The 274736-nt window shown below is 57.6% G+C and overlaps 7 protein-coding genes, 2 long non-coding RNA genes, 1 other non-coding gene and 1 pseudogene across 30 annotated transcripts; 5 read left to right on the forward strand and 6 right to left on the reverse strand.

Annotated features, from left to right (window-relative positions):
* The first annotated feature begins 15432 nt into the window (after positions 1–15432).
* Positions 15433–41710, forward strand: ACSBG1 (acyl-CoA synthetase bubblegum family member 1). Of its 4 annotated transcripts, none has more exons than XM_019831747.3 (16): positions 15480–15681; positions 16186–16332; positions 18735–18833; positions 19696–19796; positions 27100–27320; positions 27700–27788; positions 27977–28097; positions 32972–33052; positions 33136–33285; positions 33545–33721; positions 34323–34504; positions 35188–35508; positions 35990–36207; positions 39671–39810; positions 40320–40566; positions 41100–41710. In XM_019831747.3, exons 2-16 carry the CDS (start codon positions 16283–16285, stop codon positions 41183–41185), a joined length of 2283 nt encoding a protein of 760 aa, XP_019687306.2. In that variant the 5' UTR covers positions 15480–15681; positions 16186–16282; the 3' UTR covers positions 41186–41710. The 4 variants fall into 4 exon arrangements, with proteins under 4 accessions (XP_019687308.3, XP_019687306.2, XP_019687307.2 ...); XM_019831748.3 differs by having other exon boundaries at positions 15490–15681; positions 35278–35508; XM_019831749.3 differs by lacking the exons at positions 40320–40566; positions 41100–41710 and adding an exon at positions 38809–38906 and having other exon boundaries at positions 15433–15681; positions 39671–39808.
* A 257-nt stretch (positions 41711–41967) lies between these two features.
* On the reverse strand, positions 41968–55670 carry IDH3A (isocitrate dehydrogenase (NAD(+)) 3 catalytic subunit alpha). Of its 3 annotated transcripts, none has more exons than XM_003986736.6 (11): positions 55565–55670; positions 52106–52168; positions 49940–50023; positions 48639–48753; positions 47324–47511; positions 46741–46874; positions 45916–46018; positions 45754–45818; positions 44415–44499; positions 43821–43973; positions 41968–43304 (listed from the first exon to the last, which is right to left on the reverse strand). In XM_003986736.6, exons 1-11 carry the CDS (start codon positions 55589–55591, stop codon positions 43221–43223), a joined length of 1101 nt encoding a protein of 366 aa, XP_003986785.1. In that variant the 5' UTR covers positions 55592–55670; the 3' UTR covers positions 41968–43220. The 3 variants fall into 3 exon arrangements, with proteins under 3 accessions (XP_003986785.1, XP_006932232.1, XP_019687310.1); XM_006932170.5 differs by having other exon boundaries at positions 52130–52168; positions 55565–55665; XM_019831751.3 differs by lacking the exon at positions 55565–55670 and adding an exon at positions 50552–50653 and having other exon boundaries at positions 52106–52122.
* An 8660-nt stretch (positions 55671–64330) lies between these two features.
* On the forward strand, positions 64331–83034 carry CIB2 (calcium and integrin binding family member 2). 5 transcript variants are annotated; one of them, XM_006932172.5, is made up of 7 exons: positions 64331–64545; positions 68919–68953; positions 70137–70253; positions 76910–77021; positions 79121–79217; positions 82066–82261; positions 82451–83034. In XM_006932172.5, the coding sequence occupies exons 1-7, from the start codon at positions 64495–64497 to the stop codon at positions 82470–82472; spliced, it is 630 nt and encodes a 209-aa protein (XP_006932234.1). In that variant the 5' UTR covers positions 64331–64494; the 3' UTR covers positions 82473–83034. The 5 variants fall into 5 exon arrangements, with proteins under 5 accessions (XP_006932234.1, XP_006932233.1, XP_003986786.1 ...); XM_006932171.5 differs by having other exon boundaries at positions 64340–64545; positions 79121–79268; XM_003986737.6 differs by lacking the exon at positions 70137–70253 and having other exon boundaries at positions 64345–64545; positions 79121–79268.
* Positions 83035–83118: 84 nt separating this feature from the next.
* On the reverse strand, positions 83119–92198 carry SH2D7 (SH2 domain containing 7). The gene is made up of 6 exons (XM_019831752.2): positions 91933–92198; positions 90442–90531; positions 87482–87647; positions 87019–87207; positions 84994–85680; positions 83119–84319 (listed from the first exon to the last, which is right to left on the reverse strand). Exons 1-6 carry the CDS (start codon positions 92106–92108, stop codon positions 84269–84271), a joined length of 1359 nt encoding a protein of 452 aa, XP_019687311.2. The 5' UTR covers positions 92109–92198; the 3' UTR covers positions 83119–84268.
* An 11001-nt stretch (positions 92199–103199) lies between these two features.
* On the forward strand, positions 103200–168696 carry TBC1D2B (TBC1 domain family member 2B). Of its 6 annotated transcripts, none has more exons than XM_023254782.2 (13): positions 103200–103557; positions 117871–118024; positions 126114–126273; positions 141073–141236; positions 144092–144318; positions 144888–145271; positions 150943–151053; positions 151874–152067; positions 154463–154957; positions 157632–157749; positions 162251–162436; positions 162585–162706; positions 165904–168696. In XM_023254782.2, exons 1-13 carry the CDS (start codon positions 103240–103242, stop codon positions 166094–166096), a joined length of 2826 nt encoding a protein of 941 aa, XP_023110550.1. In that variant the 5' UTR covers positions 103200–103239; the 3' UTR covers positions 166097–168696. The 6 variants fall into 6 exon arrangements, with proteins under 6 accessions (XP_023110550.1, XP_006932242.1, XP_006932240.1 ...); XM_006932180.5 differs by lacking the exon at positions 103200–103557 and adding an exon at positions 103798–103953; XM_006932178.5 differs by lacking the exon at positions 103200–103557 and adding an exon at positions 104379–104894.
* On the reverse strand, positions 162876–214899 carry ADAMTS7 (ADAM metallopeptidase with thrombospondin type 1 motif 7). 5 transcript variants are annotated; one of them, XR_006598709.1, is made up of 25 exons: positions 214667–214897; positions 207019–207374; positions 205337–205502; positions 204219–204415; positions 200754–200837; positions 200312–200436; positions 199354–199503; positions 198150–198293; positions 189203–189347; positions 188269–188361; positions 187812–187957; positions 187556–187725; positions 187213–187346; positions 186284–186404; positions 185007–185251; positions 184090–184231; positions 182032–182158; positions 181256–181469; positions 179690–180979; positions 178822–178974; positions 178388–178561; positions 178155–178301; positions 173123–173285; positions 170698–170985; positions 162876–163565 (listed from the first exon to the last, which is right to left on the reverse strand). XR_006598709.1 is itself a non-coding variant. In XM_045058699.1 (24 exons), the coding sequence occupies exons 1-24, from the start codon at positions 214755–214757 to the stop codon at positions 170828–170830; spliced, it is 4923 nt and encodes a 1640-aa protein (XP_044914634.1). In that variant the 5' UTR covers positions 214758–214898; the 3' UTR covers positions 170637–170827. The 5 variants fall into 5 exon arrangements, 3 of the variants coding, with proteins under 3 accessions (XP_044914634.1, XP_023110548.2, XP_044914635.1); XM_045058699.1 differs by lacking the exon at positions 162876–163565 and having other exon boundaries at positions 170637–170985; positions 184090–184219; positions 214667–214898; XM_023254780.2 differs by lacking the exon at positions 162876–163565 and having other exon boundaries at positions 170637–170985.
* Positions 208685–211968, reverse strand: LOC123385776. The gene is made up of 2 exons (XR_006598711.1): positions 210167–211968; positions 208685–209279 (listed from the first exon to the last, which is right to left on the reverse strand). It is a non-coding gene; the product is annotated as an uncharacterized LOC123385776 (long non-coding RNA).
* Positions 214900–217926: 3027 nt separating the features above from the next.
* Positions 217927–225425, reverse strand: LOC109500450. The gene is made up of 3 exons (XR_002157977.3): positions 225221–225425; positions 224492–224634; positions 217927–218721 (listed from the first exon to the last, which is right to left on the reverse strand). It is a non-coding gene; the product is annotated as an uncharacterized LOC109500450 (long non-coding RNA).
* A 17207-nt stretch (positions 225426–242632) lies between these two features.
* TRNAK-CUU lies at positions 242633–242705 on the forward strand. The gene has a single exon. It is a non-coding gene; the product is annotated as a tRNA-Lys (tRNA).
* A 6596-nt stretch (positions 242706–249301) lies between these two features.
* On the forward strand, positions 249302–272351 carry MORF4L1 (mortality factor 4 like 1). 3 transcript variants are annotated; one of them, XM_023254783.2, is made up of 13 exons: positions 249302–249517; positions 255208–255254; positions 256916–256983; positions 260340–260456; positions 261947–262033; positions 262460–262540; positions 264966–264991; positions 265706–265794; positions 266931–267032; positions 268139–268227; positions 268719–268891; positions 269382–269466; positions 272110–272351. In XM_023254783.2, exons 1-13 carry the CDS (start codon positions 249478–249480, stop codon positions 272192–272194), a joined length of 1089 nt encoding a protein of 362 aa, XP_023110551.1. In that variant the 5' UTR covers positions 249302–249477; the 3' UTR covers positions 272195–272351. The 3 variants fall into 3 exon arrangements, with proteins under 3 accessions (XP_023110551.1, XP_023110552.1, XP_023110553.1); XM_023254784.2 differs by having other exon boundaries at positions 260343–260456; XM_023254785.2 differs by lacking the exon at positions 260340–260456.
* On the reverse strand, positions 262792–263325 carry LOC123386334 (annotated as a pseudogene).
* Positions 272352–274736: the final 2385 nt, after the last annotated feature.

Raw genomic sequence — 274736 nt, forward strand, 5'->3', positions numbered from 1 at the left:
GGGCCCGGTGCACTCAGGTGCTGAGCTCTTGTGCTCTGGTGTGGCCCATACGGCCAGGGAGGATGTTCTCTCCCCTAATCTCCAGTGAAACAAAACCTCCAAGAAAAGGAAAGTTTTCTCCTGAGCAACGTCACCACTGAGGAGCAGTTTGAGCTTCTAAAAAGAGAGAGGAAAGGGCCTGGTTGGGCCGCTGCACCCGCCTCCCGCCCGGGCCCGCCCCCACTGCCCACTCAAGGCCAGCCCTCGCCCAGGGGGACACTGGGCTCCCACGCAGGTGCCCGCAGCTGATGCCACGCAGCTCTGAAGCCGGACGCGGCTGCCCCCGAGCACCCCAGCATGCTGGACAGTGGAGATGCCCCACAGGCGGGCCGGGCCCCCCGGGAAAGCTCAGCAGCCAGGTGAGCCGGCAGTCAGGCCTGTGTCTGGGGCCGGGGCTCTGCCGCATGGACCTGGGCAAGCGGCTCTGCTCTCCGAGCCTCAGTTTCCTCATCTGGGAAATGGAGGGAAGGGTCTGGTTGACGTCTGGAAGGAGCACTGGGCTGGGACGTGAGTCGTTGGAGCTGCTATTGTGTCCGCTCCCCTGTGTGGCCAACGGGGGCTCAACCGAAAAGTGAGTTGCCCCCCAGGGGCTTGGAAGAGAGGCTGCTGTTGGATGGGGGGAGGGTCACTCGGTCCACAAGAACACAGGGGCCCTCTGGCCCGTGGAGTTGATAATGGACAAGGAAGGGAGAGCCAGAGGGCTCAGCAGTCGCTGGCTGTGTGGCCTCGGCAGGGCCCTGCCCCTCTCTGGGCCGCAGCTTCCCCAAAGTCCTTCCACTGTGCATGTTCTACAAACTTGTGAGTCAGAGGAAGCAGGTTCAATCAGTCAGACACGGTGTCTGCTCTGGCCCAGGCTCTGACCATCCACGGAGCAGAGGCTCCTGTGAAGAGGGGACCCGGCCCGGGGGCAGGGGAACGGCAGACGCCCCCCAGAGTCCAGACATCCGTGCTCTGTGCCCAGAAGGGGTGCTGGCCAAGGGGTAGGGAGAGATGCTTCTAACCGGGGGCATTGGCTCCGGGTCACGTGTGACCAAGAGGGCAGGACACTGGGAAAGGAGAGGCCAGACCTGCAGGCAGAGGGACGACATGGCACTGGGCAGCCTGTGACAGGAGTCTGGGGATTCCGGGATGGGGGAGGTCCAGGGCCTGGAGGGCGAACCGGAAGAAGGCCAGGGTAATCGCCAGCTCTGAGGCCACGGAGGCCACTGTTCCGATGCGGAGGGGGCGTGAGGGGGGGAGGAATGAACGCCAACGGGCCTCAGGCACAGAGGCCCCTCCAAGGGCCGGGAGCTGGGTCTCCAGAAGCAGGGGCTCCTTGCCTGCAGGGCCTCGAGGGCATGGGGTCCAGCCCCTCCCTGGACATGGGCCACACAGGGAGGGTCACTAGACCCCTTGAGGAAAGCCGACCAGGACTCCCTCACCCAGGGGCAGTTTCTGGACTGCTCTGGACACCGGTGGCCCTGCCACGTCCACTCCTTCCTGGGGGCAAAGCACTTACAGGCCCCAAAACCTCAGCCCTTGGTCGGAAGAAACTATCTCTGCAGTTTCTTGAGGGTTCCCTGTCCCCGTGAGTGAAGGGTCAAGGTGGGGGTCAGGACCCTAGGGTATTTTGAGGTGACGAGGGTGGCAGAGGGGTCCTGTGCCTGGCTCAGGCCTGGCCGCTCTGGAGGGGCTGAGCACCTGGGCCCGCACAGGCTGAGCCCGCTTTGCAGACACCGCGAAAGGGAGGCCGTCAAATGGGGCAGAGTGCCCGTCGGGGAAAAGGGGGCTGGAGACCCAGAGCTGGAGGGCCAGCCCCTCTGCTCTCCCGCTTGGGGGCTTTGGGTTAGCTACTGATCTTCTCTGGGCCTCACCATCACCCTCTGTGCAAGGGAAGACAGGACACTGACTCCCACTGACCTTGCAGGAGACGATTCGCTGTTAGCTGGGGTGGATGGCACCCGCTTTCAGAAGCAGGCCAGCCTCCTGGGCATGGTAAGCATCCTGGCAAGGCCGGGAACTCTCCGAGCAGCCGTGGGCCGTGCTGGGCTCGTGCCTGGGGTTCCCATCCAGCTCTGCTCCGGACCTACTCTGACCCCGGGCAAGATGGCCTCCCTGAGCCTCAGTTTCCCCATCTGTCAACCGGGGAAGACATTCCTGCTCTGTCAGCCTCGTGCAGCTGAGAGGAGAGAACTCTGTTCTAAAGTCAAAAGTGGCTACGGCTGCTGCAAAACTCGTCTCTGATCTCTGCCCTGCAGGCCCAGCACCAAAGGCCTCCACCAAGGCCTGCCCGTCTTCTGTCTTGGCTTGTAGCCACCGCCCTGAAGATGGCGGGCCTGCATTCCTCCAACAGCCAGAGACAGACATATCTTCCCAGGGTTGCAGAGGGGAGGCTGGAGGTCGAGGGGGAGGCAGGAACTGGGACACAGAGGAAGTCTGCCCAGCGGCCTGACCCCCGTGGAGCTGAGCGGCATGGGTGGTGTCTGGAGGGAAGGAGCCAGGCCAGGGCCAGAGAGGTGGGACCCGCGGAGCTGCAGCCGGGGCTGGCCTGGGCCCTTCGAGGCTGTGGCGGCGGGCCATGCCATCCATCAGGGGCACCGCTGCGTATGTCCAGAGCCCCTGTTCGATTCTCCCCCAGCTTGGAGGAGGCCTTCACAGGAACCAGAGAGAGGGGTGCTTCCTTCTAGGTTTGGAAGGTTGTGGATTCCCTGGGTGGCAGGCAAGGGCACCATAAGGACTGAAGGTGTGGGTGTGGAGGGGTTACAGGTGCCATCAGACCGGTCAGGCAGGGACCAGGCTAACTTCTAGGTCTGGACAGGCCGGTGTGGCCAGACTGGGGGCGGCCAGGGCCAGAGGAAGAAACAAGGAGCCCCCGGGGGCATAGAAGCAGCAGCGGCAGAGGAGAGCCTAGTTTTCGGGGAGATGAAGCCGGAAGGGGGGCCTGGAGGCAGGAGACTGGAGCCTGGAGGGTGGAGTCTGGCCCAGGGAAGGGTGGTGAAGGGACCGCACTTCCCCTGGGCTCCCAGCTGCCTCTCCCAGCACCGCCCACCCAAAGACCGGGTGCAGAGAGGAGGCCCCTCGGGGCCAGGGACGTGGAGCAAGTTCAGCAGCAGCTGGGAGCCCAGGGGGAAGCTGCTCCCTCAGCTTTCCAAGGGCGACAAGGGGTAAGCTCCCCGTCTCGGGGGTATGCAAGCCTGGGAGGAGCAAGCGGTTAGAATGTCAATGCTCTGGCAAGAAAACGGAATGTCCGGTGCCTTCTGGTTCTTGCCAGCCTCCTCCCCACCTCCCCATCGTATGAAACCCAGCTGTGGCAGTTCGTTTTTTATACTTGGGTGTCTTTATTGTCTTTCTCTGTTTTCATAAATATGCACCCGTTTATTCAGAATTATTTATTGTTGAATCTGCCCAGCACTGCGCTAAGCACTGGAAAATATCATGGAAAACAAGGCAAGCTTCTGACCTAAGGAGTCCGCATACTTTCAGGGAAGACGGACAGTGAACATTAAGTGTATGGTAACCTATTAAATCGTGGTGTGACCGGTGCCACGAAGGAATTAAGAAAAAGAAGGATGGAGTGTGATCAATGCCACCAAATTGCAACTTTCTTTAGGGGCACCTGGGTGGCTGAGTCGGTGAAGCTTCCAACTTCGGCTCAGGTCGTGATCTCACGGTTCGTGAGTTCGAGCCCCACGTCGGGCTCTGTGCTGATGGCTCGGAGCCTGGAGCCCGCTTCGGATTCTGTGTCTCCCTCTCTCTCTCTCTGCCCCTCCCCTGCTCACGCTCTGTCTCTCTCAAAAATAAATATAAACATTAAATTAAAAAAATAAATAAAAATCAATCAATCAATCAATAAAGATTTTTAAAAAATGGTTTTTTTAATCTTTAGAATGTCGGTACATTTTTTTTTTTTTAAATAATGGACAGAATGTAACAGATGTCCCACCCTAGTCTTGGGGATTGAGGAAGGCTTCTTTAGGGGAAGCAACATTTAAGCTGAGACCTAATAGATGAGTAGGTGATTAGGGGAAGAGCTTTCTAGGAAAAGGGCACAACACGTGCAAAGGCCCTGGGGTAGGAAGGAACTCATAATGTTTGAGACTCTGAAAGGCCAGTGGGCACAGGGCAGAGAACTTGGGAGTATAAGTGCCGAGGAAGGCAAGGTGCCAGTGTCAGGAGTGCCCAGACAAAGGGCAGGGCACATCTCGGATGTCACAGTCCCTGGTCCCAGACATCCAAATACAGATCAGGACGCCTTCAGGATGCAGGTCAGCCCAGGCCAGCCCTGGTTCCTTGCAGGGGATGCCCAGTTGTTGCCTGGGGACCATACAGCCTAAGCTGGCCTGGAGTCAGGACGCTGGGCCCAAAGCTGACTCACTCTGTCCCCAGGCAAGCCCCTGAATGACACTCTCAGGCCAGCGGGGTTTTTTAGGTCACTAACCCACTCTGTCACAACATTCACATATGATCGACCTACCCTCGGCTTGAATACCTACAGGGATGAGGAACTCACTACTTACCTCTTTGTCTCTGCAAAGACATGGCTTCGTCTAGGGAGACAGTGCTGGGAGAAAGCTCCACGTCACCCTGGGTCCTGGCTCTAGTCCCTCCTCCCAGCAGCACCGGCTCCTTGCAGGGGCACTTGTGAGGGACACCTAAGATCTGGGAAGGTGCTTCGGAAACAAGGTCGTGACCACGTGAAGGACACGTAGGACCTGGCTTGGACCCTAGCCGCAGGAAGCATACGACTAGATTCCTGCAGAATCTAATAGTTGTGTGTTTTGTTTTTTATCAGTGGAAACACATTTTTCATACAGTGCAATGTACAAAGATGAGTGGAATGTGGTGACTTTTGACAAAAAGCATGCACTTCTGTAATCAACAACGCTGTAGAAATACAGACGTTTCATCAGCCCGGAACCTTCTTTGCTCCCTTAGAGGCAACCCTCACCCCCTCTTGTGTAAGCAGCCTGTTTTGACAGACACTGTTGTGGCTGTTCATGAACACCTTGTAATGGGGATCGCACAGCGATACCTGGTAACATCTGGCTTCCTTCACTCGTTACGTCCGTGTTAAGTGTTTTAGCAGCTCGTGCCCGTGTGCTGTTGATGGATGCTGCTGTGCGGCTGGCCCACAATCCCATTATCCGGTCTTCTGTCGCGGGCCTTTGGGTCGCTTCCAGTTTGGGGACTTGATGAATATTCTCGTGTGAAGTTTTTTGCATACGTGCATATTTCGCTTTCTTGGATAAATCCCTGGGGTTACCATTGCTGGATCAATGCGTTTGAAGAAGTCACCAGAAGTTTTCCCACATGGTTGCACTGTCCTCACTAGCATTTTGGGGAGCCCCGCATCCTCGTCAGTGCTGGTATTGTTATTCTTTTTAACTTTAGCCATTCCAGTGGGTGAATGGTGGGATCTCATGGTGGTTTCAATTTTAATTTCCCTGATAAGGATGTTGACTGTATCTTCAGGTGCTTCCTGGCCATCTCTTATATTCTTTTGCGAAGTGTCTATTCAAGCCTTTAGCCCATTTTGTAACTGGGTTCTTAGTCGTTTTGTTATTGTTTGTAGAGATTCCTCATACATTCTGGACATCTGTCCCCCATTAAATATATGTATTGCAGGGGCACCTGGGTGGCTCAGTCAGCTGAGCGTCCGACTTTGGCTCAGGTCATAATCTCCTGGTCTGTGGGTTCGAGCCCCGCATCAGGCTCTGTGCTGACAGCTCAGAGCCTGGAGCCTGCTTCGGATTCTGTGTCTCTCTCTCTCTCTCTCTCTCTCTCTCTCTCTCTGCCCCTCCCCCACTCATGCTCTGTCTCTCTCAAAAATAAATATAAACATTAAATTTAAAAAAAAACAAAAAACAAAGCCAGAGGGGTCTGAAAAGTGGCATTAATTTTCAGGATGTCCAGAGGAGAGTGTAGATTTCTCTAAATCCATATGAGATATTCCTTTTCCTTTAGAAATGATCCTGCAATTCTCAATTTAGCTTCTTGATCTTCTGGGGCCATACACTGAATCAATCATTTCTGCAAGGCGTCAGATTTTTCCTAATTAGGGAAGAAGGATTGACACTAAATGCTAAGAAGGAAGCAGGACCATTTTCTTCCTCTGCAGAGAATCTCGAAAGCCTTCAGACCAACAACCTAACCAGACAAGTGGAGGCTCCAGGATCTGAATTGGAGCTATAGGTGGGATATTTCCCATGTGCATTTACTTAACAGAATGGACTTAATCATTAAAATAGAATTAGTCAAGGGGCATCTGGGTGGCTCAGTAGGTTCAGCGTCCGACTTCAGCTCAGGTCATGATTTCACAGCTCATGGGTTTAAGCCCCGCATCGCGCTTTGTGCTAACAGCTCAGAGCCTGGAGCCTGCTTCGGATTCTGTGTCTCCCTCTTTCTCTGCCCCTCCCCTGCTCATGCTCTATCTCTCTCTCAAAAATAAATTAACATTGGGGCGCCTGGGTGGCTCAGTCGGTTAAGCAGCCGACTTTGGCTCAGGTCACGATCTCGCGGTCCGTGAGTTCAAGCCCCGCATCGGGCTCTGTGCTGACAGCTCAGAGCCTGGAGCCTGTTTCAGATTCTGTGTCTCCCTCTCTCTGCCCCTCCCCTGTTCATGCTCGGTCTCTCCCTGTCTCAAAAATAAATAAAAAAAAAACGTTAAAAAAATAAAAATAAAATAAATTAACATTAAAAAATAAATACATAAAACCTTTAAAAAAATATATATATTGCAAATATTTTCTTCCAGTGTGTAAATTATCTTCACTTTCTTACTCATGTCTTGATGAACAAACATCTTTTATTTGATAAAATCCAATTTATCTGCTTTTTTCTTTAATGGTTACTGACACGTGTCCTCTCTAAGAAATCTGCCTACACCAAGGTCAGAAAGATACTTAAAATTTTTTTTTAATGTTTATTTATTCTTATTCTTATTCTTATTTATTCTTTGATTGCTGTCCCTCACTTTCCCGCCGGCTCCAAGTGAGAGGCCCATGGGGCAAGGGCCGAGGGAGACCTCCAGCCAACAGCCAGAGAAATTCAGTCCAACAATTCACTTCTGGAGAATTCAGGCCAACAACCACCGGCAGCCACACGAGTAAGCTTGGAGGCAGGTCCTCCCCGGGTTGGGGCTGCAGGTGGAATGCGGCCTGGCTGACGGTTTGCGGCCCCCAGGCACCAGCTAAGCCCCACCTGGAGTCCCAACCCACAGCAACTGCGTCGTGGGCCACTTGTTACGCAACAACGAGTGACTGATACACTCACTCCTTTGTGTTTCCGTGCAGCATTTAGAATCATCTTGTCAGTTTCTACAAAAGAGACTGTTGGAATCTTGACTGGGAATGAACAGACTCTATATTTCAAGTCAGGGAGAATCTTCTGGTCCACGAACATAGTCGTATTTTCATTTATTGAGATATTTGATTTCTCTCATCTGTGATTTATAGTTGTCACCGCAGACGCCTTACACGTCTTTTCTTAAATTTGTTTCTAGGAATTGTATGGGTTTTGATGCTACGTAAATGTATTTTGCACTTAATTTTCTAACATTTGTTGTTTGGTATATAGTAATACAACTGATTTTTTAAATGACCGACCTTGTATCCTGTGATCTTAATAAAGTCTTTTATTAGTTCTAGTAACTTTTTTTGGAGACCCCCCCCAAGCTTTCATATTTGCACAGTTTTATTATCTATCAATAAGGATACATCTACTTCTTTGTTCCCAGTCATTTTGCCTTTAAATTCTTCTTGCCTTATGGCACTGGCTAGCACCTCCAATATCACGCTGAATAAGAAGGAACATCCTTACCTGTTCCTGATATAGTTGGCATTTCCAGTGATTTGCATTCCTTTCTGTAGATTCATGTTTCCTTCTGATGCAATCCTGTCAGCCTGAAAATTCCTGTAGTATTTCTTGCAGTGAAAGTGTCCTAATTATCCTGTGCCTTAAGAAATCACTCAAGGGGCACCTGAGTGGCTCAGTCGGTTGAGCGCCCGACTTCAGCTCAGGTCACGATCTCGCGGTCCGTGAGTTCGAGCCCCGCGTCGGGCTGTGGGCTGACGGCTCGGAGCCTGGAGCCTCCTTCCGATTCTGTGTCTCCCTCTCTCTCTCTGCCCCTCCCCCATTCATACTCTGTCTCTCTCTGTCTCAAAAATAAATCAACGTTAAAAAAAATAAACAAAAAAAAATCACTCAAAAGTGTGGTGCCTCGAAGCGGTAACGATCATTGATTATTTCTCGTGGGTCAATAATCTACGGGCACCTTAGCTGAGTAATTCTGGCTCAAGGTCTCTTGAGGCGGCAGTCAAGGTGTCAGCCAGGTGGCCGTCATCCAGAACTGGAGCTTCTGAGCTCCCTTACGGCTGTATTAGTTTCCCGTGGCCGCTGTGACGCATCACCGCAAACCTGGTGGCCCAAGACAGCAGGTACTTATTCTTCCGCAGTTCTGGAGGCCATACTCTCCCTGGGCTCTCAAGGCGTCAGCAAGGCCCTCGGGGAGAGTCCGTCCCTCTGTCCCATTTCCGGCATTCGCCCCGGACCCGTGGCCGCACCACTCCCATCCCTGTCTCTGTGGTCGCTCTCCCCTCCTGTGAGTGTCCCTCTGTCCGCCTCTTGTAAGCATTACGTGGGATTGCAGGGAGGGCCCACCCGAAGGATCCTGATCCCTCTCCCTGTCTTAAGACCGTTAGTTTAATCACATAAGCAAAAGTCCTTTCTCGGTTAGGGGTGGGGCGGGGTAGTAAAGGGTAATGTTCACAGGTTCCAGAGATTAAGATGTGGATATTTTGGGGGGACAGTTCTCCACTTACCACCCTGGTTGCTGGCCAGACACTTTAGTTTTGCCAGTGGACTCTCTGTAGGCTACTTGACGTCTTGACCTGCCAGCGGGCGGCTGAGCCGGGGTCATCCCAAAGTCCGTTTTACTTGTGCAGACGGCAGCTGCCTGAGGTGGAAAGGCTTGGGATCTGGGATTTGGACGCTGGGCTCCCCATTATCTCCCTGTATTTCTACGTGGGGCCTTCAGGTGGCCTCCTTCCTGGTGGCTTCAAGGCAGCCAGACCTCTGACGTGGTGGGTCCGGGACCCAAAATGCCGTGTCCCGAGAGCCAGGCGAAACCATATCACCTTTTAGGATTTAGCCCTGGAGACCAGAGCGTCACTGCCGCGACGTTGTATTTGATGGAAGCCCGTCGTTTAAGGCCAGCCGTCTCTGAGGACACAACCCCAGTCGGAGGGCGTGAGAGGATTTGCACACACGTGCGGGGGCAGGGGGTGGGAAGCCCTCCCACCTGCCATTCAGATGAAATGTCAGCACTTCATCTTTGTTTTGAAAGCCAGTTTACGGGGAAGAGTGCCAGGGTGACCATTTACTGTAGCACTTGAGCGCATAGGGTTCCATCGTCTTTCAGGCCCCTTTGTCCTCATGGAAAGTCAGTCGTCGTGTCCACCTTGGTGTCCTGTTAGGTGGCACACTTCCCCTCCACCCGCCTTGGTTGCTTTTCAAATGTTGTCTGATTTTCTGTCTCTCAAAAATAAATGAACGTTAATGAAAAGAAGTGGGGGGCACCTGGGTGGCTCAGTCGGTCGAGCGTCCGGCTTCGGCTCAGGTCACGATCTCAGGGTTCGTGGGTTCCAGCCCCGCGTCGGGCTCTGTGCTGCCGGCTCGGAGCCTGGCGCCTGCTTCGGATCCTGTGTCTCCCTCTGTCTCTGCCCCTCCCCCGCTCGTGCTCTGCCTGTCTCTCAAAAATAAATAAACGTTAATAAAAAAAAATTTTAAACAGGGTCTGATTTTCAGCAGCTTCACTGTGATGGATTTAAGTGTGGGTTTACTTTATTTAATGCAGATTAGGCTCAGTCAACACGTATGATTTCTAGATTTTGCCTGTAATGTGTAGGCTGGTGTTTTCCCCAAATTTGGGGGAAAATTAGACATTATGGTTTCCAATTTTTTGGGCCCCATTCTCTTTCTCTTCTCAGGGGCTCCGATTAAACGTGCGCCAGGCCATTTGACACTGTCTCGCAGGTCACTGAGGCTTTGCTCTTTCTTTGAACGTAACAGCTTTATGGAGGCAGAATTCATCTGTCATACAATTCACCTGTTTAAGCTGTAAAATTCAACGGTCTTCAGTGCGGCCGTCACCACAGTCACTGTTAGGACATTCCTGTCCTCCCCCAAGAAACCCTGTTAGCAGGGGTTAAGCCTGTCAGCAGTTCCCTTTCCCCTCCAGCCCCCGACCCCAGGAGACCACGAACCTCCTTTTTGTCTCTATCGATTTCTTCTTCTGGGCATTTCGCTTCCGTGAACTCGTGTGACTTCTCATCCGCCGTGAATGGCTTGTCCACCGAGCATGTTTCCACGGTTCAGCCACATTGTGCCGTGGGCCGGCGCTCCTTCCTCGAGTGGCCATGGGTTCCAGAGCACGGACGCGCCTCATTCTGCTCACCTGCTTGCCCGCTGGATGACATTCGGGTGTGGTTTCCCTTCCGGGCGTTCGTGAACGATGCTGCTGTGCGCGCCTATGTATAAGTTTTTATCTGGCCACGTTTTCCTTTCTCTTGGGTCTCCGTGCAGGGAGGGAATCGCTGGGTCATCGTGTAACCTTTGAGGAACTGCCAGACTGTTCCCTGCAGCCGTGTGTGAGGGCTCTGACTCCTCACGTCCTCGCGACACTTGTTATTATCTGCCATTTTGATTACGGCCGTCCCCGGGGGTGGCGTGGTGTCTCGGGGGTTTGGGTTTGCGCTTCCTGATGGCTGACCTTGCGGAGCACCACTTAACTTGCCCGTGGTCCATTTGTGCGTCTTCCTTGCAGAAATGTCCATCGAAATCCTTTGCTTTGTTTTCATCAAGTGATTTGTCATTTTATCACCGAGTTGTCGCTGTTCTTTGTATATTCTATGTATAATTCTCTTATCAGATACATCATTTGCCAATATTTTCTCCCACACTGTGGGTTATCTTTTTGCTTTTTGTGAGGTCCTTTGAAGCGCAAAAGGCTTAATTTTGATGGAGTGCAACTCACCTGTTTTCCTCTTTTGCCTGTACCCTTGACATCATATCTCAGAACGCTGTGCCTAACTCGAGGCCGCATAGACTTATATTTTCTTTTAACAGTTTTGAAGTTTTAGCTCTTACATTTAAGCCTTTGATATGTTTTGAGTTAAGTTTTTGTGTGTGTGACGTGGTCCGATCTCATTCTTTTGCGTGTGGATGTTCGGCTGTCCCAGAATGATTTCTTGAAAAGACTATTCTTTGCCCCATGAATGGCCTTGGCACCCTTGTGAAAACCAAATGACTGTGAGGTTGGGTTCTGGCACTTGCACTCTGCCCCATTTATCTAATGTGTTTATTCTATATATACCAGCACGGCATTGTTTTAATTACTGTAGGTGTGTGGTATGTTTTGAAATCAATCCAACTTTGTTCTTTCCCAACATTGTTTTGGACATTCTGGGTCTTTTGAATTTTCATATAAACTTTAGACGAGCTTGTTAATTTCTGCAAAAAACGTCAGCTGGGGTTTGATGGGGATCATGTTGACCTGTAGATCAGTTTAGGGGGGTATTGTCATACTTACAATGTTACGGCTCTTGATCTCGAGATGCCTTAACATTTGTTCAGATCTTAATTCTTTTTTTTCAACAGCGGTTTGTCATGTTTAACTTTACAACTCTTTTTTCCCCTCTATTCTCTTGATTGAGAAATTTCTATTATTCTATCTTTAAGTTCACAGAAATTTTTTTAACAGTTTCCAATCTGTTAGACTCATCTGGTAAGTTCTTCATTTCAGAGATTGTACTTTTCTTACCCTTTCTATTTTCATGGGGCAGTCCTCCACTGCTCATCAGTTACGTCTACATTTTGTCCTTTAAGTTATCAAACGTGTTGATAACTGCTTGAAAGTCCCTGCACGTTTACTGCACCGTCCGCATTATATCTGACTTTGTTTCTATTGACTGCCTTTTGTCTTGATTTTGGCTCACATTTCTTGCTTTTTCAGAGGTCTGGTCATTTTGTGTCATATGTTGGAGATTGCGATGATCTGTTAGGAGTACGTCGATTCAAAGACTTTAACTAGCGTCTCGGCCACAGTGCTCTGCCTTTCCGAGTCAGTTGGCCCTGAGAAATCCCTTGTTGCTGTTGCCGAGCTGTGTGCAGAGATGTCCGGAGCCCCGGGTTAGGCAGCTCATGTGGTGCCTCAGAGCTCAAAATCTGGAGTCAGACCATCTGGCTTTGAATCCCGACTATTCTGATGACTAGCTGTATCGCCCTCAGCAAATTACTTGGTCTCTGCGCTTGCTCAGCCCCGTATAATGGGGGTTATATTGTAATCCGATACCTACTTTATAGGATTATTGATATAATTAAATGACTTAATACATGGAAAGCAATCGGAAGGGTCCCTGGCATATGCTAAGTCCTCCGTACATGTTAGTTTGCACTTAAAAAAAGTGAAATGGGGGCACCTGGGTGACTCCGTCGGTGAGGCCTCCGGCTCTTGGTTTTGGCTCAGGTCATGACCTTGAGGTCGTGGGATCAAGCCCCACGACAGGGTCCGTGATGAGCGTGGAGCCTGCTTCGAATCCTGGGTGTCCCTCTCTCTGCCCCTCCCCTGCTGGCGCTCTCTGTCCCTCCCTCTCTCTCTCAAAAACAACAACAACAAAAAAGAGTATAAACTCTGAAACCTACCTGCCTGCATCTGTTGCCTGACTCTGCGAACCAAGAGACCCTGAGCAAGTGACAAAAATCTCTGTGTACCTCAGTTTCCTTGTCTGTAAAGGGAGAACGGTAGCGAGAGCCACTTCTTCGGGCTGCCTGCGGGTCGGACGTGCTGATGTGCTTGAGGTGCAGACGGAGTGGCCTGGCGGGCGACGGGTGCTGCACGATGCCAGGTACCAGCTATTACGTAAGTTTATGACGTCACCCCCTTCCCTCTGCCCCTCAGGCCGAGGGGCCTGGCAGCACGGAGGCTTGTGGCCTTGACCCTGCCCAGGGCAGCAGAATTCCAGTGAGGCACCCAAATCCGGTCACAGATGGAAAATCGGAAGGCCCGGTATCCGGGACGTATCTGAGGAAGCTGAGTCCCAGAGAGGACCAGGGACTCACCACGTTCAGCCAGCCGAGGCAGATCCCAGGCTAGAACCCACACGTCCCAGGCCCAGAGAACTCTGTCTCGGGCACAACCGGGTTACCTGCCAGCTCCTTCTGGGTTTTGCAACAGAGCCTGAGGATGGATGCACTTATTTCTAAGCAGCTTTGTGATCTGTCCTGACAGCGCTCTTCATGCTGCTCTCGCCAACTGGGTTAGAAGTGAACTGGCCGGTGGCGCTGACCCCACCCAACGCGGCGAGAGCCAACCCAAGAGACCGGGACCAGCCTGGGAGGCTGGAGCCTCTTCCCACACCCGGTCCCACTGCTGGAGGGGCTCAGGCCGCAGGGCGTTTGCCCCAGACACCAGGTCCGCAGAACGTGTCTTACGCCACCCTGCCCCGTCCTCACCTTTCGGAGAGACTGTGGGTCCCCAGAAGACCTCTGCTTGACCGAGGCCCCCCGTGAGCTGACCTGTCACCAGGGCCTTGGCACTTCCCCCTCGGGGCCAGCCTCCCCCACTGCACCATTGCCTTGGGACACTTGTAAAATAGTCGAACCTTCGCTCCTTGCCAACTTTCTAACCCCAGCCCCAGCCTGGGTCTGGTGACCCCAGTGACCTTGAATGCTTCTCTGTTTGCTGACTGTCAATGCCACCATCTCTCAGCCTCCAAGGCGAAAGCCAGGATCTTGGTCCCTCTGCCCCATGCCCCCGCAGTGTCTGCATAGATTGCTGCTAAGCCGGTCGTCACCATGGGAAAAGGACCCTCCTGGAGCCGTTCGCGGTGCGGAAGGGAGGCATCAGCTCTGAGAATGTGGGCTTAGTTAAGATTTTTATTTCATGGGAGACAACTATGTTTACTAAAATAACACCCAGCCTCTATGCTAAGTGCTCTGGGAGGGCTCAGCCAGGGCAGCTCCGGAGGGTCCCTCCCAGAGGGCTTCTTGGAAGAGGAGGGATCTGAAGAACAGTGGGCAGGCCAGCTTGTGGGCACTGCAAGGAGATGGAAAGCCAAGATGACACGTGTCCCCAGCCATCCCGAACCTGGAGTTAAGCCTATTTGCCTGGCCTCCTCATCAGTTTAGAAACTGTACCTCCAGAGGGGAGGGCACATGAGGCTGCCCAGGGGGCTGAGAGAGCCAAGCCTGGGGTTCTTGCCAGCCCTTGAACTTTCTGCCGCCGGCTCCCAGCCACTTGCATGCCCAGCACCAAGTCCAATGATTAACATCACCTCCTGGCCCTCTGCGGGAGAGCAGTAAGGGAGGCCAAGAGTCAGGCGCATCCTCTGAGACAGAGACATGTCCTCAGGGGTTGGGTCAGAGCACAGGTTTCCAAAGTCCACTGGGGACCCCAGGGCGGAGGACGGGGAGAAGCCGTGGGGGGCTGGGGGCTAGTACCGCAGACCCAAGCTGCCGGGCATCCGCGGGTGGCTCTGGTCACGTATTGCAAGGAACAGAGAACTTGAAGAGTTGGGATTTGGTGACGGGCAGAATTTTTTTGGAGTGAGCACGCTGGCACCGACCCACCCCCTCCGCGGAGTGGTCTGCGGGTCTTCTGCCCTCCGACTGGGTTCAGGGCCTTGGAACGGCCCAGCCCTGTCGCGGCCGCTGTGCCCTGCTCCTGGGCCTTCCAATAGGATTTAAAATTTCCCCTTAACACCCAGTAGGGCTGTCTGCAGTAGGGGTGAGGGATCCCGGGCCTGCAGGGGTGCCTGGGTGGGGGGCGGAAGCTCCAAGGAGCAGGGGCCCTGGTGTTGGAAGGTTCAGGTTCAAGTCCCTGGAGCCCTGGAAGAGCACCAGAGGGCAAGGCGCAGGCGCGAGGTCATCCTGGGGCAGGGGGCGGGGCTTCCCGTGCACAGATGGGGTGCACGCGGTGCAGTGGCGTCCTGGTTTCAGCGCGGGGTCCGGGAGGCGTGGCGTCCGTCCGGCTCTGCCTCCCTCTGCGCACGGACACCGCTCCCCTGGGCCTGTGTAGGTGCCTCCTCGGGCCGTGGAGCCTGTCTCCAAGTCCCCGGCACGGGGCTGCAGGCAGGGCGCCGGGAGCCGACGCACACAGAGCCTGGGCACGGTCGTGCATTCCGGAACGGTTAAAAAGGCAAAACAAAACAGGACGAAAAGTTACGCTTCCGGCAGCCGCGGGGCCCAGGCCGGCCCAGGTGCAGGGCCCAGTGGCAGAGCGATGTCGCCCTGCCGAGGACCTGCCGACAGGCCGCCCGCCCGCCCCCTCAGGCCCCTCCGGGCCTTCCCACCTGCTTATGTAAGGCCTGCAGGTGGGCCGCTGGGCCGGAGCCAGGTGGGTCAGAGGTGTCGGCCACGCCTTCCCCGGTGCCTCGGGCGGTTCGGGGCGGGTCCCCGCAAGCACGCCCAGCCTCGGCCGCCTCATTACCGGGAGCAGCGCGGGCTCCCAGCTCTCGACGGCTGGCTTGGCCAACGGCGCGGGCACACGCTCCGGACCAGCCAACATAGAGGGGGAAGGCCCGCTGGGCTCACGCGGCCCAGAGTCCTCGGCGCGGTCCTCTGCCTGGAAGCCGGGTCCCTAGAGAGCTGCCGGGACTGATCTTGGAGGTGAGACAGGCCACCAGGGGCGTGGGCCACTGTGGCGGGGGTCCAGGAGCCGGTGAGGAAGCTGCTACCGGGGCAGGCTGCGACCGACCGTGTGACACGGAGCGGGGCGCCTGGAGGTGATCTGGCTCAGCTTCCAGCCTGGGCCTCTCAGGGTTGGGGAAATGTTTGGGCCACGCCCTGCACAGAAGACACTGGGTGTCCGGGAGCTGGGCTCTCTGAGCGCCCTGGGCAGAGGGACCTCGGGAACGGGGTTGGGGAGGACTGCCAAGGGCGGTGAGGACTCTGTGTAGCAGGAGGCCTGGGGGTCCAGTCTCTTGCCTCATCCTAGTGAGCGGGCCCGCCTGAGAGGAGAGACAGAGGCCTACGGCGGGTCGGTTTCTCAAGCTAGCGGCCTGTGGACTCAGGAGGCAGCAGATTAGAGACCGGTGCCAGGCCCGGAGTGGGTGAGCCCTGCCTGAGGCCCGAGCGGCCTCGGCCGTGACACACGCTGTGTTTCTGTTGCAGGGCCGTCTGGTGGAGCGGGGCCTCCCCCGGGCTGATGAGTTCCCTGCGGTGCCGGCGCTGTCCTGGGTGAGCCAGAGGCCGCGGCCCCGCGGGGACCATGCCAGAGATGCTCCTGCTCAGGTCTGCCGGCTCCGTCCTGAGGACCGCGTAAGGAAGCAGGCCCCGCCTCCTCCACCGGCGCCGGACCCCCGGTCACTGCGCTTAATCACCCTCCCAGTCGTACCAAAGCATTGTCTCCTCCTTACTCCCAGAAAGATCCGTGACGGCCCCGGCAGTGGGAGGAGAGCAGACGTGCACGTGCACTTTGCAGGGCTCACATGTGCTCATGACGCCACAGGGTTGACGCGGAGCAGCGGGGCTCAGAGAGGTGCAGTGCCTTGCCCACAGTCACCCAGCTAGTGAAGCGAGCTGAACCCAGGCAGGCCAGTTCTGACGAACCTCAACGCTATATTGTCCAAGAAGGCATTTATTGAGCCCCTGCTGTGTACAGGACAGTGACCTGGCTGCTAAAGGCTGAAAGGGAAGAAAGACCACAGAAAGAGCCAGGCGACGCACCCCCGTCCAGGAGGGGCTCCCATGGGAAAGCCCATGGGCTTGTGTGTCTGCTGACTCCTGCTCTGCACGTCAGTGTGCCCCGGGGCCCAAGGACACACGGCCCACAGAGCTTACCAAGCTATGTGTGGCCTTCAGAGCCTAAACCTGAGTGTTCAAAGGCTGTGCGAGTGAGAGTGTTGCAGATGATCCCTGAGGGCCCCCTGGAGGAGTTGCTGAATGAGGCCCAGTGGGCTCTCCCATCAGCACCTCTGGCAAGACTCTGGCAAGGAAGAGAAGGGAGAGACCACCTGACCAGAGACGGTCAGGAGAGGGAGTGCAGGCTCCCCCAGGCCCCCGCCCAGCTCCCACCGTGCACAGTGTAGGCACGCCACGCGCCCTTCGAGGGCTTCCTTGCTCCCAGAGCCGCTGGGCAGGTGCTAAAGACATTTGGTTTCTGTGTAAGAAGAGGGCTAGGTGCTTATGGGGTGTGTGAGGGCAGGAGTGTGGTGTTGCAGAAGGCCGGGAACACCGTGCTAACCACCTGCGTCGGGCCGGGGCGCTAATCACGGTGGCCCCACCTCACCTGAGGGTCCCTGAGTGGATCCCGGTGCCACGCTGTCCAGAGCACAGGAGTCAGAAGGGCCCAGGTGCGTGTGAGGGGTCAGAGCAGTGGGGACGCTTCGCATGTCACGTGCCCTCTTTTGAGGATGACACATCCCACTCTGGAAGCTGTGCCTCTGCCTTACAGTCTGGGGACAGCAGGCTGGGTGGTCCGGCTTCGCCGTGATGCACCCCAGGGTGCCCCAGGTGAGCGGCTGCCCCCACAGGAACGCAGGGAGGGTGAGCGATGATACAGCAGCGGCGTCCCCAACGCTGATATGGGGGCTGCAGCCACGCGGGAGGGCGCAGACCCCGGCGCGACAGGGCGTGGCTCCCTTCCCGGGCGTGTTCTGAGTGGACAGGACACCAGTTACTAGTTATGGCCCCGAGTGAGCGGGAACGTTATGGGAAGGTCGGGCTCAGTCGGTGGGCGAGGGTGACATCCCCGGAAAGAGATGGGATCTCAAGGGCTCTGGTGAGGGGAAGAGCGTGCTTTCCTCACTTGGAAAATTGGAATTTGGCCTTCTCTTAATTAGGCATCCGGTATCCTTCGGGCACAGGGCTTAGGGGTTGAGTGGGAACCTCTTGCCCGACATGGGCCGTGAGCAAGGTGTCCCTGTCACGGCAGGCAGAGGGAGGGGACCCACTCCACCCTGTCACCGAGGGAAGGACAGAGCAGGATGGGGGAGTGGACGTCAGCACATCTGAGTCACGAGAGACTGGCCAAGGTCCCCAGCAAACAGAAGGCTCTAGTCATGATGAGTATGTTTGGCTCCCGGCTTCCTTAGGCAGCCGTCTTTTCCTGTAGTCTGGGTTTCGCTGTTTTAAATCCAGGACCAGTTTATACAGATTTCATTAGCGGGGGAAATGTCTGTGCCTTTTGATGGCGAGGGTTTCCAGACTTGTCTGTGAGGAGGTGGCTCGGACGGCGAGCGATCACAGCCAGTGGCGGCCCTGGCCCGTCCGAGGGTGAGCTGCCCAGCGGGTGCTGTCAAAGGCCGACCCTCTGGAAGACTCGCTCGTCTTCGGGACGTGGCCGGGACAGCATGGACATTGCACCAAGTTTGTGGCACCCGCGTTGGGGCTCCCGGTGGGGGACCCTCATTCGTGTCTGCGCCCAGAGCTCAGGGCTGTTTGTATCAGTATAATGTGGTGGGGCCCCTCTGCGACCCCAACGTAATGGTGGTGACCAATGACCCACAGTCGGCTGGACAAGCTCCAAGCTCAGAACCCTCCGCCTGGTGTGGAAGCCCCACCCCAGAAATTGTATCCTTTCACCCCTCCGGTGGCTTCCCTGGGACAGGCCACCTTGCTCACACACAAGAAGGGGACCAACTCAGCCCCCACTCAGCCCCCTTGTCCCTACGCCCCTCCCTTCACAACCTCCTGATGTCTTTCGATTTAAAACCTATCAGGTTCTTAAGCAGACTGCCTCCAGGTGGGCCTGGGTGTGTTCGCAAACTTAGTTTGAACCTGCAGTACCAGCAAGAAGTAAGACCGAGTGTGACAAACAGGTAACTGGCCCGACAGCCTGGGAACTGGGTGGGGGTGGGACTAGCCCCACCCTGACGGGAGCCAGGGTCCTGTCCTCAGGGCTGCCGTGACCAGTTGTGCAGGCTGCAGGCTGCACAACTCCAGGAGGCACTGTTTGCATAGCCGATGACTGTGAAATGTGTCCCTGGAGTTGTGTGGGGTTACATTCCTGCCTGGCTGAGGTGTGCACTGACCTCCGTCTGCTCATCACCCAGGCGGCTGAGGTCTGGCCGGTTGAACCCTGAGGAAGAATGCTGCTGTGGATCAATAGGTTGACAACGGAGGCCCTATAACCCCTTGGGCTCTCTGGCTGGAAGGGAGATCATTGTCCAGGGCCACCATGCCTGGGAAGCGAGGAGGATGTGGGCCGGAGCTCTGTAGCCCACGCCTGTCCTCTCCACTGGGGAAGGCATAGGGCACCCCGCACGCCCTCCCGGGGAGGAGAGGCCCGTGGGAGCCCTGGCACCGTCCTCAGCTCTGCTCTGAGCTTCTAAGCGTGACTGTTTTCAATGCCTGAGGCCTGGTGGGTGTGGGGTGAGGAGGGGGGCCCCCCGCTGGAGTCGTGCTCGGAGTCCTGTTCGGACGGGGACACCGAGTCCAGAGAGAGCCACACAACAGAGGAGTGTGCAGCAGCCCTCGGAGCCTGTGGGACAGGCTGGGTGGGCTGAGGGTGGCCCTACAGCTACCGAGGTCCTGTTCCCTGACCCCCACGAGGACGCAGAGCAGCCCGCGAGGCGGAGAGAGGCCGGCGGCACCCCCAGGTGCCGACGTGGGTGCGGGGCTGGCACCGGAGAGCCGGGCCAGGCCCCGAGGGTCTCACGTTGTTTCTCCCCTCCCCTCTAGCTCTCCGAGTGATGGGCAGGCGCTCTCCAAAGAGTCCCTCGGCCATGCTCTCCCGCTCTCGTCCCTGGAGAAGGCGAGGGGTGCCCAGCTGGATTGCTCAGGTGAGCGGCCGGGAGGCTGTGGGCTGCGGGCAGAGGCAGAGGCGAGCCGGGGACCCAGCACACCCTTCCCTCGTGGCCGCGTCGGGGCCGAGCGCGAGGGAAGGCAGGGGGTGGTTGGGAGGGCCGCGGCGGGAGGCGGTGGGGCCTCCCCTGGGGCCGGGCCGCCGGGCCGCTGGGACCCGGTGGAGCCCTGTGGCCTGCGGCGAGGCCGGTGGGTGGCAGCCAGCAGAGTCCGTGCGGAGGCTTGGAGAGTCATGTGCCCTTTTAAAGACTTTGACCCTCAGATAATTGCACTTTGAGGGAGGCAGAGTTACCATTTACCCCGAAGAGTCATCAAAACGGTAGTAACACAGGGCGTGCTTGTTGTTAATGGCTCATGACAACACTGTGGCAAAGCACAAGCTGAACGAACACGGGCACAGCGAGTGCCTGGCACGGAGGGGCGCCGTCTGCTGAGTTCTGCGCTGTCCGTGGGTGGTCCACTGTTGTCGTTTGTCCCTGTCCGGTGTCACCTCTGGGGGGCAAAGAGCGGCCCGCGGAGGGGCGGGTCTTCCCGGGCTTGAGTCCCCCGGGGCTCCTCAGAGCAGCCCCGGTCCCCAGAGCACCCCAACCCCCGGCCCGGGGCTTTGGTGGAAGCCTTTGTGGCGGGCGTTTCTCTGTAGAATGATCTTCAGTCCGGGCCCACCTGGCGTCCTCCCCGTGGTCAGCCGAGGCGTGGGTTTCGGGGAGCAAGCGGTAGTGTGTGAGGTGGTGTTTGGACCCCTGGACGGGTGAGGGCGGAACCAGGCAAGAGGTGGAAGGGGAGGCCCGGGGCCCCCTCCCCCAGATTTCCTCTGGCCTGGCTTTCCTGGGGGGGGGACGGGCCTGGCGGGAGGACAGAGGCAGGGTCAAGGCGGAGGTCGCCATGCCCGTTGGAAGAGACGCGAAGAGGCGTAAGGAGGGCGGGTTCCTTGGGCGCCCAGGGCCGCCTGGCTCCCTGCGGAGCAAATGCCGGTCGCCTCCGCCGTGGGGCGCCTGCTGCCATCAGACAAGCTGCTCCTCTCCCAGGCCGAGCATCGCCGGCCAGAGGGGTCTCCTGGCACCGTTTCTGTCAGCGGGCACCGGGAGGAGCCGCCCCACGGGACCCTGCACTGCCCAGGGCACTGCCTGGCAGGCCTCCTGAGCCCCCACGGGCCTGGCGTGCGGCTTGTGCTCGGCCCAGCCTCCCCTGTGCAGCCCCCGTGTCTCTGGGGAGCAGCTACGGAGACGCGCCCGGCCAGGTGCCAGCCTGCTGCCAGGGGCGGGGCGGGGCGGGGGCAGGGGCGGGGAGGGGGGCTTCTCTCCAGACTCCCAGGCAACTTGAGGAGCCCGGCTCTCCCCGGGGAGGGGGCGGGAGCCTGTGCTTCTCTCGAAGGTTGGGGGAAGGCGCTGGCTGCGTGGGAGACTAAGGGGCGGGGCTTGGAGGCTACCATCGGGATCGAGCCCTGAGAGGAGGGCGGACTTCTGTTGGACTTGTCCCCTGGGCCGGGCTTTGTGCCGCTGGCACTCCTCACCTCATCTTCAAAGCAGCCCTGGGGCGGGCACTTCCGCGTTCCCATTTGATGGAGGAAACCATCTCAGAGAGGCCCCGTGAGTTTCTCAGAGTCGCACAGCTAGTGAGAAGTAGAACTCTCAACTGGCCACGCTGCCTCTTTGGGCCTTGGTGACAGTACAGTCCCCTCCAGGCCTGGCCAGCCCCTGCCTCCCCTCCAGCTAACTACTGGGCTAGCAGCCCCCCCTGGGCGTCTTGCCTTCAGGAGTGAGCATCCACCTGGGTCTCCTTGAGTTCCCAGAAGCTTAGAGGTCCCCAAGCCCCTGTCCAGGCTAGGCTCTGAGCTGGTGGTGGGGGTGGGGGGCGGGGGGGGGGCGGGAGCCCCTGAATAGGGCCCCAGAGCTGCCAGAATCTGACCCCGACACAAAGGCAGCCTTGTGCCAGGGCCTGAGGACACATTGCTTTCTAGTTCTTTCTAGCTGAGCACAAACCCCCAGCTGGAGCAGGGCAAGGCCAAGACCCCAGGGAAGGGGAGGAGGGCAGGGGAGAGCAGCTGCTGGGGACGGGGCTTCTTCCCCATACCCGTGCTTCCTAGGAACCCCCCACACCCACTGGGGAGCTCTGGTGCTGGGGGTTTCTAGCCCCGTGAAGCCCCTGGTGGGTCAGGGGGTACACAGGGCCCCGCTCAGTCTCTCAGTCTTGCCCTCCCCAGATGCTCAAGGTCATGGCTTCTCTTTGGCTGCAAGGAGACAGATACCACCCTTGACCTGGGGAGCCCACAGCCTGAGGCTGGGGACAGTGGGAGGCAGAAGACAGCTCAGCTGAGCCTGGGGTGGGGGTGGGGTGGGGGTGGGGAGATGATGGGAGGGAAGGCTTCCCAGAGAACAGAGGACACTCGAGCAGGTAGCTCCTCACCTGAGAAGCGGGAACAGTGGGAACCCCAGCCTCCTCAACCACAAAACAGTGGAGCCTCTGGGGATCCTTGCAGAGACTTTTCCTAACCATATGTCCAGTTCTGTCAAGGTCAAGTGTGGATCAGAGGCCATGTCCAGGCCCAGAGCTGCTCATGGCTCTCCCCGAGGTGCTGACAGGGCGTGTGCACAAAGGAGGGGCCAGGAGGCTGGGCTCGAACCCAAAATGACACAAATGCAGCCTTGGGCAACTGGGGTCCAGCCCCCGGGGTGCCCCTGAAGGTGGTCTCTGTGGAGCTGAGAAGTCTCTGGGGCTTCCAGAGGGAGGGCACCTCTGTCAAGGTTGGGAGTGCCTGCAGGTGTCACTGGGCATCAGGCAGGGACCCGGGGACCAAGGCGCCCACGCAGCCCCTGCCTGGACATTGTCCGGACCCCACCTGGATGTTCCTTACCTGGCTATTCCCTGCCCGGCCCTGCCCGTGCGTGTCAGGTTGGGGGCACCCGTGCCCTCGGGCTCTGGGCTGAGCTACTCCCACCCCGGGCCCAGACCTCTCTTCTCTCCAGCCGGTGGAGACCAGCTCAGGGTCCCCTGTGCATTTCCGGAGCACGTCCACCGCCGTGTCCCCAGAGCCCATGTCAGCCCGCCCCAGCCCCACCCTGCAGATCCAGATTGCAATTCAGATGGGGAAACGGAGGCCCAGGGAGCCCAGGGTTTCTCCGCTTAGTGGCCACAAGTCCACAGCCCCTTGCCCTCGGGCAAGAAGGCTGGCTACCAGGTGGAATGGGTGTCTCCCCTGAACCACCGAGAAACCTCAGACACCGTGCAGCCAACACTCCATTCCAGTGTGTTCCGTACAAGGGCTAGACAAACCGTTCTGTCCCAGGCCGGCCTTGTCCTTATCTGGAGTCACGTCCTTCTCTTTCTCTTATCCGTCCCCTAGAGTGCCTGGCATGGGGTGGGCGGTTTCCAAGGGCCCGTGTGGAGTGGGAGCGTGCCGGCTCTAGTCCGTGACTGGCCTCTGTGGCCGGGACACCAGGGTCCAGTCAGAAGGAGCATTCTTGGAGAGAGATCTGTCCCTGGCCGAGAACCACCTTTCTCCTAGGGCCAGCGTACCCCTCCATCTGTACAGCAGGCCACTTCCCACAGAAAACATCCCTGGGGCCTCTCCTCTCTGAGTTCTCCTCCCCAGACAACTGAGAGTGATTTCCTCTGCTATTCAGATGCTGTTATTCCAGAGCCCCAAGGAAAATAGCTCCCTGCCTGCCCAGCCACCCCCTGAATAATGGGTGATTGATAAGGTCAGGCCGTGACCTGGGCCGAGGGAGAGAGATAGGAGGAGGAGGGAGAGGAGGAGGAGGGGGGAGGAGGAGGTGGAGGGAGGAGGGAGAGGAGGAGGGGGAGGAGGATGTGGAAGAGGGAGGAGAAGGAGGTGGAGGGAGAAGGGAGGGGGGTGGAGGAGGGGGGAGGAGGAGGGGGAGGGAGGAGGAGGGGGAGGGGGGAAGAAGAGGTGAAAGGGGGAGGAGGAGGGGGAGGAGGAGGGAGAAGGGCAGGCGGGCCCTGGGAAAGCCCACCCGCAGCACTCAGCCGTCACCCTCTGCCTCGTGCTCTGGGCTGTGGGCTGCATGGTTTGCTGGCTGGGTTCTCTGTCACTTGAATGGCTGGTTGCCTTTTGGAGCTGGGTCCAGCCGGGATCTAGGGCGCCTTCCTGGGTGACAGGGACCGTGATTGGGTCCTGGCCGTGCCCTTGGCTGTTACTGTAGCAGTGAGCTTGGTTGGGTCTGGCAGATCTGTGTCCCTGTGAACTTCAAGGTGGGGTGTGGACAGCTCGGTCGGTAGAGCATGTGACTCTTGATCTCAGAGTCGTGAGTTCGGGCCACACGTTGGGGTGGAGCCTACCCTAAAAGAAGAAAAAAAGGAAAAGAATAAAGGACTGGCAGGTCACCCTGACTTCGTATGTCTCTGCCGTCAGCCTGGGGACCACATGGCTTGTGTCCCTCCCTGCTGCTTGGTTCCGGGCGGCCCACCCCGTGGCAGAGGGTCAGGGGACTTGGCCACCACTTTCTCCTCCCCCAACAGCATCCCCAAGGGAACGGACTGTGGCCCTCCCAGGCCTACACCCGTTCACTGACCCGCCTCTGGGTGCGAGGCAGCCCCCAGGACGGACTGAGGTCTGGTCCCACTTCTGCCCCTACCCTGCTGTGACCTTGGCTATCCCTGCCTCTCCGGGACTCAAGCCTTCTCACTCTGACGTGCTGTGTGGGAATTTGCGACTGGCCCTCTAGCCCCCAGCTAAAGTTCTGTCTGTCGGTATCCCTGATGGGTGGCACACGTGTTCCCACCAGGGGGCGCTTGCAGGGGCGCGGAGTCTAGGGGAGGAAGGGAGAGGTTCCTGAGGCCGAGTGTGGGAGCTTTGTGACGCTCACACACATGTCTGCACTTGTGACGCACACTGTCCACCTGATGTCCTGTGGACGTTTCCTGGTCGTTAAACGTCCTTAAACACTTCGTTTTAATGGCCACCGAGAGCCCAGGGCGTGGCCACACCCTGGTGGGTTCCCAGCCCCTGTTGGACATCGGTGACCACAGTACTGTCTCTGTATCTCTGCTTGGTTCCCGTGGGCGCGTCCTGGAAGTGTGATTTCTGGCTCAAAGGTGACTCCGTCTTGGAGCCCGTGGCGTGTGTCACCCGCTTGCCCCCAGGAAGGTTGCGCCAGCTCACACTCCCACCCTGCACAGCACCCTGGCCAGCAGTGAGTGTCGTCTGGGTGCCTGGGGACATCTCTGCTGCTTCACGCTTTCCACTTTGGGAGAGACCCAGGTCAGCAGGCTGGCGGTGGGTCCGGTGGCTTCAGTCCCAGCAGGTGATCATGAGGACAGGCAGGGAAGGAAAGAGCCCAGGAGGTGGCCAGGGGCTCCGCTCCCCGCCCGCCGTGGCCTCCGTCACCCTGTAGGTCAGCGCGCCGGCCCCAGACAGCGGCCTCTGTGGCGCAGTGGCCTCGCGGGCCTGGTTCAGGGCCTGGGCTCTGTGCCCAGTCCTGCGGTCAGGGGACACGGCTGGGGTCCACGGCTCAGGCTTGTGGGCACGTGCGTCCTTCTGAGTGCTCCGTCCACCTTGCTAAGAACGGGGCTTCTGACTCAAGGTCCAGAGACTTCTATTTGGACAGAGATAAGGCTGAGCGGTGGGAGCACGTGGAGGTGAGGGGACAGAAGGGAGTGTGAGACACCCCAGACTCAGAGATGCTCTGTCTTCCTTCTGGGCAGCCGGCACCGGAGGCTGAGGCCCCGAGCTGTGGCAGGTGCACCGGAAGGATCCTGAACAGGTCAGGGCCTCCCAGGCCTGCAGGACGGGAGGCCCCCGTGCGTGGTGGGGAGGGGGCCCAGCAGCGTGGTGGGGGCAGGGGGGCCGAGCACCGCTCAGGCTGGCTGTGAGGAAGGGGGCGGGCCGAGGTCACAGGGGCCAGGAGCCCTTTGGGGAGGGCCTTCCTAGAAGCCACAGTGTGGACACAACCCTGTGGTCAAGGGCAGTCATGGGAGGCCCTCGAATAGGTCAGATCTGGGTTCAGAAAGGTCACTCCGGGAGCCCCAGAACATGGGAAGAGGCAGTGGCCTAAGGTGACAGCTGTCCGGGATCACGGCTCCTGAGGCTTCTAGGACTTGGGCAGGAGGCAGGACAGTCCTTTCCCAAAGAAGCTGGGGTCAGCAGGGGCCTGTGGGTCAGAAACCCAGCCTTGCCCCCAGCCGGAAGCTGTTCCCCGGCCTGCTTCTCATGGGGTCTGCAGGGACGGAACAGAGGTTGTGACAGAAGACACGCACCTCCACCGGGCACGAGGCAGGTGCTCGGGAAGCAGGACCTCTGACCACAGGGGAGTGACTCCGGGGGGTGAGGACTGGGTATCGAGAGGGGCTGGAGGTGGAGCCCCGGGCCCCGCCCCTGCACAGAGACAGAGGGCCCTTCTCTCCTCCTTCCCCTCTGTCCTCCCTCGAGCGGGAGCGCGGGTGCCGTGAGGTGAGGCCGCTGACGGGGAGGGGGGTCCGCGCCGGGCGCAGGAGAGCAGAAGTTAGACGAAGGAGCTCTAAAATGTCCCCAAAAGTCCAAGAGCTTTTCCCTTCTGGTCCAGTGAACACTTCTAGAACTCTCTCCTTCAGGGAGGCTAGAACGAGGGTGAAAGCTGGGAGCCGTCTGAGTGTCGGGGGGGGCCGGGGGGGGGCTGAGATGTGCTCCACCGGGGACTTACTGGGGTCACAGAACTGAGGATGGGTGACCTGGTCCACACAGTGTTTTCTAGAAGTGTGAGCCGACATTTACAACTCCCAGACGTCGGGCGAGCCTTGGTATCCATTCCCGCCAGGCGGCAGCTCCTGGGCCGAGGGCGGCCTCCCCTTCAGCGGGGCCGTGCCCCCCAGTCCCCACCACCCCTGTTCCTCCCTGACACAGAGGCTGGGGTGAGGTCGGGCACCGTCCTGGTCTTGACCAGAAACAAAGAAACAGAAGCCCCTCGGGGGGCTGCCGTTCTTGTTGCTTTGACCTTCTGTCCGGCCGGTCTGTCCCCGGCCCGTTCTCAGGAGGCAGAGGCAGGACCTCGGGATCTGAGGGAGCCCTGCCTCGGGACAAGTTCCAGCTGGCATGACGGCGGGAGCAGACACAGGGGCCTCCGCGTCTCCAAGGCCTCCGCCTCCCTGCTGCATCCCTAAGCCTTGTCCGTGCTTCGGGGCCATCAGCCCTCCTCCTCCGGGCAGCCTCCCGCCTACCCCAGTCCCTCGCCTGTCTGCCAGCAGCCAAAGCACCTTCGGGACCAAAGTCCCGGCCCGAGGAAGGCCCAGGGGCCCCGGGAGGGGGTGACCCTAGGCCGGCGTGGTCCCAGCCGCGGTCTTCCCCTGCAGAGGAGCCGCTGTGGACCACCCGGGCCGACGGCCGCGTCCACCTGCGTGTCCACCCCATCTGCCCCCAGCCGCCCTACACCGTGCACCAGATGTTTCACGAGGCCCTGGACAAGTACAGGGACCTCAACGCCCTGGGCTTCAAGCGCCAGGGCGTGTGGGAGCACATCTCTTACTCCCAGTACTACCTGCTGGCCCGGAGAACCGCCAAGGGCTTCTTGAAGGTGAGGGCCCCTCCCCAGACCTGCCCTCCAGCTCTGGGCCCTCGGAGGCCTGCTCCCCGACCCCCGCCCGACAAGCCTTTAGAAGTGATACCTGTGGAGCCTCCAACACTTTTTGCGTGGGTGCGGTGGGCCGGGCCCCGTTCTGAGGGTTTTACCTTTACTGAGCCCTCATCACCCGCCGGGGGCTCAGCACTTATTTTTCGTTGGTGCTCGCGTTCGGATGAGCGGGGCCGCCTGGTGTGCTGGGCAGGAAGGGCCCGGGGTGCCCTCTGACTGGGTGCCTGGGAGGCTGGTCCCTGCGCTCTGGAAGGGGCCCCGCTGGGCGTGAGAGGCCCCCTTCTGAGCCGGCTGACCGGGCCTGTCTGCCTTGGTCCTGGAGCTCGGCCTGGAGCGGGCCCACAGCGTGGCCATCCTTGGCTTCAACTCCCCGGAGTGGTTCTTCTCGGCGGTGGGCACGGTGTTTGCAGGGTGAGTGGCTGCGGGTGGGGCAGGGTCTCTGGTGGGTCGGGGGTGGGCCGAAAGTGGAAGGAGGGTTGTTTCCTCTTTCCCCAACTTCCCCTTCCTCCCGGGGGCCCCCTCTGCCTGTCTGGGCCCTCCAGGGCAGGGGCTGGGCCTCTGCACTGGCTCAGACAGGACCCCTCCTGGGTCTCCCGCAGGGGCATCGTCACCGGCATCTACACCACCAGCTCCCCGGAGGCCTGTCAGTACGTCGCCCACGACTCCTGCGCCAACATCATCGTGGTCGACACACAGAAGCAGCTGGAAAAGATCTTGAAGGTCTGGGGGAGTGCGGAAGTGGGCTTGGGGGCCCCGGGCCGGGTGTCCTTGTAGACCTCCAGCTTACAAAGGGCTTTTCCATCCCTCCCTCCTGGGCCCCTCCCCCTCATCCTCCACAGCAACCCCACGTCACACACATACACGTACAACAAGACAGGGCAACGGGTACCCACCCACTCGCCTGGTCGGGCCGCTGAGGCCCAGAGTTAGGAAATGTCCACCCCAGGTGAAATTTGCATCATGCAAGCTTCCGAGCAGACCAGGCTGCGAGAGTGTGGCCGGCCCTCGTGTGCTGGTCCCACATGTCGTGTTCCGTCGTGCAGTGTGCCGGTCTGCCTCTTTCGCTGAAGTTTTTGAAGCAAATCTCTGACATGAACTCATGTCCCCCCTGAGTATTTCAATAGGCATGCATTCTCCACGAGCACACGAAATGTCTCTCACACGATCCGGTGGTCTCATCAGCCACCCACCGCAGGGCCGTTTTGACATAGGTGCCTTTGAATCAGGACACGAACCGGCCACAGGCCGTGTGTGGCCATGTCTCTGTCTTTAATTCAGAACAAAGCCCAGGCTGGCCGGCCGGCCGGCCGACAGCGTCCTTACCTGGGAACCTGCTTGAAATGCAAACCCTGAGGCCCCACCCCAGACCCACTGTGTCTGACACCGGGGGCGTGGGGCCCCTGCACGCTGTCCTGAACACGCCTGCCGGGTGGGGGGTGGGGGGGTGCGGCACGGGACCACACGTGGGGGCTGTTGCCGTCAGCCTGCGGCAGAAGCCGGGTCAGCGGTCCCAGGTAGTGTCCCGAGATCCGGATTTATCTGCTCTCCTCCTCTCCCTCAACTTCTGGGGGCGGGGGCGGGGGCGGGCACTGCTCCTCCACCGTGACGGTCCCCACCAGCCTTTCTCCACTGATGGTCACCACTGAGTGGAGGCAGAATGTCGGTTTTCTAATTCACCGGCTGGGACTTTTCTCCAGAGAGAGAGCTGTGTCTCACTGCCTGGGGCACTTTGCCACCGGAAGCCCCTGTTTGTACACACGTGTGGTGGGCAGGATGACGCGGTGTCTCGGCGACTGCTCCCTCTGTGCACGTCTGAAAGGACACGCGTCGGCGACGTGAACGTCGGCGTGGCTGATGGCTTCATCGTGTGTGTGTCCTTGTCGATTTTCTCTTTGTTCCACCGAAGACCGGGGCCGAGAGCTGAACCCCCCGTTGTGATTGTGGATTTGTCCGTTTCTGCTGTCAGTTCCATCAGTGTTGGCTTCGGGGGTTTTGCAGTTCTGTTACATATATACCTGCATGGAGTTGTGTGTCCCCTCAATTCAGTAACCGCTTTGTCGCTAAGAAACGTCCCTAAAGAGGAACATTCTTGTCCCAGAGCTACTCTGTCTTACGCTGCGAGAGCCACCCCAGAATTCTTGTGATTAGTGTTTGCGCGGCGTGTATTTCTGCTTTATTTTGCCTGGAACCTATCGGGTCCTTAGGTTTAGAGCAAGTCCCCTGTAGACTGCACAGACTTGGGTCCTGCCTTTCTGTCCCACCGGACAAACTGTAAATCGACCAGTTTGCTGCTCCTATGTGTCCTGTGCTTTGTCCCTTTTCTCCCCTTCCCGGAGTTCTTTTGGATTGAGTTTTTTATTTTTACTTTATCTTGTTTTTTGGTATTCCGTTTTCTCTCCAGGGGCTAATTAGCTCCCCCTCTTTGATATTACGCTAGGGTTTGCCTTTGCCTTTTTAACTACGCACAGTCCACTTTATTACACGATCTATACTGCCATCTAGTGTCAGGCCGTACTACTTACCATCACACGACTACATTGCTTCACACGTAATGCAGGAATCTTGCAACAACATACTTCCTCCTCCCCCGTCCTTGGCGCTGTTTGCAATGTACTTCTATAAGGTTATAAACCCTACAGTACACTGTTTTGAACACAATTAAAAATTTTTTAATTGTTTATTTTTGAGAGACAGAGACAGAGTGCAAGCAGGGGAGAGGCAGAGAGAGGGAGACACAGCATCTGAAGCAGGAAGCAGGCTCCAGGCTCCGAGCTGTCGGCACAGAGCCCGACGCCGGGCTCAAACCCACGAGCTGTGAGATCGTGACCTGAGCCGAAGTCGGATGCTTAACCGACTGAGCCACCCGGGTGCCCCACAGACATTTTGAAAGAAGGAAAAATGTCTTTCATATTTACCCACGTTTGCCACCTACAGTCCTCATTCCTTTACGTGGATACATGTTTGCATCTGGTGTGTCTCCTGCCTTAGGAGTTTTCTTCTGGGCGCCTGGGTGGCTCAGACAGTGAGCATCTGACTCTTGATCTCAGCTCAGGTCATGATCTCAGGGTCGTGAGTTCAGGCTCCGTTCTGGGCTCTATGCTGGGCGTGAAGCCTGCTTAAAAACAACTTTTTTTTTCTTGTAACACAGATATGATGGTAACACATTCTCTCAGCCTCTCTTTGTCTGCAAACATGTTTATTTCCATTTTTTCAAAAGATATTTTCATGTAGTTTAAAATTCTGTGATGACAGGGTTTCTTTTATTCTTTTAGCCTTTTAAAGAGTCCATTCCAGTGTTTTTAACTTACATAGTTTCTGGTGAGAAGTCTATTATTTCATATGTTTGTTCCTCTCCGTATATTTGGGTATCTTGATTCTTTGGCTCCTTCTATTTATTGATGTTTTTTGGCCTCCTGTTTTTATTTTAATTCCAGCACAGCTAACATTCAGTGTTATGGTAGTTTCAGGTGTACAGATAATGACTCAGCACTTCCCTACGTCACCCGGTGCTCATCGGGACAAGTGTCCTCCTTCCCCATCCCGTTTCCCTGTCCCCCACCCCTGCCCCTTCAGTAACTGTCAGTGAGCTCTCTGTAGTTGAGAGTCTGTTCATTGGTTTGCTCCTCTCTTATTTCCCTTTGCTTGTTTGGTTTCTTAAATTCCACGTGTGAGTGAAACCATACGGTATTTGTCTTTCTCGATTTATTTTCCTTAGAATAATACTGTCTAGCTCCATCCGTGTTGTTGCAAATGGCAAGATTTCGTTCTTTGTTTTAAAAATATTTTTATTTATTTTTGAGATAGAGACAGAGCCTGAGCAGGGGAGGGGCAGAGAAAGAGGGAGACACAGAATCTGAAGCAGGCTCCAGGCTCTGAGCTGTCGGCACAGAGCCCGACGCTGGGCTCGAACTCACAGACTGTGAGATCATGACCTGAGCTGAAGTCGGACGCTTAACCGACTGAGCCACCGAGGTGCCCCGATTCTTTTTTTTTTTTTTTTTTTAAGTTTATTTATTTATTTGGAGAGAGAGAGAGAAAGAGTGTGAGCAGGGAAGGGGCAGAAAGAGAGGGAATCCCAAGCAGATTTTGCACTGTCAGCACAGAGCCTGACTCAGGGCTTGAACTCACTAACCATGAGATCATGACCTAAGCTGAGATCAAGAGTTTGATGCTTAAATGACTGAGCCACCAGGTGCCCCACGATTTCATTCTTTTTGATCATCGAGTAATACTCCCTTATATATATATGTATATATATACCACATCTTTATTCGTTCATCCATCGATGGACATCTGGGCTCTTTCCATATTTTGGCTATTGTCGATAGTGCTGCTATAAACACGGGGGTGCCTGTGTCCCTTCGAAACAGCACACCTGTATCCCGTGGATAAATGCCTAGTAGTGCGACTGCTGGGTCGTAGGGTAGTTCTATTTTTAGCTTTTGGAGGAACCTCCACACTGTTTTCCAGAGCGGCTGCACCAGCTGGCATTCCCACGTACGGTGCACGAGGCTTCCTCTTTCTTCTTTGGCTGCTTTTAAGATTTTTTCTTCATCGCTGGTGATCAGCGTTTGATGACGTTGTATCTTGGTGTGGTTTTCCTTTGTTTATCCTGCTTGGGGTTCGTTGTGAGTCTTGAACTGGTGGGTTTATAATAAAATTTGGAAACTTCTCAGGCTGCTTTTCAATTTTCAGAAAAAAATTTCCTGGGACTCCAGTTACATGTATGTCAGGGGTCTTGATATTCTCCCATAGGTCGTGTTTTTCCAGGATTCTTTTTCCTCTCTGAACTTTACTTTGAGACTCGTGTTTGGCCCTTCTGGGCCGGTTTATATGGTCTTCACCCTCAGGCTAGGTTAGCTCCAGCGCTCAGATCTGACCTTTCCAGGTTTCCGCTCCGCACGCAGGGGCCCTGCGTCCTGCTCACAGACACGTGGATGGTTCCGGCCCCTGTGGCCTCCCGTGGCCCTCCAGCTCCCTGGTGGTTCACTCTCTGCCGTGCACACTGGCTCGGCCAAGGACTCGAGAGGACAGGGCCCCTGACTACAGATTTCTAGAACTCTCTGTCTCCATAGTGTCTCCTTGCTGGTGTCCAGTCCCGTGGCCTTCCTGAACTCTGGGCTCTGTTAACCTCCACTCAGCAAGATGACCAAGTTCTGTTCTCCCTCTGTCCCTCTCTCTGTCCTCCCATCCCCTCTGTCCCCCACTTTGTCCCCCCCGTCTGCCCCCCAGTCTGTCCCCTCCCTCTCTGTCCCCTCGGTCCCTCTCATCCCTCTCTCTGTTCCTGCCCCGGTCTGTCCCCTCCCCTCTGTCCCCTCATCTCTGTCCCCTTTGTTCCTTCCCTATCCCTCTCTGTTGTGGGATGAACCATACTTGGGGTTCAGCCAGCCCCTGGGGTGCTTGGTTCCCTCCTGAGGGGACAGCTATGCACAAAGGGTGGCCAGCATCCCAGTGGGTCACAGGTCAGAGCCAGGGGACCCAGCGACCACAGTGCCTGCCAGGCAGACTGCAGCGACCACAGTGCCTGGAGACGGGGCTCTTGTCAGCGGGTAACTTTCTTTAACGAGACCCCATTGTGTTTCCCGTCCACACAGATCTGGAAAAACCTGCCACATCTGAAGGCCGTAGTGACATACAGAGAGGCCCCTGCAAGGAAGATGGCCCGCGTGTACACGGTATGGGTGGAGGGCCTGGGGACGGGGGGCGCCCGGCCAGCGGCCCAGCTGACCGAGTGCCCGCTCTCCCCGCCTGGCTGCAGATGGACGAAGTCATGGGGCTGGGGGACGAGCTGCCGGAGGAGACCCTGGACGCTGTCATCAGTGCCCAGCAGCCCAACCAGTGCTGTGTGCTGATCTACACCTCGGGCACCACCGGGAGCCCCAAGGGCGTGATGCTGAGTCAGGACAACGTAGGACGGGGCCCAGATGGGTGGGCGCGGCTGCCGGTGGACGTTGCTCTGGCCCCGCAGCTCAGGGGCCCAGGAGACCTAGGACAGCCCGTGGGTCTACGTCCCGCCCGCACTGAGCCCAGCAAAGACGAGGAGGGGGGCAGGGGAGGCCTGTCCTGGGAGCTCCCCGCAGAGATGTCCTCGAAGTAGCCGAAGCCCTGGGGTGAGTCTTCCAGGGCCGGCTTGTGGACCCTGCCGGGGCCGTCTGCCCGTCCTCCAGATCACGTGGACGGCGCGGCACGGCAGCCAGGCCGGCGGCATCCAGGCAGCGGAAGTCCAGCAGGAGGTGGTGGTCAGCTACCTGCCCCTCAGCCACATCGCCGCGCAGATCTACGACTTGTGGACGGGCATCCAGTGGGGGGCGCACATCTGCTTCGCTGAGCCTGACGCCCTGCAGGTCAGTCCGCTCGGCCCCCCCGCGCCCCCGCCCCGAGCGCATGTGCTTGTGAGCATCTGTCACATTTCTTTCGGTGGCCATCGTCATGGCCCGCGCGGCCAACAAGAAGGGACTGACTGCCGAGGTTACACAGAGGAGAGGGCCAGAGTGGATGGGTGGGTCCACGCGCCATTGAGGACAGGCCACAGACGGCCACAGCCCTGCTTCTCAGTCCCATAAACTACACCCATGCTGTGAAAACTCCCATTAACCATGAGGAGCTGCCCCTCGGCCCCCCCGGCCTCCCACAGCTCACTGGCCCTGAGTGGTGTCCCTTGTCGGCTCCTAAACTGGTCCATTGCTTCGGGGGGTTCGATGGTCACGTCTGGGGGATAGAACCGCCCCCAGGGCTTGGAGGGACCCAGGAGCTTCGAGGCCTCTGGCTACGTGACCAGGAGGGTTGGCAGCATGAGCACACAAGGCGGGTCGTGTGCAGATGTATGTGTCCACGTGTGGGTGCCCGTGTGGGGCCTGTGTGCAGGACGCCTCGGAGGTGTGCGAACGGACTCGGGTGTGGGGGCTCCTGGCACTGACCGCAGGCCCCCCCTCTGGCGGTGGACAGGGGAGCCTGGTGAACACGCTGCGGGAGGTGGAGCCCACGTCCCACCTGGGGGTGCCTCGGGTGTGGGAGAAGATAATGGAACGCATCCAGGAGGTGGGGGCTGGGTCCGGCTTCCTCTGGCGCAAGATGCTGCTGTGGGCCATGTCGGTGACCCTGGAGCAGAACGTGACGTGCCCCAGCAGGTACCACGAGGGCCGGGACAAGGGGACAGGAGGCCGGGTGGGGGCAGGGTGGGGGCCATGCGACCGTGGATGGGACACGCTGGGCTCATCCTGGGGACCCCTGTGTGGAGGCCCTGGCGGGTGCTGGGCATGAGACCTCCGTCACCGCATCTCTGTGCTCTGAGTGGAGGGACTAACTTGCTCCGTCTGGGGTGGCATTCACCTCCCCAGAGCGGCTCCTGGGTCTCCGGAGGGGTTTCCTGACTTCAGTAGGTGTCTGGGGAAGGGGTCACACTGACGAGGGCTTTTCCAGCCTCCAAGTGACCACTCGGAGGTCACCCCACTGCCTCTGACCACTTATCACATTCCCACAGGTGCTGTGGGAGGGTCAGTGGCATAAACCTGACCTGTGCCGATTTAGAAACAGTTCCCATTACTAGTGAGTCTGCGAAACGGTATCGCGTCTCGTGAGACATGTACCTGTGTGCAAATACAGCTTCATTTGCACAGACACGGAGCGTGAATATGCATGAACGACTCATTCGTGGGCTTCAGACGGGGTCAGACGTGTGTGTGCTCGTGTGTCCATGCACATGTGCTTCGAGTCTCTGTGCGTACGTGCGTGTGCGCCTTGGACACAGCTGAACCTGTCTGACCTCCGGGCTCAGGACGTATCACACCTGTGTGTGCGTGCACGTTCACAGGTGGCGAGGCCGCCGTGCGCCCACCAAATACTCACCTTTTTCATGTGAGCGTGTGGTTCTTCCTGTGGACCGTTCTCCTTCCCCCACCAGTGACCTGAAGTCCTTCAAGGCCAGGCTGGCAGATTACCTGGTGCTGGCCAAGGTCCGCCAGGCGCTGGGCTTTGCCAGATGTCGGAAGAACTTCTACGGAGCAGCCCCCTTGACCACAGAGACACAGCAGTTCTTCCTGGGCCTCAACATCCACTTGTATGGCGGCTACGGCCTCAGCGAGACCTCAGGGCCCCACTTCATATCCAGCCTCTCCAACTACCGCCCCGGCAGGTACACGCGTGCCCGTGTGCCCGTGCTGATACCCCGGGGGATCTTGAACAGGTTCTGACGGAGGGACTTCCCTCCCTCCAGTAGGGTGGGGTGTGTGGGAAGGTGTCCCCCCAAGGCTGATGGCCTGGGCTCCACTGGGCGGGGGGGTTGAGGGACGGGGCCAGCACCCCCCCCCTCCCCGGTAGGGAGTGAGTGGAGGGTCACCTGCTGTGCCTCGAGACCTCCCCTCCCTGCCGGCCCATCACAGGGCTTGAAGTTGTGCATTGGGACTCCATTCATTCGTTCGTTCGCTCATTCATTCGTTCGCCTTAAAGCTTCTTATTGGCGCCCCCTCAGCTCTAAGTCCCCTGTTGCAATACACAAATCCTGGGAGGGGACACCTTCTGGCCGTCGGCCAAGAATGAGGAGCTGGGGAACCCGGGGGCTCCCAGGTGAGGCCTGACCCTGCCCTGAGGCGCCGTCTCCCTCCGACCGCCCCCAGCTCCGGCAAGGCGGTGCCGGGCTGCCTGATGAAGCTGGTGAACGAGGACGCGGAGGGCGTCGGGGAGATCTGTCTGTGGGGCCGCAACGTCTTCATGGGCTACCTAAACATGGAGGACAAAACGACCGAGGCCATCGACGCCGAGGGCTGGCTGCACACAGGCGACACCGGGCGGCTGGACGAGGACGGCTTCCTCTTCATCACCGGACGCCTCAAAGGTGAGCTCCGCTGGCCGGCCTCGTGGCTGCAGGCATGGCGGGGGGGTGTACTGCCTGCACTGTTTGTACCCCGAGTACGGAGCGCATGTTAAGTTCCTGCACTTGGACTGACATCGTTTTATTTACCCCGACTTCCCAATGACGACACCCAGAGAGGTTAAGGAACTTGCCCAAGGTCACTCAGCTAGTAAGTGGTGGAGCTGGGATTCAGACTTCTTAAAGAAACAAGGCAAGTCTTTCCAGAAGATTCTGGGGTGTAAATATCACATATTTTTACACGCAAACACGGGGACGATATCGAGAACACAGATTGGATATAAAATTTAAAATAAAACACGAGACCTCAAATTTCCCATGACGAACGGGGCCCTCCCAAGGAGGAGAGCTGGGGACTTCCGCGGAAAAGGTGCTTTGCCCACTTGGCCCGAGGGGATGTAATGCCCAAACACATCCCTGCAGGAACCCCCATCCGTTTCCTGGGGAAACCGGCTCCATGAGTGGATCTCTCCAAGGCAGGGGTGCCATCGGGCCGGGCTCTGCTGGCCGTAGAGGGCGGGCTCTCGGCCGAGTCTGGGTGCCCAGGCTGCGAGCTCCCTGCTGCAGGGGTGGACTGACAGCGCCCTCTAGGGCTGAGCTTGGTGATGGCAGGGGAAGGGTGCAGTGTGGTTGGAGGTCAGCGCCCAGCATCACTGCCGAGAAGCCCGCCTGTCCCCTCGCGTCACCGTCGGGGGCTGGTCTGCCCGCCTGGACTCGCACCAGCTCCCCGAGTATCTTTGTGACACGGCCAGACGTCCACGTGAGGCCGTGGCCTTCCTCTGTGAGACGGTGCTGGCTACCAACAGGCCTGCTGCCTCCAAAAGCCCTCCAAGATTTCGAGTTTGGTTCCATCGGATCTACTGACTGATGTGGTGAGAACGTATCTCTTCGCCACACTGAGTTCCGATCCATAAACGCGGTACCAATCGCTCAACACTGGACAAACACGTTTGAAAACATGAATGAGATCATTTTGTGGGAAAATGCAACTACTGGCAGAAAAGATAGTAAATTTAAACAGACCGGTTCCCATGGAAACAATGACCGGCCCCTCCCCGCCCCCCGCCACACACATACACAAAAGACAAAACACGGAGACCAGCAGGTGTCCTGAGGAATCCCAATGACAATCCAACTGTTTTTTGGGCACAGAAAAGAAGGAAACATTCCAAATTTTTGGTGAGGTGAGTATAACATTGATACCAAAATCTTGAAAAGTTGTATTTAAAAAGAAAACTGTGGACCGATGACGTTCATGAACATATATGCTAAAATCCTGCATAAAATACTCGCAAACAATGTCTGCCAGCACATTAAAAAAATAACCCACCATAACTAAGTGGGATTATTCTGGAAATGCAGGGATATGTATTAAGAGAACTTTAAAAGCTTTATCATCTGCACATATGTTGAAAAGGTATTTCACAAGAATCGTTAATGTCCTCATTCGTGGAAAAAAGCACGAGATAAAACCAGAAACGGATGACCACTTGCTTAGCATAATGAAGCCAGAAGCCAGGAGCAGGACCGGATGCCCACCATCCACGTCCCGCAGTGTTCACGGTGCCGGCCACGGCCACGGGACGGAGAGCCAGCTCCCTAAGGAGGGTGACGGCACCACGCACACGGAAAGCCAAGACCGCCACCGGGAACCGTGGCTTCCGTTTGCACGGCGATTTAGAAGGACCACGGAAGAAACTAGTCCATCTACGATCACAACAGAGAGGATAAAACATTTACGCTCAAAGAACGGAGCCCATGTGACTACTGGAGGAAGACAGAAAAACAGAGAAATTCTGTGTCGTGTCGGAAGGCGGGAGGTCTGTGGCTCCAACCATGGGAGCCGTGAAAAGGGACTAACAGACTTTTAGTACATTACAGACAGAACAAACCAGTGGTCAAAGCACCACGAGCAAAAGCGGGCGACAAAGCTGGGAAAGTGTCCGCAGCCCCTGTGGTGTCAGTCGGGGTCACACAGTCCAGTTTAAACAAGGACCCCGTCTATCCCTCGGCATCCTTAAGTTTTTTTAACGTTTACTTATTTTTGAGAGAGAGAGAGAGAGAGACAGCACGAGTGGGGGAGGGGCAGAGAGAGAGGGAGACACACAATCTGAAGCAGGTTCCGGGCTCTGAGCCATCAGCACAGAGCCCGTCGCTGGGCTCGAACCTGTGAACCATGAGATCGTGACCTGAGCCGAAGTCAGGACGCTTAACTGACTGAGCCCCCCGGGTGCCCCCTGCCCTCGGTGTGCTTACACTGAGGTCTGTCGGCAACGTTCACAGCGTGCAGGTATTTGCACGCCTCTCCTTAGATTTGCCCTGAGTATTCTATCGTGGGTGCTGTCGTAAATAGCATCGCATAAGATCTGCATTCTGCTTGCCTGCCGAGGGCACACAGGCTGCTTCCGCGCCCTCCTGGGGTGGCGGGGCCTCGACGAGTCATGTGACTCTGCTGGCTTGTGTGTTCCTTCCAAACCTTCAGGGACACGGTTGGATCCTCTTCAAATAAGGACAGTTTGATTCCTTCGTTCCATTCCTGTATCTCTCTTGCCTCTGTGCCGGCAGGACACCTGGAGCCGCGTGCGGTGAATGGACGTGGGGACGGCGATCGTCCTGTGTTGCTCCTGATCTCAGGAGGGACACTTTCAACATTTTATCCTGGAGTGTGTTTCGTGTGGGGTCTTGGGGGGTGTTCGTCTCCATGCCGTTTGCCGAGGGTTTCTAGCGGGTATTGACGGTGTAAGACACAGGTGGGGGTGAGCGAGTGGTCAGGGAAAGCGCAGGAAGGCAGGGGTGGTGAGGGACGCCCACTCTCACTGCCCTAGACACGCCCGGTCTGACGGCTTCCTCCCCGGCCGTCCTCTGTGCCACGGCCCGGTGAGCTCGCTGCAGCCAGGAGCTGTCTCATTCTTCTCCTCTGCCCGACGTCAACATGGGGCCCGCACACAGTGTGACTGATTCCTCTGTGTCCAACTAGAACAGGGGGCACAATCGAGCTAGAGCAGTCCGGGTGTATTCAGTAAAGGTCCGCTTACTCCCACCTGGCCTGGCGGGAAGAGACCAGAGCACTGAGTGCCAGCACCTGCTCGTGCACGGCCCTCCGCAGGACGAGGGGCGGACGCTGTGAGAGCAGCTTAGACGAGGGAGGGCCAGTGTGGACGAGGCGGGGGGCCTCCTGAGCTGAGCGGCCCTCGAGAGCAGGCGGTGCGCTCTGGACTGCTGGGGAGGGGAGGGCGTTTGGGAAGGGGGTAGGCGAGTCAGTGGTGCTTCCGAGGGTGTGCGCCGCCCCCCCTCCCCCCCCCCGCGCCGGCTGCACCTCCCCAAGTGGCCGGTGTGGCTTCCAGGGGCCGTGGCCCAGGCTTGGGTCCTGGTTCCGCGGGGGTGCTGGACTAAAGCCTGTGCCGGGGGCCTGGCCCTGCCTCCCCAGAGATAATCATCACAGCCGGAGGGGAGAACGTGCCCCCTGTGCCCATCGAGGATGCCGTGAAGATGGAGCTGCCCATCATCAGCAACGCCATGCTCATCGGGGACCAGAGGAAGTTCCTGTCCATGCTGCTCACCTTGAAGGTGCGTCTGGGCGTCTGGCTCGGGAGGGGCGGCCGGACTGGGGGTCCGCCCCAGCAGAAGGCATGCCCGGCTGGGGCACGCGTGGGGTCTCGTGACCATATCCTGGGACGACCTGTTGGCTACCTGCACAGGGGGTGGTGTAGCTTGTGGGAACACGCTCTGCCCTGCGCGCCGCCCCCAACCCCCACAACTGATAATGTACTGCTGTGACCGTCCCTCTGTCCCAGCGCTGCCCCACTCATGCTCAGAGCCCAGGGTGCCGGACGTACAGGAGAAGGTCCCTGCTTTAGACCATGGTGTGCTGGCCAAGGGCCGTCCGGTGTCATCCCACCACGGGCTCCACGCACCATGGGCCCCACACAGCCGGGGTGGCGTCCTACCCACCATTGAGCCATCTTTCGGGAACAGCTCACAGTGAGCCACATCCTTGGCCCCAGCAAACCCTCCTCAAGATGGGCTCGCGTCTCATGGGGTGAGGCCCGCGCCGGCTCTGACCTCTGGCTTTTCAGTGCACGCTGGACCCAGACGCCTGTCACACAACGGACCACCTGACCGAACAAGCCGTGGAGTTCTGCCGGCGGGTGGGGAGCAGCGCCACCACCGTGTCTGAGATCGTGGGGAGGAGGGACGAGGCCGTGTACCGGGCCATTGAAGAAGGGATTCAGAGAGTCAACAGGAAGGCAGCCGCCCAACCCTACCACATCCAGAAGTGGGCCATTCTCCAGAAGGACTTCTCCGTGGCAGGGGGAGAGCTGGGTAGGGGTTCCCTCGTTTGTCCCCAGTACTCTGGGGGCCGTGCGGGAGGACGCAGCTGGCTAGGCGGGGTGAGCCTGGCGAACCCACAGATCGGTTCCAACATGACCCTTAACTCTGCTTTGACCGTGGGACCGTTTCCCCTGAAATCACAATGGGACCCCCTGGACTGACACCGAGGCCCTACTGGTGCCTGGGCTGGGGCCAGCTGGCTCCCAGGGGGGCGAGACCACCGGCATCTCCTGTGAAGTCGGGGGTGGAGCCCCCCTGCGGCACAGCCCACAGACCAGAGCAGGCCTCTGGTGCCGCCTCAGCTGGACACGGGGGCCGCTCTCCGCTGTAGCACGCTGGGGTGTCCGCCCCGGGGCGGGTGGGAGCGGCTTCCCCCGGGAAGTGCCCTCCGAGCCATCAAGGCCGAAGCGGGGTGTAAGCACTCGGTACCGCTGAGCTGCCGTCAGAGGCGCGGATCCCCACGACACATCTTCCCGGATTTCTCCGAGCCCGGGCCTCACCCCTCCTTCCACTTGCTCTCTCAGGTCCCACGTTGAAACTGAGACGGCGCATAGTCCTGGACAAGTACAAAGACGTCATCGATTCCTTTTACCAGGAGCAGAAAAAGTGACAGGGGGACATCCTCCCAGCCTCTGCCGAAGACGGCAGGCCTCCCGGGGACGTCCTGCGCTCCAGGTCCCCTTCGGTCTGGGAGGTCTCCGGGTCAGGGTGAGGCAGTGACGCTTTGCCGACGGCAGCTGACAATTCCAGGAAGCTTCGCGTGTGGGTACTTTTCGTTTTCAGCATTGCCTTCTGTTCAGGTGACACGTGAGCTCGGCTCTCCCCTGGAGCTGACGGGGTGGGGGGTGGGGACGGGTCCCGGCCCGAGCGCCAGGAGGATTCCAGGGCTGCGGCAGCCGGGCCGGGGCGCAGGCCGTGCACAGGGGGAGGGCGGCCCAATCGCTCCACGTGGGCAGGAAAGCCCGGTCAGCGCCTCCTGACTGCCGGCTTGCCCTGGATCTAGCGGACGCTGCCGCTCGGGCACCGGGCCGTCCCGTGACTCGCACCTGCCGACTGATCTGACGCTTGATAAAACTGCGGCTGCCGACGTGATTGTACGGAGAGCGAAATCTGAATATTAAACTATTCGACAGAATTGCCGCCGAGCCCCTGACTTTTCTTGTCAGTTGAGTGGGCGGGACTAGTCCCGAGAGTCATGGGTGTTTAACCCGGGGGACAGCGTGCCACAGGCGTGAGACCATCGGGCAGGACAGCACCCGGGGGGGCTTTGTGAGAACGCGCCGGCTTGTGCCGGAGTGTCACCGCCATCCCACCCCTTCACCCCAAATACCTGGAGCCGAAATGGCCTCTGGCGTCTCGCCAGGAAACAGGTGGAGAAAGGGTACACTCCAGGCAGTTCTGGAATTCTTTATTAGGGCGAACCCGAGGGTCACTGGTAATTAGCACAATGCAACAGAAAAGAGGAAGCTGCGGCTTAAACAAAATAAAAGACACCTAAGACTCGGGTCTGGTTACAAGCCTAAAAAAGCACCCAGTCAGTGAGATTTGCTAAGAAACCCCTGTGATCTGGGTGCTCTATGCGAAGCCCCCGGGCCTGCAGTGCCACACGAAGGGCAGTCTGTTCATGAAAATAGCGACTGCGTGTCTGCCGTAAAGGACAACGTGCTGGGGGGGGAGGGGGGGAGGGCAGGGTCACAGCTGTGCCCAGCCCCCACTGCGGGCTCCTCTCTCGCCAGCGCTGGGGTGGGTGGCAGTGATTCGGCGCTTTGGGGAAGGGGAGGGGCAGCCACTGAGATAGGAAAGTAACGGCCAGCATCCCCAGTTAACTGGGGGCCGAAATATTCGTGGTCAGGCCTTCAGGTCGCTCTGGGCCGAGCGAGGCTCACGCCACAGGCTCCCATGGCCGACCCAGCGCCTCGCACATCCAGTGAAAGGAAGTCCCCTCCACGCCATTAAAGCTCCCGCCAAGAAGAGTACATCTGGAGAAACCGAATCATCCACACAGACGCACGTGCGTCTTCCTATCCCACACTCTACCTACGTCTACATCTCGTATGGATTTCTTGGATTTGAGGTCTTTATTCATACTCAGTAATTCACGGGAGAATGTACCTACCTGTCTACTTCCCACAGCACTAAGAGATATGCCTCATTCACTGGGGGGGGGGGGGGGGGGGGGGGGGGGGTGGCCTGAACTTCCCGGAACCCTCTCCTGTGGCCGTGTGGCTTTATGAGAATGTCCTTTTGTGCTATCCTGCCAATATTCCGTCTTATTCCTATTATGTTTTTCATAAACCAAGGAAAACAGGGTTTTCTTTAAAAAGTTAGATGTTTTCTCTTATTAATCCTGTATCATATTTACAGCTGAGGAAAAACCGTTCTAACTGAAGTGTAAAATGATTAACATGGCCAATGATACAGTCCACTGAGAGCTTACAGAAGACGCACACCGGACAGACACGTCATCAATAAAACGGGCCCTCAGGAAAAGTCCTCGGAGAGCAGGCCTAGCGCGTCCCTGCACCCTCCACAGAGATCTGGTTGAGAAAAGGCCGGATCTAGAAATGTACTGTCAGGAAAGAAGCAAACCGCATGTGTGCGTGATGTGGTGCGCGTGACGGACACGGGCTCCACGCGCAGGAGCTTCAATCCAAATCTCGAACTCGACGACAGATTTCCTCCGTGAAGTCTGAGCACTTGGCATTGCCTCCTAGATCTTTTGTTAAGCTCTGAGAAAAGAAGAACAGCCAAGATAAAATGGATCCACACCCTAAACAAAGCCAGGATGCTTTTCCGGAAAGCCCCCAGGGAGATGTGGGCCCAGCCGATCTGGCTCCCACTGGAGAGGGAGGCCCCCACCCCGGAAGACCAAGGCCCAGGTTAGCGCTCAGGGCACCCTGAGGAGGACACAACAGGGTCGCGACGAAAGGAGGCAGGGAGGCTTTCCAAAATGTCCCCTCTATCCCTACCGTACATGTGGGAAAACACTTGGTTATGTTGGGGAGGAAACGCTGTCTAGAAAAATGAGCTGACTTGACCCAGATCGTACACTGACCACGGGACCCGAGGCCTAACTGACTGTGGCTCCCAGGCCATGGCTCTTCTGCCCGTGCGTCTCCGCGTCAGCACTTCCCGACCCTTCCCCGACCTGACACGCGGCTCCCCCCACGGAAAACGCACAGGCAGCGGACGCAACGCGGGGGAACGCGTCTGACAACGGCCCAAGCACGGACGACCGCCGATACCTTCCCATCCTTGATTGTGGCAAAACACGCAGCCTCGACCCTGGCGGCGTGGTCGGAGAGTCCCATGTGGCGCAGCATCATCACGGCGCTGAGCAGGAGGGCCGTGGGGTTGGCCATGTCCTTGCCCGCGATGTCCGGGGCGGTGCCGTGAACCTGCCCATGGGAATGGAAGCATAGTCAGGGGGGCCCCAGCAGACAGCACTCCCCTGGGGACGCGGGGCCCGGCCAACCTTTCCTCACTGACGAGGGGCATCGCTGAATGGCTACCGTGCCCATTCAGCAGACGCGGGTCCGAGAAGGCAAGTGTCAGAAAACGAGCCAAAGTAAGGGGGAGAAAGTGCAAACGTAGGGACTAACCATCATGCCCAACTTTCGGGAAGATGCTCTGAGGGAGGACGCCCAATAAATAACACGGACACAAATAAAGAGGGAAGTGAATGAATAAACCAGGCTCCATGACAGACCTACACAAAGCATCAGTTTCTTTTGACAACAGGGAAAACCCATCACTTGGAACCTATTTACACAGCCAACCCGCCAGGGGCTCCAGGGCTGTGCGGGCGAGTCCCGCCTCAGGCCTCACCGGGGTCTTACCGACTCGAAGATGGCGACCCCGTTGGCTCCAATGTTGCCACTTGGTGTCACACCAAGACCGCCAATCAATCCCGCGCACAGGTCACTGGGGGCGGAAAAGCATTTTGAGAGTGTTCTGAAAAGTGAAGCTTCTCACCCAGCACCCAGACTTTGGTTTTTAACTACCACCCTCCACCAAAGGGCACGGGGTTCCTCGGAGAAATGGCCAATCCCGGACCACAGTGAGAAGGTCCAGGATAAGTCCGCGGCATCCTGCTGCACCAGAAAGCAAATGGTGGGCCGCGTCCAGAGGACACAACACAGCTCACAGGGACCCGCACCGGCCAGGATGGGGTGACCCGAGCACCAATACGATGATGGCTGTGGTGGTCCCGCCCACGGTGACGTCCATGCGTCCAAACGGAGAAGTACGTACGCAAAGAAACAAGCTTATGCGCACACAACGCCAACCAAAAGGCCCTTTCTCCTGCTTACCCTCTTCCACCAAATCCTCCACTCACATCATGAGCGAGACTCAGGGGGAAACAAACGTGGTATTTTTCAAAGACAGACCACCGCTGCTGTACGTCCAGCCCCTCCTGCAGGAGGGGGGCCCAGTCGTTGGGGCTGGACACTTTGGGGGTCTAAATCGAGGCTTCCCGAAACTTCCAGCTAGTTACTTAAGGTTCTCTGAGCCTCAGCTGCCTTATTTGTAAAATGGAGGCAAAATCTATTCTATGGAATTGTCAGGATTAAATGATATAATGGGATAAAAGAACTTAGCAATGACTTTTAGTCAAAAGTTAGTTGTTGTCCCTCTAGGTTTAGCACTTCTGTGAGCAATGTGTTGAAACTCCTAAGGCCCAAGTGAAGGAGCTAGAAACGTAGGAGTGACGGCCAACTTTGTGGGGGGGCGGGCAGCGAGGGCAGCCGGGGAACCATAATGTTGGTGTGGTCAAACGTCAGCACCTGGGGGCTGTGGGTGCCGGCACACAGGAAGTCCCTGTACCTTCCGGCAACCTTTCTTTAAGTCTGAAATTGTGTCAAGCGTCACAAAAATTCTGAACAAATTTACCACTCGCTAGGTGGCTATAATGACAACACACTGAAATCACTCAACCAATAAAACATCTCAAAACGGGAAAAGGGACTAATCATTAGGGAACAACAGCCCAGAGCCGATTTGGCAAAGAAACGAATGACCCACCCAATGTGTAATCGCTGACACGGCCGCCTGAATCACGAGGACCCGTATAACACACGCTGTAGTTCATGGCACCTGATCGAAACTCTGTAAGCCACGTTTACTTTAGGACATTTATAAATAAACGATAGGCGGAAAAGGTGTAGTCGGACTCACCTGAGGATGTCTCCATACAAATTCGGCATAACGAGAACGTCAAACTGGGACGGGTCTTGGACCATCTACGAGGAATGCGTCGGTGTGTTTAGCGATCAAAGCCACAGCCCGCGCACGGGACGCACCGCAGAAGGCAGCAGGCAAGGAAGCGGGCGTACTTACGTTCAGACACACCGTATCAAGGTACATCTCGTTAAATTTAATATCTTTACAGTTTTCAGCAACTTCCCTGCATTTTTGCAGAAAAAGCCCATCTGACATCCGCCTGCATTTAATTAAATAAAAACTGTTGAAGGAAAGACTTGCAGAAAGAAAAGGACCAGATCAAAGAAGGTCAACAAACGTTAGTTCCAGAAGCCCAGATGTCCGGTTTCAATTATAGTAAAATTGTCTTTCAGGCAGTTAATAAGACACAAACTGAAAATGTCTGGGGATGTTTCCAGAAGCACAAAAGGATACAAATATAAAGTAGTTTGGTCATAATAAAGACCAAACCAAAATATTATTTTTTAATAGTCTTGTCTACCAAGAATTAAGAAATGTGTATTAATAAAGTGTTAAAATTGCTTTAAAAGACTAACTCATCGGATCATTTAGTTGGTTTTACTATCGTACATGCTCAACACCTCCCCGTCCGCCCTGGGGAAACTGCTTCTGCGCACACCCGCCTGGCCTTAAGCGGAGTGGGGGAGGTTGCTCGCCCGTGAGGGGAAGCCGAGGGAAGCCCCCGGCACTCGGTCACCGCAGAAACGCTCCCGGTTCTGCCTGGACATCAGCGCCCCTGCCCTGTGACTCGCAGCCTCGGTGGAACAGCCACAGCGTCTGGGGAGCCTGTCTCCAGCGTCTCTGACAGTTCTCAGGCCCGCCTTATACCCCGGATCCTGAGCTCCTGCCCCCCAATCTGCTCCATAGCCGGGAGAAGGAAGGAGAGCCGGGTCTCCGCTCCCTGCACACAGCGAGCGGGGCTCTGCCCGGCCCAGGACTCACATGATGTTGGCCTTGTGCACGGCCGTGACGTTGCTGCGGTGGTTGTTGCGGGCGTACGCAAAGGCGAACTCGGCGATGCGCCGGCTGGCCTCCTCGGTGATGAGCTTGATACTCTGCACAACCCCATCCACGATCTGAGGGAGAGGGCGTCCTGCCTCACCGGAACGGCCGCACTAGGCCGCTGGCAGCGAGGGGGCACCACCACTGGGGGTGTGCTCACACAGTGCCAGCTGCCACGGCTCGCGTCGCGCACGTGGGGTGTCGCCGGGGCCAATAACATTGACCCCGGCCCTACGAGGTAGGTAGAATAAGGCCCACTGCACGGATGAGGAAAACAGGTGCAGAGATGGCCCCGGGCCCCAGGACCCGCCTGTGAAGCTGAGGATTGTAACCTGAAACAGAGGACACCCCCCGCCCCCCCTCCTGCTGCCAGGCAAGGCGGGGCCAAGGCAACCGCCCTCGCCTCCTGGGGGTCAAGGCGAGCCGTCTCTGCCAGGTGTTCTCAACAACTGGGGGTCTGAACAACTGTCCCAAGAGCACAGAGAGCAACCCCAGTAAGAATTTAAGTGTGGAAGGAACATACCACATGCTCAATGCCACTGTATTCTCCTTCTGTGTTCTCTCGGATGGTGACAATGTTTACGTCGGTGTAAGGGGTTTTATAGCCCTCGATGGACACACACGGCCGCACGTTTGCATAAAGGTCAAAGGTCTTACGCAGCAATAAATTCATAGATGGGTGACCAGCTGCTATTGGGGTCTTTAAAGGGCCTGTGATAAAGAAGAGAACCCACATGACAACAGGGTACATTCGGGGGTGTTTCTTCTTTTTGTTCTTTTTTTTTTTTAAGAATTCATTTCCAAGTAATCTCCACACGGAACACGGGGCCCGGACCCACAACCCTGAGATCAAGAGTCGCACGCTCCACGAACCGAGCCAGCGGGCACACCTTCTTCCTTCTAAACACGAGTACCTCACGATTACTGGAAATTCCAGTTTTCCTTTGCTTTACTTTTCGGTCGCAGCTCAGCTAGGGTCCTTCCTTCGGGGGAGACGTAGCCGTGCGGTCGGTCTAACGTGCGTGCCCACGAACAAAGGGTCCAACGAGCAAGGGCCCAACAAAGGGCCCAACGAGCAAGGGTCACCTGCTAACTCCCCCGGGCTACTCCGGAGAAGGCATCTGTCTCTAGCTTTACCCTCTACTCCGGTGAAGGAGGAAGATCCGCACGGAAGCTTTCGGGAACATCACCGTGCACCCGCTGGTGGAGGACCAGGCTCCAGTGTATGACCCTCGCCACCACCCGGGAGGTGACACCGCCCTTGCTGTCAGTTAAAAGTGAGCAGGAAAACCACAACCAAGAGAAAGAAACTTGCCGGAGCCTCCCGGCGGTCAGTGGCAGACAAGAGATCGCAACTTGGATCTGTCTGGACTGAAAGCCTGGGCCGAACGGGCGTCTGGCACACGCCAGTGTTTTGAACCATGACCTGAAGCGCATGCTAATTAGAATAGCACCGAAAACATGAGAAGTATGCACAAGATAAATCCAGGTGAAGATAAACACATACTTTCATTTGACACTGGCCAGTAACACCTTCGTGTTTTTACTGGGGAGAAATACGTCCCCAGATGAAAACCGCGGCATGTCACTGTAAGTTGCTTCGTGTGGTGACAACATAACGTGGAGAAGGCGTCACTACGATGCGCGCCTGAAACCAGTATCACGTTGTGTCGGCTGTACTCCGGCAAAAAATTTTTGGGAAAGGAAGTAATAAGTAAATTGCTTCAAAAAGGGTGGCTTCACTTGAACACGGTCAGGCCGTATTTCGCTTACATGCATAAACTTTCAAAAATGTAACCGCTGTAGCAGAAAGCCACAGTCGCCATCGGATCCACTACCTTTCAAGCCCATCTTGTTCTTATCCATGGACTCTTTGGCTTCTGGAGGGATCATCCACTTTCCTCCGGGTCCCTGGATGGCGGTGACATTCCGCTCCTCCCACTGAATGGGCGCCTAGAGGCGGCACAGAGCACAGGAAGCTGCAGAGTGGGACTCACACGACACTGGTTACAAACTGCTTCACCCGCCGGTGCAGCCGGTGGAAACGTACAATAAAGGTCCGGAAAGTTCCTGACACGCGGGAAGAGAGGCCATTCTCCGCGCTGCCCTGTCCGGTCCACACCTCCCTGACACCTGCCCACTTATGTGTTTTCACTACTCTTAACGCGGCTAAAATTAGAATATCGCAAGGAGCTGAGAAACATGGTCCACGGAGACACGACACGGTCCCGACACGCGGACGAACCTAGCGGTCCTTGTACTGAGTGAAGGAAGCCAACAGAAGACGGCATGAGATTCTATTCCTGCGAAATGTCCAGAAGAGGCCCATGTAGGGACAGAACGTAGCCAGGTAGCCGCCTGGGGCCGGCCGTGGGAGGGGAGGGGGCGGACGGTGGGGGATGGGCAGTGACTGCTAATGAGCCCAGGGTTTCTTTTGGGTGGTGACGGTCCTCTAAAGTTAGACACGGCCCTGGGCTCGTGTGCGCCTCGCCACTGGCTTGGACCACACACAGCAAATGGGGGAACCGTGCAGTTCCTTGGGGACTCCGCCACCAGGCGAGCTCCATCTCCTCTGTGGGGGGCGTGCTTCGGGGAGCAGGGTATGGACGGTTCAGACCTGCCCCCGTCCTCCCCCTGCACGTGACGGCACCTGGCAGCTGTAACTGCCCTAACTGAGCATCGTGTCAAATAAAGCCCAACGTCCCCTACCCCCGAACGAAAGCATTTTAAAATATCTACCTGCGCGGAAGGCTGGGCGGCTAGAATAATCACACCTCATGCTGGATGGTGACACCACATCAGAAATTTGTTTTCATCTCTGAAAATCTCCTACACAGTGTTTTGCAAAATCGGTTCTATTCTTCTCGGCGGGAGGGCACATACTGAGGAGACAGGTGACCTGGCAGGGCTCAGGGACCCACGCGCACGGCCGCTCGACACCGGCCTCTTGGCGGACGGCGGAGCCGGCGCACGGGCTTGCCGTCCCCAGCACGAATGCTGCTGACGTCGGTGTTGTGGCGACGGCCACATGCCTTCCCGTGTCGCCAGACGGGACGGTTGATCCCGAGGCCACGGACTCCGGCCGGCTAAGACAAGTTTTCTGCGAGCATTGCCAAAGGTCGTTTTCAAGCGCGCTTACCTTGGCAGCATCAAAAATCTTCATAACGGCCGCCGAGATCTCTGGGCCGATGCCATCCCCGGGAATTAAAGTTACCGTCTGAACCTGAGTGGAAGAGATCGCCAGAGAAGACAGGTAGAATCAATTTTTGGCGGTCTGGAAAAGAGTATCCCCGACAAAGAAATCGGCTTACGGGGGCCGGGGGGGTGTCTCAAGAAGACCCAAAGGCCTTCAAGAAAATAGGGGTGCCTCCCAAGAGCTCACCGGAACGGAGGCAAGAGTCAAGAGACTCAATTCTACTCTTTACCTGAGTTCGGAGGCTTTAAAAAAACTGAGGTGATGCTCCACAGAAAACAAAAATAAATCACAGAGTAGACCTCCTAATTCGTATTTTTTTTCCAGACAAGCTACAAAGAGCCCAATTAATTCAAGTCTGTGGAAGCAGAGAGAACAAAAATTTCAACCATGTTCTCTCGCGGAAATTCAGAGTTTCTCAGGAAGGCAACCGCTCTCCTCTCCACTGGGATCCTGGAAAGTTAGGTTTCTCACACAGTTTGCTCAATCTTAAAAACACTTCAGACACATTTCCAGAACACTGCTGAGGTCTGTTTCGGAACTCAGAGAAAATCAGACCTCCAGTCACAAGGGGATCCCCGCTTCTCTGAGCTCCTCTGTGAAGCCGGCTCCTCGAGGACAAATGTCACCTAACTGAGCTCAGCGCAGCTTGTCTGTCACCTGTAAGAACAGCACACGTGCTCATACCGGCAAAGTCCGAGTTAGACGCGGAAGGACACGAGTGTCTATAATGTGACACCAGTGGTTTATTTCAAAGGCTTCAAACAATCAAGCTAGCATTTCAAACACAGAAATAAAAACGCATAAAGGGAAATGATGACAGGGTTTCAACGAGTTAAGGTAATATTCAGACCCTCCCTCCCTGTTTGGAGACCCTACATGTCATTAGCTGGGGCCTTTCTCTTGCCTGGGGGTCTGGCCCGGACGACGGTCCCCGGTCTGTTCCAGGTCTAGTCGTCTGTGCTACCTTGTTTCAAATCACTGATTCGAGTTTCCCTGCCTTTCTGCCCCTTCCACTGCAACTCACTGAGCGCGTGGACGGTTTCTCAATTTTTCTGTGTTACTGAAGAAATCTTCTAAAAACTTAGTTCCTCTTCTTGTTTCTTTCAGATATAAACCCCTCCCCACCAGGTTAATATTTTTTACACGTGGACGGCCTGAAAATAAATAATAGCAGAGAGCAGTGATCTTCTCACTAGCTTTCAGAAAACGTTTGAAATGCCAGCTTGGCTGTCCGTGAGCTAGGAGTGCAAGCCTCATTCTGGGTCTTTTGCACACGCAGAGCCAAAAGAACCTTCTGGCTTCTTGTTCCTGTTCTCCCAACATGTAATAGTAAGTGTCACCAGGCCACCAGAAGAAATCTACGTCTCTTCCACGGACCAGAGCGAAAAGGTACGAGGACCCAATGAACCCTCACAGAGTTAAGACGTGATATGGGAGCACAGGAATTGTGAAATCCAAATCAGATTCTGTAGCAAGGGGTAAAATAAAACCAAATAGGAACTCACTGACCCACAGTCTTAGAAGGCTCTAAAAACGTGGTATCAGCCTTTAAAGCGCCGAGTTCTAACGCCGGGGATTCTAAAAGCGGCAGATTTAATGAGAAATAGATGATCCACTAACACGATCCTCTCTGAAGGCCGAGGAGGGGAGCGTGAGCCCACGGGGCTCAGAGATGTGTGAGCTGCTCCTCGTTAGTGGGCCATCTACTGTGTTCAGGGAAGCCCACAAAATAAAGGTGCAAAGCAGGTTTTGAAGCTTCTCAACAATTTTCTCTCAACTTGCACTAGTTTTGAAAAAAAACGTGTCTTACAAAAATGAGATTGTGAAATAAAGTAACAGGTTCAAGGGCCATTTCAATTTTTAACAAGACTCCTTTAAGACACTAACGTGACAGGCTTACGAAGCCAGCTGTGATGTAATTCTTTTAAATGTGCAAGTGACCTGATGCATTCGTGCGTGTGAGCCAGTGATTTAAATATCCAGGAGAAGTATGGCAAATTTTCCTTAATTTGAAGTAAACAGAGACAAGAGACTGTATGATAAACATGTTAGAGCATCTTTCTTGAGAAACTTCTAAAAGGAAAAAACGAAAGATGTAATCGTACTCACACCACCAGCGAACCCTCGGGTCACCTGTTTCTGGTTGTGCAGCGCCCCCAGCAGCCGAGAGACCTACGCCAACATCAACAAAGAAACGTCACTCACAGAACTAAACCATTCGGAGCGAGAGGCACAGACCAGGCCATTTCCGAGGGCTGACAATGTTACAAGTTTGCACGCATATATTCAGGAACTTCTGAGGAGTAGTCTTCTCATGTATTAGCTCAATGTGACAAGCCACCTCAGATCTGAAAACCTAACTGTTCAGTTTACCTTCGCTTTGAAAATTTAAGTACTGAATACTTTCAACGTGGATTTGATGCATATGAGTTGTCAAAAAGTGTTCAAGGTGGAATGAGACTATATACCTTTGTAACTCAAACACTGAATTTTTCTCAGATGATCTGGAAGGTTTTCTGTCAACATTCTCGACTACTGCTTCAAGGTGGGGGTACCACATAATCTATCACTAATTTTAGAGCTGGAGGAGTCCTTAAAAACTCCAGAGCCCAGTCACTCATCACACAGGTGGAGACATTGGTGTCTAAAGGGTCAGGATTTGCCTAAGGCCACAGAGTGACCAGAGACCAGAATTCAGGTCTCCTGACTCCCAGTCCAGTGCTCCTTTAATTACACATTATGCCTATTCTTCTCGCATGAATATTTAGTATTTACTCTTTACAATAACAAAAAAATCTAACAAAGGTGACTTGATACTTGGGTCATACAGAATGAAGACTTTAAATAAGTTATTTTTTCTCACAACACAGGTAACATGGTCATTACTGTTAATTGCCGGGAAAGGGACACAAAAAAAAGAAAAGTCACCTACCAACCCCACTAGCCCAAGATGGTACCACTGGTGTACTGTTTTCCACGTAACACTCTTAGACACCAGAAACAGAAACTTTAAAAGGTCATTTTGAACTTTAATAACTCAGTCACTGAACACTGGGACAAAGTCCTACTACGTTAGCATAAACAGAATACCATCAAAGAAATTGAGTACATCAACCAAAGCTACCAAAAGCCGTTAGCAGTTTTCAAGGTAACTTTTTTTCACGCTGGATACGTAAGCGAAGACACATCTGTTACGTCCTGTCTTAGTGTTTCCTTTTGGGGTCACTTCCCAGGAGGCCCGAACCTTTGCTGTGATACTGGCATCTACTAACGAGATGCCGACCGACAGCCAAGAAGGTATGAACGAGCGGTATTCTCCCACCTGGCGTCCACGGTCATCTGCCTGCACTGAAAATACAAGATGGGGCCAGATCCAAAGAGCACTCGATGCCAAAACCACTGGCAAAAATGTTAATCCTGGAACATGATTCACCCGCGGACAGATGGCTGCTGGAAGACAGATCTGCCCGAGTGCTTCCCCTCCCCACCCCTCCCCACCCCAGAAAGAGGGGAAGGACATCCATCCGGAACAGGCCCCCGTCTCCGTGACCAAGACCCAGCTTCAGATGTGAATCCACAAGCGCCTTGGGAATCCCCAGGGCCCAGGGCAGCTGGGGGCTCACAGTAGGTGCTCAATGAATATTTTTTGGAAAAACAAAAGCCTGCTTCAATCACCTCTCTGTCGGCCAAGTTCTCACCCGCAAACGCCTCTAATACTTGCAACCAGTAGGGTCGGCGTCTGTCATCTGTCCTATGTGATCTTAGAATAAGGCAGGATTCGTCCAAGTCATTAAAATGACCCAGAACTCGGGGCACCTGGGTGGCGCAGTCGGTTAAGCGTCCGACTTCAGCCAGGTCACGATCTCGCGGTCTGTGGGTTCGAGCCCCGCGTCAGGCTCTGGGCTGATGGCTCAGAGCCTGGAGCCTGCTTCCGATTCTGTGTCTCCCTCTCTCTCTGCCCCTCCCCCGTTCATGCTCTGTCTCTCTCTGTCCCAAAAATAATGTTGAAAAAAAAAAAAAAATTAAAAAAAAAAAAAAAAAAAAAAAAGACCCAGAACTCTAAGCAAGATTTTTTCGAGCACAGGCTGGCTTGTACTTTACAATCTACATGTTAGTTTTTACAGAACCTGGAGAGAGAGGTGTCAGTGGCCCTTTGCAGATAAGGAGCCTGAGGCCGGGACCTCCGGTCCTTCCCCTGTCACAGCCCCTCACCTCCTGTCACCTTCCTGCCCAACTCAGACATACAAATACAGTGCGGGGCGCATGGCTGGTACTCTCTCAGTAAGTGTCTGCTGCAGGGAACTGGCTTGTTGTAATCATAGCATGTTAGAACCAGAAAGGTCTTTAGAAACCTAGTATTTTCTCAAAATCGAGGCTTTTTTAGGGAAAAAAAACCAATTTAAGTTGAAATCACTTTTTTCAAATAAAACCTTGAATGGAACCCCAATAAAGGAACTGCTCTCATTGAAGCCGCCCTAGCTCAGCGTCTCCCACATCCCGGGGCGTCGGTCCAACCCCCAAGGGGAGAACCGGGCCGCACAGAGGTCAAAGGCCTCACAGCCAGTCCACGTCAGAGGGGAACATCTTCTATCACGCTGGGCCCCACAATCTGGGCAAAGCGCACTTACCTGCACATCCCTCACCAGGTGGGCTGCTCAGTCTACCGTCTGAAGGCGTGGTGAACCCACCAAACAGGAATCAGGTGGTAAGTGGGGCGACAGGGGCACAAAAGCCACTCCACCTTCTGCAGCAAGTGTGGCCTAACAGTCACCGTCACACACAAGCCCAGGTCTGAAGAGGCTAACCAAGCAGAACCGCCGTCTGCTCGGGAGGGCGAGCTGAAAGCTTCAGATCTGTGTGCTGCTTTCACGCCATTTAACCTCCACAACTCGGGGAGCAAGCATAGGTGTTTCACAGATGGGTGCACACACGACCAGGGGCGTTAAGTCATCTGCTCAAGGTCATACAGCCAATCAGCGGCACGGCCCGAATTCGAACCTAAGACTCTGGTGTAGGCGGCGGGGAACGAGGCAGCGAGGCCCCTGGGGCCGCCCGCAGCTCCGACACCGACTCCCGCGTGACCTTGAGCGGCAGCATCCGCAGACGCAGGCTGGCTCCGCCGGGGAACCGGGGAACTGCGGGGAGCCCCTGAAGCCCCTCCCGGCTCCGGCTCCGGCTCCGGCCCCGGCCCCGAGCTGCCAAGGGCACCACAGCTCTCGAGGTCGCGGCTTTCTCCCCAACATCAGCGGCGGGGGGCTCGGACGGGGAGTCCCGCGTGCAGGAGCCCCGCGCTCTCCGAAGGGAGCACCGCGTGCTCCCGCGAGCCCCGCGCCCACACCCCGGCCCCGCCGGCCGCGCTCGAGCCTCCCCGGGCTCGATGCCAGGCCCAGCCCGGCCCCGGCGCGGCGCTCGCGGGGGCACCCGGGCCCCGCCGTGACCTTGGCCGGCCCCGCCTCAGGTGCGACCGTCCGGGCGCAAGGCTGCCCGCACCGTCCGCGGCCCCGGCGCCCGCACCGTTCCCGCCCGGCCCGCCGCCCGCCGCCGCACACCGGCCCGCCCGGCGCTCACCTTGGAGATCCACGCGGGACCAGCCATCGCGACCCTCCTCGCGCCGCGACGACAGCAGCGGCAGCAGTGCGCAACCGCGCAATACGGCCCGGGGCCCCGCCCCCGAGTGACCACGCCCCCCCGTCCCCGTCCCGCCCCCTGCCGGCTCCGCTGGCCAATCGCCTGGCTGACCTCGCGGTGACGCGCGGAGGCGCGACCCGGAAGCCACCCAGCGCGCGTCTCCAGGAAGGCCCCACCCTCTCCTCGCGGCTGCCGACGTCAGAATCCGTTGGATTCTCTGAGCCTTCGACTGCCGGCGTCCAGGTCTGGGTGGGCTGTGGGCTCCCTGCTGCGGGCGCCCGCGCCTCCCCGAGACTCGCAGGCTCAGGCTACGGCTTCTCTCGCGGAGTTTGCAGTCTCGTGCAGGTAGATGGGACGGCTCACTCGTTCCACAAATGCTTATTGAGTGCCGGCTTCATCGACGGGTAACCCACGGACCCGGGGGTCCGATGGTCTGTAGTGAGCGCAGACGGCTGCACGGCCGCCGCCGCGGCCCTGTCCAACGCGCGGGTGTTGCGGGCCTGCGCTCAGCCCGCCCGCGAACTCCGGGCCTCGCGGGGACGCGCCGGGAAGCGGCGGCGCCAAGGAGGTCCGCGAGGCGAACCCGGGGACCCGGCTCCAGCCCATCATGCCGGAACCGGCCCCTCTTGGCCGCCCTCGCCTCACTTTGCGGGGGGGCCGCGGCCGGGGTGACTTACACGAGACCTCCCCTCCCTGCCCTGCCAGGGTTCAGTCCGGAGGGGAGCCGCCCCCGCGCCCAGAGAGGTGATGAATCGGGGCGGGGGGGCGGGAATGACGGATAAAATAATCTGCAGCTACGTCTGTGGCCTGGTCAGGGCAGAGGGATTTCGCCAACCTCCCGCCGGCCCTTCCTGTCCTCTGACCTGGCAGTCCTGCCCTGAAGAGTTCACACACCCTCGGCTCCGTCCCCACCCTGCCTTGCCCCCCCGCCCCCTTCAGGTGCGACCTGACCACCCTTCCCACAGTCCGCCCTCAAGCACAGCTGCATCCAGGGACCAGCCTGGCTCCCCGACCCCTGGCTCCCCCTCGCAGTCACCTCTCACCGCTATTTTCAGCCATAGTGTCCCGCCACTCCTTCCAGCCCCACTGTCCTGGAGCACCAGCCAAGTAGGACTGCTGGCCAGCCCCCAAATGCTTCCCATGGTTTACTTGCCCCATGCTCGTGTCATTCTGACTGTCCGACTGCCCTTTTGCCCCCATTTCCACCTGCTGAAATTCCAGCCACTTGTTAAGACAGCTCGGATGTTGGTTCCTTTGGGAAGCACCCCACTACCTGCCCACCTATCCCTCTCCCTACTCAGGACCCCCACCCCCCACCCCAGCGCCAGCACTTGGTTCCCACCTCCCCGCTCCTGGGGAGCATTCTCTCCTGCTACGTGTCTTTGAGAAGATCTTCCTCAAGCCCAGAGAGGATCTCTCATGGCTTTGCTTCCGGAACAGAAAACAGCACATCCAGCTGCTCAGTGACTTCGAGACAAAGATTGGAGGACTTTCTCCAATCCACATCCAATCTTCACATCAACCCCATGAGGAAACCGAGGCACAGCGAGTAGCAGTGATGGCGGCATTACGCTGGGACGCCTGATTACTGAGACGGTTCTAACTGCTAGGTTTCTGTGAGGGGCCATGCAGTTCAACAACGGCTTCCCAAGAGAAGTCGTATCAAGTGCTGGGTGAGGACGAGTAATGAATACGCCCAGGCCTACCCTCCAAGTCTAGTGAGGGAGAAACACAGAAATTCAGCGACAGGTGCTTGAAGGAGTTTGGACAGGGTGGGGCTGGCTGGGGAAGATCCCGTCTTGGAGATGGTGTTTAAAGCAGTCCTTGAGGAGGTAAGATGTCAGCAGCCTGAGATGGGGTCCGAACGGACCGGTGCCAGCAAAGACTTGGAGGCAGGAAAGCGTTGAATCCTCACAAGCTTAGGCTCTCAGACTGAAACAGCCCTCAGAGGTCGCCCGGTGCAGCCCCCATGGCAAGGTGCTCCCTGCTTCCCGAGCAGCTGGAGAGACGTCATCTGGGAGCCCCTCCCTCGATGGGCCACAGGTTCCAGAACTGCTCATAGACGTTCTGGCATTCCTCCAACATGCAGGCCAGTGTCCCCTGGACAAGCCCCTTTGTCCTGTGCTGGCACTTGGGAGCGCCCAGACGTGCCATCAGCAAGGCGTGTTGGGACCAAGGTATGCTTGCCACTCAGGAGAAGGATCTGGAAGGTGTGTCCTTGTTTGTGACTACAGCACTACCCCGTCCAGGGGTGCTGTACTCTACAAAATGGTTTTAATCAAGGTGGAGGCCTTTAAATTAATAAATCAGCAAAATACATTATATTTATTCACATGCTAAATGCTTCTTTTTGCTTTTTTTACAAAAGGAACACAAATTTTTTTCAGTAGAGTTTCCCTAATTTATTTTCCTAAATATTAGAACTTTAGTAAATAAATGGGCAAGGGACCCGAACAATCCTTTCACAGCCAAAGAAACCAAGAAACTTTTAACCAACCTTAACCATAATCAAGTACATGCAAAATTTTTAAAAGTTAGAAACGTCTTTGGCCCTTTTATTAGAAAGTATGGATAAAATGCTCATGTCCTCTACGGTCTAATTGGTGGTGGAATGGCTACACTCTGAGTTCTGGCTGGCTCCCAAATACTGTACCGCCACCACCTTTCTGGAAACAGTTCAGTGTGTCTCAAGACTTCGGTGTCTTCACTCTTTCACCTCGTACGTAAATCCGTTCCTGAGAATCAGTCCCTCGAAAAACCCCACAAAGATCCATCAGCACAAAGATACTCATTATAGGGTTGTCTATAATATCGTTAATTGAAAGAAAAGCAGTCTTAATGATTAACGAGGGAATGGTCGTGATTTAGGGTAAAGAATCAGATGGAGCGCTGCACCGCCCTCAAAGGTGACCATTGGGAAGACTCTTTGGCATCTTGGTAATTCTTTACAGTTCAATAGTCAGAAAAAATAAGATCGAAACTTAACGTGTCTTGTCACCTCTTTCTACATGTGAGCGATGACGAGCGGGAACCAGCTCCCTCACTCAGCCTTCCTCTCCGTGAAATGCAGCTCCAGTCTCCCAGGTGCCCAGGTCAGAAGACCTGAGGGTCAGCTCTGGGTTTTGAGGTTGAGCTACAGGCAGACACTCCCCGCCTTCCCAGGTCTAAGCCAGAGTCCTCTCTGGGCAGAACCAGGGCAATAGCGCGCACGCTGGTCTCCCTGCCGCCCCCCTGCCCCTCACCGTCCGCGTCCTGCCTTAGGGGTCCTGTTAAAGCAGGAGACAAATACACCGTCCTCTGCTCAGAACAGCCAGCGACACCTGTCCCTTGGAGTAAAAGCCAGCGCTCTGACCACGGTGCCTCAGGCCCTAAGTAGTCTGCTCTTGCTTCCCGCCCCCCGTGGCCCAGATGGGGGGTTTTCCCCACGACAGGCAACTCTCTGCAGCACCAGCTGGGTGTCCTACCGCTTAACTCGATTCTGACGCCATCTTTCCGGAGCTGTCACATCCCGAGGACCAAGGGCTCAGTCCTGTAAGACTGTCCCCATGACGGCACTGGGTGCAGGTAGTCCCTCCTGCCTCTGACAGTCAGCTGCCAACACGACCTGCCCACATTCCCCTCCTTGGGTCCGGTTCATTTGCCAGAGTGGCCCCCGGAGCTCAGGGAAACTCTTTTCACCGGTGTATTAAGGGGTGCGCCGAAGGGCGCACGTGAACAGCCAGGTGCAGAGATACAGAGGGCGGGGTCTGGGAGGGTCCCGGGCACAGGAGCTTCCTTCCCTGTGGACTTGGGGTGTGTCACCCCCCCCCCCCGCATGGGCGTGTTCACCAACCCGGAAGCTCCCCAAACCTCACGCGTGTGCGACTCTTACGGAGGTTTCATCATAGGCATGATCGATGACTAACTCTGCTTCCAGCCTCTCTCTTCTCAAGAGGATGGGCAGGGGGTGGAAATTCGAAACTTCTGATCGTGGCTGGACTTTTCTTTTGACCAGACCCCTCCAGGAGCCCACCCGGGGTCACCTCATTGGAACAAAGGACGCTCCTCTCCCTCACGAAGTTGCAAGGTTTCGGGGGCCCTGTGTCAGGAAAGCGGGGGCTGGAAAACTACAGGCCACGGGTGAGCTCTGGCCCACGGCCTCCTCTAAGCTAAGGAGTTACGGAATTGCTTTCACACTTACACTTTTAAAAGTGTGTAAAATCAACAAGTTCATAAAAATCGGTAACACTTTGTGAGACTTCAATTATATGAATTGGAGTCGCAGTGTCGCTAAGTAATGTCTTGCTGGAACACCGCCAAGCCCGTGTGTTTGGTGGCCGCATCCACAGTCGAGGGGAGTAGAGGTACCAGAGGCCGTGGCTGTGGGGCCAGCAAAGCCTGAACTCTTTCCCATCCGGCCCAAACAGAAAAGGCTCGCTGAACCATACAGTAATGATGCTCAGACATTTTGGTCTCAAGACTATTCTTAAAATTTGAGGACCCAAACTTTGGTAATACAGATTATTAATATCTATCGTATTAGAAGTTAAAGCTGCACATGACCCCCAATAGCTATTTTAAAAATATGTTTTAAACAATTATAACAATAAACCCGCTATGTGCTAGCTTAGTGCACATATTTCTATGGAAAATAATATTTTTAAAGACGTAAACATTTAGTGAGAAGAGTGGCGTTGTTTCACATGTTTGCAAATGTCTTTAAAGCCTGGCTTAATTTAGCGGAAGGCAGCTGGATTCTCGTGTCTGCTGCTTCGTTCAGCCTGCCGCAGCACCGTGCGTGAAACTTCTGGAGAATTCCGCTGTGCACTTGTGAGAAGATGAGAGTGAAAACAGCGAACGATGTTTTACATTGTGGAAATAATAATGCTGACCTCACAGACCTTCTGTAAAGATCCCGGGGACCGTGCTTGGAGGGCAGCTGCCTGGAGGCGGGCAGACTTTCCCCAGAAGCCCACACTCCAGAGGCTCGTCCTCCAATGCCTCCGCGGTGTGAAGCCATCCCAGCAGTGGAGGATCCGCTCATTAGCAAAACGGATGGGCAAAGCGCCTGGCCTGGCTCAGACAGCGGTGCCCCAAGTGTGTTAGGTGCCGCCCACGGGCCTCTCCTCTCCCACGGACAGAGCACGAGACTCCATGGGCTCAGGTCTTAAAGGACCACGTGGCCTCGGGGTCAGGCTGCTGAGCGAGGGCACAGTGACCTGATCCTGAGTCGAAGGTTGTGTGGATCTTGATCCTTGAATACCGTTGCTTCTGCTTTGGACTGAGTCAGCGCCTGTTATGACACCTAAAAGGACAGGTATGGAGTCCACTGTGCTCACCGAGCAGGTTACGTAGCCGCTGAGGACCTCCTTGCTAATAGGTGACGGTCCACGGCGCAGAATTCAGCCTGAGACTTCTTGTGTCGCCCCAGCCACCCCGCTCCAACAGCAAAGCTCCACTCATCTGCCGCTCGCCACTGGAGCTGACTCAGATCCACGACAAAACTGAGTCCGGTGGTGAGTGCCCTGCCCTGGTCATTTCCTGACAGACACACCACAGTGATCCCAGAGTGATGGGGATACAGTGCTACAGGTAGGGGCTCTGGCTGGAGCAGGCTGTGCTGGGGGGTGGGTACGGGTAGGGAAGGAGGGGGTCACGGATGTCCCCGAGGATTTTAAAGGCACCTGAAAGGACAGTTTGCAGGAAGTCACCATCAGGTTGGTCCCGTTCTCAAGCACCTGGGAGCCTCCCACATCCAGAATGTCTTCCGGCAGAGGGTCCGGAACAGGCCCACAGGGGCCGTTCGGGGAGAAGGTGGGCTCACCTCATTTGCCGTGCACTAAAGGGCTTGGTCTCGATCCTCCAGCAGGAAAACCTTCTCCACGTCAGAATATTTGGGGAGTTACTTGATTCAACGTGTGAACAGGCCCAGGAAATGCAGGCTTTTAAAGAATGTTGATTCGCTATTTACCAAGACCATCGTGTCCTAGACCCTGGGGATAGAGCCAGATAAGATACGCTGCAGCCGTCCTGAACGCTAGTGTTGGAGAGGAAACAACACCTGCCCCCTCCAAAAGACACAGCCCCAGGCTGTGTATGCATCCGTCCCAAAGTAGTAAGATCTATGTGCGAAATGCTGGAGATACGGGGAAATGAGGAGACAAACTGTCCAGTGCTAGGACTGAGTTAGGTTAAATAGGCGGTTGCAGGGGTGTGTGTATGAGATTGAGGTGGACCCAGTAACCGCTCCCAGAATATAAATTGCAGCTTGGGAGAGGCCAAGATGACCAGTGCTCTGTGCACAGAGATAAGACTTCCGGGAGGAATGAGGTTTGAACGGCCACTAAGATAGAGAAGCCGAAATAGTGGTAGCACGTTCTAGGAGGGGCCCTGAGGCGGGACAGCAAAGGCCGGGTCTGCGGGAGGCGTCTTCACCGTAGAAGACATCCCGCCCAGGCCTCGGCCCGGGACAGCGTCTCCGTCCCTGTCATAGAGGTCCCCTCAGTCTCCAAGTCGTAGAAGACTACTTGCAGACCAAGGACATTTCATCACAAAGAATGGCAACTAGTGCAGGAGGAAGGACAGGGAAGAGGGATAGAGATTCGTGTCTCGTTGTGTAAGTTCACTCCTTGGGTTTTGATCCCTCGCGTTTTCCGTCCAACTTTTAAACTTTATGGAAGGAGTCAGAAATGGAAAAAGCCAACGTTTAATGAGTGCTTGCAAAGTGCCGGGCGCCACCACGGGACCCTCAGCTCCCTCTCGGCATACCTTCTCGGGGCGTGTCATTTATAAGACGGCGGCTGACTAGGAGTCGAGCTCCCGGAAGCAGTGGTAACCCCGTGTTCCCATCATCGTGTAATCAAGACTTAAATCCACCTGTTACCAACTGAGCAGCTCTTCTCTGAGACTATTGCTTCATCTGTGAAATGGGCAATAAGGCCAACTCTACAGACTTAAGAGGCGTGGATAAAATGTTTTGTGTTGCCCCTTCCTTGCTGGGTGGCTCCAGGCAGGTCACTCTGCCTCTCTGAGCCCAGGCTTTCTCAACTGTAACATGGGACTGTAACTTGCCCTCCTCACGGCACTGCTGTAATAGTTTAGGACAGAGGGCCTCCTCCACTATTGCCATTGCAATAGTGATCACGGAGGTTTTAAGGGAACTTTCACGGGGTTGTGAAGACAGAATCACAGAACTGAAAACCTAGTCTTCTTCACAGAGGTTCTGGCTTCTCTGCATGGAGCGCATGTCACACAAATACGCAAGCGTGTTAGACAGTGTACCCGGGCAGGATCTGAACACTGAATTCCGGCCTGCTCCTGGGCAGCGTGGCGTCGAAGATGACGAGAAGGAAACGTGTAACAGTGACTGTGTGGTCTAAGGGGGCTCCCGTCTCCCCAGCTCTCTCACACGGGAGAAAAGGGAGGTGCAGAGAGACTCTTAGAAAGGTGTCTCTGCTCTAAAATTCCACAGTCTCTGAATTACTGGTCACATAGCCTGCCTTCTTTCCCACGGCTGAGACCCCATCGCACGTCTTCTGAATTGCTTCCTGCCCTTCTGATCGCCTCTCGTGACTCTTTGGATTTGAACAGGGTGGCTTGTCTGTTTAGCTGATAGCTGCTGTTCTCACCTGAAGGTGGCAAAATGTTAGGTAAACCCCAAACAGGAACCTCAGGTAAAAGGAACATGTAGAAACACCTGGGAAATCTGCCAAACTTGAAGCCTCTAACCTCCAGCGATGATTCTCAGAGTGTGGTCGGGGCCAGCAGCACCAGCAACACCTGGGATCTTGTTAGACCCCCACGTTCTGGGCCGTCCCAGACATACTAAATCAGAAACTCTGGGGGGGTGGAGCCTCCCACGTGCTTAAAGAAAGGAGCCATCTATTTTTAAAGCATAACATGCTGAGTTCATGGAAGTCCAGGTGTGGCACAGCAGGCTGAGTCAGCACCTGAGTCCAGCCCAGTCCCGCTGCTTCCCAGCTGTAGGACCTGGAGTGTTACTCTCAGCCTGTTTCCCCACCTATAAAATGCAGATAATGCCAGTAGAATCAACTCTCCTGAGGTTGGAAATAACACATGTATGGGTGGGATTCCTGGAAGGACTTAGCAGTGGCTCTGTTTGCTGTGGTCTTTGGCATTTGCTTAGAAGTCCCAGGTGAGGCGCCTGGGTGGCTCAGTCGGTGTAGGAACCCTCTTGATTTCGGCTCAGGCCATGATCCCAGGATTGTGGGATGGAGCCCAGTGACCATCTGCACTGAGCCTGGAGTCAGCTTGGGATTCTCTCTCCCTCTGTCCCCCTCTCCTGCTCGCGCACGCGCTCTCTCTCTAAAACAAATAAATAAAGATTTTAAAAGTTCCTGGCCTTTGTCACACTTCACTGGACACGGTAAGTCCTGTAAATCCTCCTCGGTCTCGTGTGCAGCCAAAGATGCAAAGAAAGGCTAGTGAATCCTGTCCCGCTAAGGAACCCAGAGGGCCCGAGATGCACACACCCCTCCCCCCCGCGCAGCGGCCAGAGTTCCGCTCACCTGCAAAGAAAGGCCAACTCACTGACCCATCCTTTGCGGCGGAGGGCCGGCCCGCCGAGCCAGGAGTCCTGGCCCCGCCCAGCCGGGGGTCCTGGCCCCGCCCAGCAGGGAGTTCTGGCCCCGCCCAGCTGGAGGTCCCGGCTGCGCCCTGCCCCAATCCTGGCCCCGCCCAGCCGGAAGTGAGGCGGGGAGAGGCCGGGCAGCACCTCCCGCGGAGGGAAGGGGCCGCCCCCTGGCGGGGTGGGCGCACCGCACCGCGGGGCGGGGTCGCCCGGCCTCTCCCCGCCCGGCTCCGGTCGCTCTCCCGCCTCCGGGTGGCCGCGGGCTCGGGCTCGGCGCCCGGACGACGGCGCGGCGACCGCCATGGGCAACAAGCAGACCATCTTCACGGAGGAGCAGCTGGACAACTACCAGGTGAGCCGGCGCCCGCCCTCCCCTGCTTTTGGCCGCGAGCCCAGGCCCCCAAAGCCAGTTACTGGGTTCGGACTCTGCCCCTGCCTTCAGGTAGGAGCGTGACCTTGGGATGTGACTTGCAGCCTCAGTTTCCCCACCCTTGCGTTGAGAGCGCTTTCCTCGCGGTAGCCGTTCCTTTTCATCCCCGTTTAGCCTCCTTACTCTTGGCCCCTCGCTGGCCTCGAACCCCTCCCCAGACACCTGTCCCAGCGCCCACCTTGGCACGGAGTTGGAGGGTCATGAAACGTGGGCTGCAGGGAGGGTCCCCGATCCCAGGAATCAGCCCAGGAGAATGAGTCTCTGCAGAGCAGAAATGACCTGGGGGCCTGTCTGGGTGGGGAGTGAGGTGTATCGGCCCCCAAGTCAGATTTAAGTTGGGGGTGTCCTGTTTACCCGTTTGGGGTCTCTACCTCTGGCCCCAGCATAGAAATAATTGGAGCAAGAAGGCAGGCCATGTGCCCGTTCCCACGCCCCCCTGCAAGGTCCCTCAGCCCCCAGCAGCCACCTGCTAAGACCCTCCTAGCACCTGCTGCCTCCAGAGCCAGGAAACTGCCCAGATCCGAGGCCCCGAAGCCCTTCTGCCATGGGGAGGCTTGTGTGGTTGCAGGATGAAGCCCAGCCCCCTGACTTGCTGGGGCCCTGGCCAGCCTCCGGGGCTCCTTCCCTGCCCTGTGTGCGGCAGCCACCCCTGGGCTGTCGCTGGCCTCCTTCCTCCCTCCCTTTGCCCATGCTCTGGGACGCCCCTTCACATTTCCCTCATCCTTCAAGGCCCAACTGGGACGCCTCTGCCCGACTCCCCTGGGCAGAGGGGGCCTGCTTGGAGTGTGCTGTGGGAGAGAGGCACATCAGCAGTGTCTCCTGTGGCTGCCTGTTGCCTTCATGAATATTTCTTTTTGTAATGGGCCTGAAGTGTGAGTCCTCTGAGGCCCCTTCTCCTCGGAAACGCTGGCCGTCAATAATGGTTATCAGCTCCATGTGAGGCCCTGAGAAGGACCAGGAAGCCACATTCATGGAGCACTGCTGTGTGCCAGGCATTGGAACGGATACCCTCTAGGATCCTCACGATGGGGCGGATTATCAGCCCCATTTCACAGAAGAGTAGACAAAGGCCGAGGAGCCACTCAGTGCCTGGCACAGTCCAGGCTCAAACTGGAATTTGAATCCTTTAATCCAAGGCTCACTGCTTTTGTTTGGGGGCAGGGCCTGTGTGTGCTCTTTGTCCCGGAGAGGTCAACCTTGGCCTCGTGAGAGTACGATGTGCTCCAGGGAAGGAGGGTACTAGTGGTCCGGAGAGGTCAACCTTGGCCTCGTGAGAGTACGATGTGCTCCAGGGAAGGAGGGTACTAGTGGTCCGTGGAAGACCCGGAGGGAAGGGGAACTTTTGCTCTGCAAGATTCAGAGAGAATGCAGTGCTTGAGCAGGGCCTTTGAAAGGTAGGCCCCCGCAGGCCCAGAAGGAGGCGTCTGGGTGGAGGGGAGCACGTGGGTGAAGGCTGGGGGGTGGCACAGGCAAGCGGGCGGACCCTGCCCAGAAGTGAAGCATAGCCCCATGGGGGGTGGGGAGCCTGAGTTTCCGCTCACACCAGCCTAGCGTTGGGTTACACTTGGGAGCCAGTCCCAGTGCTGGGTTGTGATCCTCCACCAGAGCCAGGCAGGGTGGGGGGAACGAGAGCTGACGAAACCTGAGAGCCCCTGTCTCCCGCCCTCTGCGCTCCATCCAGCCCCACGCCTGCCAGGCTCCCAGTTACGGCCCCCTTTCCCCAGTCCTCAGGTGCCAGTGATCCCAGGTTCAGGTTTCTTTCCAGACTTCTCTGCCCTCCAGATCAATCTCCCAGACCCCTCAAACTGCAGAGCAGGGCTCCCAGCCTCCCCCAGAACCCACCACTGCTCCTCTGGCCATTCAAGTCTCACAGGCAGCCCACATTTTCAGTTAAGAGCAAGCCCTGTAACTCACCTGGGGACCCCCTCCTCTGTCTCCACCCAAGGATCCAAGGCAAGACAAGACACTTAGAATCTGAGTACGAAACCTTATTCTCTGCCAACACTGCCAGAATCCTGAGAAGGTTTTACGGTACTTGCCACGCTCACCCCCCAGGAGCTGCCTCCCTGGGATGAGGTCCAGGCAAGGTCAACAGAAGAAAAAGCAAAACGTTAGTGGGTGAGCAGGTTCGTGGCAGTTTGGTGGTAATGTTGAAAACCTACAAACAGCTGCTGCCACGTGTTCAGGACGAGGAAAAAGTTCGGTTAAGCAGGGCCAATGCCTGTTGTGAGACATCCTGCAGCCAGTGAAGCGTGTGGAGGGCTTACATGGGAAGACCTGTTCCTCGTCCCGGAGCCCTGTGTTGAGCACCCATGGCGCTGGATGTGGAGTACGTGGCCGGGACAGGACATGAAGCGGTCAGTGGACGTGGTCATGGCTGGACTCTACGGTCTGTGGACTGCGGTCAAGAAGCAAAAGCCCCAGGTTGCAGTCAGCCCTCTGGGCTGCGTGTGCAACTTAGAGCAAGCTATTCAACTTCACCGAACCTCGGTTTTCCCATCTGTAGAGTGGGGAGATAATGCCTGCCTGCCTTCCCCCCCTCCCCCCACCATAGGCTAGGGACGAGGGTTGAACAAAATTGGATAACCAGAGCCCCCACGGACCAGGCCTGCGGTGATCACGGACCGGGTGGGGTGTGGTTCTCAGCCTGGGCTGCACGTTGCAGTCATGGAATGTCTCTGCAAACTCTGATGCCGGGCTCCACCCCAGGTGATTCTGCTCCAGAGCTGAGGCCCTCGTTTTAGCAACAGCATCACTGCGGGTGGAGGATCTTGGAAAGATTCGGATTCCTGGGCCCCACCCCCAGAATTTCTGGTGCAGCAGGTCTGGAGTGGAGCCGGAGAACCTGCATTTGCACTAAGTCCCCAGGTGATACTGGTGCGGCCAGTCCTGGAACCACACCTTGAGGACGGTTGATGTAGACAGGTGTAAGTGGTTGTGATAAGGGACCAGGGTCCTTTCGCTCGTAGGGCCTTTGGGTCAGGACCCAGATATTTCCTTTTCAACCCAGGGCATGGGAGAAAGGAGAGCAGAGGGGAAGAGGGGAGGCCAGGACCTCTCCCTGTCCCTGGTTATGCCGACACCCCCACCAGGCAGGTTGGGAGGGGCCGAGGAGGGTCTGTGCCTGAAGACTCAGCTAGGCTGCCTTTGGGGCCTGCTCCAGGGTCTTCAGGAAATCCGTCCCCGCTCCCCGCCTGAGTCGGAGACAGGGACTCCGAGCTTGGTGAGGGTGGGGGCAGAGGAGCTATTGCCTAGGGCAAAGCCTAGCCCGCTAGGACAAGTCCCTGGGGTCCGAGAAGGGCAGGGCGGCCTGCGGGCCTTTGGCCTAACTCCTGGGCGGCAGACTGGGTGACGGGACCCGGAAGTTCCCACTGTTTCCCCCTTTCCAGCCCTCCCGCGGGCGCCTCCTCTCTGGGCTTCCTGAGTGTGCGGCACAGCTGCTCCGGTGCCCAGGGACTCCGGGTTTCACGCGGGGCAGGCCTGGCTGGCTGCAAGCCTGGGTCGCGGCTGTGAGCCCCAGGTCAGCACATCCCCAGGGGCAACGGCGGCGAGGGCAGGGGGGCCAGGGCCAGGATAAGCACAAAAGCCCTTCATCCCTGGGGTGTTTTTGCCTCTATACGTCGCACCGTGGCCAGGCACCACAGCCACCGCCACCAGGCAGGCGGCCCGTGGACAGAGGCAGGTCACACAGACAAGGCAGGACACCGGAGACCAGTTTATAACTGGGCGACCTTAGGACCCGAGCACTGCCCCCACCCTGAGGGTCCTAGCCGCTGCCCCCTGCCTCCTCCTCCCCTCGCTTCCGCTCACCTGGCCTCCACCGCCTCCCCGTGTGACCCCCTCTATTCCTGTGGCTTCAGATGCCACGTAGATGTCGGTGTTTCCCCAGCCTGTGTGCCCGGGACCTTCCATCTCTGTGCCTGGGACACACGGCACACGACGCGGGGCACCGATCTCGCGCTGCAGTGTGGATGGCGCCCCCTGCAGCTGAGACCCTGCCGGCCTTACCTCCTCACTGGTCTCCCAGCCCCTTTCCCCGCCGTCCCACAGAGCAGACCACAAGTCAGTGCCATCCACCTCCGGCTCGTCCCCCCGCCTGTGCGTGCACGCCCCCAAGGCTGCCCCACAGACCCCCACACCATGCCGCAGTTCCCTGGGCCAGGCCACAGCTTCAGGAGGTGGCTTCCGAGCCACCAGGCTGCTCTCTGCCCAGGCCGAGGCGGTTCCCGAGAGGTCCCGAGGGAAAGCGGGGCGTGGGCCCTGCAGCAGACTGTGTGTGTGTTTTCCCTTCACAGGACTGCACCTTCTTCAATAAGAAGGACATCCTCAAGTAAGTGTGGCCTGCGGTTTGCCCGCTGGAGCTGGGCCGGGCACCTCGCGTGGGCTGGCTGCACGGGCTGGGACCGAGGGGGGCATCTGCCTGTCGGGAGCCAAGCGCAGGCCGCTGTGAACTGGAGAACTTCCCACCCCGCCCGGCGCCCAGACACTTCTGCCAGGAATCAAGTGTCTCCGTCTTGTGTGCCTGGCTCTTTGGGGGGCCGTTTCAGGCACGTTTTCATTTTATCCTCCCTGCGACCTTGTAACGGGAAAACCTTTTGTCCCTACTTGGCTGTGGGGCCTGAAGACCTGGCCTCTGACTCCAGGCCCCTTGCTGTTTATTTGACCGTGTCCGGAGATCTGTCAGACTCGGGGTCCCTGAAATGCCCTCTGGCTCCAGCCCTGATGTCCCTCTGCCCTGGGAGGCCCAGAAGTCAAGGGCCTGGCCTGCATGCCCCCAGCATGCCTGAGCTGCCTGCCAGGGGCTCTTCCCTTTCCGGGACAACTCCTTTCTTTGGGATGGAGGAGGCGGGCTCTGAGGGAAGAGATGAAGGGGGTTGGCAGCCTTGGAGCCCCAGGCCCAGGCAGTGAGCATGACCCACAGGATGCCAGGCCCGGCCCCTCACGGGCCCTGTGCCTGAGCTACGAGGTGGCGTTAAAACCCGGCGAGGTCACAGGACCGCTTTCCCCGGAGGCCGATGGGAGGGCTGGGGCTAGAGCCTGCAGCAGCTTCCCAGGCGAGCTGTGCTTTGTCACTGTCCTGACCACTCCGCTCACACGGGCAGCTCCCTCCGCCTTTCCCCTCTGTCCCGGACACTCTTCAGCCTGCCCCCGGGTAGACAGGGGTCCCCACTTCTCCACCTTGGAGAGGCGGGGTGACGGGCAGAGCCCCGGCTGTGGCATCAGCAGACCTGGGCCCTACTCCCGCATCCTAGCTCTGTGGCCCCGGGCAAGCTTCGAGCCTCGCTTCTTCTGTAAAGTGGGGGCGGGGACACTTACCTCATGGCGGGGCTGAGAGGCGGGAGCACCAGGGCGCGGCGTTTGCACAGTGGGATTTGGTCTGTGACTTGAATGAGGTGTGGGGTGGGGTCCCCGTCTGGACGGGGTGGCCCTCAGAGCCGTAACGACAGCCGTTGCCGGTGGCGTCCTGGGCACGGACCCTCACTGAAGCCTCACCACGCTCATCCTCTGTGCAGGGCCCCCGCCTCTGGAGAGGCCACACCCCGGCTGCTCGTCCTCCGAGGCCCGTGCCCATTCCTGCTCTGGCAACGAAAGCTTGTCTCCGCTGCCCGGCGGCCCCTTCTTCACCTCTGGTACCCACCTCGTTCCCGTGCCCCCTTCCAGACCCACCTCCGTGGTGGTCCATGCCACCCCAGTTCATGTGTCCTGCTCGTGTCCCCTGTGTCACTGCTCGTATAGTGTCCTGGATGCTCCAGGGGCTCCTGGCTCATGTGCTTGGCTCCCCCTGAAGTCGCAGTCAGCCGGGCCCCAGCCTCCCCGCCCCGTAATTGGGCACAGCACCTGGTAGCCCCCAGTGAGCGCTTGAAGACCACGTGGGTGAGGAAGGCCATGAGAGAACATTCCAGGCTAGGAGCAGCAGGGCCAAGGACACAGGCCTGCTTCACCCCATGCCTACCTCCAGTGGTCTCACTGAGAGCGGCAAGGTTGCCCATGGTACGGGCACGTGGCATGAAGGCCAGGCATTAGACCAAACGTGGTAGGTCTTAGGGGTGTCCCTTGTCCCCTGGCAAGTGACGAGCCCCAGGCAGATGGGAGGATGCCCCGCAGTCCTGGCCTGCCCAACTCTGAACCCTTCAGCACCCCAGCCTCTGTAGCTCGACCCAGAGCCCAGGCCGGGCCTGGGGTCCAGACACAGGTAGGATCCCTTCTGGCAGCTGGATGCCCCTTCCTGCTTGTCCCGTCCCTGGTTCATTCAGGCTCTGCCACTGTGTTAACACTCACTGGGGACCCAAGGGACCAGACCCGTGCTTTTTCTGCAAAGTGGTCATGTCAGGAGGAGGGGGCGGGGGATGGAGCGCCTGCTGTGGGTCATTCCCTGTCTCTGCACTGTCCCCCCGCCCCCAGCAGGCCCCTGTGTTCAGCACAACACGGGGCCGCTTGGGGTTTTACGGCCCACCCGTGCACCCTCGGCAGGGGTGGTGAGAGCAGGCAGCACGTGGGATTGTGGCCCCTGGAGGAACCACGATAGCTCCGTCCCGTTTTGGCCCCTTCTCTTTTCTCCAACCTTCTCTCTGGGCCCCAGCGAGGGCCAGTGAAACCTACCAGGGACTGACCACCCCTGCCGGGTGAGCCCTCTCCGCCGTTCACACCTCAGGTCCAGGCAGGGCAACCGAGGCCCGGGGCCCAGCTCGGCAGCGTGCAGCAGGCCGTCGGCAGAGCCGGGCCCCGGCCCGCCTGGTGAGCTGCCCCCAGCCCTGGCCCGGTGGGTGGTGCGGAGGAAACCCGAGCACAGGTTCTCCTTGCAGCGGCCCCGGGTCACAGATAACCATCGGCGGTCACCCCCCCCCCCCCCCCCCGCCAGGTGGATACAGTTGCTCGCATGCACCTTTTCCACCCTCATGCGGAGCCCTCTTCCTAGCAGGTCCCAGGTGGCACTCTGACTGCCCTCTGCCCCCCGTGGGCCTGTGCTCCTCGGTGAGGGGACCCGAGTCCTTGCCCCCCGGTGCAGAGAGGCCCTCCAGCTAGCACCGGAGAGTGTTTCCCTGTGTCAGTGTTTCGTACCTTGGTTTCTCAACGTGCTGAAAACTCTGTGGGCTCTGTTTTAATTAAGCTTTTTATTTCATATGTGATACGTGATGACCATAGAGAAATTCGAAAACAGAGGCGCCCGGGGGGCTCAGTCGGGTGGGCATCTGACTCTTGGTTTTGTCTCAGGTCATGGTCTCACGGTTCATGAGTTCAAGCCCCGTGTCGGGCTCTGTGCTGACAGTGCGAATCCTGCTTGGGATTCTCTCTCTCCATCTCTCTGCCCCTCCCTGCTCTCTCTCTCTCTCTCTCTCTCTCTCTCTCTCTCTCTCTCAAAGTAAGTAAATAAACATTAAAAGAAAATCAGAAATAAAGCCAGTCGAGAGAAGACGAAAATTACCTGTAACCCCATCACTTGGCGGTGATGAGCGTTGATGTTTTGCTGTGTATTGTGTCAGTGTTTTTCCTCTGTGTTTATCAAAAATGTGTCTCATGTTGTTTTATAATGTGCTTAAAATTGCTTTTCCTTAAGCAAACTGTAAAAATAGGTTTAAAAACATGATCTTGCCACATCCTTAATTCATTTGGCTGGACGTGTAGGTTTTCAGCCATTGTAATTAGTCTTGTGACAGCACGGCTGTGCCCCACACCCCTGCGGTAAATTTCTTTTTTCTTCTTTTTGTTTTAAACTTTTTTTTAACGTTTATTTATTTTTGAGAGAAAGAGAGACAGAGTATGAGCAGGGGAGGGACAGAGAGAGAGGGAGACACAGAATCGGAAACAGGCTCCAGGCTCTGAGCTGTCAGCACAGAGGCCGACGGGGGGCCTCGAACCTACGAACCGCGAGACCATGACCTAAGCAGAAGTCGGCCGCTTAACTGACTGAGCCACCCGGGCGCTCCTGGGATAAGTTCCTAACAGATTTCTGAATTGAAAGGTATAGACCTTTCTTTCTTTCTTTCTCTCTCTCTCTCTCTCTCTCTCTCTCTCTCTCTCTCTCTCTCTCTCTCTTTCTTTCTTGGTATAGACATTCTTAAGGCTTTTGATTTTTACTGCTAAATTGCCCCCCACCCCTGAGAGCGCTTTTGAACCATCCGCTCTGCCAGCTGCCCCGCGTGAGGTCCCATCTCCCCCCTTCCTCAGTCACGCTGGCCGTTGCATCTTTGTCTTCCGTTCCCCCTGTCATTTACTGACTGCCCCGGGGTTCTGGCCCACAGTCGGGCCCACCCGCACGGTGGTGGCTTTAGGGGGACTCTGCAGGAACCGCCGCTCATTGGCCCGAGGCCAGTCCAGACTTTTCCTGTCCTGTTTTCACTTGTAAGTTTTGGCAGCCAAAGTTTGGATTACTGTTTCAATTTAATTTAATTATATGTACGTGAGCACTGAGCCCAAATGCGGACCACCAACCAGACTGCGACTTCCAGAAGAATCCGCTTCTCCCAGTGATTTCAAATGCTCTATGTCGTGGACTGTCCTCACACCCGTGCTGCGCCGTGTCTGTGCCGCTCGGGTCCGCGAGGTGACCGGCTGTCCCCTCAGACTCTGTTGTCACAGCTGAGGGGCAGACGCCCCCCCCCCCCCGGTGCCCTCTTTCAGGCCCTCCCCCCCTCCCACACTGGTGCTTTCACACAGACTTTTGAATCTGGTCGGCAAGTTCTTTGTTTCGTTTTCTAATTTAATTATTTTTTTAAATTTACATCCAAGTTAGTATATAGCGAAGCAATGATTTCAGGAGTGGATTCCTTAATGCCCCTTCCCCATTTAGCCCATCCCCCCTCCCACCACCCCTCTAGTAACCCTCAGTTTGTTTCCCATATTTATGAACCTCTTCTGTTTTGTCCCCCTCCCTGTTTTTATATTATTTTTGCTTCCCTTCCCTTCTGTTCATCTGTCTTGTCTCTTAAAGTCCTCATATGAGTGAAGTCATATGATGTTTGTCTTTCGCTGACTGACTAGCATAATCCCCCCCGTTCCATCCACGTAGTTGCAAATGGCAAGGTTTCATTCTCTGTGATTGTGGTCGGCAAGTTCTCCAACAAACCGCTGCAGGTTTCAGTTAGGACCGTCTTCATTTGGCAGAAATGTGGAGACAGGAAATAGAGGCACTTACCTTGCCACCCAGATACTTTACATCTTTTTACACACTTGGTTTTCATACTCAGTTGTTGTTGGGGGGGGATGATTTTTTTTTCCTATTGTGATTTAGTTCTTTTATATCTTATTTTCGAATAGGCTGATGCTGGTACATAGAAAACTATTTTGAGGGCACCTGGGTGGCTCGGTCAGTTAAGCATCTGACTTCGCCTCTGGTCATGACCTCATGGTTCGTGGGTTCGAGCCCCTTGTTGGGTTCTGTGCTGACAACTCAGAGCCCGGAGCCTGCTTCGGATTCTGTGTCTCCCTCTCTCTCTGCCCGTCCCCGGACTCATGCTCTGTCTCTGTCTCAAAAATAAATAAAACATTAAAAAAAAGAAAACTATTTTGTGCAGAAGGGCTACTGAGCCCTTTCTCATTCAAATAGTTTTTTAACTGATTATTTTTGGTTTTCTGGCAAATAATAATTCTCCTCCTTTCCAATATTTAAATATACCGTCTCTTCCCGCACTGACCACCGTGGCCAGCGGTCACGGGGCGATGCCGTGTAGCGGTGGTGATAGGCGGCCTCCGGCTTTTCTGGGGATGGCTCTGGTGTGGTGTGGGGTGTTGATCTGGGGTAGAGCATCCCTTTGTTTCTGTTTTACTGAGAGTTTTAAGCTTTATTATTGATAAAATTACTACTTAAAAATATTTATATTTTAGTGACCACTTTAAAAATTCAAGCAGTTTGGGAGCAGGTGAAGTGACAAGAGAAGGCTGGCCCCTTCTTCTCGCTCCTATCTGCCCCCACCTCGCAGGGGCCAACAGTATAAATGTGTGGTGCACATTTTGGCCTTTTTTCCTGTGTCCACACACCCATCATAAATGTAGCTACCAACTTGACAAGACAATTTTTTTGCCGACTAATATGATTCATAGTCACAGATTTTCGAAGGGTCAGTCCAACGGCGTATTCCTGGCTTAAATCCTACACGGTCTGAATGTGTCACTCTCTCAATACCGTGGGACTTGATTTACCAATATTTCATGAGAGTTTTGCATCTGTGTGCGTGTCGTTGGTCCCTTTTGGATGCCACCCGTCGGGTTCTGCGAGCAAGGTTCTTACTCGGTTTCTAAAATGAATGGGGAGGCGCCTCCCCGACTGCTCCGTGCTCCGGGGAGTTGAAGCAGCACAGGTGTGACTTGTGCCCCAGGGTCTTAGGACAGGGCCAGCATGCCCTGTACTGGGACGGGGTGACTGTTCGGTTTCCCCACAGTGATTCAGCCTTCCAAATTCTGAGTTTGGCTTAGAAAAAATAAGTAAATAAAATAGCAGGGTCACCTTAGTCCTGGCGTCAGGGCAGGAGTCGGCCCTCCCACCCCAGGGGACACCCCAATCTGCCAGCGCTTGGCCCTCTCCCCGCCTCCCTGGTGGGGTGCCCCTGGCGGGCAGGCAGCTGAGGGCCAGGTGGCCTTGCTAATGCCATCCTCCCTGACCCCGCAAGTGTGAGGACAGCAGGACAGTCCCCATTCGCTGATGGGGAGGTCCGTGGGGGTCCGACCTCAGTCTGCCATGTGGCTCGTGCTGCGGCCACCCTGCATGCCTTTGGAGGTGGAGGGCAATGCCCACGGCACCCAGCATCACACCCCACATGTCAAAGGTCAAGGGCAGGGTGAAATGTAACAGAAGTTTAGCATGTCTGTCAAGAACGCGAAGCCAGCTGTGTAAATTGTGATATGCAAGTGCTGGTTCTGTGTTTGGGGACAGTAAACAAGGACAGGTTTTTCCTCAACTCGGAGAGCGAGAGCGAAGATAGCCCTTGAATGCCCCTGGCGGAGAGTCCTGGCCCCATGCTGTCGCTCGGTATCTGCTGATGAGGGTCAGGCTTTGGGATTTCCCTCCAGAAGTGGTGGCGCTTCTGTGCGATTCCGGGACGGTCGTGGGGACTTGTGGCTGGGGGAGTGGCCTCATGGCGTTTTGCTCTGCGTTCACCCCGCCGGTGCGGAGCCAGGGCGGCCTGATAGAGACACCGGCATCCACCTCCCAGGGTGGTTGAGGGATTAAACTGAGTCATCCACACTGGGGAATCAACCCAGAGCCTGGCACAGAGTGAGGACTCGCTAAACGGGGCTGGTGTTATGTGTGCACCGGGCGGGTAGTAAAGTGCTTGGCCGGAGAGGGCTGCGGGCCTGTTGCGGGGGCCTGGGGTGTGTCAGTGGGCCAGCCACTTAGAACCCTGGCTTTAGGGGAGTGGGCCAGGCAGGGCGGGGGCTCTGGTGGTGCTTTGGTCCAGTTCCCAAGAGTCCTAGGCCCCCCGTTGGGTGGGTCACCCGCCTCAGCCCCTGGTCGGTGCCCCCTGAACTCGTCCCCCCATCTGGCAGCACGTCTTGGACACGATTTCATCTGACCTGAGCTGCATTTGTGTGGGGCGGGACTTGGGGGCTATTCTCCCGGATGTTAGGGGCAGAAGAGGACTGAATAATGGAGGATGGGCCTCCCCGTGAGCTAGCGGCAGGAGGTCCCACCCCCTGGAGGGTCCTCGGTCGTTCAGGCCAGCTTGTGTCCTGGGGCCACCTGAGCACTGACCGGGCTGCCGGCAGGGCGGGAGGTGGGAGTGACTGGGGCCCTGGCAGGGCCTGACTGTGGGCGTGAGGGCTGCCGGCGGCTATTCCCGAGACCCGACCCTCGGAGCCTGCTCGGGACCCAGCAGCAAACGGCCGGGGCTCGACAGCTTAAGGACTGGGGAGGAGGGCTAAATGCCCTGGATCTCCAGGCCTTCGTTCCAGCCACGTCCCTCGTACTTCCAGTTGTGTGGTCCTGGACAGACGGCTCTTAACCTCTTCAGGCCTCGGTTTGCCACGCTGAGAGCTGGGGGGCGCAGCTCACCTGTGTGCACAGCCGGGGGCAGAATTAATGGGGCGACACCGCTGGCATACAGAAGGCCTTTATGGGGGCCCAGAGAGGGAACACGGAGACCTGGGGGTGGGGGACACGACCCGGTTATCAGCATGGGGGCCTGCTGCCCCCCCCCCCAGGCCCCACTTCCTGCGCTCAGAGCAAGGCAAGGGGGCCTGTGCGGAGCGGGGGGCTGGGTGCAGGTGGGGCAGCATCGGCTGCGGGGGACTCGGGATGCACACACACACCCCCAACTCCCCCCCCAGCTCTTTCCCTCTGCCTCCCTCGCAGGCTGCACGCACGATTCTACGAGCTGGCCCCCAACCTCGTCCCCATGGACTATAGGAAGAGCCCCATCGTCCACGTGCCCATGAGCCTCATCATCCAGATGCCAGAGCTCCGGGTACGACAGAGGCCGTTGCTGCTGGGCAGGTGGGCTGGGGGGCAGGCAGCGGAGGCCCCCAGACCTGGTGGAAGCCGGCTCCGCCCTTGGTGTCTGTGTGGTCCTGAGAGGATCACTGGACCTCTCTGTGCCTGTTTCCTCCCCTGTACTCTCTGAATAAACGAGCCACACGTGTGGGGACTGCATACGGGTGGTCAGTGCTGCCCTATAGTCTGTGTCACCTGCTTGCCCCTTTGTGACACGGCTGGTCATCTGTGCATGGCCCACCTTATGTCTGCTTTTCTAGATTCCTCTGTCTCCCTGTCTGGCATTAGCCTCTCTAGCACGGCTATCCACACCATCACTTCTCAGACTTGAACGTGCACAGGGCTGCCTGCAGATCTTGTCAGGGCCAGCAGGTCTGGGCCAGGAGGTCAGGGTCAGCGGGTCAAGGTCGGAAGGTCTGGGCCAGCAGGTCTGGGTGAGCAGGTCAGGGCCAACAGGTCAAGGCCAGCAGGTCAGGGTCAGCAGGTCTGAGCCAGCAAGTCAACGTCAGCAGGTCTGGGCCAGGAGGTCAGTGTCAGGGCCATCAGGTCAGAGCCAGCAGGTGTGGGTCAGCAGGTCAGGGTCAGCAGGTCAGGGTCAGGGTCAGGGCCAGCAGGTCAGAGCCAGCAGGTGTGGGTCAGCACGTCTGGGCCAGCAGGTCAATGTCAGGAGGTCAGGGTCAGCAGGTCAGAGCCACCAGGTGTGGGTCAGCAGGTCAAGGTCAGCAGGTCTGGGTCAAGAGTTCAGGGTCAGGGCCAGCAGGTCAGAGCCAGCATGCGTGGGTCAGCAGGTCAGGGCCGGCAGGTCAATGTCAGGAGGTCAGGGTCAGGGTCAGCAGGTCAGAGCCACCAGGTATGGGTCAGCAGGTCAAGGTCAGCATGTCTGGGGCAGTAGGTCAAGGTCAGGAGGTCAGGGTCAGGGCCAGCAGGTCAGAGCCAGCATGTGTGGGTCAGCAGGTCTGAGCCAGCAGGTGTGGGTCAGCAGGTCAGGGCTAGGAGGTCTGGGCCAGCAGGTCAATGTCAGGAGGTCAGGGTCAGCAGGTCAGAGCCACCAGGTGTGGGTCAGCAGGTCAAGGTCAGCAGGTCTGGGTCAAGAGTTCAGGGTCAGGGCCAGCAGGTCAGAGCCAGCATGTGTGGGTCAGCAGGTCAGGGCCGGCAGGTCAAGGTCAGCCGGTCTGGGCCAGCAGGTGGGCACTAAGATTCTGTTTTGCAGCATGTTCCCAGGTGAGGCTGTACCTGCTGGACGCCACACCACATGGGTATTTGACACGAAGGTTTCGTTTCACAAGCTTCTTGCCTGTAGTACGTCGAGGGCAGTCCCACAGTAGGGAAGGTTGGCTTTCGGGGCACAACTCCACACAGCTGTGCAACTCTGCCAGCAGCCCCCTGCCAGCCCTTGGGTGTGTGTTCCCGGGGTCAGGGCACCACGTGGCATCCACTCCGGCGCCTCTGTCCCAAGGGGTAGTGAGGCACCGGCCTGGCCACGGCTCAGAGGGTACCTGGAGGGGTGGGCAGTCTGGCAGCAGCCCCTCGACTGTTCCAGAGCCTCCTGGGCTCGGCACAGAGTGGGGGCTAGGGTGGGGGCTCCAGGAAACATGAGCCCCCAGAGACCTGGGATCAGAGGGAGGAGTCGGGTGTGGCTCCCCGGAGGAGGGGCCCCCTGGAGCCGATCGAGGCCCGGGGTCTGACTGCTTGTCCGGGCTCATTTCTCCGAGCCTTTGGGGCCCCACTCTGCCTGGCAGGACCCTGGCCTGACCTTGCATAGCCAAGGGCTGCCTGCGCCCTGGGCCTCCTCTTCTCCTCCCCATGGTGGCAGGCACCCCTGTGCACCCCTTGGGGCAGTGGGGAGCACACCTTGGCCCTGCTCCGTGCAGGTCTGAGCGATGGGTGGGACACGAAGTGCGGTGCCTGGACTGGCATCCACACCTTCCGTGCTTTGTCTGCCCTCACAAACCAGTCACGCAGGTGTGGTGGTTCCCACTTTGCGGGGGGGACGGGGTGGAGGGTTGCTCGGGGTCAGGTCACTCGTCCAGGGTCACCCTGCACCCACACAACCACTGTGGCTGTTTCCTCCAGGAGAACCCCTTCAAGGAAAGGATCGTAGAGGCTTTTTCAGAGGATGGCGAGGGCAACCTCACCTTCAACGACTTTGTGGACATGTTCTCCGTGCTCTGTGAGTCGGCTCCCCGCGAGCTCAAGGCAAACTATGCCTTCAAGATCTACGGTAGGGCCCTCGGGCTGCGTGCTGGTGGTGGGGGTGCTCCCCTCGGGGGCTGTGTGCTGGTGGTGGGGTGCTCCCCTTGGGGGCTGCTGGTATTGGGGGTGCTCCCCTCGGGGACTGTGTGCTGGTGGTGGGGTGCTCCCCTTGGGGGCTGCTGGTATTGGGGGTGCTCCCCTCGGGGGCTGCTGGTGTGGAGGGTGCTCCCCTCGGGCTGCGTGCTAGTGGTGGGGGTGCTCCCCTCGGGCTGAGTGTTGGTGGTAGGGGTGCTCCCCTCAGGGACTGCGTGCTGGTGGTGGGGGTGCTCCCCTCAGGGACTGCGTGCTGGTGGTGGGGGTGCTCCCCTCAGGGGCTGCGTGCTGGTGGTGGGGGTGCTCCCCTCGGGGACTGTGTGCTGGTGGTGGGGGTGCTCCCCTCGGGGGCTGCTGGTGGTGGGGGTGCTCCCCTTGGGGACTGTGTGCTGGTGGTGGGGTGCTCCCCTTGGGGGCTGCTGGTGTGGAGGGTGCTCCCCTCGGGCTGCGTGCTAGTGGTGGGGGTGCTCCCCTCGGGCTGAGTGCTGGTGGTAGGGGTGCTCCCCTCAGGGGCTGCGTGCTGGTGGTGGGGGTGCTCCCCTCAGGGGCTGCGTGCTGGTGGTGGGGGTGCTCCCCTCAGGGACTGTGTGCTGGTGGTGGGGGTGCTCCCCTCAGGGACTGTGTGCTGGTGGTGGGCGTGCTCCCCTCAGGGGCTGCGTGCTGGTGGTTGGGTGCTCCCCTCGAGCTGTGCGCTGCTGGTGGTGGGGTGCTCAGGGACCCCGGGAGAGTGCCTGACCTGTGGGGAAAGATAGTGTGTGAGGACACCAGGGGTCCTGGGGGGGAGGGAGGTCCTGGCTCCCTGGGGGCGGGGGGGTGTCCCTGGATAGGACAAGTGGGGGTGGGTGTGCCCAGTGGAGGGAATGACAAGGACGTGCCAGGCTTGAGGAGGTGAGACGCACCCAGGTGGTGTGAGCCCAGGGAGGTCACAGGACAGGCTGTGAGGAGCCAGCCAAGGAGTTTGAATCTGGTGCCCAGGACTACGGGTCCACTGCAGGGTTCCAGGTAGGTCAGGACAGTTCTGGGCTCTGGAGAGGTCACTGGGCGTCCTAGAGGTGTGAACTGGAGACTAGGGGACCAGTGGCGGGGGAGGGCGCCTCTGCCAGGCAGAGAGGTTCCCAGGCCCCCCCACCCACCCCCTGGAGGTGGAGGTGGGCGGCCTGACTTCTCACCCCAGCCCAGCCTATGACAGTGGTCACACGGCCACCAGAGGGCGCTGGACCCCCAGAGGAGAGAACCTCATGAGCTGGGCCTGCCCAGGGCCGGTGGTCCTCATGGGAACACTGAGGCCCAGGGAGGGGCTGGGACCCATCGTGGACCAGAGGAGCCGTGGGCAGACCTCCTGTCTCAGCACCTTTGATCAGCTGTCCATTTCAGAGGCCTGGTCTGGGTCCACGCATGCACCCCTGTGTGCGCACGTCAGAAAGACAGCAGCTGGTCTACCCTCCAGTCCCAGGGCCCCGACATCGCTCCCGGGGAAGGCTGTTGTCTGCCAGCCGGGGGGTGGGGGTGCAGCCGGGCAGGAGGGGCAGGCCCCTTGCTGCCCTGCTTCTGGACAGAGGGGGTTTGGTGCTGGGGAGAATCAGGACCTGACTTCCAGCGAGGGTCACACACCCCCCCCCCCCGCCTCAGCCTGTGCACGTGAAACGGGCACAGGAATCCAGCCAGCAGCCCGCACATCTGCACAGGGCTTGCTGGGCGCCCCTGTGGGGCAGAGATGAGTCCCACCCCTGCCTGTCCCAGAGGCAGTGCTGTGAGCACGTGGCGAGACGCTGGGGTCCAGTGCTGACCGGGGATGTCACTGCAGGACCCCAATGCTTCATCCTTGCACAATGGGGACTCTGCTGGACCTGCCAATCAGCTTGTGTTTGGTGGGGGGTGAGGGGGGGCATGAGGCGGAACACGTGATGTCCCCCCAGCAGCCACACTCTTCATCACTGTCAGCGTCTGGGTGCGGCCCGTGCAGGGGGCTCAGCAGGAGGAGCCCGGAGGTCTAGAAAGCCCCCTGAAGGTGGTGTTTGAGCTGAAACTTGAAGGACCAGCGGGAATTTGCAGGACAGACAAGTGGGGGACAGTCTGGGAAGAAGAAGGGCAGACATCTGGGAGCTAGGCTGGAGACTGGGGCCCATGTCGGGGTCACTGCCGTGATCACATGCCTCTCTGAGCTGTGCGGCTGTGCTGTGGGCAGCAGAATCAAACCATGTGCCCGGCTCTGTGCACAATGGCCAGCCTGGGCCTCCCTCCGGAGGGCTTCTGAGTCCTGATGCCCGTGGTGCCAGGCGGTGCAGGGGGGCGGGGGGTGGGGCACCTGTGGGAGGCTGCAGGGTGCAGTTTAGGGAAGGGTGTGCTTACTGGCCAACAAGCTCGGCTGGCGGCCTGTTCCCCCTCCAAGCCACCCTCAGACCTGGATTCGGTCACTTGGCCTTTCTGGGCCTCAGTTTCCTCCGCTCCAGGGGGGGCACAGGGCCTGCTGTGGGGTGCGGCCGGGAGGTCCTGGTGTCCCCACAAGCCTCAGATTCAGACTCTGAAGTGTCTCAGACCAGGTTTGTACCTGTGGCCATTGTGGGGACTCCACAGGGTCATAGATGTTGACTTGGCGGATGCGGTGTTCGTCTTGTGCCCCCTTGGCCCCCGTCGGCTGGGCACAGGGTCCGGGGGCCCCGGAGTGTGAACGGGCTGAGGGCCGTGGGGTGCCGGGCAGGACCCCTGGCCTGAGCACCTCCACCTGCCCCCAGACTTCAACACAGACAACTTCATCTGCAAGGAGGACCTAACGCGGACTCTGGCCCGGCTCACCAAGTCTGAGCTGGACGAGGACGAGGTGGTGCTCGTGTGCGACAAGGTCATCGAGGAGGCCGACCTGGACGGGGACGGCAAGCTGGGCTTCGCCGACTTTGAGGACATGATCGCCAAGGCCCCCGACTTCCTCAGGTGTGGCCCTGCGGCCGTGGCTGGGGGCTGGGGTCCCGGGGACAGCTGGGTGTCCAGCTTTCTGCCTGTCCTTGGGGTTGCTCAGTTGTATCCTCTGCACCCTCCCTAAGGGACCGTCCAGCACGGGCCAGGGGCCTGTTGGCGTTCCACCGAGGGGCCCTCACCCAGACAGCCCTCCTCTCTTTCTAGCACCTTCCACATCCGGATCTGAGGACACTGCTGAGGGTGCGGGGCCCAGAAGCTGACCCTCTGGCTCTGCTGTCTACACGAGTGACCTCCAAGCTGCCCAGGAAAGACGCTGTGGCCTCTGGGGTCATACCAACATTTCCTTGGCCCTTTCAGCAAAAAAATCCTTAACCAGGGAAGGGGGGTGTGAGGGCAGGGCCCTTCCCAGACCCCAGACCCCACCACAGGCCCTCCTCCGCCCCCCCCCCCCGAGCTCCCCAGACCCTCATCCTCTCCCCTCCGGAAATGGCTTCACCGAGGGGGGAAGGCACAGGCCTCGCGGGGCAGGGGATACGGACGCGTCCCGGTGCTGGGCAGGCGTCCTGGTCGCCCAGGGCAAAGTGAAAAATGAAAGAGACCAAGGTTTTATGAGCTGCGCGGTCTTTCTCCAGAACCCAGTGTGAAGCTGTGTGGACGCCGGGCAGAGGGCTCCATCCCTGTCCCCGGCGCTGGGCACGAGACAGGATTCCCCGAGACAGAAACCTCACTGGTGCGTGCTGTCCACACACTGGTGAACTTCTGGGAGTAAAGCACTTTTGCGTCCCTGTGCTCTGCCTGCCATCATTCGGACGTGCTCAGTGGCCCCTTTCTCCTGACCCTTGAAATCCCATGGCCAGCGCATCACCTCAGGGTCAAGTGTTGCCCTCTGGCTTTGGGCAGGAACTTTTATTTCAACCTTTGTGCCTTTGGGAGGAAAACATTGGTGCCCCAGATCCCCAAGGTGACAACCGTGTCCATTTCCCTCATGACCGTGGTCGTTCCAGTGACAATTTATGGAGCGTTTGCTAACCATGTGTCTGAATGGGGCTGCTGGCTGTACCCTTGTCCTATAAGGCCCCTGGAGGGGGCCTCTCAGCGGCACAGGCCACCACAGTCCACAGGCGTGGCCTGAGCCAGCTCGGGGACACGGGCGGGGGCCACGGCACTCCCTCTGGGGAGGGTCAGTCGGCTTTCTGCCTCTGCCGCCTGCTCAGTCTTACACGAGGGGGACGCGTGGGCAAGAGGGACCCTGTGGGCGGGGACCCAGGGAGAGCAGGAGACAGGAGCGCCTGCGTCCAGAGCCGATCGCCCGGTCGGGCCGCCCGTCGGGTCTGGGTCTCAGGGGAGAGGTCTGAGAACTAGCCGGAGAGGCCAAGACCGGCCGGAGGCAGAGGGCAGGTGAGGGTGGCCCAGGCGTGCACCCGGGCTGAGCCCCGCAGCCAGCCGGGCCCGGCCTGCTTTACGGGGGTGTGTGTGCAGGCTGTCAGCGTCATGTCAGGCAGCTTCCCGCTCCCCTCCGGGCTTGGGATTTCCCGTCCGCGCCAGGAAGGGCTTGGGTCAGGGCTGCCCAGCCTGCATGATCCGGCTGGGATGGGCGGGGGGCAGAGAAGGGCCAAGGGGGGCTGCCCCCAGGAGCCCGGCCCTCCAGGGTCAGAACTGTTGCCTCAGGCCAGGGCTTCCCCGGCGTGGCTCCGGCCGGCCGCCCCTTTCTGCTGACGGAGCCACAGGAGGGAACCGGCTTGGGTCTCAGGAACAACCGCCTGGCCTTGCCCAGCCCGACAGAACGGCCGCCCTAGCGCAGGGCTGGCCGCGTGCTCGGTGACGGTCAGCGGGGTGGGGGGAGGGGCGGGCCGGTCAGCGAGCCCAGGCCTCAGGGTGCTCACCTTGGGGATGGGGGTGCTGACCCTACCCGTGGTCAGTCCCCCACCTCCCGGGCCTCCGCCCCTCTTGGGGCCAGTGGGGGGCACTGGGGAGGTGGGGGTGGGCCGCGGGCTCCCCGGGAAGCCCCCCGGCAGGCACTCCTCAGGCTCTGTGCTTCTTGTCTGTGAAGAAGATCCTCCGGTGCTTGTCGGGCTGCAAAGAGGGAGAAGATGCTGGAGCCCGGGGCCCCTGGACAGGGGGAGGCCCGGCACGGCCTGCCGATTGCAGACCGGGGCCCCAGCCCAGGGAAGGCCGCACGGTGCCCCAAATCCCACCTCCAGTCCCCGGTTCTGGATGAAGGGTCTGTCCCTTGGGGCTGAGGGGAGGAAGGGGTCTCCCAGAGCTGGGGTGCGGCCGGGCCGGTACCCGGGGGGTGGGGGTAGGGTGGGGGCGTCCGTGGCACCAACAGGGACCAGAGAGGGCGTGGGACTTTGCAGGGGTGGGGGGAGCTGCCACGGGATTCTAGAGGGTCTGCCCACGGGCAGGGTCTGTGGTCCCGGGAGAGTCAGGGCCCTGCCCTGGATGACTTGGGTCCCAGGATATGTGGGGTGGGGGTGGGGGGCACAGCTCCCAATCTACCTCTCACAGGCTCTGAGACCCCGGCAGTGGCTTGGACAGGGAAACCTGGTCTGTAGAGGAGGACCTCGGAAAGGCCCAGAGACCCCCCACCTTACATTCAAACCGAGCACCTGTGAGCATATGACAGAGCTGGAAAACTCTGGGTCCCTCCGGGCAGTAGCAGTGACCTGGGCTGCTCACGCATGAGGGCCACAGGTCCCTCTCACCAGCAGGGGCTGGCGGCCACCCCCTCCCACCACGGAGCCCACCTTGTGTGTCCGTCCAGTCTCCTTGCTCCTGGCTGCCGGGATTTGTTCATAGGTGTTTCTGGGCTCGGGGAGCCCCGGGGCCCCCGAGAGGCTCTCGTAACCGTAGACTGTGGATCCTGGCAGCTTGCTGGACGGGGCGCCCGTTCCAGGACACGGGGGCCCAGCTGAGCTGCCCCAGCAAACTGGGGCCGGTGCCCGGGTGCCGCCCTCTTGGTCTGGCATGTTGCCGGGCTCTGGTGGGGGACCTGCCGTCTGCAGGAGCTCGTAGGCGTCTGCCGGGCTGTCCTGGGAGCAGGGCTGAGCCCTGTGGCTCAGCTTTGGGGACGCCTGGCTCCAGGTGGCAGCAGAGGATCCTAGGGCCTCCGAAGGGGGGGCCGGGAGGTAGCCCCGGGAAGTGGGAGGCACCACAGGGCCCCAGTCTGGGCTCACCCCAGAGAGGGTGGGCCCTGGGCCGTCAGGCCTGTCCCGGCCTCCATCCGAGCGTCTCCTCGGGGGCCCCTTGCCCGGGGAGCAAGCCAGACTGCCAACTGGGCCCAGGCCGTGCCTGCTGGACGCCTCTGCGCCCAGGCCTGGCCGTGCCTGGTTCATCTTCCTCAGGTCTGAGTAGATGATGTCGTTGGGGCTTCCGAAAGACTCGTCCAGAAGGAGGGCACTCCTTTCAGGGACGGGAGGCACCCTGACAGGGACCTGGGGAGACAGGAAAGAAACTGGGCGTCTTGCAGGTGGCCTTGTCGCTAAGATGCCCTCAGGTGAGCGGAAGACTGTCTCGGACAAGCTGAGAGCCCCGCACTGGCTCCGTCTACCTGCTGTGTGTCGGCATTCGTTGCCATTCAGGTCCCTGCCGCCCCCGTACTCCTGAGTCTGGCCTCTGCCTTGGCATCCGAGGCCTGCCGTCGACGCCCAGACTCGTCCTGCCCTGTCCTCCCTGCACAGTGGTCCACTGGTCCCTCAGAGCCCCTGAGCCCACTCACGCGCCGCTCCCTCCCTCTAGAACAGACCACCCCCGAGTCCGTCATTTGGGTATTTATTCCACCAACGTTTACTGAGCAAACTGTGTGCCACACACTGTCCCAGGTGCCAAGGACTGCGTGGCGAGCATTCCCACTCTAAGCTGGGAGACGGGCAACGACCCACCCTGTTACGTCATCTAATACGACTGACTCACGATAACAGGCCACGAGATGATTGACTGTCGGGTCAGGATCGGTGGGACGAAGAAGAGTGAGGCAGGGTAATGGGATGGGCACAATGACGGGTGGGCAGGGCAGCCTCTGGGCTCTCTGGAAAGATGGCATGCAAGCGGGGAATGGAGTGCGAGCTGCAGGCGTCTGCAGGAAGGACATTGCAGCAAGGGCACGGCAAGTGCAAAGGCCCTGAGGTAGGAGCGAGGTTGGTGTGATCGGGGAAGATCCACAGGCCAGTGAGGCTGGACAAGAGCGAGAAGGGGGGGGTGCAGGAGCCCTGCTGAAGCCCCCACGGACCCTGGGGAAGGCCTCAGGCCTGGGGTGTGCTGTGATCTGAGAGCCCCTCTCAGGAGGTGAAGGCACCTCCCCTACAGTTTAGAGGAATTTTCAGGCATTTTTTTTTGTATATAAATTTTAAAAAATATTTTCGAGAGAGAGGGGAGGGGGAAGGGCAGAGAGAGAGGGAGAGAGAGAGAGAGAGAGAGGATCCCAAGCAGGTTCTGCACTGACAGCACAGGGCCAGATGCGGGGCTCGAAAACCCACCAACCGTGAGATCCCGACCTGAGCTGAAGTCAGATGCTCAACTGACTGAGCCCCCCAGGGGCCTCCTTTCGGGCATTTCTCACTCATTTTCTCTTTCAAGCCTCAGGGGACCTTAGGAATGGTAAACTGAGGCACACAGCTAGAAAGACCCAGCCGAGGCTTGAACACATCCGGCTGGCCGGAGCCAGGCCCTGGCGTGGGTGAGCCCGCACCGCTCCGGGCCTGGCTCTCACACCCCGCAGCCCAAGGGCCGGGCCTGGGGACACGGGCACAGCCCCGCCCCGAGAGGCTCCTCACCGCCATGCATTCGTCCTCAGAGAAGCTGCAGGAACTCGCGTCCAGGTTCTTTGTGTGGAGGAAGGACACGGGTGGCTTTGGACAGGGACAGGGGCTGGCAGCCTCGACTGGGCCCCCCGGGGCGGACGCTGTGGCGGGCGGATTTTCCAGGCCAGGGGTGATGGCATCGTACAGATCGCTGTCCTCCGGCTGGGGTGGTGGGGGCACAGCAGGCGTGTGGTCACGCACCCCGGCCGGCCCCCAGCCTCCTGCCGGAGATTGCCATGTGCTCACCAGGCCCCTGACCTCAGGTGGGATGCTGCCTCGGTCTCCCCTTCCCAAACAGGGACCCCGAGCCGGCACCGAGTGCCCCTGGATGGCGGTGAGTGGGGAAGGCGAGTGCAGTCATGTGCCCCCGCGGTGGACACCCCAGGCCTGGGCGCCCTGCCCCACCACCCCCACTCAGGGGGAGAGGGGTGCGTACCCGGGGGCAGGCAGCAGACAGGGTCTCCCCAAAAGGCTCAAACTGGACTTCCTGGTAATGGCGCACAAGCTCGGCCAGCGTGCCGTGGCTGCACGTGTCCCCCGAGACGAGGTAGCGCCGATCAGGGAGCTGGTTGATGACAAAGTGCCGACAGCGGTCACTGCCCCTGCAACACAAACACATGTGGCCTGGGGCTGTGGGCCGGGAGGGCGCGGGGTGGGGGCTTCAGGGCCGGGACTCGGGGCCCCCGAGGGTGCGGGGCGGGGGCTCCAGCACAGACTGCCCAGCCTGGCAGGTGGCCGTGCAGGGTCTGCACCCCTGGAGAGTGCCTGAGCCTGCTCCAGCAGCGGGGCGGGGGGGGGGGCACTCACTGGGGTGCAGAATTTGAAGAGTCACCACAAAGCTCCATAATCAAAATAACCAGTAAGGCAATATTCTACAAAATTAAAATCAATACCAGAAGTTCTGTGATGGACAAAGTCTTAAAACAAGACAAGGTCCGACCCTGGGCACACACACACTCAGCCTCACTTGTCCCGCCCACCCCCCCCCCCCGTCCCCGCTGTAAAGATGGGGCTCCGGCCCCACCCCCAACCCAGCCTGTAAAACCCTGCCCCCCTCCTGTCCTCTTTCATGGAAGGATAATTCTACGGCGACACACACACATGTCCCAACCGTGGGCAGCGACGGATTTCCACACATGAACACGCCCAAGGGACCGGCACCCAGAGCAAAACCAGAAACACGTCCAGCTCCCCAAAGACCCCCTCCTGCCCCCTTCCAGCCTGGGCCCCGACCCTGCCGTCAGAGATCAGTTTGCGGGTCGTGGAACTTCACATAAATGGAATCAGTTTTTCTTCTTTGACTCAACGTTGTATCTTTGAGATTGATTCCTGTCGGCGTGGAATTAGCTTCCTTCCTCCCCCACCGATGTGTAGTATTCCATTTAATGAAAAGATCCACAATCTACCCATTATGCTGGTGGACGTTTGGGTCCTTTCCAGATTGGGGGGTGCTATAAATACAGCTGCCGTGGACATTGTTGTACGTGTGTTTTGGCGAACGTGTGCACTCACTTATGCTGGGAATACACCAAGGAGTATGCTGGTGGGGCCAGCACCCCCGTCCTTCCCTTGTAGCCCTTCGTTGTGGGTTCCATTTGTATCTCCCTGTCACTGATGCCGCTGAATGCCAACATATTAGGGTCCTTGGCGTATCCTCTTTTGTGAAGCGCCTGTCAAGTCTTTTGCCGTTATCATATTGTCTTTGTCTTATTGATTTGCGGGAGCTCTTCATATATTCCGGTACGAGTCCTTTGTTAGATACATTTATTACAATACATAACTTCTCCAACACTCTGGTTTGTCCCTTTATTCACTTGACGACATCTTTTGATTAACAAAAGACTCAGTTTGAAAGAAATCAGATGTATCGACCTTCTCTTTTATGGTTAGTAGGTTTGTGTCTTAAGAATTGTTTGCCTTTCTCAAAGTCTTGAAAAACTTTCCCATTTTCTTTTAGGATTGTACTGTTTTGGGGCACCTGGGTGGCTCAGTCGGGTGAGCGTCCAACTCGTGATTTGGGCTCAGGTCATGATCTCATGGTTTGTGAGTTTGAGCCCCATGTTGGGCTCTGTGTTGAAATCATGGAGCCTGCTTGGGATTCTCTCTCTCTCTCTCTCTCTCTCTCTCCCTCTGCCCCTCTCCTGCTCGCTCACACAAGCTCTTTCTCTCGAAATAAATAAATAAACTTAGAAAAAAGAGAAATGTACTATTTTGCTTTTCTCACCGGGGTCTGTGGTCCGTCTAGAATTCGTTTTGCGTGCGGTGTGGGATGGGCGGGCCCTTGCTTTCCGGCTGGATGTCTAGTTGCTTCCCCACCACTTACTGCCTTCCCCGCAGGACTGCTGTACATCAGGCGACCGAATGTGTGGGACTGTTTCTGGACCGGGTGGTGCTCCACGGATCGATCCATTCCCAGAGCTGAGCAGTAGTCCGCCAAAGATCATGTTTGGAAAAAAGAGCCTTGATGCTAAAAAGACATTTGAACACTGCTGAGCTCACGTGTTTCAAAGTACTTAGCGTAGTACTGGGCACGTAGAATAATAGTGTCTTAATAATGACTGATGTTTATTTAGTCCTTACGATGTTCCAAGCACTGTTCAACGTATAAACTCATCCAACACGTTCGGCAATCCTACAAAGAAGATACTACAATGTTCCCATTTTACAGATGAAGAAACAGAGGCGCAGAGGCAAGGTTAGGATCTGAGGTGCAGCGGTCTGAGCAGGCGAGAATTTTGAATCTGATCCCAGGCCTCTGAGGTTGGCCCTGGAGCCCTGGCCCCGCTTCCTGACCGGGGGAGGGGACTTCTCTCTTCCTGCCTTCCCCCACCCAATCTCCTCTCTGGACCGGGTCTGATGTCACCATCTCCGCTCCGTCCTGGCTGTCCTGCCCCCTCTCCCGTACCGTAGCCCAGCCTTCGTCATCTCACAGGGCGCTTGGGCCTCCCCGCGCAGGCTGCCCGGAGAGCCCTCGAACCGTGCGAGCCCCCCTCCACAGGAGCCTGCGCCCTGCCTCCCCGGCCACCGCGCCTCCCCTAAGCCCACAGTCTCCCCTGCCCCTGTACCTTTGCACGTGTGGCCCCATTGGCTGGAAAGGCCCTCCTGGACTCCCATCGTACCCTCTTTCATCCCTGGCGGATGGCTCAAGCTTCACTTCCGGGAAGCCCCCCAGCCCCCCCCCAGGGGACGCTCTCTCCTGCTCCTGGTCCGCTCCCTTTGAAGGCCGGGGCTGCCTCCTAGGAACAGTGCTGCTCAGGAAACGTCCGCTGAGCCTGTGGTCGGCAGACAGGGTGGGAGACCCGCGCCCAGGGAAAGCCGAGCCCTGTGGCCTGTCGGGCCCCTGTGATTATCTGCATGGCCGCGTTGCGGGGGCCTCACAGACGGCTCCTCTCCTACCTGTAGGACAAGATGTAGCTGGTGGCCCGGTCGCTGAGGCGGATGAGGAAGGAGCCCAGAGCTTTGTCCCCAAGCAGCTTCTCCGTCTGCCTGGGCAGAGGATGCGCAGTTAACCGGGGCCTGCGCCCTTCCGGCTGGCTGGCCCCGGGCCTGCCTCAGAGTCCCTGCTGGCCATGCCCTTGGGCGCCAGACCCAGTGCACACCCCTCCAACCCTCTGTAGAAGGCTCTCTCAGACCTTCGGCTGGGACTGAGCTCTGTCCCGGCTCAGTCAGGCAAACTCAAGACTCGCTCTTGGGCTGGGTTGGAGTCCCGCCCCCACCGCCCCCACCGCCATGCACCACCCTCCACTGCAGCCTCACTGGCAGGCACAATAGCCGCTGACCCTGGCCACCCACTCTCCACCTGAATGGCTCTGTGGTAAGAATGAATCCATATAGCTAGAGATCTTTAGTTTCGGGGAGCTCCCTGCCACAGGACCACTCTGTACAGTTGTGCACGTTGTGCACTACACAAGAAGTTTCTGCAGGGAGGAGGTGCTGTTATGTCTGGAGCCCGGTCACAACAGCAACCCCTAGGTCCTCGTCTCCCCTGCATGTCCCTTCCAGCCCTAGGCAGCTCTGGGTATTCCTGAATGGTGCCAAGTATTTTGGAGACGTGGTGGAAAATTCCAGCTCTCTTCTGTCTTGGCAGTAAGTAGACCACTTGCTCCCCAGATACTGAGTGCCTACTCTGTGAAGGCCTACTGCAGGTTTTACCCAGCCCAGCACTGAATGAAAATGCGGAGCCCCGGGGTGCCTGGGGGCTCCGTCAGTTAAGCATCCGACGTCGTCGGCTCAGGTCATGAGCTCACGGTTTGTGAGTTCAAGCCTCGCGTCGGGCTCTGTGCCGACAGCTCGGAGCCTGGGGCCTGCTTCGGATTCTGTGTCTCCCTCTCTCTGCCCCTCCCCTGTTCATGCTCTGCCTCTCTCTCTCAAAAATAAACATTTAAAAAAATTAAAAAAGAAAGTGTGGATCCTTGCTCAAAAAGTAAGCATTTCAAGACGGGGACCGCAGAGGGCTAAGTTGAGTGCGGGACCCCCGAGGGCTGCTGGCCGGCGTGTGCTGTGGGACGGCCAGGCTGGACTGCTGTCCCTCCTCTCCTGCTCTGGCAGCTTGCAGATCCCACACCGCAGCCTTTATTCCGGAGTGAGTGCACGTCCAGGTTTTTCCAGGACGACCCCCACCCCAAATGGCTCTGTCGGCCTCCTGATGAGCAGTGTTCTGGTTGGGGGATGGGTGACACGGCCCCCGGTCACTCACCCGGTTCTCCGGGCCCGGTCTGCCCTCACCCTGCACCTGCCTGCCCTCTCGGTCAGAGCGGGGGCCGGCGTGCCCCCCGCCCTGCCCCCAGGAGCGGACCCAGGAGCCAGGCTTGTCCCAGGGCCCCCAGACCACTCTCGTGGCCCCAAGGGCTGTGGGTCTTGCTGCGCATGTGGACGGGGCAGCCTTACTTGCGGGTGACGAATCCGTGAAACCAGGGGGGCAGGGCTCCGTCGTGCAGAATGAGGGGCGCCTGTGTCTCCATGAACCACGTCCAGGCCAGCTCCTGCAGCTTGGCCAGGGCCTGGCCGTCCCCCACCTCTTTGGGCCCCTTCCCCTGGCCGGGCTGCTTCAGGCCGCCCTCCATCGTGGCCAGCACCCCCTGGAAGCAGAGTGCAGACCGCCCACACGCCTCTATATCTGCACGCCCCGCTCATTTGCCTGAGTCCCTGCCCTCCCCGCCTCCCGCCGCACAGGAGCCCTATTGTCACCGCTGGCCGCCTCTCCTTCCTGACTCTGGGGCGGACACCTGGTCACATTAGTAGTGAGCGGGGGGGGGGGGGGGGTGGTGGATAGGGGAGGAGACCTCAGACTTCCTGGCCCCTCGCCCCCAACCTCCAGGCTCTGCCCTGGCCGACGTCCTCAGCCCAGCCACCATTATTATCTGGGCAGTGGAACTAAATTCTAGTTCCCTCTCCCTCATGGAGGCCACTTGTGTTTTGGTGAAGTCCTGTGCTGATTAATCTCCTTCCACTCAAGATTTATTGAGTGTCTACTGTGTGCACGAACCCCGGGCTGTCGGCATAAAGTCGTGCCCCAAACAGCATTTCGCCCTCCCGGCACGTACGTTCTAGCTGGGGCGGGAGGGTGGGACGGAGACCTGAGGGGTCCACATAGAGAATGTGCTGTGGGGGGTAGTGTGCATCCCGATGACGAGGGAGAGGGAGGAGGGGCTTGCACCACTCAGATGGGGGTAGGGACAGGGGCGGGGGCCGCAGGAGCCTTGCCCAGGGGGAGGCCCCGGAGCGGGCAGGTGCCCGGGGAGAGACGCTGCTCGCCAGCAGGGGGATGAGGAGGGTCTTTGCCGGAGGCTCATGTCAGGGAGCCGAGGGGTCTCTGGTGTAGACGGGCCCCCTGGAAGGGCCAGGAGGAGGTTAGGGTACAGGACACCTGCTCACCCGTGAATCCCTCGCGTGATCCTGAGCCCCACAGCGGAAACCCAGGCCTGGTCGACATCTGGGCAGCAGGTGCACAGGGCCAGCCCCAGGGAGAGGCTCCAGGTTGGGGGTCCTACCTCCACGAGACCCCAGGCCCTTCGCGACGACGTCGCTGCAGGGAGGGAGCTCCATTTCGTCGCGTGTAAAATGGGAACAGAAGCAGCAGCCGCTCTTGGACTGCGGGGCCGTGAGGACAGACGGTTAAGGTGACACACGTGGACATTCAAATCCAGGCGGCGCTGCAAGGTGGTGGCAGACGCGGGGACAGCGGCTGCCTGGGGGAGCTCGTGGCCAGGAGCCACTGGGTCTGGGCGCCGCGGGACTGCAACGTGTCCCCCTGTGGTTCCTGCAGCTCTGCACCCCGGGTCTGGCCCTCTGCCGTTTATGTTCCGGCCGTGGGACCCTGAGCAAGGGATTGACCTTCGCTGGGCTGCAGCGTTGTCTCTGCAGCAGGGCCAACGCTCCCGTGGCGGGAAGGTGGACGAGCAAAGTCCCAGTGATGGTGCTGGGAGTCTCGGAAAGAGACAGAACCAGCCGTTACTTTGACCGTGAGCGTGCCCTGACCTCACGGCTCTGAATCGCGATTATTAGAGTTCCGTGCTCATCCCAAGTCAAGATCAAAAGCCTCTGGCGGCCGTGTGACGCACACAGTCGTGAAACTCCCCCCTCCCCCCATCTCGGAGTCTCCGTTTCCACGTCCACAGAAAGGGTGCCAGGCGGTCCAGTCGCCCCCCCAGGGACAGAGAGACATCCGCAGGGTGTGTCCTCTGCACAGGGACAGGCGCACCGGCCCCACCAAGTGCTTCCGGGGGGTCAGCTACTGGGCACATCACCTTCAGGAACAGTTAATTTCCAGCCTTGATAGCAAGGCTCCAGCCAGGGGGCCGGGGACCGACACAGGCACGCAGGCAGTTCTAACCGGTCCTCCTGCCACAGATACAAGCCTGGAAAATACTGGGCTCAGAATGGAAATCCCAAGGACGAAAATTTTCTACATGGGGACGGGGGGGGGGGGGGGGGGAGGGGCGTGGGGGCGGTGTGTGGATTATATCTTTATTTTCCCTAATCTCTAACTGAAATTCAGCAATTTCTCCCATGACTAGTGCAGAGAACAAGGCTCATTCGTGCTCACATCACCTGTGACTTTGTCACCAACAGAAATGATGAGACGTTTGCACGTCCAGCTACTGCAGACATGTGGAGATGCTGGATTTTTTTCCTCGTTACATCAAAAGGATAGTAGTTGGACCGACGCCGGATCTCGTTTTTTAACACGCTAATAAACACGTCGTTTCTACACCACAGATATTTCACCGACCCTATTCCAGGGTAATTGATCTCCACCCTAATGCTATGTGCTTTACTACGCGTGTTTGAAAACACTTTTCCAAGAAGAAGCGTGCGGCCTTCACCGGGCACCAAGGGCGCCCGGGGCTCAGCAAAGGTGAAGGAAGCTGGGGTTTACCGCCGCCGGAGTGGAGCCCTGCAAGTATTCAAATGCAAAGAAATGTGTTTCTACAATTTTCCATCAGGTTCTGTCTTCCCACCTCCCTTTCAGGCAGGGCACCCTGGTGAGCAGAACCTGATCGTTTGCATGAGAAGACAAAGGCGGTTTGTGACAGAGGGGCCGGGGCCAGGGTTCTCAAGTCAGGCAAACAGCTGGGAGCCTGTGTCTGTGCTCAGAGGAACCCCAGGCCCAGGTCTGGCGGCATCAGGAGCCGCCCCCCCGAAGGACTGGGGTGGGTGATCTCTGATGGTGCTCCGCACCCCACTGCTCAGCCTTGCCCCCCACCCCCACCCCGCCGTGACCTGTGCTTACCTTTGGGCCGGGCCAGGCACAGAGGTGACCCTGGCGTGGCCCTGCCCCTTACAGTCCCCCTCCCCGGGGTGCCCTGAGGGGCACAGGCTCTAGGGTCACACTGACGGGCCTAGGACCCTGGCCCCTTGCTGGCTCTGCGGCTTTGAGGGGGTGCTTAACCTCCCCGCTCGGCGTCTCTGTCAACGACGGAGGGGAGAAGCCCACCCAGCAGGGTTTGGGGACTCAGAAGCCGATCCAGGTGATAGGGCAGCAGGAAGACAGCTGCTGGGGAGTCTTCCGAAGCCACGTCTGTCTGTCTGATCAAAACCTCCCCGCGCTGGGCTCTCTTCCCCGGGTCATGCTCCTCCCGTAGGACCCAGGGATGCTCATGGGCCATCCAGGAAGTGACTCCTGACTGTGGGGGCCTAGCTCGCCCTCCTGGGAGGCCACCCCCAGGTCTGCCCGGCCGTTCCGCCCGAGGACCCCACACCAACCCTCCGTGAGTCCACGTACCGGGAACGGGATGCCAGCGAGGCCTTTTCAGGGAATCCTGGTCATGTGCGTGGCCGTTTGCACACCCTTGATATCCTGGCAGTGGGCACGGATTTGCTCCCTAACACGAGGGGGTGGAGAACAAACAGGCCGTTTTCTTTCTTCTCAAATTGTCCCCCTCAATCTCCACTCTCCTCTGTGCCAAGAACGGGCCTGGCTACAGTTAGACGCTCAACAGGCATGTTTTAAATTATTATTCCGATGCATGATACACCCACATGCCTTTAAAAAATGAAAAAAAATATTAAAAAGTTGGCACGCCTGGGTGGCTCAGGCGGTCGAGTGTCTGACTTCGGCTCAGGTTATGAGCCGGGGGCTTAGCTAGTCGGTTCGAACCCCGCGTCGGGTGCTGTGCCGACAGCTCGGAGCCTGGAGCCTGCTTCGGATTCTGTGTCTCCCTCTGTCTCTGCCCCTCCCCCCACTCATACTCTGTCTCTCACTCTCTCAAATACAAACATTAAAAAAAATTTTTTTTAAATATATTAAAAAGTATCCATAAAAACATTTCTCCCCAAGCATTAAATGCCGTTGTGCCCAGGTCCTCCTCGACCCCACAGGCACTACCCTTTCCTGACCGTCCTTCCTGGGTTTCTCTGTGCACGACCAAGTCTGTATGTATGCCTCCTCTCTTACATAAAGGGCAGGGTCTACACAGTGCTTAGTGTATGTCCAGAGGTTTGCTTTGTAAAACACGTTAATTCTGTACCTGGGAGCTCGGCTGCAAGAGGACTCGTGGGGCAGCTACGGTTTCCTCGCACCGTAAGTTTTGTAACCCGCCCCCACGGGAGGCCATTTGGTGGTTTCTAAGACGCTCCTATTTGCAGCACGGACTTGACTGCACGAGAGTAAGAACACCCACGGATGCCTTCCCGCCAGTGGGGTCCCTCCGTTCAGAGGGCGCTTGCATTTGGAGTTCTGATAGATGTCGCCAACTTGATTGCCTTCTTTGAGGGCTGGATTCATTAACGCTCGGTAACACTGAATGAACGGGTAGATGAATGGGTAATATTTTCGAGCTTAGTCATTGCACGGCCGCTGGCTTGCAAGGAAAACTGGGGGAGGGGCTGCTGCGGATCCGGAGGGGTCGCCACTGTCACTACGAGTTTTTCTGGCCCCTCGGTGCAGCTGAGCAAGTTTGTTTCTGCACAGCTACTGGGGTGTGTGTGGGGGGCGTACCCAGAGATGCCATTTGGCCACTCTCCCACCCCACACGGGCAGCTCGGCTGTACCCACAGCACGCTGGCCAAGCACTGGGAACCTGACAAGGGCCTATAAAAACGTCTGTAACCTGGGGCGCCTGGGTGGCTCAGTCGGTTGAGCGTCTGACTTCGGCTCAGGTCATGATCTCACAGCTCGTGGGTTTGAGCCCCACGTCTGGCTCTGTGCTGACAGCTCGGGGCCTGGAGCTGCTTCAGATTCTGTGTGTCTCTCTCTCTCTGCCCCTCCCCTGCTCATGCTCTGTCTCTCCCTGTCTCTCAAAAATGAATAAACGTTAAAAAAAATTTTTTTAATTAAAACAAATTAAAAAAAAAAAGCAAAAAAACCAAAAACGTCTGTGACCCGAATGAGGAAACACCTCCAACCCAAAACAGTACTGGCTCTGAAGTGCCAAGAGAAAGTTGTAAAGTCACAATGAATACGTGTGTGAGTAAACGTCTATGCGATGGAATATTCACGGAAGGTTCATCGCATTCGATGATGGTTTGGGGGTCAGATTATCTGACCCCACCAGAGTCCCCGAGTGTGTGGGAAAACTGCCAAGACATCATCACCAGTTGTCAGATCAATGAATTCTCAAAGCCAAATCGTTCCAAAGCAAATTCATAGACATAATATTTTCCCAAAAGCTCAAAGCAAAAGAAATATGTGTATATGTTTACACACAGTTTATCATGTAAAATGTGACTCCCGTTACAAAATTAGACACATTTGCTACGAAGTGATATGAGGATTCCAAAGAGCGCCTCGGGCCTCCCACGGTCTTAAGGGCACGGCCAGCGCACCTGCTCCACAAGCCCCTGCTGTGGGCTCCCGACCACCGAGCCGTGGGCTCCTGACCACCCAGAGGGAAGGGAAACCCCCTCAGACCAGCGGGCTTCCCCGTCGACTGTCAGTTTTCACGGCAAAGACGAGTTAATTTCTCTATAGATTATCTGGCCTCCCCAGTGAGGAGTTCTGAGCCCAGCACAAAAATGAAAATCTGCAAGATTTGCCTGCGGTGCGCTCGTGAGGCCTGAGTGAGGGAAGCCAGCGCGAGGGCAGCTTAGGGCCCACCGGCAAGAGCAGGGCTCTAAGAGCACATGTTAAGAACACTTGTTGGGGCGCCGGGGTGGCTCAGTCGGTTAAGCGTCTGACTTCGGCCCAGGTCACGATTTCGCAGTTCATGGGTTCGAGCCCTGCGTCGGGCTCTGTGCTGACAGCTCGGAGCCTGGAGCCTGCTTCGGATTCTGTGTCTCCCTTTCCGTCTGCACCTCCCCCTTTTATGTGCTGTCTCTCTCTCTCTAAAATAATTAAAACATTAAACAAAAAAAACGATGGTGGGGCACCTGGGTGGCTCGGTCAGTTAAGCGTCTGACTTCGGCTCAGGTCATGATCTCGCGGTCCTTGAGTTCGAGCCCCGCGTCGGGCTCTGTGCTGACAGCTCGGAGCCTGGAGCCTGCTTCCGATTCTGTGTGTCTCTCTCTCTCTCTCTGCCCCTTCCCCGCCCATGCTCTATCTGTCTGTGTCTCAAAAATAAAAATAAAAACATTAAAAAAAAAAAAAGAACACTTGTGCTACTGCCTCGGAGGCCAGATGGCTGCCCTGGGGCCTGGCACGCAGGACACCTGCCCCCTCCCCCACAGCTGGGACAACGGCCCGACAGCGGGTCTGTAAGGACGCTTGGGTCCCTACTGTGCGCCAGGCACGTCAAATACAAGCACACACGATTTCACGTTTGCCTCAGGCACTAGAGGTGGACGACGGAGCCTGCTTGTCCCCACTGTGAAGACAGGAAACTGAGACCCGGGACTAGAGACAGATACGCTGCACCCGCCTGCCCGCCCCCCCCCCCCCCCCCCCGCTCCCGCCACTGCCCCCGCCCGGGGCTCTTGCCCTGTACTCAAATTCCGTGCGCACCTCAACAATGCATCGAATCAAAATTAATAGATATTTAGCCAATATATTCAAACTTCAAAATACAAAAGAAAGTCCAGATAGGCTCTTTCGGGGTCTCCTTACTGCCCGTCATCACACCCTGTCTTCAGGGGGCTCCCTCCCAGCTCCTGGCTCCTCAGTGCTTGGCTTGCGTGAGCATCTCTTAAACTCCTTTTGGAGGCCCCTTCACTGAATCAGGGTGGTGTCCGAACTCTGGTCGAACAGCCCCTCTTCGAGGGGTCACTTGAAATGCCCCCACCGCCCAGGTGGGCCTCACAGGCAGAGAATTCGGTGCCTAGAAGTTGTGTGAGGAGGGGGGTGGAATCTGAGGGCAGGGGGCCTGGGGAGAGGAGCCCCGAAGGCAGGTGGGCCCGAGTCCCGAGCACAGAGCCAGGCCGAGGAGCAGGACAGGAAACAGGAAGCACCCAGGGCCTCTGCCGGCACGGCCTCCCTCCCTGCCCCACCGGGGTCCAGTCCTCACCTGCTCCCTGGGCTGTGTGACTCCCCCTAACTCCTGTGCAGGCCCCAGCCCCTGCCAACCCTCTGCCCTCCACGGGCTCCCGGACCTCCGCCTGTCTGAGCCCTGGTGCCCTGGCCCCCCCCCCCCCCCGGGGCCGGGAGGGTGGCCAGCGCCCCAGGTGCCCGCCCTCTGGGAAAGGGAACCACAATGCGTGGAGATTTGCCTGCCCATTTGGTAGGGAAACGAGGCCTCCTGGAAGCCAGAGTCTGCAAATCCGGGCTCAGAGGGTCCCTGGCGGGGCTCCTGTCTCTGCGGCTCCCCCGCCCGCCCGGGGCCAGCACCCGTGGGAGGTGGAGGCAAGGAGCCGGGGCTGGAGACTTGTTGAAGTAGCCACCACCCTGGGGACTCACTGAGCACTGGATGCCGTGCCAAGCACTCCACGTTTGTTAACTTAAGCTGTACGACAGCTCTAGGAGGTAAATGCCACAGCTGGCCCCATCCTGCAGATGAGGAAACCAAGGCACAGGCAGGCGGGTGATACGCCCGGAGTCACACGGCCCCTCCCTTACTTTGGCCCCCTCCCACTGGCCCTATCAGGGCAGGAGGCACGAGACCTAGTGGGAGCATGTGGACAGCCTTCTTCCCAGCGGGGGTCTCCCTGTGGGGTGGGGAGGGGGCTGTTCCCTGGTCACTGCAGCCTCTGCTCTGCCCGGCCTGTCCCGTTCTTCCTGTTCCCTCTCCGGCACCGCCCCCTGGCCTGTGAGCTCCAGTCCCCTCCCCGACCAGGACAGCTTCCTCCAGACATGCTCTGGGGTTAACAAGGCCCTACAGAGACAGTGCCTGACCTCCAAATAATAGAGCCATCTCTGTGCTCTATGCCTCAGGGACAGGGGTGCCCCATCTGTGCCGTCTGGCCCGGGGAGCTACGGGAGGAAGACCACAGGCCTCAAGGCTGTGCCTCGGGCCACTGATCATTTCCTAGCAGGCAGGACAGGGCCCCTCATGGTACGGGTGGGAAACGTACCCGCAGCCCAGAGAGGGCACACACGTGTCTAAGGACACACAGCATGCCAGGTGGTGAAGCCTACTTTCCTTTCTGGACTCCCCACTGGACCGCGAGCTCCTCCTGTGGCTGGCTGGCATCTCTGGGGTCTGAGAGGCACAGAGGCTCTGCGTGGCTGGGCCTCTCACCCCATCCCTCTCGAAGGAAACGGGCCCAGGATGAATCACTGGCTGTGTGCTCTCCCGGGGCTTGCCCAGAGGCTGGCCATGTGGGAGCAAGTTCACTGCCCAAATTTCCCCTTTTCGGTAAACAGCAGCCACTTCCTCCTGGGCTGGCCACTTCCTCTGGTCACTGGGCTCCAAGAGGCACCAAGCACGCCTGTCCTACACACAGGGGAGGGATGCAGGCCGCGTAAGGCTGCCCCCTGCCCAACAGGACATTGATATGCAATCTCAGAGACTCTGGGAACTGCAAAATGTCTGTTCAAAAAAGGGTTCCAAGGGAGAAATCAGGAGCCAGCAGAGGTTGGGGGGGGTTGGGGGGGGTGCTGGTTAGAAAAGAAGGGAACTGGCCCCAGAGTCTCCATGTAGGAAGGCCTTCGGAGGGGGGAGGGTCTGGTTCAGCATTTTACATAAACTGTAAAAACTGTGCACGTGGAGGGTGGGGGAGGTGCCGCAGGACGCGGGAGGGGCTCCATCCCGCAGCCCTTCAGCTTGAGGCCCTCAGGAACGAGGCCTGACACAACGCGGGGTTTGTTCGTGGAAAACCAGCACGGTAGAGCGGCCGTGAGACAGTGTGCAGGGCCAGTGGCCTGGGAGAGGTCTGGGGGGGGGCGGCGAGAGCGTGTTGGGGTTGGCCCTGGAGGCTCCGGCCACTTCCCCAGGGACTCTGCTGAGATGTTGTGGCCACTTGGCCCCTCAAGGGGATTCAGGGTGAGGCTGAGCACTCCCCACTCCCCGCGCAGGGCCACATTCTGGGCCTGGACAGGGCACTTCGCTCCCTAGACTCTGCAGGCCCGGTGCCCGGCTCTGTGGCTTTCAAGGGGCCCACGAACTGTCTGTAGCCAAGGACAAATATACCCGAGCTCCAAAACCCAAGAGGAGCAAAATCCAAATTAATAAACACTTCATTAGATGTCTACAAAGCGTGACATTATGTCAGCATCACAGTAATCATAAAAACGTCACTCCTGGGGCGCCTGGCCGGCTTGGCCGGTGGAGCGAGCCATTGTTGATCTTGGGGTCGTGAGTTTGAGCCCCGGGTTGGGTGTAGAGATGACTTAAAAAACTTTAAAAAATGTCACCCCCTTGGAAAACCATGCATAGGCTGGATTTCTCTCACTCGCCAGGGTGCCCACACAGACACCACCATCGCCAAGAAATTGTTCGTCAAACATAAACTAAAATGGATTCCTCACGGTCAGACATCAAGATCACAATTATAAAAATTCCTTCAAAGGTTTTTAGAGCAAAGTTTATCATAGGACGTGGGGCATTTGAACATGTTCGCTGCGGTGTGGGGTGTGGCCCCGCATAAGGAACAGGGCACCACTGCTCCCCCACGGGTGACGTGGGAGGGAGTGGAGGCTCTGGTGCGGGACGGTCACGCTCGGCGGGTCACAGAGGCCGACCCGGGTCGGGTCCCGTCTGTCCGGCTGGGGGCTCAGCCCTGTTCCTGGGAGGGGGCCTTCCTCATGCTTCGCAGAACTCTGTCTCTGCCACAGGCCACGGCCGCCCCACATTTGCAGAATTGGCCCACAGGGCTGAGGACAGTGGCTGTCCCCTGCTCTTCCCTGTGCCTCCTGCAGCCACGCGGATCTAGTAGGATCCAGCACTCCCAGCTGGTCCCTTTCCCATAGGATTTCCCGGTCGCGTCCCACACTGCGGCCTCGCCCTACAAGCCCATTAGTCACTGCCCCTCTCACCCATAGGGCGAGGCCCAGAGGGAACTTGGTTCCCTGACTCCACAGTGTGGCCCATCCCACTCCTGCTCTCTCGCCTTCCCCATGCTGGCTGGTCTGCTGCAGGACTGCCCTCTCAGACGCTGCTTAGGACAGTCGTGTTCACTATACGATAGTAATGACAGCTGGGACCTATGGAGGGCCTACTATGTGCTAGGCACGTGCTGAGCACTTTGCTGTGCATTTCTCCTGTAACCCTCACAAGGACAGTAGTACGAACTGTATTATCCCCATTCCCTGGGTGAAGAAGCTGAGACTCAGAGAGGTTAAGTAACTTGCCCAAGGTCACACCTCTGGTTAGTAGCAGAGCTAGAAGACGGATCCCATCAGTCTGGCTCCAGAGATCACCCTCAACACCTGTGTTTTGTGCTCAAAGAGAACCCAGGGCATGAAGGTGGGGGCCACGCCGGGCAGATCCTTGGGGTGGGGGTGGGGGGCGCCCACCAAAGCTATGTCCCGCGACAGTGAAGGTTGGGGGCATGTCTGGCTGGCTGAGCTCTCTCTTCCCGGAAACTGGTGGTGCCCTGCCCATCTCAGAAGGCTCAGCTGTCCGCCTTTTACTGAGTCTGTTAACGGACCTGTGTAAAAAAACGCGGAAGGAAGACGGCGCGGTATTTGCTTTGAGTTGGCCCTTTCAGAAACTCGCTATTACCTTCCTCTTTCAGCGGAAGTGCACTTGGCACACGTGCTCCACTGGTCTCAGGTGCACGACAGTGACCCGCCGGTGTCGCTGCTACATCAGCACCGACTGTTCCCTGAGCTGCACCTGGAAGCCTGGACACCCCCATCCCCGCCCCCCTCCGGCGAGCGCCAGATTCTTCTCTGATCCGACGTTGTGTCTCTGTGTGTTTTTCAGTTTGTACACGAGGGCCTTGGGTCCACGTTGTCGCCACCGGCAGGGTCTCGTCGTTTCTCACGCTTCCTCTGTTCTGGCGGCGGCCGGTCTGCAAGGTAGTGGCCTCTACCGGGCCGCCCCGCCCTCCGCGACCGTTCCCCAGGCCGGGGCCCCGCCCCCCCCAACTCCCGCCGTCGGCCGCCTCCCCGCACCCTGCCCCCTCCCGCAGGTGCTGCGGCCCCCGGGCGAATGGCGCGCACAGGCGGCCCGGGGCAGGTGCCGCGGCCCTCGTGCCCCCGCGCAAGACGCAAGCTCCCCGCAAGGCCGGGTCGGGGACCGCCACGCTCGCTGGCGGAGTCGGCCCCGGGACGGAGTCGGCGGGGGCGGCGGGGGCGGCGAACTACAAGTCCCAGGCGGCCTTGCGCGCCCGCGGGCCGTGCGCAGCGGCGGGGCGGGGCGCGCGGGGGCGGCGCGGGGGCGCGCTGACGGGGGCGCGCGAAGCCGGGGCGGCGGCGGCGGCGGCGGCGGCTGGGCGGCGATGCCGGGGCCCGGGGCGCGGGCCGAGGAGGAGGAGCGGGAGGGCGCGGCGGCGGGGCCGGCGCGGCTGTGCGGCTACCTGCAGAAGCTGTCGGGCAAGGGCCCGCTGCGCGGCTACCGCAGCCGCTGGTTCGTGTTCGACGCGCGCCGCTGCTACCTCTATTACTTCAAGAGCCCGCAGGACGCGCTGCCCCTCGGCCACCTAGACATCGCGGACGCCTGCTTCAGCTACCAGGGCCCCGACGACGCGGCCGAACCCGGCGCCGAGCCGCCCGCGCACTTCCAGGTGCACAGCGCGGGCGCCGTCACGGTGCTCAAGGTGGGAGCGCGCCCCCGCCCCTCCGGCACCCCGGTCGCTTCCCGGCCCCCGCCCCCGGCGTCCCCGTCCCTCCCTGGCGACCCCGGCGCGGGCGCCCCCGTCCCTCCCCTACGCCCGCCCGTCCCTGGAGTCCCCTCCCCTACCGCCCCCGTCCCGGGCGTCCCCGGCCCTCCCCGCCCCTGGCGCCCTCGTCCCTCCCTTCCCCGCCCGCCCCGGGGCCCAGCGGACCCGGGCTTGGGGCTGCGGGCTGCGCAGTGCCCGGACCCGTCCTTCGCCCCCGCCGCTCTCTTGGGCTCCCCGCGCCCTCCCGGGAGTTCACGACTGAGGGCTCCTTGACTGGTCTGGGTTACGACCCCTTTGTGCCTCCGCTGCCTCTTTTGTAACGTGGGGGTAACGGTGCGTCTCCCTCGTGGGGCGTGGGGTTGAGTGGGATCCGCCGGTGGCCCTCGCGCAGCACACAGTCGGGGGCGGCGGGGCCCTTAGAGGTCACTCACTGCAGCCCCTTCTGGCGGGCAGGGGCGCTCTGTCGGGGTCGCACAGCCCGAAAGTGGCGGAGCCTGTTTTCTTGGGAGAGGTGGGAAGGGGTTGCTTTAACCGGGTCCGCCCGAGCACGGCTTCCTTAATCTTGTAGCCGAGACGGGGTGGGAGACACACAGGCCTCCCCGCCCTCAGGTCCCGGGGGCCCTCCTGCTGAAGGCCGCATCTCCTTCCTGGCCTCGGCCCCCGCCCCCCTCCCCCGAGCCCTCACCCTCAACCGTCTTCCGTGTCGCGGAGCAGCAGGGCTGCGCGGGCCCGGCCAAGTGGCCAAGTGCAGAGCGGCGGGGGCCTTGCGGAGTCCCTGGGCCTGGTGAGCGCACAGCTGTTGCCGGACCTCCGAGCCGAGCCGGCAGCAGCTGGAACTGGAGCTGGAGCCATTCTCAGAGCCGCCGCAGCTCAGCTGTTGCGGTTCAAGCAGACTCTGCGTCCTGGGTTCTTCCAGGCCCTTCCACACCGCTCCAAGTGGGTGCAGACGGCCTGTTCCTCCAGAGGAAGCCAGGCAGGGCTGCAGTTCAGCTCAGGCTGACTTAGAAACCGTTTGTATAAACTTGGGAATGACTCCAGGAGCACCCGGACTTGTGCCAGAGAAAGGCTTGTCCTCACTGCGTGTGGACCGCCCTGCGTCAGATGCATTTACTGTGGGATTGTTTGTTGAAGAACGAAGTAGAGCATCCTCTTTCAGATTGTCTTAGAGGACTTCCGAGTCCTCTCTGAGGTTTGTCGTTTAGAAAAATGTGAATAATGTTGGTGTGGACCTGAGTGGGGCTTTGAGGTTGAGCCTGAAGACTGTGGTGGGAGAGGTGAGTGGTCTGGAACTCGCCCGGGTCTGCCGTGCGCTTGTGCTGGGCGGCTTAACGCCACCCGTCTGTCCCAGTGTCGTTTTCAGCCTCCCCTTCCTCGAGTTGTGAGCGTCCAGGAAATGTCGTGGAAAGTGGCTGGCGCAGAGCGGGCACCGCGCGGTAGCCGCGTGAAACAAGCAGTGTCCGTGGCCAAGTACATGGTATGGTCATGTGACAGAGTATTATGCAGCAGTGAACGTAAAGAAACAGCTGTCGACACGCTTGGCTCGTAAAACTGAGCAAGAAAAGGTTACGGAATGGTTGCACACAGACGGTACCGTTTACGGACCGGTTAAAAAGGTCACGCAGATGTCTGTGTGCTGAGTGGGGAGCCGCGTGGGGTGATGAGCCCCGGACTCAGGATGGAGTTTACCCCTTGCCGTGTTTACGTCTGGGACGGGTGGTGGGTGCACCGTGCTTCTTACGGTATTCTGTCCACCTTTGTGTGCATTCCGAGTATTTTAAAGAAGGAAATGAGTTTTGATGTGGATTTCATGTGGATCACCGACTGTGACGAATCTGTAAAGCTGAGGGTCTGCCTTACAAAAACCGTGGGAACGGAGACACAGGCAAGGCCGGGTTCCAGAGTAGGGGCTCACTTGGAGGAGGAATTTTGGCGTATAGTGATAACTTTTGAGCTGCGGGCGTAAAACTTCTGTGGTGGTAAAAGTGGAAATCAGTAATTTACGTTCCTCCCACTTTTCAGGTCCGAGAACTGATTCCTGTAAGTGCTGATGCTTCGTTTCAGGGTCCTCGGCCATGGGGGAGCCTCTGACTTGCAGAGGGGAGCCTCAGGTTAGTGAGGAGGCTTTGGCTTCGGCTGGTTGGGTGTCGTCTTACAGACACCATTTCTTTTGACAGATGAGTGGAGGAAAAGAAAAATCAGCAGTTTGCGTACTGTGTTATCGTGTGTTTCTTGTTTTAAAGCGTCTGGCAGCCCTCTCTGGCAGAGCTGCGGTTTCGCTGGCTTTTTCAGAACGTTTTGCTGCTTGAGTCTTAATGAAAGCTGATACTGGAATTTCTTGCTAAACTTCTCTATTCCTGAATTCAGGGATCTGATCCAGCGCCTGATTTTACAGATTTTACAGGGAATGGAGGCCGGAGAGGGGCTGTGATTTGCCTGAGATTGGAAGCTAGACTCAGACCCTCTTTGAAAGTAGAGACTCCGGGAATAGTTGAGTGTTCAAAATGCGGAATATCTAATTGTGTTATCTGTTCTGACAAGTGTACCTTCTTTGACTTTGAATACCAGTGGTTTGGGATTAGATAAGGTGTAGTGGTTTTCCCCTTACTGCATTTGATTTCTGCCTTTTTCATGTAGTAAAAAGGCACCGGGAACATTCTGCACTTGGAAGTTGGTACAGTGGTCAGGCAGAGGCCGACGCTTCTGGGGCCGGCGAGTCTGGTGTGCTGGAGGCTTCTCCCCGGTGCAGGGGACAGTTGTGGAGCGAGCTGGCGCGCAGGGAGGACTGACTGCGGGTAAACCAGAGCAGGAGCCCCTCTCCTCCGCCAGGTCTCTGCAGCCTGGGGCGCTCCGGGCATCACCAGACTGTCAGCAGATGCATCCCCTCCCTGGGCCCCTTTCTTGGAGCTATTTGGTGCTCAAACGGACGTGGTGTCGGTTTCTGAATCACGCGCAACTACACAGGCATGCGTCCTTATTCTTAACCCACTTTTGTGGGAAGGATGCACATTTCTCTGGTGTTGAAACCGCTCGCAGCTTAATGACAGGCATGTGTTAGCTCGGGGGAGCCTGGTGTGTCCCACACAGAATGGAGGCGCTGAACCGGCCTTCTGGGCTGAATGGTTCTGCTCGGCTGTCGGGCCCTAGAGGTCCACTCGGCGGTCTTCAAGTGTCATTTAGCTGTTTTATCAAGACCTGACTTCTCATGGGTTCGTCTCGGTCTCCCAGTTAATAAGCTCCTAAGAAGCAGGTGCTGTATCATCGTGTGATGTCACCGTGGCTTCCTCTGATCCATCATCCATGGCGTGGCCTGCACCCCATTTCCTGATGTTTGTATCCTCACCTCGCGGACGCTGCCCGCAGAGTAGGTGCCCAGGCAGACGTCTGTGGAGTGAAAGCATAGAAGGGGATCACCTTCTGGTTTGGGGGCAGGCCTTGGCCCTCTAAAAGGGTGAGCCAGACCCCTCAGGCGAGCTGACTGTCCTGGCGTGCAGCACCCACGAATACAACAGGCGTCCGCTCTTCAGAGAGCTTCACCCCGATTCCGGCTGGTCCCGATTTTCGGTCTGTTGTGTTTCACGTCCGTGGCTGGACTCTGAGGAGCTGGTATAGTTGGAGGGGGAAGGTTTTAACGACAAGGCCACAGAGTAAATATTTTAGGTCTCATAACCGTGCTGTTTCTCTGACTGCTCCGCTCTCATGGGACAGACACAACCAAGAAGCGAGCGTGGCAGCATTTCTATAATTTTTATCTGTGGCCTGAGATTTCAATTTCATGTGATTTTCACATGTCGCAAAATATGTTCTTTCCGTCTTTTTCCCCCAACCATTTAAAAGTGTAAAAACCATTCCCGGCTCATAGGTGTATGAAAATAGGCGGTGGGCTGGGGGTGGCCCTGGCCTGGGGTTGCTTGAACCTCCTGTTTTAGGAGGGCCTGGGGCACTTCTCGTCCGCTCACTCGTTCCCTCTGCTTAGGCCCTGGGGGCTCAGCTGAACAAAACAAGTCCTGTCCTTGTGGGGCTTTCTGGAGTGTGGGGAGATATGGATAACACCAACCAGTGCTGCACACTGTGGAGGGGACAGGGGTCCCAGTGTGTGTGTGGGGGGGGGCCGCTGGGAAAGACTTGCAGGGGTGGAGGGGGAAGGGAATGATGGGGGAATGCCAACGAGGGCCAGGCGTCAGCTAGGGAGATGGGGGGCACAGCTTTTGGCGGGGGAGGCCTTTGGGGCCGAGGCCACAGGAACCAGCAGTTTTCAGCAGGAGTTCAACCTTGTTTTTTCCTCTTCCACACCGGTGGTTGGGTCGTGTCTGATATTTTCATCTAGGTACGTTGGGCGATTGTCTAGTCTGCGTAGTAAGGGTTGAAGCGTTTATGTCCCACGCTGGCAGGAAGGTTTGAATTGTGAGACTGGAGATACGGTTGCCCTGTGCTTCTTAGGCACCGCATTTCGGGGGCAGCGGGGTCTGGGAAGCTGCCCCACCCGGTGGACTGCCTTTGCTAGAACATTCCCAAATCCACCTTCACCAAATTCTCTCCTGTTCCACTTCTGCTCGTATGCACGTTACCAGTTTCCTTCCCCTTTGGACGTGGCCGTTTCCCTGAGAAGAGGAGGGCCGAACGCGTCCGGGGTTGAGGTGTGGACACCAAGTGCCAGCTCACGGAGGCTTCGGAGGGGCGGACAGGTGTCCTTGTTCGGGCGCCTTTACCCATCAGCCGCTGGGTTTCAGTCTTCCTGTCTGATCAGAGCGAAATTCCTCCAAGGAAAGCAAAGAACCCTGTTATTGTAGAAATGACTCTCGAAGTGGGGCTTAATTAGGAACCATCATTTCTCTTAGAGGTTTATGCGGTAGGGTCTGGGTGACACCAGGGTGGGCGTCTGCCTACATCCACGAGGTCCAGTCCTCAGCTGTCACAGAGTGAGCGCAGTGTGGATGGTGACGCTTCTAACTCGCGCCCCCTAAGCCCCTAAATACTAGGCCTGCAGCGGTCGGTGACGTGTGAGGCCCCCTGGGTGGGAAGAGGCCAGGACCATCCCTGGGGAGCCTGCGGATCCCACAGTTTCCCAGATAAGCTGTCGCTCACCAGGCCGCTCCGGAAACCCTGAGCAGACAGAGGTTCGGTGCTGTCGCTCCTGGAGGTGGGTCCAGTCCCGTTCGGGTATTGGAGCGCCGATGCTGTGTCCTACCAGGGTACGTGGCCGCGGGCAGAGACTGTCTGGGAGCACTGCCTCCCCAGCATTCAGGGGAGTGACAGGCATGTCGCAGACGCTCAGTGTGACCGGATGCTTCTGCTGCAGTGTCTGTGTGGTCATCAGCGAGTGTCTCGAGAGCATCTGCTGTGCTGTAAGGTTATGATTTTCCTGCAGATGTGGCGATAGTTTTTCCACGCATTTAAGAAACTATAGTATCGGGACTTGAAAAATAGTCTAGCACCTGATGCCTTTGGAAAACCTTCGCAGAGAAGCCGTGCTTGGCTGCAGGATTCAGCGCTGGGCGTGAAGGTGGGATGCCTGCCGGTGTCTTGATTCTGGGGGGTGGGGGTGGCATCTTCCCAGAGTAAGCGAACAGGAGGGGTCCTGTATGTGCAGGACTGATTTGCATGTGGCCCGGAGCCAGACGTCTGTGGTCCGTGTGATAATCCTGTGAATACTGCAGCACTGGGGAGACCTTGTGACGGTCATCGAGGGCTCCCCGCAGGAGGTCGGCCGGGGAGTGGTTGGGTTTTGGTATGACTGCGTAGCTGCTCACAGACGGAGCTCCTCTTGGGCCAGCGGGACGTGTTCCCGGTCATTTGCTTACCTTTCCCAGGCTGATTTTGTGGGAGAACCGGAATCTGGTGGGGAGGGGTCCGGAGCCGAGTCCTTCAGACTTCTGGCCCTTCCCAGGCCCCCCAGAAGGGAGCAGTGCTCCGTGTGCGCTCGGTCCGCCCCTCAGAACGGGTCTGAGTGTCGGATGGCAGGCCTGGTGGTGGATGGGGGTGGGCAAGGCCGTGCCGTCAGAGGTGTTCACCTTGCATTATAGGAATTATTTGTAGGCAGTGGGCCCGATTTTCCTGTCCCTTCAGCTCTGTGATGTCGAGGAAAGACTGTGCTTGCAGACAAGGTGGCCTGACTTTCCAGGAGTGACGCGGTCAGTCAGCCTTTCGCCTAACGGAGCTTGTCGAGCGAGGCCGTGATGGGCGCCTGGTGAGAGTCAGGTGCTGTCTCTGGCCTCGGGGAGCTTGTCCTGTCCTGTTCTGAGGTGTGATTGGGGCATTGTCCTCAGTGGCTCTGTGGGTCGGAGGAAGTCATGACGTGCTTTTGCTCTAAGGGTCATTTATCCCCGAGTCAGGATTGCTCGGGCCCTCAGAGGGCAGCGTGCCCTGACCCTGGGGGCCGAGTGAGGGATTGGGGTCCCGTAGCGGGGCGGCAGCCGCTTGGGCGCTAGAGTCTTCCCCAGACACACGAGGGATGTGTCATTATCTAAACCTAGCAGTTTGTGGCACTTGCTTCGTATTTCGACTTTAATCCATCGGTAGGAAGTTAGGCTCACGTGTAGCGGGTGGTGCACACACACCTGAACCGCCCCGTACCCAATCCGTGCTGCAGCCTAGGCTTAAGAGGATTAGCCAGGGGAGATTTGGAAATGGACGGTGTGGACGATAAGCTTCCCCATGGGGCTGCCTTAGCAGTGAGTGAGGCGGTGGTGTCTCCCGGCAGGGACGAGGCGTGTGCCAGAGGGGGACAGACCTCTGCTGCCTGGGAGCCGTGCCGGTCGCCCCCGCAGACCCTGTCCCGGTGGTCTTTCTTTCAAATCTGCTGTTTAAAGGAACCATCTTTTTCGGAACCGTGGTTCTCAAACTGCGTGTAGGAAAGGAGCCTCCTGGGATCCTGTTTCTGCACACTGTCGGTCCTGCCCCAGGGATCCCGACTCAGTTGGTAGGCCGGAGTGCACCTCGGGAATCCGCATGTTTATCTGTCACCTCGGCCCTCCCGCTGCAGCTCTGGGGGCCTCTTCGGGAACCACTGCCGTCCTCCGGATCGTGACTGAGCCTTCCCCCTGGCTGTGAAGTCCAGAGGGGCCGGGCTGCTGATGGTTTTCTGTGCAACTGGAAGCAGTTGTGTGGACGGAGACCAGTGAGGCGTGAGCCCCTTACCCTCAGGTTGACGCCCTGTGGTTTCTGCCTGCACATCTGCTTTGCATTCTGAGTTTCTACGAGCAGTGGTTTGGGGCCTGGCACCCCGCCCCAATTCCCCCAGGCCCTGAGGTTTGTGTCTCCTGGGCCATTAGTGCTGCCCAGCGTCCTGGGGGTATTTCTGGGGGGTGCGGTTTAGTGATCGACTCCACTGAGGAGCTCATAAGGACTTGTAGAGCCCCCAGATTCTCACCCAGCAAAGGGTGAGTAACAGAGTGACCTAGGGGAGCCACCCAACACTTTCCTGAGACACCAGCTCTGCCCAGAAGACTGTTAGAAATCATCATGCCTCCCAGATGGCTCGCAAACTCGCTTAAAGGGTAGGATCTCTGGTGCCACGTTCCCCTGACCCCTCCGGGTCTCTGGTGTGTGGGGCCTGGAACCTCCCCTTCCCAAGCCCCAGTTCCTAAAACTTCATATTAAGTCATTCATTCCTGTGTCCTATTTTTTTTTTTAAGTTTATTTATTTTGAGAGAGAGCGTGGGGAGGGGGAGAGAGAGAATCCCAAGCAGGCTCTGTGCTGTCAGGACAGAACCAGATGCGGGGCTTGATCCCAAGAACCGTGAGATCAAGAGTCTGGCTCTTGCGGCACCTGGGCGGCTCAGTCGGTTAAGCGTTTGACTTCAGCTTAGGTCACGATCCCGCAGTCTGTGAGTTCGAGCCCCACGTCAGGCTCTGTGCTGACAGCTCGGAGCCTGGAGCCTGCTTTGGATTCTGTCTTCCTCTGTCTCTGCCCCTCCCCTGCTCATGCTCTGGTCTCTCTCTCTCAAAAATAAATAACCATTAAAAAAAAAATTTTATAAAAAAGAGTCCGACGCTTAACCGACTGAACCACTCATGTGCCCCTCCCGTGTCCTACTTTTAAGTTAAAAACTGAAGCCGGAACAGCGCAGTGCTGTGTGGTGTGTGGAAACATCATAGGCAGGGTGGTGCGGGGCTGTCCACGGGCTGCTGGCTGTGGCTGCAGTCTGCATTTCTCCTGAGTCCATAAAACCCTGGCTCTCCCTGATTGTGCAACAGCGGAGCTGATAGGGAGCCACAGGAATGCAACCCTGTGGCCACTCGGAGGCCACGTGCCCCTTTCTCTCTGCAACAGAAAGCGCCTTGGCGGGCTTCCGTACTTCCTGCGGGGAGAGCAGACCCAGAGAGTGGCCTTGCCCTTTTCTTGGCGAAGTCCATCACCTGGCCCGGCCCCCCACGATCCCTTATCTGTGGTGCCGCCTCATCTGTGAGCGTGCATTCGCTTTGCCGCGTTCCTTGTCTGGGCCCTCCTTCCCTGACCCTTGCCCTCGGTTGCTCATCTCTGTGACATCGTTGAAGCTGGAAAGACGTCAGCTGACAGGTGGGTCTGTCTCGGGGGATTTGCTCTTTGAAAGAGGGTGCTTGAGTGGTGAAGGGGGAACCCCTCTGGTGTCTGTGTCCCCGAGTGGGGGGGAGGTGGGGTCTGGGTTCTTGCCCAGCCTTTGAACAGGATGGAGACCACAACTCATGTAATTTTTTTCATCGCTAACATGAAAATGCTCATTTCGAGTTAGCAGTTTGAAAAGGTAGGAGGTGTGAGCTCGTGGCACCCACCAGAGGACGAAGGTCGGTGCAGACGCGTCCGCTTTCCGGGGGCCGGAGGGCCCGCACGGACGCCCTTCTCCGTGTCTGCCACTGGCGTGGACACAGGCTTCAGCACCCTCCCAGGGAACAACTACATCTGTTTCATTGGTACGGGGCCAGATCTCCTGAGATCCTGGCCAGGCTCGTGATTTCGAAACATTCAGAAGAAAATTTGGAACCTCAAGTTATTTATCAGATTTGGGCTGTCGTCTTTTTCCTCTGAGTCTTGTATCATCAGACCACTTACAATATTCTTGTGCTTTTTATTCCTTATGGAAGAATTACCTTAGATGCGCCTTGGGGATCTAGGTCTTTTCCAGACTTAAGAAACAAGATTCCCTCATGACAAGCAGACATCGTGTCCTTTGAAGCAACGTGGCCGGAGAGGTGCAGACCGGGTCCGTCCCTCTGCGCACCCTCCTTCCTGTGGCTCTTCGGAGACTGGTGATCACGCCGATTCTTCCCGCCCTGCAGACGTGGGTGGGCCCCGACCTTCTGGGGAGGAGCCCAGGGTCTGCACTCTGAGCGCCCGACCGACATGCTGTGTCGTCACATAGGGCAAGACCGGTCCTGCCAAGGACGGCAGGTGGGACGTCTGGACCGGGGCTTGAGGCGTGCATCGGAGTTCGCAGGTGGTTGGTGGGGCAGGCGGAGCGCGGGCTGTGGAAGCCGACTTGGGCTCTGCTTGCGTGTGGTGTGGGGAGGGCTGCCGTTCCGCGGAGTGGGGTGAGGCGTGGGCCGGTTAGCGTGCGCACTGCACGGCCCGCGGAAGCCATCAGAGTCTTGAAGCTTGGGGTGCGCGTGACCTCACCGGGTGGGCGTGAGAAGAGGCTTTGGGGCACGCTGCTGCCGCGGGGGGCCGAGGCGGATGAGCCAGGAGAATGCCAGGGAGCGCGAGCCGGGAGCTGGACAGACCTTGACCTTGGAGAGTTGGCGACACCCTCAGGCTGGAGAGCGGCTTCTGTCTTCCGTGCCTCGTGCATCACGCACGGCGCTCCCGTCGTTCCCCGCAGTGGGTCCGCAAGTCACGTGCTCAGCTCAGAGTCGTGGCTGAGAGCGTCCAGTGGACCCTGCGGACCGACGGCCGTGCTCCCTGGGACCCTGCTCTGTGTCGCCCCTGGCGCGGAAGCTACCTTTGGCGCGAACTGCTCCGGATTTTACGTTCGCCGTGTCAGTATTCGGGAGGTGCCGCAGGGAGATGCGGAGATGGGTGCGGTCGTCCTCCTCCTCTTCGAGGGACAGACGAGGGACAGACGCGGGCTGGAGCTCTGGCGGGGCCAGCCAGCGAGGTCTTGGGTGGCGAAGGGGACGCGGGTCGTGGCTGCCCAGGGAGCTGCTTGTGGGGCCCCGTTCTGAGCCGGACGTGCGCGACCTCCTGTGACCCTCAGAGCCGGCTCAGCAGGTCGGTTCCTCCCTTCCCGTCCCGCCCGCCGGCCGGTTGCACACGTTGCCTAACAGCACGCGGCACGGGGGTGGGAGGGGGTGGGGGGTGGACGGACAGTGAGGCTCCAGGCACCGTGCGCGAGCCCGGGCTCAGCGGGTGATACCGCCCTGGCCGCATGTGCCCAGCGTTCAGGTTGATGTCTGGCACGTGGCCCGTGCTCACGTGACAGCGCACCCCCCCCTCCTCCCCTCGCCCACGTGCACGTCACGTAGAGGCCCAACGTGTTCTTCCGGCGTGTGTTTACGCACGAGGAGCGCGTGAGAGGATGCACCCCGCAAGGTCAAGTTCGTTTCCCTCTTTTTCCTCCTTTCCCACATTTTGCACAGCAGATGCAGATTGTTACTGTTCTTTGAAATAAAAGTCTAGAAAGACAGATACCATATGTTTTCACTCTTATGTGGATCCTGAGAAACTTAACAGAAGACCATGGGGGAGGGGAAGGGGAAAAAAGGGAGGGAGGGAGCCAAACGTAAGAGACTCTTGAAAACTGAGAACAATCTGAGGGTCGATGGGGGGGTGGGAGGGAGGGGTGGGGTGGGTGATGGGCATTGAGGAGGACACCAGTTGGGATGAGCACTGGGTGTTGTATGGAAACCAATTTGACAAATTTCATATTAAAAAAAATGGAAGTCTAAAGTACGCTGTTTTTTTAAAATGTTTATTTTTGAGAGAGAAAGCATGAGTGGGGGAGGGGACGCGTAGACGTTTCCTCTGCAGGCCTTCTTGGGACTAGAAAGGTCTCTGCGGTCCACGATTACGGGCATGTCGCAGTAGCCACGGCTCTTTTGTTGCCTGGACAGGAATCAGCCCCGTGACGCGCTCCGCCCGCCCGGGCGTCCGTCTGTCCCTGTGGCTCGCAGTCCGGGGCTCTTCCCTGGCGCGCAGGGTCCTCGGGGCCTCCCGGGCGCTTCGGGGCGCGGTTCACGGTTCACGGCTCACGGCTCGGCGGGAACCTTCCCCCGAATGCTGAGTCAGCCCTTCCATCTACGAGGTTCCTGTCGCCAGAGGCAGAAAGAGACAAACTTGATTTTAATCCTTTAGGCATTTCCTGGTGACTTAAATGACTTTTGTTGTACATTCAAATCGTGAATCAAATTTGAATCCATTTTCTTCTCTTCCAAACTTTTAACCGGTTGTCCTGATGCCATCGCTCAATAACTAAGGTCTTTTCCCTGCTGATTTTCCTTGAAGTGCGACATTTGGTATCTGCTCTGTGTTCGATTTGCTGGCCGCGCGGGCCTTTGTCACGCGCCTCCCAGCCTCGTAGGGCACAGCCCCAGGCCTTGTGTTTTTTGTTCAGAATCTTGTAGGTTAAACTGCAGATGAATTTCAGAATTTCTGTGCTGTGCTTTGAAGAGCTCCTTTAGAATTTTGACCGGATTTTTGGGAAGTTTCTGTGATGCATGAGGATTTCTTCAACCAGGTATTTCATAGTTTGATTGTAATTGTGAATCTGACTCTAGCTAGTTGTCGCTGCTGTAAAGGAGACAGCTCACTGGGAGTGTCTCGGGAGACCACGTCTCCCCCAGTTGTGCGCGAACGGCGACACTTGGCCCTCGTTGGCGCTCGGTAAATATTTGTCAAGGGAATGAACAAACATTTGTGTGTGCGTGGCATCGTTCCCTTTTCCTTTTTTTGGATGGATAAGTCGAGATAGGTCTCCAGGAAGGTCACGGAGTCCAAGCAGGCGAGGGTGTGCCTTGATGGGCGGGGACCCTTTACCAGGGGAGCGAAGGGCTGGGATCCGGGGTAGGGGAATGTGGCTGGGGACAAGGCCTGAGACCCGCCCCTCCCCCAGTAGCACGCCCCCTGCCAGGAGCGTGGGCCCTGAGTGACACGTGTTGAAATGAATTCACTTGGACCGATTAATGCGGGACAGTTCTGAGCCCTGGGGACAGAGACAGGCTTGGTGGGGAGCGTCCCAGGGTCCAGGGGAAGGGACAGGTGGGGCCCTGCTCCCTCAGGCATGGGGGCTTCTGGGTTTGGGGCTGGTGGAGGTCTGGGGACAGAGGCCCGCGGGAGCAGCTAGGGCAGACTAACGAGGGACACGAAAGGAGTGTGCCCGCCTCCGTGGGAAGCTCACCTCGGGTGCGTGCTGGTGTGAGCTCTGGAGGTAGCATCTGCGCTGGGCTTTGAGGGACGTGTAGGAGCCACAGAGACCGGTGTGGGGCAGATACCCACTCTCTCCCAGTCCTGCTCCCCACCCCTCTGGCCGGTGGGTGCTTGGCAGATGTGGTGGCGATAGGCTTTAACACCGACTGGCTCGTTCGTCACCAGCGGGGCTGGAGCTCAGCGGTGAGCTCCTGGTGACAGACTCGCTGGGGTGTTCTGTGACACCACATCACTTGGGGGTCCTGCTGCCCCGTCCAGGAAGGGCATCTGTGAGCCAGATGAGCCGGGCCTGTTGTTGTGGTCCCTGAAGAGTGTTGGCATCTCTGTAGGTAAAGAACTGAGAAGCCTTCTCAAGTCATAGTGTCCTTGGGAGGAGCAGTGGTGGCTGCCCTACACTCAGGAACCCGCTGCCTTTGGCCTGCGTTTCAGTCCTTGAGGCCACTGGCCACCCCCTGGGTTTCTGCCAACCTTGGCTCTCAAAACGGACTGAATTTACTGTTACCTCTATACCAGTGCTGTCAACATGAATACGGTACGAGCCGTAACAGATGCTTGTAAGTTTTCGGATACAGATGAGGTAGCTTTAATATACGTTATTTAATCCACCGTGTCCGAAATATTTTCGATCGTGTGGCACCGGCCGCGTTTCGCATGCTCAGTGGCCACCGTGCTGGACCTGGCAGATCGGGACCAACGTTACGTGTCGGACCCAGACTGGACCCGGGCGCCTGAGAGATTTCGTTTGTGATTCTGATTCAATCCGGGCTGAGTCAGGTCGGATCTCCGTTCAGTCCTCCACGCGGGGAGACCAGAGGGAGGCGGTGCTTCGACTGACGGGGCCGCCCTGCCTGCCAGCCTGCGCTTTTGTCTCTGGTCTGAGCGCCTGACGGCAGGGCCCTCGCAGTCTCCTGTCTCCCTGATGGCAGCACACGGGATCGAAGTCGGGGTGCTTTCAGTGATTTCTGGATCCTCTTTACTTATTTATGCTTGCTTGTTCATTATTTTGAGCGAGGGTGCGTGAGGGAGGGAGGGGCAGAGAGAGGGAGAGAGAGAATCCCAAGCAGGTTCTTCACAGTGCAGAGCCCGATGCGGGGCTCAAACCCACAAACTGTAAGACGATGACCTGAGCTGAAAGCAAGAGTTAGATGCTCACTGGCTGAGCCTCCCGGGCGCCCCAAAAGGGAAGGAGCCCCAGTCAGTCATTGCCTCGAGGTGGTTTTGGGTGCCTTCCCGACCAGGTTTTTGTAACACGAGTAGTAAGTCAGACGTTGAAAACATGTGACTTTAACGTTCGTTTTTGCCCAGGAATTTAGTGAGAGATACTCACGAGGTTACTGACTGTTCCCCCGTCAGATGTTTCCCTTTAAATCGGAGCATTCTCGCACAAGCACAGCTTTCGCCGTGTCTGCAGGGGCTGGGAGAGAGGCTTGTGACGGGTTCGGTTGCCCTGTGCCCTTTCTGGCACTTGCTGTCCTCGGTGTTAAAAGTTTTAGCCATTGGACGTGCCGCCCTGACGTGCAGAGGTATTTGTATGCTCTCCAGGTGCCATCAGCTGGAACCACTGTCGTTTGATGTGACGCGGCCAGGATGCAGCCACACGTGCACGAGGTGTGAGTTCTTGAGACAGGACGCGTGTGTGTGCAGCGTGAAAGGGCGGCGAGACCGTGCCATCCTCCAGGCTTCCGTGGAGGGTGTTGTGTCATCTTGGGATGTGGGAAGATTCTCATCCCTGGTGTTCGTGCTGTTTACTGGCCGGGTGAGCAAAGCCGCTCACCCTGGCGGGGAGATGTCCTTGGCCTGTTCTTCCTGACGCTCCCCTCGAGGGGCAGGGTGTGCGTCTGTCCTCGCGGGACGTGGTTTGTCCCGGCCCTCGGTCCCGTCGTTGGCCTTGACTCGCTCTCTCCTTCCTCTCGTAGGCTCCTAACCGCCAGCTCATGGCCTACTGGCTGCAGGAGCTCCAGCAGAAGAGGTGGGAGTACTGCAACGGCCTGGACGCCGCCACGTGGGACAGCAGGGCCTCCCCGGCCCCGGGGGACTTCTCGCAGGGTCTGGTAGCCAGAGACAACTCAGGTAAGTCAGAGGCGGGGGGCCGGTGGCACTTCCTTGGGCGTGGCCGTGTGACCGGGCAGGGCAGGACAGCGTGGAAGCCCGGAACGAAAGTAACGGCGATGACCCCTCCGACGGCACTCCTGGCGCCTGCGTGCTTCCTCGCGCAGAATCCCGTTCCACCCGATAACGACCTCGGGGCTCAGCGAGGCCCGTGCCCAGCACCCCGAGCGGATTGGCGATGGGGGTCTGCGGGCCGTGACCCCCATCCTGACTGCAGGGCCAGACCCCGTGTCTGCCCCGCTGACGTGCTCGTGGCCCGAGGTCACCCATGTTTGTGTGCACTGGGTTCTCGACGTGCTTGGCCCGTGGCACCGTCACGTCCCTGAGGGAGAGTGACCGTTAGATGCGATTCCGTATTCTAGGTCTGTGGCATCTCCACGACTCTGGGCGATTCGAAGTGTGGAGGTCACGTGGCTTTACGTTCAAATATCAGACTTACGGCTGCAGGGTCTTCTCGGGCCTGGTGGTGTGGAGGCCCTCACGGAACACAGCAGGTGGCCGTTACTCGCGGACCGTCCCTGCAGAGAGCGTGGGCGGGCCGTGTTCGTGGCTCCTGTCTCCCCGCGGCGCGGAGGGCCGCCGGGCAGAAGCAGGCCGCCGAGGCCGTTGCACCCGCGTGTCTTGACGATCAGAGACGCCGACGCCGGAGCCTGGCCAGCGAGGGCCGCTTCTCACGCCTACGGAGACGTGTGGCCGGTGCTTCATGACGCCCGCGGGCCTGCTCGGTCCCCCGCCAGCCGCAGCCGGTCCCGGCATCCTCGCGGCCCTCGTTTCGGACACGGGTGCTGGGACTCCTCCGAGTCTTCCCCCTGCAAACCCGATGTCCCGCCTGCCACGTGTTCCCCGAGCACAGTGTCTTCTGCAGCTCGGCTCCGGTCAGTGAGGCACAGCTGAACGTCGGCCACGCCTGTCCGGTGCGTGCTTCTCACGGACGCCAACACCGAAGGGACGTCCCTGCGTCTAGTGCCCGGTTCTGTGTCGGCTGGGGTGTTGGGAGCCGCCGTTCTAGGACTTTTGATGAGAAGAGGCTCCGTAGCTCGGCCTGGATGCCACGTGAGCATTGGAAACGCTGCAGGGAAGTGGGCGGACTGGTGCCGCGGGTGCCTTGTGCCCCTGTTTCTTTGTTCAAGTTTATTATAATCTGTGTACCTAACACAGAGCTTGAACTCACAGCCCCGAGGTCAAGAGTCACAGGCCCCGCTGACCGAGCCAGCTAGGCACCGCCTGGTTCTTTGTCCTGAGGACGCAGTGGGTCTGACAGACCCAGGGCGCCAGACCGGAGGGAGTAGGTCTGTAACATAAATCCTTCCTTTCTTGGAGCCACGTCTGTGGCCGGGGAGCCGAGGAAGCATCTGAAGCCCACGGCTGGTTCTCTTTATTTGGTTTGGGGCCAAGCGGGGCCTCTGACGTTTGCTTGTTTGTTCAGCAAGGTGGGCACGCAGGGTGGGCCTGGTTCCTCCTCTAGTGACGTTCTGGTCACGCTGTGTGAAGATAAAGTCAGGGAAGCGTGGGACGGGAGGTGTGGGTAGCAGGGGTGCATGGGACGGAGCCCGCAGCGGGTCCCCTCCGCGGAAGCGGAGTCTAGGCCGGGGCCTGAGGATGACCTGGGGCAGGGGAGGAGTCCAGCGAGGCCCCCAGCAGCTGCCTTTGAGGAGCCAGACGGGGCCGAGCGGGGCGTGGGGGCAGCGCGAGAGCGCCTCTCCCTGTGGGTTTGGCACTCGGGGCTGCATCCTCAGGGCAGTTCCGTGTGTAGACGTGACTCTCACCGCAGACCTGGATTTTGGCATCTAAGGAAAGATAACGGAAGTTTGGACTGCTGGGCGGTTGTGAGACTCTTGTCGTGTGGGAAGTCAAGAAGAGGCTGTATTTTCGCCTTTTTATCATCAGAGAGAGGGCTTGGTCAGACGATGAAGTGCACGAGGGCGGGGAAGGCGGGTGTGCGAGGGCGGGATGGCAGGCGTGGGCAGGGCGCCCTGCCCTGGAGCCATGCCGCTGGAGCCACCGTGGTTTGGGACTCTGATCTGCACGAGGAACGACGCTGTCCCGCTCTGCCTCATCACCCGCCGTCCGGGGTATTTCCAGGTGTCCAGCGCCACCCGGCCCCGAGCTGCTGGGGGCGGCGTCACGGGCGTGGACACCTCGCCGTGGCAAGCAGTGGTGCATCTCAGGAGGCCGCTCCGTCAGGTGGGAGAAGCCCCGGAGCCCGGGTTCGTGTTGCGCCTCCGGGGTTTACGGCCTGAGTCCGGTCTCCTGCCGCAAGGTGTTTTCCTGGAGCTGCAGTTCATCTGCACATCACCTTGGGCGCTTTTGTACAAGAACCAATCAGCAGCCAAGACCACGCGGCTCATGAGCCGATAGTACCGCTACCTGGGCCTTCAGGAAGTTTGCCGACCCTGCTCTGGGGCCCTGGGCGCGTCTGTCCTTCGGAGCCTTGGTCTCCTCGTCTGGGGGACGGAGAGTGTGGTGCCGTCTCCTCCGGCAGCCTGTGCTCTGGGCAGTGCCGCATACCTGCCATTTAGGGACCGTGGAGCCACGGTCTGTGTTTCCGAGGAGTCTGTGGCCCGGCGAGGCCAGGCCAGTTCACAGGCACGGGGCTGGCCTCAGGAAGCGGAAGGCGCGGCCGTTTCGGGTGCCGGGTTCCGAGGCCAAGTGGGGGCAAGAGTTTCCACCCCCCCCCCCCCCCCCGCCCCAAGAAAGCTGGACGGACGGTCAGGGGCCAGACCTGCGGTGGCTTGACAAGCAAGAGCACGGTGAGCCATGGGTCAGACGTGCCGAGTGAGGAAGGGACCTGTCGGCCGGATGGGGGGCTGGGATCCGCCCGGAAACCACAGCGGTCACAGTGAGGGCTGTGGCAGAGCAGGTGGAAAGAGGCGGGCGGCGGGGAGAGTGTGGGGGAGGGGAGGCCCCCTTGCAGCTCTGTTACGCGGGTCAGATGGCAGGCTGCCTGGGGTGCAGATCGCGTCCAGCTGCGGTCGACAGGAAACCTCACCAACAGGGACGTGTTTGCCTCGCGGTGGGCTGCTTCCCGGCACCGCTGCCCGGCGTTCGCCGTCCTTACTGCATCCGCTTTCCTGCTCGGGGGAGGGGGGGGGTGCCCCCGGGGCGGGGTGCCCCCTTGTCGGGAGGGAGCCCTCCGCCCGAGCCTCAGAGGCTGGGACGCTGCCACGTGGTCTCCCCTGGCCGGAAGCGAGGTGGGGAAGCAGGTGTTGGAGCTGAGCACGTGGCCCGATCAGAACCGGCGTCGGTAAGGAAGGGAAGGCCGCGGTGAGCTCGGAGAGGCGGCGCGCACCGTCCCGCGATCGCCGAGATTTGTTTTCTGGGGCTCTCGTCTTCCGGGTGAGAGTCTGTTCTCGTGCCTGGGGTCTGCAGCTTCAGGTCAGCCCGGCTGCGGGACGAGGGGACGGCCTGGCTGCATCCGTCTCCTCTCCTGCCTCCACCCCGGGGCCTGGCCTCCGGAAGCGCGCCGTGCCTCAGGCACGGCTCTGCGCGTCTCTGTGCTCGCGTGACCGAGACCTAGTTTCAGCACGAAGGAATGCTTTGCGGAGACCTTCCCGGCCGTGGGGCGTGAGGCGGCTGGACCCGCAGGAGGCCCCACGAACAGCTGAGAGCTCGTGGTGAGCGGCGCACCCGGCTCGTTCTCGCTTCTTTCCCGCGTAAACCGATCGGCAGACGAGCAGGGATGCCAGACTGTGTGCGGCCCGGGTGCCCGTCTGCGGACGGGGGCGTATCTTGCGGAAAATGGCAGAACAGACGGGACCACACGTTCCCCTCTCGGAGGGGGCTCGTGGGGCGGGCAGCCGTCAGCGGCCCGGAGGAGCCCCACAGCCTGTGCCACGGGCCCGGGCGCACGCCGATGCGCCCCCGGCCCTGTGGAGCCACCCCAGGTCCACGTGCTCACTTAAGCTGTCCGCCCCGCGAGGTGACCCCAGCAGCTGTGCTTCTCTGATCCCGTCCGCAGGATGCCGCAAGTCGCGGTACTCCACGCCGTGTCTGAGAGGCAGCCTGTCCCTGCGGGGAAAGCCCTCAGGACTGAGGGCTGACGGCGCTTCCGCGTCTGTGAACGGGATGCTCTCTGCGACTTCTGCTCTAAAGGGGATTTCTCAAATCAGATCGGGAAAGGGAGTGCGTGCCGGAGGTCGGATTCCAGGTGTACCTGGGAGGAGCCTCCTTGGGGCTGCGGGCAGATGGGGTGCAGGTGGGCTGGGGAGGTGAGCTGGGGGGGGTGTTACTGTGGGGGTGGGAGGTGGGTGTTGGGGAGGGTGGGTGAGGTGAGCTGCGGGGTGTTATTGTGGGGGGTGGGTGCTGGTGGGCAGGGGGGAGGTGAGCTGGGGGGGGTGTTGGGGAGGGTGGGGGAGGTGAGCTGGGAGGTGTTACTGTGGAGGGTGGGAGGTGAGTGTTGGGAAGGGGGGAGGTGAGCTGGAGGGGTGTTGGGGGGAAAGAGGTAAGCTGGTGGGGTGTTGGGGAGGGTGGGGGAGGTGAGCTGGGAGGTGTTACTGTGGGGGGTGGGAGGTGGGTGTTGGGAAGGGGGGAGGTGAGCTGGAGGGGTGTTGGGGGGAAAGAGGTAAGCTGGTGGGGTGGTGTTGGGGAGGGTGGGGGAGGTGAGCTGGGGGGGTGTCGGCGAGGGTGGGGTCTGAGCAATTTGCAGGAGAGGGGAGGTGGTGCAGACCAGAGAGAGGAGCCATCAGCCGGGTGTGGGCCTCCCCTGTGACTCAGGGGTCTCTCGGAGGTGGCAGGACACGCAGGTCAGAGGGCAGGCGCGTGAGCCCCCGGGCCCTCCCGTGCCAGCTCTTCATCCACCTGTCATTCACTTGTTGTTCATCTGGTTCCCAGTCGTTACTGGGCCCTTCTTCTCTACTGTTCACGAGACTTCTGTCTGCTGTGGGAGCAGCCAGCCCAGACGTGTGGACCAGCTCCCCCGGGGGCCCTGAGAGCCCCTCCTCGTTGGTGCCTGGGCGGACACTCTGCTCTCAGGTCTTTCTGTGGCTTCCGACCGCCGCTGCACAGTCTGGAAGACTCGCTCGATGGCGCGGGAAGAAGCTTTTCCTGCCAAGACCCGGCTGTCCCGCTCCCACAGAGATGTCTCTCCTGCAGTGTCTTCTCCGTCACCTGTGGGAATGGCCTTTTCCCATCGCTTTGCCCGCTTTTCATGGACGGGGCAGCAGGCCGGGAGTGGGAGAGGAGGGCGGCCACTGTCAGGACACGTCCGAGTGGCCCATGGGCCCAGGGCTCCAGGTCCGGGAAGCCGGGGCCACCACGAAGGCGCATGGAAGTGTCTGAAAGGAACAGATAATGTCTGAACGCGCCGACCGTCCCTCCCGAGCGAAGCCGCAGGATCCTGCACAAGCTGGTGGGTCCACTCACTGCCATTCAGGACTTCAAGGAAATGCTGCTGTGACCTAGTTTGTGTCCTCGAGGCGGTTCCCGAATGCTGATGTGAGGACTCGTGTGGACGCAAAGCCAGCCGCTCGCTCTGAATTAAGTAAATCTCCCACTGTCTTCTAAACATTGAAAACAAGGCAAACTGACAAGAATAGCCAAAACTGGGAAATTGCTTCTTTTTCACGTTCGGTAATGACTTGCAGCGTCGGTCTGTTCTGCCAGTGCCCTCTCTGGCCCCCGGCCCTTTGCTCCAGCCGGGCCCCGGGGCCCAGATCTCCTCGGGAAGGTTTCCAGTGCGGACCAGGGGTGCTCTGCGCCCACAGGGGCTGTTCTCCTCGCTCCCCCAGCCTGCACAGGAAGGAGAGGTGGCCAGCTCGTCGTGGACATGGGGGCAGTGTGCTGTGTTCACCCCCCGGCCCGGCCTGTGGTGCCCTCCCCGAGCGTGTGTGGAAGCCCCCCCATCAGGGGAGCCCAGGCTTCCGCGTCCCCCGCTCTGGAGGAACAGAGGTGCCTTCTCACAGCTGTGGTCGCTGCACCTGCTGTGTCCGTCTTCCAGGGCACAGGCTCCTTCTCTCCGGCCCTGGCTCTGGGCTCAGTGTCTTAATAGATGAGGCAGGTACAGACTGGGCCCGGTTAATAGTATTTGAACTTGTTTGTTTACTGGAACTCTTTCCAGGTGAAATCTTAGGGGGACTCCAGTCTATAAAGAGTGAAGAGGAAGGCGGCGGTTTGGAGCCTAGGATGAGATCCTTCAGGAATGCGTCTTTGGGGACCGTAGGGCCCTGGAGGCCAGGGGCTCAGTGCATCCTGCTTGATGTCTTGTTATTCTGTGTCTCTTCCTGAGATGGGTTCCCGTGGGGGGCAGGTGCTTGGTCTTGTCTGAGGTACCCTGAGCACGTGGCGTTCGCCATGTGGCAGTAATTTGGAACCAAGAGGTGGGAATCCGTGGTCACTGGCAACTTCTAGCTGCCTTCCTGGAGTCTCGTAAGCCGTTGCCAGCCCACGTGTTTTCTGTCTCCCGACACCCCTCCCGCTTTGCCTGCTCAGAACCCTGCTCGAGCTGCGTGCTGACCCTCGGGGCCGGAGCCACGTTCCCTGGAAGGGCACACAACCATCCTTCTTTGTGTCACACTCGGAGCTCTTCTCAGGCTGCCGAGGTCAGTCAGTGAGCCGTCTGCACAGCGAGAGCCCAGGGCCTGCGGCCCCACGTTCCCTGCACACGTGCTCCGTGAGCTCCACAGACACCCGGCCCGAGCCTCTCCGGTCCTGCACTCCTCTGACCAGAAGCAGCCTTTTCCTCGACGTCCATGTTCAGCAGGCCGTTCTGAGTTTGCTTTCACGGAGAAGAACGGTTGACAATGGCAGTGTGCAGGCACTTCAGGAAAGGGCAGCGTAGAGCCAACTGTATCTGGCTCGCTTCTGTTTGCAAACATGCCCTGATGCCCTGTTCTCAGAAAGAAGGGTGCCGTGTGGGAGAGTACAGAGTATTTGTAGTCGGGTACGTTTTTGTCAGATCTTTAGAATAAGTTGTTATTGGGGCACCTAGGTGGCTCAGTCGTTTAAGCGTCTGACGCTTGACCTTGGCTCAGGTCATGATCTCACGGTTTGTGAGTTCGAGCCCCATGTAGGGCTCTGCACTGGCAGTGGGGAGCCTGCTTGGGATTCTCCCTCTTTCTTTCTCAAAAGTAATGTTTAAAAGAAGGTTCTTCAAAAAAATAAGTTTTTATTGCAATTTTTACACAAAGAATACTATAATATTATCCCCGTGTTTACTGGGTAATTCCCACAATTAATATTTCCTGGACCTGTGCTGGTTCATGGACAGCCCTGCCCACTTTGTGTTATTTGAAGCAAATGTTATTATTTCTTTTTTTTTTTTAATGTTTTTATTTATTTTTGAGACAGACACAGAGCACGAGCAGGGGAGGGGCAGAGAGAGAGAGACACACACACAGAATCCGAAGCAGGCTCCAAGCTGTCAGCACAGAGCCTGATGTGGGGCTCGAACTCACGAACTGTGAGATCGTGACCTGAGCTGAAGTCGGTCGCTTAACCGACTGAGCCACCCGGGCGCCCCTGAATGTTATTATTTCGTAAATAACCAAATATAGTTATTTTAAAGCAAATCCCAGACATCGTACTGTTTCAACCTTTAGTACTTCAGAAGCTTCCATTTTAAAGCTATTCTGAAATCTGGTCATGATTTAGCATCAGCGCTTCTGTGACTTCAGTGAGCCGCTCCCCTGGGAGGTGCACACCTGTTGTCCCAGGGTCACGATTGCAGATATTAGCAAATGGGTGCAGGTTACTCCTATTCCCCTGTTTTCTCGGGGAGAGAGTGGTAGTGTAAGCTGATCTGTACTTTGCTTTTTCACCCTACTGGCCTGTCCCAGGGGTTGTTCCTTATCACTGCGGTGAGCGCGCTGGGCCACGGCTCTGTGCCAGCTTGCTGATCTGCAGGACCACGGAGGGGACCCTGGCTCTCCTGTCCCGGGCACGTGGTGCCTTGAGGCACGTCACAGCCTTTCTGTGACAAACACGGAAGTACTCTAGGTGGCCGCGGCTGCACAAGCTGCACCCTGTCGTGCAGGTGACGTTACGAGTACCCTGTAGCATGCCGCGTCCCACGTGGGAGCTCTGAGGAACTGACGTTTGTTTGCCTGTCTTTCAGATGTAATTTACCCGCACCCAGATGCCTCTGCAGAAAAAGCCAGAAATGTCCTCGCTGTGGAAACCGCCCCCGGAGAGCTGGAGCAAGCAGCTCACCAGCCAGCCGCAGGGCACCCCAATTCCAGTAATTTCTCTTTCAAACAGTGGGGCACTGAGCTCAAGTGAGTCTTTGGAAAGCAACGTATGAAACCGAACGCGGGTTATTTCTGATGACGTGTTATAATTTTATATATGAAATTGCAAAGCTGCCTTACGTTTACGAGGGTCTTTGTCAAGGTCCTTTCAGGTACTTGGTTATTTTTCTAGCTTGTAGAAAGCGCCTGTCATGTGGCTCATACTGTGCCAAATGTTTTCACACCTGTGGTGTGTTTTAATTCGCTTGACTCTGTGAGGTCAGATGGTCGAGTTCTGCAGAAACAGACCGCCTCGGGAAGAGTCCTTGTCTGGGGTCTCCAGGCCCCCAGGCTGCCCATCCAACAGTCTTCCCGGGGAGCCGGCCCCCTCCCCGGGTCCCCAGGGTTGTCCCAGGGCGCGGGCTCGAGTGAGGGAGAGGGGAGGGGAGGTGGGCTCGTGTGTGTTTGTGTTTTTAAGAAATGCTTTGAGATACAACTCCTGGACCGTCCAACTCACCCATTTAAAATGTACAGCGCAGTGGTTTTTAGTACATCCTCACGGTTGGACAGCCGTCACCGTGGTCAGTTACGGGGCAGTTCCGTCACCCTGAAAAGAAAGCCGCTAGCAACCTCTTCCCATTTCCCCGCGGCCCTGTGTCCACTAATTCACTTTTTGTGGCTGTGGGTTTGCCTGCCCTGGACGTTTCGTGTAAATGGCCTCCCGCGTGGGAGACTTGGTGCCTGCCTGGCTGCTTCCACCGAGCAGATGTTTTCCGGTCCGTCTGTGTTCTGGCAGCTGTTAGCACTTCGTTTCTCTTTATTGTGGAAAACGCTCCGTTGTTCGGAGAGACCGCGTTCTGTGTGTCCGCTCTTCTGGTGACGCACATGTGGGCTGTTTCTCTTTGTGGTTGCTGTGAGCAGTGCTGCCGGGGCACGGGTCCACGGGGGGCGTGTGGTTGTCCCTGTTGGGTACGTGCCCGGAGCGGAACTGCCGGGTCGTCTGGGAACTCTGGGTTTATGTGAGGACCTGCGGCGTGGTCCCCACATCCTCACCGGAGCCCGTGACCTTCCTTGTGGTTCTCGCCGTCGTTGGCGGTGAAGTAGGGGCTCGTGGTTGTGACGTGCATTTCCCTGGTGACTAACGATATCAGGAAGCTTCGTGTGCCTATGGGCCACTTGGGGATCTTCGGAAAGACCCCTGCTCAGATCCTTTGTCCGCTTTTAACTGCGTTGTCTTTTTTTTTTTTAATTTTTATTTAAATTTTTAGTTTTTAAGCATTTTATTTATTTTTGAGAGAGAGCACAAACCGGGGAGGGCAGAGAGAGGGAGACAGAGGATCCAAAACTTGGATGAACTGGGGCTTGAACTAACAAACCACCAGATCATGATCTGAGCTGGTCAGACACTCAACCCGGCCACCCAGGTGCCCTGTCTTTTTTTTTTAATACTTAATTTTTTAAGGGAGGCTTTAGGGTGACGGTAAACTTGAGAGGAAGCTAGAGATCTTTATACATCCCTTTCCCCACACATGTGTACCCCCATCCCCATCATCACCAGAGAGGAACATCTTTTACCAAGGATGAGCCGGTGTTAATTGTAACGACCCAGAGTCCATGGCTTACGTTAGGGTCACTCTTGGTGGTGTGGGTTCTGTGTGTCTGGACACACGTATAATGACACACATCCAGCAGAGTATTATACAGAGTATTTTCTCTGGCCTAAAATTTCTCTGTGCTCTTGCTTTGTCCGGAATGTCGATTTTGTTGGAATCATAGAGTGTTGGCCTTTTCAGATTGACTTCTTGCGCCAAGTAATACGCATTTAAGTTTCCCCCGTGTCTTTTGAGCCTGATGGCTCATTTGTTTTTAGTGCTGAGTCATATTCCGTTGTCTAGATGGAGACGGTTTATTAATCCACTCACCTGCTGAAGGACATCTTCGTTGCTCCCAAGTTTCGGCGATTATGAACAAAGCTGCCGTAGACATCCGCGTGCAGGTTTTCGTGTGGACGTGAGTTTTCAGCTCCTTTGGGTAAACGACACGGAGCGTGATTGCCGGATTGTAAGAGCGTGTGCGCTTTTGTCAGAAACTGCCGACTGTCTTCCCAAGGGGCCGCCCCATGTTCCCGCCAGCGGAGAATGGGGGTTCCTGTCGCTGCACGTCCCCGTCGGCGTCTGGTGTTGTCGTGGTTCCAGATTTTGGCCATTCTTCCAGATGCGTGGTGGTGGCTCCCTCATGTTTTCGTTTGCGTTTCCCTGGTGACCCGTGACATGGAACATCGCTCTGTATGCTTACGTGTCTGTTAAGGTGTTTGGCCCACTTGTAATGGATTGTCCGTTTTCTTATCGTTGAGTTTTAAGAGTTCTTTGTGTGTTTTGCATAACAGTCCTTTGTCAGATGTGTCTCGTGCAAACGTTTTCTCCCGGTCTGTGGCTTGTCTCCTAATTTCTTGACCGTGTGTTTCACAGAGCAGACGGTTTTAATTTTAATGAAGTCTAGTGAAACGTTATTTCTTTCACGAGTTGTGTCTTTGGTGGTGTATCTAAAAAGGCATCACCACACCCAAGGTCATCGGGGTTTTCTCTTCCGTGATCTTCCGGGAGTTTTCTAGTTTTGCATTTTACATTTTGGTCTCTGGCCCATTTTGAGTGGATTTTTGCGAAGGGCGTAAGGTCCGCATCTGAATTCGTTAATCTGCACGTGGACGGCCAGCTGTTCCGGCACCATTTGTTGGAGAGACTGTCTTGGCTCCTTTGTACCACCTTGGCTGCTCTGTCACAGATTGATGGGTCGTATTCATGGGGTTGTTTCTGAGCTCTTCACTCTGTTCCATCCACGTGTGTGTCTGTTCTTACTCTTGGTGTCACACAGTTTTGACGGCTGCAGCTTTACACTGTACTGAGTCTCCAAGTCGGGTAGTATTAGTCCTCCGGCTTTGGTCTTCTTCAGTATCGTGGAGAATTTGAGTCTTTTGCCTGTTCATTTAAACTTGAGAATCAGTTTGTTGATAGCCACAGAATAACTGGCTGGGATTTTGGTTGGGGTTTCATTGCGTCTATAGATCGATTTTGGAAGAACTGACCTCTGGACAATACTGAATCTTCCTGCCCACGAACATGGACTGTCTCCATAATTTTGTTCTTCTTTGATTTCATTAGCCCTTTTGATAGTTTTCCTCACAGATACTCTCTACGTTTTTAGATTTATATCTAAGTGTTTCATTTTCTTGGGTGCCAGTGTAAATGGTAATGTGTTTTTAATTTCAAATTCCACTTGGTCATTGTCGGTATACAGGAAAACAGTTGATTTTTGTATATTAGTCTTATATCCTGTAACCTTGCTGTAATCACTTATTAATTTCAGGAGGTTTTTATTATCCTTTCAGAGTTTTAAAAATTAATTATTTTAATGTTTATTCATTTTTTGAGAGACAGAGAGTGCGAGTGGGGGAGGGGCAGAGAGAGAGGGAGACACAGAATCCGAAGCAGGCTCCAGGCTCCGAGCTGTCGGCACAGAGCCCGACGCGGGGCTCGAACCCACAAACAGTGAGATCATGACCTGAGCCAAAGTCAGATGCTCAGCCAGCTGAGCCCCCCAGGTGCCCCTGGCTCCTTTCATTTCTGACCCAGGGTACCAAAGTCTCAGACTACAGTAGTTTGTTCTTCTCTTTTTCCTGTGGTTTTACCGACACTGCTGATCGGGTATATGCGTTAAGAACTGCTGTCTTCTTGGAGACTTGACCTCGTCTCATTATGAAATGCCTTCTTTATCCCTCACGACTTCCTTTCTTTTGAAGTTGGCTCTGTCTGAAAATCATACAACTGCTTCTGCTTTCTTTTGATTAGCGTTAGCACAGTGTGTTTTTCTCCATTTACCTTTTTTTAAAAATGCTTCTTTTTGAGAGAGAGAGACAGCGTATGAACGGGGGAGGGGCAGAGAGAGAGGGAGACACGGAATCCAAAACAGGCTCCAGGCTCCGAGATGTCAGCACAGAGCCCGACACAGGGTGCGAACTCGCGAACTATGAGACCATGACCTGAGCCAAATGAAGTCGGACGCTCAACAGGCTGAGCCGCCCAGGCACCCCTCCATTTACTTTTAATCTGTAAGTGCTTATATTTGAAGCGGGTTCCTGAAGACAACACGCAGTTAGGTCCTGTTTTTGTCTTCCACTCTTTCTCCGCATTTTGTGGTTTTATTTTATTTTATTTTTTTAAGTGATCTCAACACGCAACGTGGGGCTTGAAGTCACAACCTCGAGATCGAGAGTTGCGTGCTCTACCAACAGCCAGCCGGGCTCCCCTTCCTCTCGTGGTTTTCGTCGAGCATCTTACAGCTTTCCATTTTCTCTTTTAACGTATCAGCCTTACTTCTTTTTCTTAAGTGTCTGTTCTGGAGTTTGCAACACACCTTTCCCGCTAATCCAGGTTCACTTTAAAGTCATGCTGTGCTGCTCCACAGGTGGGTGCGTGCCTTAGACAGCGAAGCCTTCTCACTTTCTGCGTCCGTCCCTGTGTCGCCACTGTCATCGTGTGGGGCGCACAGAGCACGTGCACACAACACGCACACATCAGCAAACACGTCACTGGTGTTAGTGTCTTGAACGAGCTGTTATCTGGTGGATCGATCAGAATACGAAAAATAAAGTTCTGTGTTTGACTTCCCCTGCCCCGTCTTCCGGGTCTGAGTTTCTGACCTATATCGTTTTTTTCTGCCTAAAGAACTTAACTTTCTTCTGCGAGGCAAGTCCCCTGGCAACAAGTTCCCACCATTTCTGTTCATCTGAGAGAGTCCGTTTCTCCTTCGTTGTGAGGCTGATTTTGCAGAGGAGAGTTCAAGCTCGGTGGTTTTCTCTCCAGACCTCAAACGTTTCCCTCCACTCATGTCTTGCTTGTGTGGTTTCCGAGGAGGCAGCGATGTGGGTCAGGTGTTTTCCTTGGGCTTCTCTCTGGATTTTTCCTTCACCTTCAGTTTGCTGTAATTTGGGAACGTCCTGCCAAGTTACGGTTTCTGGGAGTTTATTTTGCTGGGTGTTCTCTGTGGTTTGGTGTCTGACTCTAATCTGGGGACACCCTGCTCCTGTTTCTCTGTCGTCCCCTGGCGCACTTGCCCTCGCTCCGCAGATGGTCCGTTCTCCCGTCGACCCCAGTCTGCGGATGCGCCCTCCAGCTCCCAGGCTGTCTCCTCAGCCGTGTCCGTCCTACGAACAGGCCCCTTGGGAGCCTTTTCATTTCTCTCGTGGTGTTTTGTTTGTTTTTTTTAAATCTCTGTCATTTCTTTTTGGTTCTTCCTTGGGGCCTCCAGCTCTCTGCTCATGTTGCCCACCTGGCACCGCGTGCCGTGCTCTCTGCCCGTCAGAGCCCTGAGTTCTTTTAAATTTCGGTCAGAGTGTCCAGCATCCCTGTCTTGTCTGGTTGTGCTCACTCTCTTCACATCAGGCTGTTTGGCCTTCTCATTGGCCCCGTCACTGTTCTTGATGGCAGGTGTGCCGTACGGGGTGACAGGAGCTGCGTCAGAGGCCCCTTGTGACGTAGTGATGCGGGGAGGGAGGAAGGGTCTTCGTCCTGTGACAGGCGAGCGCGGGCCCCTGTACCGTGGACCCACTTGCGGCTCTCTGTCCTTCCTTCCCCCGTAGGTGGACAGGATGGCGAGAGGGGCCAGAGCTGGGTGGGGGTCCCTTCTGATACCAGCCCAGCCTAGCCGGATGGGCTCTGGCTGACCAGTTGACCCCAAGGGCAGGCCTTGTTAGGAGCAGGGCATTCTGGAGTATTCGGAACGTTCCTTCCGGTCTCCCTGCAAGAAGCTGAGGGCAGTTCTCCCATATTCTCTGTGGGACCCTGGTTGAGCTCTTGGAGGTTAAGTCACAGCCCTTTGGGGGGTCCCTGGGGTTGGTGCCCTCGGAGGGGGCTGCAAGAGCCTCCAGGGACCCCCGGTTCTGTTCAGGGTCCCGCCCCAGCTGCTCCAGGACACTGGGGCTCCCATGCTCTCCTGTCTTGGGGACAGCATTGGCCCCATATCCCCTGTCCCTTGAGGATCCGAGGGGCAGTGTTTCTACTCATCAACTCGACCTTGGTGGTGGCCACGGACCCCTGGGGCTTGGGCACCTTGTGGAGGGTGAGGCTGGTGTGGGGCCCCCCAGGACCACGTGCTGTTGGCCAGCTGCTCCCCCTGGGCTTTGAGGTGTGTGTGGGGAGAGCTGTCACAGGCACCACGTACGTGTGTTGCCTTCTCAGTGTGTTGTCAGTTGCTGACACAAGGTTCACGTGGACAGTGAAGGGGGTGTGGCCGCGTACCCGGCCTGCAGGAGGCTCTCACCCCTGCTCTCCTCCTCCCCCTCTTCGCCTGATGCTCCCGCTCCCCCCGCCACAGGAGCCTCGTTGGTCTGCATGCGGTCGGCTCCCTAGGCCCCCGTGTCCCGGCCTGCTGGCTCCCTGAGCCATGGCATGCAGCCACGGCACCTCGGTCCACTGGGACCTTCACGCACGGTGCCCCCACCGAGGCACCAGCTTGTCTGCCGGCCCCCAGCAGGTGCTCCTGGAGAGGTGGTAGGGCCACCGAGAGACCGTCTCTCTGTTACAGGCAAAAGAGTTGAGGCTTGGAGCAGGAAGGCGGCCTGTCCAAGGTCAGGCAAGCGTACGGCAGGATGCCCGGGGGCCCTCGGTAGGTCCCACTGTTCAGCATAAGGGTGTAATTTGGGAAACCGTTGGTTTTGCCGGATTTTCATGCCTGACCATTCTCGTCTGCCCTCACTTAGCAGTGGAACCAGGGGCGGCAGCCCATAACCCCCCGGTGCTCCCGTGTCCTTGCCCGAGGATGGCTGGGCCTGGGGAAAGTGCTCTTGTCCCTCCTTGTGGTCACAACACTCGGCTCATCATCGTTTGGGGTCACCGTCCGCCGCCTGTACCTACACAGGGCGGCCTTGTCCACGTGGCAGTCCCAGCTCTGCGACCTCGGGGCCTCTGTTTCTCGTTTGTGAAGCGGGGGTGGTGATCACATCCTGAGGGCCCGGCACCGGGAGGCCGTGTGACAGAGCCGCCCCCGCTGAGTCCGGAGCCGGAGCCGGAGTGGGGGCACAGCTGTGACAGAGCCGCCGTCCGCAGCGGCCCCTCCTGTGGAAACTGTAGGGGGTTGTGGTACTTACAGCATGCTTCATGAAGGTTCACGTGAATTGCTTTAGGGGCACGGAGCGACTTTAACGACCACAGAAATCGTATTCCTGTATTGGAAGCTAAAGCCTCAACAATTGCATGTATGTGTATGAATTCAAAACGGCGTTTTATTCAGAATGTAGTCAGGGTTTCCAGGGCAGACCCCACCCAGCGTCCCTTCCACCGGCTCCCAGTGAACGGCGTTTTAAGTCACAGGAGTGCGCGAGGCCGCCGCTGGCTTCCAGGACTTGCCTGGGTTTGCTCCTTGCCGGTCACTGCCTGTGTCCTTGTCTGTATCAGGGAAATACTTAATAAGCCTGTATGTATGAAAGGGAATTTTTTTTTTATCATTTATTTCTGAGAGAGACACACACACACACACACACACACACACACAGCCCAAGTGGGGGAGGGGCAGAGAGAGGGGGCGGCACAGAATCCGAAGCAGGCTCCAGGCTCCGAGCTGTCAGCACAGAGCCCGACGCGGGGCTTGAACCCCTGAGCCCTGAGATCATGACCTGAGCCGAAGTCAGACGCTCAACCGAGCCACTCAGGCACCTTGGGAATTTTTTTTGTATGAAAAAGAAGTTGAACACTTGGGGGAGATTTGATAAAAGTGAGTCACTAAAATATTGCCCCCAGGACACGGGCAACATGTGCAGGGGGAGAAAATGGTGCAAAATCTGCAGACTGTAGGTTGTTTGAGGCTGTAAGTCCACGTTCCACACTCAGAAAGAATCAACAGACCTGGACGAGCTTGATGATGTCGTGTGGGTGCGGCTCGTCGGGAGAGTCCAGGCTGGCGCCCGGGCTCGGGAAGAGGCCTTGGCTGGCTGACCCCAGAACGCCACACAGGTGCCCATACCTGGACAGATGCATGCGTTGGCATGAAGTTGCTTCCCGGTGGTTCCTGCTTTTACCAACCTTTTCATTACCCCCAACAGTTCAGATCACCTTCAGTAAGAGAGCTGGGTGTGCTCTGAAGTCCAGGCCGGTCCGCGTGGGAGTCGGGGCTCAGGGCTCAGGGCTCAGGGCTGGAGGCTGGTCCGTGTGGGAGCAGGGGCTCAGGGCTGGGGCTGGGGCTGGTCTGTGTGGGAGCGGGGGCTCGGGGCTTAGGGCTGGGGCTGGTCTGCGGGGGCTCGGGGCTCAGGGCTGGGGCTGGTCCGCGTGGGAGCGGGGGCTCGGGGCTCAGGGCTGGGGCTGGTCTGCGTGGGAGCGGCGGCTTGGGACTCAGGGCTGGGCCTGGTCTGTGTGGGAGCAGGGGCTCAGGGCTGGGGGTGGGTGTGTGGGCGGGACGGGGAGAGCGTAGGCCTGGGCATGTGGTAAATATGTGCTCCGGAGCTTGTGCATGGCGTGTGGGAGACGGGTTTGTGCAGGAGGTGTGCGTGGGCCGCCACGGTGTCACAGGTTGTGTGGCGACCGTGAGCAGTGCCTTGTGGCCTGGACGCAAGATCCGCTGTCAGGTGCTGAGCGCTCTCCATTGGCGCTCTGTACAGTCAGCCAGGTTACATGTTAGCTGTGTGGTGTTGAGCCAGTCACCTAATCTCTCTGAGCTCTGTATTCTCCATTAGTAAATTGGTGTGTGTGTGTGTGTGTGCCCTCCCACTGGGTGGTTGTGAATGTTCAGTGGTGGTGAAGTCATCCGGTCCTGCTGTGCTCTCCACGTTGTCTGTCGGGCCCCATCAGGGGGATGGTGGCCGTAGGGACCACGCTAGCCCGCTAGTCTCGTGCCCGGCCCTGCCCTGCTCCTTTGCTCTAGCTTCTCTCCTGACCTCAGGCCTGGTGGAAGCGGTCACGTGCGTGCCCTGCTGGTGATCTGGGGAGACCGTGCAGTCTTGGGCACTAGGGCCGTGCCAGAGTGCCCGACGCCGGCACCCAGGGGCTTGGTGGTTTGGGGAGGTGGCTGACCTGGCTGTGACGTGGAGTTAGGATGCGGTCTTCCTCATAGGCACAGCTCTGTCCACGTCGGGAGACAAGGTGCCAAAGCCCCAGTGCAGCCTCTGAAAGTTCTTAACAGACTTTTCCGGTTTTGATGAATGTTGAGATGTAATAACGTAGAACGCATGGACACAGGAGTGAATAATACAGACTTTTACATAAACGCCTCAGACTTCAAAAGAGAAAAAGCACAAGGAGTAGAGTCACACGGTTATTTTATTTAATAACTTTTTTGAGTTTATTTATTTTGACAGATACGAGTTGGTGAGTACAAGTTGGTGCAGAGTGGGGGTGGGGGTGGAGAGAGAGAGAGAGAGAGAGAGAGAGAGAGAGAGAGAGAGAGAATGAGAATATCCCAGGCAGGCTCCGTGCTGTCAGTACAGAGCCCGACAACGCAGGGCTTGAACTTAACGAACCGTATCATGACCTGAGCTGAAGTCAAGAGTTGGGTGCTGGCGGGGCCTGGGTGGCTCAGTCACTTAAGCATCCGACCTCTGCTCAGGTCATGGTCTCACAGTCTGTGAGTTCAAGCCCCATGTCGGACAGCTCAGAGCCTGGAGCCTGCTTCAGATTTTGTGTCTCCCTCTCTCTCACTCTCCCCTGCTCATGCTCTCTCTCAAAAATTAGCATTTAAACAAAATTTTTATAATAAAAAAAAGAGTGGGAGGCTCAACCAACTGAGCCCCCCAGGCACCCCTGCACTGACATTAGGACAGCACAAAGAAGGGGTAGCTGGCCTCTGGCCCCCATGGGGTGCGGTGGTTGCGGGGTCCGAGGGGCTGACAGCCCCCGGGGAGCATGAGGGCGTGTTCCACACATCATCTCGCAGCTGTCTCGACCTCGACTGTCCCCAAACTTCACTTTTGAGGCCACGCATCACCAGTGCTGTGGCCGAGTGATGCCGCTCCCCAGAAACCACGACGGCCACGAGAGGCTCCAGCCCGTCAGGCCCAGCTGGAAAGTGCACTCGGCCAGCTGCTGGCCGTCGGACAGGCTCAGAGGACGCCAGAGCCTCGTCCAGGGCCTCCCAGGCCGTGAGTGGCCCGTGTCTCCTGTTGTATTTGGCGCTGGGGGGTGGGAAGAGGACCCTGTCTGCATCGTGTGCTGGTCCTGGACCCTCCTGGTGCGGGGACCCCAGTCCCTGTGATCCCAAATCCCTCCTTCCTCCCTTCCTTCTCCTTGCCTTGGGCGCAAGGCCTTCCCTGTCCACTGGGCTCCTCGCCTCCACTGCCGGCCTGCCTGGCTTCTGTCAGTTCTCCACCCGCTGGGCCTTGCCCCCAGGCCCCTCCTCAGGCTGTCCCCCTGCCGGGAGCCTTCTCTCTCCTGGGGACCCCCACCCCTGGGCTCCTCCACAGTCGTCGTGGCCGGAGCCCTCTGCCCCTGCGCCTGCTGTGCTGGGTGTGAGCGGGTGTGAGCGGCGTCCACCTTTCTGCCCGGGAGCCACAGTGAAGGACGCACGCTTCTGTGTGGATGCGTGCCCTTTGTGAGCACGCAAAACCCGGACCAACCCCGGAGAATGTCAGCATTAGGCAGTAAAGCTAAGGAGTGTCTTTTCTTCTGGTGTGTTGGCAGCGTGCTCCTCACGATCCTCAGAGTTCGGGGCTTGCTGGGGTTGCCGCCCGCTCTGAGAAGCGGTCTCTGAAGGGCCGCCCCAGCCGTGCAGCCCGGCGTCTGTCCCAGTCACCTTCACGCCCTCCCGTGCCCTCTGCGTCCTGCCATCAAGCACCGTGCCGTCAGGGGAGGCTGGGGGCGGGTGGGGCGCAGGGGAGGGCTGTGCCGGCGGTCACCGCGCCCCTGGCTACGCTTAGGGGTTGTGGGGAGGCCCTGTAGGACGGCGGGGTTGACTTAGGTGTTGAAGTGCACGGAGGCACCTGCAGGAGGGAAGGCGGTGAGGACAGGGTTTCCTGAGTCCCCGGGTCCACGTGCCTGGAGCTCGGGCGCTGGGCACGGGTGGCGCGAGGGTGGGCACAGGTTCTGTGTGCCGGGCCGTGGGGATCTGGAGCGGCTCCGCCTGCCTGGGGTTCCACGATAGGAGCATTTCTCCTTTGATGGGGCTCTCGAGGCAGCGCACGTTGTGCTGGATGCCATGGCGTGTGTGTGACGACGGCGTACGCATTGATCCACGTCAGGCGGCCGGGCCCTCTGCGGCGCGCCTTCCTGACGACACCGCTTTGCCACGTCGTCCCGTTGGCAGTAATGCGTTCTGCCTGTAGACGTGGCGGCCCACACTTGAGTGCCTGCTGAGGTTTGGCACGAGAAGTGTGGTGGGCGGGCAAGCGGATCGCCATAACAGGACCCGGGAGTCCAAGATCCGTGTCCCAAGGCCACCTTCAGGGCGTCCGAGGCTGGTTCCTCCCGGAGCCCCCGAGGGAGTCCGTCCGTGGCCTCTTCCAGCTCCTGGTGGCTGCGGCCACCCCGGGCCGGTGGCACGTCACCCGCCATCCTCTGTGCTGGGCCCCCTCCTCCTCCTCCCTCCCGTGTGGACACTGATGCTCCCCATCTTGAGGTCCCTAGTCGCATCCACAGACCCCTTCTGGTCACTTCTGCCTTTTTCCTTTCAGGTGGCATCTCCGGATACCCTTGTGTGTGTCTCTGTTCTTGGGACAGTCTGTCTGAGAGTTGATCTGTACCAGAGGATGGGCTGTGTCACTGTCACTGGGGGGGGGGGGGGGCAGCTGTCAGGTCCCTTCCATTGGTGACCCCGAGGCGGCCTGTGTCCAGGGCGGGGAGCCTTCCTGCCGCTGGTGGAGCTGGCGGAGCCCAGACCCGAGCTGGCAGGGTGCTTCCCCGTGGTCCCATCACATCTGGAATCCTAGCTCGAATGAGTGTTGAATAAACTATTTCCCAGGGCACCCGGGTAGGTCAGTGTTAAGCATCCGACTTCGACTCAGGTCATGATCTCACAGTTCACGAGTTCAAGCCCCACCCCGCATCGGGCTCTGTGCTGATGGCTCGGAGCCTGGGGCTGCTTCGGATTATGTGTCTCCCTCCCTCTCAGTCCCTCCCCCACTCACGCTCTGTCTCTCTCTCTCAAAAAAAAAAGTTATTTCTCTGTTAGATTGTAAATGTATGTGGAGAAGTCAGTCTGAAATATGTAAATTTGGAAACAACGCTTTTCTTGTTGATTCTGGAGGTTGCTGGTGTTTACAGAAAGTTCAGGCTGAACGTGGCAGGTCTCAAGGTGCCGTTTGGCCTTCCCGGTGGCCCCTCACTGTCCGTGCCGGTTCATTTATTGAACAAAAGCGCAGGTACCTGGCAGGGTGCCTGGGGGACATGGAAGTCCGTCTCAAAGGTTTGTCAGTCGAGAGTGGGGTCTTCAAAGAGCGAGGCCTGCCTGGGGAGGGGCCTCAAACCTCCGCCAGGAGGCCCTGTGTAGACAGCTGTGAGCCGGGTAGTGTGTGCAAGCCAGGTCTCGTGTCGCGGTCACAGAACCTCTGAACCTCACGTGGGCTCTTTGCTGTTTTGGCTTGAGCTTCCGCTTTGAGCCTGATCCCATTGCTTCCTTACCTGGGGCTGGGTAGGCGCGCGTCCCCGCGAGGGAGAACCCGGCTTTGTGCGAGCAGCCTCACCGAGGGTCGAGATGGGGAAACCCTGTGGGGTGTGTGTGCAGGGTCCAGGTTGTGTAAATAGCTGTTCTTTCCCCAGACCACCTCCTCCCGCCCTGCGCCTCCTTCCCGCGCTCTCCCCGCGAGAACCGGGGCTCAGTGCTTCTCACTCGTCCCGTTGGGGGTGCTGGTGCCCACGCACGGCATGTCCGTGGCAGCCACGGCCGGGCCACTGAAACCGCCGTGTCGTGGGTCCGGCAGGGCCCGCACTCGGCCAAGTAACGAGCCAGTCGTGTCCAAGAAATGAGCAGATTTTCCTTCTCTTTCTGTTTCTGTTTCTCTTTCTGAGCAGCTGCTCTGCAGTGGCTTTTTCTGCAAACACGGCCACCCTCGTGAGAGGTCTCGCTGGGGCGATGGTGGGCACCCGTGCAGGCACCGCGGTCGCCGCCACCGGGATACACAGCACAGGGAAGACGCTGCCCGTGGTCCCGAGTAGACACTGAGCCTGTGAGCAGGTGTCCGTGCCCGGCTCCCGGGGCTGCTCGGTGGAGCTGGGGGGGGGGGGGGCGGTACGTGCTGATGCAGCGGCAGAAACCGAAGCGCGTTAAGTAGTTTCTCTGCGTTCGTATTTTTAAAGCACTTTGATACGGTTCATATCAGGGAAAGACAGTCATGCTTTAGAAACACCTAGAGCATTGAGACATGACTGTCGTATGTGAGGGTGCCCTCCGTCTGCTCCCCACAGACGTGCGGCCACCGCTCCCACCCCAGTGCCTTCAGCCACGACACGTTTCTCCCTCGTCTGTAATTTAACCACCTTATCGGGTGTAATCTACCTACAATAAACTCACTTGTGTTAGGTGTACAGGCTGGTGGGTTTCAGGAACCGTACGTGGTTGTGTAAACCCCTCCGTGATGGAGGCTTGGAGCATTTCCGTGGCCCCCCCAGTCCCCTGGGCCCCTTGCGCCGACCTGTCCCAAACCCTGGTCCCTGCAGCCCCTGGTCCGTGCTCCGTCGTCGTCTCTGGTGAGTCACGTGGATGAAGTCACGCTGTGTGTATTCTTTTGTCCTCATCCTTCACTGAGCACGGTCTCTCTGGGACTCTTGCGCATTGGGGAGAGTTTCATATCTCGTTCCCTTTTATTGCTGAACAGCATGTAGAGTGTGTGGATGTGTCCCGCTGGGTGACCCCCTCACCACGGATGCGCTTGGGGCTTGTACCCCGTTTGTGGCTGCTATGAATAAGGTCCGGTCCTGTGTGCAGACACGGTCTTGTTCCTGCAGGTGAACACCTGGGCTTGGGGTCATTTGTGGGGTCGCTCAGCTATGTGTCGATCCAGCGGTGTAAGCTACACATCTTCGGCCCCGCACATGCCTCCTCGCCTTGACCTTCCCGCGGGCAACTGGTCACTTACAAGTCTTAACCACACGCGCATGTGCAGCATCTGTTACCACTATGACCTTGAAGATTTAAAATACGTCACTTTAGGGGCGCTTGGGGGGCTCAGTGGGTTAAGTGTCTGACTTCGGCTCAGGTCACGATCTAACGGTTCATGAGTTCGAGCCCTGCCTCGGGCTCTGTGCTGACGGCCGAGCCTGGAGCCTGCTTCGGATTCTGTGCCTCCCTCTCTCTCTACCCCTCCCCTGCTCATGTTCTGTCTCTTTCTGTCTCTCAAAAGCAAGTAAACGTTAGAAAGTTTTTTTTTTTTAATTTTAAAACGTCACGTGTACACGTCATTGTTCGATTTTGTTTCTTTTTTTGCTCAGCTTTTAAAACACACTTGCCCTGTGCCACGTGTTGCTTCCTCTGGGGGTACTCTGCGCCAGGACGGGAACGTGTCTCCGTCTCTGGTGGATCTTGGCACCTCGAGTGGTGGCCACGGGCACAAGCGAGCGTTTGCGGGGGGGACGCACTCCCGTTCCGCGGTGGTGTATTTACCGCGTCTGTTCCGGCAGCTGTCGGCTCCCACCATCACGTTGTTGCCGGAATGAACGGTGCTGCCGTGGGCACTCCCCTCCGTCTTCCTGCCCCCGTCTGGGAACTTGGGAACTGCTGGGTCGTGGGCTGGCAGCTCTTAAACTGAGCCGCGTGCTGCTGACTCCGCGTGGGGACTGCCCCTCCCTTCGTTTCCTCCGTTCGTTTTCACAGTTGTATACGTGAAGTTACATCTTGTTGTACGGTTCTTTCAACAACACGCTTCCTCTTTCCTGACAGAAATTCAATGTCGTCTTTCCGTCCTGGGAGAGGACACGGTGAGAGTCGCAAGAGTGTGTTTTATACCAATGAAGAGTGGGAGCTTTTAGACCCGAACCCTAAGGACCTGGAGGAGTCAATGGTGCAGGAAGAGAGGAGGAAGCAGGCGCCCGAAGGAAACAAAGGTAGGACGGTCCCTGCTGCCTGACCCCCCCACCGCCGGCCCCCAGGGGCGCGGGGACCCTTCCGTAGCAGGCGGTCCTAGAAGCAGGAGGCGCAGGGATTTGCATCCTGTCTGTGGGAGATGAGTCGTGAGGGCCTGTGAAGTTAGGGACCGGACATCTGGGGGTCCTGGTGCTCTTTACAGATGTATTGATTTTTTTTTTAAACCTTGTGTTTACAGAATTCTGTGACAGACACGAAGGTAGAACGTGCAAGGTCACGGATTCTGGTGTGGCCTCGTCTGACTTTGTTGTGCCGTTGTGAAATCAGGGCCTCTCTTTCTTCCCAGCCCCTTCCCCTCCCCGTGCTCACCCATCATTATTTCAAAGTAAATTCTAGACGTCACTCCTTTATATGTAAATGTTTCACCTAGTATGTATCTCTAAGAGATAACAACTCATCTTAAAGTTATGGCAGCGTGTTATTACACGTAGAAACAGTGAGTCTGATCTAATAGTCTAACCCTGCACTTGTTCCACAGCTGCGTGACCAGGAGGTGACGCCAGGGGACGAGGGCACTCTGGGGCTGTGTACCCCTCTGGCCCCGCCCCCTGGAACCACACCCTGTCCTGTTCCCGCGGGTTTGGGGCTGGATTTCTGTTCGGGGGTTTGTCAGCCTGACCCCGTCTGTACAGCCGGTTGTGACGCTCTGTCCAGGGATCCACGAGGGAATGTTGATGTTTTCATGTAAAACGACAATAATATTGAAATTTTGCCTTAGGTGTGATTCTAGCGTGGGCTGGCAGGAGGAGGCGGGATTTTAGGAAATGTTTATGGAGGGGGGCAAGTATTTACTAAAGGAGAGACCTTTCCCATCCCCTGGGGAGGGTGGCCGAGACTTGCTTCTGTTCGCTGGGTCATCCTTTGGGGCCCTCAGTCCCACGTGACGGGGTGTGAGATGCGGCCAGACGGGCGTGCTGTGCTCCCCGGGGCCGGCTCGGTGGGTGCGACGCCAGAGGGGGGCCCACCTGAGCGGGAGCGCCTCCTGAGGAAGGGGACCTGGGTCCTGGCGGATGGGCCGCCTTGGCTCTGACTTCTGGTAGAGGCTCCTGGAGTGAAAAGGAAGGAGGGGTCAGCAAGGCTGAGCGGCCAAGTGGGCAGGACACTCCCGGGGCCTGTGGGCACCTTCCTGACGGGAGTCGCCCTTGAGAGGCAGCGGGGGTCTGCGGACCCGTCCTGTACCGGCTGTGAGTCAGCCCGCCAGCTTGTCGCCCTGTCGCTCGGGGCGCCCAGCCGCTCTCCTTTGTGTTTGTTCCCCTGCTGTGTAGGTGGATTTTTTTTTTTCTCAAACTTTTACTAAAATCCAAGTTAGTTATATATAGTCGGTAATAATGGTTTTAGGAGTAGAATCTAGTGATTCATCACTTACATGCAGCACCCAGTGTTCATCCCAACAAGTGCCCCCTTAATGCCCATCCCCCATCCAACCCCCCCATCCCAAGAACCCTCGGTTTATTCTCTGTATTTAAGAGTCTCTTAGGGCTTGCTAAGTGGACTTTTTAAAAAAAAAATTTTTAACGTTTATTTTTTTGAGAGAGAGCAAGCGGGGGAGGGGCAGAGAGAAGGAGACACAGACTCTAAAGCAGCTCCAGGCTCCGAGCTGTCAGCACAGAGCCCGACAGGGGGCTCGAACTCCCAAACTGTGAGATCACGACCTGAGCCCAAGTTGGATGCCCAACTGACTGAGCCACCCAGGCGCCCCTGCTAAGTGGACTTTTTAATTGAAAGCGTAACACACACAAAGTTCCCTGATTGCAAATGAGTACTCAGCGGATTTTCCCTGTGAGCGCACACTTCGACAGGACAAGACCGGACCCACCCAGTCACTGGCCTGTCCCAGGGTGGCCCCTGTCCCAAAACAGCAGGGAGTCAGGGCCTTGTTTTCTAGCTTTAAGGGACCGATGTGGTTTGTACTATTTCACATTGCTTCCTTATAGCTTGAATATGTATTTGAATCCATTGATGCAGAAATGTATTTGGGTCCTTTAGTATTTTTAAGTACCCATTTTTTTAAAAACTTATTTTGAGAGAGTGTGAGCGGGGGAGGGGCAGAGAAAGAGGGAGACACAGAATCCGAAGCAGGCTCCAGGCTCCGAGCTGTCGGCACAGAGCCCGACGTGGGGCTCGAACCCACGAACTGCGAGTTCATGACCTGAGCTCAACCGACTGAGCCCCCCAGGCGCCCCTTTAAATACCCTTTTTTTTAAGAAAGAGAAGGTAGTCATGCTCTAAAGCAAGTGTTCACAATTAAGAAAACGTACATTTAGGGAGGGGTTTTGTCTTGGTTTTGTTTTGCTGGGAACAGATGAGCAAAAGGAAGCCAGGGATCCCCGAGGTGTGGGAGTCCCACGGGGAAGCCGCCGTCTGTGCAGGTGGGGACCCTGCAAGGACTCCAGCACCATGCTCCTCCCTGGCCTGTTCTCTTTCTGTTTGGTCCTAAAAGTGGATGACATGGGAGAACGGTGACGTGAACTGACCTTTTGGAAAAGGAACTTATGAGTCCTGAGAGAAGGTGCAGGGAAGCCTTGTCATAGACTCGTTAGCGCCACCAGGCCTCATCTTAGAAACTGAGCAGGCAGAGAGAGCGTTTTCTTTAGCAGTGGTCACGTGACAAGTGTAATACGGAAGGATCCCGCTCCTTGAGTTTAGGCTTGGTTTTCATCAAGGAGGAGTCGGGCGAGAGGCGCCCCCGCCTGTGTCCCCTGCGCGAGGGACACACAGCTTTCTGGAGGATGACGGATGAGATGCCGATGTGTTTCACCGGACTTCCCAGAATGAGGATTTGTCCTGCACCTAAAAAAGTTTTGTTTTCACGTAGGAGGAACCAGCTCAGGATTTCCCTTTGATTTTGGACGTATTCCCTACAAAGGAAAGCGCCCTTTGAGAGACATGATCGGGTCCTACAAGAACCGTCACGTCAGTGGTGACCCTTCCGCCGAGGGGCCGCAGAGCAGTGGCGGCGTCGGCAAGCCGGCCCCCGAAACGCAGTTGCAGAGCCAGCAGGAGGAGCTGGAGCGGCTGAAGAAAGACCTGTCCAGTCAGAAGGTGACTTCCCTTCTGCGCATGTGTGTCCCCCCACATCAGCCGCCGGGACCGGAGGGGCAAAGCCTGGCTTTCGTGGGTCTCTGGATGTTTTGTTCCCCGGGGGGGGGGGGCTCCCCTCGGGGTGTCACATTGTGGGCACTCTGGTGCCCCAGGTCACGCGTTCAGACACAAGTACCTCAGTCTCTCTCGACATAGCGCTGGCCCAGAGTCCCTTCCCGGTGGGAACAGTCTCCACGTGCTGTCAGACAACACCGTTTCTTCCAAAACTGAGCGCGCTTGATTGCTCCGACCAGAGCTGAGGCTTAAGGTTTTAGAGCCCCCGTTTCCTAAACACCGATGTGCGCTCACTGGGACCTGTTGCTGATCACAGTTCGGGTGTTTGTTTCCTGTTTCCTATTACCGTTCTCTGCAGACAGGCTCCGCCGGCTAACGTCTCTTCCTCTCTGTTTCCGAGACCCCTCGAGAGGAGGTTCGCTACTAACACGCTCCCAGTGGGGTTTCCGCATTCCCTCCGCCCCGCCTTGCCCCCTGCACCTGTTCACGGTCCCTGCTCTCCCCTCCGGCTCCAGGAGCTTGTGCGGCTGCTGCAGCAGACGGTCCGGTCGTCCCAGTATGACAAGTACTTCGCCAGCAGCCGGCTCTCCGAGGGGGTCCCGAAGGACGCGCTCGACCTTCTGCACCGCAAGGATGACCAGATCCTGGGCCTCAGCGGCCAGCTGGAGAGGCTCACCCTGGAGAGGGAGAGTCTGCAGCAGGAAGTGAGGACGCTCAAGGGCAAGGTGGGCGAGCTCAGCGAGCAGCTGGGGATGCTGGTGGAGACCATCCAGGCCAAGGACGAGGTCATCATGAAGCTCTCGCGCCAGCTCAGCGAGAGCGAGGACAGTACGTCATCCCCCACGGGGGTGCCCGGCTCCCCCGCCGGCAGGGAGCAGCTGGAGCTGGACAGGCTGAAAGTAAGTGGGGTGTGGGCTCCGGCTGCTGGGCGGGGTTCAGACAGACGGTGCGGGCGGCCCCTCGATGTCGCGCGGGGGTGCCGGCCTCAGTGCCTGGTGGGGGAGCGGGGCGTGGGGTCGGCTGCCCCACAGGCCCGCCCGGAGCCGGCGCCCCTGTGGCCGCGCTGGCCCTGGGGAGGGTGCTACTTCCTGAACACGTTGGGTCTCTGGGTCGTCCCCAGGGTGCGGACCCGTTGGCAGGTCGGGGGAGCACGCGGCTGTGGGAGGCGGGGGTGGTCTCCGTGCCTGCGGAGAAGCCTGCCAGCCCCCCCTCGCCAGGAGAGCTGAGGGCCCGTGGTCTGTCCATCAGGCCCCACAGGGACCCTGGGTGTAGTCCAGTCGACCCCACGCGGGTCTCCAGCCGCAGGTGTGTCCCGTCCCCAACACGCTCCTCACCTGGCTACCCTCGTTGTGTAGACACCTTGGCGCCGAGGGTGTTTGGCCCCTGAGTGTAGTGTATCTTCGGAGGCCAAGGTCCGCCACCTTGAGGTTGTCGGCGAGGCCCCGCTGTGTGCCCGGGAGCGCCTGCCCCCGTCAGTGCAGAGGATGGCAAGTGGCAGACGTGGTGGGGTGGGGGTGGGGGTCTCTCAGAGAATTCTAAAACAGGACTTAACACTGGGCTGACAGCAGCATCACTGGGACACATGCGGGGCCTCCGTAGCGACGGCTTCTCGGCGACACGTCTCAGTCAGCGTTGCCAGTGGGCCGGCCTCGCTTGCGCACACGGCCTGGAACGTGCCCGACCCGCGCCGCGCGGGTGATGTGCGTTTCACGCCACCTTGTTTAACGTGGACTGGAGGTGACGTTTTGAGAGCGTGCCTGTGTTGGCAGCGTCTGCCTGCCGGCCCCGCCGAGCATGCTCTGTGGGGACACACGCGGGCCCAGCCAGAGCACGTGCGGGACGGAGCGGCTTGTCCTGTGTCCACGCAGCTCCCTGTGGGGACCCACAGAGTTGATCCGGGTTAGGTTTCTCGCCCTTATTTACTCTCTTGTTTCCGTGGCACGGTGGGCAGGGTGGTTTCGGTCACTTGGTGATTTCGTGACCTTTTCCTCCAACATTTCTCCCCAGTTTTTAAAGCCTGTGGCTCCAAAATCCACGAGAGCTCAAGAAGGAGGAAGGTTCTCTGGAGCCTCTGTGTGGCCCTGGGGTCCAGGCGGGATGGTCGGCCACCAGCCCCACACGCTCGCCCCTGTGCTGGCTCTCCGGCCCCACACCCTCACCCCTGTGCTGGCTCTCCAGCCCCACACCCTCACCCCTCCGCTGGCTTTCCAGCCCAACACGCTTACCCTTGTGCTGGCTCTCCAGCCCCACACCCTCACCCCTGCGCTGGCTCTCCGGCCCCACACCCTCTCCCCTGCGCTGGCTCTCCGGCCCCACACGCTGTCCCCTATGCTGGCTCTCCGGCCCCACACCCTCACCCGTGTGCTGGCTCTCCAGCCCCACACCCTCACCCCTGCGCTGGCTCTCCGGCCCCACACCCTCTCCCCTATGCTGGCTCTCCGGCCCCACACCCTCACCCGTGTGCTGGCTCTCCAGCCCCACACTCTTACCCCTGTACTGCCTCTCCAGTTCCAAATCCTCACCCCTGCGCTGGCTCTCCAGTTCCATACCCTCACCCCTGCACTGGCTCTCCGGCCCCACACGCTCACCCCTACGCTGGCTCTCCGGCCCCACACCCTCTCCCCTGCTCTGGCTCTCCAGCCCCACACCCTCACCCCTGTGCTGGCTCTCCGGCCCCACACCCTCACCCCTGCGCTGGCTCTCCGGCCCCACACCCTCACCCCTGTGCTGGCTCTCCAGCCCCACACTCTTACCCCTGTACTGCCTCTCCAGTTCCAAATCCTCACCCCTGCGCTGGCTCTCCAGTTCCATACCCTCACCCCTGCACTGGCTCTCCGGCCCCACACGCTCACCCCTACGCTGGCTCTCTGGCCCCACACGCTCTCCCCTGCCCTGGCTCTCCGGCCCCACACGCTCTCCCCTGCGCTGGCTCTCCAGTTCCATACCCTCACCCCTGCACTGGCTCTCCGGCCCCACACGCTCACCCCTACGCTGGCTCTCCGGCCCCACACCCTCTCCCCTGCGCTGGCTCTCCGGCCCCACACCCTCTCCCCTGCGCTGGCTCTCCGGCCCCACACGCTCACCCCTGCGCTGGCTCTCCGGCCCCACACCCTCTCCCCTGCGCTGGCTCTCCGGCCCCACACGCTCACCCTTGCGCTGGCTCTCCAGCCCCACACCCTCTCCCCTGCGCTGGCTCTCCGGCCCCACACGCTCACCCCTGCGCTGGCTCTCCGGCCCCACACGCTCACCCCTGCGCTGGCTCTCTGGCCCTACATGCTCACCCCTCCGCTGGCTCTCCAGTCCTACATGCTCACCCTCACCCCTGCACTGGCTCCTTGGCCCCACACGCTCACCTGCACTGGCACTCCGGCCCCACACGCTCACCCCTGCTCTGGCTCTCCGGCCCTACACACTCACTCCTGTGCTGGTTCTCCAGCCTCGCATTCTCACCCCTGCACTGGCTCTCCAGTCCCACACACTCACCCTCACCCCTCCACTGGCTCTCCGGCCCCACACCCTCACCCCTGCGCTGGCTCTCCGGCCCCACACCCTCTCCCCTGCGCTGGCTCTCCGGCCCCACACGCTGTCCCCTACGCTGGCTCTCCGGCCCCACACCCTCACCCCTGCGCTGGCTCTCCGGCCCCACACCCTCACCCCTGCGCTGGCTCTCCGGCCCCACACCCTCACCCCTGTGCTGGCTCTCCAGCCTTACACGCTCAGCCCTGCCCTGGCTCTCTGGCCTTACACGCTCACCACTGTGCCGGTTCTCCAGCCTCGCATTCTCACCCCTGTGCTGGCTCTCCAGCCCAACATGCTTACCCTTGTGCTGGCTCTCCGGCCCCACACCCTCACCCCTGCGCTGGCTCTCTGGCCCCACACCCTCTCCCCTGCGCTGGCTCTCCGGCCCCACACGCTCACCCCTGCGTTGGCTCTCCAGTCCTACATGCTCACCCTCAGCCCTGCACTGGCTCCCCGGCCCCACACGCTCTCCCCTGCGCTGGCTCTCCGGCCCCACACCCTCTCCCCTGCGCTGGCTCTCCGGCCCCACACCCTCTCCCCTGCGCTGGCTCTCCGGCCCCACACGCTGTCCCCTACGCTGGCTCTCCGGCCCCACACCCTCACCCCTGCGCTGGCTCTCCGGCCCCACACCCTCACCCCTGCGCTGGCTCTCCGGCCCCACACGCTGTCCCCTACGCTGGCTCCCCGGCCCCACACCCTCTCCCCTGCGCTGGCTCTCCGGCCCCACACCCTCTCCCCTGCGCTGGCTCTCCGGCCCCACACGCTCACCTGCGTGGCTCTCCGTGGCACTGCAGGAACTGAACGCAGCGTGAGGGGCTGTGGATGGAAGTAGGGACTTGCTGTCCTCTGTGTCCTCCACACTTAATGCTGCGTGGTTCCCACGCTGATTGCTTCCCTTGTCCCCGAGTTTAAACGTCCTTGTGGGGGACCGTCTGTGTGTGTCGGCGGCACTCTGTCATGTCACTGTCACCGTCATTTCCGGGTTTCTCAGTCAAGAGTCCGTGTCTGCAGCCTGCAAGTTTGTGCTGTTTGGAACCTGCGAGCTCTTCTCATTGATCTGATACAGACAGGGTCACTTTCCGGGGTATTTTGAGGAGGGAGTAAACGTTGGTCATCGTATTTTTCCAGCCTAGAATTTAAGGACTTTATCTTTCTCATACTTCCTTCCAGACCTTTTCCGTGGCTCCGTAATTCTGTGCCCGGAGCAGGTCGATCCCTGCTTTGTCCGGCGCCATAGCCCGGCTCGGTGGGCGCTGTCCTCGCTGTGACTTGGGGCTGCCCGTCCTGTGACTGTGTCCCCATCCCCTTGTGCCGCCCTGTCCTCCTTCCTGCGATTTGCTCCTTCCGCGTGGGCCTTCACGCTTGCGGCCTTGTTCGTTTGTCCGGCCACGCGCCGGGCTCTGCGCTCTGCTGGAAGCGCACGGTGTGTCCCTCCCCACCCCGCCCCCCGCCCCCGTGGCACCCAGCGTGTCTTGAAAGCAGAGACAGAGGCAGAACCACAGCTGCAGTGAGGGTGAGCAGCAGGGAAGAGACGTGGGCCGGCACTCGTGGTGGTCTGGACGCAGCTCTGGAGCCAGACCTGGCCTGCGTTCGAGCCCAGCTGTGGCGCCTGTGAGCCCCCCCACGGCGGGTTGGGCCCCTTCTCTGCCCAGTGTGTTCACCTGAGACCCAGCCCTCCCCTCGGGGGTCTCGTGGGGATCGGGCTCCTGGTGCCTCACGGGGCTTCCCTGCTGTGATCGTCACCGTAGGGAGACCGTCCTTGTGATGAACAGTCAGGCCCTCCCAAGGAAAACACTGTTAGTCTGCTCTCCTGCTGTCACCCACCCCCTTGTGTCACTCGGCCTCGGTCCGTCGGGCTCGGGCATGTGCTGCGCTTGGCCCGGCGCTCCCTCTCCTCCATCTGCCGCCAGCAGCTCTCACCCACCAGGAGGGCGAGACTGAGGCCACGGAAGGGGATCGGGGCCTTCTGTGGGGCTAGATTTAGGTGTCTCGCGGGCCTGTCATGACATGTGGTCCCACGGACTCAGAAAGTGTGCGTGTATCAGTCAGGCGTGGCCAGCGGCCCGGAGTCCAGCGGCCTGGCTCTCAGGGGCTGGATCCCGGCCCCTAGGCTCCATCTTCACCTGGGCAGCGGAGACCTGGGGACGGCTGCCCAGCAATTGTCGTGGTTTAGGCAGATCAGGAGTGTCATGCCGACCCATAATCCCTAGCAAGTGCCCCACAAATGTTAGCGACTGAAGGGATCACGGAAACGTCATTTTCTCTGTGGGTTTTAGGCTGGTTACGGGCCGCCAGCCCCACGGCGATGTCCAGCCTGGGGCACGTCTCGGGGAACGGCCCTGGCTTCTGTCCCGTGAGGGTCCAGGAGCCCGCGGCTTCCCTGGCCACTCCCGGCCGGCCCCCGAATTTTCCTGTGGCTGTGGCCAAGGCCGAGGGGCCAGAGCCTCCCTGGGAGCCCCGGCAGAGCGGGAGAAGCACCCTGATGAAGGGCTGCGCTCGGCAGCACGTGTCCGGCTCAGGCTTCCTGTCCTCAGGCTTCAAGGCCAGAGCCAAACGTGTCCCCACGTTTGGGAGAGCTTGTCGCCGGCCCGTGAGGCCTCTTAAAACATGGCAGCTGCAGCAGACATTAACCATTGGTGAATTTAGGTGAAGGGTATGTTGGGTTCGCTGTACTTCCCTTCCAGCTGGGCCAGAGTTTGACGTCTTCCACGTGGACACGGGAGGGACGTGCTCTCCGGAGCGCCTCACCCGCTGTCAGTCGCAGGTGTGGGTCTCTAGTTGAGGGCGTGTGCGGTGTGCAAAGTGGGTGAGTAAAAATGAGCACCCGCAGAAAGTGTACTGTCTCTCTGCTTAGGAAAGACTGGAGCGTGAGGGACGTGAGTGCAGGTAGGTGTCTGCACAGAGCGGGGACGTGGGTCCTGGTGGCCGCGGCGATGGTCGGGGTGTCGGCCCTAATTCAGCGGGACCGTTTGATTACAGGGGCGGAATATTAATTATGTAGAATAATCAGCCTTCAGCTGGTGTGAATCGACGGGTTTTCTCTTCCAACAGGACAGCCTCCAGGGGTATAAAACCCAGAATAAGTTTCTCAACAAGGAGATTCTGGAGCTCTCGGCGCTGCGGAGAAACGCAGAAAGGAGGGAGCGGGATCTGATGGCCAAGGTGGGTCGGGCGCGGCTCTGTGTCCTGGTGGCGGGGGACTCAAGCCTTCCGGAAGCGGGTGCCCGCAACCCTGTCCTGCTGCCGGTGGGGGTGTGGTCGCGACCCCGAATCGTGTCTGAAACGTTGGGAGCGCAGAGTGCTGGGTGCTTGGTCTCATCCGAGGCGCCCTGCTGTGTCCCGTCTGCACGTATAACGGGTTCACAGAACAGCTTAAATCCTATTCTGAGGCCCCCAAGTGAAGGCCCCTTGGATTGTGATTTTAGCTGTGGTGGGGTCGATTTCCCACCTGTAAACGGGGAAGGGGGAGAACACCTCGCTGCCAGCCCAATGGTGGCGGTGCGAGAGTCTGATGGCATTGTGGCGGGAAAGGCAGCGTGAACGTGACAGCCGTCACCCCTTCCCCCGACCTTTGCCTGCGTGTTCTCCTTGGTGTCTGTCTCATCTGAGGCGGCGGCGGACGGGAGCTGGTCCCAGGCACAGGGTCCTGGGAAAGTGTGGGTGCCACGCAGGCGCCTGCTCATGGCCCACGTGCCAGGGACACGACATGACCTCAGGAACCGGCTCGTGCTCTGGTTCCTGCTGCTCCCTTTGGCCGTCCAGGACCCACGTGGGTGTTGGCATCGGGTCCTTGGTGCCGGAGCCCCGGAAGGGAGGGGACGTGACGGGTGGCCGGTGACATAAATTAATCTCTGTCCTCCACACGGCCTCCCGCCTCTCCTCCTGGTAGTTGGGGGCTTGTCATTCATCGGCCGCCTGACGTACCTAAGGGTTGTGTATCCCGCGTCGGTCGGGATGGAGGTAACCCCCACGCTATCTGTAGTATTCCAGCCTGGAAGCCAAGCTCTGCCAGATAGAAAGCAAATACCTGATTCTGCTGCAAGAAATGAAGACGCCCGTGTGCTCGGAAGAGCAGGGGCCCTCCCGCGAGGTCATCGCCCAGCTGCTGGAGGACGCTCTGCAGGTGGAGGGCCCGGAGCAGCCGGAGCAGGCATTCGTGAAGCCTCGTCTCGTCAGGTAAAGGTGCTGGCGGGTGGTGGGACCCCCTCCTGAAGCCCCCTGCTGCAGCCACAGCGGCCGTTCACAGGGAGCGGGACACGAGGTCGTGTCCCGGCGAGCAGGCGCCCCGTCCCGAGACACAGCTGCACCCGATGGCATCGTGGCGGGAAAGGCAGCGTGAACATGACCGCCGTCACCGCGTCTGAGAGCACGGGGGCCCCCGAGTGGGGAAGACGCTTGGGTGGCCTGGCTCGGAGGCCCAGCACCCACTGAGGCTCCGACGTGTGCCGTGGACACACTTGGACACGCACGGTGTCGCACATGTTAGAAAATGGCGGAGTCTGGAAGCCCGTGCCGGCTCTCCCCCTGGGGTCCTCAAGTAGTAGTTCCTGAAAAATGAGATCCGTGAGACATTGGACACGGAGAAACCTGCAGATTCGGTCCCGTCTCCTCTCGTCTCCTCCGCTGGCCGCTCCGGGACGGCCCTGCTGCAGGGGCCTCGCACCTCCCGCCCCGGTGAAGCCTGGTCAGCACGGCCTCCCCGCGTCTGCGCTCAAGCGCGGCACCCGCACTGCCGCGGCCTGTGCGCCAGGAGCCGTGCGGGCTCGGCGAGGCGGGTGCGTGTACCCTCGTGCCGCACGGGAGGCTGAGGCCGTGGGGGAGACGTGCCGGCCACGGTCATGGTGCCCGGGGGCAAGGACAGGGCCCGCGGACGGCACCCCGGCTGGCGGCTCTGGAGACACCGTCCTCCCTCCCTCCCTTGTGCGCCGTCGGGCCCTCGCTGTGTATATCGTACGTGTTCAAACCGCGTGTAACTAGAACGCTGACTGTACGCACGGACTCGTTTTTACTGGATGAAAATTTCAAGCCTACAAAGTGACGGCCAGCAACACCCCCCGTGTACCGTCAGCAGTTACCAGTGTTTGGCCGGTCTGGTTTCGTCCTCCCCTCCCCCAAGGTTTTTTCCTGCAGTTACTTTAAGGCAAATGCCACTCATTTTGTCTTTTCACCTTGAAACACTCCAGGATGCGTTTCTAACTTCTAACCGATGGCCCTCTTTCGTAAGTGTATTTACTTGGAGAGAGGAAGTGTGTCTGGGTGTGCACATGCGCCAGGGAGGGAGAGAGAGGGGATCCCCAGCAGGCTACACGCTGTCAGCGCAGAGCACGACGCGGGGCTCGAACCCGTGATCCGCGAGATCACGACCTGAGCCAATATCCAGAGTCAGATGCTCAACCGACCGAGCCACCCAGGCGCCCCTGATGACACTTTTTAATATGCGCATCCCACCATGTTCTGTGTTTTCGCAACTGCCTGCCTTCAGCGTTAACTTCCTGAAATCGCACAGGGGGATACGTGTGGCTCCGGGCATTTCGTTCTTGCCTTGTGTACCTTCCCGGTAGGGGGGGACGTGTGGTGCCCGGACCTCGGTGTCTTTATTCCTTCCCCTCGTGCTTCCTTCCGTGCTCCCTTTACCAGATGAGGCCGTGGGTCTGCCTGTCTGTGTGCGAGCTCCCGTCCTGCCGGATGTAGACTGGAATACAGCTGCAGCCGCGCCAGGGCGGGTTTCCGGAGCAGCAGGGCGCGGAAGGCCCGCGTGCTGGTGTTCCCGTGGCCAGCCTGGCGGGTCGCCACACACTTCGCGGCTTCCAACGCCGCACTTAGGCTTCTGCCGGCGGCCGACGCGTTCTGGGCTGCACTCCTTCCCCGCGGCACGTGGTCACGGGATTGTCGGCAGAACGCATTCCCCGGGCCGCCGGGCGTGGCGTTCAACCCCTGCTTCTGGAGGCCGCTGCGTCCCCGGGCTCCGGCCCCCGCTTCCTTCCGCAGCCGGCGACAGTGGGCCACGCGGCCCCTCTCCTTTGACTCCCACCGTGAAGGGCTCCTGTGCGCACGCTGGCCCCTGGAACACCCGGGGTGAGCTCCCCGCCGTGAACGCCTTCTGTGAGGTGACCCCGTCACGGGTGTGAGGCCCTGGGGTTTGACGTCCTCGGGGCCGCTGTCCTGCCTTCCACGTCCCTGATATCCACACAAACGTTTTCTCCCTCGTCTTTCCGCTTTTTAAAATGACGCTTTTCCAACACAAAAGTTCCTCGTCCGTCCAGGTGTGACGTACACACACGCGTGCATCAGCGCGGCCGAATCTCCCAGTAACGCCGGCGTGCTTCCGCTGCGCTTTCCACACCCCCGATTCCCTTTTTCTCTCGGTATCAAGAAGAGGTCTAGTCTAACTTGCCCCCGCGCAGACAGCCGGTCGTCCTGACCCCGTTTACGGAGAAGTTCGGTCTCTCCTGGCCGCTCCAGCGCCGGGGCCCGGGTCACGGGGCCACGTGCACGTGGCTGGCGCCCTTTGCTGTTGTGCTGTTTTTGTGGAAGTCACATCGTTTTATCTTCCCCCTGTTTTTCTCAACAGCGAGTACGACATCTACGGGTTCAGGACCGTCCCAGAGGACGACGAGGAGGAGAAGCTGGTGGCCAAGGTCCGCGCGCTGGACCTGAAGACGCTGCACCTCACGGAAAACCAGGAAGTGTCCACCGGCGTCAAGTGGGAAAACTACTTCGCGAGCACGATGACCAGGGAGATGGCGCGCTCTCCGGAGCTGAAGAGCCTGATCCGGGCGGGCATCCCGCACGAGCACCGTTCCAAGGTGTGGAAGTGGTGCGTGGACCTCCACGCCCGGAAGTTCAAGGGCAGCACCGAGCCCGGGTACTTCCAGACGCTGCTCCAGAAGGCGCTGGAGAAGCAGAACCCGGCCTCCAAGCAGATCGAGCTTGACCTGCTGCGGACCCTGCCCAACAACAAGCACTACTCCTGCCCCACCTCGGAGGGCATCCAGAAGCTTCGCAACGTCCTGCTGGCCTTCTCCTGGCGGAACCCGGACATCGGCTACTGCCAGGGTCTGAACAGGTGGGTGTCGGCCCCACGCTGCTCCTGCGTGCCCCCCGCCAGACGGGACGGGCCCCTCCCCTGCGGGGAAGTTGCAGTCAGCTAGGTTGAGTGACGCGGTGTCCCCTGGGGCGCCTGCTGGCTCGGTCCCTTGAGCAGCCGACTCTTGATTTAGGCTCAGCTCACCATCTCCCTGTTCGTGAGTTCAGGCCCCGTGTTGGGCTCTGTGCTGAGCGCTCAGAACCTGTTCGGGATTCTCTCTCCATCTCTCTCTGCTCCTCCCTGGCTCGGGATCTCTCTCCGTCTCTCTCTTCAAATGAATAAACTTGAAAAAAGTAAAATGCGAAAACAGTACCACTGCCAAATTGACGTTATCTGAAGCCACTACGTTTCTCGTTCTGGTTCCTCGCGAGGTTCAGGGTTTGACCGGAAGTTTGATCTCACTGTGCTTTCAATTATAATTTTATATGATTTTACGCTCGTAACGCACGAAGCGGATGCTGGTGGCCCTTCCTCGTTCATCCGGCATCTTCGTGAGTTGAGAAGTTGCCCCAGATGGTTCTGCGGCTGGTTGGAACCTGGCACCTGTGGACGAGAGTCTGCGGGTCTCACGCACGCCCCTGCTTCCATAGGCGGAGGACACTGGGAGGCCGCCCACCTCGTCGCTCCTCATTCGGAGCCGGGCTAGGGCGGGACGAGGCCACCGGAGGCCCCGGGGTCTGCGCCGCAGGGGGCTGCGTGCCGTGGCTGCTTGGTGCCTGGTGTCTGTGGCTGACGTGCTTTCCGCACTCGCTGGCCCTGCGCTCGTCCAGTGGTGCTCTGTCCGTGCAGTGGGAGCGGGAGATACGTTGAAGCGTGAAGAAGCTGTGTGTGCTCGCGTGCGTTAGGAGTTTTGCCATCAGCCAAGCGCACGCGTTGAGTTGTGGATGCTGACGGTTAATTCTGGCCGCTCGCGGGCCCTGACTCCCCCTCCGTGCCAGATGCTGACCTCCAGTAAGGGCCGTGTGTTTGTGTCTGAGTGGCCGTGCTGCAGAAGGAAGGTTTCAGCTGGCGTGTTCACACTAGGCAGTTCCCAAGGAAGTCACCTGCCTCTGTGGTGGGGAGGACGGATATGCTGTCTGTGCCCCGAAAGTGATGGATTCGGCTGCCCCTTTGCGCCCCCGTTGAAAGAAAAAAAGCTGTCAACAGGATGCTGTGTAAGGAACGGTTTAGTTCTCTTTGAATCCACGATTCACGTGGAACACCCAGTCTAACAGTTTCCAGAAGCCACAACCCTCTGAAGGCCAGCGGATCCCTCCGGCACGCCTGTTTGGGGGCGACGCTGGTGCCCCGTTCGTCTGGCGCTGCCGTGGAACCTCCTCTTCCACAGTAAAACTTCCAGAAAATTGCCCCCATCATCCGCACCCCATCACCCTTAGGGCCTCTTAACTTTAACCATTTTATTGGGGTTTTCCCCCAAATATTTGACATGTGCCTCCTGAGAACCCAGAACTCGGGTAGAAGAACGTTAGCCTTTTGTGAGTGATCCAGGCCTACCTTCCTGAAACTTGGTTAAAGTGACGTCCTGCAGGCTGTGCTGACTGCAGACCCCTGGCCCCGCTCCCCACACCTTTGGGTGCTGTGGGCTTGCCGTCTCTCCTGTCTGTCCCTGCCGTGGCCACCTGCCTGCGGCCCGTGCGGTCAGGCCTGCCTGAGGCGTCCCCTTCCGCCGACCCCACGTCCCTCGTTTTAAGGTCTTAATTCGAGGTGAATCCATCGTAATTTTATGTGAGGAAGAAAAAGACCGTAACCAGCCCCGGAGAAGTAGGGTTAGGGTTTCCCGTAAGCGAGGCACAGAAGCTGTCAGAGCAGAGGCGCTTGGATTTCAGATGCAGAGAGAAGGGCTTTTTTTCTCGTTGCTTTGTGTCCAGATCCTGCCTGCATGCCTACTGGGAGTCAAGCCTGGGATCACTGGACAGGTCCGTGACCGGGGACGGCGTAACGGCTGAACCCAGGTTTCCTTGCGAGCAAGCTGACCGTTGTTCAGGCTCCTGCCCCCACGTGCACGCACACCGTGGCCGCAGCTGCTTCTCAAAGCCCCTCGGAGTGGTTGTCCGTAACCCATCGTACACTCACCCCTGGACTTTCTGTGCACAAAAGAGCTGCATTAGCTAAGCATTTTTTTTTTTAACGAGGCTGGTTGATCGTTGGGAAAGAATTTCAGCCTCCTTAAACGAAAACCAAATGAAAGGGTTGGCGGGAGCAGTAACTTTGCTTCTCAAACATCATTTATCTTAGTGTTTATTTTGAGAGGGGGAAGGGGCAGAGAGAGAGAGAGAATCCCAAGCAGGCCCTGTGCTGTCAGCACAGAGCCCAACACGGGTCTCGAACCCATGAACCATGCAGTCATGACGTGAGCTGAAATCCAGAGTCGGACGTGCCTCACTTGGGGCACCCGGCTGGCTCGGTCGGTGGAACACGTGACTCTTGATCTCGGGGTTGTGAGGTTGAGCCCCACATTGGGGGCAGAGATGACTTAAAAAAGAAAGAGAAGGACGAATGTGTTGCTCGTGCAGGAAGTTGCTTGTTCTTTGCTGGGGGACTGGAGATGGCCGCGGCTGTGTAAGCAGACGGCGCGTTGCGGCTGACCAGCCGTGTGGCCCGGGCCCCGGTGTGCGGGGTGCTGGCCCTCACCTTGCTGTCCGTCTGTTTACAGGTTGGTGGCGGTGGCCCTCCTGTACCTGGAGCAAGAAGACGCGTTCTGGTGTCTGGTCACCATAGTGGAAGTTTTCATGCCTCGAGACTATTACACCAAGACGCTGCTGGGGTCCCAGGTACGGCTAGAAACACCGCGTGTCAGTCAGCGGCCTGGAGAGTCCAGCCGACACGTGGGGAATTTAACTTCGGTGGGGGAGGGGCTCCCGTGCGTGCTGAGCCTTGAAACAGACGTACGAGGAGGGCGTGCTGCAGACCCCGGGCCTGGCTGAGTGTGACCGGGCGGGGAAAGTCCCACCGGGCACAGCTGTCCCCCCCCCCCCACATCTCCTGCAGTCCTGCTGTCTCCCCTGGGCACAGGTGTTCCCCCCCCCATAGCCCTGCTCTCTCCCCAGCACAAGCTGTCCCCCCCCCCCCATCCCCTGCAGTCCTGCTGTCTCCCTCCCTGGGCACAGGTGTCCCCCCCCCCCATAGCCCTGCTCTCTCCCCAGCACACGCTGTCCCCCCCCCCCCATAGCCGTGCCCTCTCCCCAGTGCAGCCTTCCTGGGGAGTCCGGGGACAGGAGTAGGCAAGCCAGAGATTTCTGAGGGGGGGCACCTGCGAAGGACCAGGGAGGGAGCAGGGAGGCGGGGGAGCCCCCAGACCAGGGACAGGAAGGTGGCTCGAGTGGGACGGGTCCCAGATGGCCGTGTGGTTCTCAGGAAGTCTCGGCCAGGCCAGCAGGGACCCCTGTGACAGACCTGTGTCTCATGCCGACAGGCTGCATCGGGGCTCTGCCGCGGTCACTTCCTTCCTGGGAGCAGGCAGCGGGGCTGGCAGTCACCCCCCTGGCGGGAGACATGCCCACAACACCCGGCGCCCGAGGGCGAAGGGGCCGGAGAGCCCAGGCTTGTCTCCTCGGGGGCAGTTCTGGCTCCAGAGCAGCCCGGGGCCCCTCCCCTGGGCCGGGCTGGGGCCGCCGTCCCTGCTCCCCAACTAGCAATCCTGCTCGTAGGTCTGACCTTCACGGCCCTGCGGAGGCCAGCAGAGGCACCGGCGGGGGATAGGCGGGTGGCAGGAGGGGACTGAGGGTAGTTCTCTCCCCGCTCATCACGGGCACCGCCCGTCAGTGGGTCTGACTCCTCCGCGGTGCCCACTCCTGTCTACTGTCCCCCCTCCCCGCCCCCGTGCGGGAGGGACCTCCCTGTTCCAGTCTGGGGGTGACTTCCTGCCCTTGCCTCTGGGCCACCAGCAGCCGCCTGGCTTCTCAGCTTCTCTGTCACTGTGTGACTTTCCTGGGTAAAATCCCTCAGGGTCTCGGTTGTAAATACTGGGAGTAGGTTCTGTCCGCCTGGCTGGCCCCTGCCTGAGTTTTGCTTTAGATTTGCACATCTGCCTTCAGACCGGGTCCATCGTGGCCTCTGTCACTGCCTGCCCTCTGCGCCCGCTAGCCCACCAGCCTGGACTCCCCCTCATTTCTCGCCCCCTGCATCCCTGCGGTTAGCTTCTGGTCATTGCCACCTGCCTGGTGGCTCTCATCCCTGCTCTCCCTTGACCCCTCACCCTTGTCAGGGTGCCCTGCTTTCCTGTATAACTGTCACTCTTGGGGTCAGCCGTGCCCCCTTGTGACGGAACACCTGCTCGCCGGTCACGCCCTGACCTCGGGTGAAGACGTGACTCCCTAGGTCACCGTTGCCCTGCCTGCGTCCTGGAGAGCACCGGCTCTGAGCGCTGAGCACCGCTTCCTCGGTGCTGCTTCTGCCCCTCTGGGGCCGCCCGCTGCTCTGGTCCGGGGCCTCGGGGACAGCGCTTGTCTGACGGGACCCTCCCCGTGTGCCTGCTGGTCCTGTAGCTGGTCCGCAGCCCTGACGTTCATTTCAACATCGCGGGCACGCGGCACGGTGAGCGCGGAGCGTGTGTGAGCGAGCTCTCCGGCCGGGGGCACTTAGCGAGCCTCCCTCGCGTCTGCACAAAACCGTCCGGATGCAGGCATCACGGTCCCCCTCCTCCTTGGGAGACAAGCGGAGCTCAGAGACGCTAAGTACCTTGCCTGAGGAGCTACCACCGAGGCCCAGGCTGGGGTCTGGACCTCTGTCCACTCCTCCTGGAAGGCCGGGGAGGAGAGCAGGGCCTGGGCTCTGGGCCCAGTGATCCCAGGAGAGTCATCTGGTCCTCCGGTGACCGCTTCAGTTTGCTAAGCGACTGAGAGGCTAGTTTCGCCAGTGTATAAACTAGGAAGTGAGCCGTTAACAGGCAGCAGTCACTGTTTTGTGGGAGTGAGGGGGCCAGTAAATAATGTTCTGTGTATCACAGACGCCTGGGAGCCAGTAGCTTCAGAGACCCAAAATCTCAGATGACTGTGTTTGAGAACAAGAAGGTCTTACTCCGAAACTTACTCCAGCGGCCGGAAGGAGCCTTGGTCTTCCTTCCCTTGAGCCAGGCCCGCCCCCCTGTGGGGCGTGGCCACGTTGCCGGGCGCCCCGCGCCCCAGTTTCCACATCTGAAAGATGAGCGTCAGACTCCCCTCCTGTGGAGGGCTTGACGTCAGATTCAGACGGTGCTTTAAGGGTCTGTCATAACGTTCAGAATTAAAAAAAACTCGCAGTTACAACAGGCAGAAGGGAAAAACCTATCTTAAGTATGTGGATTTGAGATGAACTGTGCCTCGTGTTGTCACGGAAAGGGAATCGTAAACTGAAGAGACTCTGTCCCCAACTGAGAAAGTCGCAGAAGCTCCCGAGGAGCAAGCAGGTGACACAGAAGGACGGTAAGAGGAGGATGAAAACCGCGTTACTCTACCAGGGAGACCACGGTTGGCATTTTGATGGGCTCCCTTTTTGCTCCTCCCCCACCTCCCCTTAGGTATGGACGTTGGGGGCGTGAGGTGTCCCGGCTGCTTCGCGTCACGGCTCCGGCGAGTTGCCCCGTTCGGTGGCTGCCGCGTCCCGTCGGGGCAGTGCGTGGACCGTATGTGTCCTACAGGGGGCACCGCGTGGGCCGCCCTGAAGCGGGGACAGCTTGTGTGCCCCTCTGCCCCCACGGCACCCTGCTTCCCAAATCCCTGCCGGCTGCTCGCGCCTTCTCCATCGTTCCATCCGCTGTGCACCAGGACCCGGCCGGCGCCGAGGACCCCGTCCCCCGGTGTCCCCTGGTGTCCCCGGCGCGTTCCTTCCCCCCCGCACCCCACCACCTCCCGAGCCGGCGGGGCTGGGGCTGAACACAGGTCGAGCGGTGCTTGCTGCCGGCTGCTCCGCACCCGGCCCTCTGCGCCTGGACGGCCTCGAGCGCAAGGTGCCACCTGCCGCCCGACGGATACAGGGCGATTGCTGTGGGGTTGGCTTCTCGCCCCTCCTCTTCAGCCCAGTCCCACCCCTCCTGGCAGAAGGAGTCTGTTCCCGTCACTCATCCCGCAGTTACTCGTTCTGGGGGCACTTGCCCTTCACTCATCCCGTGGTCACTCATTCCGCGGTCACTTGTCCCGCATTCATCCCGCGGTCACTCATTCCGTGGTCACTCATCCCGGGGTCACTCGTTCCATGGTCACTTGTCCTGTGGTCACTCGTTCTGGGGGCACTTGTCCCGCATTCATCCCGTGGTCACTTGTTCCGTGGTCACTCATTCTGTGGTCACTCGTTCCGCAGTCACTCATTCTGGGGTCACTTGTGCCGTGGTCACTCATCCCAGGGTCACTTATCCCACGGTCACTTGTCCTGTGGTCACTCGTCCTGGGGGCACTTGTCCCGCAGACACTCGTTCTGGGGCCACTCGTCCTGCTCTCATCCCGTGGTCACTCGTTCCACGGTCACTCTTTCCGTGGTCACTTGTTCCATGGTCACTCGTCCCACGGTCATTCTGGGGTCACTTGTCCCGTGGTCACTCGTCCCAGGGCCACTGATCCCGTGGGCACTTGTCCCACAGACACTCATTCTGGGGGCACTTGTCCCGCACCCATCCCATGGACACTCGTTCCGTGGTCACTCGTCCCGCAGACACTCGTCCTGGGGTCACTCGTCCCACAGTCACTTGTTATGTGGGCACTTGTCCGGTGGTCACTCATCCCGGGGTCACGTCCCACAGTCTGCTGTCCTCCCTTGCCCACCTTCAGCCCCTGAAGGTGGCCAGCACTGGCCTGAGCCCCGGCCTCAGGCGCGTGCTGTCCCGGGGCCGTCGTTCAAATGCGCAGGCGCTGTCTCTAGCAGGTGGTGCTGACCCTGCCCACTGAGAGGGGCGAGGCTTCCGGGGAGACCCCTGTAGGGGAGCACGCACCGGCTGCATCACACGGCGCCCTCGCGCGCCCTGGAGCGGGCCGTGCAGGTGTCCTGGGGCGGCAGCGGCTGGGAGGTGCAGGCAGCGCTTCGCGTCCCGTGACATCTGTGGGACGGCCGTGCTGCTGTCACGCTAACTCTTGGGCCTGGGACTCGGTTGTGACCCATGTACCCCAGATCTCGCGTGCAGCGGCCAGGCCGACTCTTCCCCCGGCTCAGGAGTGTATCATAGCGGCCTGTGTTCTTGGGTGTTTGGGGCACACGAGTGGGTTTCAGGCCCGGGGGTGGGCGCGCCTGCGGTGCGTGAGGTCCCTGGTGCGCGGCCCAGGCGGCGTGCCCGAGCGCACCCACGCCTCGCCTCCGCCCCCTCCCCAGGTGGACCAGCGGGTGTTCAGAGACCTCCTGAGCGAGAAGCTACCCCGTCTGCACAGCCACCTGGAACAGCACAAAGTCGACTACACCCTCATCACGTTCAACTGGTTTCTGGTGGTGTTTGTGGACAGCGTCGTGAGTGACGTCCTCTTTAAGATCTGGGATTCCTTCCTCTATGAGGGACCAAAGGTGGGTCTGCTCGCCGGGTTTCTGGGCAGCACGGTGGTGGCCAGCTGCCCGGGTGCGTGAGGGGCCACCGTGGGGCCGGGGTCACAGGAAGCAGCCGCGCCGGGCCGAGGTGTGCCTCTGCTCACAGGTGTCTCTGTCCCACCCACAGGTCATTTTCCGCTTTGCCCTGGCTCTTTTTAAATACAAGGAGGAGGAGATCCTGAGGTTGCAGGACTCCATGTCCATTTTCAAGTATCTCCGTCACTTCACGCGCACGGTCCTCGACGCCAGGTGCGTCCTTGGGGGCGGGGGGGCGTGGCGAGAGCGGGAGCGCTGGTCCCTGCTTCCCGAGGAAAAGGTGGGGACAGGCCGGGGACACCAGGTGGCCTCCAGTGATGGGGAGGGGCGGGGGGAGGATAGAGGACAGTTTATTTTTTCTCCAATGAACATCAGTCCCAGCAGCGAAGCAGCATTTTTATTTGTCCAGCAAGCCTTTACTGAGCGTCCGGGGCACGGGGGGCACGGTGACCAAGGACGGACATCTCCCGTGAACAACCTAGGGGAGACCACTGGCGTGACAGGCTCAGGGCTGCCGTGGGGGGAGCCCAGATGGGACAAGTGCAGGGGAAAGGTGGGGGTGAGCGGGGCCGGGGGGACCCCAAGGAGAGGGTGTCCTGGGCAAAGGGATCCTGAGGAGTGGAGGTGAGAGGCAGCGTGTCTGGGGCCGTGGCGGAGCAGGACAGGCTTCATCCCCCAAGTGTCGGGAAGACAGGAGGGCTGGCATCGGAGAGGAGACCCGGGGCCTGGGGAAGGGGGGCGGGGGGGCGGAGGGGGTAGACTAGAGCATGGGACAGGAAGTGGAGCTTGGGGAACCCTGGGCTTCTGGCTCGGGCACCAGGCCTCGGCGGATCGTGTCCGTGTTGTGCGTGTGCCCCCGACCGCCTTTGGCGGCTGCCCTGGGGACTCGCCAGGGGCTCCCACGGCCAAGGCGGGGTACAGTTCACTGCTGCCCGTGTGGTACAGGGCCGCCTTTCCCTGCACATGACCGTGTTCCACGTCAGGCTTGTCTACCCGTAAGGAAGCCATGAGTCTTTCCGCAGAGAAGTGTCTGTGGCTCACATACGTTTTCAGACTATTTTTTAAATTATTTCTGAGAGAAAGAATGCAAGCAGGGGGAGGGGCAGAGGAAGAGAGAGAGAGAGAGAGAGAGAGAGAGAGAGTCAGTCCGAAGCAGGCTCCGCGGTGTCAGCGCAGAGCCCGATGCAGGGCTCGAACTCAGACTGCCAGATCGTGACCTGAGCCAGAGTTGGACGCTTAGCCGTCTGAGCCCCCCAGGCGCCCCTCAGACTTTTTGGACCGTAGCTCATAAGACCATTTCATATCAGAATGTGAACTGCCCGTGCCAGAGCGTATAGAAGTGAAACGGTTTGTTGAAATGTTTGTGGTTCTTGCTAAAGGTCTGTGTTAGATGTTGAGGTTTCTAACTTCCTGTTACAAAACGCTTGTCATGATTCACCACGTGGGTTTCTCATCCACTGATGTGTCACAACCTGCTTGAAATCCCGCAGGGCCCCCCAGTAAGCTGGCAGGTGCCCCTCTTCTTGGCTGGCCCCGCGAGAAGCCGCAGGCCCTCAGGGCACCAGCGCTGGGGGAGCCCGGCCGCAGGAGGGCTCTGGGGCAGGGGCTGGGCCCGGGTCCCGGGGAGGGGACGCTGCGAGCAAAGGGGCCGATGGCTGAGGCCACGCCCGACAGCCCACAAGGCATCACGGTTTGTAAGGATTTTCAGGCAGCTTGACGTATCGGCGGCGATAGTGGCCTCGGTTTTGCCAAATGAAAAGCCAGGGAGCAAAACCTGAGAGAGAGCGGGCCGAGAGCGTGCGCTACCCTTCCATCAGGTCAGGGTTCCCTAACCTCCCTTCAGGCCCAGGCTGCAGGATGTGCCCCCCCACCCTCCCGGCGGCGCCTCCCGCGAGCTCTGCAGCGCCACCTCGTGAGCGGCCTCGGGCACAGCCGCCCGGCCGTTGGCCTCAGGAACTCAGTCCCCGTGGTTGGATGGCGACCCGGGTGTTTCACTCAGCTCCCCGGGCTGGTGGGTCCAGGGGAGCGATTCCACATAACCGAGCGGCTCCATAAGAAAGGAGGGCGCGGGTGCCGAGTCCCGTGTGCCCAGGAGACAGCGGGTCAACGGATTAAACCAGTGTCGAGTCGGGGCCGCTGGGGCCTTCAGCCTGGGCTGACCACGGGATATCTCTCATCTCCTGACCGGGCCGCAGAGCGGAGTGTTCTGCCCTGCCCGCTGGGCCAACAGGCCCCGGCAGCACGGTCCCACCAGAGGCTCTGTGAAAATAACCTAGTGTTGTTTGCCTCCCATAGAGGGGGCTGGAGGCCAGCTCTCAGGTGCGTGGAGTCTGCGACCCGTGGCTGTAGGAAAAGGAGCTGGTCGTGTGGCCCTGGGTCCCGGGTCCGGGCTCACATTTCCGTTCACAGACCCCTGTGGCCCCGGCCGGTGGAGCCCAGTAGGAGGCACGGCTCTGTGCAGGCCTGTCCTGTTCTCCCACGTGCCCGTGTTCGAGAACAGTCTGGGAAGCTTGGCATTTGAAGGTGGCCTTCCTGACCTTTGACCTCACGCAGGGAGTCCTCTGGAGTCCGGCTAAGGAGTAGGTGTTTGGAAATTCAGTAGGGAGAAATGCCAAAGGCTACACCCTCCCTTAACGTTACACCTTCTAGAATAGACTCACATCAAGGCAGCCCACGTGGGTGGATGGTGGCAGGCCACCTGTGGCCGCTGGCTCTGTCCTCACGGCCTCTCCTGGGTCTGGAGGTGCGCCAGGGCCCTGTGGCTGGGAAGAGAAGCCCCTGGGCTGGATGAATCGGGGGCTGCACCCGGCCCCAGGCCCTGGGGCACCTTCTCATTCTGATCTTACTAAACCACTGGCCAGCAGCTACAGCCCCGTTTCTGGGATTTTAAACCGTTCACTGTAAATCAGTGCCTTGATCCCAGGATAGTAGGAAACCCATAGAGCGCACATCTGTCTGCAGACGTGTTCGAGCCTCGTCGTGTGGCTCCTGGGTGTGACGGTGCCTGTCAGGCGGGCCTGGGTATCCGCTGCTCCCCGGTCAGGCCCGGGACGGCCCTCCGGGCCATCCTTCTGCTGGTCCCGAAGGCTCAGGCTCGCCGGCCCTGCGGTCACAGGCAAGTGCCAGGCGCGGTCCTTGTGTGCGCGTTGTGGCGGCAGCTCTGGTGACCCCAGACCTCAGGAAGGTCACTAACTCATCCCAGCCTCTCGACGAGGAATCAGAAACCAGAAAGGGAAGGGACGTCACCTGCCCCACGACAGAGCGAGCGTGTGTCTGAGTCCGGGCCGTGGCTCAGGGCCGGCCCCGTAGCCTGTGCGTGAGAAGGGCTGGCCTCCAGGTGATACACCTGCTGGGGTCCCATCCCGTGTCCTGCCCTGCTGACACTCCGTGCCTGTCCTGGGTCCTTCCAGGAGACTGATCGGTATCTCCTTCGGGGACCTCAACCCGTTCCCCCTGCGCCAGATCCGGAACCGGCGCGCCTACCACCTGGAGAAGGTCCGGCTGGAGCTGACGGAGCTGGAGGCCATCCGGGAGGACTTCCTGCGCGAACGGGATGCCAGCCCTGATAAGGGTGAGCTGGTCAGCGATGAGGAGGACACCTGAGTCCCCCGTCCCCACCCCCCACGATGCTGCTCTTGCCTTCACAACCAAAGTGTGCCAAAGGGCGACCGCGGAGACGTCTCTGCTCCTTTAAAAGCCCGAATGTAACGCCCGTGGTCTCTGGAGATCTGCCGGGCAGACATCCAGGGCCACACCGCACTTTCTCCTTTCCACTCGCGGTGGGCTTTGTCCTGTTTACAACTGTCTTCCGTGCCGTGGCACGTGGCTGCGCCTGTCCCCGGCTCGCGTGGTCTGTGCGCCCCCAGGTGAACTGGCTGGATGTCTTCCAGGCCCTGTTTACTGCACGTGTCAGCTGGGTTGGTCATTGGCGCGCGCCCTGGGGACCCCGTCCCAGGCGCCTCCCTGTCTCGCTCCTCCTGCACCCCGCGCGGCTGGGGGCCTCCGCCGAGCAGCCACACTGTGTGCTTCGCGCACTCCCGGGCCACAGTGTGGCTGCTCCGGGGGCACGAGGGTAGTGAAAAGGGGCCTTTCCTAGAAAAGCAAGTGCATCCCACGCTCAGAAGCGGCCTGTAGAAAACCCACACACCTTCCCTGCGGGTAAGCAGCCTCGCCTCAACTCTGGAACAGCACTGGCCCTTCCGTGCACAGCGTTTCAAGCAGCGAAGGGCCTGGCTTTCCAGACAGCCCACACTCCCTCCTGGGCACCAGCTGGGCTCGCCTGCCCTCAGCCTGCCCTCTGCCTGGTGCAGATCTCTGGGAAATCCTTCTTTTTGGCTGGCTCCGAGTCACCGAGTCATGGTCTGTGGAGGGAGCCGTCCGCAAAGCAGGCCCTGCCCTGGGGCCTCGGTAGAGGGGACAGAGCAGGGCCATGGTGCAGGTTCCGGGTGACAGTCGAGGTCTCCTCTGCCTGCTGGTGTGGGGGGAGGCGGCTGCCGGGGCTTGGGGCACCGCTCGGGTCCCCTCCCCAGTGCTGCCCACGGGCATCCGCTCTGGCAGCGTCCTTGTTCATCGCCGAGGCCGTGGGGGTCACACCGCCCAGGCAGCTCCGGAGACGGAGCGCTAGCTGTTTGAAGCCCCGGAGAGAGGCTTTGCCCAAGGAAGTGGACTTCTGCTTTATCACAGCGAGGACCGTCCCTGATGCGGACGTGTGACACTGTTTCCTGGCACAGTATTGCTCAAATAGGAAAGAAATGACTTCAAGTGGGATTTTTACACTACCTGGAGAAGCTGGAAACAGCCCTTAGTTGATGTGTTCGATGCAGCCTGAGTGCTGAACCGATGGAATTTGGAGCGCTTTTTTCCCAAGTGGGGATGTCCTGTCACCAGCGTTGAGCAGGGTCCAAGCCGGGTCCGCGTCTCCACAGACTGAGTTTCCGTCCCTAGGTTGGTTGACTTGATTTTCGGGTATCAGACGCGTTGCACCGTTGTTCGTTTCCTGGGAGTGGCTGGTGGCGTCCTCACTGCCATTCGCGGACCCCCTGCCCTGGCCCCCACGCAGCTGCCGGCCTGGGGACAGCGGTGAGGATGTGCGGCCGGATCAGACCGTAGTTTCCAGATCAATTTCCCGGAGGTGACGGTGCTGCTGGTTTTGTCTGTCTTGCCCCAGAAAGATGCATCTTAAAGATGTGGATGGGGCCCAGGTTCCCACTGTACGTGGCTGGAGTCGTGGTTTCGGGGAGCGGCTGGCCGGGCTGTGCTGCTGCCTCCAGGCGGTCGTCCGAGGCCGGAAGTTGGTGTGAAAGCCGAGGGGTCGGGGGAATGGGCCAGGGGTGCTGGCCTCTGGGTGTCCGGAGGGCAGGAGCGGAGCTCGGCCTGGTCCGGACGGGACAGGATGGGTCCGTCGCTCCAGAACCACAGGGCCCGGAACGGCGCCCTCTCCTGCCCCCTCCACCGGGCGGGCAGCGTCCCGATGGGGGGCCTCAGCACCGGCCCAGGGCCCCTGCAGGCTGGGTCTCGTGGCGACACTTCTTGCCCAAACGCGTGTACCATGGCCAAGGGGATTCCCTCAACGTGTTGGGGGGGGCACCTGCCAGCTTGCACGTGGATGTGTTTTTGTTTCATGGGTTGAACACGTTAATACTTTTGTATATTTTTTCACTACAGTTTATATTTTTATAGACTTTGTATCGAGGTTTTTCTAGATGACGTACATCTATTTTATATAACGAGTCTTGTGTACGGCTCCCTGTATTTGTGTATAAACCTGAGCACGACGTGGCTCCCCACTCCTGGGCCCCGGGCATCCCGCCTCTGGCTCATGCTGGGGCTGCTTCCCCGGGCAGCACCTCCCTGGTCACTTGCGGCCATGCCGACAGCTGTCCAGCACCCGCTGGGGCTGGACCGAGACTGGATTCTCCTCCATTGTATCCATATAGGAAATATTCTAGGCAGATAGCCAGCGCGTTTTCCTTTTTGAAGCTAAACGTGTGTATTGCACAAATCCCCACCCTTGGCTTTGTGCCGCGTGGTCTTCCCCAGGTGCCCTGGGCGGCGGTCAGCCTGGGGCGGGAGGGGGTGTGCCGGCAGGGGGGCTGCTGGCAGGTGACTTTCCTTCATGTCTCTGCAGCTTCTGTGCTCGTCTTCCAGTTAAACTTTGGAACGGTCCTACTAAAAAGCCAAATAAACTACTAATTTGTATAACATTGTGGTTTGAAATGTGGTTGTAATCACTCGTGATGGGGCTCACCCCAGGGCTTAGGGGGGACAGGGGCCTCCCCGACCTGCCAGCAGGGTGTTTAGGTCCGTGCCCTTGGTTTGCTCTTTCGGGGTGTGTGGGACGAGACGCCTCGGTCAGCGGTGCAGCCCCGGGAGCCGAGGCCGAGCTGGCAAATGGGGGGCCTCGGCCGGGAGCCGCCCTGTGTCTGGAGCAGCCCCCCGGGTCACAGCTGTGCCGTGCCCCGCCTGAGTCATGGGTTGTTTGCCTCTCGTCTGGGCTGACCGCTCGGCTGCCACCGGGGACACCATCCCCCTCAGCCCCCATCATCGGAAAAACACACCACAATGATTAAGACCAAATGTCTTTCCACGGTGTGGGGGAGGGGGCTCCAGGGAGGGTTCCCAGACAGAGCAGACGAGGGCCCGCTGAGAGTCTCCAGGTCAGACTCTGTGAGACTGGGGGTTCCTGCGACCACAGCAGCGGGAGCGGAGCCGGCACTGGGACCCCCGTGCTGTGCCCTCTGGCTCTGGCCCCTGCTCAGTGTGGGTCAGGCGCCCGGACAGAGGCCGTCACAGAGCGTGGGTCCCCAGAGCTACTGCAAACACAGGAAGGAAGCCTGCTGCCCCTCCCCCGGTGCAGGATCCTGGGACTCTCTCAAGCCCCCGTGACTCGCTTTCCTGAAGTGACCTCAGAGTGACTAGCTCTGCCAAAGCCGTCTTCCCGCCGGGGGCAGCCCAGAGCTCAGGTGGAAGGGGGCTTGGGCCAGACCCACGCGGAGCGGGCGGGGCGCTGCAGCCGGCGGCGAAGGGGTGTTACCGGAAGGGGTGCTGTGTGCGGAGAACGGGAAGCCGGGGAGCAGCTGGGCACCTCTCCCTCCGTGCCTTCCACATGGGGACCAGTCCCCGGGACAGACGCCTGCTGGTGGCTTCAGCCTCTGATGCACAAGTGGCCACGTGGCCCTCGCTACCACGGCCCAAGGACCACTGTGAACGGCACATGCCGTGGAACTGAATGTGGTGTCCGCCGGTGTGCACGGGGCTGGGGGCCGGGGCCTCTCTCAGCCTCGGTGTCCCCCACGTGAAGAAGGGGTCTACACTCTCCAGGAGTAGGGCTTGTGAGCACCGTGTAAGAGGGTCAAGTTCAAGACTCATGGCCAGAGGTAAGGGTTGGAGCCTACCCAGGCCACTTCCTGGAGGAGCAGCTCGGCCGCCCCCCCCACCCCAGCCTCCTCATTCCTGGTTCAAGCCCAGAACACTCCCCAGAGCACCTGGTACCCACCTGCCACCTGCTGTTCACGCCTGCCTCCACGGACCTAGGTCTGTCCGGCAAGAAGGGAGCTCTGGTCTGGTGGGCAGGTGCTAGGCCACGGGTCAGCGTCACAGGAGCCCGGCAGCTGGGGTTGGCGGGGCAGGAATCCGCCCCCCCCCCAAATCTGTCTCTGAACACGGAGATGTGGGAAAGGGACAAGCGGGGACCAGGAAGGATGTGGCCGCCCATCTGCTCCTACCTGCACCCCGTCTCTCCCCCGGTGCAGGTAACAGCCGAAGTGGCGAGGGCCAGGAACCAGACAGGGCGTCCCGGACCCCATCGCCATCATCCCAGGGGACAGCCCCTGCTGGAGACCAGAGGGCCTTACTGCTCGAGGGAGGGTGTGACCCATTCACTGTGAAACACCGGTCTCTCCTGGAGTGGAGACGTGGGGGGTGGGCGAGCGACTTGAAGGGGCAGAAAGAGCGTGGCCCAGGACCCCCGCCCCACCCCCGCCTTTGCCAAGCTGTACTCCCGCCATAACACCTCCCAAGGAGGCCACCAAGCACCTATTCTAGGGTTTCCCCGAGGAGCACGTGAAGGGTGGTGAGTCAGGAGGACAGAGACCAGGGGGTCTGACCTGAAATTCTCCCAATCCAAGAGGAAGTCACGCCGTGCTCGAAACCATAGTGCTCATTTATGTATAACAATAACGTTCTGCAGACTGTTAAAAAAATACCTTTCTTGGGGTGAGAGATCCCTAGCCCGCCGTCAGCGGGCCGGGTTAGCACCTTTGGGGTGCAGCCCGCACTGGGGCATGAGGTCCGTGCGTCCGGGACGGTCTGTTCGTGCGGCCTGGCTGGAGTGGGTCAGCGGCGGGCGACACGCTGATGGCCGCGGGAGGGGACCCCGTGGCCTGGTAGGGGACAGGAGCGGCAGCACTGGGTGCGGACGGCAGGCAGCTGGCAGCGGCCCAGCAGGCGGAGGGTCTCACAGAAGCCGAAGGACAGGCGATCCCGCTCGCAGCCTGGGGTGGGGTGGGGTGGGGTGGGGTCCTCAGGAGGAGCCACACCTGCACCCCTCCCTCCTCCACCTGGGCTGTCCCCAGGATCAGGGTGGCCAGGAGCCTCGGGGGCTTGGCGGCCACCCCCAAGGGCTTGAGCCCTCTGGGCCCGGAGGTGCCAGTCCCCAGTTGTTGCTGCGGCCCCATCCCACCTGCCTGCCCTCAGGTTTCCAGAAGAAAGGCCCCGAGACTCCACCCGTGACCATCTCAAAGGCTCCTGAGAAGGCAAAGAGCCTGCTGCCCCTCTCCTTCCCTGGCGTGACCTGGACCACACCGCCTCCCGAGGAGGGACGGAGGGACGGAGGGAGGCGGCAGACCGGGGCCTGGCTGGCCCTCCCGCCCTGTGCTTATCGGAGCTATTTCGGGAAGTGGTTTGCTTCCGGCCCTCCCGGCCTCGCCCCCGCTGCCACTGACGTCCCCCAGCTGCCCGGCTCAGTGCCACAGACGCCCGGGTGCGGGAGGAGCAAGAAGGCAGCCACGCTGCGGGCCTGGGACATCCCCCGGGCCACACAGAGGGCACGTGGCAGCAGGCTGGCTCCTCCGCCCCGACTCCTGGCCGTGGGTCTGAGCTACGGCATCTGTGGACCTGCATCCTGTTCCCACTGCGTGACCTCAAGCGAGCTTCTTCACCCCTGGGGGGGCAGTTCCCTCCTCTGCCAACAACCCCCACCTCCACAGACAGGCGGATGTGGGCCACGCTAGGTCAGCTGCCTCGCCACGGTGACCGCACACCCTGGAGTTTCCAGGCTTTCTGAATGTCTTCCCGCACCAGCCCACAGACCGTCAAAACATCCTGGGGCTCCAGGATCTCGGTGTCCAAGGACCCCCGGCTGGCCTCCACCCTCAACTACTCACTTGGTCAGGAAACACCTAGCCCCCCTCCCCCCGCCGCCGCCTCGCAGCCTGCCCCCTGGCCCCCGGGACACCTGGCCAAATTGGCTGTAGGCCCCAAAGGCCTCTGTTGCTACCCTCTCCCCCAGCTGGCCCTCTCCTCCAGACAGCACGGCTGCCCAAGTGCCCCTGGCACGGAGCCCAAGCGTGAAGGGCAGGAAGGAGCTGGGGCCTGGGCTGCGTGCAGCAGGGGCCGTGAGCTGCTGCTGAGCAGATGCTGGGGGTCAGGGCGGGTGGCGTCTCCGCTGCGCCTTGAGGCTGGGATTTGAGGAGGCCAGACCGCCCCTCGCAGCGGCCTGGGTGGAACTGCCCAAGGAGGCAGCCGGGGTGGGGGGCACAGCCCGGAGGCCCTAAATGCCAGCCTGAGCACCGCACACTGTCCTATGTCCCGGGGGGGGGGGGGGCAGGCAGCTGATGGGCACAGAAGCAGCCAGGCTCTCCCCCTGACCCCCCGGCTGCAGTGGCGGCAGCAGCTGACGGGGACGGGGCAGCAGAGGAGAGGGCCACCCTCCCTGAGCACTTCCTGGGCCCTCCCCACCCGGGACCTGGCTTCTGCCCTACCCACCCCGTCCCCGAGCACGGGGGCCCTCGGCCCCTCTATGCACCGGGAAGTGGGGCCCGAGGCCGCACAGCTGGTGAGGAGCCCGGTCTCCCATGCTCGGCACAGCTCGGGCCGCCAGGGCTGCCGGAAGGCAGCTGTGCGCCCGCGTGTGTGCAGAGCCACCTCTGGCCAGGCCCTCCTCCGGCAGGACGCAGCTGGCCAGGAAGCAGCCAGCAGGACCCTGGAAGGGAGGCGGCTGTGTGTGGCTGCACCGCCACCCTCCTTCAGCCCAGGGCGGGGGGGCGGGGGGCTCAGCCAGAGCCGGGGCTCCACAGTCCCAGGGACGTCCCTGGCCTCACTCGGCAGGTGACCGAGACCCAAAGGAAAGAGGAGCTTGCTCCAGGCCACAAGGCAACTTGGGGGCCAGGCCGGCCGCCGCCCCTCTTCCTGTGCCAGAGGGAGCCGCCCGCGGGGTGCGGTGGGCCGGAACCCCTTGCCTCCGACCCTGGCCCGCCCCGGCTCCTGCCTGGTACCTGCGGCCTCACCGTTCTCAGCCAGCCAGTGCCGTGGGGGCGGCAGCTGGACGGAGGGTCCCGTCTCCCTCGTGCCCCGTCCCCCCCCCCCCGGCCCCGCCCCGCCCCAGCACAGCCACCGCAAGGAAGCACTCACGTGGAGCCTCGCCGAGCTCACAGTCTTGGGTGCCGCATGGCCGGGAGCTCTCGGGCCAGGCCTCGTGGCCACACTGGTCACTGTCCTCCTCGGGCAGCCCGGTCTGGGTGTTGACACACCTGACCAGGCGTCTCTGAACACCGCCACCGCAGGGGGCCGAGCACTGTGGGGGGGGGGAGGGGGGCAGAGGTGAGGGGCCGAGCACTGTGGGGGGAGGAGGGGGCAGGGGGGAGGGGCCGAGCACTGTGGGGAGGGCAGAGGTAGGGGCCTGAGCACTGTGGGGGGACAGAGGTGAGGGGGTGAGCACTGTGGCTGGGACAAAGGTGAGGGGGTGAGCACTGTGGTTGGGACAGAGGTGAGGTGGTGAGCACTGTGGGGGGGGACAGAGGTGAGGGGATGAGCACTGTGGGGGGGTGGCAGAGGTGAGGGGGCTGAGCACTGTGGGGGGGGCAGAGGTGAGGGAGCTGAGCACTGGGGGGGGGCAGAGGTGAGGGGGCTGAGCTCTATGGGGGGGCTGAGCACTGTGGGGGGGGCAGAGGTGAGGGGGCTAAGCACTGTGGGGGGGGGCAGAGGTGAGGGGCCGAGCACTGTGGGGGGGGGGGCAGAGGTGAGGGGCCGAGCACTGTGGGCGGGAGAGAGGTGAGGGGCCGAGCACTGTGGGGGGTGGCAGAGGTGAGGGGGCTAAGCACTGTGGGGGGGCTGAGCACTGTGGGGGGGGGGCAGAGGTGAGGGGGCTAAGCACTGTGGGGGGGGGCAGAGGTGAGGGTCCGAGCACTGTGGGGGGGACGGCAGAGGTGAGGGGCGGAGCACTGTGGGTGGGACAGAGGTGAGGGGCCGAGCACTGTGGGGGATGGCAGAGGTGAGGGGGCTAAGCACTGTGGGGGGGGCAGAGGTGAGGGGGCTGAGCACTGTGGGGGGGGCAGAGGTGAGGGAGCCGAGCACTGTGGGGGGGGCAGAGGTGAGGGGCCGAGCACTGTGGGGGGGGCAGAGGTGAGGGACCGAGCACTGTGGGGGGGGGGCAGAGGTGAGGGGCCGAGCACTGTGGGGGGGGGGCAGAGGTGAGGGGCCGAGCACTGTCGGGGGGGGGGGGGGCAGAGGTGAGGGGCCGAGCACTGTGGGCGGGAGAGAGGTGAGGGGCCGAGCACTGTGGGGGGTGGCAGAGGTGAGGGGGCTGAGCACTGTGGGGGGGACAGAGGTGAGGGGGCTAAGCACTGTGGGGGGGGGCAGAGGTGAGGGAGCTAAGCACTGTGGGGGGGGCAGAGGTGAGGGGGCTAAGCACTGTGGGGGGGGCAGAGGTGAGGGGGCTAAGCACTGTGGGGGGGGCAGAGGTGAGGGGGCTAAGCACTGTGGTGGGGGGGCAGAGGTGAGGGGCCGAGCACTGTGGGGGGGGCGGCAGAGGTGAGGGGCCGAGCACTGTGGGTGGGACAGAGGTGAGGGGCCGAGCACTGTGGGGGGTGGCAGAGGTGAGGGGGCTAAGCACTGTGGGGGGGCTGAGCACTGTGGGGGGGGCAGAGGTGAGGGGGCTGAGCACTCTGGGGGGGGCAGAGGTGAGGGAGCTGAGCACTGTGGGGGGGGGCAGAGGTGAGGGGCCGAGCACTCTGGGGGGGGCGGGCAGAGGTGAGGGGCCGAGCACTGTGGGTGGGACAGAGGTGAGGGGCCGAGCACTGTGGGGGGGGGGGGCAGAGGTGAGGGGCCGAGCACTGTGGGCGGGAGAGAGGTGAGGGGCCGAGCACTGTGGGGTGGCAGAGGTCAGGGGGCTGAGCACTGAGGGGGGGGCAGAGGTGAGGGGGCTGAGCACTGTGGGGGGGGCAGAGGTGAGGGGGCTGAGCACTGTGGGGGGGGCAGAGGTGAGGGGGCTAAGCACTGTGGGGGGGGGCAGAGGTGAGGGTCCGAGCACTGTGGGGGGGACGGCAGAGGTGAGGGGCCGAGCACTGTGGGTGGGACAGAGGTGAGGGGCCGAGCACTGTGGGGGGTGGCAGAGGTGAGGGGGCTGAGCACTGTGGGGGGGGCAGAGGTGAGGGGGCTGAGCACTGTGGGGGGGGGGGCAGAGGTGAGGGGGCTGAGCACTGTGGGGGGGGGGCAGAGGTGAGGGGCCGAGCACTGTGGGGGGGGGCAGAGGTGAGGGGGCTAAGCACTGTGGGGGGGGCAGAGGTGAGGGGCCGAGCACTGTGGGGGGGGGCAGAGGTGAGGGGCCGAGCACTGTGGGGGGGGGCAGAGGTGAGGGGCCGAGCACTGTGGGTGGGACAGAGGTGAGGGGGCTAAGCACTATGGGGGGGCAGAGGTGAGGGGGCTAAGCACTGTGGGGGGGGGCAGAGGTGAGGGAGCTGAGCACTGTGGGGGGGCTGAGCACTGTGGGGGGGACACAGGTGAGGGGGCTAAGCACTATGGGGGGACAGAGGTGAGGGGGCTAAGCACTGTGGGGGGGGGCAGAGGTGAGGGGGCTGAGCACTGTGGGGGGGGGCAGAGGTGAGGGGGCTGAGCACTGTGGGGGGGGGCAGAGGTGAGGGGGCTGAGCACTGTGGGGGGGGGCAGAGGTGAGGGGGCTGAGCACTGTGGGGGGGGGCAGAGATGAGGGAGCTGAGCACTGTGGGGGGGGGCAGAGGTGAGGGGCCGAGCACTGTGGGCGGGAGAGAGGTGAGGGGCCGAGCACTGTGGGGGGGGGGCAGAGGTGAGGGGCCGAGCACTCTGGGGGGGCGGGCAGAGGTGAGGGGCCGAGCACTGTGGGGGAGGGGGCAGAGGTGAGGGGCCGAGCACTGTGGGGGGGGGGGGGGGCAGAGGTGAGGGGCCGAGCACTGTGGGCGGGAGAGAGGTGAGGGGCCGAGCACTGTGGGGTGGCAGAGGTCAGGGGGCTGAGCACTGTGGGGGGGGCAGAGGTGAGGGGGCTGAGCACTGTGGGGGGGGCAGAGGTGAGGGGGCTGAGCACTGTGGGGGGGGCAGAGGTGAGGGGGCTAAGCACTGTGGGGGGGGGCAGAGGTGAGGGTCCGAGCACTGTGGGGGGGACGGCAGAGGTGAGGGGCCGAGCACTGTGGGTGGGACAGAGGTGAGGGGCCGAGCACTGTGGGGGGTGGCAGAGGTGAGGGGGCTAAGCACTGTGGGGGGGCTGAGCACTGTGGGGGGGGCAGAGGTGAGGGGGCTGAGCAGTGTGGGGGGGGGCAGAGGTGAGGGAGCTGAGCACTGTGGGGGGGGCAGAGGTGAGGGGGCTAACACTGTGGGGGGGGCAGAGGTGAGGAGGCTGAGCACTGTGGGTGGGGCAGAGGTGAGGGGGCTGAGCACTGTGGGTGGGGCAGAGGTGAGGGGGCTAAGCACTGTGGGGGGGGCAGAGGTGAGGGGGCTAAGCACTGTGGGGGGGGGCAGAGGTGAGGGGGCTAAGCACTGTGGGGGGGGCAGAGGTGAGGGGGCTAAGCACTGTGGGGGGGGCAGAGGTGAGGGGCCGAGCACTGTGGGGGGGGGCAGAGGTGAGGGGGCTGAGCACTGTGGGGGGGGGCAGAGGTGAGGGGGCTGAGCACTGTGGGGGGGGCAGAGGTGAGGGGGCTAAGCACTGTGGGGGGGGCAGAGGTGAGGGGGCTAACACTGTGGGGGGGGCAGAGGTGAGGGGGCTAAGCACTGTGGGGGGGGGCAGAGGTGAGGGGCCAAGCACTGTGGGGGGGGCGGCAGAGGTGAGGGGCCGAGCACTGTGGGGGGGGCGGCAGAGGTGAGGGGCCGAGCACTGTGGGTGGGACAGAGGTGAGGGGCCGAGCACTGTGGGGGGTGGCAGAGGTGAGGGGGCTAAGCACTGTGGGGGGGCTGAGCACTGTGGGGGGGGCAGAGGTGAGGGGGCTGAGCACTGTGGGGGGGGGCAGAGGTGAGGGGCCGAGCACTGTGGGGGTGGGGGCAGAGGTGAGGGGCCGAGCACTGTGGGCGGGAGAGAGGTGAGGGGCCGAGCACTGTGGGCGGGAGAGAGGTGAGGGGCCGAGCACTGTGGGCGGGAGAGAGGTGAGGGGCCGAGCACTGTGGGGGGGACAGAGGTCAGGGGGCTAAGCACTGTGGGGGGGCTGAGCACTCTGGGGGGGCAGAGGTGAGGGGGCTGAGCACTGTGGGGGGGGCAGAGGTGAGGGGCCGAGCACTGTGGGGGGTGGCAGAGGTGAGGGGGCTGAGCACTGTGGGGGGGGCAGAGGTGAGGGGGCTGAGCACTGTGGGGGGGGCAGAGGTGAGGGGGCTGAGCACTGTGGGGGGGGCAGAGGTGAGGGGGCTGAGCACTGTCGGGGGGGGCAGAGGTGAGGGCTGAGCACTGTCGGGGGGGGCAGAGGTGAGGGCTGAGCACTGTGGGGGGGGCAGAGGTGAGGGGGCTGAGCACTGTGGGGGTGGCAGAGGTGAGGGGGCTGAGCACTGTGGGGGGGGGGCAGAGGTGAGGGGGCTGAGCACTGTGGGGGGGGCAGAAGTGAGGGGGCTGAGCACTGTGGGGGAGGACCCACTATGGCCCCGGCAGCGCAGTAGGGGAGGGGGGGAGGCAGAAAGTTTCTCAAGGGGAGCCCTCCGTCTGGAGTCGGGCTTTATTCTGATTTGTTAGGGTCTGAGGTTGTAAAAAACCCTACAAACAGGTTTCGTCTCTGCCACTCGGTGCCAGGCCCTGGGCTGAGGGCCTCATCGTGTTAACCCTCACACCCCGCTGTTGAAGACGAAGAAACAGTGGCCCAGCAAGGCAGAGCCACCGGCCCAGAGTCACTGGGTGGCCCGAGGTGTTGCAACCCCCGAGCTGCCCCCCCCCCCCGGCCCCTCCTCCACCCCAGCTGCCGCCTAGGCCTCTGCTCGGGTCCCTGAAGGCTCACGGCTTCCGTTCCCGCCCCCCTGCGTTGGGTGCTCCCCTCGGGCCTCACCCCCAGAGTCCTCCGCGCCAGAGAACCCGCCCGGTCCTCTTCCTCTCTCCCCAGCGGCAGGGCGGGGACCTTGTGTGGCCACCGCCCGCATCTGCGGTGACCAGAAGGAACGCCTGGGGCGGAGGACCGAGCGGTGGCTGCCGGGCACCTGTCCCGCCCCTCCTCCGCGTGCGGCTCACCTGGCCCCAGGGCCCCACCACCCACTTGGTACAGGGCTGGGTGTTGCAGGACCGCGTGCTGTTGGGTCTCAGGGCCTCCTCGCAGAGGCCCGGCTCCGGGCAGGTCACCAGACGCCGCTGCTCGCCACCGCCACAAGCCTCTGAGCACTAGGAGGGCGCGACGGCAGGGTTAGGGCGCTTCTAGGGGCCGAGGCCACCCCCACCCCTGCCCCGCCCCGGCCCCCAGGCCTCACCTCTCTCCAGGAAGAGACGTACCAGCTGAGGCAGGGCTGGGCGCCGCAGGGACGGCGGGCCGGTGGCATGGCCGGCCCCGGCTGGCAGTGGAAGGGCCGCAGAGGCCTTAAGTCCTGCGTGTCCACGCACTGCACGTCCCGCGTCGAGGACCCTCCGCCACAGCTGCGGGAGCACTGCGGGACGAGCAGCACGGGTGAGCGTACCCCACGCGCATGCGCACGCGGCCTGCGGAACCCCATCCTCCGCCCGGCCCGGGGCAGGTGGACAGAGTGCAAGGTAGAGCAGGTGACAATGAGGTCCTGAGGGTGACGGCAGGTACGGGGGGGAGGGGGGGGTTGCTGGGGCAGGTCACAGGGAACCGAGAAGGGACCAGGCAGGGGACCGGATGAGCACAGGACGGCAGCCGGGAGCCTCCCACCCCAGGCCCGCATACCTTACTCCAGTTGCCCGCATGCCAGGCGGCACACGGCCTCAGGTGGCAGTGGCGGGCGGGCTGGGGCCGGCCCTCGGGGGCACAGTCGTCCTCCCGGCCCGAACTGCAGCGCACGGGCCTCCACACGGCACCCAGGCCGCAGGTGGTGGAGCACTGGGGACCAGGGCATGGGCCGTGAGGGTGGGCAGAGCCCCAGCCAGGGGCTGCCCATCCAGGTCGGGGGCGGGGACCCTGGTGGAGCCAGGGCCTCAGTCTCCCCCTCTGCAGAGGGGGGCTCTCCACCCACCTCCCAAGAAGACCGTGCGTGAGGACCAAAAATCACAAGCCACGGTCTGTGCCCACAGGGGACGCACGAGGTGGCCCAGCCGTCGTGACCAGGCTCACTGCTCCCCAAAGTCACGGAGGGAGTCTGGATTCCTGTCTCCGCCTGTCCCTCCCCACCCAGGATGAGGAGTCTGAACAGAATCGAACAGTGACACTGGGGGGGCACCTGCCAGCTTCTTCCTGTCAAGTTCAGACCCTCGCCGGCCTGAGTGGGGAGGGGCCGCTGGGGTCAGGGGGCTATGGCCGCCCTGTCCAGGGAGCTTGCCAGCCAGGTGTGAGGGACGCTGCCCCCGGCTGCCCCCATCTGTGCTACCTGCCCTCCCAGCGAACCCTCGTGCCACTGGTGGCCTCTGGGGACTCCAGGGATGGGTGCCTCCCCGGACACCTCACCACTCAGACAAGAAACGGGCCTGATGGGGTGGACTGCCCCCAGGGGCACACGGAGGGCATGACCTGAGACATTCCCCCCCCCCCCCCCCCCCCGCACAGGCAGGGTTTGGTCCCCGGGTCCCAGAGGAGGAGATAGAGGTGGTGAGGCCCCTACCTCACTCCAGTTGCCCACTTCCCAGCTGGCATTCCCAGCAGGGGGCAGGTGCACGGCCAGGCTGGGGTCTGGCTGGGCCTCAGGGATGATGCTGCCATTGGCCGAGCCGTCCTGAGCTGGTGTGAACCCCACGGAACCAGGGGACTCGGGGCCCACAAGTCCTGGGCCCGGGGCCGGCAGGAGGAAGGCTCCTGGTGCTGCCGGGGTCCAAGGGGTGGGAGGCCCCGGCTCCAGGGTGCTGTCCCCGTCCCGGGTCTCTGGCTGAGTGACCGGCGGAGGAGGGGCAGGAGCCCCCCCAGTGCTGGGCCACAGCTCACTGTCCGCAGGCCCCAGGCCACTGTTCAGAGTTGGCTCCCAGGCCACAGTCCCAGCTGTCCACAGCGATCCTGCGTCGGGACTGGGGGAGGAGTGGCTGGGGCCCGTGGTGGGTGAGGTGGGTGAGGCGGGTGAGGCGGGTGAGGCGGGTGGGGTGGGGTGGGGCCCTTGGGGGGGGCCGGTACCCTCCTCCTCGGACAGCTCGTTGGTCCTTTCCCACCACGGAGGGGACGTCCAGCTCTGGCTGTCTTCCCCTCCCAGGACCCTGTTTTGGCTCCCAGGGGCAGCCGGTTTTTCCGTGCCACCGGCTGGAGTGGGGGGCCGGGGCAAGCTGGGGAGCCCGGAGTCTGGGGCCTCAACAGGGGTGTCTTCCTCAGGCAAGAAATTGACCAGGGGGTTCCCGGGGGTCTGCTCTGAGGGTGGGGGCGGGGAGAGGCCAGCCTGGCCGGGCCCAGGGGCAGGCGACCCGTCTCCCGGCGTCCCAGGAAGCTCTGAGGCCGGCAGGGGGGTGGCTGTGGGGGGCTCAGCAGGACTGCTCAGGGGCGGGGGTGTCCGGTCCCCCGCACCTGCCAGGTCTGGGGCGGGGTCCTCCAAGGGCCCGTAAGAGAGGTCCTCATGGAAGTTAATGAAATTGTAGTCGTAGTAGAAATCGTCAACGAACACGGGTCCCGGCGGGCCCAGCCCAGGGTCCTCCTCGATGGCGTTGCCCACGCCGGTCGGCTCGGGTGACAAGGGGGGCGGGGGGCGTGGGGCCAGGCGCGGGGGGATGAAGTCGATCTCGTTGAGGAACTCGTGGCTGGAGGAGGAGCCACTGCCCGAGCCTTCGGGGCCCAGCACGTCCAGGGTCCGCGGACAGGGCGGCAGAGAGCAGGTAGCCTTGCCGGCCGGCCGCCGCGCCTCATCACAGGGGACGCCGGTGTCATTGGTGCAGAGGACACTCCGGAGCCGGGCGCCATCCCCGCACGTAGCCGAGCACTGGAGAGGAGGCCGGAGAGAGGGGCTCGGGCGAGGGGAGGTCAGGGGCCAGGGCGCCCTGCCTGCTGGCCGAGGGCAGAGCGGGAGGCCTCGGCCAGCCGACTCTGGGCCTGTCCAGCCCCAGACCGTGGCATGCGGTGGTGGCTCTCCAGGGCAGCCTAGTCCCCGAGGCTTCGGGGGACGCCCCCACCGCCCTCCCACCGTGAGGCCCACCAGGAAGGGCCCCCTGAAGACAGATGGTGGAGCTGGGGGCGGGCCCCCCACCCTGACACTCACCTGAGACCAGTTCCCCACGGCCCAGGTGGCGGGGCAGGGCACCTCACGGTTACAAGGACTTTCGGCAGGGGGCCGGGGGAGGTGCTCGCAGGCAGGCGGCTGCAGGGCCCTCTGCTCATCCGGCCCCACACCGCGGATGCAGAGCACAGAGCGGCGGGAGAGGCCCGCGGGCCCGCAGGAGTGGGAACACGCCTGCCACTCCCCTGCCCACCACCTGTGAGGCACACGGGCCACATCAGCAGAGCCTGGCTGCGCTCCCAGGCACTGGGGGTGCAGGTGGGGTGGGGTGGGGCCCAGGGACAATCTCCCAGGCACTCGGGGTGCAGGCGGGTCGGGTCAGGACGCAGGGGACAATCTCCCAGGCACTCGGGGTGCAGGTGGGTCGGGTCAGGGCCCAAGGGACAATCTCCCAGGCACTCGGGGTGCAGGCGGGTCGGGTCAGGGCCCAGGGGACAATCTCCCAGGCACTCGGGGTGCAGGCGGGTCGGGTCAGGGCCCAGGGGACAATCTCCCAGGCACTCGGGGTGCAGGCGGGTCGGGTCAGGGCCCAGGGGACAATCTCCCAGAGCTGCAAGCCCCGAAGCCCAGTGACAGGACCTCCCCGGGGGGCTGGGCAAGACCCAAACCCTAGTGACCAGGGACATCCTAGGCCAGCTGCTCCAGGCTGGGGTGGTGGCGGCCACGACCTGGGCCTTTAGCCCCACTCCCTCAGCCCCTCCTGTGGGCCCAGGATGTGGGGTCTGTGGCAGGGCCAGGAGCGGTCAGGGCGGGCTCACCGGGCAGGGCACGGCTCCTCGCTGCACTGCCTCTGGCGGTCATCAGGCCGGACCAGGGGGTCACAGTGTCTCTCGTCCACGGGCCCCACCTGTCGCTCGGTACAGTGCACAGTCTGCCTCTGCATACCTGGGGGGCCGCGGGGGCTCAGCCTGGGCCCGGCACCCAGGGTGCCCCCTGCCCGGGCTGCCCCGCACCCAGAGACAAGGCCACACCCGCTCCTCTAGAACCCTCCCAGAACAAGGCCTCCGCCTCCACCCCTAGATGGGGACCAGAGCGTGGAGTTTCGTGGCATTGAGGGCCCAGCCCCTTGGTGTCCTAGCTGGGAGGCTTGGACGGCTCACCTGGCCTCTCTGAACCTCCGTGTATTTATCTGTAAGTGGGAGGAAGAGTAACACCCTCCTCGAAGCCAGGGTGTGAGGACAACACGTGGTCGTGCAAACCCAGCCTCCCCTCCCAGCAGGGTCAGCGCTCAGACAAGGCGGAGCGAGGCCACTCACCAGACCCCCCGAACAGACATTCCTCTCCAGCCTGCCTTTGTCACTGTTCCTGTCCCCCAGCCACCACCTGCCTCTGGGCCTTTGCACGACTGCACTCTTCCCCTCGGACACGTACCCCACACTGTCTCCGGTGGCAGGACCGTCCAGCAGGCCCTGCCTTCCCCTGCTTCCCTCACAGGCCAGAAGACCAGGTCTCCTTGGCCTGAGCCTTCCGTCCTGTCCACTCCTCCTCCCCTAACAGAATTCTGGTTCTCTGCGAGGACCTGCTGAGAACACTCCCCTGGGAGTTCCTGTGTGCGAGGGAAGGACATAGGGAGAAAGGACACGAGTCTCTCCCCTGGGGGTCAGCCCCTCGCCCCTTCCTTCTTCCTGCCTGGACCCCAAGAAGGGGGAGGGCGGGGCTACCTTGACACACGTGAGGGGAACACTCGGACGGGGAGAGAGGTCCTGGGTCCCTAAGGCCACCCCGAGCCACCTGCACTGGTGCTCCAGCTGGCACCCCACGACCTGCAGCGCCACACGCCCCTCAGCCGCCCACCTGTGAAGCGGCCGTCCGCTGACCCCCAGGGCCCGGTCTAACGGGTTTGCGGTCATGTTTGTAAACATAAAGACGCTCTATGGGACAGGATACTTTTTAAGAGCTTTTGAAAATTTCTGCCAGGTTTCCGTGTGTCGGTTTCCACTTTATCATCACACGAGGTTTTTAAGGAACGTTTGAGGGGTACCTGGGTGGCTGAGTCGATGAAGTGTCCAATTTTTTATTCGGCTCAGGTCGTGATCTCGTGGTTCATGGGTTTGAGCCCCGAGTCAGGCTCTGCGTGGACAGCGCGGACCCTGCTTGGGATTCTCCCGCTCCCCCACCCCCTGTCTGCCCCTCCCTGACTCGTGCTCTCAAAATAAAAAACTAAAAACCAAAAAGGAACGAGCAGACGTCTGTCCCAGACTCCTGATGCTGAGATCCCTAGACACTGAGGGGCACTGGGGGTGACGAGCCCCGGGGAACAGGGGTCAGCGACACTGTTACACGTCTCATAGAGTTGGAAGAAATGAGTGTGTGTGGGGAACGGGCCACTGGGCCCAGAGGCTCAGAGCGGGGGTGGGGACACGCTGGTGGTCCTGGCTCCCTCCTCCCCACCTCTCCTCCTCCTCCCGATCCCCCCTGCGAAGCCCCTCCTGGGGCAGCAGCCAGGGAGCACCAGGCTCTGGGCCGCCCAGGAAGGAGCCGCAGAGCCCGTCTGCAGCAGGAGGTGGAGGAAGGAGCCCACGGAAGACCGTGAGGACGAGGGTCCGGTGTCCGACGTGGGACAGAAGCACCGGTGAGGGGCCTGCTGAGCAGTGAGAACGAAGGAAGGGGCAGCCGGCGCGTCTCTGGGGACACAGTGCCAGCAGCTGAGACACACCGGGCGCTCAGCACGTGTCTGGTCCTGTGCCAGCCTCTCCCCTGAAGGACCCAGGGACAGGGCTGCCGGCGGCCCCGCTCTGGACACGGGGGCCCGAGAGCCACATGTAAGCAGCCAGCCGGAGGCTGAAGCCGGGCACCGTGCCCACCCCTTTCCTCACCTGTGCCACAGGTGACCGTGCACTGGCTCCAGGGCCCGTAGCTCCAGGAAAACTCGGGCGGCTGGCCGTGGCCGTGGCCATCCTCCTCCCTGTGGATGGTGTACTCGTAGCGCACCCCGGGGTTGCTCTCCTGGAAGAGCAGCTAAGGCGGGTGGGCAAGGGGCCCCGTGAGCACGAGGCGTCCCCACCGCCCACCCAGGGCCATGAGCACGAGGCGTCCCCACTGCCCACCCAGGGCCCCACGAGCACGAGGTGTCCCCACCACCCACCTGGGGCCACGAGCACAAGGTGGCCCCATGAGCACAAGGCGTCCCCACCGCCCACCCAGGGCCCCACGAGCACGAGGTGTCCCCACCACCCACCTGGGGCCACGAGCACGAAGTGGCCCCATGAGCACGAGGCGTCCCCACCGCCCACCCAGGGCCCCACGAGCACAAGGTGTCCCCACCACCCACCTGGGGCCACGAGCACAAGGCATCCCCACTGCCCACCCAGGGTCCCACGAGCATGAGGCGTCTCCACCGCCCACCCAGGGCCATGAGCACGAGGCGTCCCCACTGCCCACCCAGGGCCCCACGAGCACGAGGTGTCCCCACCACCCACCTGGGGCCACGAGCACAAGGTGGCTCCATGAGCACGGGGCGTCCCCACCACCCACCCAGGGCCATGAGCACAAGGCATCCCCACGAGCATGAGGTGGCCCCATGAGCACGAGGCGTCCTGCCACCTGCCCAGAGCGATCACTGGAAGGGACCCAGCCCCAGCCACCTCTGGGACCTGGGGCTACAACGTGGGGCTGTGCTAGAGACGGGGGAAGGGAGGCAGAGGCCCAGGGCCCTGTCTCGCCGTGGGGCAGGCGGTGCTGGACCCCCAGGGCCCGACTCTTCCCCCCACCCTGGGCCTCAGGAGGCAGGCACCTGGATCCAGACGGGCTCGTCGGTGGGGCCGGGGGCCGTGAGGTTCTCCCAGTTGCCTGTGCGCGCGTACGTGAAGGTGGTGCCCGCCACCGGGTAGTCCCCGCCCCACTGGATGGTCCAGCCCCCGTTGAGGAAGTACTTGTGAGGGTCCTCGCTCCGCAGGGCCAGGAAGTTGGCGGCCTCAGCCACCTCCTCGATGCGGATCTCACGGGCACCAGCCGGGATCAGCCCCACGTCCACATACCCTGTTGGCCAGGGGGTGTACAGACGCTAAGAGGCTGACCGTCCCCTTCCCTCGCCCCCCTTCCCGCTCCACCCGGCCTGCTGACGGCAAAGGTCCCACCACCAGCCCGGGGGCCCGAGCTCCTCCAGAAGGCAGAGGGTCCCATGTGTCCTAGGTCACCTAAACCTAGAGGGGACCCTCAAATCCTGCCCCCGTGACCCATGCCCCTTCACGCCTCTCCTGGATGCCTAGGCTAGCTGGGCCCTTCCCGGGGACACCCTCCGTGCTGCCCACACAGCCCGTTCCCGTTCCTTCACTGACTCTATGCGCTTTACCCGGTGACGCAGGGGCTGCCGTCACCCCCATCTGACTGATGAGGAAACTGAGGCCCAGACAGATTAAGTAACGTGCCCGAGGGCCCTGCTGGGGTATGAATGGGGCTCCAGGGTCCGAGCGTCCTGGCCCAGCGCCCGAGGCCCCGCTCCTGACAGGTGCCTGCACAGAGATGCACCCGGGCCCTGGGGACACAGCTCTTTCCTGCGTGAAACGCTCCTCCCATCTCACCTGGGTCTTTCACGCACCAGCTCAACTCCCCCCTCCTCCAGGAAGTCTCCCCTCACCTCCCTGGGTCAGGACCTCCTTCCTCACAGCCTGCTGGGCCCCCCACAACTGCACCTGCCACACTGAAAGCTTTCGTCACCTGTCGCTGTGAGGTCCTCACCTTCAAGCCCCCCTCACCCAGCACACGCAGCCGGCACTCACACGGCTGAGGGGGTGGAGTTGGGGGGGGGGCAGCTCTCTGAAGCCTCACAAGAAGGCGGTAGCCTCTGAAGGGGCTGGCGCCACCCATAAGCCTCATCAGCCAACCCGGGGTCCCCGGGGCAGAGGGACTCCCCTGAGTACACGTCTCTGTGTCTGGGCCAAGGTGCCCGACGCCCGAGAGGACCCAGTGGGGTGGTCTCCCTGCCTCCAGTCTCTAGCCCGGGCGGGACCCTGGGGATCAGGCAGGGCTGCCGAGTTAGGAGAAACCCCCCCTACCCCCACCCCCGCGTACCCAGGCCCTCAGACTCCTCGAAGGTCCCGCTCACGGTGTGGCAGGTGGAGCCGTTGCCATGGCACACGCCACAGCGGTCCTCGACAGCACCCGAGTCAATCTCGAAGTCACAGCCCACGTTCTGGAACACACAGGAGGGAGGCCCCAGTGCCTGGCCACCAGCCGGCAGCCCTCCCTGGCCCCTGCCGCCAGGGTCCGCCGGGGTCCGCCGGGGTCCGCCGGGGTCCGCCGGGGTGGGAGCAGGACCCCACTCCACCTGTCCCCGGGTGTGACATGGGGGGATCCACGCGTGCAGTGAGGCCATGCTGAGGGGGCACGAGGTACGGGGGGGTGCCTTTCACAAAGAGCTACAGCAGGCGGGGCACTGGCACCCCAGGAGCTCCCCCAGTGTGGACGGAAGTTTCCCGGAAACAGGAATCTGTATCAGAGGCCCCAGGCAAGTGCGTCCCTGCCATCTGGGCCCCAGTGCTTCGGGTGGGGGACAGTGGCTGGGACACGGGTGGGGAAGAGGCCGGGCTGACGCCAGGAGCGAGCATACACGCTGCCGGCGTTACGGACACTCATCTGCCAGGTTCGGGGCCCTGCATGTCCCTGCAGTGGCGTCACCGAACCCGGTGACAGGGGTGCAGAACCGGCCACTTTCTCTCTCAGAGGACACCACTGCCCGGGGTCATTCAGCCAGCAGGAGGCTGACCCGGGCTCTGGCTTCCCGGCAGGGGCTGTGCAGGTGCGGGCCGAGCTTCAGAGGCTCGGACAGCAGGCAGGGAGGAGGGGAGGAGGGCCACGGTGCAGGGGCTGGGGGTACAAGGTCCGCCTGTGAGGGACTCCAGTGCTGGTGGGGGGGTGGCCTTTGCTGACGGGGGCCAGAGGGGGACCAGGAGGGAATCCAGGGCAGCCGGTGTGGGAGACGCCCCTCCTGTCGGGCATACCTTGCAGATGCCATTGATGCAGAGGTCGTGGCCGGGCCGGCCCTGGTGGCAGGGGGTGCCATCCACCACAGCGTCCCTGAGCTTCTCAGCAAAGTACTCGCTTGAAGGCCGGCAGTGCAGCTCACAGGGGCTGGCTGGGGGCCCAAAGGGAGAGCCGTGAGGGACAGCCGGGGCGGGCGTCGCACTGTGTGTCAGGGACAGGCTGGAGGCTCCAGGGACAGGCTGGAGGCTCCAGGGACGGCCCGGCCCGGCCCGGCTGGGGTGGGGGCACGGCCCGGCTGGGGTGGGGGCCCAGCTCCTGCCACCCTCCCCCCGGCCCCTCCCCGTGGGCGGCAGGACTCACCGTCGTTGAGCACCGGCACCCAGGTGTGTAGCTGGCCCTTGTAGAGCATGGCGTCAAAGTGGCTGCACTGGACGTGGCGGAACGAGGGGCGGCCGGGGGGGCAGGCCTGCAGGTTGCACAGACGGAAGCGCTTCCGCTCGCCCACACAGTACTTGCCCTTGTACTTGGGCCTGTTGGGGGGCGGGGGGAGGCAGAGTGAGCGCACGGTGAGCGCGGTGCCGCCGCGTCCCCGGGTGGCCCCCAGCCCCACACTCACACAGGCTGTGTGCACCGCCGTTCAGCACTCTGCACGCCCACACCACAGCTCCGCGAGCAGACGGACCAGGCGCTCCAGCCTGACCAGCCGCCGTCCACAGCCTCAGGCCGGAAGCCGACAGGAACACACTCCCCGTTCAGACACCACTACCGAGACAGCCGACCAGGTGGAGACGCGCACCCAGGCCAGTCGGCCATCCCCGCCCTGGTGACACTGTGGCAGCTGGGGGGCCGGGGCAGGCAGAGGACAAGACCAAGGAGAGAGGAGGCTCCTCCCAGTGGTGGAGGCGCACAGGAACGACAGAGCCCAGGTGCCGACTTCCTGGTCCAGCGCACAGGCGGGACAGGGCAGAGAGGCTGGGCTGTGAGAGCCTGAGCTAGCGTGAGCCAAGGCTGCCTGCAGAGCAGAGGCACGCTGGGAGCCCCACCCCTTCCCCCCACCTGACACTGTCCCCTACCTTGCTCTCCCCACACCTAGTGCCGTCCACAGCTGCATCCAGCTTGGAGTGACAGGTGGTCCCCACGGAGCACCAGAGTGTGTGGCACACATTCTGCAGGGAGGACACAGGCCATGCCCTGAACCCTCCCTGCTGCCTCCACCCGCCCACCCCTCACCACCCTGTGTGGGGCTGGCACAGGGTGGGGGTCTGCAAATGGGATTCCCAGAGGGCCCTTCCCATCTCCCAAACAAGGGGCGCTGGGGGCACCCGGCACTGGGGCTTGTTCAGAACGGCCTCCAGCCCCGCCCCCTCCCCAGCCTCCCGCCCACCTCTCCAAGCCCTGCCCATACATCTCCCAGCCCGCCTACTCCCCCGCCCAGCCTCCTGCCCATACCTCTCGCAGCCCCGCCCACACCTCTCCCATCTCCACCCCCTCCCCGCCCTTACCTCTCCCAGCCCCGCCTACTCCCCCTCCCAGCCTCCCGCCCACACCTCACAGCCCCACCCACACCTCTCCCAGCTCCACCCCCTCCCCACACTTACTTCTCCCAGCCCCGCCCATACCTCTCCCAGCTCCACCCCTCACCCGCCCTTACCTCTCCCAGCCCCACCCACTCCCTTAGAAAGACCCTCACCCCCACCAAACCCGGGGTCTCTAACAAGGCTACGAAGGCCTTCACTTCAGGCAGGTCTCCCCCAGGGAGGGGGGTCTCCCCCAGGGTTTTATTTTGCCTCTTCAAACCCAGCCCTGGGAGGTGACGGTCTCGCCCAAAGCCGCACAGTTGGCAAATGGTCCACCCAGAATTCAGAGCTGGGTGTGTAGCCACCCAGCCCGAGGCGGATCCCACAGGCCGAGTCCCCCAGGATCACGTGTGGGGTGTGGGGTGTGGGCCGAGCGCAGGCGCTGCAGGCTGCGGAGGGTAGCCCCGCCCCCACCTGTGCCCACACTCACGTCCATGTCCTCACAGAAGGCCGAATAGGCCCCATACTGGAGGCGGCACTGGTGGCCCACGTCGTAGAGGACCCCGGGTGGCACCGAGGGGAAGTCGATGACATCCTTGGTGGGAGCATCGTCCAAGCACAGGCCCCACCCCCGGCTGCAGAGATGGGACAGGGGACAGGGCAAGGGGGACAGCCTGAGAGACCCATCAGGGAGGCCTCGGAGGGGCGGGGCGAGGGCGGGGCGCGGCGGGGAGGGAAGAGCACTAAACCTGTAGGAAAACTTCAGCCTCCTCGCTCACCCCAGCCTCCCCTCCAACCTCCAGCCCAGACCCCCGGCCCAGCATTCAGGCCTTCCCGCTCCCTCCGGGTCTCCGTGTCTCCGGACACACTCAGGCTCCCTAACCAACTGGCCCCACCCCCAGGGCCACGGTTCCCACCCACAGTGCTGCTCTAGCACTCTCCTGTGAGGACTGTCTCCTGGATCCCCAGCCCAAAGGCCCGGCCTCAGAAGCCTCCAGACCACCAAGCCCCCTCCTGGCCCTGCTCTGAATTCCTGCAGGCTCCACCCCCCCACCCCCACCGCATGAGGCCCCGGCCACTTCAGTGAGGGATCTGGAGAGCATCAGGCCACAGCTGATACAGCAGCCAGCGCCTCTGACACCCCACCCCAGGCTGAGATCTAGGTCTCTGTGGGGGACCACAGCCTGGGACAGCCTGGGGCAGCCCTGCCTGCCCATCACTCCCTCATTTACTCCTGCCTTCCCCCTAGAAGCACAGGGAACCCTGATCGGCAGGCAGGGAGCACAGAGACAGAAGGTAACCCAGGCCCAGCTCGGGCCCACTTCTGCCAGCGCATCTCTCCACGGGCACCTTGTGCGCAGCTACTGCCTCTGGGGGCCAGTGACCATCCTGCTGCCCTTGCCAGGCCCACATGTTGACCAACGAGCCCAGGGCTCACTGCCATCATGCAGGAGTCAGAAAGGTGTCCGGGGGCCTCCCTCCCTCTCTCGGGGCGGCAGTGGCTGGGGAGAACTGAGGTCGGGGGTGATGGGTAGCCGGCCGGGGCAGCACGGACACCCCAGCCAGGCAGGGCTGGGGGAGGCAGAAGCCCTCCGGTGTTCCAGCCTGAGGTGCGGGGCGCCAGATGAGTGGAGGGTCCTGGTTAGGGTCAGAAGGCTGGAGGGGGTGGGTGCTGGGGAGGCACAGAGGAGACACCACAGGATGGGGACAGGCTGGGAGATGGACGCAGGCCAGCGCGCAGGCGGGTGTGGGGAGAGGCCGGGGCCGTCAGCCCCCAGGTGTGTCCAAGCTCCACCCAGAGCTGCAGTGAACACTGAGACCGGACTCCCGCTGAGGGTCCTGAGGACCCCTCCCCCCAAATCACCTGGACCATCTGTGCTAGCAGAAAACAGACCCTGTCAGGTGGGCGGTGGCAAAAGAGCAGCCGTGGGACCCAGCCCTCTGCCCCAGGTGACCACAGGCCAGGTCCTCGCTTGCTCCTCAAACACCCTGGGCAGAATCTAATCCCCTTCTCACACACACAGGGCCCCCAGGGCACAGCGTCACTGGCCCTGGGTCACACCGGAGAGCGGTAACGTCAGAGTCTGAGGCCAGGCCCAAGCCGCCAGTGGCCACACGCGTCCACTTGCTGGGCTGCCCGGTGCACAGCTCCTCCCCTCCGTCCATAAGCCTGACCTCAAATACTTCACCCCAGTGCAAGTTCACATCCATGGCAGCTGAGCCCTGGCAGAGAGAAAGCAGTGTTCTGACTGCTGACCTCGGTCTGGGGCTCCCTGGGCCTGTGCCCTGGGGCAAAGCGTCAGCAGGACCCTGGGACTCCTGTCCTGCAATTCAGGATATGGGCTAGGAGGGCTCACCGCCTGGGGGGAGCTCAGACCCAGCCTGGGGGCTCCTCCAACCTGCAGTCTAATTCACCCCAATGCCACACCGGGGCCACCCCCCGGGGCTGTTTCCTGGCTGGAACCCGCCACGTGTCAGGTCTTGTGGGCGGGGCGGCAGGAGTGACAACAGCCCATCTGGTCCGTTCTGCGTGTGCACGAGAGGCTGGGGGCGTCAGGGGACCCTCCAGCACCCAAGACCAGAATCAGGGCCGCGTTCGGGCCCAAGTGCTGATGGGGAGTCGGAGCCCCGAGTGTGGCTCCCCGCCCAGCTCCAGATGTCTCGTGGCCTGGGCCGTCCCTCACCTTCCCTGGGCCTTCACACAGGAGGCTGAGGCTGCCTGGGGGACCGAAACCACAGAGGTATAAACAGCCGCACCAGCCCTCCGGCCAGCTCACCGCCAGGTGCCTCGCACGGGGGACACACACCCGCGGCTACGGGTGGGGGCCAAGAAGCATCCGGTCCGGGGTTGGGGGGGGGGAGACCCAGGGGGCCCGTGGGCGCCACGGGGCCTCCCCCAAACCCAGGGAACACTGCCTCACCCCACTGGGCACCGTCTGTGCGTCTTTTCCTTCTGCCCTGCTCCCCGAGGGCGGAGCCCGTCCCCGCCCCCGGCAAGGATACGACAGGCAGAGGGGCTGAGGACCGGCTGGTCCACGCCTGCCACATGAGGCCCCCTCCTTCCAGCTTTCCTGGGCCTCCAGGCTGGGGAGGCAGGCGCGGGGGCCGGCCTGAGGAGACGAGCCTCCACTGCGGGTGCGCCTCTCTCCGGCCACCGCCCCCTGCAGCCCTCCTCAGTGCCCGGCCGGCCCAGGCCCCGGCCTGCTCACCCCACCCCTCGCTCCAGGCCCCAAGCCAAGTCCCTCACGCATTCCAGCAGCTGAATGTGAGCACAGAGACCCCTGTGTGTCTGTGGGTCCTGGGGGCAGGGCGCGGGGGTGGGGCGCTCCCTGGGTGGGGACCGCTGGGAACAGCCCTGGGGGAGCTACGGGGAGGGGAGCGCATCTTCCAGCCTGGCCTCTTATTCTCTGCCCCCAAGTGGGGCAGGAGACACGCCCCTGGGGTGTTTTTCAGGCCTGACCCACATGCCCAGGCTGCTGCCCTGGTTCAGGTCCATATTCTCTGTGGCTTACAAGTGGTGATAACAGAAGCCCTGAGCGCTAACCACGTGCATGGCCACGTGCTGGACACTGACGTGTCTGCGGGCCAAACCTTCACAGCCACCCAAGAGGCAGGCCCGTCACGAGCCCCATGGAACACGTCTGTCAACACAAGGAAAAGCCGGGGCCAGAGTCCAGGCCCTAACCATCATCCACGACCCCTCTCCGCCTCCTCCCTCACCCCAGCAATGCCTCCTCCGTCAGGGGCCAGCGCCCCCCCCCCCACACACACACATTTAAACCCCACACTAAGCGACTTCTAGAAGAACACGGCAGATTGATCTCCACTCCCTCCCTGCAGCCCAGGACAGTAAAGGAGTAAACGAGGCAGAGGTCCACAAAGACAAAAGGCGAGGGAGAGGTGACGACGGCACGTGGAACAGGTTAGCAAAACCCGGGAGGCTGGAAAGCAGCCGGTCAAGCAGTGGCTGACCTGGTCAGGCAGTGAGAGTCAACAGCCAAGTCCAATGGGGAGAAACCACCCAGAGGCAGAACCCCGGAAAGGCTCAGGCTTAGGGCCCCAGGGAGCCATGGAGGCTGGAGTGCCAGCAAGACTGGGGACAGGAGACCTCAGACCCCACACCTGCTCCCAACCCCGTGTGGCCACCTGCAGAGGGTGGGGACCACTTTCTGAAGAGGGTGAACCAGAAGATCTGGCCCAGGGTGACCTACAGACAGACCGACAGAGATGAGGACAAATGTAAGTCTACAAGCCGCCAAGCCCCTTCCCCACCTTACGCGCCACCCCCACCCCACCCCCCACCCCCCAGCCTGGGTGCCAGGAGCCACAGCCAGACCTACACGCCCAGGACAAGAAGAGAGTTCCTCCCTGGGGAAACAGACCCGCTCCATAAAAGGGCTCTAGGGGCGCCTGGGTGGCGCAGTCGGTTAAGCGTCCGACTTCAGCCAGGTCACGATCTCGCGGTCTGTGAGTTCGAGCCCTGCGTCGGGCTCTGGGCTGATGGCTCAGAGCCTGGAGCCTGTTCCGGATTCTGTGTCTCCCTCTCTCTCTGCCCCTCCCCCGTTCATGCTCTGTTTCTCTCTGTCCCAAAAATAAATTTAAAAAAACGTTGAAAAAAAAAGTTAAAAAAAAAAAAAAGGGCTCTAGACACTGGTATGTGACGACCTACCGAGGGCACAGCCCCATCTCGGCCAGTCCCCTGCACGGACTCAGAAACACCTGCCAACCAGTGTCCCTGTGCCTCCCCCTATGTGTGACAGGACCTCAGGTAGTTTAAAACCTCTAATATGAAAGTTTTGGTTTAGTTTTGTTTTTTAGAGAGAGAGAGCAGGGGAGGGGCAGAGAGAGAGAGGGAGAGAGAGAATCCCAAGCAGTCTCTGAGCTGTCAGCACAGAGCCCAACACAGGCCTCGAACTCACAAACCATGAGATCATGACCTGAGCTGAAATCAAGAGTCAGACGCTTAACTGACTGAGCCTGCCAGGTGCCCCAAACGTGACAGATTTTTTAAAATTAAAGAAAGATAATGCAGGGAGAAGAACGTAACTAAATCCATACAAAGAATAACCTCAGGAAGAAAAAACAGGAAACAAGTATGGAAACATGACAATAAGAAGGAGGAAGTCAGGAACTTAAAAGTACAGTACAAAAAACTTAACAGAAGGGTGAACATGTGGATGCTGCCCAGAACACAGGTAAAAGCCAGTAAAAAAGTAAAAACTCACAACACGGGAGAGCAGCTGAAGGTCAAAGAGCTCCCGAAGGGGAAAACGAAATTACCAAATGACACAAGAGCATTTCCAGGGGCTGAATGAAGGACAGGCGGTTGTAGGTTAAAAGCATCCGCCAGGTCTAAAGCAGCATGAAAAAGCTCAACCTTACATGTAAAGGAGCCAGAAGAAGAACAAAGCCCTGAACCAGCAGAAGGAAGGAAAGAATAAAGATCAGACAAGAAATAAATATGAGAAATAAAAAAAAAAAAAACAAAACAAAACACAGTAATACAGATCAGGTTCTTTGAAAAGATCAACAAAATTGATATACCTTTAGCTGGACTCATCAAACCAGTGAGAGAGAATGAGACAGAGACAGGGAGAGAGAGAGAGAGAGGGGTGGGGGGAGAGAGAGGGAGGGAGGGAGGGAAAGAGGGAGGGAGGGAGGGAGAGAGGGAGAGAGAGAGAGAGAGAGAGAGAGAGAGAGAGAGGTGGGGGGAGAGAGAGGGAGGGAGGGAGGGAGGGAGAGAAAGTGGGAGGGAGGGAGGGAGAGAGAGAGAGAGAGAGAGAGAGAGAGAGAGGTGGGGGAGAGAAGAGAGACAAAAGGCGGGGGGGGGGAGGGAGGAGGGGAAAGAAAAGACTCAAATGAACAAAATCAGAAATGAAAGGAGAAATACAGCAGACTCCGCCAAAGTACAAAGGGTTATAATTACAAAAAAACAAATGCCCACATTGAACAACACAGAAAAAATGGATAAATTCCTAGAAACATATAACCTCCCCAAAAGAAATCAGCAATAAATAGAAAACTTGACCAGACCAGTCACCGGCAATGAAACTGAATCAGTCATCAAAAACTCCCAACATCTGGTCCAGGACCAGACGGCTTCACAGGCGAATTCTGCCAACATTTAAAGAGTTAATGTCTTTTCTTCTCAAATTGTTCCAAAAAATTAAAAAGGAAGGAAAACTTCCAAATTCATTCTACGAAGCGAGCATTACCTCGATACCAAAACCAAAGACACCACAAGAAAACAGAACTACAGGCCAGTATCTCTGATGAGCACGGACGCAGAAACTCTCAGTAAAATACTTGCAAACGGAATCCAGCAATACGTTTATAACATCATCCGCTACAATCAAGTGGGATTTATTTCTGGGTTGCACGATTCACAAATCAATCAACATGATACATCACATGAATACGAGAAAGGATATAAACCCCACGAACCTTCCAACAGGCGTACAAAAAGCATTGGACAAAGTACAACATCCATTCATGATAAGAACTCTCAACAAAGTAGATGTAGAGGGAACGTTCCTTAACTTGATAAAGGCCGTATATGAAAAACCCACAGCTAGCATCGTCCTCAATGATAAAGCGCCAAGAGCTTTTCCTCTCAGATCAGGAACGAGACAAGGATGTCCACTCTCACCAGTTTCATCCAACACAGTACACGGTACTGGAAGCCCCAGCCATAGCAATCAGATAAGAAAAAGAAATGGAAAGAATCCAGGTTGGCCAGGAAGACGTAAAACTTTCCGTATCTGCAGATGACGTAATACTGTACGTAGAAGACCGGAAAGAGTCCACCAAAAATCTACTGGAACTGATATGTGAATTCAGTAAATCTCAGGGCACAAAATCAATATACAGAAATCTGTTGCATTTCTGTGTACTAATAATGAGGTAGAAAAAGAGAAATTAAGAAAACAACCCCATTTACAATTGCACCAAAAACAAAGTACCGAGGAATCAACTGCATCGAGGTAACGACCTGCACTCTGGAAACTATAAAACACGGATGAAAAAACTGAAGAGAACGCACAGACATGGAAAGATTTCCACGCTCATGAATTAGAAGAACACATATCGTTAAAATGTCTCTACTCCTCAAAGCAGTCTACACATTTAACGCAATCCCTGTCAAAACACCACCAGCAGTTCTCACAGAGCAAAAACAAACCATCCTAAAATGTGGACGGAACCACAAAAGACCCCAAAGAGCCAAAACAACCTCGAAAACAAAGAACAAAACTGGACGCATCACAATGTCAGACTTCAAGATACGCTACGAAGCTGTAATGATCAAAACATTGTGGTACTGGCACAAAAACAGATCAACGAAGCAGGGCAGAGAGCCCAGGAACAAACCCACGGTCACATGGACAACTCACCTGGGACAAAGGAGGCAAGAATTCACAATATGAAAAAGACAGTCTCTTCAACAAACAGTGTTGGGAAAACTGGACAGCAACATGCAGAACGATGAACGTGGACCACTTTCAGGGCACCTGGGTGGCCCAGTCGGTTAAGCGACCAACTCTTGATCTCGGCTCAGGTCATGATCTCACGGTTTGTGAGTTTGAGCCCTGAGTTGGGCTCTATCTACACTGACAGTGCAGAGCCTGCTTGGGATTCTGTCTCCCTCTCTCTTTGCCCCTCCCTGCCTGCTCTCTCTCTTAACAATAAACTTAAAAAATTTTCTTAAATTAAAAAAAAAGAAATTGGGCCACTTTCTTACACCATACACAAAAATAAGTTTAAAATGGATTAAAGACCTACACACGAGACCTGGAACCATAAAGATCCCAGAGAAGAAAGAACACAGGTAGTGATCTGACATCAGCTGTGGCAACTCTTTTCTAGGTATGTCCTGAGGCAATGGAAACAAAAGCAAAAATAGAGAACTGGGACCAAGTCAAGGTAAAAAACTTCCGCACGGCAAAACGATAAAACGCTGATGAAAAGAACTGGGGAGAACACACAGAAACGGAAAAGACATCCCATGCTCATGGAAGAACAATAAAGGGAGGAACACGGAGAGAAGAAGAGAGGGAGAGAGGGAATCCCAAGCAGGCTCCCTGCTGTCAGCACAGAGCCCAAAGTGGGGCTCGAACTCACAAACAGAGAGATCACGAGCTGAGCTGAAATCAAGAGTCGGACGTTCAACCCACTGAGCCGCCCAGGCGCCCGGGAACAAAGCCTCTCAACGCTGACGGAGAGCGACTGACAGCCCAAAGCTGATACCAAGTCAAACGATCGATCGGGTGTGAGGGTAGAATAAAGACACTTCAAACCCCTTACCTCCACGCACCTTTTCTCAGAACCTACTCCGCCAGAACAAAGAAGCACCCCCTCTAAAGTCAGCGGCAGGAGGACCCCGTGGGACAATTTTAGGGCCGGCCCAAAAGGCACCCGGTCTAGATAGGAATGGGAACAGAGACCACACTGCCTGCTGGAATCAGCACGTGCTTCAAATGTGGACAGAAGGCAGTGATGTGTTAAGAACCACGAACGACCCAGAAACCCTGTCGTCCCGTGTTATCGGCGTTACCTCCCTGTCCCGGCCACCCACACGCCAGGAGGGAGGATGCAGAGGGGGCCACGGGCCGACCCCCAGACCCTTTCCCCTTCAGACCCCGCTTACTGGCCAGCGTAAGCCGAGGGCGGGGAGCGGTACCAGAGCACCCACGTGTTAAGTGGAATAAAAAATGGGGCGCCCGGGGGGGCTCAGTCGGTTGAGCATCCGACTTCGGCTCAGGTCGTGATCTCGCGGTTCGTGGGTTCGAGCCCCACATCGGGCTCTGTGCTGATGGCTCGGAGGCTGGAGCCTGCTTCAGATTCTGAGTCTCCCTCTCTCTCTCTGCCCCTCCCCTGCTCATGCTCTGTCTCACTCTGTCTCAAAAACAAATAAAAACATTAAAAAAAAAAAGTGGAATAAAACCCACCCAGTTCCTTTCGTACACACTTCTGCTGTTCTGGTCAAGGGAGCTACGGGTATGGGTCGTGTCGTTTGGGGCCTTGCACCCGAGGTCCATTCTCCTACTTATACTTACAACTGGCACTGTGAAAAATTCTGTGCTAATAACTTACATCTTTAAATTTTCCTTAGCCGAGAACAACGTTAAATAGCAAATCAAAAACACGGTCACCAGTTGAGAGGATCAGAAAGAGGGGACAGGCTTTAGCTTCGGTGCCTCCGGCGGCACTTTCCCCAGGACTCTGTGGCCAAGCGGCCGGGGCCGTGCCCCGTCGGGTCTCCGTCCCGTCCCAAACCCAGGGCTCGACCCCGGCCCCATCCCTAGGCCCCCACGACCCCTCTCCCTCCTGTGGGGTTGCAGGACACGGAGATGGCCTCGGGGACCTCTCGGTCCAGCCCGGGCGGCCCCGCCCGTGCCTCCCTGACACCGGGTGGCCCCCCACGGGCCCGGCGGACTTACTCCAGGAACCTGGTGATGTACTCGCGGCTGCAGCGGGACCAGGTGAGGGGGGCGGTGTCGTACAGGAGCTGTGGAGACATGATGGAAGGCCGTTTCCCCACGGGCTCGCAGTCATTGCCGCTTCCGTCGTGCTGAATCCCAAAACTGCGTGAGAGCACAGGCCCCGGGGGCCGGTGAGCTGCGGGGCCGCCGGGCGGCTCTGCCTCCAGACCGCCGTGGGGCCTCGGGAGGCCGACCCCTCTCGGAGCCTCAGCTTCCCCGGCCCAGAGCGTGGACGGGCGGGGGCGGGGGGGCAGCCTACTGAGCCCGAGGGGCACCCACAGTGACGAGCCAGGGGCACGGGGGGACGGCTGTCCCCACATCCGCACTGGTCCCCAGCAGGGAATGACACGGGTCCCTTCTGTGCCCTGGATTTAAGGGAGTTTGAGCTGCCCTGTCACAGAGAAACTCTCGAGACGCCATCCTGGGGAAGGAGACAAGAATGATTCTCTTTGCTCAGACTTACTACGTGCCAGGCGCTGTGCTAAGCGCTTTCAGAAACCCCACCTTGCTCAGTTCTCGGAACTGCCCAGAGAGGCCCAGGAACTAGCCAAGGTAACACAGCCAGGAAACAGCAGATTTGGGGCACAGCGCTCTTGACCACCACGGGCGGCTTCGAGGCCCTGCACGCGTGGCTGTCACTCAAGGAACCCAGAGCAGGTGAATGATGACGCCGACTTCTCTGACCACCAGGCCTCTCTGTGGCCCACACACCTCGCGCAGAGGGACCGGCTGGAGGAGCCCTGAGCATCAGTGAGTCCAACCCCCTCGAGCAACAAGGGGCACACCAAGGTCCAGAGAGGGCAGGGCACTTGCCTGGGGTCACAGAGCAATCAGACATGCATGTGTGGGGGACCGAGAGTCAACACGCAAGCACTGAGCGCACGGCGGAGGGACAGCTAAAGACACTGGTGACTTTCTGGTCGTCTCAGCCCCACACCGACCGGGACTCGGTCCGAGCCAGGCCCACAGGCACCCGCGTGGGCCTCCCCACATCTCACAGGGAAGCAGCCCGATGTGGGTGGGGACATCGCAGGGACAACGTGCGGCCACGGCCAGGCCCGCTTCCCTGGGATCCTGTGGCCCGTGGGCCCAGCTGCCTGGTGCCCCCGGGTTGGCAGGGGAAGCTGGAGCGTTAGTGCGGGAACGGGAGCAGGTGCGGTACCTGTGTCCGAGCTCGTGGGCCACCGTGAAGGCCAGCGGCAGGCCCGTGTCCTCGTTGATGTTGCAGCTGCGGTGCGGCTGGCACATGCCCGCCACGTGGGACAGGCCCAGGGTCTCACAGGGCCTGTTCATGGCCGCACACAGGTCCTTCCTGCGTTCAGAGAGAAAGGATCCTCAGGCTGACCTGACCAGGTGCCAGGTGGAACTAAGCCCAGAAGGGGGAGGAGGGAGGGGGAGGAGGGAGGGGGGAGGGGGGAGGGGGAAGGGAGGAGGGGGGAGGGGGGAGGGGGAGGGGGAGGGGGGAGGGGGGTGAGGAGGTGTCCCCCACTCGGACATTGTGCCACAGCAGCATTCACAGGGGACACCTACTTGTGCCTGGGGAGCAGCCCCGTGCACAATTTTGGTTACTGTCCCCGTGAGGAGCGCAGGGACAGACCCTGAACAGACCTGGACCCCGGTGGCGGAGGGGCCCCGGCTGTAAAACCAGGCCGAGAGCTCCTTCAAGGGACCACTTCTGTCTCCAGACTGTGGAGGTGGAGGCAGGATCACACACGTGTGGTAGAAGCGTATAAGCTACACACGCACGCTCATGCGGGCAGGGGCAGGGACACCGGGTAAAACCTGAGCAAGTCTGTGGACTGCACGGGCGTCCACGTCCTGGTCGTGGTCTCCCGCTATATTATCTCGGATGCCGGCACCGGGGGCACCGGGGGCACGGGGCCTGCTTCGGACAGTTCTGGGAAAACCCACAAGAGCCCCCCAAGCGCTGCAGGAACCCAGGGTCCAGCCAAAGGTGCGTGCACTCCCCTAACACGGGCTCCGGGGGCAGGGCCGTGTCCGCACCCCACCGGGCTCAGGCAGCACCGCCCTCCAAAGCAGGCCCTCGCTGGCCACGTTGCCCCCCACCCACAGCTGGCGGCCCCCCTGGCGGTGTCACGCCCCCCAACAGCTGGCGGCACCTGGTGAGCAGGATGGCGGTGTCGTGGTGCAGCGGGTGCGCGTCCCCCTTCATGTTGATGCTCTTTTGCCACTTGCAGAAGCTGCGCAGGGTGTTGTCCGCGTGGTGCGTGACCTTCAGGTCTTCCTGGGGGCAGAGAGGGCAGCGCGGGTCCCTCCCCTGAGCGCCGGAGGGCCAAGCCCCGTTCTCCTCCAAAGGCAGGAGACAGAGGCCCGGGGGCCAGGGAGCCCTGGTCCAGCCTCCAGGGACCACCCCTCCCCACAGGCCCATCCTGGGGGCACCCGACGGAGGGCCGGCCGGGGACCCAGGGGCGACGGAGGACACTGCCCGGGCCACGGAGGCCCGCCGTGCCCTTCCACACGGGGCCGCTCGGGTGACGGACCAGGAGGGTTCTGGCGGCCGACGCCCATCGCTGGGCAGCCCGCGGCCACATGACCTCTCACCTCCTCATCCTCCAGCAGGATGAGGCGCACGATGGTAATGTGGATGGGGTTCCCGATGCTGGGGTCGTGAAACAGGCCGGCCACCTGCCCGAGAAAGGGGGGGGGGGTCAGCCCGCCAGCCTGCAGAGAGGTACCAGACAGCCACTGCCTACCTCCGACCACCCATGTCCTCACGCGGGGGAGCTCACGCAGCGCACCCACACGGGAACATGCCCTCACCTGCACACACACCGCAGTCTGGACAAAAGGCCGGCCCAGGCCCGTTCTGGGCACCAGTGTGGGATCTGCTCACCCAGCTCACCCACCCCAGGGCCCTAGTTTGCCTCCTCTGTCTTGGGCTGGGAGGCCCCGCAGCCTCTTCCTGCCCTGGGTTCGCCAGGACCAGCATCCCAGGACTGAGTCCTCCCACGAGGCAGGAGACGCGGGCTGGGGCTAGAGAGGGGGCTGGGGCAGGCACAGGCCCCCAGAGTCTCCCCACCGCCCCACACTCAAGTTCTCCCTGGGGCACAGCCGTGGGGCCAAGACGGCAGGCACAAGCTCTCGGAGGCCCCACGGCTGCACAGGGGCTCCCCACCCGGTCCCAGGAAAGGCCGCCCCCAAAGACGGAAGGTACGCGAAGGTGCAAGGAGATGGGTGGGGAAGCTCCTTCAGAACAAGAAAGAGGTCAGCCTGCGACAGGCATCAGGTTCCCAGATGGCAGAGATGGCGGGACAGGCCAGTCATGAGTTGGCTTCCAGCAGCTTCATCAAGAAAAATGATATTTTGATAGAAACGGACAAAACACACACTATCAAGAGGACACAAAAGCCCATTAACAGGATAGATTGTTTTTTGAGAACCCAAGGTGCCTCCATCCACCTCCATGCACCGCCCCCCCTCCCCAGCATCATCCGTGCGCTGCCCCTGTCCCCAGCATCAACCAATTCCACCTCCTGGATGTTCCCTACATCCACCTCCAAGGCCACCGCCCAGCCTGAGGCAACAGCCTCTCATCTGGCCAGCTGTAAAGGTCTCCTCCAGCCTCAAAGTCACCTGCCACTGAAATGCAAACCCAGTCACCGTGCCCTTGCTTAAAGCAGCAAGTGGGTCTTCCTGTCCACAGGGTGAAGACAAAAGTCCCAGTCCCGCCCCACATGCTGACGGCCCCTCCGTCCTCACTCCCTGGTCCAACCACTCTGGCTCTTTCAGAAGCCCTTGATTCTCCATACCACAGGGCCTTTGCAGATGCTGTGCCCTTGGCCTGGAATGTCCTCCCTCTTGTCTTTCCCAAGTTCTGTCCTCCCGTCTCCAGCTCTCAACCCTCGAGCACATCTTCTGAGGAGCCTTTCTTCTGCCACACTCCCAAAGCACGTGAATGTGTCCTTCCTAGCAGCCCCTCTGCTGACTTTCAGATTCCACAAGATGACGGTTTCGCTGACATTGGTCTCCTCGGCCCCGCGGGGTCTGTGTGGGCCCTCTTCCAGCCCAGTGACCCATCTAGCACCTGGCGTGACGGGCACTCAAAAAGAGCTTTTTGAACAAAGGAATGAATCTTGGGCACCTGCTAAAAATTTCTGACGCCTCGTCTCATTCTAAAGAATTCGCAGAAGATGACAAAAGCACCTTGAAGGAAGTCAGGAGTCTTCCCTAGGCCACAGGCAGCAGGTCCCAGCAGAGGGGCCTGGAGGGAGAGAAGCCCCTAAGCTTCTGCCAAGACCGTCCCGACAGCTGGCCTCCCGTGTCCCGAGTCAGGGCTGCGGGCGGCTCCGGCCACCACCAGGTCCTTCCCTTGGCACGTATGACGCCTCTGCCCCCCAAGAAGTATAGACCCCAGATAGAGGCAGAGCAACAACGGCAGGACTGGAGGGAGGCAGTTGTCACCGGCCGACCCACTCAGCCAGTGAGTGTCTGCGATGGCCTGAGGTCAGTACCGGTGTTTCAACCGGATAAACGATCCCCAGCCCAGCTCTGCTGCAGGCCCGGAGAGCAAGCCTGGGTGGACTGTGGAAGATCTGGGGGTTACAGGTGACCACAAGCTTCCAGTGAGCTGACGGTATGACACAAGCCATTCAGAAAGGGGCAGGCGGGGAACTTGGCTTGCGATGCTTGGAGCAGACCCACCCGAGCTCCCACACACAGGTCTGGGTCTGGCACAGAGGGCACACTGACAAACGGGCCCACAGGAGGCCTGAGTAAACAGTGCGGCTGCCCTGAAGGTGGCTGTGGGGCTGAAGGGCAGGTGTTACAGCAGCCACACCAGCAGCAGCGGACACGTGCCGAGCCCAACGTGTACAGTCCTTGTACTGAGAGCCCTACCTGCAGTATATTGCTTAATCGTCTTACTTCTAAAGTAGGCATGACCGTCCCCATTTACAGGTAGAGCAGCTGAGGCTCTACGACAGGGTTCACCTGGGCTCAGAACCCGGGTTTGCCCCAAAGCCCCTGCTCTTAACTTCGGAAAGTTCTCAACACATGTTAGCTTTGAAGGCTCTGAGAAGTCCCGCAGTAAACAGGTCTGTGTTCCTTTCTGTTAACCCTTGCTGCCAAACTTCTTCAACCATGGCACCTTTTTTTCACAGAACACTTATCAGCATCTCAGAATAAGTCCTCCCTGGAATACGCTTTGCGACATGCTACAAAGGCAGAGTTTGCCAGAAGGGAACCTGTTCTCGTGCACCCGTCACTTTATCTGGGGTAGAGCTGGCACTCGGCACAGCAGCGCTAAATAAACAAACACCTGCTCCAGAGGGAAGAGGGAGGGAAGTTCTCCCCACCTCCGCCACGGCTACCCCATCCTTCTGGCAAGCTCTGGCCACCACAGCCCTCTCTGGACCCAGAGGCACAGACTTGAGCCCCAGCCCCCTCCGTGTGACTGTGAACATGTCCCTTGGCCTCTCTGCGCCTTTCTTCCCTCACCTACGAGATGGGGGTGAGGCTCAGACAGGGCAGTGACTACAGGAGACCGAACAGGCCGATGTTCGCAAGGCTGCAGCCATCACCCACGGTCCAGCCCTTCTCAGCGGCTGCTGCATGCCCCCCCTGTCCCTGCCAGCCGCTGCAGCCTCCCCAGGTGACTGGCGCTAATGGACTCATAGAGGTCCCCTCTCTGTCCCGACCAGCGCTTGACCTAATCAAAGCCCAGTGAACGTGAGGGCCAGACCCCCCTCCAGGATGGGGCTCGCACAGTGGATGCCCGTGTCCTGTGAGCCTGCACAGGGAGGCAGGAAGGAGCCAGGTCCTGGGCCAAATGGCGACCCTTCACCCAGGAGATGTCCGCCAGCCACTACTGGACCCGACAGCCTGGGGTCTGCCCTCCCACTGCCTACAGCATCCCCGCTGCCCCCCCAGCTGCCCGGCCCCTCGACCGCACCCCCCACCGCCCCCCAGCTGCCCGGCCCCCCGACCGCACCCCCCAGCTGCCCGGCCCCCCCGACCGCACCCCCACCGCCCCCCCAGCCGCCGGGTCCCACACCCCCGCAGCCTCACCATGTTCATGATGGTCAGCACGTAGCTCTCGACCTGCGGCTGCCCGTGGTACTCCACCATCTTGGTGTCGGCGACCACCAGGGTCTCCACCCACTTCTCTCTGCTGACCGAGCGCTGATGCAGACGCCTCGGGCGCTGCCGACGCCACTGCTGCCGCTGCTCCCAACGCTCTCGCCGGGCCTCCGGCTCCGTGGACGCTGTGGGCCCCAGGCCAGGTGGGGGTTAGCTGCCAGCAGGCTGGCCCAGGCCGTGCCTCTCCGGGGCCTCTCCTCAGCGCTGGGATCACAGGCGGCAGCCTGGACTCCCCCCTGTGGCTCCGCCCGGGACCTGTGCCGTGTGACCCTGACCCGGTCACTTCCCCTCTCTGACCCTGAGCATCCCCGCCTACAAACAGGAATCAGCCAAACAGCCACAGAAGCTGACCTCGGAGGAGGGGGGCAATGAAATGGGGGACAGGAACACACAGCGAGGCAGCTCCTGGGCCCCTAGCCCCGGGGGGCTGGTGCATCCCAGCACACGCGGTCTCCAGGGCCCAGCCCGCTGCCTGGGAGACCCACTGCACTGTCCCAGGCTGACCCGGATCAGAAGAGACAGCACATCTACGAAGCAGGAAAACCAAGGCCCAGAAGCATGACCGGATATCTGTTCCAACCAGTGGAGTCCCTGAGCGGCGGCACCTTCCGAGGCTGGCGTGCCGGCCAAGCAGTCCCCCAACCCAGCAGCCCACGGTAGGCGGCTCCCTACCTGGACTGGCCAGCACCGTGGCCACTCTGAAGAAGGGCTGGAGCTAGGTCCCCAGGGACAGAGAGGAGTTATTCTGGGCGGGGACCAGTGTGGGGAAGGGCGGGAGGTTCCTGGCTAGCTGCCCTGGTGGGCCTGGCCAGGCAGTGGGTGAGGAGGTGGGGAGAGGGGTCAGCCCAGGGCATCAGCTGGGGCATGCCTGGCAGGCAGAGGCCTCAGGCCGGAGGCACATTTGGAAGGCACGGGCTGTGGTGATGTGTCTGTCTGCGTCCCTTTGGTCCGAGGGGAGGTGTGCATGGAGATGTCGAGAGAGGCTTCTGCAAAGAAGCTCGGTGCCTCCAGGCCCATCCCCTTCCCCGGGCAGGAGAGGACCATACCTGGTACCCCGCAGGTGCCGGGAGCTCTGGAGCCCCCCAGCTCCGCCCCCCTCTCTGGGGCTTGGCGCTTATAGACCACGTGGGGCTGGGCGTGGCCAGGACGGACGGGCACACCCTCCAGGGGCTCGATGAAGTAGTCCTCGTTGGAGAGGCGGAACACACCTGTCTGGGAAGAGGTGCAGGCTCACACGGAGCGGATGAGCACTGCCGTCCCCACCGGCCCCGAGGCCCGTGCTGCCCGCCGAGCCCACGCTGCTCCCAGCACCCGGCTGACCCCGAGCGCGCGTGCGTCTCCCGCTCTGGGGAACTCTCCACCTGGCACGTCCTTCCCGGCCGTTTCACACAGCCAAGGGCCTGGGGGCTGAGCCCCGGAGCCACCAGCCTCCGAAGATGCCGCACACGCCCACCTCGCCCCCCCCTCCCCCGCCCTGTTGGGAGCAGGAGACGGGAGCACCCTAGATCTGAGATGGCATCTTCCGCGCGGTCCCAGACGGCGGTCTTGAGTCGGGTGGCCCCGGGGCCAGCACCCAGGCCATTTCCCAAACGGCTGTCTTGAGTCGGGCCGCCCGGTAGGCCCAGGCCACTATCCATCCCCCCTGCATGCCAGCCATTGTGTCGTCTCAAAGCTGGCCTGCAGCCCACTGTCCCGGAGGTGATGAATCACTCCAAGTGCAGCTCTCCCCACACCCCAGCCACAGAGATGCTCAGTCACCAGGACATCCTACTCCCTGGTCCCAGGACCTTCGGAGAAGGGAAGCCCGGCGGGTGTGTCTTGGGCACATCCGCCGCATTCAGAGAGGCCCCAAGAGGGAGGGATTTGGGGAAGTGTCTTCGGGCAGCCGGCCACCTCCTGAGGAAGCTCAGGGCTCCGGCAGGGAAGAGGATTTCACCCCCCCCCCCCCCACTCCCTCACCCCGCAGCTCCCTCCACGGCACCAAGTGTGCCCCTGGGGCTGTGCAGGGTCGAGGTGAGCCCCGCGTGCCAGAGAGTCCCCCCCCACCTCCCCCAGAGGGGCTGCAGACCCGGGTGTGAATGCGGACTGCAGCACCGGCTAACTGGGTGGCCCTGGGCCAGTCCGTCTCCCCGCCTGCTTCCTCATCTGTTAATGGGAATGACACCCATATGAACAGCTGCTGCGGATCCAAGGAGATTAGCGAGAAAGGGCAGGCGCCTAGGGCCTGATGTGTGGCAGCTGTGGCGTGGGCTCTCATTAGGCCGGTCCTGCTACTGCCCGTGGCTCCTCCTGAGCGACCTCAGCTGAGGACCCTGGGGTCGGGGGGAGGTCCACGCATCCCCGCGGGGAGGGGGAGGGCAGAGCCAGTCACCTAGCCCAGAGCATTGGGGGTCCCCGTAGAGGGAGGCGACCACGTCCACCCAAAGACCCGCTCCCCCTGGGGGTGAAGGTGAGACTGCCTGTCCTGGAGAAGCACAGCCCAAGCGGCTGTGGGGGAGCAGTCCTAACTGACGCCGCCAAGGAGCAAGGACCGCGCGGTTCGAGGAGCTACTTGGCCTGCACAGGGATTCTCCAAGTCCGCTCTCTGCACCGGCAGAAACGGAGGCTTCGGACACTCACCCCCACCCTCCGAGGCTCTGTCCTAACAAGGCCTGCGGGCGCTCTGGCTCCGTTCAGGATTGAGCCCCGCCATCCCGGAGGACCGGCCGGGACTCCCGCGCTCACTCACCAGCCCGTCGCAGGCGCTGATGGCCGCCAGGCCGCCCTCCAGCTCGGGGTCCTGCACCTCGCCGAGCAGGTGGCAGGCGGGCGCGCGGGCGCGGATGTGCGCGCGCCCCAGGCCGCCGCGCCGCCGCGTCTCGCTCACGAAGCCGGGCGCCAGCAGGTGCGCGTTGGCCGTCAGGTTGAAGCGCAACTCGCGCCCGCGGTACTGCAGCTCGTAGAAGGCGGGCGCGGCGCGGCGCGCGGACACGTCCCGCTTGCGCAGCGCGCGCGGCCACAGCTCGTACGACAGGAAGGCGCCGCCCGCGTCCACGCGCACCGGGTGCACCACGTCCAGCGCCGCGCGGCCGTCGGCGCCGCTCCCTGCGGGGAGAAAACCAGCTGCGGTCGGGGCCGCGGGGCACCTGCCCGGCCCGCTCCTCCACCCGGGTCACCGCGACGACCTCCCGCGGGCCCCCTCCCCTCGTCTGCGTGCGGCGCAGCGGCCAGAGGAGGCCCGCCTCCGCCCCAAAACCCTGCAGTGGCCGCCTCCGAAAAAGGCAGAGCTCTGGCCAGTGTGGCCCCGGGCAAGGTTATTCCTCAGTCTCACCTCGGCTACACCTGCCTCCCTGCGGTGCCCGCCCCACCCCCGCCCCCATGCCGCACTGCCGCCCCCTCCGGGTGGAACACGCTGCCCTGCCCCCTGCCTGTTGTGCAGCAAAATCCAGCCTCGCCTCGAAGCCGCGCCTTCGAGCCCCCGCTCAAAGGTCTCACTGCCGCCTCCCCTGACCACTTTGTTTTAAAAAGGCAACTCCCGGGGCGCCTGGGTGGCGCAGTCGGTTAAGCGTCCGACTTCAGCCAGGTCACGATCTCACGGCCCGTGAGTTCGAGCCCCGCGTCAGGCTCTGGGCTGATGGCTCAGAGCCTGGAGCCTGTTTCCGATTCTGTGTCTCCCTCTCTCTCTGCCCCTCCCCCGTTCATGCTCTGTCTCTCTCTGTCCCAAAAATAAATAAAAAACGTTGAAAAAATAAATAAAATAAAAAGGCAACTCCCTGCCCCCCTCTGCCCCTGCTTCCCCCGCCCCTTTTCCCCACAGCACTCAGGGAATGCCATATGCCTTGTTTCCATTTTTTTTCTATTTTCTCCCAATGCAAACTCCAGGAGGGCAAGAAGCTCTCCAGTCTTTGCTGAAGACTTCACGGGCCCAGAGTGTCCTAGGACTCTGAGCAGTCAAGACTTAGTTTCTCAGTGAGTGAGTGAATCTGTAGATGGGAGTAAAAACCATTTGCACCCTTAGGGCTGTTGGGAGGGTTAGTGATCTGAACCACCTGAACCACTCCACACAGCAGTGCCTGGCCCAATGACCGCGCCTGCCAGCAATTACGATTTGCGGGGATCGTATAGCCTGGTGGACTTTAACATGTGCCCTCAGGTGCCGGAGGGTTCTGCACGTCCCTCCAGGCCTCCTGCGAAGGAGAGATGAAGACCACGCAGATGAGTGGCCCCCGTTTGAGCAGAGCAGCTCTGGTTCATTTGAAGAGAAGGTTCTAGACCTGGAAGACATCTGTCCTCTCCGATCTCCCGCTAACACCAGATTCCTAGCCTTTTTTGCCACAGACCCCTTCTCAGAATAATGTTTTCAAATGCGTAAGGTGCAAATGAGTGCCAAGGAAACCGATCATATTGAAACACAGTTATCAGAATAATTTTAGAGGTGGGATATAGAATTACATGCTCCTTTGTGAACGCATTAAACAAGATCTACGGGCAACTTTTATGGTGATTTTGAAGTGACGAGTATCAACCTTATCTCAAGATACCTGCAACTGTAATGAGACAGAAAAGTGTTTTGGTTGTTTGCCTCGGTAACAAAATCACAGGTGCTAATGCCATTGTACTTTGGTGCTAATATGCATAATTGAAGGAAATGCAAACAGAGGTAAAAAGCTTGAAGACATAGTATCTTCCCGTCCAAGTTCGCAGATCCTTTCCATTTTGCCCATGTCCCTGGGGCCGCAGATTCCAGGAGGGCGCCTGCAGTAAAGTCTCCAGGCTGCTTCTGAAGAAAGCAAAGGGAGGTTCAGAGAAGCGCACAACCGGCCTGAAGCCACACGGCCAGAGTCATCGAGCCGGGACTGGGCTCCAGGTCTCCCAGATGGCTTGTCTCTTCAGGAACACTCTTCTACCTTCTCGGCGGTCTGTCCCCTCCTGGGCCTCTTTCCTCATCACTGACATGAAGGAGTTGTGCTACATCAAGTTGTTCAAACTTCTTTAACTACCAGACCTAATCTGCAAAAGAAATCTCGTGTGGACACACGGACACAGCAGAGTGGCACCATGGCGGGTGGGGGGCAGGGACCCTGGGGCTGAGGCTCTTGTCCTCTTTTGGCTCTCTGCAGTTTCCAGGCTCAGAGGAACAGTCAGGAAAGTGGCCCACCGGAGTGTGTCTCAGCCCTAGGTCCTGCTCTGACCAACCGGGCGTATGCCCAGCTCCCCAGAATCCCAGCTGCTCAGGACAGTGACCCCTAGGGCCACAGGCATGCCCAGACACCCTGCAGATGTCCCACCAAGGCTCCCTCTGTGGCTGCCGGGGAACCCAGCCCAGAGCCGCATCCTGGCCAGGCTGCAGAAACCCTCTCGCCCAGGTCCTGCCAGACCACGTGCAGAGTGCCCTGCGGAGGACATGCCCCACTGCCCACAACCGCCGGGCGACCGGCCCTCAGGCTGCAGCCCAAGAGCACGTGCTCAGGCGAGAGGCGGACGCGCCGGGTGACCCTGTGTGGTTCCGGGCAAATCCTCCCTCCCCGAGTCCCTGGAGGACACTCGTGCGAGGATTTTCCAGACTTCTCGGGTAAGAATTTGTTAGACACGAATTCCCAGGCCCCGTCCCAGACCCACTGAATCAGCATCTCCAGGAAATGGGACTAGGAAGCTGGGTTTTCCCCCAGAGCCTCGGGGGACTGCCATCGTCAGGGAAGTTGGACAACCCTGCACCGGGAGTGCACTTGGTCTAACAGTGGCCACACCTGGAGAGCTTGGAAAGACTGAAGAGTGCAGAGGCTGGGACGGCCCAGAGACCGATTCCATAGCCCCAGAGCTCTGGGCCCCTCACTCTGCGTTTTCCGCATTTTCCCGAGCCTTCCAGGGACTCTGACGTACTCATCTCGGAGGCTGACCTTCGGAAGCCAGGGGTCGGCACTTTGAGGAGGGAGACTCCTTCTCTGACGTCCAACGAGGGCCTTTGGGACTAGAGCTTCCCAACCACCGCCTGCAGACTTGTTTTCTGTCGGTTTATTGATCTTGGTCGTTCATTTTGGCTTCCACAAATATTGGAAATATTTAATCAGTTGCCTATGTTTAAAAGTTATGCGATAGTGCACAAAGTCTCAGTTTTCAGCTTTCCTGGAAAAGCCTGGCCATCTATCCCCATCAGGCCTAAATCCCCACGTGGCAGAAGTGGCTGGAGTCGAGCAGGGAGCCCCCCTGGGAGAGGGCCCATACCCCCCCCAGCGGCCTGCCCCACGGCCCGCTGCTGTGTCCCCAACTGTAAAGGTAGGGTCCTCTGGCCTCACGGTTATGCTGCCTCTCAATGACCAAAGAACTGAATTTCTAACAACAACGGGAAAACAAGAGAGAGCCCGCCCACCGTGTTTGCTCACTTGCCCTAGTGCGTGGCGTTTGGGGTGGCGCCACTGACTGCTCGTTGCGAGGGAGCGGCGGGTGCTCCAAAGTCCAGGGGAATGCAGAGGACGCCGTCCTCCCCCTCAAAACAGAGACCCGGCAGAGGGCACTCATCCTCACCCCTGGCCCCGTGCTGAGATGGGCCCCAGGCAGGGGAGGGGACGCCTCATGGGCGGACGGAGGAGGAAAAGTCTCATTGGAGAGGGCAACATGTGAGGTGGACCCACGGAGGGTCGCGGTAGTGGGCGCCGTGTGACGGACCCCGAGAGTACCAGGTGCCACGGGTGTGGGCAACACAAGACGGGAAGCTCGGCCACGCACGCGTTTTGTACAATGGGAGGATGGAGTGAAAAAATCGTGCACGGCCAAGAACGCGGCTTGGAGCACAGAAAGGTTCAGGCCGCAAGCCGGCCGCTCGGTGGCTGTGTGACCGGGGCAGTCGCCATCGTGCTGAGGCTGGCCTGGCCCTGCTCACCGGCGCAGAGAACCCAGGTCGGGAACGGAGGCAGGGGCGCGGGACAAAGAGGTGGGCAACGAGACAGCTACATCCCAAGGTCTGAAGCGGCCCCCGGGCTCGGGCGGTCACGGCCAAGGCCACGAACGACCGGCTGGAGGTGCGGGTGCACGGTGCCGGCCTGACGCGCTCACTGCCCCGCGGAACCGCAGCCGCACCGCACACCCGCAGACGTCCGGAGCTCGCATGTGATGGGGGAGTCTGAAGCAGTGCGGAGAAATGGCCCCAAGGACTCCAAACAAGTGTCCCTGGGGAGCGAGGATCCGTGTGCCCTGGGATGTGCGGTCCCGTTAAGAATCCCTGCTCTAGACCGTGGGCAAACACCGCAGGACAGAAATTCAAGATGAGTTATACAGAAGCAGTCTGTTAAGTTCGAAACTGCGATGGGGACCAAGCAGAGAGGCACGCAGGTAACCGGCTCGAGGGTCAGCGTGTGCCAGACCCAGACGCCACCCGCGGCTGTTAGCACACAAGGGAGACACTCCAGCATCAGGTCTGTTTCTCCATCTGCAAAATGGGTATGATAATCGTCACACCTGCTCTCTCTGCCTGTGGGAGGGAGAGTCCCCTGGGCTCACACGCAGGTGCCGAGAACGGGACGTGGCACACACAGAAAACAAAGCTAAGTTGTAACTGAAAATTAGCAAGAGACGCTCTGAAGCATACTCCGCAGAGAGAGAGGGAGACACAGAATCCGAAGCAGCTCCAGGCTCCCAGCTGTCAGCACAGAGCCCGACGCGGGGCTGGAACTCACCAACCGTGAGATCATGACCTGAGCCGAAGTCGGACGCTCAACCGACTGGGCCACCCAGGCACCCCAAGAAAATACTTTTTAATCAAAAAAGAAAAATAGGGGCTCCTGGGTGGCTCAGTGGACTGAGCATTGGACTCTTGGTTTCAGCTCAGATCATGATCATGTGGTTCTTGAGTTCGAGCACCATGTTCTCGGCACCAGTAGTGTGGTCACTGCTCGGGAGTCTCTCCCTCTCTGTCCCTCCCCTGCTCACACTCTCTCTCTCTCAAGCTCGCACTCTCTCTCTCTCTCTCTGTCTCTCTCTCAAAATAAACTTTAAAAAAAAAGCAAAAAGAAAAATATTTCTAGGAAGCTATCACTTTGCCATAATTTTTATCTTCTTCTTTTGTTCTGCATAATTATTTTTGTAATTAACTTTATTGTTTTGCCATTAAAATATGTCATAAAGGGGGCAAAGTGTGTTATAAAACAAATAACTCTTCCACGGTCTCCTAAAGCCGACCACTGGCAGAGACCTGGTGGCTGAAGCAAGCAGCACCCAGTGCCGGCAAGGGGAAATTGCGGGGTCCAGTCTTAGAAGGCATGCGGGTGCACGGGCACTGGGCAAGGGGATGGGTGTGGGCACTGTGCACGAAGACGGACGGCCAGTGGTTCACGGCCAAGTCCCTCCTGCCAGGTCAGGAGCTCTGTTCAGGGTGTTACATACTTTGAATACCATCCCTAGGTGACAGAACTGTCACTTTGCAGCTTCTACCAGAGAAATGCCAACGTGGTGTTTACCGTCACCTCTCTCTCAGGAACCAGAGTGACGGTCCAGCCCTTCAAACGACCTGACCCGAAGCTCATACCAAAGATAACAAATAACCAAGGTGTGTGGTGTGCGTGTGGATGTGGGGGAGACAGATGCCGTCCTCCTCAGGTCGGCCTGCGTGTGCCCGGCACGCACGCACGTACACGCACACACAGCCCACGTGTGCAATTCAGCGTGCTGGTGGGGACATTACCAGGCCCCAGTCCCACCAAATCCCTTGATTTGTCACAGGACAAACAATCAGGGTACAGCTTCCTAGAAGTGTGTCCAGGATATGCCCTCTGGTCTCAAAGAAGGTCGTGTGCAGCGGGGAGAGTCTAGGACCTCTGGGCAGCTCCAACGACAGTGAGACGGCTCAGCTCGGCAGCCCAGGGCTCAGGCACCCCGAGTGGGGGCAGAACGGGGAGGCCCCCGTCATGTACCCGTGGGGACACCACAATAGACATTCCACCCAGGGGTGGAGGGCACATTGGGTGGGAGAAGCTACCTGCCCTGCGTCCACTGCCAAACGGCAGGTCCAAAGCACAGGACCCACCAAGGTCTCCCCGGTCTTCCTGGGTCTCTGTGGCATTAGCGAAAATGGCCACCACACGGTAGTCAGTCACTCTGCCCTGTGCTAAGCAACTGACATTCAGCATCTCAGTCCTGCCAAGAACCGGGGGAGGCAGACACCACTGTCCCCACTTAACTACAGCCCGGGAGGGGCAGGAGGCTGGCCAAGTTCATCCATGGGTCTGGCTTCCAGTGCAAGTGGAGAACGTTCTGACTCCCCACTCCTCTCACAGCTGCCAGGGTCCTGAACCCAAGTTCCCTGGGCCAAGGGGGTCCGTGTTGCCTCATCCCCATCACCTGGTCAGTCCCCATGGGTCCCCGCTCTGAGCAGGGGGGTAAAGGACTCACGCAGTAGCTAAAGGGCCAGACTGGCAGGCCACCCTCCTCTCTGAGCCTGTCCCGCATTGTCATCTGCCTTGTAGCAGCACTCTTGTAGAAATGATGAGAATTAAGAACCTCATTAAATATTTGCTCCCTCTACACTCCACACGCACTGCTAGAGGGAACCTCCCTGAAACCCTGCTTTCATGAGCTACTCCCCTCAACGGCTCCCCAAAACTTCTAAGATCTGATTGAAATGCCTCCTCCTACACTCCGGCCCCGGACGCTTTTCCAAGGCTGCAGCATCCCCAGCACGCAGGCCCCATGCAGCCCACGCCCCGCCGCGGGGACGCCCCCCCCCCCCCCCGAAGTTCATCCATCCCCAGTCCCTCCGGGCTCTGGCCTCTCCTCCCCTACAAAGCCCTCCCGACCGCTTGGCCCGCATGGCTCTCTCCCGCCTATCCGACCGGCCCCCATCAGCGCTCCCTGGGCACACGGCCAGGGGTCCCCTAGACCCTCGGCTCCGAAACTTCCAGGCCGGCTGCCTCGGACGCCTGGAGCTCCGCGGCCGAGCAAGGACCTGGACTCTGGCCAGAGGCTCGTCGGAGGCAAGCCGGGCGGGGCAGGGAGAGCCGAGCCCAGGGCCGGGAGAGAAGCTCCCCTCCGCTGCGCCCGGGCGCCTGCACACTCGGGGGAGGGGAGGCAGGAAGTGCTGGGGGCGCGCGAGCTGGGACCCCTCGCCACCGACCCCGCGCCCCGGCCCGCTGCGTGTCGGTGGGGTGCTCCGCGGACCAGGCGCCGACGAGGCTCCACGCCGGGCCCTCCGCGCGCGGACCAGACGGGGGTGGGGGGGGCCCGCGCCGTGCGCCCGAGGGCAGAGGGGCTTCCTCCAGGCACGGGCGGGGGGCCGCCGGCTGCGCGGCCGTAGAGGGCGCCCAGCGGCGCGGCTTGGCCCCCCGACCTCCCACCCCCCCGGTGCCGAACACCCGGGCCGCGAGGAGAGGGGACGCGGGGCTGGCCGGCGGGGAGGGGCGGCCACCCACCTGGTGCGGGTCCGGGGTCGCCGGGCGCCACGGCGCAGAGCAGCAGGAGCAGGGGGCGCAGCCGCGGCGCGGGGCTGGGGCGGCCGGGCATGGCCGGGGCGGGCGGCACCGAGGGGGGGGGCCCCGCGCGCGCGCTCTCGTCCGTCCCGTCCGCTCGCTGCCCGGTCCCGGTCCGGCTCAGGACATGCCGGGCCCGCGCGCCGCTCCCGCGTCGAGACCCGGACTGCGGCAACAAAGGCTGCAGGGCCCGCCCCCTCGGCGGCGCAGGAGGCTCCAGGGACCCAGAGCCCGACGGCTAGAAGGAAAGAAAGAAAGAAAGAAAGAAAGAGCGGAGCGGAGCGAGGGAGGGAGCGCGGGAGGGGGCCGCGCGGCCGGCCGCCTCGCCCCGCCCTCGGCCCCGCCCCTCCCGGCATGGCCCCGCCCCCGCCGGCCGCTGTTTGGGGGCGGGCCCGGGGCCGGACGCGCGCGGCGCCCCCCGACGGCCCCGACCGCCCCGCCGGGTCGCATGCGCCCTCTGGCGGCGGAGCTCAGCCGGGCCTCTTGGCCGCGACCCTCCAAGCCCCCCAGAAACTGGAATTTCCGGAATGTGTCTTCCCTGAACTGCGCTCCCTGCGCCCGGCAGGGCGGCCCCCTCTACGAAAAGGGGTACAGAGGCCTTCCGGGGACCCCAAGGTGGACGCTGCTCCAAAGCAGGCTCAGGAGAGAGGCCCGGCCAGAGAGCGGCGGCTCCCAGGCGGGGCTGGTCCCGCAGCCCTAGTCTCCAGGCCCTCTGCTGCACGTCCGTTAGGTTAGCGCGGGGCGCAGCAGTGCCCCCCACCCCGAGCCTGGAGGCCGGCCGGCCGCGGGCGAGGGCCCAGCCGTCTGCCCTCGGTGGCCGCGCCCCTTCCTCGTGTGCGGGCAGGAGCCCGCTCCCAGGAACACTCCTGCCTTCGCTAAACCTGGTCCTGCTCAGGGATCTCCTCCTGTTCCTGGGGGCGACAGGTCGTGGTCAGCTGCCCTGCCCTGCCCAGCCCTGGCGAAGACCCCTCCCCTCCGAGGCCCACATGCCTCCTCACTGCCCATCTCCCGCGCTCCGTCCCTCATTCCTGGAAGCTCCCTCCTGACTCCTGCACCCTTAGCCCTGCTGTCCTCCAGGGGACCCCGGTAGCACGTGGCCTTGACGTCCTCATTTCCAGCGATTTCATTCCACCTGTGCCACCAGCTCCCAGGGCCACAACCTAGGCTGTCTCAGCCCCGCCTGCCCCACCTCTGAAACATGAGGATCAGATGACTGACCTTCAGACGGGATCCTGCGACTTTCCCCACCCTCCCCAAACCCACATCACACTATGTGTTTTCTTCCTGTGGTCCCTTGTCACCTTCCTCTCCCCACCTACAAGCCCCTCCGGACTTCACCTGCCTCCCTTCCTAGCCACATGCACTGTTTGACCCCTGTGCCCCCCCCATTCCCCCCCCCCACTATCACACCCTGCCACACACCTCACCTGAACACCAAGCACCCGCAAAGTCCCCTCCCTCTGCATGAAGTCCCTGCCTTCTGCACACAGTGGGGCGGCAGGAAGTCCCGGCACTCTGCACACAGTGGGACGGCAGGTCACTCCAGCAGTGGGAGACAAATGCTTCTGCCATTTTTGTGCCCTCCCCTCCTGCTTCCCGAAGGACCTTGCTCTGGGTGCCCCCTCTTAGCTAGGTCCCTACAGCTGGTGACCCTCCATCTAAAGCATTCTGCTCTCCCTCCTTGAAAGGCACTGACACTACTCCTCCACGGCCTGGGTGCCCCTCTGCTCCCCTTCCCCGTCCCACTTCTCCAGGGGCATCTAGACTTCTCCCCTGCTGGTGCCCCAGGCTCACCCCTCCTGCAGCCTCCATTCTGGCGCAAGGGCGGTCTTCTGCCCTGCCCTGAGCTTTCCAGAGGCGCCCCCACCCTACTGCCCCCCTCCACCCTCACCCGCCAGTCATGGCACCGACACACGGAATGACCGAGGTCTGCTCCCGGGGTCCATCAACCCCGCCCCCTGCGAGCGGTCAAGTCGGGTCTTACTCGCCTTGGCGACCCGGCCCCCAGCACAGTAAACCCGAGAGACCAAGAGGATCTGGCGAGGGGAACGCACAGCACCCCCTGGCGGGCACCACCGCCTGCCGTCCCTGCTCCTATGGCCAGCCACTGAGACCAAGACCGGTTAGAGGCCTCCCGAAAGGCAGCCCGGGCGCGTGCGTCTTGGAGCCTCGGGCTGACAGCAGTCCGCACCTGCTTCGGTTCCAGGCCACTGCCTGCCTTCGTTCGGCGCGCACCCTGTTGGGCACCGTCTCCGTGCCCCTCCTCACAAACATGCTGGACACACACACACAAGATACACACACAATGACGAGGCTTAGTCCCGCCCTCATGACATTAGTAATAACCCAGCCAAAGAACCCTGCACATTCTGGGGGGCCAGGAGTACATTGTGGAAGACAGCACGCTGCACACAAGTCCATTTTGAACAAAGCAAGGGATTTCGTTTTGCAGTATGTCTGATGTCATTGTGATTGTAATTGTGCAGTTAAAGAATTCTCCTCCTAAATCTTGACGGAGATCATTTAAAAAAAATGTTAATGTTTTATTTATTTTTTGAGAGGGGGGGGAGGGGCAGAGTAGAGGGAGACACAGAATCCGAAGCAGACTCCAGGCTCTGAGCTGTCGGCACAGAGCCCGACACAGGGGTGGAACTCATGGACAGCGAGGTCATGACCTGAGCCGAAGTCAGACGCTCAGCCGACTGAGCCGCCCAGGCGCCCAGAGATTAAATGATCACTGTGCGAAGCAGCCCAGACATCTCCAGTGAGATTTGCCTTAGCTGAAACGTTACCAGAAACTGATCAAACTAAATGAAAAACTAGATGTATTCTGCTTCTATATATCCATTTGTATATTGATAGATTATTTTTAAGTTGTATTTATTTATTTTGAGAGAGAGTACAATGAGGGAGGGGCACAGAGGGAGAGGGGGAGGAGGAGGGAGGGGGAGGGGGGGGGAGAGAGAGAGAGAGAGAGAGAGAGAGAGAATCCCAAGCAGGCTCTGCACTGTCAGCACAGAGCCTGATGCGGGGCTTGAACTCACAACCCTGGGATCATGACCTGAGCTGAAATCCAGAGACAGGCACTCAACCGACTGAGCCACCCAGGCGCCCCCACCCCTATCGATAGGTTGTTTAAAGGGTAGCAAGTACAGTATTGTCCATTTAAGATTATAAACGAATAGGTAACAATAAAATGAGGCTCACAATTTTTAAAAATTTAATAAAAACTCTGGGTTTCAACTTTCTTATCGCTTAATGGAAACGGCTGCCCTATTTCACGTGTTTCCTAGAGCAATCCTTCTCAGCCAGGGGTGACTTCACCTCCATGGAATTTTGCTATGTCTGGAGACATTTTTGGTGGTCACAGCCAAGGGGGGGAAGTGCTACCAAGGTGGGTAGAGGGTAGGGACGCCGCTAACCGTCCTACAAGGCACAGGACGGTCCCCAACACAAATGATTGTCCAGCCCCGAATGTCACTCGTGCCCAGGCTGAAAAACTGCCCTGGTGGATTACCTAGTTTGAAGGCACGCGGCAAAGTAAGAGGCCTGATGTTTCAGTGACTTGTTTCACTTTGCGTTGTTTGGTAAGGCGGGCGCAGGGTAAACATTCAAAGTTCACGAACAGTGAAAAGTAACTCTTCCTCCCAAAGTTGGTCCCTGGTCCCTCAGTGCTCCTTCCCAGGGGCCGAGTCTGACTGAGTTTCTCACGAATCCTTTCAGGAAATGTGTCCGCAGACAACACAGCGACGTTTCACACGCAGGGCAGCACACGTCTCGCTCTGTCCGCTCCTGGCTTTTTTTACTTAAGAGTGCAGCTTAGAGATGGTTCCATGGCCCGGCTTGTGAATCTGCCCCAGCCTTGAATGGGCTCCCAGCACATGGGATGCAAACCGGAACGAATTCCACCGGGGCCGGAAACCTTGCTTTACCCGTTGATGTATTGTGAGCACCAGTGTTTTGCTGAGACTGTCCTCTGTGCATTAGGGCGACGATGTCTGTAAGAAAAGTCCGGCACCGGGGTTGCTGTTGACGGCGTGTGCATTTGGCACTTTGACAGATAGGTGTTGCCAAACTAAAGACACTATTTACGGTGAGTTCCTTCCCCCCACCACACCCCCCGAGCAAACTGCGAGAGTTACAAAAATAATTTTAAATTCTAGCGTAGGGGGCAGATTGTTAAACAAGAATGCCCCCCAAAAGCCCCCTCAGAGGGTCAGGAACTGGGCCAAGAGCTGGCCTTGGGAATGCCTGAGACGGCTGACTGGGAGGGGAAGCTGAGCCCACAGGCCTGACTGGCCGTTGTTCTGGAAGCCCTGGAGACCCGGGTGTCCTCAGCGTAGCCCCATCTCTGAAGCATGGTGGCCTTCACCTGCGAACCCCGGGGGCCCTGGAGGGCGGTCCACCCGTGGAGCCCTGAGCCATCGTCAGCTGGACAGAGGCCAGGTGTGACACGGAAGGAGCAATGAATCCCGCTATGCCTCCCCTGCCATGGCTCGCGTCATCGTCCTCCCCAAGTGAAGCAGGGTCACCACCGTCGTCATACAGGCAGAGAAGCCGCCGCGTGCATGGGCTGCCATCTGCCGAAGGTCCCAGATGTGGAGGCATCAGGGGCCGGACAGGCCTGCCTGCGGCACCCGGGTCCCTGACCGCGGCGCACCCCAGTCCCCAGATGGCCAGTTCAGGCTTGTCCTCAAAGGGTCTGTGCTGCGGCTCCTGCTTCAGGAGCCGTCTCTGTCACACACTCACTGCACGGGAAACGGGCCTCCTCCCTGCGCCCGGGCTTCCATTTACCAGCGCCTCCCAAGGGCCGGTGCCCAGAGCGGTGCCGACTCCGGAGGGACCCCGGTGACAGCCGCTGTGCTGTCACCTGTGGTCAGCTCTCGCCTTGGCCCCAAGCCCGGGAGCCCCCAGAGAGCCAGGGCCAGGTGTCAGGGGCTGGCGCCCCCCAGGACCCCAGGAGGGGCCACTGCCTGCAAGTCTAAGCAGCTCTGGAAGTGAGCTGCGCACCCAGCCTGAGCCCACAGCCGGCCTCGCTCGGGGCCCTCACCGCCTCGTCACCTCCGTGATTTCTTCTCGGTGAATTGCCTTTGCCTTCTCTGCCGTGGCCTCCCTTCAGCAATGGCCACTCTGTATCCCTGTGTCTGGAAATAACTGGAAAACTTTTAATGCTCTTCTGTTGCCTTATACCAAGGGCCCGGGAGCTCATTTATCCTTTAACATTTTTTCATGTATTTTATTAACGTTTGTAAAGGAAATATTTGTTTCAACATTTAAAAACCAGCATCTTGGGGCACCTGGGTGGCTTGGTCGGTTAAGCATCCGACTTCGGCTCAGGTCATGATCTCACGGTCCATGAGTTCGAGCCCCGCGTCGGGCTCTGTGCTGACAGCTCAGAGCCTGGAGCCTGTTTCAGATTCTGTGTCTCCCTCTCTCTCTGCCCCTCCCGTTCGTGCTCTGTCTCTCTCTGTCTCAAAAATAAATAAACGTTAAAAAAAAAAAAACCAGCATCTTGGGGCACCTGGCTGGCTCAGTCTCTTGACTTCGGGGTTGTCAGTTCAAGCCCCACGGTGGGTGTCAAGATTACTTTAAAATAAAATCTAAAAAAATAAAAAAGAAAGAAAGAAAGAAACCAGAATCTTTGCTGGTAATAAAACCCTGTATAAGATAGATTATATGGGTCGTTTTTCCTTTGCTTTTTTTAAATCAATAAAATCATTTCTCTCCTTCATTTACCCGACAAACAGTCACACGTGCTGCCTGCAGTGGGGCCTAGATGAATAAAAACAGCACGAACCTCATTCTGAAATTGCTCTCGCCAACATTAAAAATGGAGCTGGTTATATAATCGGGGGGTTGGGAACAATACTTTAAAGATGAAATCAACAGCAAAATCTGTAGGGGAGAAAAAGTGAATAGATGTGCCTACGTGAAAAGCAAAAGTTCCCCAGATGATCGAACTCCATAAATCCAACATCCACAAAACGGGAGACCGGGAAAGATCAGAGAAACCAGAGAAGACCAGTAAGTAAATGACACAAGGACCCTCCTCCGAACAGAAGCACCTAAGCTTCCAGATCGGAAAAGTTTACTGGCATCCGGCGCGGTGGAGAAAACACAAAAAGCTGCACCAGAGCACAACCTCGCTGCGTCCCATGTGCCAACCCCTGGGTACTAAAGAAAGTCATTTCCGGAGTTTCCAGAGAAGGGGCAATGGTCACAAAGACTGCGGTCCAAATGGCACCGGAATCCTGCCCGGCGGCTCCAGAAGGAAGGAGGCCGCCTTCAGAGTTCCGAGGAGGTGGTTTCTGACCTAGTGCTCAGGTCCCCACTCTCCGTCCCCGTTGTTGTTACGGGAGGAAACACAATCAAAGAGATAAACCCAAACCCGAGTGCAAAGGGGGAGCTGTTGCCTCTGAAAAGTGGGCGAATGTTCTGGAGAGACCACGGAGAGCTGCCCAGAATCGGAGGGGCGTACAGCAGGTTCTGGGCGGCGGAGACAGCAAGTCCCCAGCTACCCTGATGGGCCCTGCACCTCCCCCAGGCCCTCCGCCCTGCTCACAGCTGCTGCTCTTATTCCGGAACTAACAGAGGCTCCTAGGAACGTTCTAGTTAACCCTTGAGCAGCCCTACGAGGTGAGCGTTACTCTCCAATTCACGGGCCAGAAAAACGGAGCTTCAGTCACAGGCACGGGGCCATACGGTAACCGAGGAGCAGATTTGAAAGCGGCCGTGTCTGCGCCCCGGGGCCAGGCTCCCACATCGCGCGTTCCCGGCCACAGAGCCCAGAGTGTAGACAAAATCCGCGCGGCGCGTCAACACCGGAGAAATGCTCGCCCTCCCCGAAAGTACAGGAACGCAGACCCTGGCACGCGGCGCACGTCTCACCCGCCACGTTGGCAGAGGTTTTGGGGTTTTGCTGATGAATTTGCACATAGAGCCAAGTAATTCACGGTCACGGAGTGAAGAGGCAAGTGGTGCTACAGACACAGAATCTGGAAACCCCACCGCCCCCAGTGCACGCACACCGCCTGCGCACGCACACCGCACGCTCACACCGCGCACGCACACGCACGCCCTGTGGGAGGAGGGGATGCGTTTGGAAGGCGTCCCTGAGCTAGGCCTGTTCGTGGCCTTGGCCTACTGCCCCCTGCTTCCCAGCCGCACTTCCTGCGGGCTCCCCAGGGCCTTTGGGGACCTTGTCACCGAGAGCTTCCTAGCACCGCAGAGCAGAACAGGGGCCCTGGGAGGACAAGGAGGACCCAGAGGGGCTGCCGGGCAAGAACCCAGAAGGCCCCACGCCCCGTGACCGGCCACCTGAAACCGCTCTGCGGGGAATGATCCCAATGGTCACCTCACTTGTGGAAAACGATCTATGGAAGCGCTATTTTTTCATTACAGTAACAATAATCAAGAGACTTTTTTAATTTTTTCAATGTTTCTTCATTTTTGAGAGAGAGAGAGACAGACAGACAGAACACAAGCCACGAGCAGAGGAAGGGCAGAGAGGGAGACACAGAGTCCGAAGCAGGCTCCAGGCTCCGAGCTGTCAGCCCAGAGCCCGACGTGGGGCTCCAACCCACGAACCGTGAGATTGTGACCTGAGCCGAAATTGGAAGCTCAGCCGACTGAGCCACCCAGGCGCCCCTCAAGGGACTGTGTTTAGAAAAGAAATTTGGGGCGCCTGAGTGGCTCAGTCAGTTAAGCCTCTGACTTCGGCTCAGGTCATGAGTCTCATGGCTTATGGTCTGAGCCCCGAGACGGGCTTGGTGCTGACAGCTCAGAGCCTGGAGCTGCTTCAAATTCTGTGTCTCCCTCGCTCTCTCTTCCCCTCCCCCACTCATGCTCCGTCTCTTTCCCTCTCTCAAAAATAAATAAACGTTAAAAAAAAATTTTAAAGGAAAGAACACGAAATGTACGCCCAGCCTGCACCCCTCTCCCCCTGCAACTGCTTCCTCTGGCTTTCATGCCGCGGTCCTTTGCTGACCCCCTGTGTCCTGCTCTGCTTCTTGATGCGGGTGCTGGTTGCATGGGTGTGTTTGGCCTGTGGAAACCCATCGTCTGTATACTTGTGACACGTGGGCATGTGTGTGGACGTTGCGTTTCATTTAGAAGGTTGGTTTGGGGCGGGGGGCGCCCGGGTGACTCAGTCAGTTGAGTGCCTGACTCTTGATTTCAGCTCAGGTCATGATGCCAGGGTCACGGGATGGAGCCCCACACCAGGCTCCCCACTGAGCATGGATCCTGCTTAAGACTCTCTCTCTCTCTCTCTCTCTCTCTCTCTCTCTCTCTCTCTGTGTGCCCCTTTTTCCTGCTTGTGCCCTCTCCCAAAATATATCTATTTATCCCAGGGTGATGAGGGAGCAACCTCAGGTGGGGTGGGGCTTGGGGATAAAGGCAGTGTGAGTGGTCAGGGAGGACTTCTCAGAGGAGGCAACATGTGACCTGAGACCTGCGGGATAAGAAAGAGCCAGTCTTGGCACCAACTGGGTACAGCACCCCAAGCAGAGGGCCTGGCAAGTGCAAGAACAGGTTTGGTGCTCTGGAACCAAGCAGAGGCTGGTATAGCTGAGTCTCAGCACGCAGCGGGCGGGGTTAGAGGGCGAGATCAGGAGAGGAGAGCAGGCACCAGGTCAGACCAGGCCTCGTGGCCAGGTGAGGCGTGAGGAGTCAGTTCTGAATGGGACGGGAGGTCACGGAGGGTTTCGGCCGGGGGCTTGCTGTGATCTGACTCGCCTTCCGAACGCAGAGGGGAGAAGGGATCCAGCCTGTCTCTGAGTCTGAGACTACGAGGGGCCTCCCCATTTTACAGGGGAGAGAACAGGGACCGGAGAGGACTAGTCACTTGCCCCAAGTCACACAGCAAGTTAGTGGCCAGGGGAGAGACGAGAACCCAGGTCCCCCAACGTGCAGCGACACCTCCCACGAGAGGAAGAAGACCCGAGGCCCCCGGGGTCCCCTGGAAGGAAACCCTGTGAAAGCATGGTCTGATTCTGCAAACTTTCTATCAGATTACTAGTTCCCCCAGGCACTGGCCCAGACTAGAGCTGGGTAATTGGGTTAATTTTCCCTTTTCTGACCACTGGGCAGAGAATCCCATTTGTTGCTTACTCTCCTTCTCCTAGGCAAGGGAGGCAGAGCCCTGGAAGCAGGTCTGGCTGTGGGGACTGACGGGGGACAGGAGACATGAGGAAAACCACCTGCCGGCTCCTGGTGGCAGCCTTGCAGGGGCTCCTGGTGAAGGCAGGGAGGAAGGAAAGAGCTCTTGAGGGTGGGAGCTCCAGACTAGGGCCAGTGGGGGACTGCCCACCACAGAGAAGAGCCTGTGAACAATGGAAAGGAGGAGGAGGAGGAGGGGGAGGAGGAGGGGAAAAGAGGAGGAGGAGGAGGGAGAAGGGGAGGGAGGAGGGGGAAGGGAAGGAGAGTAGGTAGAAGGGAGGAGGGGGGAGAAGGGAGAGGGGGGAGGAGGGGAGGGGGGAGGAGGGGAGGGGGGAGGAGGGGAGGGGGGAGGGAGGAGGGAAGCGCATGGAGGTGGGGAGCAAGGCCCCATAGCAGCCAAATGTAAGGCGTTTACCCCAGTGGCTCTGCTAATTCTCCCATAACCCTGGCAAGGAGTTATCCTCCTTTCCAGAGGGTCAAGGTTAATCGGTTAATCCCAGGACACACAGCTGGTCAGCGACACAAAGGGGACTACGGGCTTCTCCCCTGGGGGCCCTCCCATTCTTCAGCCCATCCCAGCTTCCTGGGGCCTCCCGCCTGGTCACTCACTGCCTTATGTGGCTGTTTTGTTTGTCGCCCACTCCCTCGTATGAGCTCGTCGTCTGGTTCCCTGTCAGCTCCGCTCCGGGTGCGCTGCTGCCCCGCTAGTGCTCAGCCAGGTGCTCCGGGCGCTGAAGGCGCGCACTGCATACCTTGGGACATAAAGAAGGGGGTGGTTGAGGGAAGGCTTTTCCGTCGGAGCAGGTGGCTCTCGAGCTGAGGCCTGAGTGCTGAGAAGGGGCCGCGGGAAAACCCAAAGAAGGGCGGAGATGGATGTGTTCGAGGAAGGTCAGGCTAGTGTGACTGGAGTGAAGCGAGCCAGCTTCAGAGCGGCAGGAGACAAGGCCTAGGAAGTGGGCAGGCCGAACAGAGATTGTCGACGCTGGCATACATTGGAATTGCTTGGGGCATCTTTAAAAATACCAGGCCTCGGATTCTACCCCAGACTTCCGGGGTGTGGAATTCGTTTATCGATTTTTATTTAAGCCCTGGTTGAGGGTCTCTGTCGTGAGGCCTTGTAAGTCAAAGCAGGAAATCTAGATTTTACCCTAATTGCAAGAGGAAGCCACTGGAGTGCGCTAAGCCAAGGGAGTATTGTGATCAGCTCACAGCCACCTCCTCTGAGAAGCCTTGCCTGCTTTCCCCGGCTTTGGGCCCCTGCTCCGAGCAAGCTCAGCAGGGCGCCGCCCGCTAGTCAACCGTCGGTTCTCCTACCCTGGCTGCCCCTGGCTTAGTCACCTCTCAGTGTCCAGCCGAGGTGCGTCAGGCCTGCTGGCCTTGGGGACGAGGTCCCGGGCGCTTGAACAGACCAAAATGGGGTTGGGGACCGGGGGTGCCCAGAGCTGCCGTGCGGAGTTAGCACCTTTATCTGGAGAGGGGTGTTCGAGCGCGCTGGGCTGAAGGCGGAGGGACGCAGGGGCACGCACGTGTCAGTTCCCGCGCCCGAGGCCTCTCGCGAGGAGTCTCGGAGGAGCGGCCAATAGAAACACGCCCTGGATGCTCTGGGGGCGGGCTTGGCTGCCGCCGGCCAATCGCGTCTCGGAACGTGCGGCGGCGGGTCCGGCCGCGGGAGCGGCGGGCGGAGCGGGTCACGGGGCGGGCGGCGGGCTGGAACCCCGCCGTCAGGCTGCGCTTCCGCACGCTGGCTGCGCCCTGACATCTCGGGGGGGCGGCGGACCACAGCCCGGACGGCCCGCAGGTGGCGCGGCCGGCGCGGCGCCGGACGGGTCCCTGCGCCGTTCCAGCCGCGCGCGGCAGACGGCTTGCCCTGTGTCAGGTGCGGACGGTGCCCGTCTGCTCAGTGCACGGGGTGCGTGACCGCAGGTGGCCCTCTCGGGCTCTGCTCCAGGGGAGGCGGACACGGTTTCTTCCGCGCGCTGCCCGCGCGTGTCGCCTGCTCCCGGCCACGCGGCCAGCGTGGGGGGCGGACGCCTGTGTCCGCCACGCTCCCCTGACGCCGGGCTCGCTGGCTGCCCTACGCGGTTTGCTGGAGTTCACGGTCTTCGTGCTGCCGCGGGCCACGGTGGGCGCCTGCTGCTGCTGCCGCCGCCCCTGAGCGGGTCTGTGTGCTGCCGGCCCTCGGGCCCTGCCGGCTGCCCGGTGGAGCCCCCACGCCCCGGAGGTCCTGACCAAGCTGACTGCAGAGCCCCCCACCCCCACCCCTTCCCCGGCTCCGTGTGCCCTGCCCACTCCCAACAGCTGCCTCAGCCCGCTGCCCTGCTGTCTGCGGCGCCCCGAATTCTGCCCGGGCCCCAGCAGCCGCACCTCCAAGCAGGCCTGAACCCCGAGAAACGCCCGTCTCAGTAAGAGAGTGTCAGTACTGAGAGTGATGGGGCAGAGTACTGTTTAGAGGGAGTGATGACGTCAAGAAGCAGTGTCTAGTTTCAGGGCCGGTGTTCTGGGGTCTCCCAAGAGGGCCGTGGATTTTACTCATGGCCTAGAGCTCCCCAAGAACCTGTATGACCCGGGGGTGATGAGTCCCTTCCTGCCCCGCCTCGGTGTCCTCGGTCATCCAAGAAGACTCGAGAACCCCACCAGGCCTGACACTTGGGTCTCCTGCCACAGCCTCTGTGCACAGTGTCCTCCACTCCCACCCCTCGCCTATTAAAGGATGTACTCCAGCCCCCCACTTACGTGACCCCTTTATGCGTACAAGAAGCCTTGATGGCTGGAGGTCCTGAGCTCTCATCCAGGAGGCCTGCCTGCTACATGTCCTGTCTGGACCCTGGGCTGCTCTGACCGATCTGCGTCACCAATTCAGCAGAGCGCTGGCTGTTGCAGGAAAAGGGGCAGCAGGCAGAAGGGCTGAGGTGGACATAACGGAGAGGGAGCAGCAGAGGGGGCGCAGCAGTGGCCTGGGTGGCCACAGAGGGTGCAACTGTGACCTGCGGGAGAGGAGTCTCGGGAAGTAGATTTTGATCCCTAGTTATGACAGACCTTTCCCATTTTTGAGCACCTTAGAGTCATCAGGTAGTGAGCTCCCTGTCCTTGGAGGTATCCCAGCAGATGCTAGATGGTCCCAAAGATGCAGACAGAGTGAGGCACCACATGGGGGTGTGGAGTTGCGGGACGATGGACGATTTCAGCAAGCTTTTTAGCCTCGACAGAGGGTGCGTATCTTCAGTATTTGCTTAGAGTAGGGCTTAGGTGGGGGGATCAGCGCCCCTGCTGGGGCCACAATCGGCCCCAAAGGTAAATCAAACTCCCTTCTCTGGTAGCCAGCAGCTGATTCTCATACTGATGCAGGGCCTCTGTAAAGCATTCCCAGTACACATCACCCGACAGGAGGGGGTCAGAGCTCGGAGCTCTAGCTTTGCACCCTTGCAAAGACCTGTTCGTACATTTCATGCCTGGTGCTTCCTATGGAGGAAGGCTTGATGCTTGAATGTAGAAAAACCAATTCCTCCTCACGGGGTCCAGGCCAGGAGCCCACCAGCCTTGGGTTAGCCTAGATGTCCACGTGTCCTACCCGAGCTGGTGCCCCACAGAATGCTACCATTCCTTTAAAGCACCACGATTCGGGACAATCTTAGTGCCTCAGAGAACTTGTCCACTAACAAAGAAATACGTGTTTGGAAAGTAAAGCATCGCAATGGTTCATTGGTAGCACCAAACCGTGATTGTTTCACTTGGTGTTAGTTTTATAAAAAAAAAAAAAAATTATTATTTACTTTTAAGGGAGAGACAGAGCACGAGTGGGGGAGGGGCAGAGAGAGAGGGAGACACAGAGTCGCAAGCAGGCTCCAGGCTCCAAGCTGTCAGCACAGAGCCCGACGTAGGGCTCAAACTCATGGACCATGAGGTCACGACCTGAGCCGAAGTCGGACGCTCAGCTGACTGAGCCACCCAGGCACCCCGGTGTTAATTTTAAAAGTGGGTCTTTGCAGCTCATTTCTCCCTTGTGTACAGGGGAATGTTTTGTGGGAGCAGCAGGATGGAGGAGGCACCCCTGCTGTGGTTTCTACCCGTCTTCCTGTAGCCCAGGCCCCAGGTGTCCACGGGACCCACCCTGGGAGCTAACGGGGAACACAGGGTCCTTTCCCAAGGGAACGTGACACTGGGAGTCACAAGTGCTCTAAATCAGAAATAATAGCTTATGACGTAGAGCTTGAGGGCAATGGTCATTTCTACGCTCATTCTGTTTAAAGAATATCATAAGAAGTTACACTCACCAGTCCATCAATACCATACTGGGATACCGACCAAGGTGTGGGAGGGAAAGACATTCAACTTGGAGTCAGCTTGGTCAGAGGCCCCTGCTCTGTGCTGCTGTGTGACCCTGACCAAGTCACGTTCCCTCTCTGAGCCCGTTTCTTACTCCATGAAATGAAGGGGTTAATAATTCAGTGATTAATTTGTATGCCCTCTGTGTTCTTTTCTAATTGCTCTTCACATGCAAACTATCTTCAGGGTCATTTCTTGACACAAGGCACAGATCCTGGGGCACCCAAGAGGCTCTGTCGGTGAAACATCCAACATTTGATTTCAGCTCAGGTCATGATCTCGTGGTTCGTGAGATCGAGCCCTGCGTCCAGCTCTGTGCTGAAGGCATGAAGCCTGCTTGGGATTCGCTCTCTCCCTCTCTCTGCCTTCCCCTGAGCTCTCTCTCTCTCTCTCTCTCTCTCTCTCTCTCTCTCTCAAAATAAATAAACATTAAAAAAACAAAACAGAGATCCTATACATTATCACAGTTCACTTGACTCCCAGTTCTTGTGAAGGCCGGTGTTCTGGGGTCTCCCAGGAGGGCCGTGGATTTTACTCACGGCCGAAATGAATGTCCCCTTCCTTTATGGAGTAATGGAGTAATGAATGTCCCCTTCCTTTATGGAGGCCAGGGGACTTTTACTGGCTCTGGTCACAGGAGGTGAGGTTGCTTGCCCAGAAATGGGCTGTGGATCTCAAGGAGGTACTGGCAGTCACGGCCTGAGCCCAGCTCTAAGCCGGCACTCAGGAGGCTTCTCTGGGAATGGCCTTGCATGTGGAAACGGGCCCCTGGTGTGGTCCAGAAAGACAGCCACCGGTCAAGGGCGCAGCGGCAGGGACCCGCGCCTGGGGCGGAGGGGACGGCGCACTCTGAGAAGGGAATGGTCAGTGGACGCAGATGAGAGGGCGCAGAAGCGCAGCCCACGCGAGATTCCCGAAGGAAGGAGCAAACTCGAGGCCTGTGGGGCAGGAAGAGCAGTGAGCCGGCAGCGACCGCACACGTACGAAGGAGGCGGATAAATGCTCGGAGAGGACAGATTGGTGAGAACTTATGTCCTAGACACAGAGGTGCGGAGGAGGCAACAGGTCTGAGGGAATGGAGGCCAGGCTGAGCGGGTGTCAGGTGCTACAGTGGGGGGTGGGCAAGGGGTGGTGGCCTGAGTGGCCATGGGTGCATCTGATGCTCTCCTTCATCCTGGTGTGTGCACGTCCCCCCAGTGGTGTGTAGGGGAGAGGCTGAGGGGGCCCTCAAGCTCCCGGAGCCCCTCCAAGGAGGCGAAGGTATAAGGCCGTCCACTCTGTTGACAGGGAGAAGGGGTGGCTGGAAGAGGCCCTCCGGCTTGCACAGGTGGCCCACTGCCCTGCGGCCTCTGCCGAATCCCCGCCACGCTTCCCTGCACCCCTGACCCCCAGCCGCACAGCCCAGCTTGTCTGGGGGTCCCCCAGACGCTGGCACCTTGTCTTTTCCCCCTCAGGATGGTGGTGGGGGGCAGCGGAGCCCTCTCCCATCACCTGCACGGAGGCTTCCAGATGCTGGGACCCCTGCCAGACGTGTTCTAGACCCTGCCACAATGCCAGCCTACCTCCTGCAGAAGCTTCTGGGACCCCCTGCGTGTGTCCTGAGCCCTGCCTCTGCCTCCGTTTTGACTCTTGGTGGTCCGTGGGGCCGGCCGGCCCCCCTGCAGCACCTCTGGCCCGCCTTGGGGGACAAGGACCAGGCCTGTCGTGGCCCTCCACACACTGCTCCGCCCTCGGAGGATGGCACACTGCATGCTAAGTATGGTTTTCTTTCTTCTCCGCGATTATAAACTGTAAATACCTGTGTTCGGTGGTCACTCGTATGGCTTATACAGTGGGCCCTCAGTAAGTGTCTGCTGGATGAACGAACACAGCTGCGTGCGTCCTCACTGTCCTGGCTGCCTGCACATCACGCGGTCTCTGGTCCCCTTCACCCTTCTTTTCGCCCAAGCAGGGTTCCCTGGACCCCCTCCCCAAGTTCCAGAGACAGCTCCTGAAATGCAGGCTGCGGTGGGGCCAGGCCAGCTGGCCGGGGCCTCGTCCGGGCCTCCGCTTCACGCAGCCCAGGACGCTCCCTCCTCTGTGTTGTCAGCACCCTCGGGACCCAAATCACACCGTGCTCACTCCATGGAGGAGCACCCTGCGGCTGCCGGAGGGCAGTGTCACACCATCCGGGCCCACCAGCCGTCCGGGCCTCTAATCCGAGTTGTGAGACTGGGTTAATGGAGACAAATGACGCGGGGGAATGTGGGGGTGGCTCAGGGCCCCTTACCTGCCACAGTCGCTTTGTCTTAGGAACAGCTGGAGGCCCTCACAGATGTGAGGGCTGCGGGGGGAGGGGTGCGGGTGCGGGGGGGTGGCCTCAGGCAAACGTAGGGACTTCCAGATACTGGGAGCTGGGTCTGAGCATGGACCTCTATGAGGCTACCCCTGGCTGAATGTCCACATCCTGGGAAATCCTGGAGAGCTGGACAGGGAGGGCCAGATTCTGGAGGAAAAGGTGGGAGGGTGCCCAGGTACACAGCTCTCCCCAAGTGGCCCCTGGCGGGTGAGCGCGGGAGGCCGGGTGGTGAGGGCGGGCGGTTGGTGGTTCCCCAGGTGCTGGCAGGAAGGAGCCAGCAGACCCAGAGGGCGGTGCCAGCGTCCAGGACGGAGGAGGCCGTCCTGTGGGGCAGGGGTGACTGAGTGCGACCCCAGGCCCTGGGGATGTGGCCTGATTTGGAAACAGGGTCCCTGTTCCAACCCTACAGGTTGATTGGATTTAAGGCTGGGCTTGGGCCTGAATCCAGCGCTGGCGTCCTCGCGACACGGCCGAGTGAAAACAGGGCCGATGATGGCTATGAAGACGCAAACAGGCCCAAGATCAGCCAAGGCCAGCAGGCACCCTGGGCGCGGAGGCGTCGGGAGGCCCTTCCCAGGGGAGCACAGCCTTGTGGCTCCAGACCCGAGACCACGGAGCCCCGGAACCCGGTTGTTCTAAGCCGCCCCCTCGGGCTCATGTGTTAGGGCGGCCCGCGCTGGGGACCCGACACCGCTGTCCTGCGGGCAGGCCCCCTAGCTAAAGTGGGCAGTCCCCAGGCCGTCCTTCCCTGCCGCCCCGAGGCCGGACAGCTTCCAAGAGTGGGCCGAAGCCCACGAGGTCTAACAAGGAGGCTCCAGGAACTGGCGCCCGGGGGGAAGCGGGGTACGCAGGGGTCCGGCCGCACTTCCGCGCTGACTGAGCCCTGAGCAGGTCACGTAACCTTGCTGGGCCTCCACCCCCTCGCGTGTAAGCGAGACCTGGCTCCTCGCAGGACACGGCCTCTGCGTGCGATCCACCTGCTAGCGTGTGTCTTCCTTCTCCTCGTGGCGATCAAGTCTCATCCCGCAGACATTTCCTGCAGGCTGGCTGTGCGCCAGGCCCGTGCCGCCCCTGGACAAGGACGTGCGCGCGCACACACACGCACACGCATGCTACGATGCCCAGTGTCCCGCTGGATTTGAAACAACGAGCCCACGGCTTTGCTGTGTTTACACAGACACACCCAAACACAAGGGCACAAGCCGGCTGATCTGAACCCAGGCAAATGGGAACAGTGGGGCCGTGCTGATGCGGAAGCAGGCGGCCCAGGGCATAAAGGCGTTATGCGGCATAGACAAGGCCAGCTTATGTTCACAAAATGGAAGAGCTTCAAGCTATAGGATGCAAAAACCGAGATAATTATAAAAGAGAAATGGACAAATCCGTGATCGTGGCCACAGATTTTTAACACGCCTCTCAGTAATGGATAGTTCAACAGATTAAAACTCCGGGTGTAGAAAATCTCAACAACGCAATTAACAAGTTTGATCAAAGGAATAAGTATGAAACCCTGTACCCAACAGGCAGAATATACTTTTCCTGCCAAGTGTTCGGGGAATACTTTTTATTTTTTTTAAGTTTATTTATTTATATTGGGCGAGAGAGAGGGAGAGAGATGGAGAGGGAGGGAAGGGTAGAGAGAGAATTCCAAGCAGGCTCTGCACTGTCCACACAGAGCCTGACATGGAGCATGAACTCATGAACCCTCAGACCCCTGCACAGACCCTGCAGGGGTGGGGGTGGGGGTGGGGGTGTGCGTGGGGGAGAGGTGGGGGGGAGGGGTGGGGGTGGGCTCCACTTGTGGTTAGGATGAATAATCACTGGTAACTGACACTCTTGATGAATGTGGGGGTGGGGGGTCCCTCCTGCCGGGACCCAGCTGCCACCTTGGGTTATCCTAGTTGGTTTCTCAGTGACACCCTAAGGGAGGTGGCCGCGTGGAGACCTGAAGCTGCCTTTAGTTTGATCAGCAAGACACAGATGCGTAAACAGAGGGATGGAGAAACCAGAGGCAGCCTGGGAGCTTTGGGCCAAGCCCCTGCTTTAGAGATGGGGAAACTGAGGTCCAGGGAGGCGAGGCCACTGCCAATGTCACACAGGGAACCCATGTCATGGCCTGCCTCCCTCTGTCTGAAAGGCCCCAGGAGGAAGGCAGGCCAGCCCTGACTCGAGGTGAGCAGCCGTCAGGTTTGCCTGGGCCCGGTTTCCTGGCACCTGGGCCGCCCCGTGCCCCGCCTGGACAAGCCTGGATGGGGGTCACGCTGGCGCATGGGTCACGGTTTCTCTCTTGCCTGTCTTAAGGTCTCCCAGACAAGTTCAGAGGGCAGAGATAGCCGAGGCCCGGCCTGTCACCTGGCCCCTCCTGGCCGGGCCTGGCAGTGGGGCGGGCCGGGGCTCTAACACTGCCCTGACCCTGCCTTGCCGGGCACACACTCCCCCCAGGACTCTAGCTCAGCCAGTCTCCGACTGATTCACTCTCGTGTGTAAGAGGCAGTTTAAAAGCTTCCTTGGAGACGTTGGCTTTGATCTCCATAAACATTCCCTTTGATAAATGCCAGGATCCACAGAGCAGCTATTTTGAAAGACCCTGTGTAGCAATGCGCTGGCATGTCTCTGTTACTTTGCAGGTTAAGGAGACCCAGACGGCCCTCTCCCTAACTCTCTGTGTCACCTTGAGCAAATCCTCACACCTTTTTAAAAAATAATTATTTTTCCTAAAATTTTAATTCCGGTGTAGTTAGCATACGATGTTATATTAGTTTCCCGTGTACCACATTGTCATTCGACACCTCTGTGTTACTCACCAAGCCCACACCTCCTTGAGCCTCCATTTCCCCATCTTCGGAGGGGGAGATGTTTATCTCTACTTCGTTGAGTTGCTCCGGGAAGTAAAGGAGAAACACCAGCCTGGCACATAGTTCCACTCATCGAGAGGTGATATCTGTTATCTCTGCTGTTATCTCTGATTCCTGATGGCTCCCAGGCCCGGCTACGCCTTCCTCCAGGGTTCGGGAAAGTCAGCATGGGTTCAGTGAAGACGCGGGGACTCCCTAGGGATGGAAATTTATGATTTATGATCTCCCGGCCCCTGCCGGTCCAAAATTCAACTCTGCCGTTAAACATCCACCAGTATCTTTTTCAAGATTGCTCTGGCTATTTGGGGAGAAAAAGGAACCCTCGTGCACTGCTGGTGGGAACGCAAACTAGTGCAGCCACTTTGGCAACAGTATGGAGGTTCCTCAAAAAGTTAAAAATAGGGGCGCCTGGGTGGCTCGGCTGGTTAAGCATGAGACTCTCGATTTAGGCTCAGGTCATGATCTCACAGTTCGTGGGATCAAGACCCAAGTTGGGCTCTGCACTGACACTGAGGAGCCTGCTTGGGATTCTGTCTCTCTCCCTCTCTCTCTGCCCCTCCCCCACTCATGCGCACTCTCTCTTTGTCTCTCTCAAAGTAAATAAACATGACAAAAATTTTGAATGAAAAGAACTTTAAAAGGAGAACTACCCTACAATCCAGCAACTGTGCTACTAGATATTTACGCAAAGAACACAGAAATACAGATTCGATGGGTCACATGCACCCCGGTGTTTACAGCAGCACTATCGACAATAGCCAAATTATGGAAAGAGCCCAAGTGTCCACCGACTGGTAGATGGATAAAGATGTGGTGTATATATACAATGGAATAGTATCATCCATCAAAAAGAATGAAATCTTGCCATTTGCAATGCCATGGATGGAGCTAGAGTATATAATGCTAAGTGAGATAAATCTGTCAGGGAAAGACAAATACCTTATGATCTAACTCGTAGGTCGAATTTAAGAAAGAAAACAAATGAACAAAGGGGAAAAAGAGAGACGAGCCAAGAAACAGACACTTGACTCTAGAGAACACAGCGCTGGCCCCCAGAGGGGAGGGGGGATGGGGGGACAGTCGGAGGGGATGAAGGAGGGCGCTGGTGGTGAGGAGGGCGCTTGGGGTCCCCTTCCCCAAGATTCCGGCTTCATCCCAGGTGCTTTATGCAGAGCCAGGAGCCCGCATGCTGCCGTCCTCAACTCACCCGGCTCCTGAAGCGCCTGCAGGGTTGACACGATGTTGGGGGCAGTGTGGGGGGGGGGGGTTGTGCTGCTCCAGAAAACACAGAGCATGGCACTTACCACCTAAACCGTGGGTCAGAGCATGACTGGGTGACGGAAACACATCGGCGGGCGCGTGACTATCAGAACTGTCTGGCCCGGAAATTCCATCCTCGGTAAGCAATACCTCTCCCTTCCCCTGGCCCCCGGTCACCTCTGTGACCGTTCTACATGCCATCTCTGTGCATCTGATGGTTCTAAGCACCTCACGTAAGTGAAATCGTGCAGTATTTACACTATCCATCCTCCGTGTCTGGCTCATTTCACCGATCACAGTTTTTTAAGGCCCACCTGTGTTGTAGAATATATCACAATTTCATGCCTTTCTGTGACTCGTATTCTGTCAAATGCGTACACGGATTGTGTTTATCCATTGACCCGTTGGTAGACAATTCAGTTGCTTCCACCTTTCAGCTATTGTGAATCACCTGCTGGGGACATTAGCGTACCAGTATCTGTTCAAGTCTGAGATTATAAAATGGCCCATGGGGACCTGTTTCCTCCTTCGTAAAATGAGCAATTGTGTGACTTCCAGCTCTAAGAGTCCATGAAGTGAATTGGCTTCCAAATAAACCAAGGGGTCTCTGAGGTCAAAGGGCCACATGTGCCAGCTGCCTACCCTCCAGAACATCGTGGTTCATCAGGCATCCATGGCCTCAGGACCCAGGGCAGCCAGGGAAGACGTGCTTACACTGAGTCCTGCACCTGCTCTGAGCCGGGATCAGTTGCTAATCCCCGGAGGAACCCCACCCCCCACCCCCGGCTCCTGGGCAGGAGGTTCCAGCCAGGGGCTGGGCCCGGAGGGGATTCTCTGGTGGAGAAGCGTGGGGCACCTGCTCTCACGCTCGGTGGCAGGACCCTCAGACCTCAGCTGATCCCCGCCATGCCTGAGACGGCAGGAGGGCGGAGGCCTGACTCTATAGCCCAACGAGTCCTGGGCGGGGGCAGTCCAGTCACTCCCCCGCCCCTGCACTGCAGAGGGTGAAGACCGGCCACCTGCGTGTTACATGCTGCCCATGGGCAGGTATGTTCAGCTGGCATAGTGCCGGCATTAAAAAATATTTGGCTGGTGAGCTTTAAAAATCAGGAGTTTTTAGGGGCATCTGGCGGCTCAGTCGGTTAAGCGTCTGACTCTTGATTTCGGCTCAGGTCATGATCTCACGGTTCGTGAGTTCGAGCCCCACATCGGGCTCTGTGCTGACAGTGCAGAGTTTGCTTGGGATTGCTTGGGATTCTGTCTCTGCCCCTCCCTTTCTGCCTCTCAAAGTAAATCAACTTAAAAAAATGTTGTAAAAATTAGGAGGTTTTAGTTGAAATCCAGGTTTCTGGGTCCTTTTTAAACAGTAGAGGAACTGCTGGTGCCACATGGCCGGCAGTGGCTCTTTGGATCCAGACTCACAGGCGTCCCTTGCCCGTCCTCCGCCCAGCCCCATGGTCCAGTCAGCGGCAGGCCCGGACACCGGAGCCAGTTCAAGCATACTTAAATCCCTTTCAGCCCACCAAGAAACACTTCATGAGCTCCAGAAAGTGAAAGGTCAGATTTAAGAACCTATTAGCTGACTGTGGCACAATGGCCGAAGCAAGGTGCTGGGGTAGCCGGCCTCCTCCGTGTTTCGGCTCTATTGTTCATTAGCCGCGTGACCTTGAGCAAGTTACTTAACCTCTCTGTGCCTCAGTTTCCTGATCCTTATGATGGTAATGACAACACTTTGCTCCCAGGATGGCTAGGAGTCTTGAAAGAGCTCACACACACAGGGCGCTCAGGAAAAGAGGCTGAGTCGTGGAAAGTGAGAAGGGGGGTGCAGAACAAATGATCATGGGATGCCCAGCAGGAGGCCTTGAAGGTGCCCAGGCACCAGCTTGCAGCACAAGTGTGTGAAGCCCAGCCCTGCAACCTGTTAGCTGTGTGCTCTCGGACGAGCTTTTATTTACTTCTTAAATTTTTTTCTTTAGAGTTTTGGATCTTCGTCTTTCTTTCTTTCTTTCTTTCTTTCTTTCTTTCTTTCTTTCTTTCTCTCTCTCTCTCTTTCTTTCTTTCTTTCTTTCTTTCTTTCTTTCTTTCTTTTTCTTTTTTTGAGAGAGACAGAGACAGCACAAGTGGGGGAGGGACTGAGAGAGAGAGAGAGAGAGAGAGAGAGAGAGAGAGAGAATCCTAAGCAGGCTCTGCATGGTCAGCACAGAGCCCAATGCAGGGCTCAAACTCACAAACTGTAACATCATGACCTGAGCCAAAATCAAGAGTCGGACGCTTAACCGACAGAGCCCCTCTCTGGCTCCCCTGAAGGTGCTGTTAGCTCATGGGGGTGCTTCACAGGGCGGGGACCCCACAAACGACAGCTACTGCTGTGAAGTGCTCGGCGAATGCTCGCAGCCCCTGCCCACAGCTTCTCTGGGCGCAGCCCACCCCTCCCAGGGCTGCAGAGTGGACCTCGATCTGAGGCTGGAGACTGAGCTGAAAAGAACAAAGGCTCTTCGGGGCACAATGGCAGCATTGTGAGCATACGGGGCTCACAGTTTCCTTTCTGTCCTCAACCTGCAGAGATGCCCTGTGGGGCCTGGGTGGGAAAGCGTGGGAGCCCTTCCAGAATTCTGCCAGCTAGCCTCAGAGAAGGTCAAAGAGGAGGCACAGGGCCTGCTGGACCCTTGTGTGGGTGTCCTTGTTATGTAGATGAACAATATGGGGCGCAGAGTGGGAGACAGACTTGCCTGACGTCCCAAGAGCAAGTCGAGGGCCGCAGCCTCTGCTCCAGACCTCACCTCCCCCAGGGTTTTCTTAGACTTTAAACATTTGACCTTTTCTCCAAATGAAGTTGTATATCCTGTCGTTAAACACACGGACAAGATGCAAAAAAGTAAACGTTTACTGGCAACTTAAATATTTAGAGTATGTCTAAACTCTTATCCTGTTTTGGCATTTTTTCCTTCTTTTTTAAAACAATAGTTTATTGAGATATACTTTACATAGTATAAAACTCATTTTTAAATTTTTTTAAATGTTTACTTATTTTTGAGAGAGAGAGAGAGAGAGAGAGAGAGAGAGAGAGAGAATTCGAGCAGGGGAGGGGCAGAGAGAGAGGGGGACACAGAAGCAGAAGCAGGCTCCAGGCTCTGAGCTGCCAGCACGGAACCCGACACAGGGCTCGAACCCACAAACCACGAGATCATGACCTGAGCCGAAGTCTGATGCTTTGGCTGAGCCACCCAGGCGCCCTAAAACTCATTTTTGAAACTGTGTGATTCAGTGGGTTTCGGCGTGTGGCTGTAGAATTATCACTGTGGGAAGCGGCCGTCAGTCTCCTCGCTCTGAGGATGCGTGGATTCTAGACAATCAGTGCAGAAGCGATCCTACGCTGTGGTCTCTTCTGATTGGCTTGTGTCACTTAGCGTAAGGCTTTCCGGGAACATCTACACGCAGCCTGTGCGAGCACTTCACCCCTTTCATGGCCAGAGACCTTGGCATCTATCTGGATGTGCCACGTCTTACTCGTTCACCCCCAGGTGGTAGACACGTGGCTGGTTTCCACTTTCCGGCTCTCATGAACAGCCCTCCCGTGGACACCAGGTACCACTCTTTGTGTGGACGCGTTTTTGTTTCTCCCGGCACCTACGTAGGAGCTGAACTACTGGGTCGGATGGTGACTGTGCGGAACCTTCCGAGGACCCGGCAGACCGTTTTCCAGCGGCGTTGCTATGTTGCCCCAGCACGTGTAGGGGGATCCCCTATCTCTACATCCTCAGTGGTACTTGTGATCACCCCTCTGCTTCCCTGCAGCCGCCCAGCCGGCTTGGACCTCCAGGACAACTGGTCCCCACCTGCAGGATGCCCGGGGATCCCCCGGGGCTACTCCCCTACATCAAGGCCCGCACGGTCTATAATCCTGCCTCCTTGATACGAATGCCGTCATCGGTGGAGGGCATGTGGCATGGTGCTCCTCACTGAAGGGGCGCCCACTGAGGGTGGGAAACAGGGACCTCATCCAGCTGAACTCCCCGCCTCGCGAGGAGGGCGCTCAGCGCCCTGGGGAGCAGGGGGCAGGCGGCCTGCACATCCAGCACGCACGTCTGCCTGGCGCCCCGGAGGCGCTTTGCGAACCGCTAGGCTCCATGAGTGGCCCAGCGGGCATTTGAACGTAGGCGGTCTCAGGCCAGCGCCCCAGTGCCCGCTTTCCGCACACTTGGCAGAGGGACATTGTTGAGTCAGAGGGAGTGTAGTCGAGCCTGGCTGTACAAAGAACATGCTCACCATCTGGGGAGCAGTAAAGACTTCCTGGGGAAGGGGCCTCCTGACTGAGCTCTGCCAGGATGGAGCTGAGAAAGGAGAGTGGGGAGGGAGACTCCCGGCCAAGGGCAAGGGCCCTAGGCAGCCTGCAGGTTCATGGCTCTGCCCCTCCCAGAGCGGTGGGGCTGGGGCAGCAGGCAAGGGGTGAGGGCGGGGGCGTCGGGCATCCAGGTGAAGCCAGGCCCAGCAAGACCAGGCAGGTGTGCTGATGGGGCTCAGACTTTGGACTTCACCCTGAGGCGGTGGACCAGCCCGCAGAGTTTTCGGGAAAGTACCCGAAAGACGGTGCCCGCTCCAGAGATCTCCCCAGAACACCAAGGAGTCTGGTTTAGGGATGGCTGGTACCCGGAGGGGAGAAGGAAGGCGACCAGAGAGGCTCTCTTTTCTGCCGTCTCCATGGTGACACTGGAAGACAGTACAGGTCCTTTGAATGAAATTTCCTTAGTGAAATTTCAGGTGTTTTTGCGTTTCAGGCTGGCCTAGACCTTGGCATCACCCCCTTCTCTGTGACAGAGGGGCAGGGAATGCAGGGCTGAGGTGGCCTGAGGCAGAGGGACGCAGACGTGCTGCCAGCCCGTGCAACCTTGGCCACCGTCCTCCCTCCCTCCCTCCTCCTTCCCTCCTCCTTCCTCCCTCCCTCCCCGCATCCTCCCCCCAGGTCTCCCAGGCCCAGCACCAAATGGAAACCAAGTCTGTGCCTCCTGGGAAGAGCTTCTCTCCTTGCACTCACTCGGTGACGTTCCACAGAGGGCACCAGCACTTCTATCCAGGGGCGTGGATGGTCACCGGCTCGCGAGCTCCTTAGGGACCTCCTTAAGCCCTCCCTCTGTCACCCCCCATCATATTTTGCCCTTGAGGAAACGGAGGCCTACATTCGGGAAATGACTCGCATGAAGGTTAAAAATCGCAAAATAACTTCCTCAAAAAATTGCACTTAGAGTTTCCATACCACCCAGAAATCCAGTCTCTGGATACACAACTGAAAGAACTGAAAGCAGGGATTGGAACAGATCCTCGTGCACCAGCACTCGGAGCAGCATCGTTCACAACAGCCGGAAGGCGGAGTAACCCGCATGTCCGTGGGCAGATGAAGAGGTAAACACAATGCGGCCTATGCATGCAACGGAATACTATTCGGCCTTAAAAGGGAAGGATGTTCTGACACCTGCCACAACATGGATGAACCGTGAAGACAATATGCTCAGTGAAATAATCCAGTCACGAAAAGACAAATATTATATAATGTCACTTATATAAGGTACCTAGAGAGATCGTATTTATAGACAGAGTAGAATGGTGGGTCCCTGGGCTGGGGAGGCAGGTGGAGGGCTAATGTCTCATGAAGACAGAGTGTCAGTCTGGGAAGATGAAATCGTTCTGGAGACAGAGGGTGGGGATAGTTGTACTAAACAGGAATGCATTAATGGCACTGAACTGCATTTATTTTTTAATAGGTTTTTCTTAAATCCTTATTTCTTTGTTTTTTTTTTTTATTTTTTTTTTCAACGTTTATTTATTTTTGGGACAGAGAGAGACAGAGCATGAACGGGGGAGGGGCAGAGAGAGAGAGGGAGACACAGAATCGGAAGCAGGCTCCAGGCTCTGAGCCATCAGCCCAGAGCCTGACGCGGGGCTCGAACTCACAGACCGTGAGATCGTGACCTGGCTGAAGTCGGACGCTTAACCGACTGCGCCACCCAGGCGCCCCTATTTCTTTGTTTTTGAGAGAGAGCACATGCACACAGGCAGGGAAGGGGCAGAGAGAGAGGGAGACAAGGAGAATCTGAAGCAGGCTGCAGGTTCCGAGCCATTAGCGCAGAGCCTGACGCGGGGCTCGAACCCACAGACATGGATCATGACCTGAGCCGGAATTGGATGCTCAACCAACTGAGCCACCCAGGCACCCCTGTGAGGGTCCCATTTTAAAGTCTTACTTTTGCTTTACTTTTTTTCTTTCTCATCTATTGTTTAAAAAAATAACCTTTCTATGATCACACAAGTTTATATATGCATTTTAGGAAGCTAGAGAATAAAGGCAAGCGAAAATTCAAAAAGTAAGACTGAGAATTCCTATTCCCCAAGGGTCACCATTAATACCTTAATATATGGCCTTCTTTTTACTGAAACGAGAGATTACATTTTATCTGCAATCAGCCTTTTCTACTTTTCTATTACAGTCAGTCAGCCACCCCACCTTTCCATTACAGTATGTGTTCATCTCATCTAATATTCAAATTACATCGAATTTCCTCAGGGGATCCCCAGATCTTTTTAATAGCTGGTGTATCCAGAACAGTGTCCAGTCTAGCATCATCTAGTGCATCTGATCAGTAGGGCCCGTCTGCCTCTTCATGTGGCAAAAGTCATGTCTAGAAATATAATACAGTTGAAGACACTGGGCCCGATATCCTGCAGAACTTCCCACCTTCTGATTTGGTGTTATTGCTTCCGTGTGCCGTCATTCATCTGGTTCCTCACACGTCTTCATTTCCTGTAAACTGGAATTAATATACAAAACATTTTTGGGATAGAATAAATAACTAACACTGATCTGTGTATTTCACATCACATCACTGGCTTGCTGAGGGATAGTCAAATCACTGGCAAAACTCAGATTAATTTCTAGTTAGGGTGGTGACAGCAGGACCCCTCCCTCAGGCAGCTGGATTACCCCTCGTGCACCTGGGAAGTAACAGGTGCAGTGTTACTTGGCCCCTGTGTGACTCTTCAGGTCCCCACCAACTGTTAACATAGTGGTTTAGCTACAATTTGATAATCCTTGTTTGTAAGGGTTTGAAAATGATGCTTTTTGTAATCCTACACGTTTGTGCGGTTTTTCTCCCTACAAAGCAGAGCACTCCCTCATCCACTGGGACTCGTTGGTGACTGGGAACTACAGTGCCCGCTGGAGAAGCAAAATAAGTCTTTCATTTTTCAGTTTTAGTGGGGGCGAAGCTTGAAGTAGTGTCCCTTCCCACACTGAGGTGTTGCCCGTCTATGGGAAAGAGGTCTTGGCCTTTTAGATCTGCGTGGGAGCAAACGCTGCGTGGTATTTTCAATCAATTTTGGAGACTGCGTTGGCTTTTCCATAACCTTCTATTGTGTGAACAATGTGGCATGGCTTCGTTGAAAAATCCCATAAAACCTCAGAAAAATTCCAGAAACCTCAAACGCACAGGGGGTCGCGAGAGGCCAGCTACCTCTACTACCGTGCCTTGGGCTCTGAGCTTCTCCGCAGGGTTTTCGGGCCATTCCCCGGGGAGCCTGCTTTGTGCGCGTCCGGCACCTCGTAGGTCCCCTGCGTCGGGGACGAGCGGTGCCCCGGGGTCTCCGGACGCGAGCAGGTGTCCTGCACCCCGTAGGTCCCCTGCGTCGGGGACGAGCGGTGCCCCAGGGTCTCCGGCGCCTCCGCAGCCCCGCCGCCACACTCGCTCGGGTGTCCAGGCCCGAGCGGGGGTCGCCGGCGTGGCCAACTCACCGCCGACCGCTAGAGGGCCGTTTCCACGTTTTTATTAGGCAATAAAAGTTTGCGTGCGCAGAATCAGAAACAAACTGCAGTAATGAAAAACTTTACCCCCAAAAGTGTGAGAAAAAAAGAAAAGAGAAGTGGTGCACGAGGTTAAAATAACTTTATACCTTTGAAGAGTCTCGGAAAAGGCGCTGCTTCCGCCTGCCCGGCTAGCTCAGTCGGTAGAGCATGGGACTCTTAATCCCAGGGTCGTGGGTTCGAGCCCCACGTTGGGCGGCTGCGGTTTTGCTTTCCCAACGGGCCCGTTCTCCCTTCCCCAACCCTGACCCCCAGCTCTGCCTTCACCCGTTCGACCGCGACTCGGAGCTTACTGTTTTCATCTTCTGAGTGCACAGGTGAAGGTTACCTGATGCGGAGACACATGAGTCTTGACCGCCCCCTGCGAAGGCCGGGGACTCGACTGCGAGGGTAGAGAAGACTCCAACAGTAATGAAACTGTGGCGTTCTGCCAATACGTTTGAGATGTGTGGGCCTTGATTAATATTTCATTAATTAGTATTTAATGGAATGCTGTGTGCTATTGATTAGTTTGGAGACCAGCTGTGACTCACGGGGTTTTTTAGGCATATTAATTTCCTGTTCTTAAATCCCTTAGAGTGAATCAACTTGCTTTTTGCGTGTGGGAAGGGCTATGGGGCCGCTTCAGTGATCAGCTACTCGCTGTCAACACACCAGTTAGGACTGTTTTCACCTTTTCCCCCCTAAGTTAGCGATTCAAATAGAGTATTTTTCCGTCCCCCATTTGGGAGTCTGAAAACGTATCTCAAAAGCGACAAAGACTTTTTTTTTTTCCCCTGCATAGGTTTTCCTAAAAGAACCCAATTTCTTAGAGGGCAAAACTTGGCCTTTGTGTTGACAGTTGCAAATGTTTTCCTTAGGATTCAAATCCTTTCCATGGTTCGCAGCAATTCCCAAACATTCTCCACAGCTACCAGATGCTCTTATCAATTCGGGGTACAATTTCAGACTTTGGAAGGAAGGCACAGAAAATTTCAGCATCAGAAATGAAGATCCCTAAATACCTCTATCATTACAGCACTTAAAAAAATCTCTAGGTGATGGGAGGTGACGTAGAATTTTTCAAAAGGCAAAAACCTTGTTGGAGAAAAGGCGAACTGGTGAATTGACAAGAAGTCAATGAAGTGGCACACATCTATTGATTGATTGGTTGATTTTTAATTTTTAGTTCCGGTGTGGTTAACATAGTGTTATGTCAGTATCAGGTGTTCGATACGGTGATTCAATAATTCTGTACACTACTCAGTGTTCATTATGCTAAGTGCACTCTTTTCCCCAGAAGTCTTCATCATGCATCTGTTTAAAAACTTTTTTTAATGTTTTATTTATTTTTGAGAGAGAAAGAGAAAGAGAGAGACAGAGTGTGAGCAGGGGAGGGTCAAAGAGAGAGGGGAAGACACAGAACCCGAAGCAGGCTCCGGGCTCTGAGCAGTCGGCACAGAGCCCAATACAGGGGCTCAAACCCATGAACCGTGAGGTCATGACCTGAGCTGAAGTCAGTTGCTTAACCAACTAAGCCCCCCAGGCGCCCCCATCATGCATCCATTTGAAACCGAACATTGGTGTTATGGGGCGAATTGTGTTCCCATAACACGCATGTGTTGAGGCCCTGACCCTTGTACCCCAGAAGGTGGCCTTATTCGGAAATAGGGTTTTTGTAGATGTAATTAGTCAAAATGAGGATGTACTGGAGTCGAATGGGCTCTTACCCCCGCGTAACTGGTGTCTTTATGAAAAGGGGGAATGTGGACACAGACACACACCCAGAAATGCACATTTGGACACAAGGGGGAAGGGCCGCGTGAAGACACATGGTGAGCAGAGCTGCGCTTTCTCCAGCCTGAGTGGCGCCAGCGTTCCTAGTAAACCACCAGAGCTACAGAGAGTCGAAAAGCAGGCTCCCCCTACCCGCCTCGGGAGGAACCAGCACCTGGATCTCAGACCTCTGGGCTCCGGACTGTGAGACAGCAAATGTCTGTTGTTAAAGCCAGCCACTCTGTGGCACCTGTTATGGTAGCCCCAGGACACTAATATAATCCGTGTTCTATTAGGAGGTGATTTTGATTAAAAAAAAGATTTTTTATGCTTGGCATTAAGTAATTGCCATCCATTTCATTTTATTTCATCTGATCTCATTTCATTTCAAAAGTGTTGGGAAAAGCAATGGTTTGATTGGGTGTGGACCTACATTCAGCTCCGGCGAGGGTGTTAGGGTCACAGCTTCTTGAGAACTAACATTTAAAAATGACCTCGATCTCAAGGTATACTTTCTTCTTGCTGGCCGGAGATTGATTACGTTGACTAATGATTTATTACTAGTTTTACTGAAAGGATGTATTCAAAGATATATCAAATCAAACACGCTTCACTCTCTCATGGAACTCATATTTGAAGCCTGTATTCAATTATTCTATGAATGATTCATTTTAAGAAAGCTTGCTAATTCTCTGTGGTTCAGTTTCCTTAACAAGTAAAGGACAAGAAAAAGAGATAACTCAATCAAATGAGATGCGAAGAAATGTGTGAACCATGTTGGGATCCTGATTTGAACCCATCAATTATAAAAACATGTATGACACCATCTGGAGAATCTGAACGTTGACCGTATACTTGAAGATATGAAGAAGTTATTTATTTACTTATTTATTTATAACTTTTATTTTGGAGAGAGACGGAGTGCAAGTGGTGGTGGGGGGCAGGCAGAGAGAATCCTAAGCAGGTTCCACACTGAGCATGGAGCTTGATGTGGGGCTCGATCCCAGGACCCCAGGATCATGACCTGAGCCAAAATCAGGGTCAGATGCCTTACCAACTGAGCCATCCAGGCGCCCTGGCAGTTATTTTTCATTCATTCATTCTTTCATTCATTCATTTAAATGTTTTGTTATTTATTTTTGAGAGAGGGCAGGGGTAGGGGCAGAGAGAGGGAGAGGGAGGATCCCAAGAAGGCTTCATGCTGTCAGCACAGAGCCGGATGTGGGGCTCGAACTCACGAACCGTGAGATCATGACCTGAGCCAAAATCAAGAGTCAGATGCCTGACCCACTGAGCCCTCCAGGCGCCCCAGAACTTACTTATTTTTAACTTAATAACGGTATTGTGTTTAAAGAGAGCACTCATCTTTTAGAGACACATACTAACTTGTTTATGGTTGAGATAGATATGGTACCTGGGATTCGTGTTGTGGATTTTGGTGGAGGGAAGAATGCTCGTACCACCACCGGAACAAGATGGGCCACGTCAATAACTTCAGGAGCTGAGTGGTGGCTGCACCCTGGTTCATTGTGCTATCCCCTCTACTTTTGTACATGTTTTTAAATCTTCATACATTTAAATGCTATTTGATTATGCGAAAACAAACTTGTCTTAACCTCCTTAGCCCAGTGATCAAATTGAACATCACTGATGAGACAGCTAGACATCACGTGTGTCTTGATGTGACACCGCTGAGAAGTGCACAGCATCGCCTCTAAGATATTCTTGTCCGAGACCCTCAACTTAGATGTGATCAAGGCTTTAGACCTAACTTCAAGCTTATCAAAAGCATAAGGAGAAGTGAGTTAAGGAACACCGTGAGTGAACAATCTGACAAATCCGGGATGCCAGACATTCAAAAAGGCTCGGCTTCTTCAGAAAGCAAACGTCATGAACACACGCTAATACCACTGATAATTCAGCATGTGTGTGGGTGGACCGTTTCGTGCCAAGGGCTCCCTCCCACCCTGCGGCAGGCTAGTGAGGTCAATGAGCTCTTTTCAGAATGATTTTAAATGTATGAAACAAAACCACATAGGACGATAAAGGAAAACAATTATATTGAAATACAGTTATCAAAATATCCTGAAATATGCCATGGTAATGTACATGCTTCATTTCTAATCTAACGCTCTAGCAGCAGGTCTGGTAAGTACAGTGATTTCAAAATAATGCTGGATGTAAATGATAATTTAGAGATATATACAAGAACTACAGTGTGATATGAAAACAGCCAGTTTATCTTGTGGCAAAGCCATGGGTGCGGTTACTGTAGCTTGTTTCCTTCATTTACAGTGAAGGGAAATGCTAAATTTCATTCTGAATGTGATGAAAGTAAAGATGTAATTTTTTACCTATCCAAGTCCATGGACCCTTTGAAATATATCCATAGATTCCTGTCTTGAGAACTTCTGGCCTAGATTTTAAAAAAGATTTTTTTAAAAAGTTTGTTTTATTTACATCGAAAGAGAAAGCGCAAGCAGGGGAGGGGCAGAGAGAGAGAGAGGGAGAGAGAGAATCCCAAGCAGGCGCCGCGCTGTAAGCACAGAGCCTGACGTGGGGCTCGAAGTCACGATCCGTGAGACCACGACCTGAGCCAAATTCAACACTCTTTTTTTTTTTTTTTTCAACGTTTATTTATTTTCGGGACAGAGAGAGACAGAGCATGAACGGGGGAGGGGCAGAGAGAGAGGGAGACACAGAATCGGAAACAGGCTCCAGGCTCCGAGCCATCAGCCCAGAGCCTGACGCGGGGCTCGAACTCACGGACCACGAGATCGTGACCTGGCTGAAGTCAGACACTTAACCGACTGCGCCACCCAGGCGCCCCAAATTCAACACTCTTGATTTCAGCTCAGGTCATGATTCCAGGGTGGTGGCATCGAGTCCTGTGTCGAGCCCCGAGTTGAGTGTGGAGCCTGCTTAAGATTCTCTCTCTCTCTCTCTCTCTCTCTCTCTCTCTCTCTCTCTCTCTCTCCGCCATTCATGGTTTCTCTCTCACTAAATAATAATAATAATTAATAATAATAATAATGATAATAATAAAATACAAATGCATTTTTAAAAAAGATTCATGTGCGCCTGGGTGTCTCAGTCATTAAGATCTGACTTCAGCTCAGGTGATGATCTCATGGTTCGTGAGTTCAAGCCCCACACTGGGTGAGCTTGAGTCCCATTTCTTTCTCTTTCTTTGCCCCTCGTGGGATTCTGTCTGTCTGTCTCTCTCTTGCTCTCTCTCTGTCCCTCACTCACTTTCGCCCTCTCTCTCAAAAAAAAAATCTAAAAAACAAGTAAATAAAAGACTTAAGAGATTTACCAACCAAACCCCAAATGTCATTTAGTGTGTTCCGCTTTGAGAAAACAAGCCACAAGCATTCAAATATAAAAACATTTTAGGAACAAGTGAGGAAAGGTGAAGTGGGAATTACATGATTTTAGGGAATCATTGTTAATTGTGCTGTGTGTGATAATGGTATTGTGGCATGTAAGAGAATGCCTTTCTATTTTACAGAATGAGGAAATCAGGCATGGTAGGTAACATATTGTTCTTTCCAGTTCTTTTTTCTTAATTTGTTTCATGTTTATTTATTTTTGACAGAGACAGAGCATGAGTGGGGGAGGGGCAGAGAGAGAGGGAGATGCAGAATGGGAAGCAGGCTCTGGGCTCCCAGCTGTCAGCACAGAGCCCAATGTGAGATCATGACCTGAGCCGAAGTCAGATGCTCAACTGTCTGAGCCATCCAGGCACCCCTTTCTAGTTCTTTATGTTTGAAATTTTCACAATATCTAAAAGAAAGTGACTTGTAACGATATTTTTATTAGGGTATACGGTGGGTAGGGTGAAATGCACCACTCCTAACTGCACAACGTGATGAATCTGTACATATGTAAACACCATGTAGCCACACCAAAGATATAGAGCACATCCGGCATCCCCCAAAGTTCCCTCAAGCCCCCGTCCACTACCCTGATTGCTGGAAGAAATTCTGTTTGGTGTCTGGTTCCCTTTGCACAACCTGACTTCCCCCTATATTAAGACCAGGTTGCAGGGCTGATGATACCATGGTTGGCAAGGATGCGGGAAAGCAGGCTCGCTTAAATTGCTGGTTGAAATGTAAACTGATGAGGCTTCCATAAGGCTGTTTTAAATGCCCACATCCTTTGACTTAGTAATTCTACATCTCGGGTCTTAAAAAAACAAAAGAAAAAGAAAAAGGAAAAAAAAAACCCAATGTGTGCAGTGGTTTAGGTGGAAAGACATACGTGTTTTTCTGTTTGTTTGTTTTTACAGTGAAAAGTTGAAGGCAACCTAAATGTCCGGCAACAGAACCAAGGTCAGATAAACTAGGGTCTGTTTATACCGAGGTACCTCCTGAGATGGACAGATGTGACTGGAGTCATCTCTAGGCCATACCGTTAAGTTTAAAAAGAAGCCACAGAACACCATGTACAGTGTGTCTACGGGGAACGAAGAACCCACAGGGAGCGAAGGGAAACGATGCGGAGGTAAATGAGGGTAAGTAAGAGGATTGCTAACGGCGTGCGCTGTGTTTACACTTCCGGCTGCTGGGTCAGAACAAGCCAAATATTCAAGCATGAGTTGTGTAGTTAACACAAAGGCAACAATCACAACTTCGCTACGAATGGAGAAGGCAGAGAGGGTGCCGGGGTGCAGGCAGCGCAGGACGCGCGCACAGATGGGGCTGTGGTCACTTGTGTTGGGGGCGGCAGGTGAGGGGGGGGCAGGTGAGGCGGGAACAGGGCTCACATTCAACCGCTGAATTACTCTGACGCAGGCGACACTGAGGCAGCGCAAATGGAGGGCGGTGGGCAGGCTCACAAAAAGACCCCAGCCCCCACGGGAGCCCTGACCGGAAGACCCTTCCCCCGGCCTCCCTCCCCTCCCCCTCCCCGCCCGCGCAGCCTCCCTTCCCCCCTCCCCTCCCCTCCCCTCCCCTCCGAACTACGGCTCCCGGCGTGCCCCGGGGCGGCGCGGGCGCAGCGGCGCGTGCGCGGCGTGCGGCCGTTGGCTGGGGCGGCGGCTGCGCGGTCGCGGCGCGGTGAGGTCTGCGGGCGCTGGCAAATCGGGCCCGGGATGTAGAGCTGGCGGTGCCTGACGGCGCGTCTGACGCGGAGCTGGGTGGGGTAGAGAGTAGGGGGCGGTAGTCGGGGGTGGTGGGAGAAGGAGGAGGAGGCGGCGGCGAATCACTTATAAATGGCGCCGAAACAGGACCCGAAGCCCAAATTCCAGGAGGGTGAGTCCGGGCCCCCGGGGAGAGGCGGCCGGCGGCGCGGGAGCGGCGGGCCCGGCCGGGCGGCGGGGGCTCGGGGGCTCGGGGCCGGGGGCGACGCGGGCCGCACCCGCGGGGCTGGCGGGCAGGGCTTTGTGCGGAAGGCGCATTGCGGCGGCGGGCCTCCCTCGGCGCGGGCGGGACGGCCGCGGGCGAGGCCGAGGAGCGCCGGGCGCGGCGGGGCCTGGGCGTGCCGGCCGCCCCGGGAGGGAAGCGGGCGCGGGCGGCCGCCCATTGTGGGGAGGCGGCGGGCGCGCCATGGCGGCGGCCGGGCGGTGATGTGGCGTGGGGGAGGGGAGGCGGCGCTCGCGCCGAGGGACCGCGCGGCCCGGGCAGCCCCCGGCCGGCGCCCCAGCCGCCTGCCGCCGAGGGGGCTGCGCCCGGCGACGCGGCGGGGCCTGGCCGGGCCTCGCGTCTGTGGCGGGAGAGGCGCGCTGCTGCGAAATGGCCGCTGCGAGGTGGCCGCGCCATCATGGCCGCCGGCGCCCGGCGCGGGCCGCGCGCGCAGCGCCCCCTCCCGGCGGCCGCGCGCTTCGGGGCGGGCGGTGCGGGGCGCGCAGCCGGGATCCGGGGCGGGGCGGGGCCGGAGGGGCGCGCGGGGCTTTGTGCCGCCCGCATCCTCCGGCGTGCGGGCGCGCTCCCTGTGCGGAGACCCGGTCCCGGTGCGCCCGCGGACTCCCCCCCCCCCCCCCCCCCCGCGCCCCGAGGCTGAGTGCAGCGACGCTGGACGTGCGGGGACTCGGACGCTGGCTTCCTTTGGCTTATTAATTGGCCCTTTCTTTTCTTTTTTCTTTTTGTTTTTCTTTTTTTTTTTTTTGGTGAATACGCCTTGGCTGACGGTAGAACCAGACTTTGTTGGGAGATCTTTAGTGTTTACGGTTAACGCGTCTGTTCGCGTACATCAGAGTGGGGGCTTCACGGTAAAGTAAGACAGAAGTAACGTTTCCTAGCCGAGCAGGGACACCTTCAAAGTACCGTTCATCGCGGTCGGTGGAGCTGCGAGTCACCATAGACGTCCAGACGTCTGCCAAAAACACTTGTCGTTGCGGGGATTTTCAAACTTGTAGACCCCTTACCCCCACACCAAGCATGCTGTCACTTTACGGACTATTTAAGAAGTTATCGAGGGTATTTATTTTTATAAGGACTGGCTCAGTACCTGCTTTCTCCTACCGTGAAAAGTTGCGACTACCTCCTGTGGGTTAAGGTTTATGTTTTTTTTTTTTTTTTAATTTTTTTTTTAATTTTTATTTAAAAAAAAAATTTTTTTTTTCAGCGTTTATTTAGTTTTGGGGACAGAGAGAGACAGAGCATGAACGGGGGAGGGGCAGAGAGAGAGGGAGACACAGAATCGGAAACCGGCTCCAGGCTCTGAGCCATCAGCCCAGAGCCCGAGGCGGGGCTCGAACTCCCGGACCGCAAGATCGTGACCTGGCTGAAGTCGGATGCTTAACCGACTGCGCCACCCAGGCGCCCCTGTTTTTTGTTTTTTTTTTTTAATCCAGATGTTTTAGGTCAGGGATTTTTAGTCTAGAAGTTAGTGGGTAGAATATAGGTCTATCTGAAAGGAAGAGGGTTTTTTTTGTTGTTTTTTCTTTTTTTTGTCCAAGTGAGATTTTGTATTTCAATCAGGAATCCATCCTCCTCTTAACCCCCCCCCCCCCCCCCCCTTGCACAGTAGTGTTGGCAGCGCAGCGTGGACCATCTATTCAGCTGCTCAGTCAAAATTACGGTAGTTGTTGGATTAACCAAGAGTTTGCTCCATCAGTTAAGGAGGTCATGTAACATCAGAACGTGACCGTTAAAATGCTTTGATAACCATCTCAATATAATTGGTTTCCTCTGTAATACCACGTGTTTCAGGTAGTTACAAAAACATTCTGGGAAATGACCCATAGGCTTCGCCAATGGCGCAGAAAGTCCATCCCTGCTGCAGGACATGGAAGGAAGATCACTGAGGTTTGGAACAGTCAAGGGTGGCTTTCTGGAGAAAGTGCTTTAGTTGTGAACTAGAGGGAGGAGAGAGCTGGTAGGGGGATAACCACAAAGGAGAAGCCGTGTGCTGCTGTAGTGCTGAATCAGACAAGAGTAGGAACCAAGGTGCCAGTAGTAAGGTTGGAAAGCTGCGCACCAGAGTGTTGGCCCTTACTTACCATCACTTTCCAGATGTGTTTTCTACTCTTGTGTTAACGCCGAATTGCCGGGCCATCTTTAAGAAGTTATTTGGGGGCACCTGGCTGGCTCAGTCGGTTAAGCACCGGACTCGATTTCATTTCAGGTCCTGATCTCATGGCCTTGGGTTTGAGCCCCACGTCAAGCTCCGAGCTCAACATGGCTTGGAGTTCTCTCTGCCCCTCCCCTTTTGCACACACTTACTCCCTTTTTTTTTCTAAATAAACTTTTAAATGTTGTTTATAAGATGTGTTCAGGGAATGCCTTGAAAGGAAAAAGTACTACCCTGTTGGTGGTAACAGAATTGAATTAAGACACTGCAGAAGAATTGAGCGTATGTGATGGTGGAAATATGAATTACCAGAAATAGTACTTCTTTCATGATTCCCTTAAACTTGGAGGTTTTTCTCACTTAATAATGCTCAGCATTTGTTAGATAAGCGGTTTTTAAGCGTGGTGACTATTTTGTACTGGACTTGATCCTCTCTTTCAAATTTTCTTCCAGCACATGGTAAAGAAAACTGTTTAGGCCTTGTCCGGAATTCACAGGCTGGTGGTAGCTTGTTAGTGTTCCTGGTGAGCATAGACCAGTGGGAGGATGGCGCCTTGGAATCTCAACCTTGAATTTGAGAGCATTGGGTAGAATTACTTTCGTCTTAGGATACTAGAACCATTAAGAGTGGAGAAAGGCTGCAAAAGCCTGATAACCATGGTTTGCTCTCTTCCCCAATTACCAGTCTTTTTCTTCAGTTTTATTATGAGAAGTAGGCCATAGGCGTTTGTTATCCTGGTGAGTCAAGTGCCTCCAAGCAGGCTGCCATCCGTCAATGCACTAGTAGCTGCAGTGGAGGTCAGAAGGGCCCCAGCCCCAGTACAGTTGTCTTTGGAGGCAGCCAGGAAGACAGAGGAATAAGGCCCTTTCCACGGTGTCTTTAAAATGTACCTGAAGAGGGGCGCCTGGGTGGCTCAGTCGGTTGAGCGTCCGACTTCGGCTCAGGTCACGATCTCGCGGTCTGTGAGTTCGAGCCCCGCTTCAGGCTCTGGGCTGATGGCTCAGAGCCTGGAGCCTGCTTCCGATTCTGTGTCTCCCTCTCTCTCTGCCCCTCCCCCGTTCATGCTCTGTCTCTCTCTGTCTCAAAAATAAATAAATGTTAAAAAAAAAAATTAAAAAAAAAATGTACCTAAAGAGTGAGGTTAGGAGACACAGGTCCAATCTTTGCTGCTGCTGTTTGTTTGCTACACCTTATTCATGTCCCCAGGGTCTCAGTATTCAGTGGTGGCTCCACTTTGGATGGGCCGTAGCCACTGGAACACACTCCAAAGCTGGTCTAAACCCCCCTCCTTCCAGTTCCTGTTTTGGTTAATATTCCCACAGCCTGGAAGTCAGTTTAAACTTTCTGTTTTTGCTTGGTTGTCCTTAATTTCTCACTGCTTTTGGTTCAGATCTATTTCTTCCCATGGACTGCTGGCAGAAGTCTTTGATTTGTTTCCCTATTTCCAGTCTCCATTGAAGCTCTGCACAGGCCCGTCTTCTGGCACGTTCTTCAGAGGGGAACCACTGCACGGGAATTATAGAGAACTTTGAGCAGAGTAACATTACTCAGCCTGCTCGGGAGGTTCTAATACAGGTCTCTGGTGAAGCTTGAGAATAGTTTTATTATTTTTTAAATTTATTTATTTATTTTTGAGAGCGAGCCAGCTGGGGAGTGGGGGGAAGGGAGAGGGAGAATCCCAAGCAGGCTCTGAGCTGTCGGCGCGGAGCCTGACTCAGGGCTCAGTCTCCCAAAACGTGAGATCATGACTTGCGCCAAGGTCAAAGAGTCAACACTTAACTGACCGAGCCACCCAGGCGCCCAAAAAATCTGTAGTTTTAAAAACTCCAAGAGATTCTTGGTCAGATTTGGGAGTTCTTACAGGATAAAGTCCACACTTCATTACATGACATAGAAGGCAGGCACACCATGATCTGTTTAACATTGATTTCTACTTTTACGTGTTTATCTTGTGCTCCAGTGATAGTGAACTATTTATATTCAAATGGTAAGGAGTGTGATAGTGTCACCTTGTCATGTTTCTGTGCTGCTGTACCCATTGTTTCCTTAGTAGCTCATCACTCCTATTGCATGTGAAGATAAAAATATGAAATCCAGCGAATTGTGCAAAAACTATTTGCTTCCATATCTGTGTCCCCCATTGATCTGATGGTGCTCAAACAGGTACAGGAAAGACTGGGTATAAATATGTTGAAAATGAACGTACGGATTTGCTTTAGGATAACTTTTTTTTTTTTTAACATTTAGTTTTGAGACAGCATGAGCGGGGAAGGGGCTGAGAGAGGGAGAGAGAGAATCTCAAAGCAGACTCCACACTGTTAGCACAGAGCTGGATGCAGGGCTTGAACTCATGAACCATGACTTGAGCCGAAATCAAGAGTCCCACGCTTAACCAGCTGAACCACCTGGCTGCCCCACAGTGGTCAATTTTTGAAACTTACAAGCAGCAGTTATTTTTTAAAATAGTGAAAATCTTGGGGCGCCTGGGTGGCTCAGTCGGTTAAGGGTCCGACTTCGGCTCAGGTCATGATCTCGCAGTCTGTGAGTTCGAGCCCCGCGTCAGGCTCTGTGCTGACAGCGCAGAGCCTGGAGCCTGTTTCAGATTCTGTGTCTCCCTCTCTTCTCTGACCCTCCCCCGTTCATACTCTGTCTCTCTCTCAAAAATAAATAAACGTTAAAAAATAAAATAGTGAAAATCTTATTGCTGTCTAGTTTCTTCAAAGTTGAGCTAGTAGGTTGTTTTCGTAGTTTTAGAGCTAAAAGAGCTAACTGTGGTGGAGTACTTTCGTTACCTCTGGGTCTGATGAAGCCCAAGTAGACTGAAAATAAAGTGCAAGAAATTGGTTTCTACTGTAATCAAATGTAATTTTCAGGTACTGTCAGGAATTACCTGCTTGATTTGTCTGATGAGCAGTTGGCTTCCAGGTCATCCTCTAGTCCCTTCCATTTAGTTATTCTTGCAAGTCTGAATGGTAGGTTCAACATAGAGTGTGATTTCCAAAAGTTAGAATTTTATCTGTTTTACTTGCCCAGGAAAAGGTTTGGAACCAGAGATAATAGGTAGAGCATAAGGTCCTCATTTTGGAAATATTTTAAAAATCTTATTTTCAGATGCACATTGAAACACCCAGTCCTGCCAGTAGGTAGTTACTGTAGATTTTATTGGCTTAGTAGGTGGTAGACTATCTCATAATCCAAATAGATTGATAGTCTAATACATTGATTTTTGCTGTTTACATCACTTCCTAAGGTGTGTTCTGTTGTAGGGTACTGTTGAAGTTTGATCTGAAGTGTTTTTCTGTACGTAGCCTTACTCTTCCGGTTTTGCGAGCAATAACAGTACAGCTGTGATGGCCCTCACGTGCGACTCTTAGATACGAAGATAAATGAAGATTAACTCCTTTTTTTTCTTTTTTTTTACTTTTACAGGTGAGCGAGTGCTGTGCTTTCATGGGCCTCTTCTCTATGAAGCAAAGGTATGAAACCTGTTTTCCTTTGACAAGTTAGCTAAAATTATTGGTTAGATGACTTGAGTCGTAAGAGAGTTGTTTTGTTCCAACATTTGTGATTCATAGAACCCCTAGTGTTCTCTTTCTGGGTGTCTAACTGCTTGCTGAGTGGGCCAGACAAAGCATTGCCACCTTGCCATTGTCTCAGTGACCTGTGGAAGGCCCAGTGGTTGGAGTATTTGAGGGGAGATAAAAGACAGGTTTGTGGGAGCAAGTTGCATTGTGTTGTTAATGACTTGTGAGGACATCTGGCCAGTCACTTTCATGTGTAAGTAGTTGTTGAGTAAGCACTGAGGGATCTATTACGTTAAGGATAAAACCTAATGGTAAAAATGTGAGGACATTTAACTTCTTGCTGTTGGCTCATCTGTCAGAGTTTGAATCGCAGGGGGCTTCCTTTCCTCTGTCAGTGTCATCCCAATTGTGAAAACTGGTTTTATGTTTAGCCAGAGGTAAATGAAATAGTGAATTCCCAAGTAAAAAGTGTTTTTATTTTTAGTATTTTGTTTCTGGTAATTTTTAGCGTAGATATTTATGGTGTGACTATTTTTAATAGTGGTTTTAAAAATGGTCTGCATAACAATACAGCCTTGTTACATGCAATTTCTGCAGCATTCTTGGTGGGTAGTTAATGTGTGTCTGTGAAAATGGTCTTAACAATTTTGAAGTGTGTCTCCAAATAATAACCAGTTTCACTACTTTTCAGTTGTTTTGAACATATAGATGTGTGTTTTTAAAGTTCTAAAATGGCTGAATTTGGATTCATGGAGAATCCGGTCAGGAACGTCATGTGTACGTGCATAAGTCCTCGTGATGTAATCCTAATACAGTTTTAAGTAAGTTGTGAGTCCTCTTTTTTATATCCCGGAGTGTTATTTTTGTTGCATCAACTGTGGCACACTCCGCTTTTCTCCTGACAGCTGAAACTCCAGGGAACAAGTTTTAAATGGTGGTTGGAATAACTTAAATTGTCATGATTCTCTTGGTTGTCTCAGATAAAGACTTTTAATCCATGACGGAGAGTCGTCACTTTCACTTGTCATAGTTAATACCTTTAATGATTTGTTCTAATTTGTTTGGCTGCTTTTAAGAAGAACATAAAATGTTTTTCATCTGTCACTTTGCTGGTTGCTGATATTTTGCAGCAAAACAGTTTGCCTTCCATAAGTTAATGGCACTTTCTAATAATAGAAAGGCACTGTCGAGTGTACTAATAGAAGGCACTGTCTAAATAATTTTCTTTAGCTGAATTTGGTTTTTGAAATAAGTACTAGTTTCTGGCTGGCTAGACTTTGAGAAAGTGCAAAAATGACTTTCATTAGCTGTTCTCAGAGAGCTACTCCAGCCCATTGAGTTAAGGGTTGGGGGATCTTTTATTACAGTTTTTCAGCTTTGCTGGGCTGACTTCCACAGATTGTGACTCTAAGGCAGCTGTAGAATGGCAATGTATGCAAGTAACCCGAGATCCTGGATGATTTTCTGTCTGGCAGTCCTGCTCTCTTGTGCTCGTTTTGGTCCCCAAGGTTTTGAGTGGAGTGTCTGAAAGATTGCATACTTGAAAATCATCCAGGTAGTTGTCGCCTTTTTCAAAAACGATTTCTGAGTGAATTTTCTCTTTTTTATTTCAGTGTGTAAAGGTTGCCATAAAGGACAAACAAGTGAAATACTTTATACATTACAGTGGTTGGAATAAAAAGTGAGTATTAGTATTAGATCTTTAAAAGCAATTGTATCTCTTAACAAGGTAGCTTGTGTCGTGTGTGTCACAAACGCATGCTGCTTTCTTTTTTTTAAATTTTTATTAAAAACATTTTTGTAACATTTTTTAAGTTGGTTTATTTATTTTGAGAAAGAGATGAAGTGCCAGTGGGGGAGGGTCAGAGAAAGGGGGGGTAGAATCCCAAGTAGGCTCTGTGCCGTCAGCACACAGCCTGGTGCGGGGCTCGAACTCATGAACCGTGAGATCGTGACCTGAGCTGAAGTCGGATACTTAAGCAACTGAGCCATCCAGGTGCCCTGCACACCCATGCCTCTTAATTTTTGGATGGTTTTACTACATACTGAAGCAAGGGTGAAGCATTTGTGGTATGATGAACATAATAGAAATAAGGGTACCCACCATTTCATTTTAAAGTCTTTGGATGATTTCTTGTGTTCTAGTGTAATGTCTCATCGTTAGTCAACCAACTGCTCTTTTTTTCTGGTTTTGGTTCATTTTAGGACAGCTTGAGTTTTTTTGCCTTAGCACCCACGCAGTTATGTATGTATGTTACTGCAATTAGTTATATTCAGAGCTAGTTGGATTATTCTACTTGGAAAAGGAAAAAGGTTGCCTCATTAGGAAGTAGTGACAAACTTGTATTCTGAATTTTGGTAACATAAATGTTGGCAGAGAGTGATTTCCTGTGGTTCATTTTTTAGAATATGGTTTAATACAGATACAGAGATTTAATTGCCTAATTAAACTTAATAATTTTTCACCTTGAAGAGTTAGACTTTTCTTTTAAAGGAGTGGTGTATTGATCCGTTATGGCGAGTAGACAGTGGTCACAGATTGAACGCGTTCTAGAATATCAAGCCAGTGGGGAGCTGTTTTTCAGCGATGGGTCTTTCTTCTTGGGACCCACAGATACGGCACATCTAATAATTTATTCGTTTCTGATGCCTGAAATGGAATATGCTGTAATTTGTACTATGAGAGGTTTTAAATTACTTTTATTAGTGTGTTTTGTCCTTCAAAAATTGCCAGAAAGTAGTTTTTTGGGGGTTGTTTTCTGGCACCTTTGAAGGCTTTGTGTCCCTTGAGCTGTGCTCTGGTACCGAGTTCTCCGTGTGAACAGGCTGTCAGGTTGGAGGATTACTCTGTTGCTATGGAAGGAGCTATTGTCTATGACTTTTACTGGCCCTGTGACTTTGGTCTTGTTTCATGTGGTCCTTTACCAGGTGATCCAGCCCAGTTTTATTTGTTAGAAGAATTTTTTTTTCACAAAATGCTGTTAGCTGAGAAGAAATACCAGACCCTTTTTTTCCATTAGTATAGTTGTAGAAAGGTGGAAATCTAAAATGTGTCAAAGTACATTCCTGACAACTTGTAATTTTTTCCCATTTAATAATTAAACTACTTCTAATAATGGCGGGTAAGATTTTAAATATTGAGAAATTGGGAAAATAGTGGAGAAAATGATCGTTTTGGGTTTTTTTTTGTTTGTTTTGAGAGAGGGACAGCATGAGTGGGGGAGGGGCAGAGAGAATCCCAAGCAGGCTCCGCTCTGTCAGCCCAGAGGTTGACTCTGAGAGAGCCTGACCTGAGCTGAAATCAAGAGCTGGATGCTTAAAACTCCCATGCGCCCCCAAAACTATCCTTTTGTCCTGGAGAAGTAAACTGATTTTTAAATGTGATTTCAGTATTAATGCTAAATTATTTCTAACATCCAGGAGAGTTTACCATATGGCTCCTAGTGTATGTTGTAGTTTCCTATTGAGAAAATGTTTACGCTCTAGTTCAGTCTCCTAATAGATTTACTTTACACACCGATACTATGTCAACATTGGTAAGGTTGAGAGTATTACCATGTGATAAGAATCTCCATTCTCTACAGGTAATAGAATGTCGACTTTATGCATGTTACGTATAGGAAAGTTAAAGTTCATCCAGGAAATCAAAGAAAAACAAATAGTAAATTCATGGCATAGGTTTGCCCTCATTCCCATTTAAATAATTGTTTTAGGATTTGTGTTTTAATTCTTTTATGCATAATATTTTGTATAAAATTACATGTAGATGTGTATGGCTTTAAGACTGGATTTTGAGTGGCATTTGTAGCTTATGAGAAATTGAAAGTGCCAGGTGATTGTATTTCCTGATTTTATAGCTTTAAAATAATGTTTTTCCTTTTGTTAGAGTTCAGTAACACAGGTAAATGATAGACTGCATAGATTTTGTTTTGCTCTTTGTAAAGCTAATTTTATATATTAATTCCTTGGAAAAAGAATTTAAAAATGGCACTCAACATTGGAGATATTTCATATCTTCATAGGTGTAAAATTGAGGATATTAATGAACAAAGGTAGATGTGTTTTTTGTAGTTGATTTGGAACATAGATAAATAGACATAATGTTGGAAAGTTTGATTTTTTTTTGTGAGTAGAGAAGCCTTGAAGCCCATTTTGAAATGGGAGCAGTTATTCAGCAGCCCAGCAAGTGTATTATGTGTGTGTTTTGTTTTTTTTTTTTTTTTTTTTAGTGCTGTGTAAGCAGTGTCACTGGTCATTGTGATTGTGGGGGTTAGTGACAAGCTACCTTTAGAAAATTCTGAACTTGTTTAATGTTTGTGACCTATAAAAATTTCTGAGTGTTTGGCTTTCAGTTACTATCCTAGTAGTGATGTTCCTCAGAACAAAAAATGTCATTTAATTTTCCTGTGGTTCAGCAAGGGTTTTAGCTTCTGACACATAAAGGAAACGAGGATTGATTTGGTCTTTACTTTTTCATTAAAAATTTTTTTTTTTTTTTTTTTTTAAGTAAACCCTGTGCCTACCATGGGGCTCAGACTCACAAACCTGAGATCAGGAGTCGTATGCTTTACCTACTGAGCCTGTCAGGGGCCCCTTGATTTGGTTTTTAGATCAAAGTTATTTTAGATGCATTTTTTATCAGGGGAAAGGGATTTGCTGGGAACTACAATGGAGTTAGGTGGTAAATAAAAATTTTCCAGCTCTGCCTAATTCAGAGAGAGTTGGAATAAATAGATGTATAAATAAAAATCAGATTCTCGTTTTGAAAATGGTTTGTAAGATTCTTTTAGAAAGTCATACAACAAAAGCCCAATCGGCAAATAGGAATTTTTAAAACTTTAGTTAAGTACATACTTTTTTCACAGTAGATAACATATTTGCACAGTAGGTAACATATTTCTAAATTTTCAAAAACCTTACCGGAACTCGTTGACACAGACATTTAAATATTCCATTGGTAAATAAATCTTAATAAAGCTTAAGCTAAATTCTGCACCTAGTTACTGAGATTACTTTGTACTATGCTGTCTGTATCAGAAGTGCTGTGAGGCCCAGGCGCTCTGAAAAAACTTTGAAGACACGTGAGGATATTGTAGCCCTTTTTCCTGTTCCTGAAGGAGCTCCCTCAGTACACCACCCCCTCCTGACCTCTAGGTAAATGCATGTTTTAAAGTTTTCTCTAGGAAATCATGTTGAGGATTGCTTTTTAATTATTCTTCTTTTGGTTATCTTATGTAAGAGGTCAGAGGTGGGAAATCATTTGCTTTGGATACATCTATTTGTGTCACTAAAGGAGCTCCCTCAGCAGGAGAAAGGCACTTTGCATGAATAGTTAAGCATTCCCTAAAAAATACCTTGTTTTTGTTTTCCCCTTTGGAAAGAAACACATCAGAAATCTTGTTTTGTGGTTAAAAAGTTTTTTTTAATACTTATTTTTGAGAGAGCGAGAGAGAGCACACATGCGCGCAAGCGGGGAAGGGGCGGGTTGTGGGGGGACAGAGGATCAGAAGCAGGCTTTGCATGGACAGCAGTGAACCTGATGTGAGGCTCGAACTCAACAACCTCAAGACCGTGACCTGAGCTGACGTCGGACACTCAAGTGACTGAGCCCCCCAGGTGCCCCGACGCTCGGACATCTTGAAGGAAGGAGCTTTTCTAATTGCCAGGATGCTTATTTAAAGAGTGGTTTGTTCCTCCTTTTGATGTTTAGGAAGCCATCTCTGGTTCTGTGCGTTCATGAGTGAGTGAAGGTTGAGGATGATGTAGTCTGATAAACCATTGTAATCATTTGATTTATAGTATTTGCTGAGTTGGTGTGGATGATATTTGTGATAGACCTGATAGATTTCTGACAGACCTTGAGTGCTTTTTATGGTTCGGACTCTGAACTGTTTGACATGTATTATTTCTCGTAACGATACTGTAAGTGTAGGCACTGTTATTTCCCATTTTATAGGTGATGAAAGTGAGGCACAGCTAGTTCTGTAACTTTGCTGTTACGTAGTTAGCTAACTAGCTGATCAATTTTCCTTCTTTAAGATGGCAGCTTCTTGTGGACTCCCATGCTTCACTTTTTTTTGGAAGTTAAAATTCTTAAGATCTCTTTATTCCGTAAGGATAATTACTTAAGGACTCTTTTTTTTTTTTTTTCTCTCTTTAGAGAGAGAGGGCGCAGGGCACAAGTGAGCCAGGGGCAGAGAGAAGGATCAGAGAGAGAAGCGGGGCTCACCCAAAGTGGGATTCGAGGTCACCTGAAGCGGGGCTCGAGCTCATGAACTGTGAGATCATGACCTGAGCAGAAGTCAGATGCTTAACCGCCTGAGCCACCCAGGCATCTCTGCTTAGGGACTCTTAATGTTAAGTGCCATACTGTACTCCTTTTAAGAAAGGATTTGAATAATCTGTTTTTGGAATCTGGCAGTTAAGGTTTAGGGTGCTGCTTTTGAGGATGTAGTTTCTTTCTCTTACAGCACAGATTTTCACTGGATTTTCATTTCAGTTGAGAACGGATTTGTAGTCCCAATTAATTAAATCTCAGAGAAATCCAGAGTCTTGCCTCTTGGATCGCTACAAGTAATTGGAGGCAGGGTCTGAATAGTAGTAAAAATGTCTTTGAATGATAATTTAACTTTTGTCTTTTACAGTTGGGACGAATGGGTTCCAGAAAGCAGAGTACTCAAGTACGTGGACACCAATCTGCAGAAACAGCGAGAACTTCAAAAAGCCAATCAGTAAGTTTGTTTTGGCAACATGAGTAGGAAGAGAAATGTCTGTATATTAGTTCTGGGAAGTGGAATGAACAGTAGAAATCCTGTGGCCTGCCTGCCAAAAAAATGATTCTTGGTACCTATCAGCTGCCGTGTTGTGGCTTTGACTTCAATCAGAGAAGCCTTTCCTAGAAAAAAGGAAGGAGTAGCAGACCAGTCATTTCTAGTCTGTCCATAGAGTTAGGTAGGAAGCATCAGGATGTTGGAAATTTCTGTAGTTGGAAATGCACTGTGATCTTGTTGGCTCCCGGACTCTGTGGGAGTTCTACTTGGGAAGGGCACAGGGGATCTCAGTTTGAATATAAATTTCAAAATGGGATCAAGCTGGCACAATTATTTTTCCATGTAAGTACTCATTTGATGACAACTTCGTTGGAATTCTCTTTGAAGGGAGCAGTATGCAGAGGGGAAGATGAGAGGCGCTGCCCCCGGGAAGAAGACCGCCGGCCTGCAGCAGAAAAGTGTTGAAGTGTAAGCAGACCTGTTTTAATTTGGCGTGTTGTTATGGAAGTGATCGTTCTAGAAGTGAGCTTCAAGCTCCATATACCCATCGTCCTGTATTAGAGTTCATTGAAAATGGAACCTGGAACATTTCAACTTGAAAAATGCCAATGAGCACTCCTTTCTCAAGCGTTCAGTTGTTTGAAAATACATAATAATTACATATCCCTTAATTTCCCTTAGCAGGTTTTCTACCCCCCCCCCTTTGTTTTATGGTGAAATATACATAACATAAAGTTTACCTCCAACTCATTTTTAGGTGTATAATTCAGCAGCATTGAATACACTCACTTTTTTAAGGAAGAGTCTGTTAAAGAATTGCTTTATTAATACAAAACGTACAAACTATTAAGTGCTAAGAAATTCAGATATCTAAGTCATAGCAAAACAGGTGGCAATTCAACATCCAGGGTCAACAGAATGCTTGGAGACTGCCACAGATTAGACTCCCATGGTTGAGAGGGCATCTTCAGAGGTGAAGTGGGGGTGGGGGGCAGGTATAACAGCTTTTCAAGTTCCCTCTCCTCATCAAGGATCATGAGAGGCACTCCATTCAAGGGGAGGTGTGCAATCTGGTGCTCTGCAAGCAGGTCAAAACTCTCAAAATCTAAAGGATTGAAGGGAAAGAATTTTTCTATTTCAGGATAGGTGTCATCCGAGGCTGGAACAGTGCTTTTTGCTTTGACAGTCTTCTCAGTTACCTTTTTGGCAGAGAAGAGCTTAGAGAAAGGATTGCAAACAACACCAGCAGTTTGTTATGTGAAATCTGTTGCATAGGTTGAGAAATTAGCTTGCTTATTAACATAAGCAAGAAAGTTGAAACAAGAATGTCAGAGTCTGTTGTTGGGATTCATTCAAGTGTAGTTTATAGATGTTACGAGTTAGGGTTAGTTGTCTGTGTTGTTTCGTTGTTTTTATGGTAGAATGAGTGGGTCAGGAATGTGTGTGTAAAAGCTCTTGGTTGCTCTTGGTCCTCACATGTTCTTTTTTTTTTTTTTTTTTTAATTTTTTAATGCTTATTTTTGAGAGAGAGAGACAGAGTGCGAACAGGGGAGGGGCAGAGAGAGAGGGAGACACAGAATCCGAAGCAGGCGCCAGGCTCTGAGCTGTCAGTACAGAGCCGGATGCAGGGCTCAAACTCACGAACTGTGAGATCATGGCCTGAGCTGAAGTCGGACGCTTGACCGACTGAGCCACCCAGGCGCTCCGGTCCTCACATGTTCTTGACATCAATTAAGTAAAAGTTCATAGTTTAGTCTGACCCGGAAATACTGTTCAGACTGAACACAGATACTTGTGTTCCAGAAGTTAAACTTAGAGAAACAGGAAAAAACCTGTACTTTCAGATAGATGGCCAGCTTTTTGTATTTGTAACGGAACATAAGTTAATTTGAGTTGTAAAATGAACCTTTTGCTCTAAATTAGATGAGTACAGTTAATAACTTATAAATACTTAAAAAAAAATTTTTTTTTAATGTTTATTTTATTTTAGAGAGAGACAGAGCACAAGTAGGGGAGGGGCAGAGAGAGAGGGAGACACAGAATCTGAAGCAGGAAGCAGACTCCAGGCTCCGAGTGGTCAGCACAGAACCGGACTCGGGGCTCAAACTCATGAACTGCGAGGTCATGACCTGAGCCAAAGTCGGTTGCTTAACCAACTGAGCCACCCAGGTGCCCCTATAAATACTTTCTAAAGCTGTAGAAGGGTCAGCATACTCCAGTGTTACGGTTGGGTCTCACCAGATAGAGTCCATAATCTTGGGCTTTTTGCAAACCATTTCCTTGCATTCTGTAAGTAGTTGTATGTGGAATTAAAATGAGTAGTTTACTGTTTGCCAGTTGGTAAATAAACGAGTGAAGTTGCTATTGGAGATGATGACTAAGAGGAAGGAGACATTGGTTTCAGAAGGAAAGAGCTTATTAGGTGTCAAAAAGGAAGGACTGTGTACTAGGGAGAAAGAGGGTGGAACATTGTGGGCCAGTGAGGGTGGAACATACACATTTACCAGTTCACTGAACATACACATTCACCAGTTTACTGAAGTAACGGTGAATGTTGTCTTTTGGAACTTGGATTTTGTGGAACTAGTAGGGTAACATAAACAACAGTATGGTTATAATTTACATGCTGTGAGCTTTTAAATTAAGAGTATAATCCTAAAAGTCTCCCGATGTGGTTTTGGTTTATTTTTCTATTATATGGAGGGAGGTGTGAATTTAGCCAACTGTCAATAAAAATTCTTAATGTCTGAGCAGGGGAACTATATTTACAGCCTGATCTTCTCATCCAAGGCAGTGTTTCTCTATGAACTTAACCCTGGTAAAAGGGAATGTATGGGGGCGGGTGTACTAGCAGTAATCACATATTTTTCTTTTTTTTTCCTTCTCCTTTTAGGAAAACCAAAAAGAACAAACAGAAAAGTAAGAATATTAACTTGGTTAAAAATAATTATTTTACCTTTGTAACATTTACATTTTGAAATCAGTGTTAAGCTTTAAGAGTTAGAAAGTTTTGAGAGTAAGCTTACCATGTTTGGTGATCTCAAAGATGACTCACAACAGTGTACATAGTTAGGTACATAGTAGTAGAGAGCCAACTTTGAGAATTCTTTTTACAATGGAAAAACCTTGTAAACGTTTATTATTTTCATGTTCTTTAGTCTTAGTCATTGAGAAGATAGTATTTTTTAATAAATGTAAGATAATGTTGCTAAATGTTATTTATTTATTTATTTATTTATTTTTGATGTTTATTTTTGAGAGAGACAGAGACATGCGAGTGGGTTGGAGCAGGGAGAGAGGGCGGCACAGAATCTGAAGCAGGCTGCGGGCTCCGAGCTGTCAGCACAGAGCCTGATGCGGGGCTCGAACTCACGAGCTGTGAGATCATGACTTGACCCAAAGTCGGACGCTCAACTGACTGAGCCACCCAGACGCCCCACTAAATGTTGCTTAATGCTAAATGATAGAACAATTTACAAAAGTTGTATTTTTGGTAGGACTACGATTCTTTAGATTCAGGTAGCACCTGTGTAATGGAAAAATAAAAAGAGGGTTTATCGGGAAAGTATTTTCCTTAAGAGTGTCTCCTGTATTAAACCGAGAACCTCCTGTCCTTGTCCTGCATGTGTCTAGCACCTGGAAATGGAGATGGTGGCAGTACCAGCGAGACACCTCAGCCTCCTCGCAAGAAAAGGGCCCGAGTGGATCCTACCGTTGAGAATGTGAGTTTTTAACATTACGAATAGCATGTTAGTGTTTCTAGTCTGTGCAGTAAAATAGTCAGAACTTCAGTCTTGAAAACATTGTTAACATGGTTAACTACTGCGATGAAAACATTCCTCTTTTTTGGATCAAGGATTTTTTTTATACATCTTCTGTTTTACATGTAGCTCTGCATGTGTCCCTGCTGTGTATGTCCTCCCCAGCTCATCATCAAATATTCGTCTGTAAGCTCTATGTTCATGTACAGGACTAAATATTTCATTGGTATTCGACTGTATAGACTTACGAGTTCACGTTAAATGGTTTAGTATGTCCCAAGATGATTTAATAAACCCATAAAAAATGCCACAGAAGCTTTATCTAGCCTGCATATATGTGTGTGTGAATATGAGTTTAGAATTCTTAAGTGATAAAATGTCTTGTTTCTGATTTCCAAAATTAGGAATTTGGAAGTGTGGTTTTAATTTTCAACTGACCGTTATATTTCTGAAGCTGAGGTTAGGAAGCAATGGTATACTCCTAAAGAGTGTATGTTTTGAAAATAGGCAACTTTAGGCAGTTATTGAAGACTTCATTAGAAGTCAGGACACTTAATTTTATGTATAAAGAAGTAACATTAATCTGTATGGGATAGTCCTTGGCTATTAAGAGAAGCTTCTTTTCTCCCAGCAGCTTAGCTGTAGGGATTTTTCATTTACGATTTTTGAAATGCCAACTCTGGCAGTCCATTTGAGTACTTGAACTAATTCAGGGGAGCCTGGGTGGGCTCGGTTGAGCGTCCAACTCTTGATTTCAGCTCAGGTCATGATCCCAGCCGAGGGTTGTGGGATCAAGGCCCAAGCTGGGCTTCAGATTAGGCTCCAAGCTGACAGTGCAGAGGCCGCCCTGCTTGGGATTCCCTCCCTCCCTCTCCCTCCCTCCCTCCCTCCCTCCCTTGTTCCCTTCCTCTCCTCCTGCCCCTTCTCCTGCCCCTTCTCCTCCTGCTCCTGTGTGCGCTTATTCACTCTCTCTGTAAAATTAAAAAATATATATGTATGTACTTGGTGCCTCTAAATATTGAGAAAAACCCTGAATTTTGGTGTTGCTATTGAGCGAGAAAAGACAGATTTTTAATGCCCTTCCCTTTTCTGTTCAGGAGGAAACATTCATGAACAGAGTTGAAGTGAAAGTAAAGATTCCTGAAGAATTGAAACCGTGGCTTGTTGATGATTGGGACCTAATTACCCGGCAAAAACAGGTACCTTGAAAGCTACACAGATTGTAACCTGTAGGGTATGTTCTTGCTGATGTGGAAACAAATTTTAAGGAAAAAATTGTATAGACTTGGCTCTTGAAGGGGTGTGATTGATGAATATTATTTTAATTCAGAGACTGAATAGTTTGATCATCAGAAGGCATGTCTTGGAAAGGATAGAAGAAATCCATGAGTTTTTAGTCAGAAGAGGTGGCAATAACTCGGTTTTGGAGCTTTCTAGGATAGGAAGCCCTGAAAACTGGTAAACATGAAGTAGCACATGGTTTCTGTTCTGTCACTGAAAATGGGGTGTCTTCACGTGGTGGTGCTGCTGCTGGGCTGTAGGAAGCACACAGTTCTCTGCCAAGTATTCATGGCCTCCCAGACAACCTGAGTGTTCTGGCCGAGACGTGTGGTTACTAGTGGAAAGGAAATCGGGGCTTTGTGAGGTACGTGTGTGACATTGCAAGAGTGCGGTCCTAGACCTCAAGTGGAGAACTTTATAGGACAGATGCACCAAGTACTTAGAATGAACAGCATGGGCGGGAGTGGGGATGTGAAGATTTGGGGATAAGGAGACTTACGAGACCTCCATCGTATACAAATGTGGACTCCGTTTGGTTCTGATTCGGTTCTGGAGCTGAACTACTGCGTTCAAACCTTGGCTTTACCACTTAGAGTTTGGACAAGTTACTCGGCTCGGTAGGTCTCTGCCTCACACTAAAGACGTGAGCACGACCTCAGAGTTCACGTATGCTTCAAGCGGGGTGTGGCACATGGTATACACAGGGTACATAATGACGGTGTCTTGGAGGTGCATTTTTGCGTGGTGCATTCCCTCCGTAGTGAATGGTGTGTGTCCGTCCGACAGATGCCAGTCTTTAGAGCTGTGGTGTCCAGTACGGCAGCTGCTGGTCACATTTCGCTCCTTCCTTGAAATTAATAAAAATTTTTAGTTCCTTAGCCACATTACCCATGTTTTAAGTGCTGGAGAGTGCCATTTCCTGTTTTGTAATACTGTTAGGTGGTCTTTTATTGCCTTAAGACTTTTCCGTTGTAATTTTTCTGTAAAAAGAACACTAGTATTCAGGTGTATTTTTTTTTTACAGCTGTTTTATCTTCCTGCCAAGAAGAACGTGGATTCCATTCTAGAGGATTATGCAAATTACAAGAAATCTCGAGGAAACACAGATAATAAGTAAGAATATACAAATCTTTCAAGTGCATAGAAAGACATTTTAAGTATTCTTCTTTCCAAATCTTAATCTTTTGAAGTGTCCACTTCCTCTAAATGCCATCAGAAACTAGCAAAATAGAATTTCATTGGTTTGACCTGGAGTTTGGTTGGCAAACTTTTTCCTTAAAGGGCAGATGGTAAACATTTAGGTAAAAGTGAAGCTATTATGTGTTAAGTGCATAATATAACCATTTAAAATACAGTTGTTTGAAAATGTAAAAGCCATTCTCAGCCTGAAGGCTGTGGTTTACTTAGCACTGGTTTATTTTTGGAATTGATTTCCCTTGTGCTTTTGTTTAAATCTCTTGTTTAAAAAAACCTGTTGGGTAAAAATTCATCGTCATTAGTTCAGCCTTCAACTCTGGTCCCTTGCTCTTGTATGGGTTGAATTAATCCCCATTTCTCAGTTGTCTGTGACCTGCTTTGCAAGTACACATTTCTGTCTTTGTCAGGGAGTACGCTGTGAATGAGGTGGTGGCCGGCATAAAGGAGTACTTCAATGTGATGCTGGGGACTCAGCTGCTCTACAAATTTGAGAGGCCGCAGTACGCGGAGATTCTCGCAGACCACCCGGACGCGCCCATGTCCCAGGTGTACGGGGCGCCACATCTACTGAGATTGTTTGGTAATGTGCCATTGAGAAAAAAACTTTTTTCTTTGGGTTTTGATATTTTTGTCTTTCCTAATTAATCTGAAGGGGTTACAGAAAATAACATTCTAAAATACTCCATTTCAATTTGAGCTTTTTATTGAAAATGTTATCTAAATCTGTTTGAAAGTTAGCATCTCTGAGACCATGTATTTTAAAAGAATCTGTGATGGGGACGCCTGGGGGGCTCAGTTGGTTGAGCGTCTGACTTCGGCTCAAGTCATGACCTCGCGGTTCGTGGGTCTGGGCCCCGCGTCGGGCTCTGTGCTGACAGCTTGGAGCCTGGAACCTGCTTCCGATTCTGTGTCTCCCTCTCTCTCTCTGCCCCTCCGCTACTCGTGCTCTGTCTCTCAAAATAAATGTTAAAAAACAAATTTAAAGGAATCTGTGATGATTGTGTTTGGTTACGTAATGCCCATGGTGCTCCCTTGGATGTAATTTTGACTACATTATCTTATCTCCACAGTACGAATTGGAGCCATGTTGGCCTATACTCCTCTGGACGAGAAGAGTCTTGCATTGTTGCTGAATTATCTTCATGATTTCCTAAAGTAAGTGTAACAGTATGCCTGAAATTGGAAACATGAATTAGTACAGTGCCCTGAAACTGGCTCTGACCTGTCAGCACTGTAGATCATAGCACGTGGGAAGACGCGAGTAAACGGGAGAGAGCGGTACAGGAGTGAGTGGAGATGTCAGTGGGACACGAATGCGATGTGGACCACCGCGCGTGGTGGAGCAGCCGTTGGGGAAAGATGGGGACCACTGGCTAGTGTTCTGGAAGGAAACCATCAGATCCACACTTTCTGTCAGGCAGTGAAATTCTAGATGAATCGCAAGTTTAAGTCTAACATTGAAACTATTAAGATCAAGAAGAGTGGTAATATTTTTGTTATTTTTATAGTGAGAAAAGTCTTTGTAAATAGTAAAATCAGGGGGTTTGGCTGGCTCAGTCGGTTAAGTGTCTGACGCTTGATCTCAGCTCAGGTCATGATCCCAGGGTCATCCAGGGTTGGGAGTTGGAGCCCCGCGTCTTTGGGCTCTGTGCTGACAGTGTGGAGCCTGCTTGAGATTCTCGCTCTCCCTCTCTCCCCCACTTCCCAGCTTGCACACCCATGTCCTCAGTCTCCGTCTCTCTCTCTCAAAAGAAATAAACTTTAACAAAACAAAACAAATATTAAACTCTATATAGGAGGGGCACCTGGGTGGCTCAGTCGGTTGAGCATCCGACTTCGGCTCAGGTCATGATCTCATAGTTCATGAATTCGAACCCTGCGTCGGGCTCTGTGCTGACAGCCTGGGGCCTGGAGCCTGCTTCGGATTCTGTGTCTCCCTCTTTCTCTGTTCCTCCCCTGCTCACACTCTGTCTCTCAAGGATAAATAAAGATTAAAAAAAAATTTCTTTTAACTCAATATAGGAAATAATTTATGTAAAAAGTTAAAATTCTGTGATAAAGTAACACACGAAGAAGAATTTTTAATAAAGATGATCAGACCAGTGAAAATAGGACATTGGGGTTTCACAGAACTGGCAGTACGGGGGGCTGTCAGAAATGCGTTCAGTGTCCGACGATCCAAATAGCTGTGTCTCAGTGGCTACGATTGAACGTATGAGGAAAAGGGCCGTCCTAGTTTCTTCACCTTTTTAGAGGGCATTTTGGCAGTGCCTGTTGAAAGTTCAAGTGGGAACTTAGCTGGTAGAAATGCTTAAGTGCACAAAGATTTCCAAATACATGAGGATTTAAAATGTATGTGTATAACAAAAATTTTTAAATGCTTATTTTGAGAGCGCGTGAGCAGTGGAGGGGCAGAGAGAGAGAGGGAGAGAGAATCCCAAGCGGGCTCCAGACTGCAGGTGCGGAACCCGATGAAGGGGTCAAAGCCAGGAACCGTGACATCATGCGTGACCTGAGCTGAGATCAAGAGTCAGATGCTTAACTGATTGAGCCACCCAGGCGCCCCTAGACTCTGTGTATAATAACGAAGAATGCTAAACAGCCAAACTGCTGTTGAAGGCATGTCGGTCTGATCAGGGGAGATTCCCATGTCGTGTCCACTTAGAAAATCAAGTTGCTCTGAAGAGTATGTGTGGTACGATTCTCGTTCATGGAGAAACATCCTTAGTGTTTGGAAAAGACCTAGAAAAGTGTGGATCATACCAAAAAGTGGGTTATTTCTTGGGCATAGTTTTGGGAGGGAAGGTCACATATTTCTGTATTTGAATTTTCTTAAAATGATACCATATATTTTATAATTCTAAAACCGCAGCACAAGCTTGCAAATCTATAGTCCTTGCTCTACTAGTGAGACGTAGAGTCCTCTCTTTGCCTCGGTTTCTTTGTGAAATAAACGTACTATTTACTTGATACTTCATTTCAGGTCCCTTTGATTTTTATGGTGTTCATTTCAAATTTAAACCCGAAAGTGTCACTTTCTGAATCTGTATTTAATGTAATGAATTTCAAAGAGCTAAGGAAAACATCTAGACGTTCTTTTTTCTTTTAATGTTTATTTTTGGAGGGGGTAGGGTGGAGGGGGGGGGGGACACAGTCTGAAGCAACTCCAGGCTCTGAGCTGTCCGCACAGAGCCCAGCGTAGGGCTCGAACTCACGAACTGTGAGATCATGATCTGAGCGGAAGTCAGACACTTAACCCACTGAGCCACCCAGGTGCCCCTAGATGTTGTTTTAGGATACATTTGTGGGGCGCCTGGGTGGCTCAGTGGGTTAAGCATCTGACTCTTGATTTTAGCTCAGGTCGTGATCTCCCGATTCAGGAGTTTGAGCCCCACATCAGGCTTTGTGCTGACGGCACGGAGCCTGCTTGGGATTTTCTCTGTCTCCCTTTCCCCCCACCCCCCCCCCACCACGCTCACTTCTCACTTTCAATAAATAAACTTAAAAAAAAAAAAGAAAAGGATACAACATTGTTTTGAGAAGATAGTCCAAGCTGTCAAGTTGGTATTCTGAAGACAGCCAGCTATTCCTGTTTTGAAATGGGGCAGCAACTCTGGACCTTTATGCATTGTTGTTTGGTCCATAACCCTGACTGAGTTGTAACTCTGGTTTCACTGTGAGGTTGCCATTATTTTAGTGTATTTTAAGAGAAATTGTTTTGTGCAGCTCTGTGCCTTGATTTGGATCAAGGTGTACGATTCTTTTTCGTCTCCGTAATGAATAATGTTTTATTTTTAGATACCTGGCAAAGAATTCTGCAACCTTGTTTAGTGCCAGCGATTATGAAGTCGCCCCGCCTGAGTACCATCGGAAAGCCGTGTGAGGCGAGGCGCGGACGCTGTTTGGATTTCTGTAAACACAGTTTTGTTTAGTCCTCCTCTTGTACAAATGATGTACTTTGCAAATGTTAGTGTATAACAGAATTGATGTTTGTTTTCTGTTTGATCTTAAACAGAGAAAATAAAAGGGGTTATAGCTCCTTTTTTCTTTTCTTTTTTTTCATTTCAAAGTCGCTACCAGTGTATTCAGTGATGGACGACGAGAGACATACTGTAGAGTGTTTTATTGCCTAGTCGACAAAGCTGCTTTTGAATGCTGGTGGTTCTATCCCTTTGACACTCCGCACTTTTATAATATGTGTTAATGCTGTATGACAAACTGCTCTGATTCCTAGTGCCAAAGGTTCGATTCAGTGTATATACCTGAACACGCTCATCCGTCTGTGCTCCTTTTTTTATGGTGCTTAAAGTAAAGAGCCCATCCTACAGGCCGTCCATGCTGTTCCTTAGGCATCGTCCCTTTGCTCCGATTGTTGAAGAATGGTGGCTTGTTTCATGGTTTTGTATTTGTGTCTAATGCACGTGTTAACATGATAGACGCAATGCGTTGTGTAGCTACAGTTTTCTGGAAAAGCCAATCTTTTAGGAATTGTTTTTCAGATCTTCAATAAATTTTTTCTTTAAATTTCAAAGAGCAATGTGCTTGTGTGGGTACATTTTGAGACCTCTGTACCGTGTATCCCTTTTCACGTCTAGGCAGTGGTACTTCAGGGAGCAGGGAGGTGTTCGATTTTCTTGTTTGGCCTTTTATGGAAGGAGGTGGTTGGCTGCAGCATCTCCCTCTAATAATCCATGGAAGCTTTGGCAGTTTGCTCTCAAGTTCTCGCTAAGGAGTTAGCCACAGGACCGTTTCTCTGCTTTTCGTAGACTTGTTAATTTTGAGCAGTAAGGGAAGTTTTACCACTGTGACCTCCTGCTTTCTCATTATTTTAAGATGTTCACTGACATTCACAGGGCCTAAAATCCAGGGTTTTCCTTATCAGACATTAACTTCTCCCCACCCATGTAAATGGAGCGGAAGAACGGAGTAGCAAAGGGTGTCTGGGTGCCTCTGGGTCCAGTGTGGATCACGGTCTCCCTGTTTGTGAGTTTGAGCCCTGCTTCAGGTTCCGGGCTCCGTGCTGGGATCCTTTCTCCCCGGCCCCTCCCCTGCTTGTGCTCTTTCTCCCAAAATAAACTTAAAAAAGAGCAGAGCATTGATAGGTCTACCTGGTGATACTAGAGGCAGTCATCTTGCCTGGACATTAACTCTATTAAGCATTTTGAGTAGGTTTTCATTTACTAATTGTTGTTTTTTGTTTTTTGTTTTTTTTAAAGTAGGCTTCACTCACGCCCAGCACAGGAGCCCAAGGTGGGGCTTGAACTCACCACCCTGAGATCATGACCTGAGCTGAGACCAAAAGTCAGAGGCTCAACTGAGTCACCCAGGTGCCCCCATATGCTAGTAATTCTTAAGGTGGTTCCAGAACATGATGTGCAGTGGTCAGAGGAGCTCGAATAAAATCTAATCAAGATGATCCTGAACTGATAGTTATTAATTGATGCTTACCGAAAAACGAAAGTGTTAATGGTAAAATCTTTTTTAGTTGAGGTACAATTGACCTGTTAGTTCTACATGTACAACACAGCGATTTTGTATTTGTATACATTGTGAAGTGATCACCACAGTTAGGTCTAGTTAACATCCACCATACGTGTTTATACAAACTTTTTAAAAACATTTTGTTCTAGTAGTTTTTTAAACCTAGGTCTTTGTTTCCAAATGTCTGTGCGCCCCCGCCGTGGAGACTTCTGGACCAGCTTCCCTCGCGTGGCAGTCTAGAATCCCTTAGTCTTAAGTGTGTTCCTTGAACTAGGAACTGAACCCACTGGAAGGACAGGAGCAGGCCTTGTCGCTTTCACTTCCTCTCCCTTGTTCCTGCCGTGACTTCGGTGTTCTGGACCCTTTATAAGTAGCGCATCACTTCTTAAAGGCAGCAGTTTCCAAGTCGTTGGTGAAACGGCAGGTTTTGGTCCTGCATTGGCACGGTCTTCGGACCTGACGGACGTGTGTGTGTAAGACCGCGCCCGTGGAGCGATGGGCTCCGGTCGTGTGCTGGCCCCGGGGCTGCGTCGTCTGGCTATGACCGCGTCCCCGGCGCCCAGTGCAGCAGTGTTGGCGGCACCTTGTTCACGGGTTCGCGCTTTGACTTGTATCTGTCTTCTCGTGATGGGATTGCCCAGGTTTTGACATTGTTTCCTCAGAATGGAGAAACTTTGCTCCTTCTTACCACCCACCATCCCCCACCCCGTCTTTGCCTTTACGGAGCATGATTTTTGTGCAGCCCCGTCCTGCCGTGTCTCCTGGGCATTCGTTCATAATAGCTGCTCCTGTTTTTAGTGTCTGTTACAAACAGGAAGTGAAGGTTCTGCAGGGGAAGGAACTTGCCCAACACCCCCCACCCCCAGGCCACCCCCCACTCCCCCACCAGGCATGCCTCTGTTGGCCGATGGCATCGGTTACCACATGCTCCCCACACACCGTGT

Source organism: Felis catus, chromosome B3 (assembly GCF_018350175.1).
Source record: "Felis catus isolate Fca126 chromosome B3, F.catus_Fca126_mat1.0, whole genome shotgun sequence".
Lineage (NCBI taxonomy): Eukaryota > Metazoa > Chordata > Mammalia > Carnivora > Felidae > Felis > Felis catus.

What these genes read in the sequence shown, in the direction of transcription:
- IDH3A (XM_003986736.6), bottom strand. Translation starts at nt 55,591, where the DNA reads ATGGCTGGTCCCGCGTGGATCTCCAAG. An exon ending in GTGCACAAGGCCAACATCAT is followed by an intron (nt 46,019 to 46,740) that starts GTGAGTCCTGGG and finishes AATTAAATGCAG; the next exon opens with GCGGATGTCAGATGGGCTTT. An exon ending in TTGTATGGAGACATCCTCAG is followed by an intron (nt 44,500 to 45,753) that starts GTGAGTCCGACT and finishes TTCCGCCCCCAG; the next exon opens with TGACCTGTGCGCGGGATTGA.
- TBC1D2B (XM_023254782.2), top strand. Translation starts at nt 103,240, where the DNA reads ATGCCGGGGCCCGGGGCGCGGGCCGAGGAGGAGGAGCGGGAGGGCGCG. An exon ending in GCGCCGTCACGGTGCTCAAG is followed by an intron (nt 103,558 to 117,870) that starts GTGGGAGCGCGC and finishes TTCCTCTCGTAG; the next exon opens with GCTCCTAACCGCCAGCTCAT. An exon ending in AGACGCTGCTGGGGTCCCAG is followed by an intron (nt 157,750 to 162,250) that starts GTACGGCTAGAA and finishes CCCCCTCCCCAG; the next exon opens with GTGGACCAGCGGGTGTTCAG.
- ACSBG1 (XM_019831747.3), top strand. Translation starts at nt 16,283, where the DNA reads ATGCCAGAGATGCTCCTGCTCAGGTCTGCCGGCTCCGTCCTGAGGACC. An exon ending in AGCTGGAAAAGATCTTGAAG is followed by an intron (nt 28,098 to 32,971) that starts GTCTGGGGGAGT and finishes CCGTCCACACAG; the next exon opens with ATCTGGAAAAACCTGCCACA. An exon ending in CATCACCGGACGCCTCAAAG is followed by an intron (nt 36,208 to 39,670) that starts GTGAGCTCCGCT and finishes CTGCCTCCCCAG; the next exon opens with AGATAATCATCACAGCCGGA.
- SH2D7 (XM_019831752.2), bottom strand. Translation starts at nt 92,108, where the DNA reads ATGGAGGGCGGCCTGAAGCAGCCCGGCCAGGGGAAGGGGCCCAAAGAG. An exon ending in TGTCTGCTGCCTGCCCCCGG is followed by an intron (nt 87,208 to 87,481) that starts GTACGCACCCCT and finishes CCACCACCCCAG; the next exon opens with CCGGAGGACAGCGATCTGTA. An exon ending in CTGAGGACGAATGCATGGCG is followed by an intron (nt 85,681 to 87,018) that starts GTGAGGAGCCTC and finishes CTGTCTCCCCAG; the next exon opens with GTCCCTGTCAGGGTGCCTCC.
- ADAMTS7 (XM_023254780.2), bottom strand. Translation starts at nt 214,757, where the DNA reads ATGCCCGGCCGCCCCAGCCCCGCGCCGCGGCTGCGCCCCCTGCTCCTG. An exon ending in GGTGCCGGTGCTCAACGACG is followed by an intron (nt 187,347 to 187,555) that starts GTGAGTCCTGCC and finishes TTGGGCCCCCAG; the next exon opens with CCAGCCCCTGTGAGCTGCAC. An exon ending in TGAGCTCGGCGAGGCTCCAC is followed by an intron (nt 170,986 to 173,122) that starts GTGAGTGCTTCC and finishes ACCCCACCCCAG; the next exon opens with GCTGCGAGCGGGATCGCCTG.
- CIB2 (XM_006932171.5), top strand. Translation starts at nt 64,495, where the DNA reads ATGGGCAACAAGCAGACCATCTTCACGGAGGAGCAGCTGGACAACTAC. An exon ending in AGCAGCTGGACAACTACCAG is followed by an intron (nt 64,546 to 68,918) that starts GTGAGCCGGCGC and finishes TTCCCTTCACAG; the next exon opens with GACTGCACCTTCTTCAATAA. An exon ending in CTATGCCTTCAAGATCTACG is followed by an intron (nt 79,269 to 82,065) that starts GTAGGGCCCTCG and finishes ACCTGCCCCCAG; the next exon opens with ACTTCAACACAGACAACTTC.
- MORF4L1 (XM_023254783.2), top strand. Translation starts at nt 249,478, where the DNA reads ATGGCGCCGAAACAGGACCCGAAGCCCAAATTCCAGGAGG. An exon ending in GAACTTCAAAAAGCCAATCA is followed by an intron (nt 262,034 to 262,459) that starts GTAAGTTTGTTT and finishes TTCTCTTTGAAG; the next exon opens with GGAGCAGTATGCAGAGGGGA. An exon ending in ACATCTACTGAGATTGTTTG is followed by an intron (nt 268,892 to 269,381) that starts GTAATGTGCCAT and finishes TTATCTCCACAG; the next exon opens with TACGAATTGGAGCCATGTTG.